Source organism: Grampus griseus, assembly GCF_964374135.1.
Source record: "Grampus griseus genome assembly, chromosome: 18".
In the NCBI taxonomy this organism is placed as follows: domain Eukaryota; kingdom Metazoa; phylum Chordata; class Mammalia; order Artiodactyla; family Delphinidae; genus Grampus; species Grampus griseus.
The window spans coordinates 64,439,329-64,709,669 of record NC_139012.1 but is presented as its reverse complement, the minus strand read 5'-3'; the positions used below and the strand labels follow the sequence as shown (position 1 = coordinate 64,709,669).

At 41.1% G+C, this 270,341-nt stretch overlaps 6 protein-coding genes across 12 annotated transcripts; 3 read left to right on the top strand and 3 right to left on the bottom strand.

Annotated features, from left to right (window-relative positions):
- Nucleotides 1–49,385: 49,385 nt before the first annotated feature.
- On the bottom strand, nt 49,386–76,159 carry THSD1 (thrombospondin type 1 domain containing 1). The gene is made up of 5 exons (XM_082675587.1): nt 76,065–76,159; nt 72,952–73,101; nt 68,478–69,443; nt 57,126–57,284; nt 49,386–51,123 (listed from the first exon to the last, which is right to left on the bottom strand). Exons 2-5 carry the CDS (start codon nt 73,007–73,009, stop codon nt 49,772–49,774), a joined length of 2,535 nt encoding a protein of 844 aa, XP_082531713.1. The 5' UTR covers nt 73,010–73,101; nt 76,065–76,159; the 3' UTR covers nt 49,386–49,771.
- Nucleotides 76,160–80,579: 4,420 nt separating this feature from the next.
- Nucleotides 80,580–113,879, bottom strand: VPS36 (vacuolar protein sorting 36 homolog). 2 transcript variants are annotated; one of them, XM_082675892.1, is made up of 14 exons: nt 113,746–113,879; nt 105,237–105,305; nt 103,802–103,872; nt 99,585–99,699; nt 98,423–98,512; nt 97,614–97,700; nt 90,429–90,461; nt 90,230–90,307; nt 89,456–89,590; nt 87,421–87,486; nt 85,692–85,756; nt 85,061–85,145; nt 84,034–84,110; nt 80,580–83,946 (listed from the first exon to the last, which is right to left on the bottom strand). In XM_082675892.1, exons 1-14 carry the CDS (start codon nt 113,839–113,841, stop codon nt 83,853–83,855), a joined length of 1,161 nt encoding a protein of 386 aa, XP_082532018.1. In that variant the 5' UTR covers nt 113,842–113,879; the 3' UTR covers nt 80,580–83,852. The 2 variants fall into 2 exon arrangements, with proteins under 2 accessions (XP_082532018.1, XP_082532019.1); XM_082675893.1 differs by lacking the exon at nt 113,746–113,879 and adding an exon at nt 108,735–108,748.
- A 12,431-nt stretch (nt 113,880–126,310) lies between these two features.
- On the top strand, nt 126,311–140,686 carry CKAP2 (cytoskeleton associated protein 2). Of its 2 annotated transcripts, none has more exons than XM_082675586.1 (9): nt 126,311–126,429; nt 127,325–127,409; nt 129,424–129,496; nt 129,614–130,482; nt 130,944–131,148; nt 132,900–133,070; nt 135,140–135,209; nt 138,700–138,955; nt 139,440–140,686. In XM_082675586.1, the coding sequence occupies exons 1-9, from the start codon at nt 126,360–126,362 to the stop codon at nt 139,693–139,695; spliced, it is 2,055 nt and encodes a 684-aa protein (XP_082531712.1). In that variant the 5' UTR covers nt 126,311–126,359; the 3' UTR covers nt 139,696–140,686. The 2 variants fall into 2 exon arrangements, with proteins under 2 accessions (XP_082531712.1, XP_082531711.1); XM_082675585.1 differs by having other exon boundaries at nt 129,418–129,496.
- Nucleotides 140,687–147,945: 7,259 nt separating this feature from the next.
- On the top strand, nt 147,946–172,909 carry NEK3 (NIMA related kinase 3). Of its 5 annotated transcripts, none has more exons than XR_014298045.1 (18): nt 147,992–148,040; nt 148,577–148,660; nt 150,364–150,533; nt 152,015–152,108; nt 152,460–152,557; nt 153,768–153,851; nt 154,657–154,724; nt 154,817–154,903; nt 156,931–156,985; nt 162,873–163,073; nt 163,617–163,689; nt 165,438–165,484; nt 167,999–168,101; nt 168,967–169,083; nt 169,344–169,478; nt 170,053–170,129; nt 171,153–171,279; nt 171,931–172,909. XR_014298045.1 is itself a non-coding variant. In XM_082675432.1 (17 exons), the coding sequence occupies exons 3-17, from the start codon at nt 150,417–150,419 to the stop codon at nt 172,010–172,012; spliced, it is 1,488 nt and encodes a 495-aa protein (XP_082531558.1). In that variant the 5' UTR covers nt 147,992–148,040; nt 148,577–148,660; nt 150,364–150,416; the 3' UTR covers nt 172,013–172,909. The 5 variants fall into 5 exon arrangements, 3 of the variants coding, with proteins under 3 accessions (XP_082531559.1, XP_082531558.1, XP_082531560.1); XR_014298046.1 differs by having other exon boundaries at nt 170,539–171,279; nt 171,931–171,946; XM_082675432.1 differs by lacking the exon at nt 170,053–170,129.
- Nucleotides 172,910–175,976: 3,067 nt separating this feature from the next.
- Nucleotides 175,977–236,702, top strand: NEK5 (NIMA related kinase 5; the record flags this gene model as incomplete). The annotated part of the gene is given in 24 exon segments (XM_082675982.1): nt 175,977–176,093; nt 183,846–183,942; nt 193,519–193,616; nt 195,644–195,727; nt 195,811–195,881; nt 196,944–197,030; nt 198,904–198,958; nt 200,240–200,440; nt 200,518–200,599; nt 202,313–202,425; nt 204,427–204,611; nt 207,122–207,188; nt 208,030–208,146; nt 209,240–209,326; nt 210,856–210,948; nt 213,217–213,297; nt 213,523–213,591; nt 215,361–215,511; nt 219,838–219,948; nt 221,027–221,164; nt 229,480–229,588; nt 236,443–236,559; nt 236,561–236,612; nt 236,616–236,702. Coding segments are annotated over 24 exon segments (2,469 nt in total).
- Nucleotides 236,703–239,234: 2,532 nt separating this feature from the next.
- Nucleotides 239,235–255,385, bottom strand: ALG11 (ALG11 alpha-1,2-mannosyltransferase). Its single transcript, XM_082675828.1, has 4 exons — nt 255,222–255,385; nt 249,917–250,147; nt 245,680–246,611; nt 239,235–242,485 (listed from the first exon to the last, which is right to left on the bottom strand). Exons 1-4 carry the CDS (start codon nt 255,368–255,370, stop codon nt 242,214–242,216), a joined length of 1,584 nt encoding a protein of 527 aa, XP_082531954.1. The 5' UTR covers nt 255,371–255,385; the 3' UTR covers nt 239,235–242,213.
- Between the last annotated feature and the right edge of the window lie 14,956 nt (nt 255,386–270,341).

Sequence of the window (270,341 nt, the reverse complement as noted above, 5' to 3'; positions counted from 1 at the left end):
AAGTTTCATTAGGTCCCATTTGTTTATTTTTGTTTTTATGCTCATTACTTTAGGAGGTGGGTCAAGAAGGATCTTGCTGTGATTTATGTCAAAGTGTGTTCTTCCTATGTTTTCCTCTAAGAGTTTGATAGTGCCTGGCCTTACATTTAGGTCTTTAATCCATTTTGAGGGGTTTTTTGTGTATGGTGTTAGGGAGTGTTCTAATTTCATTCTTTTACATGTAGCTGTCCAGTTTTCCCAGCACCACTTGTTGAAGAGGCTGTCTTTTCTCCATTGTATATTCTAGCCTCCTTTGTCATAGATTAGGTGACCATATGCGCGTGGGTTTATCTCTGGGCTTTCTATCCTGTTCCATTGATCTATATTTCTGTTTTTGTGTCAGTACCATACTGTCTTGATTACTGTAGTAAGATTTTTAAATACACATGAGAAGCACACTTAATGATACTGAGAAGATGTTAGTAACATGAAATGAAAATAAGAAACCATAAGGAAAAAACCCAAGAGGAAATCTTAAGTTTAAAAGTATAATTGTTGAAATAAAGAATCCATTCATGGGATAAAGAGTAGTTTGGGTACATGTGAAAAGCAAATTAGAGTTGGAAGATGAGATTGAGAAACTCTCCCAGAAAACAGTAGAAAAGAAGAGAGAGGGCTTCCATGGTGGCGCAGTGGTTAAGAATCCGCCTGCCAATGCAGGGGACACGGGTCGAGCCCTGGTCCAGGAAGATCCCTCATGCTGCAGAGCAACTAAGCCTGTGTGCCACAACTACTGAGCCTGCACTCTAGAGCCCACGAGCCACAACTACTGAGCCCACGTGCCACAACTACTGAAGCCCGCATGCCTAGAGCCTCTGCTCTGCAACGAGAAGCCACCGCAATGAGAAGCCCACACACCGCAACAAAGAGTAGCCTCTGGTCGCCACAACTAGAGAAAGCCCGCGTGCAGCAACGAAGACCCAACACAGTCAAAAATAAATTTATTAAAAAAAAAAAGAATATAGAAGGAGAACATACAAAAGAAAAGCCAACTGATATGGAGCATAAAATCATATCTAACATCTGGATTTGCAAGAGGGAAGAGATATGGGAACATATGTATATGTATTACTGATTCACTTTGTTATGAAGCAGAAACTAACACACCACTGTAAAGCAATTATACTCCAATAAAAAAAACTGGATTATAGACATCAGAATAAATGAGAAAAAAATGGAAAAGAAAAAGCTGAAAAAAATAAGGATAAATTTTCCAAAATAAAAGAAATATCACAAAGTGTTCTTTCACCTTACATTTAAATGGTCTTTACTAAGGGCCAGGCATTGTGCTGATGCTTCACAAATACTACTTCAACTGGTCATTACATTCCTCGAGATAGTTACTATTATTTATTTTCACCAGTTCACAGATCTTGAATATTTTTGTATTTCTAATATCATGCCGATTTGTAAACCCGTAATCTCAATAAAAATGAATTTGTGACCTTCACTGTGGTAATTAGCAACATTTCAGGTGTTGATGGAGATGTGACAACTGAAGCCCTTGTAGTGGCCATCCCTGGAAAATGGTCACCAACCATGGACAGAACATCCTCCATTAGGGCAACCAGACACTGCTAAAGGACAAGTTTAAAGGGACCATGACTGTCACATGCATACTATTACTGACATACTGCCTAACCTGTAGTATTTAAGGAAATTACAGGCATAAAACAAGGTCTTTAAATTTTGAGTTTGCTAATTCATTTGCATACACCTTACATTTATTACAAAAGAAGGTACACGTGTATTCCCCATTCTGTTAACCAAGGCTGAGAATTATGCTTAAAATTCAGTAAATCTGAATGTTATCACTTATTTTTTTGATGCATGAACCAGGCATATAAAGAATTCTTTAATCTCTGCATGGTTTGTTTTGTTGAATTTAATCTACAATTAATCTAAGAAAAGGAAAAGCATGCATGCATTATATATTCGATACGTTTAAAACACATATGACGTCCCCCCAGTTAGAAAGTCACACATGGATCAGCATTTCCAAAGTCTGTGCAATTTTATCAATCCTGTGAAACATGCATTTTAGCTCAAGAAATAGAGAAAAACATTTTTTGTGTGTTCAATACAATTTAAGTTTAGCTCAAGCACAGGACTCTTTAAAGATTACCCACTTGCTAGACAGGACCCAGGAAGTGAAACAAAACCCATCGCAAACCAATTTTACATCATCCTAGTGACTTATGATATTTCCATCCTGAAGTATTCTCTGCAGAATAAATGAAAGAATCGGGAAAGCTAAGAGATGTGACCCTCAGCATTTCATAGAGATTTCATGGATGAAAACTGGAAGTCACTGGAGAGTAACACAGCGCCAAGCAGATTGCCAAGTTAACAAGCAGTAATACTACGTCCACGTGAGACAGGCAGAAATGTGCCACCAGCCCCTAAATTCCGGGCAAGGAGAGAAATTTGAAAAGAAATAGAAAACAATTTTTTTTTTTCTTTTCCGAAAACAGACCAATTTGGGCATAAATGTTGATTCTGGGCTTGGGGCCCAGCCACCCGTGAATCCCACACCTTCGAGGCATACCTGCTCACGCACAGTGGGAGTAGGAAGCCCAAAGCTCGGAGGTACCGCCTGTGTTCCAGGGGAGAGGTGGGCCCGAGAGCCAGGGCGGCCACGGCACAGCCGGGCTCTTGGGCCCCCTCCCTGCAAGCCCTGGACCCACTTATCTGCAGGCAAGGCTGCTTTAGCAAAGGCAGAGGCGCTGCCTCTCGGAAGGGGCTGCGGGGCAGTGGGGCGCAATTTGTGACTCGGGTACAGCCTTTCCTAAGCGGCAGCAAACTTTCCTCAAGATCCTGACAGCCGTTTTCTCTCCCGCTGCCTTTCAGGATAATGCCTTTTCCTTCTTTCTTTTCCATTCTTTCTTAATTTCCCCAAATCAAGCCCGTTAAGTGAAATCTCGGCCCAGGTCCTGGCCAGCCACAAAGTTACCGCTAGTTGGTCCTACATCGGCCTAGTGCCCCCTCCCCCTCCATGTCCCACGTCCCCATGCGCTGATGGTGACAGGGCTCTGCAGGATCAGCGGGAGGGGAGAGGAGCGTTAATTAGGGCTCCCCACAGCTGAGCACAAGGCAAACCTTCCTGTCTACGGGGTCCGAAGACCCCCTTCCTGTCCCTTCTCCCCCTCCTTCCTCCTCCCCACACCCTCCAGCTGTCCCTCTAAAACGGTATACTCTTCTCACTCTGAGGGTCAAAGGGCAACGTGAGCGACATAAACGGCAGAGGATGGGATGGGACGTCCTTGGCCAGAGGCCTCCCCCCTAGGTCTTTACCTGGTGCCGCTAACAAGCCAACACTAGAAGAACTCCGTGTCCATAGCAACACTAAACAACAGATTCCAGGTGGTCCCGAGATGTACCAGAGTGGGGAATACAATGAACTTGGTTCCAGGCTGCAAGGACTTAAAAACAGACGCTGATATAGGGAGGGGGAAGGGTAAGCTGTGACAAAGTGAGAGACTGGCACGGACATATATACACTACCAAACGTAAAATAGTTAGCTAGCGGGAAGCAGCCGCATAGCACAGGGAGATCAGCTCAGTGCTTTGTGACCACCTAGAGGGGTGGGATAGGGAGGCTGGGAGGGAGGGAGATGCAAGAGGGAAGAGATATGGGAACATATGTATATCTGATTCACTTTGTTATGAAGCAGAAACTAACACACCATTGTAAAGCAATTATATTCCAATAAAGATGTAAAAAAAAAAATTAAAAAACAAAAAACCAGAGGCTGTTCTCCTTAAGGACAGGGGTGGGGTATGAAGATCAAGAGCCCAGGATAATCATCCCAGGGCAGACTATCTCCCCTGTTACTTTTTCTTTTGCATCTAATGGAGGGGGTGCTTGTTACATATTTTGATTCTAAAAAAGGTTACATGGAGCTTTTGGCTTCCCCTATAGGCTGGAGAGAATGACCAGAGGGCTGAATATTTTCTGGCTAATATTAACTTTAAGTAAAATAAGCAAGGTTGATACAGGAATGAGGAGGAAACAAAATCATTTTACTCAAGGTATCAATTCATAGGATTGAGAAGAAACAATCAAGTATTAGTTGTAAATTAAAATACACCCACTTTGGGCTTCCCTGGTGGCACAGTGGTTGAGAGTCTGCCTACCGATGCAGGGGACACGGGTTCGTGCCCCGGTCCGGGAAGATCCCACATGCCGCGGAGCGGCTGGGCCCGTGAGCCATGCCCAGTGAGCCTGCGCGTCCGGAGCCTGTGCTCCGCAACGGGAGAGGCCGCAGCAGTGAGAGACCCGCGTACCGCAAAAAAAAAAATTAAATAAATTAAGCCTACTGAGGATCCAGAAACTAAACCCTTAATTTCTTCTATTCTCTGAGCTAAAGCTGAACTTTGAGCCATAGTCACAGATTTTTCCCAAAGTAACCGAAGAGCCTCACAGATTTGCTGAGGAATTTAATATTGATACTCAACGTATCAGCCTGCTTTCTCTGACTTGTATCAGCTAGCCCATATGCTGGTCAGCAAAGGCCAGTCCCAACACTGAATAAAGACTGCTAATTGGGAAAGTCCTGAAACGTACATAAAAATACAACTGGAAAAGCGTTACCGAACCAGGTTTGTTTGCCCAACACGCAGCAAGCCAAATGCGGAGACGCCGAAGTTTGCAGCAGCAGCGAAGAGGTTTATTCACGAGGCAGCCAAGCAGGAAGACGAGAGAACAAGTCTGAAAACCACCTCCTCAAAGGCCCGGGAGCTAGGGGTATTTATGGGCTAAAACTAAGGCGTGGGGAGCATGGGGAAAGCTAATTGGAAATAAGAAAAAGGTGAGGTGATCTTTTCTGCGTAGATACACCTAAGCTACCGGCTTCTTCCCAGTACGCATGCTCAGAAAATAGTGGTATTAGCATACTCTGAGGATGGAGTTTTCCTGCCTTCTGATGTCAAAAGGTCACCGAGCATGCTCAGTTGGAGGGTCGGTGGTCTTAACCAGTCTTAACCAGCTGGAGCTCAAACTGGACACAGCTGACTCCAAGCTCCTGAAAAACAACTCAGGCCAACCTCTTATTGTTCAGGCTACTCGAGGACCTGCACGTTTTTGTAAAAACAATTAAAGGGAGCTTGATCATTACAGGTGTAATGGATCTAACTGATGCTTACTTTCAGTTTCAAAACCAGCCGCTAATTTATACGATCAGGCTCAACAATGGCTAGGTGGCTTCCTAGGGCAATTTCTAGGCCTTTTCCAAAGCCTGTTGATTGGAACACAATTCAGCCTTGCACACAAAAATCTGAGGAGCCTGTTCATGACTATTACGGTCAATTTCAGATGATTTTAAATGAAAATTCTGATCTTCCTTCAGATGTTGATTCCACTCAGGTAGCTTTTAACTCTATTTATTTACAGGCTAAACCGGGACCTTTTCCTTCTAGTAAAATGGACCAGGATGAAATGGGAAACTATGTCCACTCCAAATTTAATTAATCTGGCAAACCAGCTCTCCTGCATGCTAGATGAGTCACCTAAAAGGAAGACCACCAAAATTCTTAATCTTCAACTCCAGCCATTGAAACGCAAAACCCTCCTAGTTTCTGTTATTATTGCAGAGACCTTGGAAAAGAGACCTGGAAATTCAAGCTCTTCAAGCACCTGCAGCCCTCTAAGCAGCCTTCAGTGAGGGGCTCAGGAACTGCAGGGGCTTTTCTCAATCATCTCTCTAACTGGCTTGGAGAAACATTTCTCCAGACTGGGGCTGAATCTCCTCCAGTCCTAACTGACATCAGATTCACACTCTTGGTTATCAACCCCACTACTATAAAGCAGCCCCTGCCTTGGAGTACTAGAACAGTTCAAACAGTAGGGACCGCTAATGAACCTCAAGATGCTTCTGTCTCTGAACCTATTTCCTTCTGTTTAGGCCCTTTGAGAGACACACACCCTTTTCTCCTTAGTTCCTTCACCCCTATGCCTTTGTAAGGCTGTGACTCCTTCAAGAAGTATCATGCCAGAATTTCCTTCTCTCAGAAGGGGGGAATAATTTTTTTTTTTTTTTCTTTTTTGGCCACACTGTGGCTGGTGGGATCTGAGTTCCCAGACCAAGGATCAAACCCAGGTCCACGACAGGGAAAGCCCGAGCCTTAACCACAGGAGGTTAAGAAGGTACACGTGTATTCCCCATTCTGTTAACCAAGGCTGAGAATTATGCTTAAAATTCAGTAAATTTGAATCTTATCACTTATTTTTTTGATGCATGAACCAGGCATATAAAGAATTCTTCTTTAATCTCTGCAGTTTGTTTTGTTGTTGAATTCAATCTACAATTAATCTAAGAAAAGGAAAAGCATGTATGCATTATATATTCGATACGTTTAAAACACATATGACGTCCCCCCAGTTAGAAAGTCACACATATGGATCAGCATTTCCAAAGTCTTGACTCCACAAACATAAAATCTGCAATACTATGCAATTTTATCAATCCTGTGAAACATGCATTTTAGCTCAAGAAACAAAAAACATTTTTTGTGTGTTCAATACAATTTAAGTTTAGCTCAAGCACAGGACTCTTTAAAGATTACCCACTTGCTAGACAGGACCCAGGAAGTGAAACAAAACCCATCGCAAACCAATTTTACATCATCCTAGTGACTTATGATATTTCCATCCTGAAGTATTCTCTGCAGAATAAATGAAAGAATCGGGAAAGCTCAGAGATGTGACCCTCAGCATCTCATAGAGCAGATTTCATGGATGAAAACTGGAAGTCACTGGAGAGTAACACAGTGCCAAGCAGATTGCCAGGTTAACAAGCAGTAATACTACGCCCACCTGAGACAGGCAGAAATGTGCCACCAGCCCCTAAATTCCGGGCAAGGAGAGAAATGTGAAAAGAAATAGAAAACGATTTTTTTTTTTTTTTCCAAAAACAGACCAATTTGGGCATAAATGTTGATTCTGAGTTTTGGGCTTGGGGCCCAGCCACCCGTGAATCCCACACCTTCGAGGCATACCAGCTCATGCACAGTGGGAGTAGGAAGCCCAAAGCTCGGAGGTACCGCCTGTGTTCCAGGGGCGAGGTGGGCCCGAGAGCCAGGGCGGCCACGGCACAGCCGGGCTCTTGGGCCCCCTCCCTGCAAGCCCTGGACCCACTTATCTGCAGGCAAGGCTGCTTTAGCAAAGGCAGAGGCGCTGCCTCTCGGAAGGGGCTGCGGGGCAGTGGGGCGCAATTTGTGACTCGGGTACAGCCTTTCCTAAGCGGCAGCAAACTTTCCTCAAGATCCTGACAGCCGTTTTCTCTCCCGCTGCCTTTCAAGATAATGCCTTTTCCTTCTTTCTTTTCCATTCTTTCTTAATTTCCCCAAATCAAGCCCGTTAAGTGAAATCTCGGCCCAGGTCCTGGCCAGCCACAAAGTTACCGCTAGTTGGTCCTACATCGGCCTAGTGCCCCCTCCCCCTCCATGTCCCACGTCCCCATGCGCTGATGGTGACAGGGCTCTGCAGCATCAGGGGGAGGGGAGAGGAGCGTTAATTAGGGCTCCCCACAGCTGAGCACAAGGCAAACCTTCCTGTCTACGGGGTCCGAAGACCCCCTTCCTGTCCCTTCTCCCCCTCCTTCCTCCTCCCCACACCCTCCAGCTGTCCCTCTAAAACGGTATACTCTTCTCACTCTGTGAGGGTGAAAGGGCAACATGGGCGACATAAACGGCAGAGGATGGGATGGGACAACATAAACGGCATGGGATGGAATGGGACGTCCTTAGCCAGAGGCCTCCCCCCTAGGTCTTTACCTGGTGCCGCTAACAAGCCAACACTAGAAGAACTCCGTGTCCATAGCAACACTAAACAACAGATTCCAGGTGGTTCTGAGATGTACCAGAGTGGGGGATACAATGAACTTGGTTCCAGGCTGCAAGGACTTAAAAACAGACGCTGATATAGGGAGGGGGAAGGGTAAGCTGTGACAAAGTGAGAGACTGGCACGGACATATATACACTACCAAACGTAAAATAGTTAGCTAGCGGGAAGCAGCCGCATAGCACAGGGAGATCAGCTCAGTGCTTTGTGACCACCTAGAGGGGTGGGATAGGGAGGCTGGGAGGGAGGGAGATGCAAGAGGGAAGAGATATGGGAACATATGTATATCTGATTCACTTTGTTATGAAGCAGAAACTAACACACCATTGTAAAGCAATTATATTCCAATAAAGATGTAAAAAAAAAATTAAAAAACAAAAAACCAGAGGCTGTTCTCCTTAAGGACAGGGGTGGGGTATGAAGATCAAGAGCCCAGGATAATCATCCCAGGGCAGACTATCTCCCCTGTTACTTTTTCTTTTGCATCTAATGGAGGGGGTGCTTGTTACATATTTTGATTCTAAAAAAGGTTACATGGAGCTTTTGGCTTCCCCTATAGGCTGGAGAGAATGACCAGAGGGCTGAATATTTTCTGGCTAATATTAACTTTAAGTAAAATAAGCAAGGTTGATACAGGAATGAGGAGGAAACAAAATCATTTTACTCAAGGTATCAATTCATAGGATTGAGAAGAAACAATCAAGTATTAGTTGTAAATTAAAATACACCCACTTTGGGCTTCCCTGGTGGCACAGTGGTTGAGAGTCTGCCTACCGATGCAGGGGACACGGGTTCGTGCCCCGGTCCGGGAAGATCCCACATGCCGCGGAGCGGCTGGGCCCGTGAGCCATGCCCAGTGAGCCTGCGCGTCCGGAGCCTGTGCTCCGCAACGGGAGAGGCCGCAGCAGTGAGAGACCCGCGTACCGCCAAAAAAAAATAAATAAATAAATTAAGCCTACTGAGGATCCAGAAACTAAACCCTTAATTTCTTCTATTCTCTGAGCTAAAGCTGAACTTTGAGCCATAGTCACAGATTTTTCCCAAAGTAACCGAAGAGCCTCACAGATTTGCTGAGGAATTTAATATTGATACTCAACGTATCAGCCTGCTTTCTCTGACTTGTATCAGCTAGCCCATATGCTGGTCAGCAAAGGCCAGTCCCAACACTGAATAAAGACTGCTAATTGGGAAAGTCCTGAAACGTACATAAAAATACAACTGGAAAAGCGTTACCGAACCAGGTTTGTTTGCCCAACACGCAGCAAGCCAAATGCGGAGACGCCGAAGTTTGCAGCAGCAGCGAAGAGGTTTATTCACGAGGCAGCCAAGCAGGAAGACGAGAGAACAAGTCTGAAAACCACCTCCTCAAAGGCCCGGGAGCTAGGGGTATTTATGGGCTAAAACTAAGGCGTGGGGAGCATGGGGAAAGCTAATTGGAAATAAGAAAAAGGTGAGGTGATCTTTTCTGCGTAGATACACCTAAGCTACCGGCTTCTTCCCAGTACGCATGCTCAGAAAATAGTGGTATTAGCATGCTCTGAGGATGGAGTTTTCCTGCCTTCTGATGTCAAAAGGTCACCGAGCATGCTCAGTTGGAGGGTCGGTGGTCTTAACCAGTCTTAACCAGCTGGAGCTCAAACTGGACACAGCTGACTCCAAGCTCCTGAAAAACAACTCAGGCCAACCTCTTATTGTTCAGGCTACTCGAGGACCTGCACGTTTTTGTAAAAACAATTAAAGGGAGCTTGATCATTACAGGTGTAATGGATCTAACTGATGCTTACTTTCAGTTTCAAAACCAGCCGCTAATTTATACGATCAGGCTCAACAATGGCTAGGTGGCTTCCTAGGGCAATTTCTAGGCCTTTTCCAAAGCCTGTTGATTGGAACACAATTCAGCCTTGCACACAAAAATCTGAGGAGCCTGTTCATGACTATTACGGTCAATTTCAGATGATTTTAAATGAAAATTCTGATCTTCCTTCAGATGTTGATTCCACTCAGGTAGCTTTTAACTCTGTATTTATTTACAGGCTAAACCGGGACCTTTTCCTTCTAGTAAAATGGACCAGGATGAAATGGGAAACTATGTCCACTCCAAATTTAATTAATCTGGCAAACCAGCTCTCCTGCATGCTAGATGAGTCACCTAAAAGGAAGACCACCAAAATTCTTAATCTTCAACTCCAGCCATTGAAACGCAAAACCCTCCTAGTTTCTGTTATTATTGCAGAGACCTTGGAAAAGAGACCTGGAAATTCAAGCTCTTCAAGCACCTGCAGCCCTCTAAGCAGCCTTCAGTGAGGGGCTCAGGAACTGCAGGGGCTTTTCTCAATCATCTCTCTAACTGGCTTGGAGAAACATTTCTCCAGACTGGGGCTGAATCTCCTCCAGTCCTAACTGACATCAGATTCACACTCTTGGTTATCAACCCCACTACTATAAAGCAGCCCCTGCCTTGGAGTACTAGAACAGTTCAAACAGTAGGGACCGCTAATGAACCTCAAGATGCTTCTGTCTCTGAACCTATTTCCTTCTGTTTAGGCCCTTTGAGAGACACACACCCTTTTCTCCTTAGTTCCTTCACCCCTATGCCTTTGTAAGGCTGTGACTCCTTCAAGAAGTATCATGCCAGAATTTCCTTCTCTCAGAAGGGGGGAATAATTTTTTTTTTTTTTTCTTTTTTGGCCACACTGTGGCTGGTGGGATCTGAGTTTCCAGACCAGGGATCAAACCCAGGTCCACGACAGGGAACGCCCGAGTCTTAACCACAGGACCACCAGGAGAGAATTCGGGGGGGGGGGGATTCTAGAATTTAACAGTAGGCATCAAAGCAGCCAATCAGATGAATTAAATGACCCTGTGACATCTTTTGTTTGCTCTGTCTACAGCTGATCCTGGAAAAACTAATCATTTGTCCCTATTGAATCAGCTACTACCCTCCTTACAGGCAAAATCTCCACTGATATTGGCAAAATTCACAGTGCACCTCCCATCAAGATTCAGATAGATCTCTCAAAACCTCTTCCCAGAATTAATCAAGAGCGTATAAGTAAAGAAGCCCTTCAAGGCATAAAGCCCATAATAGAAGATTACAGGCTCAAGGTCTCATTATCCCTTTTACTAATCCCTGTATTACTCCTATTGCCCCTGTGAGAAAACCTAAGGGCGAGGGTGGGGGTTTGTCTAGGACTTCTGAACAAGAAAAAACATTGTTATCCCTAAACACCCTGTTGTTCTTTTTTTAAACATTTTTTTTTGAAGATGTTGGGGGTAGGAGTTTATTAATTAATTTGTTTGTTTTTGCTGTGTTGCGTCTTCATTTCTGTGTGTGGGCCTTCTCTAGTTGTGGCAAGCGGGGGCCACGCTTCATCGCGGTGCGCGGGCCTCTCACTATCGCGGCCTCTCTTGTTGCGAAGCACAGGCTCCAGACGCGCAGGCTCAGTGGTTGTGGCGCACGGGCTTAGTTGCTCCGCGGCATGTGGGATCCTCCCAGACCAGGGCTCGAACCTGTGTCCCCTGCATTAGCAGGCAGATTCTCAACCACTGCGCCACCAGGGAAGCCCCCACCCTGTTGTTCTTAACCCTCATATATTGCTAACATCCATTCCTACAGGAAGCACATTCTTTACTGAAACTGATTTATGCAGTGCCTTCTTTAGTATTCCAGTTGATGAAACTAGCCAATACCTTTTCCCCCTCACTTGGGAAGAAAAAAAAATTCACCTGCACAGTAATATTTCAGAGTTTACTGAGAGTGCTACTTACTCCTTACAAATCCTGAAGGCTGATCTTGATGATAAAAAATTCCCGAGAGGTTCCACTTTGTTGCAATATGTGGATCATCTGCTTCTCTGCTCTCCTTCTCAAGCCCCTTCGCAAGAAGACAGCAGCCACCTGCTAAAACTTTTAGCCTTAAAGGGACATAAGGTCAGCAAGGAAAAATTACAGTTTGCCCAAACCCACTTTAGATATTTAGGGCATCTACTATCAGAACAAGGGCTACACCCAGATCCAGATAGATTTCATGATGTCCTAAGTTTCCTAAAACCCCAAACTAAAAGCACCAAAGCTAGTTGGTTATTGCTAAAATTAGATTCCGAATTTCCTTCTTATAGCCTAACCTCTTTAGTATGTTTTACTAAATAATAACAACACTGACCCAATTTTATGGGAAAAACCATAAACATAGCCTTTAAGGCCTTATAGGAGAGTTTGATGAACCCATCTGCCCTTGGGCATCCCAATTTTCAGATTCCCTTTTTCCTTTTTCGTATAAGAAAAGTAATGTAATGCCTTTGGGGTACTCCCTCAAAAACACAGGGCCCACCATTGACTATTATAGCCAGCAACTTGACCCTGTGACACTGGGATACCCCCTCTTGCCTTACAGCCACTGCCTTTTTGGTTAAGACCACTGAGAATATCATTGTGGGATCCCCTTTAACCACTTTTGCACCTCCTGCAGTAAAAGCCCTCCTGAATTCTCATCATACTCAACATTTCTCAGCCAGTCGCTCACTTCCTATGAAGTCCTTTCATTAACTCTCCTCACATGACACTTTTACATGGCAATAACCTTAACCCTGCTGCCGTTCTCCCCTCTGTCCCCGACAAAGTCCCTCCTGACTGCTCGTGATGATCTGCAGGCAATTCCTTTGGGTAACACTGACTTCTCATGGCTCACTGATGGTTCTTATTTAAACGGTGACAATGGCAAACATTGTGCTGAGTATGCTAGTGCCACTCCTTTTGATATTGTTGAGGCAGCATACTTACCTATGGCTACTTTGACCCAACAGGCTGAACTATATGCTCTTACACAGGCCTGCACTTTAGCCAAGAGCAAAATTGCCAATACTTATACTGATAGTAAATATGCTTTCAGAACAGCTCATGATTTCCGAATGTTGTGTAAGCAATGTGACTTCCTTAATTCCAATGCAAATAAAAGCCCCCTATGTTTAGGAATTATTGGGTGCAATAATTTTACTTGCTTGCTTTAGCTATCATTAAGATTCCAGGGCGTTCTAAACTTGATTTTCTGGAAGCTAAAGGAAATCATCTTCCTGACATTACTGCAAGGCATGCTGTCCTTAAAGGAACCAACAGCAGTCAAACCTCTGTCATGATCAAAAGGGCTATTTCCACAAATGATAACTTAGAAAACCTGGCTAGAGAAGCCCAAAAATTGGCCTCAGAAAAGGAAAAACAAGACTGGAAATTCAACAACTGTTGGTTTGATAAAAAGAGAAAGTCCCGGTTTGGACCAAATAACAACCCAGTCCTGCGAGAGACTCTAAAATTCCCACACCTCACCACAGTTCATGCTTTAAACCATTGGTCTACTGACAAAATGATAGCCTTCGTGAATGAATATTGGCGGGGAAACATTAACAAGACCACAAAAATGCCTACATCACTTGTCCCACTTGTCCTAAATATAACTCACAGAAGCCTGTTTGTACTGCTCCTGGGCATTTGAAACTGCCTAACGGATGCTGTGGGGTCTGGCAAACGGATTCCATACAACTTCCTCTGTCTCATGCATATAAATGTGTTTTAGTCACGGTCTGCATGTTTTCACACTGGACTGAAGCCTTCCCTTGCAGACATGCTACTGCCTCTTCTGTGGCTTAAGTCCTTCTGGAAAATGTTATTCCTATCTGGGGAACTCCTCAAACTTCAAAAAGTGATCGAGGAACCCATTTTACTTGTCAGATACTTCAACAAGTCTGTGCTATTTGGCCAGGTTTACAACACTTTCTCTGCACTTGCCGCCCTCAATCCTCTGGTTTAGTCAAAAGCACTAATGACGTTATTAAGACTCAATTGGCAAAACTTGAGTCTTGGAGAGGCCCTCCAAATATCTTGTCAATCTTAGATTCACCCCTACTGGAACTCATAAACTCTCACCCTTTGAAATAGTCACAGGATGCCCAATGCACTGGCTTTTGCCTTTTTGACCCACAACTGACAAAAGGAGAGATACACCAATATTACAAAGGCCTAATTGCTTCTATTAAAAAAAATAACCATGTTTGGTAGAGCCATCTTTTCACAGTGCCCTCTTGGGAGATGAAGCCCTCGAGCATCACAACTTATAAACTGGAGAGTTCTTCAACTGGAAAAGATACTTCCAGAAACCTCTCCATTTAACCTCTCTGAAAAGGCTCCTATCAGGTACTACTAACCAATCCTTGTGCCACCAGACTCTAGGGAATAGACTCTTAGATTCACATGACACACCTAAAGAAAACACCAAGCCCCAACTGGACCTGCACATCATCTGGTGACCTGGAAGTAAAGATATCCAAACCAGGGCTGTTGGAAGTTTCTCACCAAACCTTTGATGATGATGTAATGCTTCAGAGCGTCTCCAATGTCTATGATCTTGATAACATATAAACTTTAGATTACAAGTTTTTGAAGGAGGGTGGGAGGGAGACGCAAGAGGGAGGGGATATGGGGATGTATGTATACATATAGCTGATTCACTTTGTTATACAGCAGAAACGAATACAACATTGTAAAGCAATTAAACTCCAATAAAGATGTAAAAAACATGATACAATTAAAAAATCTATCAATAAAAAAATAAAAAGAAAAAAGTGCTGAGAGTTGCTCTCTCCCATCCCGCCTTGTTATCCCAGTGTAACCTCAGTAGGTTTCCAATCTGTACACTTTCTCTCCCACATGAGACACTACCCCCAGGAAAGGTCCTTCCTGGCACTGAGGGATAAAAAGCCACTGAAACTGGAAAACCTGACTCTCGATCAGTGATGCTTTCAGAGAAAGAGCTTGATCAAAAGGGGAAAAGGTAAAGAATTAATAAACAGAAACCTCAATTAAATAGTCATGAGACCAGAAGGGGGCGCTCTCAGGCCCAACAAGAAGAAGAAAGACCTCCTTTCCTTTCCTGGCAAGGACTCAACCAGTGAAAAGCATGGATTTTTTTTTTTTTTTTCCCACTACAGTCCTCCCAGCTTCCATTTCTACTCTACAAAAAGTTCTCTTTCCCTTGCTGTGTGGGAACTTGCAAATGGCTCGCCATGGTTGCAGACCCTGAATTGCACATTTCTGCTGACCCCATATAAACCCATTTTTGCTGGAGAAATAGCTGGCTATCTATTTTAGGTCAACACCAGGATTGCAGGACGTTGGTTTTCAAGGTTCCTATGGAGCTGAGGAGGGTGTGACTAGGAATAAGGCAAGTTAGAGGACCCCAAAGCTCACCGTTCTCATCAAAATTCAGCCTATGTTCTTGAATAAATGCTCTGCAGATTGCTGTAAGACTTTGGTTAGTTTCCAGAGTTCTGAAAAAGTTGATTCTGACCATTTTTGCCAGCGTTCTTTTGCTTTTATGAAGGGAAGAGTTTTTGGAGGTCTCTGTCAATTTTACTGATATTACTTCCAAATGTACTTTTAAATACATTGCTAAATTCACAAGAAAGTAAGGGAAGTACTAAATCATCACACACACACACACATACACACACTTTAACACTGAAACTAAAGTGATAAACCAACACAGAAACAAGGGATGCCCTGGAAGTTTGCCAAAACCAAAAATCTAGAGTTTTGTTGGTCAACATTGTGGCTGACTGAAGTGGTAGATAGGAGTTGGGGAAAACAATAGGCTAACCATAATACTTTGAAAAAAAAAAAAGAAAGCTGTGAAATAAGATGTCAAGAGAGGACTTTGAAAAGGTCTGACATATTCCTGGGAATATAGAGTTTTCTTGGTTAACCAAGTAACAGGATTTGAACCTGACAAAGTGGGCAGCTCAATGAGACCTACACATAAATCCAGGCACTCAAACTGGCTATATATTTGGTTGAAAAGATAAACTTGGAAAAATCTATAGGTGGGGCAGAGTGAACCAACAAGCAAATCAGTCTGTCTCTGCTGGCACTGGATTTAAAAACATTAATAATTTTAATTTTGATAACCTTCCCCAGTGTTTTGTAATCAGCTGTACTCTCATGCTGAAATTTGAATTTACACCACATTCAAAAATAGAACTACAGTATGATCCAGAAATTCCACTCCTGGGTGTATATCCAAAGAAGACAAAAAAAAAAAAAAAACAACCACCACTAACTCAAAAAGATACATGCATCCCAATGTTCATAGGAGCATTATTTATAATAGCCAAGATATGGAATCATCCTAAGTGTCCATCAACAGATGAATGGAGAGAGAAGATGTGGCACATATATACAATGCAATACTACTCAGCCATAAAAGAAAATAATGGAATTTGCTGCAACATGGATGGACTTGGAGAATATTATGCTTAGTGAAACAAGTCAGACAGAGAAAGACAAATACTATGTGATATCACTTATATGTGGAATCTAAAACATAAAACAAACTGGTGAACATAACTCAAAAGAAATAGACTCACAGATATAGAGAACAAACTAGGGGTTACCAGTGGGGAGAAAGAAGTGGGGAGGGGCAATGAGAGGTACATACTACTATGTATAAAATGAATAAGCTACAAGGATATATTATACAACACAGGGAATATAACCCATATTTTATAATAATTATCAATGGAGTATAACCTTTAAAAATTGAATCACTGTGTTGTACACCTGAAACTCCTATAATATTGTACACCAACTATACCTCAATACAAATAAAGATATATAAAAACCTTAAAAATAAAATAAATAAGATAAAATATTGTTCGGGGAACAGCTACCAAAACATACTAAAGTTTTAGGCTGAAGAAAATACTAGAAAACATGTTCTTAAATGCTCTTAAATCCCCATATGAAAGCACTGTAATTCATTTACTTCTTTTTTTTTTTTTTTTTTTTGCGGTACACAGGCCTCTCACTGCTGCGGCCTCTCCCGTTATGGAGCACAGGCTCCGGACGGGCAGGCTCAGCGGCCACGGCTCATGGGCCCAGCCACTCCGCGCGGCATGTGGGATCTTCCCGGACCGGGGCACGAACCCGTGTCCCCTGCATTGGCAGGCGGACTCTCAACCACTGCGCCACCAGGGAAGCCCCATTTACTTCTTTTTTATACTATCAGACTTTCTCCACTTTGTCAATGTTCTTTTATTAGCATAATAACCTTATTATAATTATGCATATGTATCTATTTATAACAAACTATATGTTTATTAAAATATCACTGAAAGGTCTTTTTAAGTTTTAAAAAATAGTTTTTATTGAAGCATATCATATGATAATTCTTATCATATTTATGATCAAATTTTGCTTTTATGAAAAACGAATATGCATCACACTTACATGAGTCCAAAAGTAGAGTACACATGAAGCTTATGTGGTAACTGTATTCATTTCTTTATTTTACTTTTTCTTTCTTTCTTCTCCCTTTTTTAACTGCATATACTTGTATACTGGTGCTTTGTTTCTATAAGAAGAATTCTCAAAAGTGGGGTTACTGGATCAAAAATATGTGCACCTAAATTATGAAGCAAGAAATAAAATAAAAATCCATGACCTCACATAGAACAAAAACCTTTCTAATCCTGTGGAAGCTACTGGGGGTTCTCCTCTTATTCATTCCCCTTGTCTCTCCATTGAGGTGACCATTCTTCTGAAGGTTTTTATGTTCATGACCCCCTTGCTTTTCTTTACAGGCTAGATAGATAGATAAAAGACAGACAACAGCAGAAACTAACACAACATTGTAAAGCAATTATACTCCAATAAAGATGTTAGGGGAAAAAAAAGACAGATATTTAAACAATACACTATTTTGTTATAGTATTTATTTTTAAGCTTTACAAAGATGGGTATCATAGTGAAATGATACTTACTTTGAAGCACATTTTGATCACTAAAAACCACTCGAGAAATATTAATTAAATTAAATTGCTGGGATTGTTTGCATAGCTTACAAAAATTTTATTCTATAACATATCTAAAATAACATTCTGTGTTAATAAATATCAGTGGCTCTTTGATTTAAAGGCCGTGAAACACAGGCTAGCTGTAAATGTTTTCCATATATCCACATTATTTTCCAGTGGCATGACACCATTCAGATATCTAGAAATAAGTTATTTTGGCAAGAAAAAAGTTGCTGAACTCTAGAAAGTACAAAGTAGACACAGTTGAAGGTTTTTGAACCTGGAGAAGGAAGGATCATTTTCTATAAATGATTTTTCACAAGTGTGTTTCTCACATTCATGCATAGATAGCTTAATTGCTGTATTACCAGTTTGCTTCACTAGATGGCGATATGAGGCATAATAATTACAAATGCCTTCAAAAAAGTAAGAATAACTTATCTTGAGAAGACCGCTAGCTGTAGAGGAGAAACTATTGCCTGTAGATGTCATCTTAAAGGATATAATCTTCCATCATATGATTTGTTATGAGTTGTGAGCTCCAGGGAGAAACATTTGCTTGGGGTTGACGGTGAGGGGTTTACTAGTTAAAAATAGTTAATTGGTGAACTGAGTGGACTCCTTCATTTATTCACCTGGTCATTTGTTTATTTTTTTCATTCACTGACCAAGCATTTATCAAGCACCGAGTGTGCCCAACACTGCCAGGCATCGGGGATATAGAAATAAACCTCATTGGGAACGCAGACACAATCCCATTCCTCAAGGAGCCCACAGCCTTGGTCTAGTAGGGAAATGAGTATATACAGTCGCAGTTACAATACATTTGGAGCAGAATGATAGAATGAGTTAACACAAGGTTCAGTGGTGGCATCAAGAAAGAAATAGCTAGCCCTGATGGGGTAGGAAGAGACGCCTGGAATGAGTTTTAAGGGGTGAATAATTCAGAGACATTCAAAGATGGAAAGAAAACTTGAGCAATAGTCTAGACAAAACTCGGTGAAGGCCCGAACCAAGTGAGCACACGTGGGGACAGAAAGGAGATGGTGTGGCCCACAAGATGCACAAGAGGTAGGATATGTTGGACTCGATGGTGAAATGATTGAGCGATCAGAGGGAAGGATGAAATTTCCTAAATCATTTAAGACAAGTCCTGTGGAGGTCAGGATAAAAGTTCAACGTGACTATCAGAAACTGAAAATAATTTTAATAAAGCACCCCTATTCATATCTTAAATTGTAGAGTGCCTCCCCACCCTTCTCCTATTCTTGAGATCTCACCTCATTCTCTGTTTACTGTGGTGTGTGAATTTGTTCTTCCTGCCAAATGAGTCAGTCTCAGATTTGTGCTGACATGTATTAAATTTCCTGTAACAGTAAGAAACTAGTGTGTCATGTCTCTCGCTCTCCCTCTTCTTCCCCCTCTCTCACCTTCTCCTTCTCTTTCAATCTCTCTCTCCTTCACACACGCACACCCAGGGACAAGTATGTAGAAAAAAGTGTAGTGTCGTTTGTAGAAAGTTACAAATTAAAAAAATAGAATAACTATTCAGATAGCAGAAAAACAATCCCACGCTCATACCAAACCCCAAGAAACCGCAGCCGCTACCCTTCAGTGTTCTTGAATCTTGGAATGGAACATGGGCTTTACTGCAGGTATTTACAACATGATACGTATTCATCTATTTGGAATAGCTTTCTAAGTTGTTTTTTAAGTCCTATTATTTCATGCAAATGATTAGAAACGTAGAATTTTCAAGTTTCTGTTTCCAGCGTGCCTCTTAATTTCCACTGCAAACTTAGCTCTGTTTTCGGTTAACATCCATATGGGTAACTTTATCCATCCCCTAACACAGGGAGTGTAATAACACATACTCAATGAGCGTGTGAGACTCAGCCGGAAGCTGACTTGCTATGACCCTATAAATCAGCCTGGACAGCTGCTAGAGGCAACGTGAGAGAGAAAGAGAGAGAAGGAAGAGAAGCCAAAGTCACAGAGCACCTCCCCCACAGGCAGAGTGGATCAAGTGCTAGAAAACTTAAATTAAAACTTCAAAAAAAAAAAAAATCAAAATTTCTAACTTCCTTTTTTTGAAATGTGTGTGTGTGTGCGGGTGTGTCTGTTTTATTTGTGTAGTCGTGAAGCAGGAAGAATTTAGATGTGTGTATTTGAGTCTCCCAGGCTCCCTCTCCTTATCTCCATCTCTATCTGCATTATCCCCTCATCTACACTCCAATCCACTTCTCCGTCTTCTCACCCTCCTGCCACCTCATGCCTGGATCCTCCCTATGGGACAATTAAAGTGGACAGAGAAGCATCGGGAGTAACCACAAAGCGATGCTGAATGACTGGACCAAACCCAACCAATACAAACTTCACCTACCCGTAGAGTATATTTCTGAGAAAAGTGTACAAAAGGTTCAAGTCAAAAGTGTTTGAGATATAACATGAGCTGGTGGAAGGGGCATGAGAGGTTTATATCAAAAGGTCTTGGTTCAGAGGGTTCCTCGCAGAAGTGGTTGATTCTAGGGCTGGGGTAGGGAGAATCTAATCGAGCCTGGAAAGTCTTGTGTCAGAAAATACAGAATGCCCACAATGACGAGGCCTGACAAAAGGATATCGGAGTCAACCTCAAGGAGTCCCCAATGGCCAAAGCTGGAACAGTTTGAGCGACAAAGCAAATGATGATAATATGGGGTTATTGTCCATAGGATTAAATAAATATCCATGAGTCCCTACATATCTATATCTATGTCTATCCATCTATCTATGACAAAATCACTACTAGGTAAACATCACAATGATAATTGCTGCAGGCAAGATCCATTGATGGAGAGTTTGAGGAAAATTAGGATATTAGTACAGTCTCAATGAATATCTGCTAAGATATTCATCAGTTACAAAGGGAAAAGTGGTAAGTTGACAGTGGAGCAACCGGACAGATACCACCTTAACCAAGTGATCAAGGATAATATCACCAGTAATAGGACATACCAACATTGTATATTTTCTCTTATAATGCACTGAGAAGGATACTTCCCCTCTGTGTTATTCTTGCCAAAAATATACAACCACAATCTAATCGTGGGGAAGCACCACACAAACCCCAATTGAGAGACATTCTGCAAAATACCTGGCCAGTGCGCTTCAAGAGTTTCAAGGTCACGGAAGACAAAGATTGAGTAACTCTCCCAGACTGGAAGAAACTAAGGAGACATAATGATTAAATGCAATGTGAGATTCTGGACTGGATCCCAGAATGACAGGCAAAAAGATACTAAAGGGAAAATTGATGAACTTCAAATAAGGTGTGTAGTTTAATTAATAGTATTGTATCCATATTAATTTTCTGGTTTTGATAACTGAACTATGGTTGTGTAATTGTTAACATTAGGGGGAGCTGGATGAGGGTAGACTTGAACTCTCTGTGTGCTACTTTAAATTTTTTTCTATAAATCTAAAATTATTTAAAATTTAAATGTTTTGTTTTTTTAAGAGCTTGAGTCCAATCTCAGCTACATTTATTAGTTCTGTGGCCTTTCTGGGCCTCATTTTTCTTACTAAACAGAGAGTTAGGATGGATGTTCCCTAAACCCATTCTAGAGAGCTATAGAATTGCTTTCTTACCCACAGTGCTTGATTTCCTTTACTTCCGCAGACCGCGTGCAGCAGATGTTGAAAGGGGGAATCTTAAAAACAGTCATGAAATGATAATTGCAGGTAATTCACCTCTGCAGTTCAAGTTTCCAATTTAAAGCAGAATGATACAGGACTGGAGGATTGTTCCCAGCTTGTTAGGGGTCAGAAGCTGCTTCAATAGAGATCATGCCAAGAGGAAACTTACTCGCCCAAAAGTATTGCTAAAGAAAGAGAGTTTTAGTCTAGAAGAAAACACAGACATAGACTATTAACTGTTAAAGAGTAGTGGAATTACGAGAAGTCATTTTGTTTCAAAGTTGCCTTAATGTCACCATTTTCTTTTTAGAATTTAAAAATACATCTGCCAAAAAAATTTTTGTAATGCTTGTACTTGGAGAAACATATTGTTGAAAGTTCCCACCTCTCTAATCCCAGCATCTAGGAAGAATGTCCCAGGAATGCTTTGGCAGTTACAAAACAAATCAGCTTTGCAGTGTTCTTTTCCCCTGATATCCTCCCACACACCCACACACGCATTCCTCTTGACCACTAGGACGTTCCATGTTCTCTCCTTCCAGCAGCATTCCCCTCACTTTTCTCATTCTCCCGTGGGCCCTTCATCCCTGAGGATACATGGCAACCAATTCAAGCATGAATCTGAACTCTAGGATACAACACCTCAAACTAGGAGGTATTCCCTCTTTCTTTATACTTTCCAAGTTCAGCAAGGTTTTGTTTAGTCACTGACGATCAGAAATGTCCATCTTCTTTATTTATCTACCTTTTTTTTTTTCCTGAAATTTCACAGTTCTACTACTCATCAAGGGCCTCCCTCAATCGAACAAAAACCCAGTGTTTTTTTTTTTTTTTTTTTTTTTTTTGCGGTACGCGGGCCTCTCACTGCTGTGGCCTCTCCCGCCGTGGGGCACAGGCTCCAGACGCGCAGGTTCAGCGGCCATGGCTCACGGGCCCAGCCGCTCCACGGCATGTGGGATCTTCCCGGACCGGGGCACGAACCCGTGTCCCCTGCATTGGCAGGTGGACTCTCAACCACTGCGCCACCAGGGAAGCCCCAAACCCAGTGTTTTTAATACTTGGTACACTTGCCCTGGTACAAGTGCCCAGCTTGGTACACTTTCTAAGTGTTATAGGAAATTGAGTTTTGTTTTAAATTAACCGGAAATTTTCTGCAATCAAATCTCTGTAGAGTGGAAATTCCTCAGAAAGCGCTCTACGAGCCCATTTAGAATGATTTACGTTCAGAAGAGCTAGCACGACACTTTCATGGGTCTTCGCCTATGGAGTTTTCACAACCATGTGGCCCAGACAAAGCACATCTTGCAGCATTTCTCAGCCTCCTTACAGCGTTCAGGAAATTCCATGTTGGTGGTAATGGTGTCAAATCAGAGCTTATTGGGATTACATGACCCTCTCGGTTGCCTGGGGCTCCACCAAGTGGTTTAACAGTAGCCATCTGCCCAAAGGTGGCTCCTTTGCCACCAGTCCTTGTTCTAGCACGGAGTGGCTTTCATTCCTGACTGGATTTATCTGGCTATCCTAAAATTTACCCCTTCGTGTGCCAAAACAAAAATATGATTTAAACTGTTCTCTATGAAATGTTCGTGTATTTACCCTTCTTTGCTTTTAAAATAGAATATACTGCATACGAGTTAATGTTTCCGGATGAATCCTATTATAAAATGTGATGCCCTACAGCTAAGGAAATGTATACCATAGTCTGATTTTGTTTCATTTATTCCAGGTTCACACTCTTTTTGGAGTCTTAGGTCATTTTTTTTTTTTTTTTTTTTTTTTTGACCGTGCCACGCTGGCATGTGGGATCTTAGTTCCCTGACCAGGGATCAAACCCACAGCTCCTGCAGTGGAAGCATGGAGTCTTAGCCACTGAACTATAAGGGAAGTCCCATCTTAGGTCATACTTCTAGTTTTTCTTTTTCTCCTTCATTGTCAGGGTGTCACTATTACCAGTGTGCCTTCCAGTGTCCTTTTCAGCTACTTCTGATCTGATGCAGGTGTGGGGATGAGATGTTTGGAATCATAATGCCACGGGTAAAATAAGTCTATGGATCTGGAGGGACGCCTGATAACCTCTCACGTTATTAACATACATGACATTTGAGTGTGATTCAGAAGAGGTGAAAGAAGCTAGAAAGAAAATAAAATGAAGCATTGGACTTGATTATTGAAAAGTCTCTTTGAGCAGCTAGATTACAAAAATATAAGATTGCATTGTTCTTTAATTACAGTGTATTTCATACACAATAAAATGCACATAGCTTCAGTGTATAGTGTGTCTTGACAAATGTGTATACCTGTGTAACCCCATTACTCAAAGCAAGGTACAGAGCAGTCCCATCACCCCAGAAGTTCCTTTGCTCTCTTTCAAGCCAGTGCCTCGCCCTGCCCCACCACACCCCCCCAAAGACAGTGGTTGTTCTCATTTCTGTTGCTACAGTATTTATTTACCTGCCCTTGAACTTTTCATAAATGGAATCATACAATATATATTCTTCTATGTCTGGCTTCTTTTGTTTAATAAAGTGTTTTGGAGGCTCAAGTTGTTGCATGCACTAGTGGCTTATTCTTTTTCATTGTTGAGTAGTAGTCTATTACACAAATATAACTCCATCTGTTTGTCCATTCTTCTGTTGACAGAATTTGGTTTGTTTCCAGCTTGGTGCTATTATAAATAGAGCCCTAAAACTATTTAAGTATAAGTCATTTGTGGACATATGTTTTTATTTCTCTTGGGTAAATACCTGAGTGGAATTTTTTTTTAATAGGCCCAGTCTTACTACTTGTTTTTATAATGACTTACATATACATAATCATTTCTTAAATGTTATTGATTGGTTTTTAATTTCTAGAGTTAATCTATAAACAAAGCAAGTGAAATGTAGCTATAGTTACAGAAGAAAGAAAAGATTGGAGAAAAGAGCATACTAAGTAAAAGGAACAGCACATGCAAAGGCCTTAGGAGGAAAATAGTTGATGTATTAGGGAGCGAAGTGAAAGCCATGTGGCTGGAGCATAATGTTTGAAGGGAATAGTATTGGGTGGACCAAAAAGTTCCTTTGGTTTTTAAGTAAAAATAAAAGATACGTTTTTCATTTTTACCAAGAACTTAAATGAACAACGTATTCACTGTTTTATTCCACTACCTTCTGCCATTTTTCGGGCAACTTCATAATTCATCTTCCCAAAACTTTTTATCTTTTTGACCAAAGAACTGTTCCAGGTGCCTTTTACAGTCTTCTGGGAATTGAAATTTGCTCCATTAAGAGAATTTTGTAAAGACTGAAATAAATGGAAATCCAAAGGCGCAATGTCTGGTGAATACAGTGGAGGAATCTGAACTTCCCAGCCAAGCTGTGACAGTTTTTGCCTGCTCATCAAAGAAATATGTGGTCTTGCGTTATCCTGATGGAAGATTATGTGTTTTCTGTTGACTAATTCCAGGCGCTTTTCGTTGAGTGCGGCTTCCAGGTGGTCTAATCGGGAGCAGTACTTGTTGGAATTAATCATTTGGTTTTCCGGAAGGAGTTCGTAATAGAGGACTCCCTTCCAATCCCACCATATACACAGCATCACCTTCTTTGGATGAAGACCGGCCTTTGGTGTGGTTCGTGGTGGTTCATTTCACTTGCCCCACGATCTCCTCCGTTCCACATTATTGTACAGTATCCACTTTCCATCGCCCGTCACAATTTGTTTTTTGGTTTTTTTTTGGATGTTGGGGGTAGGAGTTTTTTAATTAATTTATTTATTTTTGCTCTGTTGGGTCTTCGTTTCTGTGCTAGGGCTTTCTCTAGTTGTGGCAAGCGGGGGCCACCCTTCATCGCGGTGCGCAGGCCTCTCACTATCGCGGCCTCTCTTGCTGCGGGGCACAGGCTCCAGACGCGCCGGCTCAGTAGTTGTGGCTCACGGGCCCAGTTGCTCCGCAGCATATGGGATCCTCCCAGACCAGGGCTCGAACCCATGTCCCCTGCATTAGCAGGCAGATTCTCAACCCCTGCGCCACAAAGGAAGCCCCACACTTTGTTTTAAAAACGGAATGTTTTCATTATGTTTAAGTAGAGAATCGCATGCGGAAACACGGTCATAAAGGTTTTTTTTGGTTAACTAATGGGGAGCCCAAACATCAAAGTGATGAACATAACCAAGCTGATGCAAATGATTTTCAGCGCTTGATTTGGGTATTTTGAGTATGTCGGCTATCTCCCTCGTGGTATAACATTGACTGCTCTCCATTAATGTCTCGATTTGATCGCCGTCAACTTCAACTGGTCTACCTGACCGTGGAGCATCGTCCAGCGAGAAATCTCCGGCACAAAACTTCGCAAACCACTTCTGACCCGTTCGCTCCGTCACAGCACCTTCTCCATACACGGCACAAAACTTTTTTTACGTTTCAGTTGCATTTTCACCTTTCTTGGAGTAAGAAAGCATAATATGCCAAAAATGTTGTTTTCCTTCCATCTTCAACATTAAAATGGCTCCACAAAGATTCACCAATTTTGATGTTTTTTTTAATGCATGTTGCTGATATGACAGCTGTCACGATACAATGTAACAAAATTGTTTCGAATGAATTTAAAGACAACTAAGCACTACTAGAGCCATCTTACGGGAAAAAATCGAACGAACCTTTTGGCCAACTCAATAGTAGAAGACGAGGCTGTGAAGATGGCAGGGGTCAGATTAGGCAGGGTTTAGTAGGCTGCATTAAGAATGCTAGATTTGGGAATTCCCTGGTGGTCCAGTGGTTAGGACTCTGTGCTTTCACTGTCAAGGGTCCGGGGAACTAAGACCCCACAAGCTGCTCAGACAAAAAAAAAAAAAAAGGTAGGTTTTACCTTAAGATAAGTGCATCCAACTAATGATTTTAGGAGGCCAATTTATACTGTCCATTGTTTCAGGGGAGGAGATGGAAGTATATAAAGGAAGAAGCAGACACATCTCCTGAGCAAGGTTTTGGAGAGATGGGCATGGCCTTAGTCGGGCTAGAGATGGAGAAACATGGGCTTATTTGAGAGATTTGGAAACAGAATTTGAGCTCACAGCATCTATCAAATGAATTTCTATGTTAAAAAAAATAGAGCAAAATTTCAAGAAAATTTCCAAGCACTATTTTTGAAATCTTAAGTTTACCATTTTTTTGGTGTGGGCTAATTTTCTGTGAGTCATTAAAGGTATGGCCAGGACAGCTAAAAGAAATGAGACTAAGGAGAAAAGGTAAATTAAAAAAGCAAAGAATAGGACAGAAAAAGAGATTACTCATTTAATTTCAAGGATTAGGAAGCCAGTCCTAAAACGGAGAAGTGGAATGTCAATGAATGATACCTTATTGTAGCCACGTCTCATTAAGTTTTCTAAAAGGATGGGCTCAGAGGAGACCTATTTCTTCTCTTGGTTTCACATCTGCCTCTTTGATGAAATAGGGAAACATTCAAGCCCTTTACCACATAGTGGTATAGAAATGCTGCTGTCCCCAAAATACATTTCATAACACGAACGTATGCATCTGAAATCATTTTAAAATACAATTTTTTTTACAGTGAAATAGGTCAGGCAGAGAAAGACAGATAGTATATGATATCACTTATATGTGGAATCTAAAAACCTGAACTCATAGAAACAGACTAGAATAGTGATGACCAGGGGCTGAAGGGGGGTGGGGGGAAAGGAGGTATTGGTCAAAGGGTACAAAATACCAGTTACAGGTTGAATAAGTTCTGGGGATCTAAGGTACAGCATGGTGATTATACTTAATAATACTCTATTATATACTTGACAGTTGCTAATAAAGTAGATTGCAAATGTTCTCACCACAAAAAAGAAATGATCATTATGTGATGTGATGCAGGTGTTAGCTAATTCCATGGTGGTAATCATTTTGCAATAAGCATTTCAAATCAACACTTGTACATCTTAAACTTATACAGTGTTATATGTCAATTATATTTCAATAAAGCTGGAAAAAATAATAAAACACATATATTTCATTGACTCATCCAACCGGGATCTACCAGTGGCAGTGCCAAAGGATAGTATAAGGAGGCTTTAGTCACCCCCATAATCTCCTACACTGACCCCATCAAATTCCTCCAAAATATACAATCTAAAGAATAAGATGCGTGCTCTACAAATGAAGTTCCAGACCTATCTGCTAACCCCATTGAGTGAGTTTTCTAGGGCTGCTGTAATAAGTTCCCACAAACTGAGTGTCTTAAAACAACAGAAATTTATTCTCTCACAGTTCTGGAAGCCAGAAGTCTAAAATCAAGATGCTGGTGATGGCGGATTCCTTCCGGAGTCTCTAGGGGAGAGTCTGCATCTCACCTAGCTGGTGGCTGCTGGCAATTCTTAGTGTTTCTTGGTTTGTAGACACATCACTCCAGTCTCTGCCTCCATCTTCACATGGCCTTCTCTTCTGTATCTCTCTGTTCTTCTCCTTTTTTTGTTCCTTATAAGGCCATTCATCATTGGATTTAGGGTGCACCTTAAATTCAGAATGATTTCATCTTGAGATCCTTAATTTAATTATTATATATCTGCAAAGACTCTACTTCCATGTAAGGTCACATTCACAGATATGTGGGCTAGGACTGGGGCATACATTTTTGGAACCATAATTCAACCCACTACCCCCACCTGTCAATCTGATTGCTGTCTCTGAATCTCTCCTAGAGAAATTCTGGAGAAGCCTCTGAGGGTGCCCTAGTTCTCACCTGCAGTTCACCACAAACAATAAAAATAATTACCAACTAATGAGTATTTACCAGTGACAAGCACTGTATATGTATATCTATATATGAAGAGCATTTATATTTTAAATTAATCACTGTTGTTAAAGTCATAACTTGTACATAAATTTTAAAAAGCAAATAGTATGGGCTTCCCTGGTGGCACAGTGGTTAAGAATCCGCCTGCCAATGCAGGGGACACGGGTTTGAGCTTTGGTCCGGGAAGATCTCACATGGCTCATAGCAACTAAGCCTGTGCACCACAACTACCGAGTCTGCACTCTAGAGCCCGCGAGCCACAACTACTGAGCCCGTGTGCCACAACTACTGAAGCCCACGTGCCTAGAGCCCATGCTCTGCAACAAGAGAAGCCACCACGATGAGAAGCCCACGCACCGCAATGAAGAGTAGCCCCCTACTCGCCGCAACTAGACAGAGCCTGCGAACAGCAGCGAAGACCCAACGCAGCCAATAAATAAATAAATTTATTTTTTTAAAAAAAGCAAATAGTACTACAAGACTTCTAATGAAGAACAGAATCCCGCTTCACCCTTCTCTAGTGCCATCCTGTTCCCCAGAGGAAACTACCTCAGTTCATTTAAATTTCTTCTAATATTTACATCCAAAATTATAAATAAAATCCTTATGCTACTATTTCTTGATTTCTCTATTTCAGACAGCATTTTACTAACTTCCTATTATGGACAATGAGAATTCAGCCTCACTTCCTTCATTTCTTTCCCCCATGCTCTCAGTAAGGTATACGACAATTCTGTTTACTACTGAGCCAAAGAGGCCTATGATCATGATGGGGTTTTTTGTGCAAATTTGTTTTTCCTGGAGTTATTAATTGCCTTGTTTAAGTTTTCAATGTATTTCCAATTGTTATTTCCAATTGTTACTTACAATTGTAAGTACTTACAATTGTAAATTGTAAGTACTTACAATTGTAAATTGTTATTTCCAATTGTTACTCTCAAAATCATTGTAAAACCTCTCTTACTTTTGTCATGGTCAAATGTATCAGATGATCTATCGATTCCATTTTTCGGGGCTGAGGGGACTTTTTCCCAGAGCTGCCTATTGTCCTGCTCCAATCAAGGCCTCATGCACAGCTGTCCCGGCACTTCCCTTCTGCATCTATTGGGAATTCCTTCTGTTTCTCTTCGATATTGGAGTCTTCATTTCCTGCCCTTATGTGTCTTCCTTTATCCTGGTTTACTTGCCGATTTCATAAAGCACATTATCCAGTAACTTCTTGAGATAGAAATCATAGGAAATAAAACTTTTTAGACCTTTTATGTCTGAAAATGACTTGATTGATATTTAATTTGATATAGAATACTTCAATGAAAAACTTTTTCCTCTACGTTTTCAATAGTTGTTTCATTGTCTTATTAACTTCAGATCTGTAGTTAAGAAGTCTAATTTTGAGTCTAATCTGCCCCAACACATTTTTTTAGCCTGTCTCCGTTTTCAGCCCTTATTCTTCACCCCTGCTCTGCATGGTGTTTGGTACTGCCAAATCCTAAGCTTTTCCAGTGTTCTCTGGAGCAAATCGGTTTCTTCCTATTGGCATCACTCTCCTCAGGCACTTAGGTTCAACTTCCAGCTTATCAAGTCAACTACTATTCCTCCACCCAGGGGTGACCATGAAAATACTTAACCACTAGGAGAGCATGAGCACTGAATGGACCCTGCCTATAAGTAACCAATAGGGTCATACTAGTGTCAACTGATGAGTACCATTCAACTGTCTGCTCGGCTTCCATCCATTTTTTTGTCTCCAAACTCTGACAACATTTCTTGTTTACTGTTGTCTCCTTCCCATTCTGCTTGTCCTTAAGTGTATATGCCTTGTTGTATTCCTTTATTATCATTTGGTGTGATTTCAGCATGAGTAGAAATAAATGCATGCATTTAAAAGCTTTCTTTAGCAAAAAGTCTACAAGATGTTCTATTCTGTTATCACATTCGATCCTTACACCAACCTTATGTGAAAGGTATTATGAGCTTCACCTAATGTAAGGAAACCAAGGTACACATAGGAGTTTTCAACTCCTCCTCAAGGTTGGATGGATAATTAGCATGGAACAAGATTCAGATCAGTTGGTCTGGTTCCAAAGTCCACGCTCTTGCCTCCCAAAGAGCAAGCATCTCCCAAAGTCCATGGATGTAATTTCTATAGTTCTCTCTCCATATTAATATGCTTTCCCCAACCTTCTGCTAGTTTCATGTTTTTCAAAAGTGGATCAGCTGTCCACTTGTATCAGAAGCATTTGGGGGTGCTTGTTTCAAATGGGGATTCCTGGGTTCCACCCTGGATCTACTGTATCTCAATCTCAAGGAGGCTAGGAATTAGGATTTGCATTTTAAACTAGTTCCCCAGAAGATTATGATTCCCAGACACTTTAAGAAGCATTGCGCTAGTTAATGTATGCCTCTGCAAAGCAGTAACGCCCACCATTCCTTACTAGCCTGAATCCCTTTTGCTGTTGGGTGATGTATTTATGTCTTCATGAATCCAAGCTGTTTCACAGTAATATTAGAGAAGAGCATTTCAGATAATTGATGGCAATATTGAGGAGTAAACATTCAGAGTCACTTTTCCCAGTACAGAATATCTAAAAATGCTGCTACTGAAAAATCTAAATACACTACAACAGAAAAAAGCATATTTTTAAAAGCTAGACTGAGATAAAAATAGTAAGAGGACCAGAAAGAACTAGAAAACAAATCCAAAGGATAAGCGAATGTTCACACTGCTGGTTGGAACATCCCAGGGAGCCAGTAGACATAGCCTGAGGGCTGAGCAGGTGGGAGTCAGACTGTACCCCACACAAAGGCAGGCTGAAGAGGGCATCTCGATGAATGAACCAGGCCACGCACCACACTAATGTTAGTCGTGAATCTGTTAGTAGGGAATACAGTGAATAAATTTGTTGTGAGCTCTTCTGGGGGTAAGCTTCCTTTAGATACCACTCCAGAAGCCATGCACCGGAGAGGCAGATAAAGGAGGAGATTGGTTCAAGATGGCAGAGTAGGACGTGCGCTTACTCCCCCTCGCGAAAGCACCAGAATCACAACTAACTGCTGAACAACATCGACAGGAAGACACTGGAACTCACCAAAAAAGATGCCCCACATCCAAAGACAAAGGAGAAGCTGCAATGAGACCGTACGTGGGGTGCAATCACAATAAAATCAAATCCCGTAACTGCTGGGTGGGTGACTCACAAACTGGAGAACACTTATACCACAGAGGTCCACCTACTGGAGTGAAGGTTCTGAGCCCAACATAAGGCTTCCCAACCTGGGGGTCTGGCAATGGTCGGAGGAACCTCGACAGAATCAGTCTTTGAAGACTAGCAGGATTTGACTGCAGGACTTCAAGAGGACTGTGGGAAACAGAGACTCCACTCTTGGAGGGCACACACAAAGTAGTGTGCACATTGGGACCCAGGGGGAAGGAGCAGTGACCCCATAGGAGACTGGACCAGACCTACCTGCTAGTGTTGGAGGGTCTCCTGCAGAGGTGGGGGGTGGCTGTGGCTCACCATGGGGATAAGGACACTGGCAGCAGAAGTTCTGGGAAGTACTCCTTGGCATGCCCTCCTGGAGCCCACCATTAGCCCCACCAAAGAGCCTGTGGCCTCCAGTGCTGGATCGCCTCAGGCCAAATAGTCAACAGGGAGGGAACTCAGCCCCACCCATCAGCAGACAAGCAGAGTAAAGTTTTACTGAGCTCTAAGCACCAGAGCAACACCCAGCTCTACTCACCACCAGTCCCTCCCATAAGGAAGTTTGCACAAGCCTCTTAGAGAGCCTCATCCACCAGAGGGCAGACAGCGGAAGCAAGAAGAACTACAATCCTACAGCCTGTGGAATGAAAACCACATTCACAGAAAGACAGACAACATGAAAAGGCAGAGGACTATGTACCAGATGAAGTAACAAGATAAAACCCCAGAAAAACAACTAAATGAAGTGGAGATAGGCAACCTTCCAGAAAAAGAATTCAGAATAGTGTTAGTGAAGATGATCCAGGACCTTGGAAAAAGAATGGAGGCAAAGATTGAGAAGATGCAAGAAATGTTTAACAAAGATCTAGAAGAATTAAAGAACAAACAAACAGAGATGAACAACACAATAACTGAAATGAAAAATATACTAGAAGGAATCAATAGCAGAATAACTGAAGCAGAAGAACAGATAAGTGACCTGGAAAATAGAATGGTGGAACTCACTGTCGCAGAACAGAATAAAGAAAATAGAATGAAAAGAAACGAAGACAGCCTAAGAGACCTCTGGGACAACATTAAATGCACCAACATTAGCATTATAGGGGTCCCAGAAGGAGAAGAGAGAGAGAAAGGACCCGAAAAAATATTTGAAGAGATTATAGTCGAAAACTTCCCTAACATGGAAAAGGAAATAGCCACCCAAGTCCAGGAAGCACAGAGAGTCCCAGGCAGCATAAACCCAAGGAGAAACACGCTGAGACACATAGTAATTAAATTGACAAAAATTAAGGACAAAGAAAAGTTATTAAAAGCAACAAGGGAAAAATGACAAATAACATACAAGGGAACTCCCATAAGGTTAACAGCTGATCTCTCAGCAGAAACTCTACAAGCCAGAAGGGAGTGGCACGATATATTTAAAGTGATGAAAGGAAAAAACCTACAACCAAGATTACTCTGCCCAGCAAGGATCTCATTCAGATTTGATGGAGAAATCAAAAGCTTTACAGATAAGCAAAAGCTAAGAGAATTCAGCACCACCAAACCAGCTCTACAACAAATGCTAAAGGAACTTCTCTAGGTGGGAAAAACAAGAGAAGAAAAGGACCTACAAAAACAAATCCAAAATAATTAAGAAAATGGTAATAGGAACATACATCGATAATTACCTTAAGTGTGAATGGATTAAATGCTACAACCAAAAGACACAGTCTCACTGAATGGATACAAAAACAAGATCCATATATATGCTGTCTACAAGAGATCAACTTTAGACCCAGGGACACATACAGACTGAAAGTGAGGGGATGGAAGTAGATATTCCATGCAAAAGGAAATCAGAAGAAAGCTAGAGTAGCAATACTCACATCAGATAAAATAGACTTTAAAGAATGTTACAAGAGACAAAGAAGGACACTACATGATGATCAAGGGATCAATCCAAGAAGAAGATATAACAATTATAAATATATATGCACCCAACATAGGAGCACCTAAATACATAAGGCAACTGCTAACAGTTATAAAAGAGGAAATCGACAGTAACACAATAATAGTGGGGGACTTTAACACCTCACACCAATGGACAGATCATCCAGACAGAAAATTAATAAGGAAACACAAGCTTTCAATGACACAATAGACCAGATAGATTTAATTGACATTTATAGGACATTCCATCCAAAAACAGCAGATTACGCTTTATTCTCAAGAGCACATGGAACATCCTCCAGGATAGATCACAGCTTGGGTCACAAATCAAGCCTCAGTAAATTTAAGTAAACTGAAATCAAATCAAGCATCTTTTCCGACCACAACACTATGAGATTAGAAATAAATTACAGGGAAAACAACATAAAAAACACGAACACATGGAGGCTAAACAATATGTTACTAAATAACCAAGAGATCACTGAAGAACTCAAAGAGGAAATCAAAAAATACCTAGAGACAAATGACAACAAAAACACGACAATCCAAACCTATGGGATGCAGCAAAGGCAGTTCTAAGAGGGAAGTTAATAGCAATACAATCCTACCTCAAGAAACAAGAAAAATCTCAAATAAACAATCTAACCTTACATCTAAAGGAACTAGAGAAAAAAAGAACAAACAAAACCTGAAGTTAGTAGAAGGAAAGAAATCATAAAGATCAGAGCAGAAATAAATGAAATAGAAACAAAGAAAACAATAGCAAAGATCAATAAAATTAAAAGCTGGTTCTTTTAGAAGATAAACAAAATTGATGAACTTTTAACCAGACTCATCAAGAAAAAGACAGAGAGGATTCAAATCAATAAAATTAGAAATGAAAAAGGAGAAGTTACAACGGATACCACAGAAATACAAAGCATCCTAAGAGACTACTACAAGCAACTCTATGCCAATAAAATGAACAACCTGGAAGAAATGGAAAATTCTTAGAAAGATACAACCTTCCAAGACTGAACCAGGAAGAAATAGAAAATATGAACAGACCAATCACAAGCAATGAAATTGAAACTGTGATTAAAAATCTTCCAACAAAAAAAGCCAAGGACCGGACAGCTTCACAGGTGAATTCTATCAAACATTTAGAAGAGACCTAACACCCATCCTTCTCAAACTCCTCCAAAAAACTGCAGAGGAAGGAACACTCCGAAACTAATTCTACGAGGCCACCGTCACCCTGATACCAAAACCAGACAAAGATACTACAAAAAGAAAATTACAGACCAATATCACTGATGAACATAGATGCAAAAATCCTCAACAAAATACTAGCAAACAGAATCCAACAACACATTAAAAGGATCATACACCATGATCAAGTGGGATTTATCCCAGGGATGCAAGGATTCTTCAATATACGCAAATCAATCAATGTGATACACCATATTAACAAATTGAAGAATAAAAACCACATGATCATCTCAGTAGATGTAGAAAAAGCTTCTGACAAAATTCAACACCCATTTATGATAAAAACTCTCCAGAGAGTGGACACAGAGGGAACCTATCTCAACATAATAAAGGCCATATATGACAAGCCCACAGCAAACATCATTCTCAATGGTGAAAAACTGAAAGCATTTCCACTAATATCAGGAACAAGACAAGGATGTCCACTCTCACCACTATTATTCAACATAGTTTTGGAAGTCCTAGCCATGGCAATCAGAGAAGAAATATAAATAAAAGGAATACAAATTGGAAAAGAAGAAGTAAAACTGTCACTGTTTGCAGATGACGTGATACTATACATAGATAATCCTAAAGATGCCACCAGGAAACTACTAGAGCTAATCAATGAATTTGGTAAAGTTATCAGGATACAAAATCAATGCACAGAAATCTCTTGCAATCCTGTACACTAACAATGAAAGATCAGAAAGAGAAATTAAGGAAACAATCCCATTCTCCATTGCAACAAAAAGAATAAAATACCTAGGAATAAACCTACCTAAGGAGGTAAAATACCTGTACTCAGAAAACTATAAGACACTGATGAAAGAAATCAAAGATGACACAAACAGATGGAGAGATATACCATGTTCTTGGATGGCAAGAATCAATACTGTCAAAATGACTATACTATCCAAAGCAATCTACAGATTCAATGCAATCCCTATCAAATTACCAACGGCATTTTTTTTTATAGAACTAGAACAAAAAAATCTTAATATTTGTATGGAGACACTAAAGACCCCGAATAGCCAAAGCAATCTTGAGGGGAAAAAACGGAGCTGGAGGAATCAAACTCCCTGACTTCAGACTATGCTACAAAGCTACAGTAAACAAGACAATATGGTACTGGCAGAAAAACAGAAATACAGATCAATGGAACAGGATAGAAAGCCCAGAGACAAACCCACAGACATAGATGGTCAACTAATCTATGACAAAGGAGACAAGAATATACAATGGAGAAAAGACAGCCTTTTCAATAAGTGGTGCTGGAAAAACTGGACGGCTACATGTAAAAGAACGAAATTAGAACACTTCCTAACACCATACACAAAAATAAACTCAAAATGGATTAAAGACCTAAATATAAGACTGGACACTATATAACACTTAGAGAAAAACATAGGAAGAACACTCTTTGACATAAATCACAGCAAGGTCTTTTTTGATCCACCTCCTCGAGTAATGGAAATAACAATAAACAAATGGGACCTAATGAAACTTAAAAGCTTTTGCACAGCGAAGGAAACTATAAACAAGACGAAAAGATAACCCTCAGAATGGGAGAAAATATTTGCAAACAAAGCAACTGACAAAGGATTAATCGCCAAAATATACAAGCAGCTCATGCAGCTCAATATCAAAAAAGCAAACAACCCAATCCAAAAATGGGCAGAAGATCTAAACAGACATTTCTCCAAAGAAGACATACAGATTGCCAACAAACACATGAAAGGATGCTCAACATCACTAATCATTAGAGAAATGCAAATCAAAACTACAATGAGGTATCACCTCACACTGGTTAGAATGGGCATCATCAGAAAATCTACAAACAACAAATGCTGGAGAGGGTGTGGAGAAAAAGGAACCCTCTTGCACTGTTGGTGGGAATGTAAATTGATAGAGCCACTATGGAGAACAGTATGGAGGTTCCTTAAAAAACTAAAAATAGAATTACCATATGACCCAGCAATCCCCCTACTGGGCATATATGTAGAGAAACCATAATTCAAAAAGACACATACATCCCAATGTTCACTGCAGCACTATTTACAATAGCCAGGTCATGGAAGCAACCTAAACGCCCATCGACAGACAAATGGATAAAGAAGACGTGGTACATATTTACAATGGAATATTACTCAGCCACAAAAAGGAACGAAATTGGGTCATTTGTAGAGACGTGCGTGGACCTAGAGACTGTCATACAGAGTGAAGTAAGTCAGAAAGAGAAAAGCAAATATCGTATATTAACGCATATATGTGGAACCTAGAAAAATGGTACAGATGAACCAGTTTGCAAGGCAGAAAGAGAGACACAGATGTAGAGAACAAACACATGGACACCAAGGGGGGGAAAGTGGCGGAGGGGGAGCGGGTGGTGGTGGGATGAATTGGGAGATTGAGATTGACATATATGCACTAATATCTATAAAATAGATAAGTAATAAGAACATGCTGTATAAAAAAAATAACATTCAAAAAATAAAAAGAGAGGCAGATCTAACACTGGTTAATAGTGAGAGCTCTGGAGAAAATGGCCAGAGTACGATCTTGACGCCACATTTTCTCAGTGTGACTCTGGACAAGTTCTTAAACCTCCTTGGGTCTCAGGGTCCTTGTCTGGAGACATGTAGCTCACAAAGTTGGTGTAAAGATAAAATTATTTAATACAGGTAAGTGCCTTCACCAGTGCCTCACATGTAGCAAGTTCCCAACAAATATTAGCTGCGTTAGATTACACACAGTGGTTCCTGCAGCAAATGCCAAGCAGACTAGCCTCTTTGCACTTCACCCTTAAATGGCCACATCACACCCATTTAGCTCTAATATTTAGATATACAAACAGTGGTCCCGACTTCTGGTAAAAACATTGGCCAATTATTTCTTTAAAATCCTGGAACTCTAAGCATAAATAGTATAAGGGCTTGCAGCTACTTCTTTGTAGAAATGTAATTCCACATGTTGATTTCAAGGCCTAGTTCATTCCAACTTGGCCTACTCCCTCCTTCCTGGCCTCTGTTCTCATCTCCTGCCACTGGCCCATCACTGCCAGAGACACTGCCTCAGGAGGGCTTCTAGCCCACCCCAAACTCAATCAACATTCCCTCATCCTGCTGCTGCTAGTTTTTACCAGCTTAGCTTTTTTAATACTCTCAGACTTTCTGATTTGCCAAAGCCCGTATAACTTCTACTTACAGTCAACAAGCAGCTGTTTTTATAGTCACCACACCCTCTCGAATGCTAGAAAACAACCCAATTCCATGAAACTAAATTTTTACTTTAAAATTGTTTTTAAATGGGATAAAAATCTTCCTCTTTCGCTTAAGTTGTGTCTTATGGGATAGGTCATAAAACTTAAACTTAGTGATAGAACTTTGGATGGGTCATCCTAGCACAATAAATATATCCTGTAGTCTATCCACTAATCACTCACTGATGTTATAGGCTGGATAGGAACACTCCAAAATGAAAAATGGTGTTAGGGATCTGGGACATCTTTTTTCTTCTTCAAAAGCTTCCTTTAGTCTTAAACCAGATTTTAAATATATGGAAATTAAGTTAAAATTACTAAGGACTTTCCGCTTTTGATTCATATAATTTTCAAACAATCATTATTCATGAATATCACCTTATGAATCGTCAGAATCAATTGGTTTTTAAAAAGTTAGTTCAAGCAAACATCTTGGTCACAACGTTATTTTTTACAGCTGTGAGCAAGGAACCCATAGCAAGTTCCTGCTACCTCTCATATTTTAGAAGAAATCTTTCCTGTAATAACTCAGACTTGAAATTTAAATTTTTTTGTCATGCAAAAACCAAAGTTCAATATAATGAATGAGGGATCACATTACTGATTGGGAACACAGCACAAATGCATCAGGAGAACTGTGTTTTAATAACATGTGGCTCAAAACAGCCAAAGTCCAACCTCCATAAAATATTGCTCTGCCTTGATTTTCTTGAACAAAGAAGTTTCAGTTGGAAAACCTTCACTGTAGGAATTGTGCTAGGTTAGGAACATCTGGACTCAGCAATGGTCAGACAGAAGCAGATGGTGACTTCGTGGGAGGAGAGCTGTAGCTCTTCCACTGCTGAGAGCTACTCATCCCACATTTTTTCCCCCTTATTTTCCTAATAACAATAAACAATTAGGAAAACACGAAAATTGTTTAGATGTATCCATATAATCAGCTTCCAACGATATATTATAGTTCTAGAACTCAGCAAAGAAAGTGTACATTTATATCACAGGATGCCATAGTAATAAAACGCTGAATGTCAATCAAAGTATCAATAGAGACAAATCATTTTTATATCAGAAACGTTTCATTGGATTTTGAATACAGACTAGTGCTTAATTTGCTGTCTCTCACCACCCTCACCCCTGCCCCTTAAATAAAAGAGAAATAGCTACAACATGGTTTAATGTATGTATATATATGAACCCTGGAGTTGGACTGCTGGCTTAGCAGTTCACTGACTGCTTGTACTCTTGGGCAAACAAGTTATTTATCTTCTTTGTACCTCACTTTCTTCCTCTGTGAAATGGGATAATGCCTTATAGAGTTGATGCATTAATTGAATTCATACATGTGAGCACTTAAAATAATGCCAGCACACAGTAGGCACCCAAAAACGTTAGAGATTTTTATTTTATTATAATCTTGCACCCGATCTACCTTCAGGCCTATCGTTTCTAGATTATAAAATTACTATTCTTTTCAGCACCCCAAAATGATAGGAAATCATGTATTGCCTTTGGGACCCATGGAAAGGACATGGTATTGGGTTCAGGGGACTGTTCCTGGCCAGGTGACGGTTGGGTACACTTGAGCAAGGCTTTATTCTCTGAGCCTCCCATGGCCATGCAAATTCAACGAGACGTCATACATCTATGCATCGAGGCTGCTACATGGAACGCACACAATAAGTGCTTCTTGATTATTGGAAAAAATACGTATCTGTAAGATCCTCTGGGAAATTACTCGTAACAAGCCCTTCTTTTCAAAGTGTTTCCACAAGTGGTAGCACTCCACAAAGCTCTTAAGAGAAATTAGGTACAGAAACAATGCCCGTAAGTTCTGAAAGCTTGGCTAAATCAATTTTGAAGACTAAATTCTAATTTTAGGCCAGTTTGACCCCTAAATGTCTCTCTGGTTTCTGCTTCCTGTGAGCCTGGGGTGCCTGCCTTCAGGAGTCTCATGCATTATGTAAATGAGTGAAGTAATATCAATTGGGAGTGTTAGCAACGGTGGAAAACTGGCTTGTATCGGCATCATGAACAAAAGATTCTAATTCAAACATTTTGTCCAAAGGGTTAGCTGGGACGAAGTGAAAGAGTGGCATGGACATATATACACTACCAAATGTAAAATATTTAGCTAGTGGGAAGCAGCTGCATAGCACAGGGAGATCAGCTCAGTGCTTTTTGACCACCTAGAGGGGTGGGATAGGGAGGGTGGGAGGGAGGGAGACGCAAGAGGGAGGGGATATGGGGATATATGTATACATATAGCTGATTCACTTTGTGATACAGCAGAAACTAACACAGCATTGTAAAGCAATTATACTCCAATAAAGGAAAAAAAAAAAAGAAATAAAAAAATAAACACCTAAAAAAACCCCCAAAAACATTTTGTCCAAAACTCACCTGTTGGCTAAAGGCAACACTTAGGCAAGCAGACAGCTCTTGTTTTTGCTTTTTTAATTGGTATACCTAACAATATGAAGTTTGCATTAACTGATACTTAGTCTTATTTGCAGTTTTATACAGTTCTTTGCTAAACTTCTCGTACTAAATTCCTCGATGTTTACTCAGGATTGGCCTTTCTCCTCTTCCATTGTCTAACAAGGATGCTACCACCATGCAGGTCTTGCAGCTGTCAGCCGGAAGACATCATTAAGGGATGTGGCTAGCTGCTCCTGGGAGCTCATTAAAGTTGTATCCAGCAGGGTAGCTGGACTCATCCAACAGGAATTTGTAGACAGCCTACTCTGAGCATAACCACACATCATACAGGCATCTAAGCGGGTTTTCCTATTTCCTGATTTTACTCAAAGGATTTAGATTTAGGAAGTCATGTCATCAGTTTTCTTTCTTATTCCTTTAGAGGAACCGGCACCTTCCGTTTACCAGGAGCAAAACTTCTTGTTATTTATAAGTAAAATCACAGCAAATCTGCTTCTAATCTGCCATTTCTGAGCTTGCTTGAAAGTTGTTCTGAAGTCCGCTTAGATCACCTCAGTCAGTATATACGAAGCACCGGATACTCTGTTCAACCACACGCTGAGGGTTACAAGGTTTTTTGCCCTTCTGGAGTCTGCGGTCTAAAATGACCACCTGTGACTCTAGTAGCTACAAAATGGATAAACAGAATTGTAATTGCCCTATAAAAACAGATAAAATACAAAGGCGATTTTAGAACGGTAAAGCTTATAAATTGGTTTTCACAGCAGAGTTGCTGGGATGCAATGTAAAATAGCGTGATTAAAAAGTTTCGGTGAGCAAGGGCAAAGGCCTTGAAATTAGAGTGATTTTTACTGGAGTCAGTTTCAGTTTAGTGGAGGTAAAAGCCAGACTGCAATGAACTGAAGAGTGAATGGGGTGTGGGGGGAGGAGAAGAAGAGAAAAGAGCTGATGAAAGAGAAGGAAATGGAGAAATAACTCCTCCACAGAGCCTGACGCAATCAGGGAAGGGATGTGGTCCTTAGCACAGGTAGAAGGGACAGGGAAAAAGTAGACTAAGAAGGGTTTGAAAACAGATAGTTTTATAGATTGGAGGCCAGGAAGTAGGGCTGCGAGGCTGCACAACTCCAGAAGACATGGTTCAGAAGACTGTGGGAGCGTTGTGCCCTGGAGTTGTGAAACCGGGTGTTCCCATCTCCCTCCATTCATGCCATTTTTGCTGTGAATTAAAAAGCAAGAACACCTACTTTCAATAGAGAGAGCACAGGGATAACATGATGGGTTTTGACTGGTTGGGACAAGAAAATAAAGAAATAAATATGTAAAATCTATCAAAAGAGCTGATGTCAGAAATGGAAATGGAAGTTGAATCTAGGGACAAGTCAAATGGTGGCCAAGGGACACTGAAAGCTCGGATGATAGCTGGACCACACACTGGGCCCTTCACTCACATCAACTCACTCAATATCATCAACAGTCCAGCAAGAAGAGATTCTCCTTCCTTTATGGATGAGAAAACTGAAGTCCACAGCAGTGATGTACCACACACAAGCTGGGGGATGGCAGAGCCAAGATTCCAGAGACAATGAACCTTCCCCTACAAGTGCTGCTTGAGACACGGAAGAATAGTATATACGATCCCTGCTCCCAGCTCTCACACACTATTGGGAACAAAAGCATATGATAAATGGGACTTCCCTGGTGGTCCAGTGGTTACGACTTCGTCTTCCAATGCAGGGGGTGCTGGTTCGATCCCTGGTCAGGGAGCTAAGATCCCACATGCCTCATCGGCAAAAAACCAAAACATAAAACAGAAGCAATATTGTAACAAATTCAATAAAGACTTTAAAAAAAAAAAGTCCATGTCTAAGAAAAAAAATCTTTAATAAAAAGCATATGAATAACTACAAAGCAATGAGATTAATGCAAAACTGGTTTATGAGTGAAGTACTGTGAGAGTACAGGCTTGTAAATTCTCTCAGGTGGCTATATATTTATGGTTGGCAGGGAGGGAAAGTGGGAATAAAGTCTCATGACTTTATTTATTTTATTTAAAAATATGTATCCAACATTTAACATTTAGAATCAGCAATTTCTTAAGTTTATATGTAGTTGGTTATTATGAGCTTTATTTGCAGATTTTAAAAGTAGAGAGACACACATTTAAAGTTAAGCGCGTTAAGATACTAAAACCTTTATATTTTGTGTAAGGAATGAGGGAAATAAAAATATTTGTAATAAATAATGTTGGCATAAAGAAACACTGGAAGGACAAGCATATGAGAAGATGCCTAAGGGACTTCTCTGGTGGTGCAGTGGTTAAGAATCCGCCTGCCAATGCAGGGGATGCAGGTTCGATCCCCGGTCCGGGAAGATCCCACATGCCGCGGAGCTACTAAGCCCGTGTGCCGCAGCTGCTGAGCCTGAGCTCTAGAGCCCGTGAGCCACAACTACTGAGCCCGTGAGCCACAATTACTGAAGCCCGCGTGCCTAGAGCCCGTGCTCCGCAACAAAGAGAAGCCACGGCAGTGAGAAGCACGCACACCCCAATGCAGGGTAGCCCCCGCTCGCCACAACTAGAGAAAGTCAGCACAGAGCAACAAAGACCCAATGCAGCCAAAAAATAAATTAAATTAATGTTTTTTAAAAAAATTAAAAAAAGAAAACGCTAGGAAAAGGAAAAAAATCCAACTAACCACGATTCTGAGCAATTGAGCAGCACGGGGTTGTGACACTGACTACAGAGAAGGAAACACACTTCTTGTCTCTGCTGTGAAGGAAAGTTTGCGTTAATGCTGTTTATTGTTACTGTCTATTAGACTCTAACAGACTCTCACCTAGGGACAAGCTGTAGAAGACTTAACTGTGGTTACAGAATGGAATGTAAATGTTCTCAGCCATGGAAATCTGAGTACATCCTGATGAGAAGTCTGGAGGTGGAAGCAGAGGTGGGGAGTCCAGGAGACGTAGGAGCTCAAATACCCTCCTCTCACAAAATGGAAAGCCAAGAGATGCTGTCTGTGTTTGGGAGAACTAAAAACAAAAGTTGAAGGAAATTAAACCTGCAAAAGTGAGTAAGATAAAAATAGTGATGTAACTACTGTGTGTGCGGGGGTGATATTAAGTAAAATGAATATCTGTCATTGCAAGAGTCAATAAGTAATGTCATAAAACAGTAGATGCATCGTATTTACACAGTTGGAGGGCATCAGCAGCAGAGTTAAAGCTGGGAAGCTAACAGTGGTTGCCTTGCAAAGTGGGAAGCTAACAGTGGTTGCCTTGCAAAGTGGGACTGAGGCCGGGGAATAAAGAGCAAGGAACCATTGCTTTTTGTAAATCCTCCTGTACTATTCGCCTTTTTTTTTTAACTCTGACAAAACCAAACCAAACCTAACAATCATACAAGGTTATGGTGAAGGTCAGGGATAATCGATTACTAATACCCAGAAATGTAATCGGTGAGCCATCTTGTACTGTTATTAGTAGGATTCGTTCCTGGTGTTAGTACCGGACCTCCAACCTCCCGCACCCTAGATTTTTTCCTTCCTTGGGGATCCTGAATGGCTCCCACCCCCAGCTGCCCTGTCTATTGTTTCAGCAGCACTCCAGCTGCGAGAATGGTCCCTCACTACTCACCTCTACTCCGGATGCCACCTTCGCTGCCGGGGTTGGATGTCCCATCCTGTGGTAATAGCTGTTGTCAGTTTCTCCCTCAACTGCTGGCAAAACACATCAAGCTGCATCTTGCTGTTAAACATCAACTGACATAAACTGAGTTTATCGGTTCAAATGCATGCATTTAAAAGCTTAATTTTAGCACACAACCATATAGATGCTCAATTAAAAATATAGCTCATAATATACAACCTCCTGTAGCAGTTTTTGCCGTTTCTGAGCTTTACACCATAGGAAGGCTTTAACAATAATCTCTATTTACAAATAGAGCAATATATGCTCATTATAGAACATTTGAAAGAACAGACATAATTGCTTCGTTCCTCTTCATCAGCTTGGGATACAAGCAGAAATCCCACGTTGTTAAAATTAGATGACTCTGAGCCTCCACACTGCTTCTACAGAGAAGGTCATTCTTTGAGTCCTTTGGCCTGAAGTACCTCCCAACCCCCCAGGAATGCCTACGCCTCCTCTTCCTGAGGTGTCACTCCAGCCAGAATTCTGGAAGTCATCCTAAACTCCTCTTTCCTCTTCATCCTTCAGATCTACTCGAAACTAGGTTCATGGATAAATTAAGTACTTCATCCGGGTCACATAGCTTTTGGTGAGTGGGACTTCGGAGACAAAATGTAGTGTTTAGGAGGTTTGCGCTAAAGCATGCTGCCCTTATGCTTCTGGGTGGCACAGGTGGTAGCTCCATGGAGGATCTGCATAGAATCAAGTCTCCCCCAGTTCCCATTCCCTCCCCAAGAACCATCTCTTGGCATCACTGCTGTCATGTAGCTACTAAGTGTCAAAAGCAGGATTCACTTCTTCAGTGAATTTTATGTCAAACTGTTATCTGTTTTGTTTTTTCAAAAATTTATTAATGAAATTCTCCAGTATTCAGAAAAGTTGGAAGAATAGTACAGGAACACTTATATATCCACCACCAGACTTCAACAACTGTTAACACTTGCCAAACTTGTTTCACTCATCTATTGATCTATCTGTTGAATATATCATTTCCAAGAGTTCCTTCCCATTTTCTGACTCTTCCTTTTTGTAGCATCATGTTCTTGTTTAACAGATGTAATATCATTTCCCATCTCTCTAGTGATAAGTAACTCATTTTGTAGGATTTTTATTTGGCTCTTCTTATATTCCCTGAATTATGTTTCTTCTGGGGTCGGTTCTTCTCTGTTTACCTCTCTTTGTCATACTGTAGGTTTTTCTCAAATGTTTGGTGACTCCAGTTGTCAGGCTCTTCTTAAGAATGAGATAGGAGAAAGGCTGACTCGGACTCTTAGCACGTATGTGGAACTTGCTGATTGGCAGGCTTCAATTTAGGGTGAATAGTCAGAGATCTGATCGTTGTGCTGAGGCCTCTCAAATGCCGGAATGTAGATGACTTTGTGCCGCGGTACCAACAGCTGCAGCTGCCCAAGTTTTCTCAGAAAGATCCTTCACTCTCTTTATAAAAGTCCCCTCTGGTCATCGGTTGGTTGGTTTTGGTTTTCTCTGTGATTGAACATCTAGTTGCTGGGGGTTCCTGGCACCAGAGTTGAGGAGCAGGGACGGAGGATGACCATCTTGTATAGAGATCTTCACTATCTTCCATCTTCTAGTCATTCCGATAACTTTTCCGAGTCCCCAGCCTCAGCAAGGTTCCAGCACAGAGGGAGGCTCCCCTGTCTTCTGCAAGACCCTCCAAGCACATCCTGGGCTATAGCTTCTCCCACTCAGAGTTCTTCCATGTGCTTAGTCTTCCAGAAATCCATTGAAATTGCTTAGTCTCTTGTTCTCTCTTACTCAAGTCCCCACCTTGAACCTTCAGTAGCAAGGATAGGGATGATTATGCCCATTTTACACTTGAAAAACAGAGGCTCATGTGATTAAGTGACTTGCCTAAGATCACACAGCTAGAACGGGAAGGGCCAGGATTAAACTTATATGCTTTTGACTATGCCAAATACTTCTTATTTTCCAAACCATGACTCAGCTGGTAGGACCTGGAGAAACAAGCCCTTACATAATACGACGCACTTACAATATGCTGTCATCTGTGTATAAAAATGACTCAGAAACTGCCCAGAATAAACTGTGCAATATCATTTTACAAGTTACATATCTAGAATCAAGTGAGAACTCATCAAAGTTGTAAAACAGCAGTTTTATATTTTGTGGGTCAGGTTGGAGTGGAACAGAGCTTGAGGAGAGAACACGGGTAGGAAGGGCTAGTCATCATTTGCGCAATTGTGGTAAGGGCGTGGCACAGCGAGGGCTCTCGGCTCTACGAAATAAATCCGCTTTAGAAGTCACGTCTGGAGAGCAGCTGACCCAACGAGGTGGGGCAGACTCCGGGCAGGGGGGTGAATAGAAGACTTGCTAGGAAGACGGGGTACCCAACCCACATGGAAGCCACTCTCTCATATACATGCAGTATTTGTTAACTACTGTGTACAGACACTGCGAAAGGCTCTAGAGATACCTTCATCTTCAGCCAGGGAGGGTATTATCCCCAAAAGATAAGGATTTCTTCATTTTTGGATACTTCTAGAAATTAAAAACCCCACAGTATCGCGCAGGAACACATCTCATTCTTAATGGTTTAAGATTTAAAGTGGTACACAGAATTGTTCTGGTTCAACCACAAATATAGTTTGAGGGCTTTTGAACAGCCGGTCATTTAGTCAACAAATCTTTATCGAGCGCCTACGTAATGGCAGCCACTGGGGCTAGGACCTAGGGACATGCTCGTGAGGAACAGGAGATTATTTCTGAGGAAGTTAACCGCTTAACCACCAAAGACAATGTCGAAGCACCCACTTTCCTTTTTCTCAGAGACAGAGGTCAAATTCGCTTAACTTTGAAATGCAGAGATTGACCCACAGAAAACCGGGCTAGGCAGATGGCGAACATATTATATGCTGGTATTAATTCATTATTATATGCTGATATATTATATTATATGCTGATATATATAATATCAGCATATGTTATATGCTGATATTAAGTTAAATGCATGATATACAGGGGAAGAACATAATTGAACAGAAGATCTTTCTGTTCCTACTGTTTTTCTCTAATTTTCACCTTCCCCATAGCTGTTTTTGTCTCAGTCTGATAAAAACAATTTTTTGGAAATTCATTGTGAGGTCTGGACCAAGCACGCATACCTTCTGTCAAAGGTTGGCACACAAGCCTGTGAACTTGGAACGAGAACACAGCTTTCTAATAGGACAAATAAAGAAAAGGGAGATTAAAACATCTGATTTCCTCTTCTTTCCATCAGTTGTCAGAAACCTTTGAATAATCAATTCCTCCAGTTCCTGAAAGGTGGATAGCTATTATTAAAGCATTTCCAAAAGGAAATACATGTTAGTTTTCAATAATAATGGAACAAATGAAGTGGTAATGCAACAAATATAAAAGAAAATTTTTAAAGTACAGTATCTGCATTATTTTATTTGTGATTTTTTTCCCCATCTAATTCCACTCTCTCCAATGGTCCCTGAAACCTCGCCAGCAGGCTGACATCCTGATAAATTCTAGAAGGAAGAAAGAAAACACTGCCTAAAAGGCAGGGTAGGTGTGGCAGCTAAGAGAGGTCATGGTGAACAAAAAGAAAGCATAGCTACTCAAGTGTATGCAGATAAGGTGTCAAGTTCAAGGTCTGAAAGGAAGTATACCAGATTGCAGAGTGCCCACATGATACCTGATGACAGACTTCCATTGACGGAACCTGACCTCTAGGTTCTTTTGTGTAGCCCTCACTTCCAAATAAAGCAAGCTGCAAGACCAGTTCTCACATCAGGCGGCAGAAAGCTTCCTTCCTTTGGGAAAAGCTAGTAAAGGCATCTCTCTATGCCCTCTCACTGCAAAAAGGGCCAGCTTTCTCAGGAAGTTTCTGCTGTTGGGAGAAGACTCAAAAAGGCTGTGAGGGCAGAATGCAAACAGTATGGCAGTTAGAATTAAAATATGAGTCCATGTCCGTCCAAGCCGGCAGGAGTTAGTTTCCTTCCCAAGCCTCGAATTCTTTATCTGTAAAATGTGGTAGGCAGATTGAATCAGAAAACATTAAGACTTCTTTTCTCAGGACTTCCCTGGTGGTCCAGTGGCTAAGACTCCACCCTCCCAGTGCAGGGGGCCCAGGTTCGATCCCTGGTCAGGGAACTAGATCCCACATGCCACAACTAAGAGTTCACATGCCACAACTAAAGTTCCTGCACGTGGCAACGAAGACCAGGCGCAGCCAATAAATAAATACTTTAAAAAGACTTCTTTTCTCTACCTCCCTCTTTCTTCCAATTATAAAAGCTTAAGCTGTAAAATCATAATCCAGCCCACCTGTTTTCCATATACTTGAGATTAATTCACATACTTTCTAAATAACATGATATTATGATACTTCCGGCCCCAGGCTGGAAGCCCTGCCTCCACTTAAGGTATTGTTTTAAACCAAAGTTTACAGTGTCTGTTGATGGCCAAGACCCTCACTCTCCACCCCTCCTCCACCCCACCCTGAGGCCCCTGGGACTCAGTAGAGGCTGGGGACCCTACTCATCCCTCCTCTTCTCTTGCCCAGCCTGGGGGAAGGAAAGAGGGCAGAGGAGAGGTGGGCAGCCTTTAGCACCCCGCAGGGTTCTCGTCCCCTTGGGCAGTGGGCACAGGAGCCCTCTTACCAACCCTGGGCTGTTTCCTGGAGGCTCTCCAGACCCCTCTCTAGGACCAAGCCCCCCCATCACACTGGGAGTGTGGATTCCAGCAAAGGAGCTGGGAAAAAAGTGAGACTCTCCACAGACCGCCTATGGGGGGGAACCCAACTTAAGGCCAAGGACTGGGTGTGTTGGATGCTTATGACACACCAGCCCAAGTCCCTTTGCTGAGAAGACTCCTTGGACTATTTCCCAAGAAACCGCCACATACATCCCTTTACAAGGCACCCCTCCCCTGTGTACTCCCCATCTGTGTTCTGTCTGACCAGCAAAGAAATAGTAAACGTCCTCTATTAAAAAAAAAAAATACACACACCAGTTTCAGAATGACACTCCTGGGGTCCTGGCTGCAGCTTGGTCCAGGAGCACATAGTCAGCATCCTGATGCCAGGCAGCATCACTGCCCGGGTTCCAGTTGATGCTCTCCTGGGAGACAACACCTTCCTTTCCAAAATGTTTACTTTTTGCTCAGAACAATGATGGACAGGTCTTCATTGGACTCACTACCTGAACAATCAGCTTCTTATATTCTTTCTCCAAAGCAGAACTAACTCACATAAAGTTTGTGTCGAGTCCCCAGCACTCTTTCTTGCGTAAAAAACAGTAAGATATCCCCCAACTCTGGCCTGAAAGTTCTTCTGGAATATCTTGTGGTATCATCAATTCTAGGTAACCTAGGAATAGCCATAACTGACTTAATCAGTCAAATATAAAACCTGTTCAATACTGCCCGCGCAGGAGTCAAATTCTGAAGGATTTAAAACTTAATAAATTACAGTTCCGGGTTGTATTGGCGAGCTTACTTTGTTCCAGCCCTTCTTCCTGTTGAAACTCTCAGGTTTGTTTCAAGTTGGAACCTGGCAAGTTGCATCTTGTCATTTTTCATATTCACATGAGAGACCAAGCCCTATTGCACTCGTTTAAATTTTTATTATCAGAGTTAGCAGTAATAAGCCAATAGAAACAGGATAACGAAGGGAAAAGCTCCGGATAAATAACTTCTTCCTTATGAATTAAAACACATGCGGACACCGGTGTCAGTTACCACCTCCCCACATCCTGTCCTGCTGTACAAATAGTTACACAAAACAGTCCACAAAACAATGCGAGCAGCTGATACCCTGAGGTGGGCAAAGGACCCCTGTTGTGTGCAGTCTCAGGCTGATCTCGGTCTAGATGACCAGCTTCTCCACACTCAGCGTACTCGTGGTTTCATCCTCTTCGTTTGACCCAAAATATCCCGGGAGGTCCAGCATCCCCTGCTCCGCCTCAGTGAGGCCGAAGGATGTGTTGTCGTAGTAGGCGAACTCCGGGTGGGCGGGGAAGCTCTGACATTTGTCTTTCCGACACTGAGAAGGGCTCAGAGGACTGACCCTCTGGTAGCTATCTCTGGGGGCCGGGGAGGAAGGCCGCTTCCTTGAGACATTCCTGTGACTGGGGGACGGTCCCCTCCGAGCCCGGTGAGGCTCCGTTCTCTCACCTCCCGCCACGAACGCTGCCTGGCGATCCCCCAGGTCTGGTTTCCTCGTGGGCTGCCCCAGGGTGTGGGGTTTAGGGAAAGGGCTTAACGGGCCACTGCTTCCACCTGCCCCTGGACAGTGGTCCCGTTTCTCCGGAAACAGGGCAGCGCCTCGACTCGGGGGCCGGACTCGCTCTCCCGCCTGGTCCCACGTCCGGCTCCTGGAGCTGTAGGCGGGGGCTTGCCGGGGGGTCAGGGTGGACAGGCTCCGCTCCCGGAACGGTCGGGCCTGCCTGGCCTCGTGGAAACTTGCCGTCCTCCGGAAATGGGACCCCCGGGGGTGGCTCCTCATCTGCGACTTGCGGAGGAGGCTCTGGCTGGGGCTGACGGCGCAGCTGGCCGGCGAGAGCGGGTGGTCCAGCCGGGAGGGGGGCCTGTCCCCGGCGCCGACCGCGGGCGGCTGCTCCAGGAACGGGGATTTGAGGCGGAACTTGCCGGCCGCGGCTTCTTCGGGGCTCTCGGAGCCTCCCGGGGGTGCGGTGACGGCGGCGTCGATGGCGGTGTCCGTCAGGGGGCTCTGGGACACGTGGTACACCTTGGTGGTCTCCGTCAGGCCTTTCTTCTTCATCTCCTTCAACTGCTGCTGGGCCAGGCGGTAGCTGAACAGGGGTGGGATGATCTTCTGGGCGTTGGACTGGAAGCTCTCGCTGCCCGAGGTCTCGTCATCGGGGGGCGCCGGCACGCTCCGCCGGTAGGTCAGAGGGATGCCCTGGCCCGCGGGGCTCCCCGCCGGCCCGTCGCCAGCATCTGAGAAGCTGCCACGGGGCTCGCTCAGCTCGCAGATGTTCTCCTCGTCTGAGTTCTTCCGGCAGCCGGGCGCGTGCAGGGAGTTGTGGTGGACTGGGGTGCTGCACTTGGGGGCGCGGCCCAGCTTCCGCCACAGCGTGATGAGCACAGTGGCCACGATGATGAACAAGCACAGGGATATCCCAGTGACCGTCACGATGTTGTTGGACTTCACGGGAGTCTGGGGCTGGAAAGGAGACGGACTGGATGGCTGGAAAGCTACAAAAAAAAAAAAAAAAGGAAGAACGAATGCATTCTCTAGTATTGTTTTCTCTGCCTGGGTCTAAGGTCTCTGAGTGGCTCGCTCTAATTATGTAGCAATTAAAGAAGGAAGGAAAATAAACAAGGACTGAGATTTCTGGTCTTACATATATTTCTGCAGGCAGGCTTTTAAGCCAAGCTGAAAAACAGACACTGGTAGAAGCGAGGTGAGCAGATGAGCCACAGTCAAGGTGGCTCACTGGCTCTTGCTGACACTTGTCCCCAGTTTTCTACAAAGAAGCCTCATGAGGAACGTTTCAAGGTAAAAATCAAGGTTTTTCACTTAAGGTAAACATGGGATATCTATAATTAAATGTACCTTTGAGATGCACCTCTGAAAATTTCTGCCAAGTGTAACACTTGGGATGCAAAACAGTTTAGGCAGGTTGTAGCTCAATTTGCACATCTCAAGAGAAATTAATAGGTGAAAAGAAGTCTTCCAGCAACATACTACAGCTCACTTTTCCGTCCCAGTGTCCAGGAACTGCCTTTCCTAAGTGTTGAAGCCTCTGCTCTCTCACTCTTGTTTTCTCAGCTGTTCACTCCCCTTCCTACCTTCTATGTGGCATTGATTTTCCTTCTTCTTCCCTGCTCTCTCAAACTGGTGTGTCTCACAGTCATCAAAATGTTTCACCAAGACTCAGATGCCACCTGGGGCCTCAGCCTGGAGTACCCGGGAACCCGAGACCACCCAACGCCACCAGGCCTCACCTCTCTTTCCTCCTTGGTCACTGTTCGCCATTCAAGCCCTTCCAGTCACATGTCCTCTATCTCTTCCTCCCATAGTCTTATCCTCACCAGTTCTGTGCCGCATCTCCATCCTCCCACTGCTCCCCTTTCCCCTTTCCACTGCACCCTATAGGACACCTATAACCAAACTCCTCGCGATGCAGAAACTTTCCACAAAATACTGTGTGTCTCCTTGCCTGACTGAGGACAGGCCATCCCTCAGGGCACAGCCTCCCCGGCTCACTCTTGGGTGAAGCTTTATCAGAAGCAGAACCAGAAGCAGGGCGTGTTCCACAGCCTCCTCATTCCTGGCTGCCATCTCAGCCAACTTTTTACCTCCGTGTAGAAGTTCTAATCTTCTGACGCCCACGCCATCCACCCAGACCACCCTCTACCCTCTACCCCTCAACTCTGTCATCTCCCCACCTCAGGGCAGCCATCAGTTACTAGCACCTGGGTCCAGTCTTCCTCACCATCCCACAGCTGGGACCATTCATTGTCCTTCCAAGCTGCCATACCTTCCCATTGTCTGCAGCTGCTCCTGTTCTGAAACCTTAAAGCTTCACAGCCCACTTTCCGGCTGTATCCTCCCCTCTCGCTCACTCATTATTCATACAACGGTTACTCAACCTCGCCGCAACATCTGATTCTCCGACCCCTCCATTTTCTCTCCATCCGCCAGCCACCTTCTGCCCTCACTTCTCTCCCTACACCCAGGATCCGTCACTTAAATCCTTCTACTGCCAATCATCTCAACTCTCTGACCTCTAACACTGAGCTGTATCCCTTCCCCTGCTCAGAAGCAAAAGTCTGGTCCTAGAAAAATCCAGACACGTGGATTATCCGCTGCTGCACCCAGGCCCCTGAGCCCTGGTGGAGAAAATAATGCACCCATGCAGGCCAGAACCTTTGCATACTGATGGCGCCCAAACTTGACTGCCCACAAATCCTTCCGCGGGTTCCTAAGCAGCTCTCTCTTCCGTCCCCTACAACAGTGCTTCAAAGTTTACCACTAATCCTCTTCCTCAGCCATCTGCTAGATCACAAAAGTTAGAAGCTATCAAGCAAGTACACCCCAGCTTCTTCTGCCATCCTCTCCTCCCCCATAAACTCAGCAGCAGCCACATCTCCATTTCCCTCTTTCTCTAGGGAATTAGTGGGAGAAGTGTCTTCCCATAAAGACGAGTCCACCAGGTGCTCTCCAGGCCACCGTTCTCCAGGGGGATCATCCCTCTGTACCTATTATCTCCAGCTTCTCCTCTGTGTAGCTCCACAGAAACATGTTCAAGCTCTTTGCATTTTACAAAGATCTTTCTAGAACCCTCTCACTAATGCCACAGCCGTATCTCGCTCCTTGTCTTCCCAGCGGAACGTACAGAAAGAAGGGTCCACATGTGCTGACTCCTCGTCACCTCTGGCTCCTGCAACCTGCCCCCAGGCTTCCAGTGAAGCAGCTCCTATCGAGGTCATTAACCATCTAATAGCCAAATGCAAAGGAGTTCCGTCCTGCTATTCCTTGAGCTTTGCAGCATCGGCTACTGTCTGATCCTTCCTGTGATTGTTTCTCTTCTTGGTTTCAACAATTCTCTAATTTGGAGAGAAGAACATGCACTTTGGAGCCAGGAGAGCTAGATCCCATCCTGGTTCCACTAGCTCTGCTCTCTCCATCGACGTCCCACCGACACTTCCACCTCCACACGTCCAGGACTCATCATCTTCCCGCGGAACCTGCACCTCCTCTGATACATCTGATCTCACGGGAATGGTGCTGTGTCCTGCAGCTGCCGGTGCTAAAATCCTAGGTCCCACCCGCGACACTCCCCTCTCCACACTCGCCACATCCAGAGTCGCTGAATCCTTCTCTCCTCTGCATCCCCACAGCCAGTGCTCCCTTTTCCCCCAGGTCACTGAAAACCTCTCAACAGCCCTCACTGCTGCCACTCCTGGCCCTTCTGATTTGTACTCCACGCGACAGGCAAGAGATCCCTCCACAACACAGGTCCAGTCTTCAAGGGCCCTCGGGATCTGGCCCCTGCCTACCTGTTCAGTCTCATTTTGTGCCTTTTTTTTTTCTTTTGGCCACGCTGTGCGGCTTGTGGGATCTTAGTTCCCTGACGAGGGATTGAACCCGGGCCCTCGGCAGTGAGAGTGCAGAGTCCTAACCACTGGACCGCCAGGGAAGTCCCCTGTCCAGCCTCACTTCCCTCACTCCCTCCTGACACTCTATCCTGCTGCCACATCAAACTCTTGCCAGGTTCCCTGGGTTTCATAATACGCCATCGTCTTCCAAGCTTTCAGCCATTGCTCCATTTGCTAAAATTCCCTTTCTCACCTAGTTCACCAGGTGATGCCTATTCAGCTCTCAATCTTCAGCTCAAATATCACCTCCTCCAGGAACAGAGGTGTTCCCAGCATGGACGGTCACAAGCTTCCATAGCAAGCTGTGGGCACCTTTCTACTGCACTGTATGCTACGCCTGCTTGGGTGTCTGCTGAGCTGCTGTATCATAAGCCCCTTCCAGAGACATGGCTTATCTCTATACTCCCAACCCCAGTCAATAACCGGCATAGAGTTGGTACTCAATTAATGTTATATTCATGAATAGATTCATTATTGAAAAGGTGATAGCAAAATGACCAACACCCCATCAGATGGAACGTGGGCGCAATGGCAACTGGATCCTCCCATCTTCGTGGTGAACAAGATAGACCAAATGAACGTAGAATTACTGCACTCAGACCTTGGCATAAAAACATCCTTTCAAAGCCAAGCAAAACTCTAGACTCTCAACCAAGTGAAAATAGTTGAATGATGAAAGACTCGTTCCCTGACTGATCATGTCTTCGTCTGCAGTGGCTGCTCCGTCAGTGGGTAGCAGCATTGCAAATGTACACGTGGGCCTCTCAGCTGTTACACTTGACTCTCTGGAACCCTTCAAAACCGCAGCTGGAGAAAAGCCCCAAAGCTGCTGACCTCACCCATCTCTGCCTCATCTTGTCTTCCCTCTTTTCCTTGAAGTGAAGGAGACTTCCTGACGCTAGGCAGCCTGCAAACAGATCTTTACATTTCCAAGGAGTGGAAAACAGGCTGAACTGGAAAAAGAGAACAGTTGGAAGAAATGATCATTTTTATCCACACAAGCATTTATTTTTTTCTGAGGACCACTTATAGTAGAAGTAGGGGTGCCTGTAGCACTTCCCCTCTCTGCTAGTTCATAATGTACACATTTCCAGTTCCCACCCAGGATTAAAGAGATTAAGATGCCAGAACGTGAAATAATACCACACAGCCTCAAAATCTGGTTGCTAATTCCAGGATGGTTGTAGAAAGCTAGACTGGCCTGTACGTAGAGGCAAAGTATTCACGATAGGTGGCTTAGCATGAGGTCAGATCTAGTTCCCTGCTTTCTAGCTTTATGGTCTTGGGCAGGTGACTCACCCTCTCTCTCTGCTGCAAAGTCCTCACCTGTATGTGTAGATAACGATGTACTGACTTCATACGTGCAAGGCACTTAGAAAAAATGCCGGGCAGCAGCAAGCTGTCAAGATCGGAGCCCAGCATAAGAATCCTTGCCATGGGCTTCCCTGGTGGCGCAGTGGTTGAGAGTCCGCCTGCCGATGCAGGGGACATAGGTTTGTGCCCCGGTCCGGGAAGATCCCACATGCCGCGGAGCGGCTGGGCCCGTGATCCATGGCCGCTGAGCCTGCGCGTCTGGAGCCTGTGCTCCGCAACGGGAGAGGCCACAACAGTGAGAGGCCCGCGTACCGCAAAAAAAAAAAAAAAAAAAAAAAAAAAAAGAATCCTTGCCTTGTAGAGTTATTGTGAGCTTTGAGTGAGATAATGTAATAAATGGTTGATACTGTTGTCCGTTCTAAAAGTGCAGTAGAAGCCAGGGGCAGTTGATTTTTAATTCATTTGAGTATTACAGAACTCTAGATGAAATATCTTAGTACAACACGCCATCCCAGAACCGAGAGGAAGAAGTTATACACAAGGAAGGAGCTGTGGAGAGTAAGGGGACTTGTAAAGAAAAGGGCAGACAGAGAAGAGAGCCTCAGAAGACAGTGTAAGATATAACTGGAGAAAGAACAGATTCAGGGTGGGGCTCAGGGCTGATGAAAGAAGACAGTAGGCTGGGGGCTGGGAGAAGAGCCTGGGTCTGAGGTTGTAATAGGAAAATCACAGAGAGAGAATGTCCTCAGGATGCTGGAATAAAGGGAACAAGGCCTACAGCACTGGCTGGAAAGAGGAGACAGCAAGAATTTTGTAAGGTCACAGGTGGGGATGCTGGTCAAGGTGTTGCCAGGTGCCAGTGGTCTTGGCTACAAGGTGCTCTGAGACCAAACACAGAAAAACACTTCTCCAGATCCTAAAGGGACAAGGAACCAGGGATGGTCTTCAACGTGGAATTGGAGAGTGGAAGGAGTCGGGACTGGACAGAAGGACTTCATCTAAGGGTCAGGACCACAGCAAAGGCTAAATGGGGAGCTGGCTGTGTCTCAGAAGGGGCGATGGTGTGTGGGAACAGCAAGGATTCTTTTTTTTACTGTAACCTGTGGCAAATGAATGGGATTCAGCTCCGTAAGCTGCAGCAAACCCAACTGAGTGACCTGAGCACCACACCATAGACCACCCACATCAAATACTCACTGAGCACCTACTAGTGGGGGTCATTTCAAGATGCTCAGAGGATGAAGGAGGGGCCAGCCCCCAGGTGATGGCAAGATGAACTTCCCCACCTTCTCCTCCTGGGCGGGGGGGAAAGGAATAAACGCAGAGCCCTTCAGGGGATAAGATAGGGTGCCTTGCCCCATTTTGGTTCCCTGGGGTTTCTCGGAGATGAGGAGGTGAAAAACTCTTTTTTTTAATGTTTTCCCACAATTTCGGGGGGGGGAAGTAAAGGAGGGAGAAACAAAAACAACAAATATCAGGAAGAAATCATCATCCCTCCCATGTTTTGTATTTCTAAACATGATTTCGTACGTCTGAATCTTTCATTTACACCCATGTCCTTGTCATTTCCGCATCTTCGACGGTGTTAAGTCTCCTGTCATCTCCCTGGCAAGACACCCCCAGTCGCAGACACACTGAAGGGCACAGAGTCTGTACAGCCAGCAGCAGCAACGACAGAGCGTCGAGGCCACTCCTGAACTCAGACTGGCGACTGTCAGGCAGGGCTGGGTTCGACAGTCCCTCTGGGAAGAGGCTTGCGAAGGAGGACGGATACCTACCCGTACAGTCCTCCAGGGAACATGGGGAGCTCTCCGACGACATTCCAGGGCAGCCAGGTCGGGAGGGGGAGGAGGGCAGGCACAGGCGGCGACGCTCTCTGACACCGTCCCCACACGTGGCACTACACTGGCTCCACGGCTGCCACAGTCCCCAAGTTTCTGCAAGGACATCGGCCAGGCTTTTAATGCTAGCTCACTTGAGAATCAGAATTTAACTGCACCCAAACGAAGCAGCAAAACTCAAATCTCAGGCTTTGAAAAGTCAGTAAAGAAGCACATTCCCACAGAAGTGGAAAGCTGGAATGTTGCTGCTCCCCCTACAACAAAGGAAAGCTCTATAACCTACAACATATCAACCTTCCTGGAACTCTTCTGAGAGCTAAGGTCACAGGACAACCAAATGGCCTGAATTCGAAGGAAAGACAGACTCCTCCAAGGAAAGCCAGGATGCAAACACTGCTTGCTGGGGCAGATGCCAGGCCTCATACAAGCTGGAGAGAAATCATCTAAAAATATAATGAACCGCCAGAAGCCTGGTGTGGGCTTGCATGAGAATACAGAACCCCTGGGAGCCGCACTACCCAACTGGGAATTTGTACCCACTTGCAGGCTCTTCTCCACGGATCTCACCAGATCTTCACAAGGAGGACCGAGGGCAGGCAGAAGACCAGGGAGAGCCTCCCTCATGGTGGAGGCCAAGGAGGGGAGGAGAAGCTTTGTGGAAAAGACACAAACCTCACCCAGACCCTCCTCCCCATCTGCTCCATCAACAAAAGCCCAACCACTGCGGACAGGGCAGAAAACCCTGTCACTCTAAGAGCAGCAGCTGAAACCTAGTGCTGCCCAGGATTGGAAAAAGAAGAAAATCTTTCACCCCTAGAGAGGGGGAGGAAAGACCCTGGGCCCACACTTATAGACAGCTTCTACCACCGGCAAGGGGCAGGGTCATTTCAAAGCCCCATCCTTGAGACTCAGAGGCAGAGCACTTGCCTAAGACTAAGGCTGAACCAGAACAAGAAGATGTTCTTCCACTCTCATCACCTAACACCCACGCTGCTCCAGGCTAGCAATTACCAAGTATCAAATAACAAGAGTCCACTGCTGGGGGAGAGGCAAGAGTGACAAGGAAAAGCCTTTCTGATGTGCAGGCTCAAGCCTAAAGTTGAGGGTGCAACAGAAGTATGGAGAAAACCCTCTGGCAACCCAATTCCTACCCTAAACACAAAGCAACAGTAGAAAATTTTGAACTCGATCGTGCACTGAGGATAGCCATAGCAACAGCAAAAACTCAAACACAGCTCAATTCCTTATTATATTGACCCAATCTCCACACTAAAGTCCTAGCATAAATAGGATATGCCAATTTCCAGGCATAAATGCTATTTATCAGTGTCTACTCTTCTAAGAAAATGTCCAACTTTCAACCAAAAATTATGAGACATACAAAGAAACAAGAAAAAAACAATAAAATATCCAAGTAATTAAGATAACCAGACTCAGATGTGACCCAGATATTGGAATTATCAGAGAGAGATATTAACTATGATTAATATGTTAAAGTTTTCGTGGAAAATGTGAATAAGATGCATGAACAGATGGAAATTTTCATCAGAGAACTGTAAACTAAAAAGAGTTCATCGGAATGCTGGAAATTAACAGCATGGCAACAGAGATGAAGAATGCCTTCTAGGGGCTCATCAACAGACTCAACATAGCTGAGGAAAGAAACAGTGAAACTGAATATATATAGACAGAAATCACTCAAACTGAGACACAAAGAGAGGGAGAAAAAAAGAAGAGTGAATAAAACAGAACAGAATACCCAAGAGTTGTGGGACAATATCAAATAGTCTGTCATACATATGACTAGAATCCCAGAAGAAAAAGAGACTAATGTCCAAGAATTCTCCAAAATTAATGAAAGACACCAAACTACATCTAAGATACTCAGAAAACATGACGCAGTATAAACACAAAAAAGCAAACAAACAAAAAAGTTAAACACACTACAAACTGCTAAAAACTAAAAACAAATAGAAAATTTTGAAGGCTGTGGAGGGAGAGAGGGGGCAAGGTGGAATTACATCACATACAGAAGAATAAAAATCTGAATTATAGCACACTTCTCATCATGCAAGCCAGAGATAATGGAGTGACATCTCTAGAGTACTGGAGAAAAAAATCACCAACCCCAAATTCCATATCCAGTGAAAGTATCTTTCAAAAATGAAGGAAAAGTAAAGACTTTTTCAGATGAATGAAAATTAATAGAATTAATTAATTCTACCAACAGACCTTCACTATAAAAAATGTTCCAAGAAAATTCTTCAAGCAGAAGGAATGTGATACCAGGCAAACCTGCATCAATATAAAGGAATGAAGTGTGCTAGAATTAGCATTTATAGAGGTAAAGATAAAATTTACTTCTTATTTTTAAAGGCTCTAAAATATAATTGATGATCTAAAGCAAAACAGTAGCAATGGGGCTTCCCTGGTGGCGCAGTGGCTGGGGGTCCGCCTGCCAATGCAGGGGACGCGGGTTCGTGCCCCAGTCCGGGAGGATCCCGCATGCCGTGGAGCGGCTGGGCCCGTGGGCCATGGCCACTGGGCCTGCGCGTCCGGAGCCTGTGCTCTGCAGCAGGGGAGGCCACAGCAGTGAGAGGCCCGCATACCGCAAAAAAAAAAAAAACCAGTAACAATGTATTATGTGTTTATACCATATATAAAGTAAAATGTATAACAATCCTTCAAAGAATGGGAGAAACGAATTGGAATTGTACTGTTATAAGGTCCTTACACTATACATGAAGCAAGATATTATCTGAAGGTAGACTGAGCGTAATTAAAAATGTACGCTGTAAGCTCTAGGACAACCACTCATAAATATTTTAAGGTATAAATAATAAACCAATAGTGTGGTTAAAGTAATTCATAAAAAATAGTCAACTAATCCAAAGGAAGGCAGATGAAAAGAGGAAAAAGAAACAAAGAACAGATGGAAAATATATACAACTACCAAGATGGTAGATCCTAATCTAACCATACAATGATTACACTAAATATAAATAATCTAAACACCAATTAGAAGACAGAGTTTGTGAGACTGGATAAAAAAGCATGACCCCACTATATGCTGTTTAGAAGAAACTCGCTTTAAATATAAATACATAAATAGGTAAAAGGAAAAAGGTGGGAGAAGTTATACCTTGTAAACATTAATCAAAAGAAAACTAGAGTGGCTTTGTTAATATCAGACAAAGCAGACTGCAGAACAAGGAGTATTACCAGAGATAAAGAGGGATGTTACATAATGACCAAAGGGTCAATTCAGCCAGCAGCCTTAACAACCATAAATAGGGATGCGACTAACACCAGAGCTTCAAAATACATACTACAAAACATTCCCAGAACAGTCATTATTGATTGACAAATGCGAACATCTCTTCCAAGCATATAAGTAATCACTGCCAGAGAGAATAATTGAATAATTCCCTACAAATAATTATCCTAAGTCCCTTCTCTGTGAGCACCCATCCAATCCCAAGACCTATCAGGTCATGCCCACACCAGGCACAAGATATCCTCTGCCTAAAAGTCTCTCTTCATCGTTATGGACAAAAACTCACAATGCAGTCAAGGGTATACAAAGCACTACAAAAACATACGGAAAACGTGCAGGGCAGTTACATTCTCAGGTGAGCCAAGTGGTGCAATCTTTGGAATGAGTCGTGGCACATGACTTCTTTAGAGCAATTAAAAGTCTCGGATTGTCACAAGGGTGGGAGCATTACAAACCAGTGTCCTGGACCAACATCAGCTGAGGTGTGGTAATTATGTTCCACCCAGAGGTCCAGCTGAACACAATGTTGGTTCTGTGCCTCCCAGATCACTCTGCGGCTCCGCAAATGGCAGAACAACAAGGCAGCTTTGTCCTCGAGCTTCAGAGCTGTTCAGACACTGAGCTCCCCGTGCTTGCAAAGCTGTGGGAATCTCATAGTAAGTCTCTCTGAGCTAAAGTATTGTGATTTCGTTTTTGAAAAATCTACTGGTAATTCCACCACTGTGAAATCTAAATTGAAAAGTCAATACGTAGTTTATCCTTCTCTTGTGCTCATATTTAAGACCACAAGAGGTCGAATTACAGAAGCTGAGAATCCTTTTTTTATTCTTTCTTAACTCTTCTTTTACTTTACGTAGACATTATTTAAATACATAAAGTCATTTGCCAAACTAAAAACAAAAATTCCATTAGTGGGCACCAGGAAACAAAAAAAATCAAAGTTTTGATGAAAGCATGAATCTTAATGTCAAAAATCTCACTTTGAAATGTGTTTTTTTCCTTTGAAAGTAAAATTATGGCTGGCAGGATCATCAACAATTTAAAAAATAAACATTTAAACTAAGTTTTAGGTTCTTTTACTGCTAAACCAAATTAATCGAACAGAAAACAAGGGAAATCACTCAAATAAAGCAATAAACAGACTTAATCAGCCAAAATTTTTAAAATGCCTTAAATACCTCTATTTGTTCCCTGAAGATTTCTGTTAATAACACGGAGGAAAATACTTGGCAAAACAGGAACTCATTGGCCAGCTATAGTTCACATGTTACAAATGAAGAATAAGATGACATTATTCTAAACAGTAGCCTTACTTCATGAATGAAAGGCTGTTTTGTTTTGTCCTGTTTAGATGTCCATACATGCCCTCCCACTGCGTTAACAAACCTGTTTGACCAGGATAAATGCCTTTCAGGCCACTCTAGAGGATATTAATTCTGAATGAGCAAAATGTGTCTGCAACAAGAAAAGGGAGATTTGTTTCCACTCCCAAGAATATTTGAAGGAATACAGAGTATGAAATATTCACACCTGCAAGATATTTCACTCAAGAGACTAAAGTAACTAAACAAAACGTCCTTAGAAGAAAATTCTATTAAAAAAATAAAGTTATTATAAAATATACAAAAAAAGAAAGAAAATTCTATAGACATGAGTAAGTAGCCAAAAGCCACAGTGGGAACAAAGGCACCTGGATAAGCAGTCCAGGTTTTCTGTGCCCCGCACAGGCTCATTCATATTAGACCAACCATGCTTATGCCTGGGCCAGCGGGCTCCAAAGTGGGTTACATGTCTTTCAGGAGGGGTGGGAAGCACAAGGTGAACCCATGAGATGAGGAGGAAAATACTGGAGCTTTTTGATCTAAAAGTTTCATATTGTTTAATATCTAGATTGATAGATGATTATATGGGAGCCAGCATGGAAGAGTGGGAATAGCAAATGCTCAAGCCAGTCTAACCACCAGTAGTGGGTAAGCCACCAACCTTGGAAAAATTACTTACCCTTTTTCTGTGCCTCATTTCTTCACCTCTCAAACTGACAATACAATAAGCCTAACTCATAGGGTTATTATAAGGATTAAATGGGTTAATATTCATAAAGCACTGAGAGCAGTTCTTGGTGCAAAGTAATCACTATATAAATGTTATTATGTCAGAAATTCACATACAGTATAAGGGCCTGTTTATATTAAATTATATTCTCTAGTTTTAGGTGAATTAGGTGGACAAATGGCTTATAAAGATTCTGGCAGGGCTTCCTTGGTGGCGCAGTGGTTGAGAGTCCGCCTGCAGATGCAGGGGACACGGGTTCGTGCCCCGGTCTGGGAAGATCCCACATGCCGCGGAGCGGCTGGGCCCGTGAGCCATGGCCGCTGAGCCTGCGCGTCCGGAGCCTGTGCTCCGCAATGGGAGAGGCCACAGCAGTGAGAGGCCCGCATACCGCAAAAAAAAAAAAAAAAAAAAAAAAGATTCTGGCAAAGAATTAAAGATGATACAATAATTAAGCACCTGCAAATAAGAAGCAAATGACAGGATGACAGTACTCCTCTTCTTGGTAAAAAGCTCTTGTTCAGTCACATTGTGAAGGAAAACCAAGACCATCTAATCAGAGAAACAAGAAGATGGCCAACAAATTTAAATTATCAAGAAAACTGTGTGTTAAATATATACAATTTTTACTTGTCAAAAAAACTAAGTAAAAAAAATTATGTGACTATGAATTTATACCCTCTATCATTAATTCTCAACTTTGCCCTAAATACATATTTTGCATTGAGATGCAGGGTCCATTATCCCTTATCTGACAACCTTGGGGCAGATGAGTTCAGAATTTAGAATTTCTCAATTTAGACTTTTGCATATTATTACAGCACCTGTGCCAGATATTACTAACACTCCCCTAGCAGCATCCCATAATCACACACATTAACGCTTCTGCAGACAAACACATGGACATTCATACTAAGTAGGATAAATGAAGGTCACAAATAATCATGTTTGACATCTTTTTGCTGTAAATCAGTATTTACCGTTTTAAGGTCCTAAGACATATTTGGAAAAAGAGAAACATATCAAACCCTTTATTCCCCTTCCAAAAGGAACTAATGAGAAATTCATTGTGAGTCGGTGGGTCACACCTCATGGTAGGTTCAATGGGGTTCCTGAATGATGCCATTTGGCAAAAAAAAAACCAGTCTTTACTGGTCAGAGCTGTCAATTTTAATGGAAAATGAAAAGAACTCGATTTAGTTATAAACTTTTATACTAAAAACACAAAGGCACTGAGTTTCCCACCACTGGCATCAATTTCACTGATTAACCAGAGTCCCTGTTGGGCGGCCACACAGAGAATCTGGGGTCTCCAGGAATGCTTAGCCCCTCGAGGTACTGCTTCCAGCCCTACTGCCTGGTCGTGTCTAGTTGCTGCAGCCCCACAGGGAGCCCTGAGCACCCTCAGCCTAGACACAGAGCATCACTCCCTGTTCTGCCCCTTCCCAGGGAGAACCAACACAAAGACCTCCTGCTCCCAAGGTCTTTCATCACGTGGCCCGAATTCCTTTACTCCCCTTGGTTTGTTTCCACTAAATTCAATTAGAATTTTTTTTCCCTCTAAGCAATAAATTCTTTTTGAAATGGCAAGCATATCTTGAATGATTAGTTTAACATAATTGTTTTTCTACTGATACCTAGCTGAGACATCAGAGTGCAATTTTCACTTTAATAAACAGGTACTGAGTATCTATTAATGTGGCAGGTGTACAAAGCGGGCCAAATAAGGATCATAAATAGCTTCCTGGCAGCCCAAGTCGGCTTCTGTCGCCAAATGAGCTTCTCCAATCTGGGGGCATGGTGGGGGAGGGAAGAAACGTGGGGAGAAAGACCCTGAACAAGCAATGACAGAAGTGATAAATGCCATGGAAGAGGAACTAAGGATGCTGGGCCAGCGTACAGTGGGGAGTTTACCTAGTCTGGGGTTGAGGAAGAGTCATCCAGGAGACTTGGGGGACGGGTTAATGTTAACCAACTGAAGGTGGGAGGAGGGTTGCCCAGTCTCCAGCCCATCTGTGGATGCCCATCCTCATAAGAGTGAGGTGTCAAGTGAGGTGACTGATAAGTTTTCAGCAAGGGAATAGCCTCAGCTGACCTGAATTTTCAACAGTCCCTCTCTGGCTTGCCTTGAGAGAATGAAATGGACGGAGGGAGGGAACCATGCGGTATCAGTGGAAATGGAGAAACGTGCAGAGATTGAGACACAGACTTTTTAAAGAGACAAAATCCATAGGACCTAGTGATTTATTCATAGGAAGTGAAGAAGAGGAAGCCTCCTGGGTCTGGGGTTTGAACAATGAGACGAGGTGGAGTCCTGTACTGAGGAGCAGGTTTAGGGGGTGAGATGATGAGTCCAGTTCCAGGTATGCTGCTTTTGAGGTGCCTGGGAGACATCTGGGGGGTGACAGCTATTCAGCCCTTGGATGTGGGGGAGAGATACCAGCATGGAGTCACCAGCATCAGGACAGTAATCACCTAGCGAGTGTGTGAAGAGTGAAAAATGCTGAGGTTCTAGTATAGGATGCAGAAGTCCAAGCCTTAAGGGATGCGATGGGGTCATGGAACCAGCCGGCAAAGGAGACCTGGAAGGAACAGCCAGGGAGGTAGGAGGTAAACAAGGCAAGTGTAATGTCACAGAATCAAGGTCAACGAAGATACGGACTGGAAAGCATCCCCAGAGTTTGGGACCTGGAAGTCATTCGCTGGCTGCTTTAGTGAGAGCATTTGCAGGGGAGGGGTACGGGTTTGGAGTGGGTGGAAAAGTGAATGGGGGTGAGGAAATAAACCCCAAAGTACAGGTGGGTTTTTCAAGAACCGGGGCTATAAAAGGAAGACGAGAGAAACAGGTTGTGCTCTGGGGGAGAACCAGGCGATGAGGGGTGACTTTGTTTCGTGTTTAGATGAGACAATTAAGTACATTTCGAAGTTGATGGGAATGAACCAGTAAAGAAGGGACAGTTAGAGGCGGAGGAGACAGGGGAATAATGATTAACAGAAGGTTCCTGATAGAGCAGAGGGGCTGGGACCCCCAGTGGAGGGGAGGGTTGACCTTGTACTGGAGGAATGACACTGCTTCCCTGGGGACAGCAAAGGAGGGGGAGATTGTGGGATGGCTGCCTGCAGGCTTACGGATATTTTGGTGGGAGGGTGAGGGAGCTCGCACCTGATGGCTTCCCGCTGCTCTGTGTGGCAGGAGCAAGTCAGCTCAGAGAGTTAGGCAGGGGCGCGGGTGAGGTCGGAGGAGAGCAGAAGAGGGCCGCAAGAGCTGCTGTCCAGGGTAGGAGCACAGTGAGTAGCATGGTGGGCAGCACGGTGGGCCCAGGGAAGGGTGGAGGCCCGGCCTGCCCGGGTGCCGTGGGCGGCCGGCAGATGGCTGGATTCACGCAGAGCCGGGGGGTGGCTGGGTGCAATCAGAAGGACAGGGGGCAGAGGCGTTTAGGGTATTGGTCGGAGAGTGATTAAGGGGATGGGCCACGGAATCTAGGCTGGAGGCAGAGGTAAGTGCAAGCAGGGAAGTGGCCAGTGGGTGGGGAGAGAGTCAAAGGAAAGGGACTTCTAAGGAGGAGTGAGTGAATTTGGAGCAAGAAACACGTGGGGCACTGAGGCTGCTCAGAGGCTGGGGCCGTCAGGGAGCACAGGCTTAGCGGGGACGGAAATAAGAGCACGTGTAAACGATCAGGACAATTCCTGCCAGATTAACCTCTTGCCAGGGCCAGGCTCGCACCCAGGAAAAGGGAAAGAAACGCAAAGAGGAGCCTGGGGCATGGATGGAATTGTAATAACCCCACTTCTTTGTGATTAGGGAGGGCGTTATGCAGAGAATTCAAAATTTAAAGAAGTTTTTAGGGGCTTCCCTGGTGGCGCAGTGGTTGGGAGTCCGCCTGCCGATGCAGGGGACACGGGTTCGTGCCCCGGTCCGGGAGGATCCCACATGCCGCGGAGCGGCTGGGCCCGTGAGCCATGGCCGCTGCGCCTGCGCGTCCGGAGCCTGTGCTCCGCAGCGGGAGAGGCCACGGCAGTGGGAGGCCCGCGTACCTCAAAAAAAAAAAAGAAGTTTTTAGAAATCTTGCTTTGAACTCTCACTAAAGAGGCTTCGTTCTTAAAATGAAGGAGGTAAGAGGAAAGAGACATGCTTGAGGACGTTCTAGAGGAAGTGAAAAGCTACTAAGTACAATTTGGGATTTAGCTTTGAATTCTGATCATACCTGCCATGGACTTGCCATATGATGTAATAACAGAATTTTTAAATACATGCAAAAGAATGAAATTAGAACATTCTCTAACACCATACACAAAAATAAACTCAAAATGGATTAAAGACTTAAATGTAAGGCTGGATACTATAAAATTCTTAGAGGAAAGCACAGGTAGAACACTCTTTGACATAAATCGTAGCGATATCCTTTTGGATCCACCTCCTAGAGTAATGAAAATAAAAACAAAAATAAACAAAAGGGACCGAATTAAACTTAAAAGCTTTCGCACAGCAAAGGAAACCATAAACAAAACGAATAAACAACCCACAGAATGGGAGAAAATATTTGCAAACGAAGCGACCAACTCCAAACTGTACAAACAGCTCATACAGCTCAATATCAAAACACACAAACAAATCAATAAAAACTGGGCAGAAGATCTAAATAGAAATTTTCCAAAGAAGACATACAGATGGCCAAAAAGCACATGAAAAGATACTCAACATCACTAGTTATTAGAGAACAGCAAATCAAAACTACAACGAGTTATCACCTCACACCAGTCAGAATGGCCATCATCAAAAAGTCTACAAACAATAAATGCTGAGAGGGTGTGGAGAAAAGGGACCCCTCTTGCACTGTTGGTGGGAATGTAAATTGGTACAACCACTATGGAGAACAGTATGGAAGCTTCTTAAAAAACTAAAAACAGAGCTACTATATGATCCAGCAATCCCATTCCTGGGCATATATCCAGAGAAAACCATAATTCGAAAAGATACATGCACCCCAATGTTCATGACAGCACTATTTACAGTAGCCAAGACATGGAAGCAACCTAAACGTCCATTGACAGAGGAATGGATAAAGAAGATGTGGTACATATATACAATGGAATATTACCCAGCCACAAAAAAGAATGAAATAATGCCATTCGCAGCAACATGGATGGACCTAGAGATGATCACACTAAGTGAAGTAAGTCAGGCAGAGAAAGACAAATATCATGATATCATTTTATATGTGGAATCTAAAAAATGATACAAATGAACTTATTTACAAAACAGAAACAGATTCACAGACTTCGAAAACCAACTTAAGGTTACCAAAGGGGAAAGGTCGGGGTGGGAGAAGAATAAATTAGGAGTTTGGTATTAACATATACCTACTACTATATATAAAATAGATAATCAACAAGGACCTACTGTATAGCACAGGGAACTCTACTCAATATTCTGTAATAACCTATACGTGAAAAGAATCTGAAAAAAGAATGGAGATATATATATATATATGTCTAACTGACTCATCTTGCTGTATACCTGAAACTAACACAATATTGTAAATCAACTATACTCCAATATAAAATAAAAATTAAATTAACAAACAAACAAATAAAATACAATGTAATAATAGCTGACGTTTATCACTGTTTCTTACCTGAGGCACTGTGCTAAGAACTGTATACATTAATTTCACTCAATTCTTACAACTCTCTGAGGTAGATACTCTTATCATCCCCACTTTACTGATGGGGAAACTAAGATCTGGAGCAGTTAGTTAGGAGTGCGCTGGGTATGCTAACCAGTACTCTTCATTTTTCAGATAAGGGTGCTAATGCCATTTGGGACATTATGGGGAGTGAACCATAAAAATGATGGTACCGTTCATAGAAAATCAAGTTCACCTAAATTCAAAATAATAATTTGATTGCATGAAGGTGCCAATTTGATTTAAAAAAATGTGCTTTAAAATCTCAATACCAACCTATATTTCTCTGAATTAGCATGCACTCCTTCTCCTTTGCAGAAAACTGGCTTCTGCTTGAGACGCCAAAGTCAAAGCAGTATTTATGCCTCCCCACGTCAAACAAAGTGCAGTTGAATACTGTTCTCCTTTCTCCCAAGGTCAGACTGTTTTCAGCCAACCGGATGGTCCTTTCCCCAGGGCGTCTGGGGGCCTCCCTGAAGACAGCGATCACCCCTTGGACAAAGATGCATGGCGGGGGCAGCACCCTCACCTCCACCCCGGACTCACAGGTGAGCTCTGGCGCCATCACCAGTGCATATCCAAACTTCTGGGCCAGGTCAATGGGGCCTGTGGACGTAATGACCGAGTCCCCGCCGAGCAGCTTCAGCACCACGGTGACATAGGCTTCCGGCCCCACAGGTGCACAGCCAAACTCAACCCACTGGCCTTGAGCGAGTTCTGCCCTCTTGCTAGCCCTTATCTCCAGCGGCTGGCCCTGACTCATCCTTGCCTCCGGAAGGCTGTTGGTGAAGGTGACATCCACCAAGATGCCGGGCTTGTCCACGGGGAACAGGCACAGCGGCTGACTGGTAAAAAGGCCCACCTGGAAGGTGCCTTCAGCTGCCTTGGATGTCCTGTTCAGGTCAACATGGAAGACAGGCCATTCCACCTTCAGAAAGGCGCTCCTCTCCCACCAGGGGACCGGAGGGCTGCTGTCTGTGGCTTCCGGAGTCATCGTGAACCGGTAGTCGCCGGCCTCCTTGAAGTAGAAGCACTCAAACTCGAGGGTCCCCTGGGACTGGTTGGTCAGGAGGTATTTGGTGGTAACAGTCTGATTGGTGTTGGCCTCCAACAGCAGGACAGAGACATTCCTCAGCGTCCCATTGGCGCCATCCAAATACTGGAAATCCACAGACACTGTCCTGTTGCTTAGTGCTACATGGCCCGGTTCCCCCAGAAGGAGATATTCAGCTTCTCCAAGAACTGAAAGGAAATGGTCAGAGGAGGTTTTTAAAGGGAATATCTGAGCAGCACTATTGGTGACATCGATGGAAACAGCATTTCAGACACGAGAGAAGTTTGAACTGAGCCGAGGATGATGCAAAATGCTGCTGAGTGCTGACTCTGGGAGCTGGGTCCTGAGCTGCCTCCATTCTAAAGTGGCTCTGTTCCTTCATCTCCATTTTTCATGGTTTTGTTGAAAATAATGAATTAGTGGTAAATACTCTGAATTCACAACAGTCAACAAGGTAATACATCAGTGATGAAAACCTAATAAGCAAGAGTAACAACTGACCAGTCTCATAAAAATCCAACACTTGACTCTTCTCATTTTAGGCATATTGAAGTGTTTAGGTATTTGGGGAAAATGGATTTACAGTGAAATGAGAGAAAGCCTGATTTAAATGATACAACACGCACTGCTCTAGATTACTTAAAATGGGAGACCCTAAATATACAGTTGACCCTTGAACAACATGGGCTTGAACTGCACAGGCTCACTTACACACACACAAATTTTTTCAGTAGTAAGTACTACAGTACTAGACGATCTGTGGTTGGTTGAATCCGCAGATACACACAGCAGATATAGAGGAACAGCAGATACACAGGGCCGACTATAGATTATACCTGTGCAGAAGATCAGAGCCTTTAACCTTAACTTAAACCCTGTGTTGTCCAACGATCAACTGAACTTCTAAGTTACTGTTTTCTGACATTCAAGACAAGTGCTTGAGCATTTTCACCAGTAAAGGAAACAGTGCCTTTCCTTTGTATAAGGCAGAAATTTTTAGATGAATAAGAAATGTTGACATTCTATCCTGCATGGGTTATTCAAGGGATAGAGTGAACATTTATGGAATAGCTAAGCTTGTCCTTAGCAATTTTACTGACATTACAGTAACTGCTATTGGCCTAGATAGGACAGATGACTACTGGCCCACAAGTGTCACTCTGTTAGGATCAATTCTATCTTTTTTTAAAAAGAGACCCATCAGAGCAGCTGAAGTAAAGAGTGGGAAGAGCACAGACACACAAGAATCCCTGTTTCTATTTTGAACCCTATCCAAATACATATCAAAGGAGACAGAGTTTGGCAATGCAACAATCAGCTGGCCTGTGACTAGGGTAAGAAACATTCTAGATTTAAGGAACTGCAGTGCCCTTTGGTTTGAAAAACAACATGTGTAAGTATGAATTTATGAGTCTTCTTATATATACATGATAATATAACATAATATTATATTAATATAATAATAATAATAATGTGTACATATCATATATGTCCAAAGGACAATATGCTGTCTGGGCTGGTAGTCTTTAAATATACTCAGTCAGTGATTATTTGATGATTCACTTTGATGGACAGCAGAAACCAATACAACGTTGTAAATCAACTATACTCCAATAAAAATTTTTAAAAATAGACTATTCAAAGATATAAAAAAATGATTATTAGAATCAGCACATGAAAATACTGGCACATAAAGGTTTGTTTTAATTAGCTCAGCACTTCACCCATTTCTTATTTAACATGAGGTGAAATAAAATATATAAAACTTGGATAGACCTGAATGCTTAATCAGCACTTGCTTGAAAACCTTAATAGGATAAAGTTGTTTTTTTTTTTTTTTTTCATTTTAGTCAGTACAGAAATTGAGGGACACTCCCTTTTGGATGGAGACAACTCATCCAAAGGCGGCTGCTTTCGGTGCAGCTTGTGTGCTAGTTCAGAGTGGACCTGATACTTTTTTGTGAACAGGTGGCTGAAGAGCTTCCAGTACTCACAGTAGCCCAGGAAGGACTGCTGAGAACAAAGGACCGAGAACAAAGCTCATATTCATTTGAATCTGATGGGGCAGAATGGTTCTGTGATGCATTTTAAGAGAGGCACACCGCACTTAGTTAACTAATGAATTGTCAGTGACAGGGACAACGATGAGGCAGATCAGATTCTGATTTGATGGGCAGCCTGTCGATGAAAGAGACACACATGGCCCTTTGGAAACCAAGGAAACAGACGCAACGGATGGGTTCCAACAGCAGCAGAAAGGAGGTGTGTACTGAAGAGGGAACTTGCTGCTTTACTCTCAAACTCTTGCTTTTACAGGCAAGAATACACTCTCATTTAGAAAACTACAATTTGGTTGTACCACATCCTGACTACTACAGTACAGTTTTCTCCATTCTTTCATCTCCTCTCTCCCCAAATTCCTTTATTGTATTTAAAGGAACTGGTGTCTCAATATAAGCATGTTGCTTTAAAAAAGCAAAAGCACTAACTGGTAATGGTATATTTTGATCAAAGTCAAATGGAGAAGAAAAAAAAAATCCAGGTCTATGAAAATACCTCCTTTTCCAGTAGTAGCCTTTGTACTCAACTTGTATGCTCTATTTTATTTATGCTCAATCAACTTTTATTTTTATATTGCAGTAAGATAACCTGCTCTCAACAATAACAAATGTCCTTGCAGACTGTTTAAATGGAAATTTTTGATGTCTTTATCATTATGAAACAAAGCAAGCTTTTATAATTTTTTGAATAAGGCTGTTACATATAGAGCAACCTATTTTTAAGTAGGAATAAAGGACTTTAAAAGAAATGATCCCAGATTGGTTTTCTGCAAGTCAAGTGTCTTCTTGTTTAAATAAACTTTTAAAAAATAAAAGACTGAGGGAGGAGACTCACTGGACAAAAGTAACAGTACACACTCTGGTCCATCCAACCGATATTACGAGAGCCAGGATTCTCTGTCTCTTGAATAATAATTTCTTCATCAATTTGAAAACAGTTTCCACTCTCATACCACCAACTGCTTAGATGTCTGAAATACTTGGAAATCATCAAAAGAAAACTGGTGGGTATTATATGGTTGAATCTACTGGTTCAGTAGTTGCATAAAACTCTCTGAGAAATGCATTTTTAGTTGAATCAAGATGAATGAAGAAAACTAACATTAAGCACCTACTATGTGCTCAGACATTCAGGTATTTCACATTCTTGAGTTTATCTTATCATCATAACAGCCCTCTCAATATTGCTGCTGGTACAGAAAGAGATTTAGAAACTAGACAAAGGCACACAACTGGCAAGGACTGAAATTCAGATTTGTTCCAAAGGTATTCCAGCAGCAAACTCTCTTGTCAAGTGAAGTCTCATGTAGAACCCCAATATATAGAACATCACTTCCTGTGTGTGTGAGTGAAGTTTAAACATATAATACTGAAATACTAGGAAATCAATCAAAGAGAACTGAGGGCAACATGCTTGTCTCCAATTTGTGAAATGAGTGTATTTAAAGTGAAATTTGAAATAATAACGCAGAACCTTAAGAGAACCCAGGGTTGCAAGAATCACAGTTTAAAAGGCACTGCAGTGTAGTCCCTGCCCCACCTCCTTCATGTAGGGGCATCGACATCCATGCATTTATAAACCCTCCATTTATGTTTCTTCATTGGTACCCACAGCATAAGTACACGCAACACTCACCGTAGTCACAGAGCACCACCAACAATAGATTTGAAAAGTCTTTCAACATTTGTTTCATTCTGATCAGCAAAATCCCAGGTCTTTGGTCTCCTCATGTCCTTCCTCACATCCAAATGGTGAATTTTTCTTCAAAAACACCTGCAATTAGAACTTCAAAAAGACGTTGGCTCTGTTCAGTGTGATTCATAAAATAGTAATCCTGAGATGACAAAACCATTCTAAGAAGTCAAACTGCCTAGTTAATACTGAAAAGAAAACAGCAAGGACATTACTGTTCCCCCAGGGAAATGATCTGTAATTTACATGTCCTTTCCTTCCATTATAGCTCACCTGCTAAGAACTTTCAGGTCTGCCCAACACCAAGACTATCTGCAAAACACCGCGTCTCTTACCTTTCTAGCACATCCTTAAGTGGAGAGTTGGTTGTTCTCTGCTTAATTTCATCAAAGCTCCTTGCCAACCTGGATAATACTATATCTTCACATATTTATGTGCTTGGCATAGTTAATATGCCAGTTAATCGACTGACTAAAATTTTGCCAAACTTTCGTTTTGCATCGTGCTGTGTAGACCTGCCTTGCTTCCACAAATGGGTTTATGAACACTGTCCTTCTTGCACAATTGGTGTGTTCTCTGGATTGCTTCATTTCTGAATGCCTAGGAGCTATATCAAAACTATCAAACCTTTAAAAAAATATATACCCAGATTATTGCAATTAAATGTGAACTCCAGGTGGTCCAGACTTCCCTTGGTTAGGGCACTCTAAAGAGAAAACAAGTAACAGCTATCATCTTTGTCAGCCTTCCAGTACTTGTTGCTGCTGGCTGGCATGCCATCAGGAGATGGGTGATTTCATGCAGCAATCTTCCCAGACCACCTAGGAGGGCAGGGAAGGCCTTGATGGCCTGTGGTTCAGAATGATTTGTGGGAAGAGGCACTTATTTTGATATAAACAGACTATTAGACAACAGAATAAGATGCGGGGCATTTAAGAGCAGGTATTTTTCATACCTGAGTCTTAGGAAACTTGAGTCTAGGAAACTATGGGGTACTAAACATAAAACAAATATATATTTTCTTAATGTTTACATTCCCCTCCATTATGCAGTTAATCTGTTTTTAATAAGTATATTATATTCCAAATATACGTACGTCATATCCCTTCGGATAAGACAGAAATTAAGGGAATTAAGAGGACTGACTGAAATAATCAAAAATTCAATGGAAAGGAAATTGGTGTGTCTCTATTAGCTTTCTTTCTGTAGGAGTTGGTTGAGCAAAGGAAATGCTGTACTTCCTCAAAGAGAAGCAGAGATAGGAAGTGTAATCATGCAGATGATTAAGGCTCCCACCCTCCCCAACAAAAAAAAAAAAGAAAATTCAGTTTTGTTGGAATTAGGCATGGATTTGACCCAATCGTTTCCTTGAATATGAATTGGGAAACCTGACCAAAGACAGCAGGTGAGCATCATGTATCTCCCAGGCAAGTGTGGGCACTTAGGGCAATTAAAATGCTTCCTTTTAGTCACTGCTACTCAGTAATTGAAGTAAGGAGAAACAAGCTATCCCTGGCCCCCAAAAGTTGTACTGGCTTCTCCCAAATTGCTTGCTTCCCCATGACAACCATTTTTTAAAGAAGTTCTTAATCACAACTGATTTTGTGTTTATAACACATTTTCTTTCTTATGAAAAAGACTAGTAAAACAGAATAGTGTCATAATCTATATTTAGAGCTGGATGGAAATGGAATTACAAGATAATCCAGGCTACCTGAAAACAGGCTGCTTTATTTTATAAGCCATAATATGGTTTACATAATATGGATTTTTTTTTAATGCTCTCAAGCTTTTGAAAATTAATGCTGATTTTTTTTTTCACTAGCTCAACCACTAATTTGAAGATGTTAACAGAGCATCCCAGAATGGAATGGAATGCCGGGTAAAAAATCACTACGTTTCTGTTGTTGTTTTAAAGAAAACAGCATGCTTTTTAAATTTTTTTTAAACCTTGCTTATTTTCTTCCAACACGTGTTCCCAATACCACAACTGGCTACTTACAATGTTTAGCTTGAGAATCATTTTGAGAAAATAGGAACTTAGGTATACTTTATACACATTTTTTTAAAACTTCCATATAGCATTCACACCCATAAACGTTTATAGACAAATTCTAAATGTATCAGCTAGAGGGTAGGAGGAAGTTGTGAATATTCTCAGTGGCTAAGGGCACCACGCTAAGCTCAGATCTCATGTTTTTGCTGAAATCAGTTAAGATACACGCTTCTGTATCCCCTATAGTGTCTTCAGAGCTACAGAAAAAGAAACTGAATTATGCTAAACACCATGGGACCAATGATTTATGAAAGAATAAAAGGAAAAACAAAAAGAAGCAAAGTGATCTTGTCCGTTCTGACAAACATGCACATGCTCGAGTGTATATCTAATAGTAATATTTATTAGGAGGAAATCGCTAATTCCAAAACGGCTCGTGTAAACGGGCTGTATTTATATATTCGGGCCAATCGGCGAATATACGCCTGGTCCCACGGGCTGGATGCTGCTTCCCCACATCTACTCAGCTGTGCACTCCCCACATCTACTCAGCTTTCGCCAGGCCTGCGAGTCAAGTTTACGCTTGGAAATCTAAGGCTGCCGGTGTCCCCCAGCACAACATCTCTTAAAATGAGGACAGTTTTGCAAGGCACATATCTCATACTGCTTGCATCCCAGTAAGGATTTCTTTATGGAAAGAAGCAAACCTGTTCTGAAACGCAGAGTCTCCCAGAAGCTGTTCTTCAAGGGTTCCAACTATTCGGACTCAACACCCATCAATCTACGGTCAGCCTCAGACACTCGGCCACACCTGCGCCAGGAGAGCGCCGAGTTCAGGTTGAAGTCGGGACTCAAAGATGCGGAGACGACACTTTTTAACGCGTGTCCCTGGGGGCTGAGCACCAAGGAGCGAGGGAAGGGGACCGGGTGCGTGGAGAGAACGGTCCCGTCCACCAGTGCTTTCCGGCGGCGGGGAGGGTGGGGCGGAAGGGTCCCGGGAGCCGCCGGGGACCCCGCGGCGGGAGCTCCCGCCGGGTTGCTTCCGGAACGCTCTTCTTACCTCTGGGACCGGCGGGCGAGGTGGCGAGGTAGGCGAGTGGCCTGGGCCGCGATGAGGCAGCGTACCGAGCATCCCGCGTCCCGGGACTGCGCCCCCGGCCCCCGCGCGCCGCTCCCGCAGCCCCGCCCCGGTCCGCCCCCGACGGCGCGAGGAGGGCGGCACCCGGCGGGCGGGGGTGGGGGGTGCTCCGGGAGCCTGAGAGGGCCGCCCCGCCCGCTCTGGGCAGCGCATCCTTCCCTGCCCGCGCCCGGCTGGCCCGCTACTGGACGGGAAACCCGGCAGGAAACGCGCGGCCGGGGAGGGCCCGCGGGGAGGGGACGCGGATGCCAGCCGCGCACACCCACCGCCCGCAGGCGGGAGCCGGGTTTAAGGGCGAGCCGGCATTCTCCCAGCATTTCCGATCCATCACTTCTCCCCCCTGCGCCCCCGTGTCATTGTCTTCTGGGGGACCACAAGTCAGGCATGGAAGTGGTATAACAGGTGGGCTGTAAACTTTGTTTCCCGAATGTCACTGAAGAGGTTCAAAAGAGAACAGTTCAGGTAAAGTGCATCTTCGTTTTTCTTTCTCAGGAGCCAGAAGTGGTTATTTAATGTAACATAGTTTTAAAACTCTAATCCAGAAGTGTTAAAGTTGTGTTTTTAAAAGAATACGAGAGAATAGAGTTCCACCTTAGCAGCCGTGCTTGTTTTTGAATAGGCTGCAAAGTGCAATACAGTTTACCATTAACATACCAATGTGTGGGAACAGAAATCGTAGCACAGATTTGGTGGCCCCTGAGGAGCAGGTGATTGGAAAGAGGCCCCAGGAAACTTTGGAAGACGATAGATACATTCTATCGGTTGGGGTGTGAATCACATGGATTTATTACGCATTTGTCAAAACATCCAACTTAAGATCTGTGTATTTCACTGCTTGTAAATTTCACCTCAGTTTTTAACTCTTAGAAGTAGATCGTTTGCAGGTCCTTGAATCTATTAATCTTTTAAAAGTAGCACAAGTATTCAATTATCAGAGCTATCAGAGTTTACCAGAGGTACCAAATTTGTAAAGTACCCATCTTGTCAAATAATGCTAGCAGTACTAATTAAATCCAGCCAAAGTTTCAAAAAAGGCTTTAAGGTGTGGACTGAAAAGAGTACACAACGTTAGAGTTGTGAGTTAAGTTTTATTTGGAGCAAAATGAGGACTAAAGCCCAGGATACACCTCTCAGATAGCCCTGAAGAACTGCTCCGAAGAGGTAGGGTGTGGGAGGTCAGCGTATGTGTGATTTGTGTGAAGGGGGGATGGGAGGTCAGTGTATGTGTGATTTGTGTGAAGGGGGGATGCTGCAACCGAGCACACATTTTGGCAGAGGCCTGCTGCTAGGCACAGGAAGGATGCTGCTCGTCACCAGCCACAGATGTCTCTGTTAATGATTTTAGTGCTTTTCTGGATATAAGATGCAAGAAACTGGGCTCCTAAAATCTTCTCCTGAAAATATCTAACTATCTGATGCCTGTTCTGCCAGGTTTTTCCAGGGCACAGAGTGACTCATTCCTGATCTCCACCCTGAACTCCTTTCAGGGTATGTTGAAGGTCAGTGACTGCCGGGGCTAGTGACCTAATCGTTGTAGAGACAGGTGGCAAGTGACCATTTTTAGTTGGCAAAGGTCATCATCCAATTTCACGGTCAGAATTATCTAGTCCAACATCTATTACTCAAGTTAGAACTCTTTTTGAATAGAGGCCCTGCCATTTTTGGTTTTGAAAGCAAAAGCTCATTTTAAGAGTGGGAGTTAGACACAGCTGAGATTAAGTCCAGCCCTGCCTCTGTAACCTTGGGCAAATACTTAATCCCTCCTTTCCTCCACGGTCAAAGGCATCTAATAATAGTTATATTGAAGTTTTGTGGTGACTGAGTGAAACATATAGAAAGCAACTTGCTCAGCGTTGATCTTTCAGGCACACACTCTTCCTAGAAACCCAAGTGCAAGTGCCTAAATCCAGGTGCAAAGGCACAGATCAATGTGCTTGGTCATTTTTTAAATAAGAGCTTTATTGAGATGCTTGGTCATTATTGCTTTAATTAGAATACTTGCCGAACTGTATTACTGTTTACTGGACAGTTAAGGTAGTTTAATCCTTTCTAAAAGAAGGCAAAACCCTCTTGCACTGTTGGTGGGAATGTAAATTGATACAGCCACTATGGAGAACACTATGGAGGTCCCTTAAAAAACTAAAAATAGAACTACCATAGGACCCAGCAATCCCACTACTGGGCATACACCCTGAGAAAACCATAATTCAAAAAGAGTCATGTACCACAATAATCACTGCAGCACTATTTACAATAGCCAGGACATGGAAGCAACCTCAGTGTCCATCGACAGATGAATGGATAAAGAAGATGTGGCACATATATACAATGGAATATTACTCGGCCATAAAAAGAAACGAAATTGAGTTGTAGTGAGGTGGATGGACCTAGAGTCTGTCACACAGAGTGAAGTCAGAAAGAGAAAAACAAATACCGTATGCTAACACATATATATGGAATCTAAAAAAAAATAAAAGTGGGGCTTCCCTGGTGGCGCAGTGGTTGAGAGTTTGCCTGCTAATGCAGGGGACACGGGTTCGAGCCCTGGTCTGGGAAGATCCCACATACCACAGAGCAACTAGGCCCGTGAGCCACAACTACTGAGCCTGTGCGTCTGGAGCCCGTGCTCCGCAACAAGAGAGGCCGCGATAGTGAGAGGCCCGCGCACCGCGATGAAGAGTGCCCCCCGCTTTCCACAACTAGAGAAAGCCCTCACACAGAAACGAAGACCCAACACAGTAAAAATAAATTAATTAATAAACTCCTACCCCCAACATCTTCTTTAAAAAAAATAATAAATAAAAGTGGTTCTGAAGAACCTAAGGGCAGGACAGGAATAAAGACGCAGATGTAGAGAATGGACTTGAGGACACGGGGAGGGGGAAGCGTAAGCTGAGATGAAGTGAGAGAGTGGCACTGACATATATACACGCGACCAAATGTAAAATAGATGGCTAGTGGGAAGCAGCTGCATAGCACAGAGAGATCAGCTCTGTGCTTTGTGTCCACCTAGAGGGGTGGGAGGGAGACGCAAGAGGGAGGGGGATATGGGGATATATGTATATGTATAGCTGATTCACTTTGTTATACAGCAGTAACTAACACAACAATGTAACGCAGTTATACTCCAATAAAGATGTTTAAAAAATATTTTTAAATAAAATAAAAGAAGGCAACATAGATGTGAAGAAAAAAGCTTTCAAAAGAACAGTGGTACTGTCTTGGCTGTATTGAACTAAAACAAGCTGGCTGACAAGATATCTTGAGTTCTTTTTCTGAGTGAGCGACTGGTCTAAGGATCTTTTGCAAATTGTGTAAAATGTATTCACTATATCAATACACCCTTTAAATAAATGGGGAAATGTTTTTCCCCCTAGATAATACTCTGAGAGACAAGCTTTAACTGACTCGTGATTATCAGAACACAGGGAGGAACACGAATGACTCAGTTTTCACACTGTGATAACAAGATCTTACATGTGTGTTAACCTGACTTTTCTGGAGTGCTTCCCACATCATGGATATGGCCCATGCATGGAATCTGAGTTAAGACAGTGTATCTCAGACAGGCTGAGCCCGGACAAGTCTGGATAAGAAAGCCTTTAGGGAAGAGGGTAAAGGATACAGACTTAGGTTTCAGACTCAACTCATGACACATTATAATTCAAAAACCACTCGATTTAGTTAATGCTTAACTAGGAATCTACCATGTACAATCACTGACCTAGGCCAGTGGGAAGTCCAAAGAAGTGTTATATGATATTCCTTGAACTTAAAGAAACCCAATTTCTCTTGTTTTCTTACGGCATTAAGATAACAATTAGAGAACATGGCAAAAGACAGTCAAGTATATGGGAGAGACAATAACTCTTAATGGAGTTTAGGAATAGCAGAGTTGTGTACTGGAAACAGATTTTTCCAGAACAGGTGGGATTGAGCAAAGTTTGGTTTTGGTTATTGGGGGTGGGGGTGGGTGGATGGGAGGAAATAACAAAGGGAAGTCTGGACAAGGACAGTGTGCCCCAGGTGCAGGAAGGGACAGACCTCCTGTTGCTCTCTGACCCAATGCCTGCCCCTGACCATCTCTGGGTTCTTGTGAAACTAGTGCACCAGCTTCTCCTCTCCCATGAGGCCTTCCCAGACCCTCCTCCGTCAGAACTGAAGACCTCTTCCTCCGTCCTCCAAGCACGGTACCTGTGCCCCTTCCACGGCACACACTTCGTCTCATCATCAACTAAGGTTGCTATGTGTCTATTTCCCAACAAGGCCATCCTCTTAAAGGCAGGGGCCACATCTTATTCACTTCTGTATCCCCCAGTGGCCCTGTTCCTCACACAAAGTCGACAGGTATTCAAAAACGTTTCTTTGTATTGAATTGAATGGGAGATAAAGTAGGGTAAAGTGAAGCCAAATGATAAATAGGCATACACGTTGGAGGTCATTCATTCGGTAGACATTTATTGAATGCTTACCGTGTGCCAGGCCTCGCTCTAGGCTCTGAGGACACATCCATGAACAAAACAGATAAAAATCTCTGCCCCTGTGGAGCTTACACTTACGATCTATCATAAGGGATGGGATTAGCAATACATTTACATAAATGCAACCATACCTATCAGCAAAGTGAAAAAAAGAAACATTTAAATAGTTTTAATTATTGGTACTACAAAAGTCTACTGTTGATATGTAGTTTTTGTTATATATTTTACTTACTATATTCATAAATATTCACACCCCTGTATCACCCTCCAGGCATTCGAATTGTAAGATTATATAGATTTTCAAGGATCATTTTGAGCATGCTCGATTCCATCCACAGCACAGCCCTTAAAACCCACCCACCTTCTGAGCTGTGACTCTGTCGTACCACAGTGGAAACTCTGAGACTCTCGGGCAAAGGAGAACCATTTTAAGTATTTGAGCATGAGAATGATGACATGATAAATGCTGGTCGGCTTAGTCTGGTAACAGGGAAGAAGAGACAGTACACGCACACAGATACACACAGTCAGTCGACAGTGGAATTCACATCAAGAATTAAAAATAAAATGTTTGTGAGCCATTTCCCATTCTTTTAAAACAACTAAACTAGTAGGAGCTTGAGGTCATAAATGTTTATAATGAACTCTTGATTATAAAATCTAAAAGAAAAAATCTTAACACATGGGCTTATTCTGACTAAAGGGTTATCATTTTCATATATTTTCCAAAGAGTATTTAAAAAGAACACCAAGTTTAGAAAAACTCGTTTTTAAATTTTGCGATAATTGCAAAATGACTGGTATATATTAATACCAATCATTTAACCCTGAAAACATTCTTCACTTGTACAGTGTAAAAAAATTTTTGACAGTATGTGGCTAGAAATATTCTATTACCATAAAGCTACAAACAGATTTATGCTCCTAAGAGCAAAGTTAGAAAAGCAAAAATAATATTATAATAGTGATAAGCACCAAGACAGAACTTTTTTGCACTTAGGGCCTGATTGGTTGTATTTAAACATAACCCCTACCAACAAAGGACCAAAATGACACCTTATTTGGCAAAAACACAGAAAAAAAAAAAGGATAAAAATATACATATAGAGGTCTGGAAACTGAAGAATGCCCACTTTAAAACAATAAAATCGTTCATACCTGTTTTTTAACTAATGTGACATTTGCAAAATATATCCATGTCACTTTTCTTCCTCTTTAGTTCACTTTATACAATTCAGACTGCTCCATTTTTGTTCATGTGTTGTCACACTAGTGTAAATAAATATTCTGAATTATAGGAGTTTGCTGTAATGAATTCAGACCATTAGAGCCAGACCCAGTAGCTCAAACAATCTTAGTTGCAACTCATTCCAACTAGTGAAACAGATTATTCATCTGTGTAGTTTTAAAAAGCCGTAGGCAGATGAGATATCGCGTGTATGAGATATCGTGTGTGTGTGTGTGTGTGTGTGTGTGTGTGTATGCATACAAGTTTGCCAGGGCAGTGTGAGAGTGAGTGCATCCCAGAGAGAGGAGTGATATACAAACAACCGTAACAATGGCCCGAAAGGCTTAGGTAGCCAGACACTGAATTTCCCCCCAAAGAAACCTGAGGCCGAGCGATGGGGGAATTAAGGGATCTGTCATCACAACGTGGAATCAGTGACACGTTCGGAAAACAAAGACTAAGGCGGGATGCCTCGGCCACAACATTCCCGTGACACTGGAGGATGCAGAGCAGTGACAGGGATCAGGGACTGACTCTGGCTGCACTGGCAGGGATTCCCTGGGTTCGCAGCTGAGGATCCCTGGACCTTCCCCAAAGGGCATTTGCAGAGGCCCCAGCACTGGCCTTCCACCTCTCTCAGCGAGGACATCTCAGGGGTCCCAGGGTCTGAGCTTGGGTATCCCCACCTCCCGGTCTTAAAGGTTCTCTCAGTACAGATACTATCCCTTCTAGATGCTTGGCCAAAACCCATCACTACCTTCCACTGCCAATTCAGTCTTAGAAAGGGGTTCTCCTTCTGTCCCTTTGGGGTCCCTGAGTTTGAGGTAATGCCAACATACCGTACGCTACGTAGCAGTAACAAAGTCAGGCAGTCCACTGGAAAACTCAAGCAATCTAGATTCAATATATTAGCCTGTTTTTGTTATCTCAGTAATACTTTTTAGTGAGACAGTTTCTCCACACAACTTAGAATGTGTGGGGTAAAGGAAAAAAATATTGCTAGAATATGATAGAAAGATTTTAAAAATTCAGCACTGAAACTCCTTCTTTAGGGAAGGAAAAGGAGACATATTATGTTCCCACTCTGTATTTTCCATCCTTGGCTTTGAGGTACAAGAGCACCAAGGTTCCTGTAAAGTGAGTTAAAGGTCCTGCCAGTCCCTCTACCCACACAACAATCCTAGGGAAATCCTGAACCGTCTACTTTCCAAATCTGTAACCATATCTCTAGGCATGTCTATACAGCTCGTTCATTCACTTTCAAAATCTACAGCATTTTTGAAACAAAATGACATAGTTGCATTCTTTAAATGCCAGCCATGAAATCATCACTTAAAAAAAAAGAAAAGAAACTCGTCAGATTATGTAGACGTAAGTCAAATAAAATTCTCTCTTTTTTTTAAGGTGCTTTATTTGGTCTGCTGAAGACATGCCTATGGCTGCTTCTAAAAGCCCTTAGGAAGAGCCTCAGATGATATCCTGCAGTTGGATATTCTGCTCCAATGTCATCAGGTTCTTAAACTACACTGTAGGTATAAACTGTTTCATGAAAAAACCCCAAAATGTGCACACTAAATGCAGAGAAAAACTTCATTTATAATTCAGGTGAATTTCAGTCACACCAAAATAATGATCTAACCTGTCCAAACATGCAACTTCTCTCTTTCTTCCCCCATGAACTAAATTCTCTTCTTTCAAAAATGGTCAGATTTGAAGATCAAGTTAAAATCCACCATATTTCAAGTTAAACTCAGAGGGTTTCTATACAACTGTAGCATGATTTCAAATTCATATTGGCATTCATCTTTCTATATTTTCCTATATTTATCCTAAAGAAACTTCCTGGATCATAATATTTAGGGAGAAATTAAAAGGGTTTTATATTATACTGTGAAGTTCCAGTAAATTCTCGGTTTATCAGGGTTTACCCTTAGCTCAATGTCATACAACCTCTACATGATGCAAGTATCCCGGTAACAAGTTATTTCAAATACAAAACTCTTAGCTCTGTGTCATAAATAAATTTGGGTAAAACCGCAAGCCTTCCACTGAGTCATCTCGGCAAAGATGGCCCATCTTCTCGGCAAGAAGCAACCTAGGAGTCAAGGGATAAAAACACCATCATCCACCCATTCAGAAACACAAATGATAGTTGTAAGTGACGAGCAAAGCCCTTGCTTACCTTTCTTTAGCCAGGAGGACAGACATTCCCACAAGCTTAGCAAACTCTTCTGATGTTAGAGATCCCTTTTCTGAAACCTAACAGAAACACACAGCAGGAAAAAATGTGATCATTTAGGCCACCTAGGTACTAACCTGGGGGTACTATCTACCAGTATACTTAGGAAATAATTTACTGAATTTTCTACTAAACTCCAAAGACTGTTCACTCTAGAACTAAATCTTCTTCACTAATGCTTAAGTCTACAAAAGTTGAAGAACCCAGAACAAACACGGTGAAGGCTAAAACATCATGAAACCCTATATAATATAATAAAGGCACTATACTAATGCCTAAAAAGAACTATTCCACAGTCTGAAAAGGAACATATAACAAATTGTAACTGAGTGCATAGTACATGCGCCACTGAAGGACCGTTATACATAGGATTAGTTTTAAATATGTGATAGAAGTATCTATAGCCTTGGGACTTTCATCGAGTTTAAAATAAGAAGTATAATAACTGCGAGTTATTCAAATTATACAGGCTCACCACAGAAGCTATGAGGCGATAATATTTCAAGGATCCTAACGAGTAATAGCAGTTTGCCCAGTAAAACCCATCTAAACTACACTTGCTTTCCGTATATTTTGAAGCAATTCTTTCACAAAACAATTTGTAGGGTAATGCAGCTTATGTGGGTAATACTGAAAGAAAAACTTCAATCATGGGTAACACTGATTTACAAAGTTCAAAACATATTTTCAAGACTGAGTTTCAAACAGAAAGAGAGCAAGCACCTCACTCATTCTAACTCCCCTTACTCACAAGATGTTATGAGTGTTGGCAAGTTTCAAGGAGCTTTCAAAGTATAAATGTGATAAATAGTTATTCGTAGTTAATGAGAAACCATTTTCAATTGGGTCTGTGAATATTACTTGTCAGTAAAGTTGAATTTAAAAGGAAATCCTGTTTCTCAAGTTGCTAAGCATTGGGGTCTTCTGTGGCAAGGTCTAACAACGGAGGGAGGAAACCGGGTCCCCATACCGTCTCCAAGGCTGAGGCCACTGTTTCCTCCTCCTTGTGGGACTGAAGTTCAATTACCATGACGCCGCTGTCAAACACACGTAGCCTAAAAATCACAGACGGGAGGACAAAGCCGTGAATATCTGGGATCTCGGGCCCCTGAGGAAGTGCAAATATTTTTTACTTTCATTTATGCCAGGACTGAGGGCAATATTAACACAAAAGAACATTTGAAATACAATGACCACGGGTAACTAAGGCCTAATTAAAAAGCTCATGAATAAACAGTTAATGAAGTTCTGAACTATAATCTACATGCTAAATAAACTATGCCTGTCTACTTTTTGTTAAGGGCAGAGGGACTGGTCACTGTGACCGCATGGGAGGAGCCCACGTTCTCACCTCCTGCCCCAGCGGCAAGAGGCCGACTACCAGCCCCTGAGGCCCCGCACAGCCCTGATAAGGATGGAGGCCGGGTTGACAGAGGTGTCCGTGGTGCCAGGTGAATTCTGCCCATGTGTGATATAAACTTCAAGAGGGGCAATATATATGCTGGTTCACCACGCAGGATGGCAGACCTGCAGGGCTGTCCTGTCTACTCAGGGTGGAATCGTGCCTATAGTTGGCAAACTTCCTGCAGAGGTTCTTTTACCTGAGAGGTAATTTCAGCTCTTCCAGCATCTTGCATGCATTCACTAAATCTTCTGGTGAGAGCAACTGGTGGGGGAAAAAAATCCAGTTTACCAGTTTACACTGCAAATTAATAGAGTGATGCTATATAATTATAACGACCACTAAAACAGAAGAGGATATTGTAAAATTATCATGTATCAAGGATTTTAGGTGGCTTAGTCACTACAAGGCAAATAGGATTAACAAAGAGCAAAAGACTTCTTTTCATTAAAGCAGTACTATCCATAGAAATATAATACAAGTCATGTACGTAATTTAAAATCTTCTAGTAGCCACATTAAAAGAAAATAAACAGGCGAAATTCATTTTAATACATATATTTTATTCAACCTAATAGATGCAAAAGTTCACCACATAATTGATATAAAAAATCATTAATGAGCTAATTAACACTTCTTTATTCTGTACTAAGTCTTCTAAATCCCGTGTGTAATTTATGCTTACAGCACATCTCAATTTGGACTAACTACATTTCAAGTTCACAGTCATCACATGTAGCTAGGTAGAGGCTACCCTTCCAGACCACATGGGCTTGAAGAATCGGTCCTGCGTGGTGGTGACCAGCACAGGTGTCAGTCACACAGAATGGTTCTGGAGCCAGCCCAGCCTGGGTCCCAGTCCCTGTTTAAAACACTGTCTCCAAGTGCAGCTGTGGTCAAGTTACTTAATCTTTCTAAGCCTTAATGTCCTCATCCCCTAATCATCCCCTAAATGGGGACAGTAAACGTAGCTACCTCACTGAGTTACTGGGAGGATAAATGGATAACACGTGCAGAGTGATGGTAAGTATCCACTGGTGGCGGTTATGATGACTGTTAAAATAAAAATGCAGAACAGAGGCTTAACCCGTGAGACCGGGGTGAGCGCTGGAGAGATGTGTGTGAGTTGTCTGCGTGGAGGTGACTGCTGACACCACAAAACTGTGTTCTACTTCAAGGGCACAGAGAGTGCACAGACAGACCCTTGGAGGCCAAAGACAGCTAGCTGGGTGTTGAACAGGCAGTAAGAGCTGAAGTATAGCCACTGCTGATTCTGAGCCAAAGAGGCAGGGCGGCTTTCTTTCTGTATTACCTACAGGCAACCTGAGTCCAACCAGGTTCACTCAAAACAGTTAACTATCACAGAGAAAGGGCATCAGGCACAATCTTGTTCATCACAATACAAACACAGACTCTCAGAGCTTCAAGGTATCATTCGGTCCAAACCCTATTTTATTTTATTTTTTTATTTTTATTTTTTTTGCAGTACTGGCGTCCCTGACCACTGCAGCCCCTCCCGCCGCGGAGCACAGGCTCCGGACGCGCAATCCCAGCAGCCACGGCCCACGGGCCCAGCCGCTCCGCGGCATGCGGGATCCTCCCAGACCAGGGCACGAACCCACGCCCCCCACATCGGCAGGCGGACCCCCAGCCACTGCGCCACCAGGGAAGCCGCAAACCCTATTTTAAAGGTAAAAAAACCCCTGAGCTCCAGAGAGGTTAAGGAAGCTACTCAAGGGCATTCAGCAAAACCAGGAACAGAATTTATCTCCTAGATCCCAGGGCAGTATTCTTTTCACTGCGCCACACTGCTTCTCAAAATAGTTTTGATATTCACACCCCTTCCTCAAATTGTATTCACTGTAGGGGAATTTGTATTGTATCAAGTCTATATTTAGCTAAAAGAATATCTAAATATTCTATTCTTACTTCCATTCCTCGAGCTCGGTTTACTAAACAGTACACCTCCGTGAGTGACATTATTCCCCCTCGTTCCTGTTAAAATATAAAATAAAAAGCATTATAATTAGGACCAGTTAGCATTTCTTAACAGAAATCATAATCAGAGTGAAATCAGAAATCATAAAATCTCTTAAGAAGCTTTTGAAAACTATATTTACACACAGGGAACCAATTCAGATACCACGAGGCACTTCAAATTCCATATTTGGACTTTACTGTCATTATTACTTTTAACATTTTAACATTTACTTAAATGAAAAGGGGTTGTACACCATGTTTCAGTGTATTTATTTATTTTTATAAAGTTATTTATTTATTTATTTATTTATTTATTTTTTGCGGAACGTGGGCTTCTCACTGTTGTGGCCCCTCCCGTTGCGGAGCACAGGCTCCGGACGCGCAGGCTCAGCGGCCATGGCTCACGGGCCCAGCCGCTCTGCGGCATGTGGGATCTTCCCGGACCGGGGCACGAACCCGTGTCCCCTGCATCGGCAGGCAGACTCTCAACCACTGCGCCACCAGGGAAGCCCTATTTATCTTTTTTTTTTTTTCTTTTTGGCTGCATTGGGTCTTCGTTGCTGCACACAGGCTTTCTCTAGTGAGAAAGTGTCTAGTGAGAAGTATCTAGTGAAAGTGTCTAGTGTAGAAAGTGTCTTCTCTAGTGAGAAGGTGTTCGGGCTTCTCATTGCGGTGGCTTCTCTTGTTGTGGAGCACGGGCTCTAGGAGCACAGGCTTCAGTAGTTGTGGCACGTGGGCTCAGTAGTTGTGGCTCACGGGCTTAGCTGATCCATGGCATGTGGGATCTTCCCAGACCAGGGCTCCAACCTGTGTCCCCTGCATTAGCAGGTGGATTCTTAACCACTGCGCCACCAGGGAAGTCCCTTCAAAAAGTGTATTTAAATGCTTTAAGCTATTCCAGCTAATAACTGAAGAAATTATAGAATTAAATAATAATATCACCATTATTATCAACCCCTAATGAAGTAACAGATCTAGATAATGATTGTCAGTGGCTGTTAACATCACAAAAAAAAGACAATCAGATATTATGTACCTCCTGATGGAAATGCTCAACACCCTCTATAAGATATTCTTGTCAGAAAAAAAAAAGAAAGAAAGAACTTCTAGATATAACTACCAGTTTACAGGGACTACACAGGACAGGGAGGCATGGTGACTTACAAATTAGCAAAATCCATACTCTGAGACACTCTATAAGACAAACTACTAGTTTCTTCAGTAAATAAAAATTTACTGTATGGGAGATTTATTATATGGGAGAAGGGAAAACCCATAGAATTTAAAAAAACAAAAACACTTGAGAGAGAAATCAAACATTTGCAATGTATCCTGGTTTGAACAAATCAACTATAAGAGAAAATGTGAACACTAGCTAGGTATCTGATAATATTAAAAAATTATTTTTTAACTTTTACATGTGAAAGGGGATTATAATTACATTTAAAGGTGTCTTTATCACTATAATCACATACTGAAATGTTTACAGATAAAGTGATGTGATGTCTGGGATTTCCTTTAAAACAATTTTAAGTGAAGGCTGGCTTACAGAAGAAGCTGGATGATGGGCACATAGGGATTCATTACACTATTGTATTTTGTCATATGTTTGAAATATTTCTTAATACAACTGTTTTAATAAAGCTTTGATTGCCTGAATAATGACTAGAAGATGAAACTGTATTATGAAATTATTAATAGTACACAATATATGAAAATATATACAGATTATATATTTCCTTTTGAAAACAAGAGATAAGAAATAATTACATCAAACAGATTTAGATATCTGAAATGGAAATTAAAAACAATTTAGAAAATTACTGACAAAGAATCAATGAACTAGTTTAATATTACCAAAAGGAAAAATAACATGTTGGTTGAATAGTAACCATATCGTGAACGGAGTTATGCTCTTAAGATTTCTGATGGCACAGAAATAATTGAACACAATTTAAAGAGACCGTTTAGGTTTTGTTTTTACCTCCAAAGGTGCCTGCAATATTCCAGCCAGCTGTTTGGCCAGCTGCATGTGGTACTGTGTGCCCGAGCCGTACGTCTCCCTGGTAACCGGGTTAGCTATTCCCATGCTCAGCAAATAGGATTTAAACCTGATGGTCTATAATGAGAGGAGAAAATGCACAAAAAGACTATGCAGAATAAGTCTCTCCACCCAACGTATAAAATCCTTCCATCAGACATTCAGTTCTACTCCATTGTTTCTATATCTACCCATCTCTTCTACTGTGTTTCTATGCTGTGAACTATGTAAGAGTGGATTTCTAGTACTTCCCTGCATAAATCTAATTATTATTCTTCCTTCTCCTGTCTTAGTATCTTATACTCCATTTTCCCCCCAATTTTGGCGGCAGAGGAGACTTAGATGACAACTATGCTCTGTTTAATGCCAACCAAGTGATACAACCAAAAACTTCGAAAGGAAAATGGCTGTGACCAGACTGTAAACAAATTTAAATAAAACATATCAAAATTATGGATATGTCTAAAACAATCACTTCTTACACATTTCAATACCTCTGTTTTCTACACTCCAGGAAAAGGTACTGAAATATCCTTTAATCCTGCTAGAACTAACAAAGTTTTTATGGTTGATTTTTTCTTTAGTACTTTCATATATCTTCAAGTCCTAAAAGAAATCAAACACTACATTAAGAAAGCAAGCTGGTAAACCACCAAAACGTCCATGCATTATTTGTGTAATCTAGTTTCTAATGCCTTAAAAAAGCAATCTATTTACCTCATCTTCTGTGATGTCACCTTGCTTGTCTTTAATCTTATTAGCAATGGATTTTGATAACTCCACCATTTCCTTAGCCTGTCGAGAGAACAGTAAAAGATTGAAAAGAAATAATGTCCCCAAAGTGTCTGCTAACAAAATGTATTTTCAAAAGTGTCTCATAATTGGTATGAATTTAATAGATGTAAATGACATATACCTTGACCATCAGCTTGCTGAGGTCTTCGAAGGCCTAAAATGAGAAATGAGCTTTTATTGGAATCTGTCTAAAGAATTTAGATGTTTTAAAGCAATGAAGCACTCTGTCTTCTCCCCTATGATAAAAATGTATGAAATTTTCTTACAAATATCAATTTATTTATACGAATATTTATACAAGTGCTAAATCTACCTTATTCTAGGAATAAACCATCAAATTTCCAAAACAAACTGCAAAAAACAATTTTTCAAATTTTCAAAGAGGAAACAGTTATTGATTAAACAAACAAAAGATGACATAAGTAATAGTTCAGAAGATATTATTTACTGTTCTTTGACACAAGTAAGAAAATTTGTCACTGGTTTTTCCCAAAACCATTTCTAGACAGGAGCTCAAGAATCAAAGGTGTTGTAAAGCTTTCCTGGCTGAAAATGGTTAACATGCAGCTGCAGGAATACTTCTTTGGGCCCAACCCTTTTGGCTTTAATAGCAGGTGTGATTTAACTGAAACCATAAACCTCAGCCTCTGAATATTACACAGATTAAACTCGTAGCCTTGACTAGAGTGGCTATCACGAAAGAAAAACATACCACCAAAACATATCTAAATAAAACCCATCAATTGTTCAATTTACTACAATGAATATCCACTTCAAAGGCCTCTTCAAACTTAGACATATTTATAATTCATGTATTTCAAATTACCAAAAATATACTTCCAGTGCAGAATATCACCTGATATCCACAGATGTTATTTTTAAAAACCAATTAAGCAGCTTATCATTAATTGCAAACTCTTTCAATCCATACAGAACAGCGGTTAACAGGTTCTGACGGGCTGGTGCCCATCTTAATTCCATACAGGAAAGTATCCCCCATCTGCAAAAGGATTTTGCTAAAAGAATAGAGTGTTGTGTACAATTCTTATGGCCGACTCACTGGGCTACTACCGAAAACAAAGGGGAACACACCTAACAGGAATTTCCTTAGATAAACAAAAGGCTTAAACACTGGATTCTTATCAGCAACAGCCAGCAGATGCAGGAAGCCTTTTGTGGGAAACTCTGGGCACCAGCTCTGAAACTAAGGCAATTCTAACATTAAAATGGAGGGCAAATCACACACCAACCTCGTTTTCAAAACTAAAACGCAGACACTTTACATGCTTAGATTTTTACTTTGCATGTACAAACTGTTACTAGATTTCTTCTACCTACGTGTAAAGAAAACTAGTAAGGCAACACTTTTAAATTTTTATATGGCAAATCACTTTATTTACTATATTATATTTTCATAGAAGAAGTTTGCTAAAAATAATAGTCTACGTAGAATACATAAATTAGCCCTTACTGCTTATAGTTCACAGACAATAAACACAAATATTTTAGTACCTTGGGAGAAGTACCTATAAAACATTTTAAGTAATTATAAAACACAAACAAAAGCTTCCTCACTTCTATTTCTATTATTATTCTAAAATTTGGTATTAGCCAACTATCCAAAAAATGGGTGGAGAAACTACCCACAGGGCTTCCCTGGTGGTGCAGTGGTTGAGAGTCCGCCTGCCGATGCAGGGGACACGGGTTCGTGCCCCGGTCTGGTAAGCTCCCACATGCCGCGGAGCGGCTGGGCCCCTGAGCCATGCCCGCTGAGCCTGCGTGTCCGGAGCCTGTGCTCCGCAACGGGAGAGGCCACAACAGTGAGAGGCCCGCGTACCGCAAAAACAAACAAACAACAAAAAAACTACCCACAAAAAAAATTAAAGCAATATATGTACAAATGCAAAACAGACGCATGTGCCCATCCTATTATTTTATCTGCCAGTTTATAGAACCTTCTATCCCTCTACCTCATTCATAGTCAAATTTCCACTCCACGTTTGAAAGAAAACGGCATCTGCTTTAAAACCATGGGATACTCTCCTAAGCCAATTTATAGCATTTTTTTCTTACTGACTTTCAGTCATTACTTTGGTGATTAGCTTCGGTAACTGTTAATACATTCTTGAATCTTCTGTTTCAATACTCTTCATTCTGTACTTTGCATATTCCGTTCCCTCTACCTGGATCCTCTTATCCCTACTGGTCATCTGCTAGTGCCTGCTCAACTTTCAGGCCCTGACTTCCGTTACTTCTGCTCACAAGCCCTCCCTGACCCCATTAGAAGTCAGGGGCCATGCTCTGTGTTCCTGTTGCAGCCACTATTTTCTCCTAACGTGGCATTTCTCACCGTGTAGAGAGCGCCTACTTGCCTGCCTGTCTGGTGCACTACAACAAATCCCAAACATCTGATGCAGGGCTCACACAGAGAGCAAGGACCATCTGCTGAATAAATCAGTGACCTGCACGAGAGCCCAATGCTTGTGTACACTCCTTTGACCTACGCAACTCCATGAAAATTACACTGAAACAGAATAACATTTCATAAAGTATGAAAAACGTTATTTTGAACACCAAGTTAGTATGGCAACATTCTCAGAAAAAGAAACACTAATAATGCAAAATTAGCTCACTGCTTCATGCCATCTCCAAAAGTGTCACACAGAAGGATGACTACAAAAGTCACTGAAAGAGGGCAGTGAGAGCGCCTTCTGGGTGGCAGTGAGCGGCCGTGATGCAGCAGACCACACTCATCTGCAAATCAGAAAACCTGAGTTCTCATAACCCTGGTTCCATATCTAGTCACAAGCCCTGAGATGATTCCTTTTCTGGATAGTTAGAACCCCTCTAATGCTAAGATGCTGGAGTTCTATGGGAATAGAGGATTCTGGGAAGGTGGTGGCTATGGCAGCATAGGTTTTGAATCTCTCCAAATCCCGACATAAAAATGGGGCAACTAGATCTCAAGACCAAAACCCCACAGGCAGCATATACTAAAATACTAAGTGATAAGACATCCACAAAAACCCCAAGGTACAAGCAAGTGGGGACAAACCAGCAAGAGCCACAAGACCTGCATGATATCAGCACTGAGGCAGGAAAAAGAAAAGGGAGGCAACAGGGCAACTGATAGGTCTGAGAAGAAGAGCCCCTGAAAGAGCCCACAGGAGTCCCTCGAAGGCAGACGGGCCAACTTGAGGACAGTAACTAAAACGGGTAGGGCTTTGCCCACTTCAACAGGAAGTGGGTACAAGGGGTCCTCAGGAAGGGCCTGTAAACAGCCCTTGAAAGTGAACCTCCTGGCTTCCCTTCCAGGACAGAAGCCAACGCTGGGGAGAAACTACTGAGACAAGAATCAGCAACTGAGCAAGGTAGAGATAACAGAGGAAGGGGACAAGGTCCAGCTGAAAACAGGGAATGGGGACGGGGTCAGGAAATCACAGACAGCAAGCCATCTCCCTTTTTCACGCTGCATGCGCACAGCAGAAGAGTGAGTGTGGAATGAGAAGAGCCGCCCTGAGCTAGGCCTTCCTCTGGAACTTCAAGAGAACCAATTTCACACGAAAATTAGCAAGAGCAAGTATCAAGGTCAAATCCCACACAAAGTTACTACAAGAAAAAAGAAAATCGAGAGCAAAATAACATTATAGGTAATGAAAGCATGCCAGAAGGACATGTTCATAGATCACATCAAAAGTTTACCTTTTATTTCAAAATGAGCTAATAGGTGTTAATGAGAGAATCTGTGAAAGAGCAATATAAATCAGAAATGAGGTGACAGGACTCAGGAAAGAATTTTTTTAATCATTTCTGAAAGAAAGACTATACTAGACAAACACAAGAGGAATAAACACAACAGATAATATCTTAAGAGAAACAACAGATGAAGAAGGAAATTTTTCTAAAATAAAAAAGAAACGAAGGAAAAGATAAAAAGGGTTTGAAAGAAAGTCACAAAGAGTGAAGACAGGCCGTAAAGCTGCAACATACAGCTAATAGGAGTCTCAGAAGAAAAAAAAAATCTAAGCGATTATTGAAATTTAGAGAAAAACTTCCCTGAAATTAAAAGAAAACATGTCTGAAACCAAATACTGAAAGCATACTGCGTACCTGAGAATAACAATCCAGAATGACTAACACATAGACAGTCTAGAAAAATTATTATACAAAGCTTTATTTAAAAAAAAACAAAATCCTTTGGGCATCTAGGAAAAACAGCAAGTGACTTTAGAGAAGGGAGAAAATTAGGTTGTCATCACTCTGGCAGCAACACTTCATGCCAGACAAAAAACTGAAAGTCACATATGGAAGGCACTCAGGAAAGAAAATGTGAGCCAGGGATTACAAATCCAGCCAAACTGACCTTCCTGTGTAAGGAATACCAAGATGCCAGAGCTCAGGGAATATTGTTCCCATGAGCACTTTCTGAAACATCTACTAGAGGATGAGCTCCAGACAGCCAAAATGAATAGAGGGAGGTGAACGTAAAGACTGGTGGTATCACACACAGTTACTTGTACAAATGAGACTAAATGACAGCTAGAGGGGAAGAGGGTACATGGTGGCTGAACGCTCAGATAGTGTAGATACAGCACACCTATGTTTTACACGTGGGAAGAAAGGGAAGAACATATACAAAAAAATCCTTTTTAACTGTTTTAGTCATTATTCGCTAGTGTAGTCCCGAATTTGAATAGGAAGCATCAGTGTGACCTCATGAGGCACCTTTATTAGAAAAAAAAAAAAAAATCCTAGCTCTTTCCACTGAAAAGTCCTAGAAATAAAGATCAACCCAAGAGGGATGAAAATTCCTAGCAGGCAGATTGTGGTCATGGAATACCATTTCCCACTAAAAGAAACCAGAGCTTCTCAGATAATGGTTGATTCCAGATCCGGAGCAGGAAATATACAAGATGGTCCTGGAACTTCTGATAACACCAGGCAGTAAGGAAGCTCTCAGAGTCCACCAGGTCACATCAAAACCGCTCAGGAGCCAACCTGAAGAGGCTCCCACTGGCCAAAGATGGGACAATTTGAGCTTTAACTAGGATAATAATTGCAACTGACTGAAATCATCAAATATGTTAAAATGTATGAATTCATAATAATACGTGAAAAAACCTAATTAGTCACCTCGGGAGGATGATGAGGAACCAATTTATCATCCTGATAATAAAGGAAACGGCACATGTTCTGCATTCCTTACAGGAGCCGTATCACTGAGTAGCCAAACAGTAATGAGCGGAAGCATCTCTTTAAAAAGTGTCCCAACAAATAAGTGAAAAATAACTCACAGAGTACCATCATTTGCAACCACCAGTGACCCAAAGATCTATGCACTGAACATTGACAGCCGCTAACATGATAAAAAGAGATGTGATGAAGGAACACAGTGTCACCTCTAGTCTCAACAAAGGGCTCAAACACAAGTCTGAACAAGCCTCTGGATCCAGCTGCTAATGTGCAGGAAATACAGATGACCAAGGAACACACACAACTTTACCATAAACATGCCCTCAGCAAAACCTAGACCACAGCACTTAATAGGTCAAATGCCCTTGGTCCCTCAACAAGAATCCATATTCAGTTAGTGGGCCCAGATATGGCTATTATGATGCTTAATTTTATGTGTCAACCTGACTAGATCGGGGGGTGCCCAGGTGTCTGCTCAAGCGTTATTCTGAGTGGGTGTGTGAGGCTGTTTCCACGAGGTTAGCATCCGAATCTGCAGGATGAGCTGAACGGTTACATTCAGATCGCCCTCCTGAATTGCCCTCTGGAGAGCCTAATGGAACAGAAAGTTCTCTGCCTGACTGACGAGCTAAGACATCAGTCTTACCCTGCCCTTGGACCGGGACTTAACACCACCAGTGCTCCTGGTTCTTAGGCCTTCACACTCCGGTTAGCAATTCTATCACCAGCTTTCCTGGGTCACCAGCTGGCAGCTTCCCACAATCACACGAGGCACTTCTTTATAATAAATCTCATTGTGTGTATATAGGACAATATAGATACATAGATACCTGTATCTATATAGAGAGAGATGAAGATATCAGCATATCTATATCTATGTATCGATATCCACATATAGATATCCAAAAGATACCCACAGCTGTATCTAGAAGAATACATCCCCTATTTGTTCTGTTTCCCTGGAGAACCTTGACTAATACAGGTATTCAGTACCTATTTGCAGTTGAGACTTATTTGATTGAGATAAATCTTGGAAATTCTATGAGCAGCACTAATCAATGGAATTTTACTTACAAACTATTATAAGAACTAAAAAATTACTTTAGTTCATAAAATCATTTCATAAAAATCCAAGACCATTTCCATATAAACATGGGAAAACTGATATGTTTAGATGTATTAACTAACTGCCAAAATCTAATGTATAACTCATTTTCTTAACTAGAGTTCTTTTTTTTTATTATTAATTTTATTTATTTATTTATGTATTTGGCTGTGTTGGGTCTTCGCTGCTGTGTGCGGGCTTTCTCTAGTTGCAGCGAGCGGGGGCCACTCTTCATCGTGGCGCGCGGGCCTCTCACTGTTGCGGCCTCTCCCGTTGCGGAGCACAGGCTCCAGATGCGCAGGCTCAGTAGTTGTGGCTCACGGGCCCAGTTGCTCCATGGCATGTGGGATCTTCCCAGACCAGGGCTCGAACCCATGTCCCCTGCATTGGCAGGTGGACTCTCAACCACTGTACCACCAGGGAAGCCCCTTAACTAGAGTTCTTTCCCCTTCATTTGAATTTCCTCATATAGGATGAGGTTTCAGAAACACTGTAAAGTACAAGCTCAGGGGTGCTCTCCTAGGAGAAGTGATAAGCTGGTTTGAGCCATTCTTACTACCCCTGTGCCTGGTCCCCAAGTGGTCATCAGCATAAAACTGGGTAGTGTCCGGCCAGAGTCAAGGGCCACAGAACAGCCTTTTCCCCTCAACTAAGTTAACCAAACATCCAAAATAATTATACATAGGACCTTGAATTCATTAGGAGGACCCTCCAGTCAATCCCATCTAGACTTTAAAATTTATACACAATAATTCATGACGTTTTCTAACCTCACAGAAAACAAATTTGCATTTCTTTTTAATTCCTTTCTGGAAAAGATTTTTAAAACACATTTGGGCTAAATTATGCCAACCTGAAGTAGACTCCTTAAATGGAATAAGAGACTGTGTGGCTCCAGGCAAACTAAATATATTCCAATACACAGAACGGAGTTACTCACAGCTGTATCCAAAAGAATAAGAAAGATGGCTGGAAAAGACAGCTGACCGGAACTTGTGTAAGAATTACCTCAGAAATGTTTTTGTCAGTTTCTTTTCTTTTTTCTTCCAGTTTCCTTTCAATACCTACAATTCCTACAGCCCTTATTCTTCCTGGCTGAAAAACAAAAGTAGAAAATAAAACGTCCAAAATAGGAAGGACACAATCCTTTGTAACCCACTATATTGTGTTTTCAGTGGTGGGAGAGGACCCACAAAGAACCCAAGAAAACAGCACACAGTTACACTCAGTTTCCTTTCAAAATATTTGTCGGTTTATTGCCATACATAATGACCTGCAAATCACTATACAGAAAAACTGAACATAACAAGAGATGGTATATTTTACTCTGTATTTTAGATATAAATTAAATTTCATTTTTGTTCTTTGGCAAGCTATTATATAGGTATCAGATATTCAATATGGTCTCAAATGTGCAAAAAATTATAGGTAAAATTCTGGTACTTGACAGTTATTATACAAGCTACTTTTATACATTTGAGTGTCTGTCCACGTTGGTGGTTAATTAGACTGGCTTGGAAAATGTCACCCAGTGGTACTGTCTGTTCTCTCAGATGCCACACTAATTATAAAGAACAGAATGCAGAAGGGGAATCTAACTTCTGCCACCCTGAAATTACCCTGGTAAGTAGTCATGTATTATTACTAAGTGTCTACCATCTATAGAGCACTAAATTAAGTTCTCTGAAAATCAGTTTTTAATCAGAATATCATTATTTTGTTTCCGGCAAGTTCTATAATCATAGAACTCTTTTCCCTTAACGAAGATGCAAGTACAGAGCTGAAAATACTGGATTAGGAAACAGCTGAAAAAATACCTGGGATCCTCTATTTGCTTGCAACGACTGGGAAACTGGCATATTCTCCCATCTTCTCTGTGTCATTTCCTCTGATAAACGCCTGTAAAACTGTTATGCACACGCATACACTTTAAGTGAGTCAGTCAGGCTGTGACATCCTAGTACAAATCATTACTTAACATTTCTTTAGTTGGAAGTCTGTTTGGTCATTTGCAACAAGCCTAGAATTCTCAGAGACATCAAAGGAAATCAAAGGAAGTTCTTTCCTTGGGTCAACTTCAGAAAGCACAAAGGGGGAAAAAAAAGAAGGAACTGACCTTCTACATAAAGTGAACTATTCTCAACAAAGAGATGAGTGACAATGAAGTAAGTAGACTTACTTTAAACAATCCTGCATGTGTGGATTGTTTTCAATCTGTAGCGAAACAGACACAGTGCCAAGAAAAATACACAACCATTATCCATGAAGGAAGCTGAGAATAATTTGTCTAGTTAAAATGTGAGGCCAGATATTAGGGCCAAAACATGCCTACGCTCATAAAAAAAAAAAATCAGCTCTATTTTTCAGCTACAGTGAGCATGACTTCAGTTAGTCACTTAAATTTGCTCAGTGCCTGCTGTGCAAGGAACACTGGGTCAGGTGCTACAGAGAAAAAGAACGTAATTTATGATCTCGATGGGGAGATAAACACACACTTATAAATGTCTAAAGAATACTTACATAGCAACTTATTAATCAGAACATATAAACCATGATACTATGGAATAAGAACTTAAGCGATTAGATTTGTATGGAGTTAATAAAGATAGACTGCCTGATGTAAGGCTGGTGAACTTTCAGATGCTGAGGCAGTTAAACATGTCACTGCATTATACTCTGTCCTTTTATCCAAACGATAACATTGAACACTTAACTAGTAGCCTACCTAGCGTGGTGACTTAGCCTGTTTCCAGCCTCCACTCTTTCCTGTGACTACATCCTCCTGCCTCCCGTTCCCACTGAAACCTAAACTTTGTATTCTCCACTGATAAGGCTTAAGATATCATAAAAATTTTATTGTAAAAATATGGTGAAAACTGGTATGCTGAACAATATTGCCTGCCATCCTATTAACAAACAACAACAAAAATACATATGAGTACACATTTCTAGTCTGATTGTATTCATAAAGAAACTTACCTCAATCTGGCCATGTTCTTTGAAGGACAGCTTGATGTAGGAGTTCTTACTACTCTGGAATGGGCCAGGTTCTTTGTTAGGAGGAGCTGGGTGAAGATGAACCACTATTTTGGCACTAAAGAAAGAGCAAATGTAATGTATTTAATTGTTTTTTAAAAATCACTAATTCTATTTTCATAACTTTTAATATATTTCAGATCACTTAAAATTCGTGTAGAAACAAACAACATCCTGAAAGGAATCCTTTTAAGGTCTGTATCAATTCAGTATTAATGAACCTTTCAAAAATATCTCTACTTAAAATCTGTAAGCTGTGAACAAAAAAATTCAAATTACTAGCGCCAAAGACTAAATAAAAATGCGGTTTTAGGAAGTAAGTTTAAAATAAATTTGCAGAATTTGGGGTGGTTTATGATATTGGTTTATGATTAGGTTTTCCATCTACAGAGCCATCCCCAAAGGCTACCAGGGGGCCTATAATTTCTGCCAAAGCATACAACCTTACTCATTTGAAAACAAAATGTGAAAACTTATCTGTGTAAAACTGACCAGCTGACATTTTACTAAAACTCCATCCAAAACCAACATTCTACAGTGTCATTTTTGGAAAACGCCGCTCAGTCAGCAGCATGATCTAGAGAGATATCCCACAGTAAAAACAATTCTCAAAATGTTGTTGTTCCAGGATCACAAACTACCATGATCTTTATGACTACTATTATCTTCTATGCCATCAAAATACTATTATATTTGCTGAGTTTTATAAGTCTTTTTTTCCCAACCAGCTCAATAAAGAATCTTCTATAAATATTAGCAAAACTAAAAACTCGAAGTATCTTGCATACCTAGCTTAGAGCATTTTCTTTATGACCACATTATAGATACACCTATCACTCAATATTACTTTGTTTAGGCCCATATAGTTGCCTAAATATCACCCTAAAATTGAAACACCACATCTGGGGCCTCCTTGAACATCTTTAAGTGAGGTGAGCAAATAAAACTGTGTAAGCAGAAGCACGGGACTGTGTGAAATGAACTGTCAGGTAAACAATAAACCTATGACAATTAGGATCAGGTGACTAAGCAAAAGCATCATACACTCTTTAAAACTAAAAAACCTGAGCCCTAACTATCAGAATTTGTCAAAGGAAACCCAATGAAAAGCTAAAAGATGATACAAAATTAAGTGTAAACATCCCAAAGTCAGAATAAAAAGATCCATGCTAATTTTTTCATATATTCACTTCTTGGGTGATTCAATTACCACATTTCACCAAGTTTAAGATCCACCAATTCAAAGAAGCATCTTGGGTACAGAGATGTTAAAAGGTGAAAATGCACATACATTTTTGACTCAATGAGATATGGTAATTATTTGAGAGGAGTAGCTGGGAGCTAAAGAGAATATTTGAGAAAAGTCAATCTGGCACATTATCGAATTCCTCCTCACTGGAGATGTTTAAAAATAGACACTAATGTGAAGGTAAATATTTAACTATTTTTGTTATAGAGTTTAGTTTTCCTTGGAACACAGCAGAGAAAAAGTCAAATGATCTGGAACACCTTAAAGTTTGTAGAACTTTTTTTTTTAATTTAAATGGTCATTTTTTAATATGATTTTTAAAAATTAATTATTATTATTATTTTTGGTTGCATTGGGTCTTCATTGCTGCGCACGGGCTTTCTCTAGTTGTGGCGAGCGGGGGCTACTCTTCGTTGCGGTGCCTGGGCTTCTCATTGCGGTGGCTTCTCTTGTTGCAGAGCACAGGGTCTAGGCGCGCGGACTTCAGTAGTTGTGGCACACGGGCTTAGTTGCTCCATGGTATGTGGGATCTTCCCAGACCAGGGCTCAAACCCATGTCCCCTGCATTGGCAGGCAGATTCTTAACCACTGTGCCACCAGGGAAGCCCAAGTTTGTAGAACTTAATAAGGAAAGCAATATATAAAGCAGTATATACAAATACTAGGTATCACTATGTTGTACACCTGAAACTGATATAATATTGTATTGTCGATCATACCAAAAAAAGAGAAAAAACTCAATAAGATGGAGAAAAGTGACAAGGTGGAAAATATAAATCGGAGAAATAGCCTACTCTAAAAATCTATGCCTTGTTAATCTCTTCAAAATATTGGTTAGTTTCTTTTATGTCAAATAAGCCATCTTTTATGCTAGCTACAACATTATAATTAAGGATGCACTGCATTTCCAGGGAAGTTTAACATTTGTTTCACTTCTACTGAAGGATCTAACTACATTAAAGCTGAAGATAAGCCCACATGGAAACAAATTCCTTATCAGCAATATTTGTTCATAAGTTGCCCTCAATCACATGCGTGTAAAGTATAAAGCGAAAATGTTTTATATACTTGAATAAACAGAAACGTTTTAACCTGTGGCTTTAAACCAAGGTGAGCACATCTCCTGGTCTACCTGGGACAGTCCAGTTTTATGCTTGCCTGATCTAATTATAAGCAGTGTCCCTTATTACTCAAAGAAATGTCCCTGTTTGGACAATAACTCTTGTGATACTCTGTTCAACACTGATATCTGAAAAAGTCGAAGTTGAGAAACTTTATGGTCAACTAGAAATAGGAGGCAAGTCAAGTATTTTTCTCAGATGGGTCATTTATGATTTCAGGTACTGAATGATACATACACAGACACAGAAAAGCAAATGACTGGGGACTTCCCTGGTGGTCCAGTGGTTAGGACTCTGTGCTTCCACTACTGAGGGCCTGGGTTCAATCCCTGGTTGGGGGACTAAGTTCCCACAAGCCGCACGGCATGCCCCCCCGCAAAAAAAAGCAAATGTCTGGAAATATATACAGTGACAGCCCGCCCACACTTATTTATTATGACCTGAGGATATTACAGCAACTTTAGTACTTGATTGTTGCTTTAAGAATGACTTCCTATATACACTAACAAACGTAAGGTAGATAGCTAGTGGGAAGCAGCCGCATGGCACAGGGATATCGCCTCAGTGCTTTGTGACCACCTGGAGGGGTGGGATAGGGAGGGTGGGAGGGAGGGAGACGCAAGAGGGAAGAGGTATGGGAACATATGTATATGTATAACTGATTCACTTTGTTATAAAGCAGAAACTAACACACCATTGTAAAGCAATTATACCCCAATAAAGATGTTAAAAAAAAAAAAAAGAATGACTTCCATTTATCAATGAGTTTAAAGTAGGATAATACCTTCATTTTTTTTTTTTTTCTCCCATTGCGGAGCACAGGCTCTGGACGCGCAGGCTCAGCGGCCATGGCTCACGGGCCCAGCCGCTCCGCGGCATGTGGGATCTTCCTGGACCGGGGCACGAACCCGCGTCCCCTGCATCGGCAGGCGGACTCTCAACCACTGCGCCACCAGGAAAGCCCTACCTTCTTTTTTTTAAAACATATTTTTCCCCAGTTTTGAGATATAATTGACATATGGCACTGTATGAGTTTAAAGTGTAGAGCATAATGATTTGACTTACACACATCATGAAATGATTACCAGAGTACATTTAGTGAACATCCAATACAAAATTAAAGAAATAGAAAAAAAATTTTTCTTCCTTGTGATGGGAACTCTTAGGATTTACTCTCTTGATAACTATCATAGATAACGTACAGCGGTGTTAATTACATTTATCATGTTGTCTTCAATACATCATATCCCTATTGCTTATTTAACTTATTACTGAACGTTTGTGCCTTTTGACCACCTTCCTCCAATTTTCCCTGCCCCTCACACCGCACCTCTGGCAACCACAAACCCCATCTCTTTTTCCATGACTTTGGTTGTTTCTTTTTGAAGTATAACTGACCTCCAATACTGTTAGTTTCTGTTACACAACACAGTAATTCTATATTTCTATACATTTCAAAATGATCCCATGATGAGTCTAGGTACACTATGTCACCATACAAAGCTATTACTTAGTTACTGACCATATTCCCCACACTGTGCCTTTCATACCCATGACGCATTTACTTTGTAACTGGAAGTTTGTGCTTCTTAATCTCCCTCACCTACTTCCTTCCTCCCCCAGGACGATACCTTCTTAGGGGAGCTCTGACCAACAAACACAATCATCTGATTCACTTGCACACACACAGTCACGGCCATGACTGACTGAGCAATGACTCAACCAAGTTAACAAGGACAGCTTGACTGGAAACGATTTTGTGCATAAAGACTGTAATATACAGACCTTACCTTTTCCCAATTCCAGCTGCCTGTTCTTCAATGAACACGATTTGGGAAAGAGGAATGGCCATGCAGCATTCCTGGGAGGGAATCAAAAGAAAACACGATCTGTAAGACTCGTCAGAAATCCTTGTTTTATAGATTTAATGGGGTGCCACATACCTTTAAGGTCCTTAGTAATTATAACAATAGAAAATAATAATGTTATTTTATTCCTTAAATAAACTTAAGGAAAAACTGAATGAAGACAATACTGTGGTAGCATTTTGCGGCATGGAAGAACATAAGAGGTTTAAAAGCACCTGTCACTACCTTTGTTTTTACAGGAGCTATATCTTTTAAACAGTAGTATTTATATGAAAATTGTTTACATATAATATATTCTTATATGGAAAACAGAAAATAAAGCAGGTAAATCAAAACGACTTTAAAGAGTGTGTTATAGAGCTGATTTTTCCTCTTTATAATTTTCTATATTTCACTCACTCACCCACAATTAATTTTTAACAGAAAATACTAACGTGGCTTCCCTTTATTATTAATTATTATTAATAATAGGTCTAAGGGCTTTGATATTAGCTCCTTTACATGATAATCAAAAAACTTATACTAAGATTAACTTAATTTATAAACATATGGTTTAAGGACGCCTACCCCTCCAGAAAAGATTTCTTTCTTGAATCTCTATTTCTTTAAAAAGAATTAGGCAACATTACCAGTTCTAAGGCATTCGTCACCAACCAGGCCAATATCACCACTGAGGGGGAAAAATTGGTTCTTCGGGGGCAAAAAGAGTCAGAGTTTGCAGCGGTTAGTGACATGCAAAGAGCCACAGTACAGTATATAGTTTACCTGTGGAATTAAAATTTCATGGGGTAGGCAGCCAGCAATTTAAAAAATAACATAGAAAAGATTGCTTCTTTTACTGGCAACACAGAGATTTACACACAAATACACACAAACACACACACACATTCAAGGTAACGCTCTTTGGAATAAAGATATCAGGTCTATACATATCACTGAGTCCTCTCTTCCTAGAAATGCAAAAACGGGGTGGGGTTTCTCCTTTGCTGAGTGACTGAGAGGCAGTTCATCTCAGTATCTAGGTAGAAGCCTGCACTTCTCAGCAGACCTCCAAACGGGTTGTTTTCAGGACCCCTGACTGATGGGGACACTTGAGTGTGAGGGAGAATCTGATTAGTGCTTAAAAACCAGGAGCTGCCAGGATTCTCTGTACAGTAGCTGCAGACTGTGCTAGGGTTGAATGAGGGACCAGACCCTAATTCCTCTATCTGTGCCCCATTCAGAGAGACCATATGGAACACACTCTTCTGACATCTGCAAACAAAAATTTATCACATGTATTTATAGTTTTGCCAGAAAGAAAGAAAAAAAATCAGTGACATAAAACCTAGAATAGAAGCAAAAAACTCGATCTTACATGATTTTTCTGATCTCTCCAAATTAGACGGTGCGTACTAAGAAGGAGGGTCCCAGCATCAAATTTTATCTAGAAAAACAAGATCATCACAAAATATTAATAACCTGTCACTCAATGTGGTCCAGATTTTCTTCCCCATGAATTGCACGATAGTAAGTCAATCACATAAATAAACATTTTAGAATTAGATTTATCACAAGTTAAAGAGAAGCAATGCTACACACTTCATAAGCCTTGCTAAAATTAGGAAAAAATTGGGCCTCCCTGGTGGTGCAGTGGTTGAGAATCTGTCTGTCAATGCAGGGGGACACGGGTTAGAGCCCTGGTCTGGGAAGATCCCACATGCCGCGGAACAACGAAGCCCGTGAGCCACAACTACTGAGCCTGTGCGTCTGGATCCTGTGCTCCGCAGCAAGAGAGGCCGCGATAGTGAGAGGCCCAAGCACCGCAATGAAGAGTGGCCCCCGCTTGCTGCAACTAGAGAAAGCCCTCGCACAGAAACGAAGACCCAACACAGCCATAAATAAATAAATAAAAATTAGGAAAAAATTGCAAACAACCTAGCTATGTAACAATAGGGAAGTGGTTAAATCAAGTGTGATACATTCATACTATGAAATCCATGCAGGGGTTAAAAAGGATAGTGGGGTAGAGCTACATGAACTATCACGGAACTCGAAGACATAGGGTTAGTAGGGAAGAAAGCAATTGACAGCATATTGCATATAATGTAATCAGATAGATATAAACTCCATATCCCTCAAACTACATGTGAATAGATCTATAAATAGATAAAGAGATGTGTGTATATATACACATATACACATATAAGTAGTAGAAAAAGGTCTAAATGGGATACTCAATGATCTGTTAACGATGGTTATCTCAGAAAAAGTGTGAGGGAATGGGTGAAAAAGAAGCAAAGGGCCCTTTTTCAAAACTATACACCTCACTATTGAGTGAATTTTTACCATCAGATTGAATTTCTGTATAACACTCATAAGTTTTTTTTTTTTTTTTGCGGTACATGGGCCTCACTATTGTGGCCCCTCCTGCTGCAGAGCACAGGATCCGGACGAGCAGGCTCAGCAGCCATGGCTCACGGGCCCAGCCGCTCCGCAGCATGTGGGATCTTCCCGGACCGGGGCACGAACCCGTGTCCCCTGCATCGGCAGGCAGAATCTCAACCACTGCGCCACCAGGGAAGCCCTCATACAAATTTTTAAATGATTTTTAAATAATAAGAACATCCAGAAAAAAACACAAACAGATGCAAAATAGGTGTGGATGGAGACTCAATCAATGGCACTGGGACACCTGGGTTGCCCATTGGGGGCAGGCGGGAACAAAGTAAGATTATACTTAACACATTGTACCAAAATAAATTCTGGATAGATCAAATATTTGAGTTAAAAATGTATGAAAGAACTAGAAAAAAATTACAAGAAAAAATTTTAAATCACTTCAGAGTGGAGAAAGTCTTTCTAAGAAAAACATTAAACCCATTAGCATTAGAGGAAAAGATTGATCGATTCCCCTCCACACACACACGCATGCACACAAATTCTTCATGGCAAAAACCACCAAGGGCAAAGATGGCAGACTGGGAAAAATAATTGTAACTCACATCAGAGACAAATGTATATGTCTCCTTAATATATAAAGTACTCTTACAAATCAATAAGGAAATAGCCTATAATCCATTAGATAAATGGGCAAAGACTGTTAACAGAAAGTTCACAGGAAAGGAACTACAAATGACTCTTAAACACATTAATTGATGCCCAACGTCACTGATGATAAGAAAGAGGCAAATTAAGACAACATCAAGATACCCCTTTTATCCATGAGATTGGCAAGGGCCCAAAAGTTTGATAACATTGTGCTGGTGACGTGTTGGACAAATAAGCATTTGCACACATCACTGGAGGGACAAGTGCTATGGAGGGCAATGTATTATCATCTATCAAAAATATAAACACACAAATCCTTTGATCCAATCAATGCCCTTCTAGGAATTTATCCCAAAGACAAATTCACACATGTGGACAACGATATGCTACTAGGTTATTCATTGTTGTTTTTTAAAAGCGAAAGATAGGAAACAATTTAAATGTCCATCAACAGGGAAATGTACATCCACACAAGGAATGACAACTCAGTCATTAAAAAGAATCAGGAGACTCTTTATGTATTTGATAACATCTAAGATGCCATGAATTGAAGATTCATCCTGCTTCCAGGGGGGTGGGGGGTAGAAAATGTGCACTTAGACTTAATGAAATATGGTAAATTCCCTACATAGATTAAGTGAAAAAAGCAAGTTTCAGAACTCTGTATGCATAGTATATTACAAGTTTATACTTTAAAAAGGAAAAAACAATATATTTTACGCAAACACCTGTGTATGACACATGCGTATGACTCCAGAATGAAGCACTGGTGACTTCTGAGGGGGAAGTGGGTGACAGAGAGACTAGGATGGGAGGAAGACTTAACTTTTCGTGGTTTTTGAATTTTTATCAGGGGATTGTGTCACTTAGGCAAATTATAAATGTAAAAATGTTTTTTAATTATAATACAATCACAAAAATGCCAGCTAGGTCTTTAGGACCAAACCTTTAATCCTCATAATTTGTTATTATGCACTGGAAGTTATATAGATAAGCAAATGTTAGAGTTGGAACCCAAAAGACTGACAAGTCAAACCCCTTCATTTGTCAAAATCAAGAAATATATTGGAAGTTTCTATTCACTTTAGTTACTAGAAAGTCGAATTTGCCATAAGGCAGGACATGCTTCTATCCTTTTGAGGAGTAACTAGTTATTTCAAAAGTTATAATATAAAACAGAAACTCAAAGGAAAGCATCTTAGTGAGGGTCCAGGTTATTACAAATAATAATCCTTCTGAGTTTAAAATAATGTGGTTAGGGCTTCCCTGGTGGCGCAGTGGTTAAGAATCCGCCTGCCAATGCAGGGGACATGGGTTTGAGCCCTGGTCCGGGAAGATCCCACATGCTGCGGAGCAACCAAGCCCGTGCGCCACAACTACTGAGCCCATATGCCACAACTACTGAGCCTGCGCTCTAGAGCCCGTGGGCCACAACTACTGAGCCGGTGTGCCTAGAACCCGTGCTCCACAAGAGAAGCCACCACAATGAGAAGCCCACGCACTGCAACGAAGAGTAGCCCCCGATCTCTGCAACTAGAGAAAGCCTGTGTGCAGCAACAAAGACCCAACACAGCCCAAAATAAATAACTTAAATAAATAAATTTTTAAAAAAATTTTACATTTTAAAAAATAAAATAATGTGGTTAAAAATGGGTAGCAAGTGAATAACCAATTAGAACATTATTATGTATCATTCTTAAGTAAAAATATTCATAAACGCAATTATGTATGCACTTGACAATATATTACAAGATACTCATAATATTAATATAGAAAAAAGCAGTGTACACAGCACGGTTACACACACACACACACACACACGTACCTGCACAATCACACACACAGGATGTGCCAAAAGTAATTGTTTATGGGTAAAGGATTACTGATTATTTCAAGTTTCTTCTTTTGGTTTACCCATATATAACAACTTTATTACTTGTCTAATAAAAAAAGATAAAGAAATCTGTTACAGGCATATATAACTCCATGCAACTCTGAAATGTATATAAATTATTTTTTGTTAAATTGAACATAAGCAGAAACACTCTGTCAAAAAAGTCCTTTATAATAACATAACCAATACTTTTTAACATGAGTTTTAAAAAATTATTTTCTAAGAGAAACGTCTGACTGTATTACTAATATCTTAATATTAGTAAGTTTAAATAATATGGTTAATAAGCTTTAATGGGAAGAAAACTGCTGAACCATCTGGTCGAAGACACTCTGTAAGAGATTTCCACCAAGTACTTCAGCACCTCAGAGAAAAGACTTCGGAGTTCCACACTTTCCTCTGCATCTGAAGTAACACATTCACATTCCTGGCATTTAATGCGGCCTGGCTACAAATGTTTTGGTTAATGTTGCATACGCAAAACCAAATAATTGAGTTTAAGCATTTAAAAAATCTCTATTTTGGGCTTCCCTGGTGGCGCAGTGGTTGAGAGTCCACCTGCCGATGCAGGGGACTCGGGTTCGTGCCCTGGTCCGGGAAGATCCCACATGCCGCGAAGCGGCTGGGCGCGTGAGCCATGGCCGCTGAGCCTGCGCGTCCGGAGCCTGTGCTCTGCGGCGGGAGAGGCCACAACGGTGAGAGGCCCGCGTACGGCAAAAAAAAAAATCTCTTTTTTGCCAATGAGTAAGATTTCACTTTTCCAGAAGCAAATGCTTTTATCAACTTGAGAGTACCTGATACATTACACAGCATAACTACATAATATTAGGAAACTGATTAGGAAACTGCACGTTATCTGACCGAAACTGATTATCTGACCGAAATCCAAGCATAAGGATGTGAGTTTAAAGCTGAAGCCAGAGGACGTTCCATCACCATGTTGATGAACAATGTGCACACGTAAAGCATTGCTGCTCCCAGTGAAGACACTGTGTAATTGTTCCCTTCAGGGATTCCAAGGGATTATGAGCTCAACGGGACAGACAAGTTTAGGCTGCTTTGCTTCTACCACTCAGAGCTAGAATAATTTCAACTACTTAAGAGTCAATAGTTAAAATAACTTAGGCATTCGCTGAATAAGCTCTTACTGTTTTGTTTTGAGTTCACATTTCTCTGTTATAAAAGTAATATGCTGTTGAAAATCTGGAAAACATTTTTTTAAAGTCTAAAACAGAAAATGAAATCATTTGTAATCAGACCAGCCAGGGTGTGTGGATATAATCTTAAAATAAAATGAGACCAAGATATTTATAGTTTTATAACTTGCTTTTTCTCACTTAGCAGCCTATGGTTAGCCACGCCTCATGCTGATTAGGGCATGTCATATTTAATTAACCAATTCCTATGGTGGACATTCAGATTGCTTCCAATTTTTCCCTATACTACATAATAATAAATAATATATATATAATACTGCTGAGATGCACATCCTCGTTCATTATATTTTTATGCATCTCTGATTATTTCCCAAGGGTAAATTCCTAAAAGCTGAAAGAAAATACACATTTTCTAAATCTTCTAGTATAAGCTGGCAACTTGCCACTTTACACACCACTAACCTTCTTACATTACTTTTTAAATTAGCTGAGGCTACAGACGCTTCTGTGAATTGAAACAAATGACCTGTCCACACTGCTTAGGAAAACAACATATTATCCGGTCATAAGGGGCCCATGAAAACTTTGCCTGTATAAACAAGCAAGAGGCACCTGAGCAGTGGAAAGAGCAATGGTCTGGCTCCACCCATTACTAACTGTGTGACCTTGGACAGGTCACAGTTTTCTCAACCACGTATTGAGGGTCTCAGTGTACTCATCTTCAGAGGATGTTCCATAAACATACGTAGAACATACATATTACACTACGGAAAGGGTCTGGCACTGGTGACTGCTGTTTTTTTTGTTTGTTTGTTTGCAGTACGTGGGCCTCTCACTGCTGTGCCCTCTCCCATTTTGGAGCACAGGCTCCGGACGCGCAGGCTCAGCGGCCATGGCTCACGGGCCCAGCCACTCCACGGCATGTGGGATCTTCCCGGACCGGGGCACGAACCCGTGTCCCCTGCATCAGCAGGTGGACTCTCAACCACTGCGCCACCAGGGAAGCCCCGACTGCTGTATTTTTGAAGCGCTCCAGCAGTGTGAACAAAGCACAGTCTTTGGGAGTCTGATCAATAGAGATTTAACTCCCAGCTCTTCTGAACTAACTCAGTGGATCTTAGGGCAAGTCACTGTTGCCTCTGAGAGTTCTTTTCTCATTCAGTAAAATACTCACCTCACATGCCCATTGAGAGGATTAAATTATGTAAAGCTCCTGGCACGTAGCAGGTACGCTGCTTATTCAAGGTTTTGTGTGTTTCTTTGTTTTAATGTATTTCACACCCACAGTGAGCCAGAAGATACAAAGGACGAGTAGGGAGAGTCCACTGGTCTTAGCCCTGCACCTACTGGGGAACACGTTGGGTGCAAAGCTGAGAAGGCTGTGCAGTCTGCACTGCAGCACTGAGACCACGGGAGCTAGTGAGAGATTCTGAAAGGGCACCTGCTCAGATCCGGAGGTTGATGAGTGCAGTTTCCTGGAGTCCTCAGACCACGCGAGGTCTGGACGCCTTCCAGCAGAGGGAGAAAGCCAGGATGCAAGACTTCCCCCAGGAATCAGTCTGGCCCTCAGCCACACTAGGGACAGCTCAGCAAGTGACTGAGTAGATCCAGCCCAGGGACCACAGTGGTGAGCAGGCCTTAGAGCTTCGCTTAGGTTTCAAGACACCCATAGCCCTCCCGCACCACCCCCAGCTTGCGGAACAGTTAAGAATTCTTGACTAACAACAAGGATCTACTGTATAGCACAGGGAACTATATTCAGTATCTTGTAATAACCTATAATGGAAAAGAATCTGAAAAAGAATAGATACATCTGTACAACTGAACCACTTTTCAGTACACCTGATACTAACACAACACTGTAAATCAACTATACTTCAATAAATAAAGTTATAAAAGAAAGAATTCTTGATGAGATCAAAGGGTCTCGACTAAGTATTTCCCATGACTTTTTTCTCAATCCTCTGATACCTATATATCTGCTAAAATAAGAAGCAAAAATAAATAAAAGAAAAACTAGAATTTGCTGGTTCAGCAATGGTTTTTCATATATGGGTGCTAATCGTTTGATCTTTTTATTGTTTTAAAGATACCATAAGGACTTCCCTGGTGGCGCAGTGGTTGTGAATTCACCTGCCAATACAGGGGACACGGGTTCGAGCCCTGGTCTGGGAAGATCCCACATGCCACGGAGCAGCTAAGCCGGTGCGCCACAACTACTGAGCCTGCATTCTAGAGCCCGCCAGCCACAACTACTGGGCCCACGTGCCACAACTACTGATCCTGACATGCCTAGAGTCGTGCTCCACAACAAGAGAAGCCACTGCAATGAGAAGCCTGCGCAACGCAACGAAGAGTAGCCCCCGCTCACCACAACTAGAGAAAGCCCGTGCGCAGCAACGAGGACCCAATGCAGCCAAAAATAAATAAATAAATTTATTTAAAAAAAAAAATACCACAGTTATGTTTTGTGCAGCCAACATGTCCCTAATTTGCATATTGCAATTCCATAGAACAACAGAGTGTGGGGATCGGCAAAAGCTAGACGGCCAGCAGGGAGTGGCTTTGGAGGAGACTTTGAAGACCCATCTGTCAATACCCATATTCGGACCTGAGGGTGCTGCCAAGCTCCAAGCCCCCGAGGGGGGGCAGGTTGATTAAGCTTCCCATTCTCCCCAGTTCCAAAGGTGTAACCTCGGTTTACAAAAACAAAAACATTGAGCTTGTCACTCCAACCAAAACATGCAAACCCAATTTGAGATCAAGTTAATAAAAGTACTGAAGCAGTAAACAGAGTTAAGGCCAAGCAAATTATTTAAGAAAAAAAGATCTTTACTCAATAATGGAAATATGGAAAAATGCCCTCCAGTAGGGAGAGCCCCTGGGCCCCTGGTACCTCCGATGGCTGTGTAACTAAACCCTGCCCTCCACCCCCTAGAAGGAAGGAAGCCTCAAGCTTCTGTAAAGCACAGACAGAAAGAGCTCTGGGTCCAGCAACGTTTGCGAAAGTACAGGAGGAAGTTTCTCTAAGGAAACTCCAAGGAAGGAGAAGTAGCAAGTGAAAACTTCTGGAAACCACAAATGCTAGTGAGTAAATGGGTTTTTTAATTTTTTTAATTCCAGTTTATACATTTCATCCAGAACAGGATGATAGTTTGTAATCTGACGGAAGTCTCCAGTGAACGTTAATATTTCTGTGAAATACTGGCAATATTTCTCCTTTCAATTTGCAAACACACCTCCTAAGGTTTACGCTTGGATTACCAGGCATGGCCTACTCCACCACTCGACAAAACAATCAAACCGCCTTTCTACTGTCACTCCTAAATAAAAAACAAACAAAACACAGAGCCTACAGCCAAGGAGTCCCAGGAGAGGCTAACTCCTCTTTTCGGAAATCCTTTTAAAGCCACCCCCTCTCCCGCTCCGGCCGGGACCGCCTAGTCCCTCGGGCTCCCCCAGGTCCCAGCGCCCGAAGTCACGCCCGGTTCGGAGCGCAGGACCCGGCGGCCTCCGGACAAAGGCGGAACCGGCCTGCCCGTCGCCCGCCCGCCGCGATCGGGGCGAGGAATCAGGGTTCCCGGCCCGCGCCCGCCGTGCCTCCCGAAGGGGTCTCACCCCGGGTGGGAAAGGGGCCTCCGCCCGGCACGCCCGCCCGGAGCCGTTCCCAAGTCGGGCCGGAGCCGGGCGCTGGGCCGGCGTGGACTGCGGGGGCGGCGCCGAGCGGCGAGGCCGGGCCCGCGAGTCCGGGTCCGGGAGCGAGGCCAGGCCGGCCGCCGCCCTACCTTCTCCTCGCCGTCGTAGATGCGCACTCCTCGCTGCTGGATCACCAGGGTCTCGTTGATCTCCAGGAGGCCGCTGGTCCACACGAAGCGGTCCATGGCCGCCCCCAGGCCGGCCTCCGCCGCTCGCCCGCGCTGGCGCTCCCGGCGGCGAGCCGAGTGCCGGGCAGCCTGCTGCGCCCCCTGGCGGTGGGCGGGGTGGAGGCCGGCAGGGAGGTAGCGGTCCTGCCCGGGCGCTCTGGGGAACGCGCGCTACCCCGGGGTCGCCGGGGGACGTGGCGACGTGCTTGGCGCGCCCCCTGGCGTTCCTTCCGCCAAGGGCCCGGTGGGGACATCCACCCCATCCTTTGTCCAGCTCAGAAACAAACAGAGAGTTTACAACGGACTTTGAGGGAGCCCAAACCGCAGCTTGGACTTTCTTATTGTGCTTTATATCTGCGTATTTGTGCCGTTTTCTTGTCAGTGCCCAGCATGCTGCCATGTTCATTAAAGGCTGTAAATGATAACTTTTTTTTCCAGATGAATATTCATGACCTGAATTGTTTTCACACAGCTTCAATCAGTATGTAAGTACTATTTTGTATCCTTCTGTTTTTCACATTAAAATCATTTTCATTTAAGGGACTTCCCTGGTGGCACAGTGGTTAAGAAGCCGCCTGCCAATGCAGGGGACACGGGTTCGAGCCCTGGTCTGAGAAGATCCCACATGCAGCGGAGCAACTAAGCCTGTGCGCCACAACTACTGAGCCTGCGCTGTAGAGCCCGCAAGCCACAACTACTGAACCCACAAGCCACAACTACTGAAGCCTGCATGCCTAGAGTCTGTGCTCCACAACAAGAGAAGCCATTGCAATGAGAAGCCTGCGCACCGCAGCGAAGAGTAGCCCCTGCTCGCCACAAATAGAGAAAGCCCGCGTGCAGCAACGAAGACCCAGTGCAGCCAAAAATAAATAAATAAATGTAATTTTAAAAAATAATAAAATAAAAAACTACAATGAGGTATCATTTCACACCAGTCAGAATGGCCATCATTAAAAAGTCTACAAATAATAAATGTTGGAGAGAGTGTGGAGAAAAGGGAACCCTCCTACACAGTTGGTGGGAATGTAAATTGGTGCAGCCACTATGGAAAACAGTATGGAGGTTCCTTAAAAAACTGAAAATAGAGCTACCACATAATCTAGCAATCCCACTCCTGGGCATATATCCCTAGAAAACTCTAATTCGAAAAGATACATGCACCCCAATGTTCATTGCAGCACTGTTTACAATAGCCAGGACATGGAAGCAACCTAAATGTCCATCGACAGAGAAATGGATAAAGAAGACATGGTACATATATACAATGGAATATTACTCAGCCATAAAAAAGAATGAAATAATGCCATTTGCAGCAACATGGATGGACCTAGAGATTATCATAGTAAGTGAAGTAAGTCAGAAAGAGAAAGACAAATACCATATGATATCACTTATATGTGGAATCTAAAATATGATACAAAGGAACTTATTTACAACACAGAAACAAACTTAAGGCATAGAAAACAAACTTAAGGTTACCAAAGGGGAAAGCAGGGGCCGGGTGTGGGGGGATAAATCAGGAGTTTGGGATTAACAGATTCAAACCGTTTTATATGTGTATATATATATAAAACAGGGCTTCCCTGGTTGCACAGTGGTTAAGAATCTGCCTGCCAATGCAGGGACATGGGTTCGAGCCCTGGTCTGGGAAGATCCCACATGCCGCAGAGCAACTAAGCCCATGCACCACAGCTACTGAGCCTGCGCTCTAGAGCCCGTGAGCCACAACTACTGAGCCTGTGTGCTGCAATTACTGAAGCCCGCATTCCTAGAGCCTGTGCTCCGCAACAAGAGAAGCCACTGCAATGAGAAGCCCACGCACCGCAACAAAGAGTAGCCCTTGCTCGCCGCAACTAGAGAAAGCCCACGCAGCAACGAAGACCCAGTGCAGCCAAAAATAAATAAATAAATTTATTTAAAAAAAAACAACCAATAAGGTCGTACTGTATAGCACAGGGAACTTTATTTAATATCTTATAATAACCTATAATGGAAAAGAATGTGAAATATATATATATATATCCATGTATATGTATAACTGAACCACTTTGCTGTACACCAGAAACTAATACAACATTGTAAATCAACTATACTTCAATTAAAAACAACAAAAAGAGCCTCACCATCACTAATCATCAGAGCAATGCAAATCAAAACCATAGTGAGATACCATCTCACACTTGTCAGAATGGCTACTATCAAAAAGACAACAAATAACAAGTGTTGGCAAGGACGTGGAGAAAAGGGAACTCTTGTGCACTATTGGCAGGAATGTAAATTGCTGCCACCACTATGGAAAACAGTATGGAGAGTCTTCAAAAAATTAAAGGTAGAACTATTATATGATCCAACAATTTTGTTCCAGGTATTTATCTGGAAAAAGTGAAGACACTAATTCAAAAAGATACCTGCACCCCCATGTTTGTTGCAGCATTGTTTACAACAGCCAAGATGGAAACAACCTACGTGTCCATCAATAGATGAATAGGTAAAGAAAATGTGGCATATAATACACACATACAGTGGAATATTATACAGCTGTAAAAAGAATGAAATCTTGCCATTTGCAACAATGTGGATGGACCTTGAAGGGATTACATAAGCGAAATAAGTCAGAGAAAGACAAACACTGTATGATCTCATTTACATATGGAACTCCCCCAAAACATAGAGACGACAGACTGGTGGTTGCCAGAGGTGGGGGGTTGAGGGTGTGCAAAATGGGTGAAGGGGGTCAAAAATACAAACTTCCAATTATAAAATAAATGTCATGGGGACAGCATGGTGACTATAATTAATAATATTATATTTCATATTTGAAAGCTGCTAAGAGAGTAAATCTTAAAAGTTCTCATCCCATGAAAAAAAATTTGTAACTGTGTATGGTGACTGATATTCACTAGACTTCTTGTGGTGATCATTTTGCAATATACACAAATATCAAATCATTATATTGTACATCTGAAACTAATATAATGTTATAGGTCAATTGTACTTCAATTGTTTTAAATGTTAAATAAAAATCAAAACAGGGAATTCCCTGGCAGTCCAGTGGTTAGGACTTCACACTTCCACTGCAGGGCGCATGGGTTCAATCCCTGGTAAGGGAACGAAGATCCCACGGCCAAATAAAAAAAGAAAGAAAGAAAGAAAGAAGGATGCAGTGCCTTGCCTGCTCTTTGTTTTTGTTGACATCGGAGCTACTAGTTGAAGAAAATGCTTTTCATTGGGCCTTAATAGAACAGGAGTAATGTGCGTTTCTTAAAAGGCGAAAAAATAAGTAATAATAGTATGGTTGTTGTATCTGAGTGGGTCAAAAACCAGTAGCACATCCCAGACTCAATGTTGAAAAGATACTTTCAAAGCTTGCAGGATAATGAACATCTTCAAACAGTTGCTCAGACACTGGCCACAGAGCATCCTGCATCAATGATTGCAGCCTGGGGATATCAAGGCCCTGATGTGCCACAATCCCTGCATCTTACTTTAAAATTCCTTTATCTTCTGTAGCTCTTTCAGAGAAAACCATCTGTGATAAACCGAATCTAAAAGATCCTCTATACTGAAATGGCAATAGACTTTTCCCCTGTAACCTTCTGGTTTTCTGAAAGAAGAAAAAGTGAACATTAGAAATTGCTCATCTTGGTAACTATGAAGTGATACTAATTAAACAAAATACCCTCTGATATAAGTTTTATCTGGGGAGTTTGGGGATTAAGAACAATAACAATGATTTTCTTGTAATTTCCTTCACTCTGAATACAGTTAAGGCAACATAACCCTAGAGTTAGACAAATGCTAAGATTTTTTTCTCCTTTTCTCAGGTTCGTGCCTGCTTCTCCAATTGGCAAAAACTAAGACCTTTCAATCAAGCTTAGCAACCTGGAGCTCCTTTGGTTTTTTATTTATAAAAATAAACTTCTGTCATTAAAAAAAAAAAGTGATGTAGAGCATCTTAGTATATAAACCTTATCTAGCCCAGATCATTTCTTGATGCCCTTCCCAGTGATAAATTCTATGATCTGAGTCTCAGGAAGATAACATTTTGACTCAATACAGTAAAATGCTTTATCCTACTTGGAAATTCCAAGATGGGAAAGGACTGCCTCTGAAATTCATGGATTCCTTCCCAGGCTGTGTGCAATCACTGGCTGCATGGTCACTTACTGGGGACCCTGGAATTGATACAAACTCAGATTGAATGTCTGTGACTCTCATAAAAGATGTTTTGCAAAGCCCTGTGCAAATGAATATGAAAACTTGATTGCAGAGGGTGTTTGGAGACTATGAACATTCAAATTAACCCCATAAAAGGATTGTTAAAACCCAAAATTGAGAAAGTTATCAAAGAGTTTCAAAAAAACAAAAGCAGAAAACACTTCTGGATCAAACAGTTTCACAGGTGAATTCTTTTACATCTTGACAGAACAAATAATTATTTTAGCACTTAAGTTTTCCAGAGCACATAAAAAGCAAAGTTTCCAAATTCCTTTTGTGAAGCCAGAAAAACACAATCTAAGTGCAGTTTATCCAAGGAGGACAAATACAATTCAATATTAGGAAGTGTATTATCAAAATTTAACCCACTGATAGATCACATAAGAAAATTAAATGATCATCAAAGAAATAGTGAAAGACATTTGATGCAATTCAACATCTATCCCTAATTAAAAAACAAAACAAAACAAAACAAAAAAACAACAACTTAGGAACAGGCAAATACTTGACACATTGAGAATCTTGTCCAAAAACACAGTTGAGCACAATTTCCTTCCTTCTTCCCTTTCTCTCTTTGGGGTTCTTTTATTTATTTAGGTATAATTTATGTGCAATAAAACTTACCAGTTTTTACTAAGGCGGTAAAAGACCTGTACTCAGAAAACTATAAGACACTGATGAAAGAAATTAAAGATGATACAAATAGAAGGAGAGATATACCATGTTCTTGGATTGGAAGAATCAATATTGTGAAAATGACTCTACTACCCAAAGCAATCTACAGATTCAATGCAATCCCTATCAAACCACCACTGGCATTTTTCACAGAACTAGAACAAAAAATTTCACAATTTGTATGGAAACACAAAAGACCCCGAATAGCCAAAGCAGTCCTGAGGGCAAAAAATGGAGCTGGAGGAATCAAACTCCCTGACTTCAGACTATACTACAAAGCTACAGTAATCAACACAATATGGTACTGGCACAAAAACAGAAATATAGATCAATGGAACAGGATAGAAAGCCCAGAGATAAACCCACTCACCTATGGTCATCTAATCTATGACAAAGGCAAGGATATACAATGGAGAAAAGGTAGTCTCTTCAATAAGTGGTGCTGGGAAAACTGGACAGCTACATGTAAAAGAATGAAATTAGAACACTCCCTAATACCATACACAAAAATAAAATCAAAATGGATTAAAGACCTAAATGTAAGACCAGACACCATAAAACTCTTAGAGGAAAACATAGAAAGAACACTCTGACATAAATTACAGCAAGATCTTTTTTGATCCACCTCCTAGAGTGATGGATATAAAAACAAACAAATGGGACCTGATGAAACTTAAAAGCTTTTGCACAGCAAAGGAAACTATAAACAAGACGAAAAGACAACCCTCAGAATGGGAGAAAATATGTGCAAATGAATCAACAGACAAAGGAATAATTTCCAAAATATATAAACAGCTCATGCAACTCAATATTAAAAAAACAAACAACCCAATCCAAAAATGGGCAGAAGACCTCAATAGACATTTCTCCAAAGAAGACATACAGATGGCCAATAAGTACATGAAAAGCTGGTCAACATCACTAATCACTAGAGAAATGCAAATCAAAACTACAATGAGGTATCACCTCACACCAGTTAGAATGGGCACCATCAGAAAATCTACAAACAACAAATGCTGGAGAGGGTGTGGAGAAAAGGGAACGCTCTTGCACTGTTGGTGGGAAAGTAAATTGATACAACCACTATGGAAAACAGTATGGAGGTTCCTTAAAAAGTTAAACATAGAATTACCATATGACCCAGCAATTCCACTACTGGGCATATACCCAGAGAAAACCATAATTCACAAAGACACGTGCACCCCAACGTTCATCGCAGCACTGTTTACAATAGCCAGGTCATGGAAGCAGCATAAATGCCCATTGACAGACAAATAGATAAAGAAGATGTGGTACATATATACAATGGAATATTACTCAGCCATAAAAAGGAATGAAATTGGGTCATTTGTAGAGACATGGATGGATCTACAGACTGTTACACAGAGTGAAGTAAGTCAGAAAGAGAAAAACAAATATCGTATATTAATGCATATATGGAATCTAGAAAAATGGTACAGATGAACCGGTTTGCAAAGAAGAAATAGAGACACAGATGTAGAGAACAAACATATGAACACCAAGGGAAGAACCGGGTGTGGTGTGGTGGTGGTGGGATGAATTGGGAGATTGTGATTGACATATGTACACTAATATGTATAAAACAGGTAACTAATAAGAACCTGCTGTATAAAAGATAAATCAAATAAAATAATTTACCAGTTTTTTGGAGTTTTTTTTGCGGTACGCAGGCCTCTCACTGTTGTGGCCTCTCCCGTTGAGGAGCACAGGCTCCGGACACGCAGGCTCAGCGGCAGTGGCTCACGGGCCCAGCCGCTCCGCGGCATGTGGGATCTTCCCAGACCGGGGCACGAACCCGTGTCCCCTGCATCGGCAGGTGGACTCTCAACCACTGCGCCACCAGGAAGCCCTCCCTGGGCCCTTTGTATTCAACCTTCCCCTCCCCCCCACTTTGTGGCCTCTAAGAACCACTGATCTGCTTTCTATCACTATTGTTTTGCCTTTTCTAGAATTTCATGTAAATGAAATCATAAGGTCTGTGGTCCTTTGTATCTGGCTTCTTAAATGTAATGCCATGTTTTTGAGATGCATCCACTGTGAGATAGAAAATATATATTGGTCTCTGCCCCCAGTTCCTGGCACAGAACTCCTGAAATGCTTGTAAATTCCTTAGTGATGAGAGTACTAGGAGTATCTCATGCACTAATGAGGCGACTCTGGGTGGGCTCCTGGAGGGCTCCTGGGTGGGGGCTGGTCACCGGAACAACCAAGTCATGATTAGAAGCTTGGAATTTTCAGCCCCCATCCCCACCCCTAAGATAGGCTGGGACCTGGTACTCTTTACCAGTGGGCTTGAACTTGAACCTGCACCTGGACAAATGTCTCTTCCAGCAACAGAATATAAAGAAACTAAAATAACGGCATGCATGCCCCAGTTGGGGCAATTGTGAACAATAAGATACAAAAAGGCCACAAACCAGCCGCCATTTCCGAGGTGCCGAGAGCAAAAGCAGGGTACTGGGCGTGATCCTTGCACACAGCACACGAAGGGGGTGGGCAGACCACCTAAGCTATGCCTCATGCCCACCACACTGATCCACCCCTACCCTCACGCTATTTAAGGTACCAGCACGCGCCCCTTTGGGGAGCGAACAAGTGTATCTGTTTCTTGTTTTCTCTCCCTCATGCTGCAGCACAGTCCCAATGAAAGCTCACCTGAATTTCTCATCTGGCCTCGTTAATTTCTATTGATTAAAGAGTCCAAGGGCCATAACACCCCCAGTTCTCTAGACAAGGGAGAGGGGCTAGAAAAAGCGTTAATAATTGCTCATGTCTCCGTGAAGAAGCCTCCACAAAATCCCACTAATAGGAGATTTGGAGAGCTTCCAGGCTGGTGAGCACATCCACACCAGGAGGGTGACGCACCTCAACTCCACGGGGACAGAAGCCCCTGTGCTTGGTTCCCTCGCATACTTCACCCTGCGGATCACTTCTTCACTTCATCTTCATCACCCTATGGCTGTTCATCTGTATCCTTTATCACATCTTTTAATAAACTGGTAAATGTAAGTTAGTGTTTCTCTAAGTTCTGTGAGCCACCCTAGTAAATTAATTGAACCCAAGGAGGGGGGTCACCGGAACCTGCAATCTCTAGTCGGTTCATCAGAAGCACAGGTGATAACCTGGGCTTGTGACTGGCATCTGAAGTGTAGGGGGTGGGGGCGGTCTTGTGGGACCGGGCCTTTAACCTGTAGGAGCTGACGCTAACTCTGTAGTGTTAAGAATTGAGTTAACTTATAGGACACCCAGCTGGTGTCACAGGGAAGTGCTTATTGGCGGTGGGGGGGAATCTCCAAATATTTGGTGAGCAGAAATGTCAGGAATGAAATGTTTCGTGTAGAAGTAAAGGATACACACTGGAAAGAAACACAGTAGAGAAGGACTGTGTTTTTCCCCGCTTAGGAGGGAAAAAATTGAGTTTTTCCATTTTATCCATGTTGCTGTGTTTATCAGTATTTCGTTCCCTTTGATTGCCAAGTAGCAGTCGATTATATGGCTATGTCACAACTGGTTTAACCATTCATCCATTGATGGAGATTTGAGTTATTTTCTGCTTAGGTCTATTATGAACGAAACTGCTATAAACATTCGTGTACATTTGTTTTCCTTTCTCTTGGGCAAATACCCAAGGACAGTAATTGCTGGATCATATGGTAAATGCATGTCAAACTTTATGAGAAACTGCCCAACTGTCTTCTTCAGTAGCTATACCCTTTTTGTATTATTACCAGCAGTGTAGGAGAGTTCCGGTTCCTCGCCAAACCTTGGTAATTCATCATTTTAGTGGCTGCATAGTGAGTGGTATTTCATTATGAGCAGAGATTGAACCCAGACCACAACAGTTGAAAGCCCGGAATCCTAACCACTAGGCCACCAGGGAACTCCCTCATTGTGATTTTAATTGCATCCTTTTTTTTTTTTTTAAATTTTTTGGCCGTGCAGCCTGGCACGTGGGATCTTAGCACCCCCTGCATTAGAAGGGTTGAGTCTTAACCACTGGACCGGCAGGGAAGTCCCTGCATCTTCCTGATGACCAGTGATGTTAGGCATCTTTCCATGTGCTTGTCTTCAGTTCCTATATCTTCTTTGTGAAGTGCAATTTTCTGGCACATTTAAATAATTTTGTCAGAGTTCTTACGTATTCTAGATAAAAGTCCTTTACGCAAATGTTTTGCAAATATTTTCTTTGACTCTGTAGCTTACTTTGTAGTTTTCTAAAGAGTCTTTTGAAGAGCAAAAAGTTCTTTAATGAAGTCCAGTGTATTGTTTCTTTTTTAGTTCATGTTGTCTCCTGTTTAAGAAATCGCTAAGATTTTCTCCTGTGTTTTCTTCTAGAAGTTTTATAGTTTGGGTTCTTTCGTTTAGGTCTAGTTCTATTTTGAGGTTTACTTTGGTTTGTTTTGTGAGGTTTTTTTGTTCAAGAGGTGAGGTAAGGGTCACGGTTAATATTTTGTATGTGGATATCCAGACGTCCCAGCACAATTTGCTGGAAAGATCATTCCTCTCATCCATCAGGTTGTCTTAGAAACTTTGTAGAAAATCAATTGGCCACAGAGGATTGAATATATTTCTGGAATCTCTATTGTATTCCAGTGATTTTTTTTTTTTGTCTTTCCTTACACCAGCACTACACTGTCTTGATTACTGTGGCTTTATAATATATCTTGAAATCAGGTAGTGTAAGTCCTCCAACTTTTTGTTTCAAAATTGTTTGCCTCTCCAGATCCTATGCATTTCCATCTGAATTTTAGAATCCAATTGTCAATTTCTGTAGAAATGTCTTCTAGGATTTTGACTGAGAAGGGAATGAACAGATCAACTTGGAGAGAATGTACCTCTTACAATACAGGATCTTCTGATCCATAAGCATATTATATCTCTCCATTTATTTAGGATTTATTTCTTTCCACGTTTTGTACTTTTGCACAGAATATTTTGCCAGAACTTCCTAGCTTCTGAACCCAACAGTTCCTTCCAGTCCCAATCCTACTAAACCTCTTCAGTGGTCAACCCTGGACCATTCCCTCTTTCTTGAGGCTCCCTCCTCCCTGGACTTTGTGTCATCACTCTGTCCTTATCTTCCTTCTATTCCTTGGATGATCCCACCCTTTCCGCTCACAGGCGCTCTCCCTGTTTCACATGACCACAGGACAAACAACTGAAGCTGATCGTCAGTACCCCAGGTGGCTGCAGTTCCGTGGTCGGCTGTGGTTGGCAGAGACCTGTAATGGAAGGAAGTCTTCTCCTTGGATCTTTTAGAAAACGATCTGCCTTCTCTCCAACAATGTGGGACAATGATATTTTTAAAGTGTCTTTAAACGATACCCATCTTGGAATGGGTGAGTCTGGAGATTAGAGCAGAATTACCAAGTTGTAAAACCTCACCATCTCAGCCTACTGAGATCTTCCACAGTTTCATTTTAGTCGCTTTCTTTTTTTAACCACTCCCACTTTTTTTTTTTTTTTTTTTTTTTTGAGGTACGCGGGCCTCTCACTGTTGTGGCCTCTCCCGTTGCGGAGCACAGGCTCCGGACGCGCAGGCTCAGCGGCCATGGCTCACGGGCCCAGCCGCTCCGTGGCATGTGGGATCTTCCCAGACCGGGGCACGAACCCGCGTCCCCTGCATCAGCAGGCGGACTCTCAACCACTGCGCCACCAGGGAAGCCCCACTCCCACTTTTAAAGATACTGAAATTCACATATCGTAAAATTAAGTGAACAGTTCAGTCAGTGGCATTAATACATTCACAGTGTTGTACAAGCATCACCTCCACTTAGTTCCAAAACATTTCCATCATTCCAAAGTAAAGCCCCCTACCTGTTAAGTGGTCTCTCCCCATTCCCCTCTAACCCCAGTCCCTGGCAGCCCACAAACTGTGTTTTGTCTCTATGGATTTATCTATTCTGTAATTTATTTATTTATTTATTTATTTTGGGCCGCATTTGGGTCTTTGTTTCTGCTCACGGGCTTTCTCTAGTTGCAGCGAGCAGGAGCTATTCTTCGGTTGCCGAGCGCGGGCTTCTCATTGTGGTGGCTTCTCTTGTTGCAGACCACGGTCTCTAGGTGCATGGGCTTCAGTAGCTGTGGCACAAGGGCTCAGTAGTTGTGGCACATGGGCTTAGTTGCTCCGCGGCATGTGGGATCTTCCCGGACCAGGGATTTAACCTGTGTCCCCAGCACTGGCAGGAGGATTCTTAACTACTGCACCACCAGGGAAGTCCCTTGAGTCACTTTTTACCTGTTCTATTTTGTTAAACTGTTCTCCGTTGCTTAATGGGAATCCCTGGTTACCCAACCTGTCTGATGAAACTTTAGTAAATAATAATATTCACAGTAGTATCTAAACAGCAGTGATGTCTTAGGGATGGTGATGGGTGCTGTTTGGCTGTTGGTCCTCCCAGAGTTAGCCTTAAGTGTAGGCAAAGTTACACTAAAAATGAGACGTTTCATCAAGAAAAGAAAACTACAGAATATCCCAGATTAACTTCCCAAACTAATTTAGCAAGATGCTAGCATAAAATGCTGACGGAAAAAGCAGGGAAAGATGGGAAACACTGACCACAGTTGAGAGCCATCTGTGGAGTCCCTCACACATGGGCAGGGAAGATAGAAGTTGCAGCTTGTCATCTCTGCCTCCATGTTTAAAACCTGGCTGAAACAGTCCAGCTAAACCTAGCTTCAGTGATCAAGCAAGACCGAGAAATGGTATGACCCCTGTGCTTAAAAGCAGAAAGGCACAGCCCAGAACTCTCCCTCTCTCCCCCCGCACCACCCACAAAACCATCTAGCTCTGAGTTATTTCATTGTCTTATCCATTGGGTGTTTGTGCGGGTTTTATGAAGGTAATATTTTTAGATGAGGACTGAAAGATTATGGCAGCCCACTTAAACGTACAAACACACAAAATGAATACAACAAATGCTGATTTTACCTTCACAGGATTATAAAAGAAAGGTCTATCCCCATTTTAGCCCTTTCTCTTCCTCTCTTTTTCTCATCTGGTAATTGGGTAGTACAGAGGGAAGTAGACCCTAATTTCAGTTTCTCTTTTCAATCTGTGCAAACGTGGACAAATAACTTCTGAGCCTGTCACCTTATCTGTGAAACAGGAGATGATAACGTCCCACTTCAGAGCTGTGATGCCGCAATGAAGTAATATTTGTGAAAAGGAAATACACATGCTCTAGGTACAGTAGTGGGTGCTTATAATCCTCCTCCTCACTGAACACTCCAAACAGCACTTTTCTCCTCTGCCTTCCTCAATGCACTGTGAGCGTCTAGAGACGAGAGCTATCTGCTACAGAGACTTCGCTCCGACTCCTCCCAAGTTGCCAAGTCCAAGACAAGAGCGCTGTTTATGTTTGAAAACCTAGGGATTCAGTCCCGAGAGGTCCTAACTGAACTAGGCGGTCTCAAGCCCCGCCCCTGCAGACACAGAGCAGGCCCCCCGCCCCTCTTCGCCCATTGGCCCATTCAATTCACGCCGGGCACCAATGGGCGGAGGCGGCGGTCGCGCAGTCTAAGGCCGAGCCCAGGGCGTAGTGGGGCAGTGTGCGGCCGCTCCGGCTTGACGGAGACTGTGGCGGTCGAGCTCGAGACGCGTCCCCCTGCCCGGAGCCGCGATGAGCACCCCAGCCGTGCCCCAGGACCTGCAGCTGCCCCCGAGTCAGAGGGCCCAGTCCGCGTTCAGAGGTGAGGGCCGCGGTGCCGGGAGCGGCCGGCGCGGCCGCGGGGGGATGGCTCGGGCAGGGCCATCAGGGCCTTGGGTTCGCAGACCAGTTTCCGCCCAGTTCAGTTGTGCGAGAAGTCTGGACAGGGTTTGTGAAATGGACAATCGGAGTGGTACCCGCTCCGTGGTGTTAGTGTGCGGGTTGAACGCGTCGCGTGCGGTCGCGACCCACTGGCGGCGGCGACGGGCTTCGGTGAGAGGATCCGTTTAGCCGGGGGGTGGGGTGGGGTCGGGGGCGTGTGCGGGGCTCCGGCAGGGACCCGCGTTGGGGACCCGGGCCCGCGGAGGCGAGGCCGCGTCAGTGCTGGGAGCTGACTGCGCCTGCGCAGGGCGCTCCCGCCTCCTGAGTCGGGAGTTAATTTCTGGAGGGACGGGAGTGTTCAACTGATCCTTCAGATTTAACACACGTCGCCTTCGACTTTATAGAAATCTAGGGTTAGCTGCGTCTTCAGAAATAATAGATATTTCTTGTCCTACACGTGGGAAAACAGGAAAGAAATTCTCACCCAATTCTGGTAAATTAGAACTTGGAGTCTGGTGTCTCATCTCCACCATTTAGCTTCTTAAATCTTGGCTTTCAGGAGCTGTATGTTGAAAATGATGTTCTCCAGACTTTTCACTTTCAGACAGTAGAGAATGTGATTCTTATACAGAGTGGTTATGGGGACCAGTTACAGTAACAGTCATTTCAAAATGTGATTATTTCTCAAAGGCAGTACTGAACTGGGAAGTTTTCTGTTATACATAAGATGTAATCTCAGGTAGAACATTTTTCGAAGTTAAATCTTCATTTAGTCAGTATTTTATTTGATGTTGTTATTGCAGCTGATGTTGACCTGTAGCTCTTTTGTTATTTAGAGCAAAGAAGACAAAAACTCAAGGAGCATCTGTTAAAAAGAAAAACTTTTTTTGCATACAAACAGGAAAATCAGATATTATCCAGGTGAGGTCAAATTTTTTTCACTTCACATCTGTCAAATTATATCAGAGCTATCCAGTAAAGATGTAATGTGAGCCACACATGTAATTTAAAATTTTCTAGTAGCCCCATTTTTAAAGTTTTGCTTTTTAAAGATGAAATGAATTTTAATACATTTTATTTAAGCCAGTATTTTAATTTGTATTTCTTTATATTAGGTACTCTACTTATTGATATATTTTGTGTTGATGAATGCTTCCTACCCTTCTCCAGGGTGGAAAATACTCAGATTCTGCTATGTTTAGGAGATAGAGCTGGCAGGACTTGGTGATGGATTAGATATGGGATGTAAAAGAAAAAATAGAGTTGAAGATGATCCTTAATGTTCCAGGGTAAAGGAGGCTAAAGAGATATGACAACTAAATTCAATACCTGACCCTTATACTGTATTTAATAGTGGACAAGGAAATGCTATAAAGGACATTATCAGGTCAGTTTTCAACTATGAACAATAGATTAAAATGGTTAAGGTAAATTTATGAATTTGATAACTGTTCTGTGGTTATGTAAGAGAAAATTCCTATTTTTAGGAAATAAACATTTAAGTATTTAAGGGTAAAGAGGCATCATGTATGTAACTTAACGTGAAAGGTTCAGATAAAAAGTTGTGTATACTCCACACATAGACATGTTCAGAAAGAGTGCAAATGATAATGCAAATGGGATAAAATGTTAATAGGCAAATCTGGATAAAGAGTTTGAATTATTTATAATTTTGCAACTTTATATAAGTTTGGCATTGTTTCCAAATAAAAATTATTTTTTAATTTTTTTACTCTACATTAATTAGTTGCTTTTCTTTAGAATAAACATTTTCTTTCACAAATCCCAATTTTTTGTTTAAGACAAAAGATGATCCTAGACTTTTGATTTGAATAACTGAGTGGATAGCGATACCATATATTGAGATGGGAAGCCTGAGGGAGGAGTGGGAGAATGGGGAGTTCTGTTCTGACTATGTTAAGTCTGAGGCAGCAATAAGACATCTAAGTGGAGATGCCAAATAGCAATGTGTCTGAAGTTCAGGGGTGAGAATGGGACTACAGATATAAACTTGGGAGTTGTCAGTGTGTAGATGGTATTTCTTTAAAACCTTGGGGTGGAATGAGATTACTAGAGAGAAAGCAAAGAGAACATTAATTCACATAAGACAGTGACTCTCAACTACTTATTTAAATAAGGAATCCAACTGGGTCGTGGGGTTTAGAGTACTCTTATACACAATGGGAAGAAAAGAACATTCTAAACTCAACTATACAGAAATCAAATTTTGCTGTCTCTAAAATGTACATTTTGTTCACATTTTTACGTCTCTGAACTTGAAATCTGCCTTAGAATCCAAGGCATATCCAACTGACCCTTTTTTTTCCCTTCGTTCATGGAATACAAAATCACTTGCTAAGAGATTCTCACAGCCTGTACTAACCTATACTGTAGCCTGTACTAGCCTATATCTATAAAAAGGGAGTTTAAGTTTAATTCTTGAAGAAGCTTTTGCTTTGTATATACATATATTCTAAATGCAATGCTATTTAGAAACTAAAATCCACATGATTAATAAATTAAGTTGTGAGTGTGTGTGGAAATTTTTGAATTTCTTTTGGGAGAACTATTTATAAAAATTTTTTTTCAATGTAAGTCTGGTACTAAGCACTTAAAACTAACCAAAGAAAATGTTGCTTAATAAAGATTTTTGAAGACTTGTTTGAATGACTAGAGAATGGTTTAGAATGAGATTGGGGGGGGAGGGTATTAAGGCTTGTAAGAAAATACCTTTAAATTCCTCAGCCGTCTTGTTTACACTATTAAATCACCCTATAATAAAGAAGAGTTTTGCTTAGGACAAATCTCAGCTCAGTTCTTGCCTCAGTTTAAAACAGCAAAGTCAGATAATTGTTATATCCTCCCATACCTCCCCCAGAAAAGGAAACTTCCTTAGTATGGACTTTTTTTTTTTTTTTTTTTTTTTAAGTGATAGAGACCAGAGAGTGAGGATATCTGAAGGCCAGATCCAAGAAGAGACAAAAGTTCTGGAACTTAAGGCAAAAATGGTAAGATATGGAATAGCCCTCCTAAATGTTCCCTTTCCCCTCATTCCTAAAGAAGGTTTTTTCCTAAACTCTTTCTGAAAGATTTGTCTTTAACTAATTTGTCTTTAACTCTTTTAGACTGATAAAGAGAATGTCGGTAGACCTACTGGGATCAAGAATAATATAACAATGGAAAAAAACTGTATTCCTTTAAAACCTTGTAATGAATTAACCAATTCAACTACAGCAGTTGATACACCTAATTTTGAGGATAATAATCAAACTCTGCCATTGTTACCAATTAAAGATGACCCCCAAAGTCAACATATGACGTTAAGCCAAGCATTTCACCTTAAAAACAACAGTAAAAAGAAACAAATGACTACAGAGAAACCAAAGCAAGATGCGAACATGCCCAAGAAACCTGTGCTTGGGTCTTATCGTGGCCAAATTGTTCAGTCTAAGATTAATTCCTTTAGAAAACCTCTACAAGTCAAAGATGAGAGTTCTGCAGCAACGAAGAAACTTTCAGCTACTGTCTCGAAAGCCACAAAGTCTCAGCCTGTACACGCCAGCAGTGTAACAGTGAAAAGTGATAGAGCCTCACATATGACGACTGCCACTAAATTTGTGAGCACTACATCTCAGAGCAGTCAACTTGTGCAACCTTCTATTAGAAGTCACCACAGTAATAACCAGAACACCATGAAACAAGGCATCAGTAGGACGTCTGCCAGTGTTACAGTTAGGAAAGGGCCTCGAGAGAAAGAATTATTACAGTTAAATACGGTTTCGTCTATTATCAAAACCAGTTCTTCTCAGGACATAAAAAGAAATAAGACACTATCAAGAAGCATGACATCTGAAATGATAGCCAGGCCTGCTTCGTCTTCTAATACTAAACTGATAGAAAAGTCAAAAAGCATTGACCAGCGCAGACATACCATGGTGAAAGCAGCTATTGATAGTAGATGGACTCAGCCCAGAGAAACTGCGGAGGAGAGAAAGTAAGTAGATGTAGTTTTGTTAGCTTAATTTTTAGTAGGGTACCACTTGTGAATTTGGCTTATCATTTCCTTGAATGTATTAGAGCTTTTTGTACATGGATTCTCTTCAGTCATATGCAGATCAATTTAAGCAAATTTATATCGTGGAACAGTATGTCCTAAGTTATTGTGCTTGAGTGTGTTTAATTAGGTTGTTTTATGTAATCTAAGTTAAAATACTTAATAAAATTGAGAAATATTTTATAACCTCTCCCTTTAAAAATGCATTCCTGGGGTCTTTGTGAGCGTATCATTAACATTGATAGGTTCTGTATTTCTTTTTCTTCAAGCTGGTGAACTATGTATATGCCACCAGTGTAGAATTACTTAAAGACCTGAAATATTTTTTTAACTTTCACTGTATTTGACAGAAATCTGTTATCAGTATCACAGTAATGTTTATATGCTGCTTCTAACTGTAGGGCTCGTCTGAGTGAGTGGAAAGCTGGCAAAGGAAGAGTAATGAAAAGGCCTCCGAGCTCAGTGGTTACCCAGCCTGAGCCCGAAGCACAAAATGAAAAGCCAGTTGGATCCTTCTGGACTACCATGGCAGAAGAAGACGAACAGCGAGTGTTTACTGAAAAAGTAAACAAGACATTTTCTGAATGCCTAAACCTGATTAATGAGGTAGAGTCTTTTTCTTTATTTGTGTAGTAGTTTATAGTTTGCAAATTAACCTTCATCAACATTATCTCATTAAATTATACTGTCACTCTTTTTTGACCAATTAATGTGTCAGCAGTGTTATGGAGACTTACTGTTAATTGTGAGATTGTTTCTCTTTAGCCTTAAATGGACTACATTCTCACTGAGTTCATATAAATATATCAAATGGATACTTAGATTTTTTTCAGTTGAGTTGTAAATATTGTATTCCTCTAAGATGTTACCATAGAGTGGGCTGGGGGGTGGATATTCACTCTGATACTTTTGTTTTTACATTCATTCAATATATTTACAATTTTTTTTCAACTTATTCCCATACTTTATCAAAGACTAGCAACACAAATTATTATCACAGATTAAATTTAACTAAAATAGTTGCAAGCAAAATCCCATTAATCTAAACCAATATCATCATGGCCTTGAACTGTAGAATTTTACGATTTGGACCAGAATTCCTATGTGTATGGTAATCAACTTCAGAGTGTTTTTATTTTATTTCCTGACTTCTCCTAATTTTTAAAAAAATATATACGTGTAGGGCTTCCCTGGTGGCGCAGTGGTTGAGAGTCCGCCTGCCGATGCAGGGGACACGAGTTGGTGCCCCGGTCCAGGAAGATCCCACATGCCGCGGAGCGGCTGGGCCCGTGAGCCATGGCCGCTGAGCCTGTGTGTCCAGAGCCTGTGCTCCGCAACGGGAGAGGCCACAACAGTGAGAGGCCCGCGTACCGAAAAAAAAAAAAATATATATATATATATATATATATATATATATATATATATATATATATATATACACACACACACACGTATATTTTAATATGTATAAGAATCATCTTAATATATTGTTTAACTGTCACTTATAGTTGTGAATTTTTTTTATACATCTTTATTGGAGTATAATTGCTTCACAATGGTGTGTTAGTTTCTGCCGTACAACAAAGTGAATCAGCTATACGCACACACATATCCCCATATCCCCTCCCACTTGAGCCTCCCTCCCACCCTCTCTATCCCACCCCTCTAGGTGGTCACAAAGCATCGAGCTGATCTCCCCGTCACTCACTAGTATCTAAGATCCATAGCAAGACTGAACATACAGAGTGTGATTTCAAACCTTTCTCTAGTCTTCATGAGCATCTTTCAACTTTTTGTGGTTCTGACAACCAGTGGAAATTATAGTCAGGGAAACTGATTCTCTTATTTCTGCTCTGCTGGGGTTTTTTATTGATACTATGGAATTTTTCTGCCCTGCTACTTAACTATGTATAGCTCTTAATTACGTAAACCATTACAGATTCATTTTAATCTTACTATCAAAACTTTTTGACAAAGATAATTGAAGAAGAAACTTGCAAGCTATTCTCATAAGCATTTAGCAGATGCAAAAATTCTAAATAAAGTATTAACAAATAGAATCTCATAATATAAAGAGGATAAACATCAAGATCAAGTAGAGTTTTAGTCATTTTTTTACTAATATTTTTCTCAACTAGTATTTCTTTTTTCTTCTCTCTCTGACTTTTGACTGATATGCTTCTTGCTAGCCATTCAGAACAAGTCTGGAGTAAGGAGTATAATGGTGAATATTTTATGAATAATTTTCTACCAACCTTTTATCTCTTTATCACTGACTTTGATTACAGTAAGTTTACTTAATTGTTCATAGTTTGTAGGCTAAATGACATCACTCACTTTATTTCTTGCTATTTTAGGGATGTCCAAAAGAAGAAGTATTGGTTACACTAAATGACCTGATTAAAAATATTCCAGATGCCAAAAAACTTGTTAAATATTGGATATGCCTTGCACGTGTTGAACCACTTACGAGTCCTATTGAAAATATTATCGCAATCTATGAGAAGGCCATTCTGGCAGGAGCTCAGGTGAGATTAAAACTTACTGGTCTTTATTATTACAGTGTAAATAATTCAGAATTATTTTGGAACACATCACCGCATAACTTGATAAGATTGTGGTTATATATGTGGCAGTGATGAATGTTTAAAGGCCACAAGGATTGCATATTATAAAGGCTGTTTCTCAACCTTCTAAAACTTGCTCATGCACTAGGGATAATCAGACCTTAGAAAATGGATATAAGCTGAAATGTGTATTTCATGAAACGTGCTGTGAGAAATATTTTAGCACAGCATGTCGTTTTGCACATTCTCTAGTTGAGAAATCTACTGGGAAACTGAATTTTCAATATTAAAATGTATTTATTGACTAGAAAGCAAATGGAATTAAATTAACTTTTAAAATGTTAGTAAGTTCTGATGGCTTTGTGAGAGAATTCTTTCACTTTAGGAGTATATCTTTACGGACTCACATTTATATGCCATATGTTTGGTCCAGAAAAATGGCAATAAACTAATATCTCTGACATTATTACCACCATAGTGGTTTGATATTATACCTGTCACCTCTTCCTTGTGTGCTGCTACCAGAAAAACCCTGGGTATAGAAAAAAATGGTATCTTGAGGTTTTTTTGATTTGATTGGTTTGACATTTTGATTGGTTTGATTTGTGAATCAATGACATTTGATTGACATTTGATTGGTTTTGTTGTCTTTATGGTCAGATATTCCTAAAATGTATTTCCTTCTGACCAAGTTTCGCAGAAACGCATTCTTGGAAATTGTTTACAAAGAGAGTTTTTTTAAAAACTTTTTTAGCCTTTTCTTAAGAAAGGTCTATATCCTTTAGTATCAGCAAAACCAGCAAATGCTATTTGATCTTTCATCTGAATCAAAAATCAAATATTCAGCAGATATTCTCTCTATGGCTATTATGTGTAAAACACTTTGCTGAAGGGTAATTGTATTTCACCGAATCTCACCTGGAAGAGAATGTTAGGTCCCTACTACATTGAACCAGAAGGGACGTTACTTACAGCAGCTTGTGACAGTATAGCTAGGATGCAAAACTAGAGCCAGGTGTTCACAGAGAAAGCAGTAGTGTAAAGAGGAAGATGTGAGACCAGAGCAGAAATTGGAAAACAGGGATCAAAATTAGCTAAGAAAATTAAAAGCCAGATGGGTGAGTAGTTCAGGACTAAGTTCTAGAATTAAGAATATGAGCCTGAAAAAAAAAAAAAAAAAAAAAAAGAATATGAGCCTGAGCTTCTCTTTCGTATAATATTTTGAATATATTGCATTAGCAGGCATCGTGGTTCAAAGGAACATAGTAAGTACTTATAATATGTGACATATAATGGATGCTTTACTAAACTGTTGAATTTTTTTTTTTTTTTTTTGCGGTACACGGGCCTCTCACTGCTGTGGCCTCTCCCGTTGCGGAGCATAGGCTCTGGACGCGCAGGCTCAGTGGCCATGGCTCACGGGCCCAGCCGCTCCGCGGCATGTGGGATCTTCCCGGACTGGGGCACGAACCTGTGTCCTCTGCATCAGCAGGCGGACTCTCAACCACTGCACCACCAGGGAAGCCCCAAACTGTTGAATTTTTGAATAAATGAAATGTTAGGCTGATCAACCTTGAACTCTTCAGAAATGCATTTAATAGCATGTGAAACAAAAATATAACCATGGACTTGGATGTAGGGGAAAAGGAATAAACTAATATAAATTTAGAGAAACTTAATATAATCAGCTCTTTGATAGATATTAATAGTCTTAATTTGCTATTTGTTCATTCATTTTGTCCCTATCAGGTAAGCAGTAATATTTACCATAGGCTGAAGAAAAATTATGGGGAAATTTTTTAAACTGATGAAATTCTGTCCCTTAAGTTCATTTTTATTGGAAAAGACAGTCATATTTTTAATTGGAGTGGCAAAATAACTTCTGAGAAAAATGGTCCAAGAATCATTGCTTTGTTATAAAATATGAAATTTAATCACTGGTTTTAATACTTTCAACTTGGACAACCTTAGTTAATGTCTGAGAATAAAAAACTTATATGGGTCTGCTTTCTTCATTAAAAAAAATTAAGCCTATTGAAGAGATGCGACATGCAATTGTTGACATTCTTACAATGAAGAGTCAAGAAAAAGTTAAATTTGGTAAGTTAGTTTCTTTTGTTTTCTTCAAGTGAATTGTGATTTAATTAAATTTCTTTGCTGAATTATTTTTCTTTTATCTTTTTAAACTTTTTAAATATTTAAGTTGTTTCTTTCCTCATACTTCTGTTGACATACCTCTGAAATTCTTTGGCTTTACGTAGTATAAATAATTTCTAATTAGGAGGTCTGGTTTGAAACCCAAATTTGTTATCATGTGTCTGTGAAAGTTACCTTACCTTCTAGGCCTTAATTTCCTGTCTTAAAAATGAGGCAGTTTGACTAGATGATCTATAAGACGTTTTGGTTCAACAGAGAATATTTGTTTATGTTTGCTGTTATTATGCCCCAGTGGAACATACAGATGTATATGCTGATCTTACTGGCTATATTTAATAAAGGAGCTTAAGAGGGAATGGTCAGGGAGACAGGAGGAGAAACCAGGAAAGACTAGTATACCACAAACCAAAGGAGCAGAAAGGTTTAAGAATAGCCTAACCCATTGAAATGGGTGAAGGGCGTGAAAAGATACAAATTACCAGTTATAAAATAAGTAAGTCCTGGGCATACAAAGTACAGCATGGTGACTGTAGATAATAACACTGTATTGCATATTTGAAAGTTGCTGAGAGAGTAGATCTTAAAAGTCCTCATCACAAGAAAAAAAATGTGTGTAACTATGTATGGGGAGAGATGGTTTCATTTCACAATATGTTCTGGTCATCATTTCATGATACATACAAATATCAAATCATGTTGTACACTTGAAACTAATATAATGTTGTATGTCATTTATACCTCAATTAAAAAAAAATTTTTTTTAAGTATAACCTAATCCTGTGTCTTTGTGCTAAAGACAGCAAAGCAGAAATAAGAATTTTATAGAACCTTCTTCCTCATAATTCTCACTGGCTCTAAAGATATTTAGAAAGAGAAAACCAGTATTTAAACCTGGTTCAGTTATTCTACCTTTTTTTTCCTTAATAGAATCATACTAGTTAGTGGAATCTTTCCAGCTGGTAGAATATTTATCTTTAGATGGAAAAAGAAATGCTATCCATAAACTCTTGGCTTTCGAAATATATAATTATAAATTCTAGGTATAAAATCCATTTTACAAATTAAAATTATTTGTAAACAGCAAGAAAACATCTTTGGGAAGTATAAGACAAATAATAAGAGAGAGAAGCACCACTTGGGTATCTCTCAGATTCCTTAATCCCAGAAATCCAAACTTGACTACATCACTTTTCCCTAAACCTTTTCCTTAGTTTGGTTCCCTATCTCAGTGACCGACACTGTCGAGTTCTCCAAGCCAGAAATCTTAGGGTTATATTTCACTCCTTCCCTCTTTTCCCACTTTCCCACCCCTGTTTCCTAGCCAATCAAATTCAGTTTAACTTCCTAGGCATCTCTTAAAATCCATCCACTTCTCTCCATCCTTACTCTCATTACTATAGTCACGATCACTGACAGCTCTTACGTGGACTACAACAATGGTTTCCTTACTTAGGTTCCTGCTTCTCTACTCTGGCTCCAATCTGTTCTCAAGACTGCAACCAAAATGCCCCATCACGTATCTGCTTAGATTCCTGATCCCAGCCTCTCTTGTCACTCCCTCTCCTACACATCCCTGATTGCTTTCTTTACTTTTTTTTTATTTCCTAGAAGGGGCTGTACTATCTCTCTTGCCTCTGGGTCTCTCCAAGCCTGTCTTCTACTTTTAACCTAATTCGTACCACAGTTCACCTGTCACTTCCTTGAGGTAGCCTTCCCTGATGTCCACCTTTCCTCTCAACCCAACTAGATGAAATGCCCTGTTTTGTGCTCGCTGGTTTTCTCTGTGCAGTATTTTATGCACTTGATTCCTTGTTTGTCTTGTCTTTCAAGCTCTAAACTCTGTTGTCAAGGACTGGGTCTGATCTTCCTCGCCACTGCAGCCCCAGTACTACTGCAAAAATATTTGTTGAATTAATGAATCGATATTCCCTCTCTCCTTACTTCAACTTATCCTCACTAAACCACATTCACTTTATCATGTAACTAAAATCATCACTTAGTAAAAATCTCTATCAATTTAAAAAAAGGAAAAAACCTAATAATTTCCTAATAATCAAATCTAAAGGTCTTTTCAGCTCAGTGGATTTACCAGGATGTCTCACAAGTATTTCACATCTAACATGTTTTATTTGGAATGCCTTGTCTTCCCTCGCTGCTTCCTCATACCACCATCTCTTCCTCCCAAAAAAGAAAAAATCCTCCTTTGTCATTAAAGACTCTGAAGCAAGAAATTTTAGAAGGAATGCACACATCCACACTCATTCAGACCTTCATATGCGTTAATTTGTTAAGTCCTGACTCAGGAATAACACTAAACTTGGACCCTTCCTTCCCACTGTCCACCTCTACCACCTTGCTCAGACTGTGGTAACAGCTTTGTCTTCTTACCATCACAGATCATTACCTTTTTTTTTTTTTTTTTTGGTTGCGCTGCACAGCATATGGGATCTTAGTTCCCTGACTAGGGATCAAACCCGTGCCCCTGCAGTGGAAGCACGGAGTCTTAACTGCTGGACCACCAGGGAAGTCCCACAAATCATTCCCTGCCATTCTAAACCGTTCTGTATAGTGACCAAATCTAATTATATCTGTCTCTCCAGTGAATTTTTTTTTTTTTTTTTTGTGGTACGCGGGCCTCTCACTGCTGTGGCCTCTCCCGTTGCAGAGCACAGGCTCCGGACACGCAGGCTCAGCGGCCATGGCTTACGGGCCGAGCCGCTCCGCGGCATGTGGGATCTTCCCGGACCAGGGCACAAACCCGTGTCCCCCGCATCGGCAGGCGGACTTTCAACCACTGCGCCACCACGAAGCCCTCCAGTGAATTTTTTAAACTAAAACTTCTTACCTGTCTGAACTCATCACCTCCTTCCCACATTTGCACCTTGCTCCTTACCCTATGTTCTAAGCACACTGGCCCTTTAATATTGTCTTAATGGATCATTTTCTTTTAAGCTTCATATCGAAATTGTCTTCCTTTGTCTTGTACTCATTTTTCAAGACCCTGCCAATCAAACCAATCAAATGACATTTCACAAATGTCATTTGTGAAGCCTTCCCTTGCCATCTCCCTGTCCCTCAAGCAAACTCAGTTATTTCTTTTTATGGGTTCCCATAACCTTTTGTTTTTACCTCAATTCAAGCATTTTCCTCATTTTATAATTATTTTAAAGCATGTCTGTTCCACAGAATGTGAACTTTTTAAAGGATGGGGATGATTTCCTTCTTATATTTGTATCTATAATCCCTGACACATAGGAGATAGTAAATATTTGTTAAATAATTGTTAGCAGTATTTGCTTAGAAAAACTAATGGTTAGGAGATGGCTGTTTGGTTCTTTTATTTTGAAAATCTGGCCAACTGTAAATAACTTTGTCTTCTGATTTTGTTCTTTAAATTTGACCAGAAGCTTAATCTATAAATCTGTTTCTATAGGAGAAAATATTGAGGAGGCTTGTGCGACCAAGGAACAAATCCAAGAAGCCACCATTGACGATACAAGTGTTAATCTGGGGTCAGAAAAACCGGAAATAGAAAATAAGCATCCTAGAAATGTGGTATTTCAAGGTTGTGAAAAAGAGCAAGATGACAAAACAAAAGACCCAACCAGTGATGTTAAAACCCCCAATACAGAAACTAGGGCGGGTTGCTTAATTAAATATAATGTGTCTACTACTCCATACTTGCAAAGGTAAACTTTTAAAATGTAATGTTCTCTGATTTGTTTTTATGCTTAGGATCATGCATGTGGTATTTTAAAATGTTTAAGAGAGCTTCCGATTAGAACTATTTGTTAATAGAAAGGTTTGAAACAAAATGTGATTGGAACATTTCACCTTTTAAATACTGTATTTGCTTTGCTTTTCCCTAAATATTGCCATTTTAAAAAAGAAAAACTTTTACATCATTTTTACTTTTATCTCTGTATTATTAATAGCAGTGGGTTTTGGAATTGAGCGATTAGCCAATTCTATAGATATTCAAGTATCTACCGTGTACAAGTTGTAACAACAGGGAAATGAATAAGTTCCTTACTTATTGCAGGACCTCTTTCTGTAGGACAAGCAGTGACATGGTTGTAACATACAAGTTATAGTATGATAAATAGCATAGAAGTGTGAAGTGAAAATTTAACGTGTTTTTTAACTCTGGGAATAATTTTGTGTTTTTTTTAGTGTGAAAAAGAAGATGCAGTTTGACGAAACAAATTCTGCATTTAAAGAGCTCAAGTTTCTCACACCAGTTAGACGATCTCGACGTCTTCAAGAGAAGACTTCAAAATTGCCAGATATGTTAAAAGACCATTTTCCCTGTGTGTCTTCACTGGAGCAGTTAACAGAGTTGGGAAGTGAAACTGACGCTTTTGTGTGCCGCCCCAATGCAGCCCTGTGCCGCTTGTACTCGGAGACTGACACGACAGAAGAGAAGTGAAGGTCTGATAGGAGGTTGTATTATTTCGAGGGTGTTTGGTTGGTTGGTTTGTTGTGGCTTTTCATGTCCCTTAGGTCAAGAGTCGCCAAGTACCTAAGTATTCACGGCAGTCAGCGCTCCTACTAATGTCCACTCTATAGCAGGTGTTGCCTCCTGTGCGTCGGAAAGCTAATCCTACCTTGTCGATCTCAATAGACTGACTTTTCCTCTAAGACAGGTAAATTTTGTGAAGACAAGATTTAGCTTGCTTTCTCACCCAATTCTAGTAGCCCAGACTGCTGTGGTCTCCTGTGTCCCTGGGACTCTGCCCCTGGTTCTTCACTGTCACTCTCCAGCAATGCCAGTGAGTCTGCATCTGTGGTCTCTTGGCCTCTTTTTTCTTGTAGCTGAGGTCCCCGAGAGGGATAGTTAACTAAATACTCCATTTCTAAGAGAAGATACTTTGTTGGAAGAAAGAAAATGTGCCAAACCTAGTGGGCATTCAGAACTTTAAATCTGAGTTCCTTTCCTTAGTTCCTTTTCTAACTTGACTATCCAAAATGTTAAAAATTTTAACTTCCATCACTTCTTTTGATATAGTTGATAGACTAATAGAAGGCAGTTAGAGAAGGAATATATATTTCATAAATGTCATCCTAGTTTAGGTAGTATTTCTAAAATAACTAATACTTAAAATTGATTTCTTCCTTGTAATATAAAAACATCATGTCTCCTAAAACATTATAGTCATACACAGTAAGTAGGTCTCTGCTCCCCACACATAAATACCACCAGTAAAATTGTTTTGTAAGTCTCTGAACTAATACTTAAATGGCATACATCCTTCACCAACTCTACAGTTTCAAGTAAGGATTTAGTCATTGTAAAAGGTTAGATAGTTTTAAAACTGTGTAATATGAATGTGGTTGAAAATCACATACTTACTCTTCTTTACGTTCATTAATTCCATTTGTATAGTAGTGCCAGTCTTTGTTCTATTTATTGTCTTATGTTCTAGAGAGTAGGATTTTTATTCCTTTTAAGCTGTGTACCTAATATGTATACAATAAACGAAAACAGCTATGTAACGATATTGCAATGACGTTTCTTTCAACAAATATAAAATGCAATTTAACCAGGGTGAATAAATTTGAACCTTGCCTTTGAAATACATTATCGTGGGATTGGACTTTAGGTTTTTCAACACTTAAAATAAGTGTGTGCTTAATGGTGTATTTCCTTTTGAAAAATTATCAATCTACTGGGCTTCCCTGGTGGCACAGTGGTTGAGAGTCCGCCTGCCGTTGCAGGGGACAAAGGTTCGTGCCCTGGTCCGGGAGGATCCCACATGCCGCGGAGCGGCTGGGCCCGTGAGCCATGGCTGCTGAGCCTGCGTGTCCGGAGCCTGTGCTCCGCAACGGGAGAGGCCACAACAGTGAGAGGCCCGCGTACCGCAAAAAAAAAAAAAAAAAAAAAAAAAAAATTATCAATCTACTTATCTAAAAATTAAAAAACTAATTCTTTAGTTTTTTTTCATCCTTTGTATGAATGTTGCAATATATGCCATTTTGAAATAAACTTCAAGCTGGCATATACTCTCAGCTTTGTAATATCCATACCATATGTTTCATTAGGCCATATAACATAGCTTGAAATACCTCAGTGAAAGAGAGCTTGAGATAAACTGTTCTGTTTGGACAGGTTTCATACAGTGTTGTTGTTTTTTTTTCCTCTTCAACTGAGGGAAAATCTATCTAAATCATCATAGTTCTAACACTTATTGACTAGTTGTAACTCCTTTCCAGATGCTTGAGAACAGTTAGCACATGTCTGACCTAGGTTTGTTCCAAGCTAAATATCTCCAAGAATGTGATGGATGGTGCATGAGCCTTGAAGTCCAACGGACCTACATTCAAAAGTTCTGCTCCTACCTTCTCTTAAAAGTTACATGACTGTGGAGAAGCTACTTAGTTGAATCTCCTGTTTCTGAAGGGTGAAGTGGAGATAATCCATTCTGGTCATTTTGTATCATTTTTATCTGCTTGTCCCCCCTGTTGAATGGCCAGAATGGGCACCTGACTGAAGCTGGACTGTCAGAATCCTTTCCACAGGTGTTTGGAATCAGGACTGACAGTCAGTCTTTCCTATGTAGTTGGACCTGGAAAATGTAAATAGGCACTGGGTGACCGTTCGAAAGTTGGGGAGCAAATATCACCAGAGAGAACAGTGAAGTAACTACCCAGAGAAAAGCAGGGGCTCCTGCCTGGGGTTTTCTCTTTTCTTTTCTTTTTTTTAAATTTTAAAATGTTGGTTTTATTTTAAGACTCTCTTAACTGCTCCAGCAACCCCAGGCAGCCTCTACATTCCTCACACAGGACTCGTCCCAGCCGCCCCCCCGCAAACTATCCGAAGTTGTGGCCTCAGTGAGTTTTGAATTCGGCAGGAACTGAAATTATTTAGCGTCCCACAGGCAGGCAGCATCTTCACCAGAATGTGGTTTTCCGGTCCCCACCAGTATGTGCATTTTAGACAAGCAGTGAAACAGGTCAAGCTGGAGCTTTTGGCCCCCAGACAAGGTGGGGCAGCCAAGGCGGGAGAGGTGTTCGGAGCGGCCGGGCAGGGAGAGTCTCCAGAGCAGCGCAAGGCACTCCAGGCCAGGCTCTTCCAGGTTCTGACTCCACCCAGGTCTTGAATTTTAAAGATTGTTTAAATATACGTTTTCTCCTTTTTTAAAAAAGTGTTACTGAGCTAATTCACATACCGTAAAATGCACCCTTTTATAGTGTACAATTCAGTGGGTTTTAGTATATTCAGAGTTGTTTAACCATCACCACAGTCTAACTTTAGAGTATTTTCATCACCCCATGTACTTTTGCAACACAGATTAAGATAAACAATAACAAAAAAGGTGGTTTGGGGATAAAATTGTTTTTGAATACAACCACCCTTGATAACACAAATGAGAAAACTGACTGTTGGGCCCCAAAGAAAACAGAAGTGACTCTTGGAGATGCTTCTGCCCCTTCTTCTCTGTGCTCCTTTCTATTTTCTTGCAGATATCTTATACACAGATATAAATACATATAAACACGTGTATGTGTGGATTTTGTTTTTGCTTTGTTGGATATAAATACCATACTTTATGTATGGTTCTGCAAGTCATTTTTAAGTCATAGGAACTCTTCATTGACATGGATCAATACATTAGTTAAGACTACATGGGAGGTTAGTAAATAGTAAAATTTACATTTCAAAATAGAGAAAAGAAGCTGTGAGTCAGTTACCTATCCATTTTGAGAGCAAGAAATTTCAATCTCTATACCACTTGCAAAAATTAATTCCGGTAGAATAAATGGTTAAATTTAAGTAAGTATATTAGAAGGAAATGTGAAATACATTTTCTCCTTAGGACAGGGAGGGCTTCTTTTATAAAGAAATCTTTTAACACTGAAGGGTTGGCAGAGCTCATAGAATTTAGCAGCAGGACGAGTCCCACCTCCGTGGGAATAAGTGTGAGACGTTCAGAAGCCAGACCCGTTACCACACCTGAGATCTTCAAAATTCTGAGAAAATGTACTCTGAAGCTAGAATTCTATGCCCAAGCTATAATTCAAGTTTGAGGGCATTTTCAAACATGCAAAGATTCAGTTTACCACTCATGATCTTGTCTGAAAGTATCCCTAGGGGTTTTATTCCAGTGAAATAAAAAGTAAATCTAAGATTTAAAGAATCATTAAGCACACCAAGTCAATAAAAACAGTGAAATACACATAATTGTAGATTATAAAACATCATATAAAATGAAAATACTCCAATCAACAGGAGAGGTGTCAAGGAGAAAAAAAAAAATAGAACTGAAGCTAATTACCTTGCTAACAAACTCGTCATGTTTGGGTGCAGGATATAGAAATTCATGTTTACTCTCACCATCTAGTAGGCATTTAATTGTTAAAAATATAAAATGTAAGGGTGAGACCCAGCAATTCCATCCCTAAGTATCAAGGAGAAATGAAAACATGCCCAGGCAAAGATTGTACACAAAGATGTTCGTAATAGTCTTATATGAGCCCAAAACTGGAAACAACACAAAGCCCATCAACTGGTGAATGAGAAAACATCGTATGCGATATCCACTCAATGGAAATTAAGCAAAAGAAAACAGACGTTAAGAAAATGGAACAAACTACTGATAAACATAGCAACATAGATGAACCTCAAAAACACTAAGTAGGGCTTCCCTGGTGGTGCAGTGGTTAAGAATCCACTTGCTAAAGCAGGGGACAAGGGTTCAAGCCCTGGCCCGGGAAAATCCCACATGCTGCGGAGCAACTAAGCCCGTGCGCCACAACTACTGAGCCTGCATGCCACAACTACTAAAGCCCACGCGCCTAGAGCCTGTGCTCCACAACAAGAGAAGCCACCGCGATGAGAAGCCCGCGCACTGCAGCAGAGTAGCCCCCGCTCACCGCAACTAGAGAAGGCCCGTGTGCAGCAATGAAGACCCAACGCAGCCAAAAATAAAATAAATATATATAAAAAAAAAGGATGAAGAGACTCTGTCTCTTATTTATAAAATTAAGACAATCTTTTTTTCTGTATCAATAGGGCCTGGAGTTTGAAGCTATTATCTCATTAGGAACTCAGGAAAATTAACTTTGAGATTCAAAGGTCATTGGGCATCATATCTGTTTAATATTTTGAAAATATCTGTTGTATCTACATGGCTTATCAGGATGGAAACTAGACTCTAATCAGCTCTTACTTGTTCATTGTACACCATACTCTGCAAAGCTAGAGGTGCTGTCTGCAAATGCCTACTATGTTATTACTAAAGCCCATTACTTTTCCTAGACTTACGGTGGTGATCATTTTGAAATGTATAGAAATATCAAATTAGTAAGTTGTGCACCAGGAATTAACATAGTGTTGTAGGTCAATTGTACTTCAACGAACAAACCAACCAACCTATAGAAAAAGATCAGATTTGCGGTTACCAGAGGGGCGGGGCGGGAGGGGGAATTGGATGGAGGTGGTCAAAAAGTACAAACTTCCAGTTATAAGATAAATAAGTACTAGGGATGTAACATACAACATGATAAATAGAATGTATAAACAGTGCTGTATGTTTATATGAAAGCTCATCACGAGGAAAAAACATTTTTTTCTTTTATTTTGCATCTGTATGAGATGATGGACATTCACTAAACTTATTGTGGTCATTACTTCATAAGGTATGTAAGTCAAATCATGATGCTGTACACCTTAAACTGTGCTGTATGTCAATTATATCTCAATAAAACTGGAAGAAAGAAAAAAAGACCATTACTTTTCCACCTTCTTTTGAGGTTCAGAGCATCCAACTAGATTGGTGTTTCTCAATCAGGGGCTATTCTGTGCCATTTCTCGCCACTCCACTCCCACCTCCCATCCTGGGACATTTTCAATATCTGGAGACAGTTTGTTACAACCGAGGTCAGGGGGTACTGCTGGCATCTTGTGGGCAGAGGCCAGAGATAACCGCTAAACAACCTACAAAGCACAAGGCAAGCAGCCACACCCTCACCCCCATAACAAAGAATTATCCAGCCCAAACTGTCAACAGGGCTGAGGGGAGAAACCCTGAACTAGATTACCCGCTCCTGTCTGCCTGTTAATGCCATCTGATGACCTCACCTCTCATTCCAATGAACTGTGCCCCGCACTTCAGCAACTGATTCCTAGGCGGCAACACGGACTTTGGCTTGCAAAGAACTGCGGCCACCTCTGAAATCTTGAGACTACGGTCCTGTTTTCTTCACAACTCCTCTCCCACCAGCTGTCTCCCTTGCTCCCTCCATGGTGGTTCTTTGACTTCATTCAGACCTCTAGCTCATCATCGAGACCCTCTAGGCCAGCACTAGAAATAGAAATATATTGCAAGTTACATACGTAACTTAAAATATTCTAGTATTTTTAAAAAGTTAAAAGAAAGTGGTACAATTCAAGTTCATAATGTTTTATTCAAAAACATGAGTTCAGAATTCCCTGGCGATCCAGTGGTTAGGACTCCGCACTTTCACTGCCAAGGGTGCGGGTTTGATCCTTGGTTGGGGAACTAAGACCCTGCAAGCTGAGCAGCGTGGCCAAAAAAATAAAAAATCAAGTCAGCGGTAATCAATATACAAAATGATTAATGGGATAGTTTACTCTTTTTTTTTGGTATTTTACTTTTTTCAAATAGATAAATGAATGCAATTAAATTTTGAGCATTAATCTTTCATCTAGTAATCTTGCCAAATTCATTAACTCTAAGGTTTGTAGATTTCACAGATATAATCTTATTTTTGAACAATGACAATATTATTTCTTTCATTCTAATATTTATGCCTTTTATTTCTTTCTATTGTCTTATTGAGCTGTTCGAATCCCCAGTAGAATGCTGAGTAAAATGGGCTGGCAAGGATCCTTGCCCTGTTCCCAGCAAGTGGGGAGGGCTCTTCGGCCAGCCATCACCCCCTGATTTTATTTGAAATTCTGTGTGTATTTTACATTTCCAGCACATTTCTGTTTGCACCAGCAGCCAGTTTTCATGTGCTCAGTAGCCACACGTGTCTAGTACCTACATAATGGATGGTGCCCTTCTAGACTTCACTTCCTTCACAGGGATATTCGGTCTAGACACCGAGGTGTGTCACGTCAATCATCCTTATATCAGCACCCTTAACTCCCTTGTCCTAGTGTACTTCTGTTATCTACATAATCCCAATTTTGGATTAATCCAAATTTCTTACTCCTAGAGATGACTACACAATTATGCATTAGAATCACCTCTGAGCTGCTTGATCACCTTTGCCCATATAAGCTTCTTCTGGTATTCTGAAAACAACAATCAAAACTTCACTACTCAGAATTTTACTGTATAGAACTAATAAATAATATAAAAATCTCGATTAAAAAAAAACCTTTCTCTTCAAGATTTCCATATGCTATACATGACTTAATTTTCTATTTCACAGAGAAAATTGAGGCTTTCAAGATTCCTTCTCCTTCTTTAATATTATCTACATCCATCCACATCTGTATTTCCTCTTCTGGTCTCAGAAGCAAATCTGTCTGTTCCTCATCTAGTCTAAGGCTAATTCTCTTCCTGGGCTCTAAAAGCCACCATCCTTTCATCTCAGCTAGACCTTCCTGGAGAATTCCCTGGCGGTCCAGTGGTTAGGACTCTGTGCTTTCACTGCAGAGGGCCCAGGTTCAAATCCTGGTCCGGGAAACTAAGATCCTGCAAGCTACAGCCAAAAAATAAAATAAAATAAAAAATAAAAACACATTACTTGGATCAACTAGACCTTCCTGGCCCCCCTCCCGCTAGCACTTTCAGCCTCTCTTTCCTTCCACTGGTTTATTATCCCTCAACATATAGCTACAATTTCCCCATTAATAAAATACTCTCATAAATAATCTTGTGCTTCCCTCTACCCATGGTTATCACCCTTCCTCCTTCTCTTCAAGGCTAAGTGTCTTGAAAATATCCTGAACTCCTTGATTCTTCTGACCATCTCCCCTCAGCTACTGCAATCTGGATTCTCCCACATCACATCACTGATATACTTTCTTCAAGGTTACCCATGACCTTCTGTTGCTAAATCCGATAGGCTCTCTTCAGACCTTGTAATTGGGCCAGCTTTTCAGACTGTTTACCACTGCAGTGTCTCTGACATTATTGCAGCGTAGTGGTTAAGGGTCAGACTCTGGAGCCAAACTGCCTGGGTTCTAATTCTACTTCTACCACTTATTAGCTGTGGGACCTAAGGCAAAGAACTTAACCTCTCTGTGCCTCAGGGATAATAATTGTACCTACCTTTAGGGTTGTTTTGAAGATTAAATGAGTTAATAGCTAACACTTTAGTCCTATTCTATGCACTTTACATGCTAAGCTCACTTAAAAGAGTGCTTAGCCCCTCGTAACTTGTATATGTTATCTATAATAATGCATAGGTGTGGCCATCTTTGGGGGACCATTAATCTGCCCTCCACACTTGTCAAAGTTCACACAATTGGTAAGCTGAACGCTGTACCCATGAAACTTATCTACATGGGCTGTTAGCTTAAACTGGTGACAGAACTTACGTTCCGCGAAGGATACTTTCCCTCAATATTATTGGCATTGTTCTGGAGCGACGTGGAACAACACTTTGATAACGCGCCCTTCGTAGGCCCGGCTACCCCTAGCGCCTCCCGCTCGACCCGGAAGCTTCCGTCGCCGGCAATCCGAGAGACGACCCGCCGACCCGCCCCCCGGAAACGCGCCCGGCTCAGGATCTCTGGGAAGCAGGTGAGGCGGCCGGCCGGGCAGGCACCCTCCGCGGGAACGAGGGCGGGGACGGGTAGGCGCTGGGCACTGGGCCGCCGGCGCCCACGCGGGGTGGGGGCGAGCGGGACCAGCGCTCCGGCGCTCGCGGACCCGGGCCTGGGGGTCGCGTGTGTAACGCGGGCAGGGATGCGAGGCGGAGCGGCTTTTCCGGGAGTGAGGATCGGATCTCCCCCGAGGTGCGGTCACCGCGCTCACTTTCTAAGCTGCATACTACATTTATATTTGCACATCACTTTATTAGCCTTTGATCGGAATAGGCCTGCGAAGCGACGCTTTTGTCATATTCAGAGCATATACAGGTTTTTTAATGAGCTTAGGTGTGTAATGCGTAACAGGGGAAAACGTGGACGGAAAGGACCAAATGTGATTTTCAGCTAAGAAAAGTCAGTGGTTGTTCTTGCTTATCACTTACTGTCCACTCACAGAATAAATACCCGAAGTAAAAAAGAATAAAAATATGGGAAAACTAGGTCTTCTTGTCAAATCGTGTCATGCCAGGGGTCAGTTAGAATAGCGTCAAAGAACTTTTTTCTTTCACGTCATATCCAGGAAGACCTTACTGTCCTTGAAAAGAATTGTTTCTGAAGACCATGCATCTGATTTGGTTACATGGAGAAATTCTAGAGTTTCCTGGTGAGTCTAGGTAAACAGGAGTGCAAATGGTCGCTAAAACTGTAGGTTTTGGTTTGTAATTTTTGCTTTACCCGCCATGCTCTCTGGACCTCATAAATCTTTGTGGTGTGATTTTTATGAAAATAAAACACTACAAGTAAGTTTTGTGAAAATCAAACTCATTCCAGTGTTTTTTCTGTAATGAAAAAAAAAGCATCACCTTTCTAAGGTTTAATAATAATAATAGCTGCCGTTTATTCAGGGCCCCCTATGTACCAGGTAAAGTGTTAGGAACTTTATATTCATTCTTTCTGATGTATTAAGAGATCCAGCGAGCTGCTTCATCCAGGAAATATAAAAGGGAGACTGAAGTTCAAGGACTCTGCTTAACATGTCTTCTTCCTCCCAGGCACCTCCAACTCAGCATGTCCCCAAAGGAGCACATGTCTCCCTTCCCCACGCCTTTCCCCACCCACCCCACTGTCACCGCCAGAAAAATCAAACCAAAAACACCAGGCACACAACCGCCATGCCTTTCCTTTTTCTCAGGGAAAGGTATCAGTATTTGCCCAATATACACCAGAAACCTGAGTCTACCTTGTTCCCTTCTCCCTACTTGTCCCCCATAAATCTGTAACCAAAAATCTTGCCAGTTCTTTCTACATGTTCCTTCCCGTTGTCTTCATCCCCCTTGCCACCCCCCTATTCCATTGTGTCATCATTTTCCTGCCTTTTCTGTGGTAGGAGTCCTGCTCCGGCCCTTCTCCCCTTTCCCCTGTCTGGTCCCTTGCTCTGCAGCCAGCATGAGCAATTTTTCTAAGCTGTAAATTTGCTCTCTTGGTTAAAACCCTTCAGAGACAGCCTGTGAATTACCCCAGGATAAAATCCAGCAACCTGAACTTTGCTTACAGTGACCTTGAGACAAGGCCCAGTCTGCCTTACTAGCCTTACAGTCCTCTTTCAAGTCCTTGACCTGAAACAATCTCTTTTGCTCTTAACTATGCGATTCCCTCTGCCTCCATCATGTCCCTCCTCTTTGCCTAGATATCTTCCATTTATCCTTCAGGCTTCAGCCTAAATATCATCTTCCTAACTCCCCAGGATACCTCTGCCGAGGACCAGCATGACCCTCCCTGTAAGACTCGCCACCCTGCATTTGTTGAGGCCTGCGGTCCCATCTGCTTTGGAGTGTGCATGATGGCTGGGGCTGAATGTTGAGAGATTTGTTCAGGATTATAAAACCTGGCACGCATGCTCTGTGTCCACCTGTTGAATGAATAAAGGAATAAGTCATCCTATCATGGTGATTAGAGCTACTTTGAATTAATTCTGCCTTTTGAAAGTAAATTTAATTCTCAGGTTTTTTTTTTGTGGGCGAATCTTTTTTTTTTTTTTTTAATTGGGGTATAGTTGCTTTGCAGTGTTGTGTTAGTTTCTGCTGTACAGCAAAGTGAATCAACTATATGTATACATATATCCCCTCTTTTTTTGGATTTTCTTCCCATTTAAGTCACACAGAGCACTAAGTAGAGTTCCCTGTGCTATACAGCATGTTCTCATTAGTTATTTATTTTATACATAGTAGTGTAATATATGTCAATCCCAATCTCCCAATTCATCCCACCTCCCCCTTCCCCCCTTGGTGTCCATATGTTTGTTCTCTACGTCTGTGTCTCTGTTTCTGCGTTGCACTAATTCTCCGTTGTTTCTGTTTTTGAATCTAGGTTGGGAGAGCCGGTGGTGACTGCGGGAGTGGAGCCCCTGTGCGGTGCCCAGCATGGACAGTTACACAGTCCTGAGAGTGATTGGGGAGGGCTCCTTTGGCAGAGCCCTTTTGGTTCAGCAGGAGAGCAGTAATCAGATGTTTGCCATGAAAGAAATAAGGCTTCCCAAGGTCACTGCTAAAGCAATTAGCTCATGTTGAAAGTGTACATGTAATTTGTATAGGAAAACAAGTTCTTGAAATTTAACATGGAATTGCTCCTTTGTGCAAAAGATTTAATGGGTTTATTCATTAGCTTTACAAGGTCTTGATATATCTTAGGTGGTTCTTAGGATATTGTAATTAACAAAAATAATCAAGGTTTGGGTGGTGATTGCTGTTTATCTCAATGTGAATAATTTGTAATAATTTCCAATTTTGCATACTTAAGGGTGTAGGGAAGCTGCCCAAATGCAACTCGGGTGCCATATTAATGAAAAAAGGAACATCAACATACAGTGAAGAGCTGAGACCTAAAATGCTGACCTTTGGTATCAGGGAACCTATTCTGTGGATTAGCGTGTAGGTTTTATTTCCCTGTAAGATGAGGAAAGTGCTGATTTATCTGTACAGTTGACCCTTGAACAACACAGGTTTGACTGCTGTGGGTCCACGTAGATTTTTTCAATAGTAAATACTACAGTGCCGTGCGATCTGAAGTTGGTTGAATCTGTGGGTGCAGAACCGAGGAAATGGAGGGCTTCCTCCATACATGGAGGGCCAGCTATGAGTTGTACTTGGAATTTCAACCCCGTGCAGTCAATGCCTCTAACCTTGTTCAAGGTCAAACTGTATTTGTCACGATGTAACATAGTTGTCAGGTGAAAGAAGCCATACCATGGAGGCTGCCTAATAATGTTTTGATCAACTAAAAAAAAAATACATTTTAATAAAATTCTCAGAGTATTTTTTTTCCCACTGCAATCTTGACCTCGTTTAGTGGGCATCAGAATCACCTGGAGAGCTTGTTAAACCAGATTGCTGAGCCTTAACCCCTGAGTTTCTGGTTGTGTAGTTCCTGGTGAGCCTGTGAATTTGCATTTTTAACAAGTTCCCAGCCGGTGGTGATGCTGCTGGTCTGAGCCCCCTTGGGCTAGTACATAATCAGTTGCAGTTTCTTAATTATAAGTCATTCAGGATTTTATCCTCATAGAGTAAGTTAGGGGATAAACAGTTTTGGAAACTTATTTTGCATATGGTCTTTGCCCATCCATGCTGCTGTAATACACGAGTATATATATTTTTCATCTGAACCAGTGGGCTGATAAAGTGATGCAGACAGTAAAAACATGAAAGCCCTAGTTTTTCTTTAAGGAGCTACTATTGTTGATGGCATACTGGCTCTCCAAGTCAGGTTATACTTAGGCTGATGATAAGAGTAGTTTACATTCTATACTTGTAAAGATATAAGAGGTCAGCTTAAGCATGCATATAGCCATAGTTGAGAAATCTGCACATGTTTTCTCGTGGAGTTCGATAAACTCAATTGGTCAGAGTACAGTGCTCTGAAATTGTGTCTAGCATTGAAATACCTTACAAACTACTATAATATCATTTTACTATCAGTTTTATTATGAAGTATTACATTTACGCTTATTTAAACTTCCTTCTAGTTTTTCTCTGACACACAGAATTCTAGGAGGGAGGCTGTTCTGTTAGCCAAAATGAAACACCCCAATATTGTTGCCTTTAAGGAATCATTTGAAGGTAAATATGAATTTCCCCCAATACATGCATTTCTGAATTTGATTCATGGCCACTGAGGCTTTGTTTTTGTTTTTTTAAATTTATTTGGCTGTGTCGGGTCTTAGTTGTGGCTGTCGGGATCTTTGTTAAGCCATGCAGGATCTTTCATTACGGCACGTGGGCTCTTCCTCGCGGTGTGTGGGCTTCTCTCTAGTTGTGGCACGCAGGCTTAGTTGCCCTGCGGCATGTGGGATCTTAGTTCCCCGACCAGGGATCAAACCCCCGTCCCCTGCATTGGAAGGAGGATTCTTAACCACTGGACCACCAGGGAAGTCCCTGGGCCTTTCTTAAAGAGTCTTACATTTGTTTTAGCTGAAGGACATCTGTATATTGTGATGGAGTATTGTGATGGAGGGGACCTGATGCAGAAGATTAAACATCAGAAAGGGAAGTTGTTTCCTGAAGATATGGTAAGAGACCGACTTACATAAGTTTCCCTCAAGGTTTGGAAGCAACTTTTCTCATAAAATTTGTATGTGTTAAAATAGAAGCATTGCTGTCTGTGATTACCTGACACACTAGTTAGAAATGACTCATTTCTGTATCCATGATGCTGCTTAGTGAGATGTGGCTGCCTGAGATGTTTTTAGGGAGTAAAATAGATATAAGTTTATAAAATATCAAGGAATAACACTTCCATGTTTAGAAGAATTTCAAAATTGTATTATTTATCATACTTTCTACTAGACATTTAAAATTTTTATTTTTTGTATTGAAATTTTAGAAGGCAGATGGATTTCTTTTGTATTTCTAGATCATCTGAAGAATGAAGCCTGCATTTCTGGTTTTCAGGAGCACCTATTCTTAGTCTTTTTCCTTCTACAGTTTAGCATAGTCTCTTAAAATACTTACTGCCTTTTTAATGGAAAGTTGTGTATTAAATATTATCGGAATGAGTTGACTAAGGAAAATACTTCAATAAACAGCTTTACTGGGGCTTAGTTTGATACATGGTATATAACATGTTTTGAGAGTATATTAGTATAAATATTTTTCATCTAGAAGTTGTATTGTTAAGAATATGGGTTCCATTGTAGCATGTCAGCCTGGCTTCAAAGGATTGTTGGTAATATAATCTTTTAATGTTAACATATGAATATTCTGAAAAAGTGAATGAAAATCTGATGTAATGATTACACTATAAAAAGTTATAGCATATTCATTTCTAAATGGCAAACTACTTTTATTGTATATTTAAAAAATATTTTTATTTGGTTAAATACAAGAAAACCATAGTGGGATTTTTATTAAAATAAATCGTTGGGAATTCCCTGGCAGTCTAGTGGTTCGGACTCCGCGCTTTCACTGCCAAGGGCCCGGATTCAATCCCTGGGGGAACTAAGATCCCACAAGCCACGTGGCATGGCCAAAAAAGTACATAAATAAATTGCTATTTAGATCATACATAAGACGATGACACATATGGGATTGATTCACAGCTTTTCTGAATTTCTCCAGGCAACACTGAATCTTAGTTGAACTATGTAATTTTCAGGAGTTCTGTACTTACATTTTATAAAACTCAGGTCAGCCAGGGCCTGAAGATGATTCTTTGGGATTTGGGGTTGCCATGAACCCGTTATTGCATTCTTGCAGATTTGCATGCTTTTTTCCTTACAGATACTTAATTGGTTTACACAAATGTGCCTTGGAGTAAATCACATTCACAAGAAACGTGTGTTACACAGAGATATCAAGTCCAAGGTAAGTGGAAACATTTTGGTCCTAAAAAAAAAAAATCGAAAACTATTTCGTTCCATGTTTTTTCTGTGTTATTCTTTCCTTCTGGGGCATTTTTATCTAGTTCAGAAATATTTCTCAATGTAATATTGATATTTATGCTAGCCAGATAAGGTACTACTTGAGAACAGGTCAGTAAATCTCTTTAGTAGTGTATGGTAATATGTTCCAGCTCTCTTAGTGACTGTTTCCTAAGACCACATGTTCTCAGATGGAAAACGGTTGAGACCAGGGCCTGCCACCTGGAGTTACCGGGACACAGGTTCTCCGGTCAGTTGAGCAGGGTCTGCCGATACAATCTGAAGCTTGCCTGTTAGATTTCTAATCAGTCATCCTGAATTCCCAAGCAGGGAAGTGCAGCTGTCCAGAGGGTATCTTGTCTTTTTATGTTCCATTCGAGGACTCGGCTGTCAGCATTTCTACCCTTGATCTCCATCAGCAGCAGCCTTTGAAAGACAGCTTCTGCCGGCGCTCTCTGCCTTATATTTGTTTGTTTGTTTATGTATTTATTTTTTATACAGCAGGTTCTTATTTGTTATCTGTTTTATACATATCAGTGTACACATGTCAATCCCAATCTCCCAATTCATCCCACCCCCACCCCGCCACTTTCCCCTCTTGGTGTCCATACGTTTGTTCTCTACATCTGTGTCTCTATTTCTGCCCTGCAAACCGGTTCATCTGTACCATTTTTCTAGGTTCCACATATATCTCTGCCTTATATTTGAATGAGGGTAGATGTAATCTGAGCTCTTCTTTTTCAATGCAGAATATCTTCCTCACCCAAAAGGGAAAAGTAAAATTGGGTGATTTTGGATCTGCCCGTCTTCTCTCCAGGTATGTATGTCTCTTCTGTAGTAGTGACAGTAGTCGAAGCATCATCATTGAGAAACGCTCTGTAATCGTTCTGTGCCTCTTTCTGGTTTTAGTCCCATGGCATTTGCTTGTACGTATGTGGGAACACCTTATTATGTGCCCCCGGAAATTTGGGAGAACATGCCTTATAACAATAAAAGGTAAGTGATATATGTAGTTGGTACAGGGCTGACAGTTTGGTACAGGCATTGTAGCCTACAGGTGAAGTTTGGTTTTTAAAAATGTATATGTGAAAGCAGTGTAGAATTTAAATTCCTAGGCCTCTAGATGAAAGTCATAATTTTCCCACTGTTTTAATCAGAGCTGAGAGGAGCTACATGTAAATGCTGAAAGAAAGGTTAGTCATTTCTGGGAACAGTATGCATTATATTACTGCTTCTCAAACTTTGCTGCTCCCGACTTTTAAAATCCCAAAGCGCAGGTTGTAGCCATATCGGTTAAATCCAAATGTCTGGGGGTGGGCAGCAGGCATCAGTAATTTTCCAGGATCACTAAGTGAGTCCCATGTGCGGCAAAATTTGGGAGCCACTGGATTATGTCATTGAGTTGACATTTACAGGACTAGATAATAAGCACTTGACTGATAGGTTCATTGATTATCAGAAGATAGTATGAAGTCCTTATGATTTAAAGCATAATTTTTTTCTGAATATAAGTAATATGTGCCCATTGATGGAGTGGGTGGGCAGGGGAAGGATTGGAAATGTAGAGATATACAAGAAAGGAAATGGTGATCACCCACTTTTACACAACTACTGATAACATTTTGGGTTTTTTCCCCCATCCATTCTCTTTTTCCCCTAAACTTTGTTTATATACTCTATATACAATTTAGTATCCTGCTTTTTTCACTTTATATCATATTCACTTTATCCCATATTAAAACTCTGCATAATTATTGTTAATGGTTGCATAATATTTTAATACATGGGTCTTCCAAAATTTATTTCACATTCCTCTGTTATTGGCCTTATGATATATTTCCAATTTTCAGTATCCTAAACAGTGCTGTGATTAATATGCCTTTTGTGCATAAATATGTCGTTGTTGTCTATCACATTCTTGGCATGAATTCCTAGAAAGAGAAACATCCACAGGTTCTTGTTACCATCTGCCAAGTTGTTTTCTGAAAAGGATATGATAATCCATAATAAATAGACTCCTTTAAGAGTAAAACTGACTGAATTGGAGACAAAACAGCTATGAAGGGACTTCCTGGGACAACTGGGGAAATCTGAGTTTGGACAAAATATTAGATAATAGTATTGAATTAAGGTTAAATTTCCTGGATGTGATAATGGTGTTGTGTTCATGAGGGAGAGTGTCCTTGCTCATAGGAGATACATGTTGATGTGTTTAGGGGTGAAGTGTTTGATGTCTGCAGCCTTTCTTTCAAGAGGTTCAGATCTAGAAGCAAGAGAGGAAAAGCAGGCAAACGTGGCAAATGCTAATGGCTGAGAAACCTAGGAAAGAGCGTGTGGGCATTTACAACTTTCCTGTAGGTTTCAAACTTTAGAAATTTAAAAGTTGGGGGAAATAGTTGATAAAAAAAAAAACCTTAGTTAAAATGAAAAGAATATCTAGAAAAAGTCCGGGGGATGACAACTAGGTGGTGAGAACTCTGGAGGAAAGTGGAGGTGCTTAGTTTGAAGAAGGGTGGGCGTATAGGGCAAACTATAGAACCCTTTGCTGAGCTTTGAAGAGCTCTTTTGTGGAAGAATAAGAAGGCTGTCCCGTAGAGCCAGCCACTGGGGGCACAGAGAGCTGTCCATCAGGATGTGTGACCAACGGCCAGGTGTGGTACAGGCAGTCTGGGTGGAAGCTGCACTGCATGACTTCTAAAGCCCTTCTGCCGACTATGATAATCTGAGTCCATGGATATTCCTCTTGCACCAAGTACTGATACTACTGAACTGATACCCGAACAACCCAGGTTTGGAGGGGCAGGGGCTGGGGAGCAGTCAGTTTTATTGTGAACATTACTGTTAGTATCTAAGTGTTAGACCAAAATTGCTGTATATTTTATTTCAGTAGCTAAGAAGTACCTGCAATGTCTGTTCTTATTAAAGGTAGAGTAATTTTTTATTTTTTGTATTACAACATATACATATTTTCATATGATAACTCATAACCCACTCATCGTTGCATTGCTTCTTTATGCTTCCAGTGACATCTGGTCCTTGGGATGCATTCTCTATGAACTCTGTACCCTTAAGCATCCAGTAAGTATGGCATGCAAAATGGGAAAGGCAGCCTCTGGTGGTATCGGGCTAGGTCCTGAGTAATTGCCATTTCAGTTGGTGGTTTGCTTCCTTAGGATGAGCTCATTGTAAGATTTTCATGTTTCCAGTTGCTGTCATCTTTGCTTTGAGCTACTTTTGTAGTATATACTAACAGGAAATGTCCATGATTCAGTATTTATAGTACTATATTTAGCTTGCCTCCCTCCTTCCTTCCCTCCCTCCCTGCTTCCCTCCCTCCCTCCCTTTCTATCTTTGTGAATTTGCATATTCTAGTTATTTGGTATAAGTAAAATTATACCATATTTTTCCTTTTGTGTCTGGCTTATTTCACATAGCATAATGTTTTCAACGTTCATCCATGTTGTAGCATATGTCTGAATTTCATTCCTTTTTTATGACTTAATAATATTCCATTCTATGTTTATACCACATTTTGTTTATCCATTCATCTGTTGCTGGACATTTGGGTTGTTTCCACCTTTTGGTTATTGTGAATAATGCTGCTGTGAACATGGGTGTACAAGTATCTATTAGAATCCCTGTTTTCAATTTTTGGGGTATACACAGAGGAATGGAATCGCTGGGTCACATGGTAACTGCATGTTTGGCTTTTTGCAGAACTGCCCAACAGTTTTCCAGAGTGGCTGCACCATGTTTGTACTTTCCTTGTTATCAGTTAGATTTCACTTCTTCCAGTTTCTTCTCTAACTGAAATATCATGAGAAAATAGACTTTGCTCTATATTATATATTTTTTAAAGATATTTTAAAAATAATTTAACATAAAAAGAAGTTAACTCACTTGCCCTGCTTGTTTGCAGTTGTTTATTGCACAGAATTAATAATTAGTGCTGATCCCTATTAAGTGTTAGCTTTGCATAGAAATAAATTCTGTTCTTTGGGCACAGATTTGAACCTGGCTCTAGCAAGCATTTTCACAGAGGTGCTTGAGAACATGTAGAGCTCATGAGAGTGAGTAATTAAGAACATCCTTCTTTCCTTCTTCACCACTAGATGAAAGTAACTCAAATGGAAGGTTTGCACTTTTTTTTTTTTAAACATCTTTATTGGAGTATAATTGCTTTACAATGGTGTGTTAGTTTCTGCTTTATAACAAAGTGAGTCAGTTATACATATACCTATGTCCCCATATCTCTTCCCTCTTGTGTCTCCCTCCCTCCCACCCTCCCTATCCCACCCCTCTGGGTGGTCACGAAGCACCGAGGTGATCTCCCTGTGCTATGCGGCTGCTTCCCATTAGCTTATCTACCTTACGTTTGGTAGTGCATATATGTCCATGCCTCTCTCTCGCTTTGTCACAGCTCACCCTTCCCCCTCCCCATATCCTCAAGTCCATTCTCTAGTGAGTCTGTGTCTTTATTCCTGTCTTGCCCCTAGGTTCTTCATGACCATTTTTTTTTTTTAAGATTCCATATATATGTGTTAGCATACGGTATTTGTTTTTCTCTTTCTGACTTACTTCACTCTGTATGACAGACTCTAAGTCCATCCACCTCACTACAAATAACTCAATTTCTTTTCTTTTTATGGCTGAGTAATATTCCATTGTATATATGTGCCACATTTTCTTTATCCATTCATCTGTCAATGGACACTTAGGTTGCTTCCATGTCCTGGCTATTGTAAATAGAGCTGCAGTGAACATTGTGGTACATGACTCTTTTTGAATTATGGTTTTCTCAGGGTATATGCCCAGTAGTGGGATTGCTGGGTTGTATGGTAGTTCTATTTGTAGTTTTTTAAGGAACCTCCATACTGTTCTCCATAGTGGCTGTATCAATTTACATTCCCACCAACAGTGCAAGAGGGTTCCCTTTTCTCCACAAGGTGTGCACTGTTACTGAGAGGTCAGCTTCCTTGTATATAAGTGGCTTATAATACCAGCTGCATAATTAGAACAATGTGAGAAACTTGGAAAAAATGCTGATGCCTAGGCCCAGGCCAGACTAATTGAATTAAAATCTCGGGTATCCTAGACATTAGTGTATTTTGTTTTTGCTTTTACATTGAATTTGTATTCATTTGGGGGCATTAAAAAAATTTTTTTTTCTTTCCAGTTTTACGGAGATATAATTGGCATATAGCAGTGTATGCATTGAAGGTGTACAGTGTGGTGATTTGACTTAGGTGCACCGTGAAATGATTATCATAATAAGTTTAGTGAGCAGCCATCATCTCATATGGATACAAAACAAAAGAAAAAGAAAAAATACTTTCTCTTTGTGATGAGGACTCTTAGGGTGTACTCTCCTAACAGCTTTCACATGGAACCTACAGCAGTGTTCATCATGTTCACTGTGTTGTACGTTACATCCCTAGCATTTATTTATCTTAAAACTGGAAGTTTGTACCTTTTGACCACCTTCATCCAATTCCTCTTTCCCCCACCCCCCGCCTCTGGTAACTACAAATCTGATCTCTTTTTCTATGAGTTTGTTTGTTTTTGAAGTATAATTGACTACAACACTGTGTTAGTTCCTGGGACGTTAGTGGTTTTAAAATAGGTGATTGTAATGTGTAGCCCAAGTGGAGAACCACTGTTGTGTACAAATAAAATTATTTTTTAAATTTCAGTATCTTAATTAGGATTATATTCTTTTTTTCCCTAATTTTGTCCTTTTCATAAACATTCATATACATGTTCTTATTTTTTCTAGCAAGAATAAGTAGTAAGGAGTACAGTGCCCTGAATATTTATATTTGGCACTGTCTGCTCTAAAAAGGCAAAAGTAGGGCTTCCCTGGTGGCGCAGTGGTTGAGAGTCCACCTGCCGACACAGGGGACGCGGGTTCGTTCCCCGGTCCGGGAAGATCCCACATGCCGCGGAGCGGCTGGGCCCGTGAGCCATGGCCGCTGAGCCTGCGCGTCCGGAGCCTGTGCTCCACAAGGGGAGAGGCCTCAACAGTGAGAGGCCCGCGTACTGCAAAAAAAAATAATAATAATAAAAAGCCAAAAGTAGTTCTCAAACCTTTAGGAAACGCTGAAATTCAATATAATGGTTAGAAAGCCTGAGGCATTTGGGAATAAGATTATTACCCCTAATTGCAGATGGAGACACTTTGAGAAGTCAAGAAGTGTGCCCCAATTCAGACATCTGGTAGATATATGGCAAACATGTCTCACTTCAGTGTAAATTTTAACTATAGTCTGCTTCTCTAGAACTGTGTATATTTGTGTGTTTATAATCAAAGCAACCTTTTAACTTTTTCAAAAAAATAATAATGCAAGTTGTTTTAAGGGAGTATCAAATAAACAACATTTTCAGTTCAGACATATGGATAAAAATTTAGGTCTGTTGTCCACCACATTAGCTTGCATCACCCCCTTAGCTTCATGTTTTCAAGTGTACATACATGATCTTCGGTTTGTGTTGTTTTTAGCAAACAGTAATTAATAGTAAATGAGTAATTGTTTTAAAATGGCTCAAGTTGAAAAGAATTCTTTGCTTAGCCAAATTTTCATCTGGCTTCTGAATCTTCTCCTAGACCCTTGTGTGCATTCCCTTGCAAAGTCCAGTTTTATCAAGAACCCTCCACCCCCAATGTCCGATTGCCCTTGATATCTGATCAGGTTCCTCATCCTCCACAGTTCCCCAGCTGACGTCTGACCCCTCTGGTCTGCCTTCAGCAAGAATCCTGTTAGATTGGTTTAGCCAGAGTCCCCCCCTTTTTGTGTGTGTGTGTGTGTGGAGTGCTATTCTTTTTTTTTTAACATCTTTGTTGGAGTGTAGTTGCTTTGCAATGGTGTGTTAGTTTCTGCCAGAGTCTCCCTTTTGCCTGGATGTTTCCTGTTAGTAATTTTCCATCTGGTGATATCTACCCTGTTCATTAGGTATAAATTCCCACTTGCCCATGCTGTGTTTGCCTTTAAGCTCAATCTCTCTAACCCTCTGCAAAATTCTATCGCAGTGGAGCCTATATCTGTTACAATGGTCCTGAATAAAATCTGCCTTATCATTTTTAACAAATGTCATGGATAATTTTTCTGTGACAATATATTAACATAGCTTCACTGTTGTTTGATTATCAAACCTCTTAATGTAAATTTAAATTCTGGTTGTTATAGGGGAAGTTTCATAATCCTATTGATTATATCAATAAACTACATCTGGTATAAGTAAAAAAAAAGCCTGAGGCAAAGCAGATTCAGTCTTATTTTTCATTACCTGAATTTTTCCTTTGTTATATGTTTTTTTCCTTTATTACATGTTGACTTTTCCTTTTTCATATCTTCACTTGTATGTATTAATAGGGTAATGTACCTCCAAGGCAGAATGCCATCATGTTCTTATATTAAGTATTACTGAGGCTGGCACCTAATGTTAATTGCAGTGTGTTTATTTTTTTATTTTTTATAAATTTATTTACTTTTGGCTGCATTGGGTCCTCATTGCTGCGCGCGGGCCTTCTCTAGTTGCGGCGAGCAGGGGCTACTCTTCATTGCGGTGCATGGGCTTCTCATTGCGGTGGCTTCTCCCGTTGCAGAGCACGGGCTGTAGGCATGCGGGCTTCCGTAGTTGTGGCTTGTGGGCTCTAGAGCACAGGCTCAGTAGTTGTGGCACACCAGCCTAGTTGCTCCGCGGCATGTGGGATCTTCCAGGACCAGGGCTCGAACCCGTGTCCCCTGCATTGGCAGGTGGATTCTTAACCACTGCGCCACCAGGGAAGCCCCCGCAGTATGTTTATTATACAATGAAAACTTTAAATGTTATTCTGGTATGACATTTTATATCCCACTCTATTACTTGTCAAACGGTGATAACTACTTTGATGACATGGAAGGTAAAAAGGATTTTGCAGCAGGAGTTTAAAATAGGAAAAGTCTAAAGTGCATTTTGTCAGGGAGCAGGCCTGGGGATGTTTAATTTTTTTTTTATTTTTTAAATTTTATTTATTTTTGGCTGTGTTGGGTCTTCGTTTCTGTGCGTGGGCTTTCTCTAGTTGTGATGAGCGGGGGCCACTCTTCATCGCGGTGCACGGGCCTCTCACTGTCGCGGCCTCTCTTGTTGTGGAGCACAAGCTCCAGATGTGCAGGCTCAGTAGTTGTGGCTCACGGGCCCAGCCGCTCCGCGGCATGTGGGATCTTCCCAGACCAGGGCTCCAACCCGTGTCCCCTGCATTGGCAGGCAGACTCTCAACCACTGCGCCACCAGGGAAGCCCAGGCTTGGGGATTTTTGAGGAGGAGAGAAGCAAAGAAACATTACATTTATTATAAGCCTTAACATCATCTGACTTTTTAAAAAGCCATATGTATGTATTACTTTGATTTTTAAAATATATTAAAAATGTGTATCTGTGAAAACGTTGATTTGAGTAATAAAGTACCCAAAACAGGCACTGATGGTAAGACTTCCTCCAGATGGGAACATCTTTTACTATTTATGTTTACCTTTCTCCTGAACAACCATAAGATTTTTAGAATAGTACCGGTTGGGAGGTGGGGTGGGAGTTTGGGACTAGCAGATGCAAACTGTTTGGATAAACAACAAGGTCCTACTGTATAGCACAGGGAACTATATTCAATATCCTGTGATTAAACCATAATGGAAAAGAATATGAAAAAGAATGTATATAGATGTATAACTGAATCATTTTGCTATACAGCAGAAATTAACACAGTGTAAATCAACTGTACTTCAATAAAATAATTTTTTTGAAATACAAAGAAAAAAAGTGTGATTAGTAAAAAAAAAAAAAAAAGATCAGAGAACAGCACCTTAAAAACACCTCTAGGGAGAAGAATTTCTAAAATTAAAATAATTCATATAAATTCAGTTCAGCTGGTATTTACTTATTTCTGTTCTCTTTCCTTGTATCTGCTTTTACAGTTCAGTTTTGCTTTTCAGTTTCAGGCAAATAGTTGGAAAAGTCTTATCCTCAAAATCTGTCAGGGGTCCATGAGCCCACTGCCATCCCATTATTCCTATGAGCTTCAGCATCTGATCAAGCAGATGTTTAAAAAGAATCCCTCATATCGCCCTTCAGCTACAACTCTTCTCTCCAGAGGCCCTTTAGCTCGGCTCATCCAGAAGTGCTTACCCCCAGAGGTATGGTACATGTGAGATTGACTGTGAACAGTTTTCCCAGTGTTTGTTATCTTCGAAACACAATTACATGTTATACATGCCTGTAAAAATTCAAATAATGCAGACGTATATAAAAAAAGTAAAAAGTTGAAACGTCCTTTCCCTCCTCTTCTTTCCACGATGCTATTCCCCAAATATAATCATGGATATTGTTTGCATTATCCTTCCAGATCTTTTTGGACGTATATAAATGTCTGTTTGTTTAAATTACGTGGCTCTTTTATTTATTTATTATTTATTATTTATTAATTTTTCTGGCTGTGCCTTGAGGCATGTGGGATCTTAGTTCCCTGACCAGGGATCGAACCCTTGCCCCCTGCAGTAGAAGCACAGAGTCTTAACCACTGGACCACCAGGGAAATCCCTACATGGATCTTTTAAATGGCATTTCTACTTTTCAACTTTATTGCTGTGGGGAAGAACCTTGATAATTAAATGATGTTATGGCAGTATCTAAAGAAAAGCATCTTTCACATCTTTAAATTCTCTGCTTTAAACTTTCAGATCATCACAGAATATGGTGAACAGGTATTAGAAGAAACCAAAAAATCTATGCCTAGTACACCAAGAAAAAAGGGTAAGAATTTTGAAAAGCTTATTTTTTGTGTTCTTTTAAAATACAGTATAACAAAAAGGAAAAATACAATTTTCAAGTTATTAGAGATGATTTCCAGATACTCCTCAAATCAAAATTTGCTTCTTATTCCTTCAGGCATAATTCTATACCGAATCTTATACATTTAGCTTTCCAGGGATCAAAAAGAACATAGTTTGGAGATTTTAGAGATGTAAAGATTGTTCTGTTTCATTTTTAGAACCATATTTACTCTAGTTTGTTATGGATCAGGTAGAAGGATTCTGTGGTCTTACCTAGGAATCTAACCATGAAAATATAATATAGGAAATTGTATCCCTAAGGACCATCTTATAAACAAAATTTTTTAAATGGAGTCTTTTTAAAAGTTGGAACTGTCCACATAATAGGTGCACAAAATTTCCATACATCTGTAGTCAATCCTGAGCAAATTTCAAATGGAATTTATTGTCTCTTTGGAAGTTGTTATCTCAATTTTTTCAAAGCTCTTTTTGTTGCTTTTCATTTGTCATCAATGACACATCTTTCATCTGAAGAAATCCAACAATGACCAGGATAAGAGAGAATTAAGACGTGTAGGTCATCCACTGTAGGGAGATGTAAAACCTCCGTTATTTAGTGCCTGTTCTCTTAGTGTTATATACTACAAAAGAAACATTTCTATTTTTTTAAATTTCTTTTTTATTGAAGTATAGTTGATTTACAATGTCATGTTAGTTTCAAAAGAAACATTTCTAAACTATACTGTTTTCTTGAAGTTAAATTTTAAATGTTACTTTTGTAAGACTGTAAACCCTTTTAGTGGTATAAACCCTTCAGTCTTACAATTCAGCATTTTTTTTCCGTTACTTAAGAGGTAGTCAGTTACCTTTGCTTCAGCAGTTTTAGTGTTGATTTTATTTTATGTACTGTTTCGTAGCTTCTGTTCACATCCCAGGGTAGTGGGAAATTCGTTTTAAAATGCTGAGCAGCAGCAACAAAAGCAGTCTAAGAACAGTTTCAAGACAGTGTAGTTTCAAGATAGGAAAGTGTAGTTTTACAATTTCTAAAAAAAAGAGGAGTAAGCTAGTGCGGAGGAGCCACCAGATGGGGAGCACGTGTCTGGTGGTATCTCCATCTAGTCTGTAGCCAGTGAGACCAGAACAATGAAAGCTGTGTGAGGGCAGGGACCGTGTCTCATTTGCTCACTGTTGTATCCTCAGTGCCGTCATCATAGATGCTCAGTAGCAATTGTTTAAAATGCTGAATGAATGAGGAAAACGGACGCCAGGCTCTGGCAGCCGAAAATGAGGCAGGAGCCATCCTACCTCCGTGACTGCTGCTGGGCCCTCATCAGGGAATAAGTAGCTGATTTCTTGAGAGGGATACCTATTCCACCTACTGTAATAGCTGTCAGGAAAAGCAGACTGGGTAGCAAGCTTATGTTAAAGGTGATAATGACCTTCCGAGTATACAGAGTGTCTTACCTCCTGGTGCCTAAATGGGTTGGCATAAGTGAATAGAGATGTCTTAACTTGCAGATGTTAACATTAGAATAAAACAGCAGAAATAATCTCTTTAAAAGCTGAGGTGTATTATAAGGCAATTAAAGCTTGATATCACTGTATGGGCTAGTGCTTTGGTTCTTTGACTTGAAAAACTTCATTTGTCTTTGTCACTCAAGCTTTGTGCAAATCATATTAGAAGCCTTTATGTGTTTTCTCTCTACCTTCTCTTTTCTCTTTGAGCAGACGCCAGCAGAATCAGGATAGCTTTGGAAAATGAAGCAAGCACAGTGGTAAGTGCTTTAAAGTTAAATGTCTAAAATTGTCTACTGGGTACCTGGCATCTTTAGGTGCTGGGAGATATATGGAAGACTGTTGCCTGGTCCCTGGGTTCAGGAGTTTTTCATCTTTGGGCCTGTGAAGTAACTGGCGGCTGTTCTTTGTACTGCCAGCCGAGCCACTTTAGATCAGCATTTTGTAAGGTCGGATCTTAACAAACGGCGCCGCGAAACAGAGGAAAGCTTCAAGTGAGCTTTATTAGGGAGCGCTCCCGGGTGAGGTTCACTGGTCTGAGAGAAAGGGGCCAGAGAAGTCGCACCCGGGCAAGGGTTGGGCAAGATTTTATAGGGGAAGAAGGGAAAGGGGTGTGGTGAATCTGGGAGGGCGCAGGGTATTCCTTATTTGGTGGTCTTTTCGGGTATCCTGGGGGACCCTTAGTCCCGCCCCTCGAAAGGCGGGAAGGCTGGACTGGGTTCAAAGTCCCCAGGTCAGTTCCTGGAACTGGGTGGTCCGGAATGTCTCCAGGGCAGGTTCTGGAACTGGGTGGTCCGGAGAATTTCGATCTGATGCAACCTGTGAATCTGATTGTGTTCCCCTGCCTCGGGCCAGTTGGCCTTACACATTTATTTGTTTTTTCATTTCTAATTATGGATGACAAGATGTGAGCGAACTTAGCCCTGCTTATAGGCATGAAAGTCTTGTTTTAGCCTGGCTCTTGGTTGGATTTGTGTGTGTGGTACTATATATATATATAACATACAATTTATCACTTCAGCAATTTTTAAGCTGAATTGTAAGAATTTAATGGCATTAATTACATTCACAATGTAATTTTTCATCACCCCAAACAGAAACCCTTAAACAATAACTACCCATTCCTCCCCACCCTCCCTTCCACCTCAGCCCCTGGTAACCTCTATTCTGCTTTCTGTCTCTATGAATTTGCCTATTCTAGATATTTCAAGTAAGTGGAATCACACAATATTTGTCCCTTTGTGTCTGGCTTCTTCTGCTTAGCTTAATATTTTCAAGGTTCATCCATGGTATAGCCTGTATCAGAATTTCCTTCCTTTTTATGGCTAAATAATATGTAGATCACTATTTTGATCTCGACATTTTTCTGTTCAAAAACTTTTAGTGCCTCCCCATTAAGCCCACGAATTGAGTGGACATTTTTCAGCCTGGAATTCAAGGTCCTGTTTGTCTCATTTGGCTCCAGGCAGCTGTGCCCTTTTACATGATAGCGACAGTTAAGTCATAAATAGTAACAGCAAATCCACTTCCCAGTTTTGCCACACCCAACCCAGTAACTGGTGTCCTATTGATAATTTTTCTCTTTCTTCATCATTTTAATCAACCTTTTAACTCCCAAAGGAAAAGATGTAGTAACAACAAATGATTCTGTTTATGGAATGTACTAGTAATTAAACTTGTAAATTTTTTGAATGAACCTTAGGTTGTAAATAAATAACACCATTCCCCATTATGTTACTACAAATGGAATATATTCTGCCCCTGTACTTTTTTCTTTGCATAGTAATATCTGTTAGTAATATCTGTTTATTTCCAGCTTTATTGAGGCCTAATTTATATGTAGTAAGATTTACTCATTTTTAGCATGCAGTTTGATGAATTTTGGTAATTTTATACAGTCATATATCCAGCACCACAGTCAAGACATAGAAATCCCATCCCCCCAGTTGAAAATGCATTTAATGCACCTAACCTACCAAACATCCTAGCTTAGCCCAGACCACCTTACATGTGCTCAGAACATTTCCATTAGCCTCCAGTTGGGCAAAATCATCTAACACAGAGCTTATTTTATAATAAAGTGTTGAATATCTCATATAGTGTATTCAGTACTGAATTCAAAGTGAAAATCAGTGGTTGCCTGCGTACAGAATAGTTGTAAGTGTATCGGCTGTTTACTCTTGTGATCACGTGGCTAAGTGGGAGCTTTGGCTCTCTGCCACTACATAGCATCACGAGAGGGTATCATGCGGCATATCACTAGCCTGGGAAAAAGAGCAACATTCAAAATTTGAAATACAGTTTCTGCTGAATGTGTATCACTTTCACACCATCATTAAGTCGAAAAATCATAAGTTGAACCATCGTAATTTGAGGACCGTCTGTATGGTAACTTTATAAAATATTTCATTTTGATATTTCCAGCATGAAAAGCCCAGAAATTTTTCATTGCTCATTTCCTCTATAAAGACCTCTCAAATATCTCTGTCATTTTTATATATCCTTTTCACATTTGCAGTGACTGATATTAATGGCTATTAAGGTATATGACTATTAATATACATATATTTATACATATGTCTGTTCATATATATGGTTTTTAATATACACATATATATGATTATATGACTTAATTTACATGGATGGGGCTCTGTGGTTATTGATGTTTAATCCATCTATATTTAAAGTTAAAATAGCTGTCTTTGCCTACTTGTTTACCTTTTTTTGCAGCAATTCAAGCATTACTTAATCTTTATTTTTAATTTCTTTTAAAGCAAAGGGAAGAACCAGGTGGAAAGTGTAGCCACACTGACTTAGAAAGCATTAATAAAAATTCGGTTGAAAGTGCACTGAGGAGAGTAAACAGAGAAGAGATAGGTAAGTTATTCAAATTCTAATCATTGTATAAGTGGAGAACTGGGGAATATACAAGGAATACCAGTTTCCACCTTACTAGGTCGTAGGCTTCATAAGCAAGTAGATAGGCAGATTTGTGTTTGCTTATCCAGTAGTGTTAAAGGAATAATTTATTTACCTATAAAAAAAGAGAAAATCATGTTTATTAATAAGAGGCTTCAGAAAAAATAGTATTTGTTGTGCTCTCCACCATAAAAAACCTGGCACACAGTGTCTACCTAAGTCCTCTTGGGCCTTTAATTCTTGTACATTGTGTAATGTGTGAGTATATACGTAGCATTTTAAAAAAATAAATTTATTTATTTATTTTTGGCTACGTTGGGTCTTGGTTGCTGCACGCGGGCTTTCTCTAGTTGTGGCAAGCGGGGGCCACTCTTCATTGTGGTGCGCGGGCTTCTCATTGTTGTGGCCTCTCCTGTTGCAGAGCACGGGCTCTAGGCACGCGGGCTCAGTAGTTGTGGCTCGTGTGCTCTAGAGCGCAGGCTCAGTAGCTGTGGCTCACGGGCCTAGCCGCTCGGTGGCATGTTGGATCTTCCTGGACCAGGGCTTGAACCCGTGTCCCCTGCACTGGCAGGCGGATTCCTAACCATGGAGCCACCAGGGAAGCCCCTATACATAGCATTTTTTAAAATTCACTTTAATGATTAGCTTTACCTTTTCATCTGGATTTCTTTTTCATTCCCTTTACTACTTAGACTTGAAAGAGTGTTGTTAGATCTGAGTTTGAAAGAGAAAGGAAATACTTTTCTTTTAGAGAGATACTTGTGTGCATATAGATGAATAAATAAAAGAATAAGCTCAGCAGTTCTTCTTTACACTTTAAAAGCCAGTTCACCAGGTCCTCTCAGGCGACAGTGGGAGAAAAATGTATCCAGTACAGCTCTTACAGCTTTGGAAAATGCATCCTTACTCACCTCCAGTTTAACGGCAGAGGACGATAGAGGTTAGTAGATTGAATTCTATTATTTTATTATGGAACGTTGTCTAATAGGTGTTTAATGAGCCAGAGTTTTTTCTTTTTTTTTTAATGTCATTCTGTGAAGGATATTTGGTTATCACACATCAGAGCGCTGCTCATACAGGCAAGTGAAATAGATCTGGGTAGAGAGTTAAATATAATTAGCTTTGCTTGAAATATGATCTGAAGATATATGCTGAAAATCTTTTTTATTTGGGACTAATTTTTTATCTTTTCCCAACTAGGTGGTTCTGTAATAAAGTACAGTGAAAATAATACCCGTAAGCAGTGGCTCAAAGAGACTCCTGAGACCTTGTTGAACATTCTTAAGCATGCTGACCTCAGCTTGGCATTTCAAACATATACAATATATAGACCAGGTGATTCATGTCTGTTACATAACTGTGGAAACCCTTTGATTGTTTTGAAAAAATTGTGGTAAAGTATACATAACATAAAACTTATCATTTTAACCATTTTTAAGTGTACAGTTCAGGAGCATTAAGTACATTCACATTGTGCAGTCATCACCACATTCCATCTTCCAAAATGGAAACTGTATCCATTAGATAATAACTCCCTGTTCCCTCCTCCCAGAAACCCTTTGATCTTAAAGTTATGAAATATTTAATAGCATTGTAGTTTTAGGTTTTCTTGAATCTTTTCTGGCCAGTCTGAAGCCATAATTAAAATTTCCCGTAGAGCTTCATTCCTTCTGTTTGCCCATTTGTTTGCTTATTTTTTTAATAATCATGTGATCACTTCGAAGTGTGGCCCATTTTTACCGTGCAAATACACCCCTGCTTTAGGGACTCTGTAGCTCAGACTTTATCCTAGTAAACGCTGAGGAACTTCAAGGTTTCTTTGGCTCTGTACTTGGATTCTGTTATATTGAGTAGAACACACACAAAAAAAAGAACAATTAGGATTTGACTTTTTTTATCGTTTCTACAGACATTTTCACTAAAATTATACAACATAAATTTTTAAGATACTATACTTGGAATCTGGGCCAAAGGACTGAAATAAGGGTGCGTATGTGTGAGTGCACGTGTGTTTAATTTTGATAATTCAATTACTAAAGCCGTCTTGCTTGGTTTAAGATCTAAGATAAATTATGCCAAGGAGAGATAAATTATGCCATGGTGTGGCAAGCCTTGACTGTATGTATTGTAGCAGATTTAGTGTATTTGTTGATTTGATCGGTATTTATTGAGTGCCTAACATGTACTAGGTTAAGATTTTAAAAAAAGAATAAAACATAATTCCTTCCTTGAAAGAGTTGGTTATTTGGGAGACCAACACACAAGCAGAGCATTGTAGAGCTATGTACCACGTGTCTGATAGAGCTGTGTGCAGACAGTTATGTGTCCTTAGGAGAGGTGGGTGCATTGGGAGGCAGGTGTTAAGGAAGGTTAATGATTATGACTTTTGTTTTAGCAATTATAGATCCTGGATTTTGTTTCTGGTCCATTGATGAAGATGTTGTCATTTCAGGAAAGTCACTATTTTAAAAATATATCATAAAAAAATATATATATATCATAGCTCTGTTGTGAAAGGATTTTTATAAAGATTGAACCCACATTTTCATGTTAGGTTATCGTTTTGTAAGCAAAAATCTGAAAGTAGTTACTATCTGGAAAAAAATTTAAAAGCATGCATTTGGTCTTAATTCCCTAATTTTATTCCCCTCCATTGGGAAAACTTAGGGGGAGGGGAGAGCTCAAAGGAGAAAAAATGAACTGTTACCTAGCTGTCCAAAGACAACTTTTAATGCTTTAAATATGGGTTCATATATTTGAGGTTTTAATTATAATTTTCTGAGTTTTGAAGAAAGTGCTGTTTAAAAATTTAATATCCATACTGGTGCTTACTGGGCCTGTTTTATGCCAGAATCATGCTGAGTAATGCAGGGAGACACTACAGAAAAATACAGAGCATGGCGTTGCCCTCAATTAGCCCACAAGCCTTTGGAGGAATTTAATGCAACATGAACGAAATAAGTAAAAACTGCTTAACTTGGCATAATTTCTGTTAATATTCCTCTGAAGGTGCAGAAGGGTTCTTGAAAGGCCCCCTGTATGAGGAAACAGAAGCATCAGATGATGTTGATGGAAGTGATGATTCTGTTATTTTGGATCCAGAGAGACTTGAACCTGGACTGGATGAGGAGGATACGTAAGTGATATACCCAGATAGCGTGTGCGTGCATGTCATTTAAATTGTACTTTAGGGCTTCCCTGGTGGCGCAGTGGTTGAGAGTCTGCCTGCTGATGCCGGGGACACAGGTTCGTGCCCCGGTCTGGGAAGATCCCATGTGCCGCGGAGCGGCTGGGCCCGTGAGCCATGGCCACTGAGCCTGCGTGTCCGGAGCCTGTGCCCCACAACGGGAGAGGCCACAACAGTGAGAGGCCCGCGTACCGCAAAAAAAAAAAAAAAAAATTGTACTTTAATCATTTCTGGTTTAGCAGGAGCTGGTTATGTTACTTTACATCATTAATGAATACTTATATCTTGGTCTTTTGTCTGGCATGGGTAATGTGTTATGGTATTATCACAGAATTCCTGACTGAGCCATGTGTTTATAATCATTTAGCTTGGACTTATTTTTTAATATACCAGATTTTTATATTGAAAAAGTTGTAGAAACATTGAAAGGAGTGATCCTTTGGAAGGCTAACCATTTTTTTCCCTCTGTTCAGTTGCCTTATGGAGCTTAGTTTTCAAAAATGTCGGTATTGTTACAGTGGTGTACTGCTTTGAACCCATCGACAAATATTAACTGTACTCCTTAAATGGAGGCTTAATATCCAGATTGTTTTTTCACAGGGACTTTGAGGAAGATGACAACTCTGACTGGGTATCAGAACTGAGACAGCGAGCTGGCTGGCAAGGAGTGTCTGATGGATAACACCCAAGGAAATTAGTCACACTGAGGAGACGTTTAACATGAGGAATTGATATTTGGATAATACTTAACTCACAGGATGTGTATTTTCCTTTAAAAACAGAGTGAAGAGAGGGAAACTGAATATTTAAAATTATTCCTGGTTAGTATAAGGTATAAAAAATCTAGAACTCTTATGAGTTTTTGAATTCAGAGGAGAAGGCACAGCAGAATGGGTATGAGGTTTGGGCTTTGCGGTCAGAACGGAAATTGAATGCTACCACCTATTGCTTGTGTGACTGTGAGAAATTAACCCCTTTGAGCCCGAATTTCCTCAACTACAAAATGAGGGTAACAATGCTTACCTCATAGGGATGCTGACCTTAGACCATCACAGCAGCCCTTAATGTTATTATTTCCATTGTTATGATTTATGCTTATTCTATGTAGCTCTTTTTATATCTCCTAAAGGTTTGAGGACCTAAATATATTTAATTATAACATAATAATGTGTGTGATTTTTCAGTAAGGCCTATTTCTGGGTAGTGATCTATCATCTTCAGTGATCGCATTATACATTAGCTAGATCCCCTTAGAAGACACAGAAATGCCTGCTCACCAAAAAACACAAAACAACAACCCCCCCCCCCAAACAGCAATTTTCTCTTGTTGTCAGCAAGGTAACTCCTCAGGGGATAACGTTTCTTTCTTAATCCTGTAAGGGGTCACGATGACCCACTACTCACCTTGCTAGACTATGTAAACTGTCAGTATGTTACTTTGACGTACAATATAACCTTTTGTCTTGAAAACGTATGTAATTGTGCTTTGGGAGGAACAATCCTCAGAGCTTTCTGAAAGACTGTCCCCTGGGTTATAATCCTCAGGTTGGCTCAAATAAAATTCTCCATTTCTTTCTTAGATTGACTATTGATTAATTTTTCATGGACAGACTCAATGTTGAACTTTGTCTATTCCAGCAAAAAGCGTTATCTGTGGATACTAATTGAGCTAATTGGGGAGAAGAAGAGGAAAGCCCATTCACGTCTTTAAGAGAGAAATTTCCAATACTATGTTACTTTTTATATTTAATAAATATTAGTTCGTGATTTGGATCAGTTGTGTACTACTAGTAATTTTAATGAATTTTTAAAAGCCTATTAGAAAATAGAAATTAATTTCCATTGATATGATAGGGTGATGGGTAAGATTTTGAATCATGAAAAACAGTATGTATGGAGATATGAGTTCAAGGAGAGAAAGGAATAATGTAAACTTTCTAATTCTTAAAGGAGAGCTTTCTTTTTAAAAAATTAGATATGGTGGGTTTCAAATTGCCGTGGTATTTAGATTCCATTGGTTATGTTTTACTTGTGTCAATATTTATAATTGCTGGAAATTACATCCTTTCAACTGCTTAAACATGTAATGAAACGTTTCTGACGGCACCTTGATGTGCAGTGGGAATGAGGAATGCGTAGGGGGCGATGGGGAGATGGTGAGAGAGTATGTTTGCAGACCACTGGGCAGTAGCTCGTTATAAGAGGACCCCATGGGAGGCCGCCAGCTGTGGCCAAAAGAGCAGGGCTCCGTTCCAGTCTCCATCTCTTGACAGTATTTGAGACCTTGCACGAGAAACTCTCAGTCCAGCTCAACTGTAAAACTGGGCCGCTACTACCTGACTCGGTTGTCGCAAGGCATAAAGAGACTATATGCAAAGCCTCTGGTACACCGTAAGCAAGAACGGGGAGCGGGAGCGGAATGTTTGTCGAGTGTAAGCAGAGGAGTCCCGACCTAAAGTGACGGAGGTGACGCGGCCAGGTCTCCAAACGCCGCGGCCGGCCCCCACCCCTCTTCCGGGTGGACTGTGTGGACCCGTCCTCTCGCCACTCTGGCCCCGCGCCCCGCCCGCCTTCGCTAGCGCGGCTCCGCCCCGGCCGCCAGCGGGCGCAGAAGCGTCTGGAACCTGGACCCACCCGGGATACTACTCTGGCCCCGCGGAGCAGGCGGAGCAGGTATGCTATGGGTGGTCCCCTCAGTCCGAACCCGGAGCTGCCTCCGGGAGCCCCGGGGAAAGGGTGGAACCCCCGCCCGGGAAGACGCGAGCTGCAGAACTGCAGTCTCCGGTCCCGGGCCGCGTCGGTCTCCATGGCAACGCGCGGCGCACCCAGCTCCTGGCCCCCGCGGGAGTTCTGCCGCCTTCCCGCCGGCCGCCTCCCGGAGAGTGTTTCTAAGGGAGAAGGATTTTTCCCCCGGAACCTAGGGGCTTCCACCCACCGGTGCCTCTTGGGCGGGAGCGTCGCGGTCCCTCAGTTCCTGCGCAAGTGCCCTCGAATTCCGATTCCGCCAGCGCCTCCCTCAAAACCCGGCCCTCCAGTGTCCCCAAGCCTTCCCTGGCTGCGGAGCTGGCTTCCAGCCCTGTCCCACCTAATCGTCCCCACTTCCTGCACTGACACAAATTACTCAAAAACGTAACCTGCCTGCTCACTCAGGTTTTAAAAAGCAGCAAGATTCCCTGACTGTACTATTGAATATAACGGGGAAATGCAGTGGAGCAGTTTACCCAAAGCCCCAGAGGCCGGCGGCTGGCCGAGGGCCGCCCGGCCGCGTAGCTTCCAGAGAGGTGGCAAGTGGTCGGAGGCAAGTGCTGGGCCGCCAGAACCTGCCAAAGACAGTTCAGAAACAACCCCACCGGGAATTACTGGCCCGTTTTTTGCCCACGGGCTATTGAGGGTGTACTTGTGTTACAAGCACCGTGTTTCCAAAGAAATGGTAGAGAGGAAGGGACCACACCGCTTACTGCCCCCGGAGAATTCACCTTCCCCTCTCGAGAAGCCAGGACCCTGGGCTGAGAGTGACGAACCCAAATCGAAGGAGCTTGGGCACCAAAGGGAATGTTAGACCTTTTAACTGGGGATTCTGACTGGGTAGGTCTTGGATGGGGCCCTTGTATACTCTGGCCTTACACACCCTCCTGCCATACCGAATCTGATCAGACGAATCTAAGTGCCACAGTGACTCTCTTTATTATAAAGTCTATATTTCAATCTGTAAATTCTTGGTACTGCTACACTGGAAGAAGTAGTGAAGTAGCAGGGAGTCACCTGATAAGGACAGCTGCAAACTTTTAGGTCTCAGCTGCCAGGAGCAGCGTGGCCAGTGGGGGAGTGATTTTCCAAAACGGTGAACAGTTCCTGGTAAAGTTCCGAACAAGGTGCAGGCAAGCCTTGATTTACATGTAGTTGCATTCCTCGAAAATTCAGTGTTAAATAAAACTGTGCAAAATATACTTTGTATTTAGATGTAAAATAGTTTGGTTTTAGCCGCAGATAATTATAAACGGATTTTTCCAAGCACATGAATGTGTACGGAGACTTTTTAAGGTTGTAGGGGCGCTGGAAAATACTGTGCGGGACCGTCCCTAGCATCGCAGAATCTTAGTATCTCAGACCCCAATGGCTGCTGAAAGCCTTCGTGCCTGCCTCTCCATCTCTGCGAACAGAAAAAAACTCCGTACGTTTCAAAAATTTCCCCTAGGGGGCAGTAACGCCCCACTGAGAAAGGCTGGACTGTAAAACCACACAAGCAGAAGGACAATTCCTGCTGCCTAGAGGTGCCCAGACGGGGATATTATATTTTTCTTTCTCAGAACAATCTTCAAAAACATTGTTATTTCCATTTCAGAAATTAGAAAAGAGAGGTTTTACGAATTAAGTTATTTGCCCGAGATGACAACACTAGGGTGTATCAAAGTTGAGCTGCAGCCCCAGTCTGACCATGGAGCTGACTAAGCTCTGTCTCACTTTGGTTGTTACCTGTGGCCGCAAGGAAAGTTATTTGATTCAGTCTTGGCGAAATTAGAATGAAAGTTTTAGCAAAATGAGTTCTTACGTTGTAGTGGTCTGTTTTCTGACTTGTTCATATTTATGAAAAGTGTGCAATAAAATTTCACTGCTCTCATTTCAGGTAACTCCATGCATTGGAGACCATGGATAAATATGATGTGATTAAGGCCATTGGGGAAGGTGCCTTTGGGAAAGCATACCTGGCCAAAGGGAAATCAGATAGCAAGGACTGTGTTATAAAAGAGATCAATTTTGAAAAGGTAAAGTTAAAAAGTTAAAATTCCTGTTCATTTTCAGTGGTATATTCATCTGGCTTTTAATCCAGTTTGTCAAGGAAACACATCTTTTTTTTTACAAGTATGAGTGAGTTGACTTTTGTTTGCTCAAGTCCATTGTCCAAACAGCAACCAATGATCTTATTTTCATTTTTATTTTTAAATTTTATTTTTATTTTTGGCTGGGCCATGAGGCATGCGGGATCTTAGTTCCCCGGACCGGGAATGGAACCCATGCCCCCTGCTGGGGAAGCAGAGAGTCTCAACCACTGGACTGCCAGGGTAGTCCCCAGTGATCTTATTTTTAAAGAAGGAAAGAAAGAAAAAAAGGAAAAGAGAAAAAGATGTTATCGTCCTGGCTCCTATGGTACTCCTTACAGTGATAACATCTTTTTTTTTTTTTTTTTTAATCCTATGGCATGTCTGTGAGATGCCCCCTCCTCCGTTGCTCTAGTTCCTCTGTTTTGCCGTGTGCTTCCTCTGACTGCCTCTCCAAATTCAGGTCCCCTCCACAAGGAGACCTTCCCCAAGCATCCTAGCCAAGGTAGCTCCCTGACTTCAATCACTCCTTATCACACCACCCTGGTTTATTTTCTTAGTAGCATTTATAATGATCTGGAATTACTCTGCTCACTTATTTCTTGTCTATCTCCTTCCCCATGCAGAACAGTGCCTGGCACATAATAGGCGCTCGGAAATATGTATTGAATGCATTGAAGGAATGGAGGAAAACCCTATGTTATTGTTAGTCTAATGGTTTTGGAGAATAATTAAATATATTTGATTTAAGAGGAATCATTTTTGCTAAATTTCCCTTGGTTTGTGTTTATGTTACCCTCTCTAGTGGCTGTGTTGGCTTCAGATATACGGGGATAACAGTGTCCATTATGGGCTAGAATACATGTTAAGGCAAGTCTCGTTGGTTACCTTCTGGAGGATTTATAAGTGAGAGGAGCAGAAAAACTTCCATACAAAATGGGTACAAAATGGATGAATCAAGTTGCACTTATGCGAATGTACTTAGTGCCACTGCACTGTACACTTAAAAATGGTTAAAATGGTATCAATTTTATGTTGTATATATTTTACCATAATTTTTAAAAATTGGGGAAAAATAGGGACTTCCCTGGCAGTTCAGTGGTTAGGAATGGGTGCTTTCACTGCAGGAGCCTGGGTTCAATCCCTAGTGGGGGAACTAAGATCCCACAAGCCATGCAACATAGCCAAAAAAAAGAAAAAAAATTGGGGAAAAATAAAAGGACTTCCCAAACTTACATTAAAACTCAGGTGTAGATGATTAGCTTCAGGGCGAATGCTTTATTCACCAATACAGGTCCCTTTTCATGGATCCACCACCTATGTCTGCTAATGTCCTCTTAGTCTAGTGGCCTGTGAGGGCTTCCTTCCACGACCTTATTCTCCTTACTCTCTTTTGTTTATCTGACTGCTCTTTCTCCGGCCTGTCTGTCTCCTAACCCTCCGTATGTCCCCGACCACCTATCCTTTGCCAACTCTCTTTCTGTGTACTGTTACCTGACAGTCACCTCCCTTCAATCTTTACCACTAAACAGATCACTCTTAAAACTCTGTCCAGCCTTGGTATCTTCCAGAGCCCTAGTTGTGCATTTCATTAGCCAGCTAGATATCTTCAAGTAGTATCTGTGTGAGTAATCTACTGCTGTGTAACATATTACCCCAAACTTCGTGGCTTAAATAATAGACACTTATTATCTCACAGTTTCTGGGCATTAAGAATTCAGAGTGAGGGGTGTTGAGGACCATCTTGGAAGCTAGCTAATACAATTGTACCCCAAAGTAGAAATTTCTCACTTTTCTAAGCAGATCCAGGTCACCCACTCTGTGCTGCTCTGTGTTAATAACACCAGTATTTTTATGATATCCAGGCTCAAAACCTTGGGGTCATCGGTGAATTTTTTCTCTCTCCCCATCCAATTACTTGCTAAATGCGGTTGACTCTTTCACTCCCTTGAATTTGTTTCATTCCTTTTGTCAGTGGCCTGGGTTACTTGGATCACTTCAGTACCTTTCTCATGGCTCCAGCTCTCATGTAACAAAATCTTGGGAATTCTCCCCCCAGGCTCCCAAACCTTCCCTGGGACAGAAGTCATAGAGGAAAAGATGGCTAGATGCGTCGTCATCTTTGACTACACTAAAATATAAAACTTCTGAATGACAGAAAACCATCATGAATAAATGGAAAGGAAACTGACAGAATGCCCAAAATACTTGCAAGTGTTGACTAAAGTGTGCTAGCTTTTTTTTTGGCCACGCAGTGCAGCATGTGGGATCTCAGTTCCTCCAACAGGGATCAAACCCAGGCCCTTGGTAGTGAGAGCATGGAGTCCTAACCACTGGACTGCCAGGGAATTCCTTGTGCTAGCCTTTTATAAATCTTAAAAAGAAAAAAAATTATAACTGAAGAAGTCATCATATACAAATTTCAAACTCGTTAGAAAACTAAGAAAAGTAAAATAAATCTATTGATTTTATATCACTTTTTGCTGATACAATTGGAAAGGATTGAAAAGAATATAAAAGTGGAGGAAGCGGGCACTCTCTTGCTCTGCTGATAGGAAGGTAAATCACCCTGAGGGAAATTTATCAATACGTATCAAAGCCTTAGAAGGATCCATGCCCTGTTTGTATCATTGACGAGGAGTAAGATCCGAAATACGTTGTAAAGATGAAAAAAAATCAGGCCACAAAAAGTTATGTATATATATGTATGTACTGTTAATGTCACACACACACACACACATGCACACACAACATTAACAGTGGTTATTGCTGATTGGTGGGATTTCACCTCTATCATTTCTTCCTGCGTGGTCAGAATTTTTAATATGAAGCATATATTATGTTTTTAAAATTAAGAATTCTATTATTTGTATAAGCAGAAAAAGCTATCTTCATCTTGAAAAAGAAAAGAAAAAAAATGTATGCATCCTAGGATCTGGTAGTTCTTCTTCTGGGATTGTATTCCAAGGAAATACCCAGAAATGTGCAGACAGTCAGCAAACAACCTAAATGTCCAACAGTTGGGGATTGGTTAAGTAATTTGTGAAAGACTAAGCTGTTCATCAAAATCACGTTGTAGTCAAAGCATTGACATGAGAAGTATCATAACTTTTGCTAATTAAGAAAATAGTACGTGTAGAATGATGCAATCTTTGTAAAAATATACGCATTATCTCTCTATATAAGTATGTATATTCCCACACATATCTGCCCATACATATAGGAAAGACCTACTTACTACATTATTATCGAGGTGGAATGTGGGATTATGAGTAATTTTTGCCTTGTACTTTTATATCATTTCACTCTTCAGATTAGTTTTGACACCCCTCTCTGATTTGTTCCCAAATTCCATTTTCAACCTCCCCTCACATACTCTTCCTTTTTGCCACATGCAAATCCTTTGCACCGCAGCCTCTGTGCTCACCCGAGGGGCTCTTTCTTCCCAAAAGGTCTTTGCCTGCCCATCCAAGCATCAAGATCCCACTTGTTCAGGGCTGAGACTCAGTACACCTTGTAGAACCTTCCAGATCTAAGTAATCTCTCTTTCTCTGTAAACTCCATAGCTTTTTTTTTTTTTTTGCGGTACGTGGACCTCTCACTGTTGTGGCCTATCCCGTTGGGGAGCACAGGCTCCGGACGCACAGGCTCTGGACGCACAGGCTCAGCGGCCATGGCTCACGGGCCCAGCCGCTCCGCAGCATGCGGGATCTTCCTGGACCGGGGCACGAACCCGTGTCCCCTGCATCGGCAGGCAGACTCTCAACCACTGCGCCAACCAGGGAAGCCCTCCATAGCTTTTTATCCGTACTGCTGTTATGGTACTGATTGCTGTCTACTTTGCTGCGCTTTAGCTGTTTATTTTGTGCCTTCTCCTCCTTGGTAAACTGTATATTCTGTGCAGGCAGAATCCAGGTCTTTTGCATCTTGGTATTCCACACAGCAGCTAAGAGTTCTTTGCACCAGTAGCGGGTCAATAAATTCTTATTGGATAAATAATTCAATGCATAGATACTTTCAGGCCTTCTAGCTCTGTTGTTAAGCTGGTACATATTTAGGAATTATAAAACCATTTAAATTCTAAGTAAAGAAAAAATTATGTGGGAGGTGAATCCTCTATAAAAATATATATTAATACATTTCATAGAGTCTCTCCCATTCTTTAGTATAGATAATAAAAAGCTGACTGTATATTTCTCATAGAGCAGTGAATTTTTTCATCTTTTACTTCATGAACCACCCTAGTCCCCATGCCATAAATAAGTAGAATTTCTATTGGGCCTCGTTATTGTTGCTTTCCCGTATCTCTCTGTGTTATCAGAGTTGCCTAACAACATTTGTGTCACAGTATTAACATTTATTATTTTTTTCTTTCTACTCTAATGTACTTTTTCATTACTTCTTATCTAGAGAAATTTACATTTCTTCTCAGCTCTCCAGCACCTCTCCACAAAGCAAACTCTAGACCCCAGAACTTAAATCGCTTATTTTCTTACAGGTACCAAAAAGCTCTATATTTTCTATCATCATCCTACAATTATCAAGCATATTCTTTTATTTCTTGCCTTCAAAAATGTATTGTATCTTTTCTTGATAATAAAAATTAAAATGTTCATTGAAGAAATTTTGAAAAAAACTGTAGGGAAAAATAAGGCTATTTAGAGGAAAATGAAAATCACTTTTAACCTCTCTCTTCATCACTATTAACATTATGGTGAAGTTCTCTCCAGGCTATTTTTAATGCATAAATGTACCTTGTAAGTTATTAGAATATATTAGATGATTGATGTCATGGTGGATATACTCTTTTATAGCAGTTTTTTACCCTTAGTATATTGTGAATATTTTCTCATGTCATTCAATGTTTTCATATAATAAAATGTTCTCATATAATATCATTCAATGTTTACAGTAATAGTGGGTGCCTAGCAGACCTCATGTTATCCCAGGTGTTTTACATAATTAATCAATTTAATCTTCCCAACAACTGTAAAGGTAGATCTCATCACCCTCACTGTTTAGGTGAAAGGGCTGAGGCTCAATGAGGTTAAGTAATTTGCTCAACAAGGCACAGTGACCAGCAAATCCTTCTACCTCTTCCCCTGCTCTTCCTGCCAGTGCTTCCGTGGATTTTTGATGACCGCATAGTGTGACATTAGGTTAAAAATACCATATTTTATCTAACTCCTTTTCTATTTTCAGAGAGTTATGTTGCTTGATTTTTTTGCTATGATTAAATAACGTTTAATATGTAGAAGAGTCATTTTTTCTTAAACTGTGTATATGTGTTTACCTATATGTGCGTTAAATAAAAAGGTCTAACAATTAGCAGCAATCACTCCTAAGGAATAGGAATTCGTGGGATGGGTGGGGAGGAAAAGGGGAAGTTTTACTTTCATCTTATTTACTTCTATCTGGCTTAAAATATTGTTTCAAATCACTAGTGTATGTTCTTAATTAAAAACTAATAGTAAAACACTGAAATGAAGGCTTTTGTATGAGAGCCCTTGGGCACATTTCTGATTATTTTCTTTGGATAAACTTCTAGAAGGATTAATAAGTTAAAAATAGGAGCATTTTAAAGTCTCTTATTAGATACTGTAAACTTGTTTTCCTAGAAAGATTTTACCAATTTATATACTTACACCAGAAGTATGTGAGTGCCATTTTGCTTTCTGGTTAACTGTGGGTATTAACATTCTTTTTGTCTTCGCCAATTTCACAGATGAAACATATTAAATTTTGTTTTAGTCTTCTTTTATTACTGAGTGAGGTTGAATATTTTTTACTGTTTCTGAGCCATTTTTAATTTCTTTTATTTTTTTAAGGGTTGCCTAGGCATGTATTTTCCCATATTTCTATTGGCATATTTGCCTTTTTTTCTTACTTGCCAGAATCCTTATATGTTATAAATACAAAAAATCTTTGTCATATATATTGCCAGTATTTTTACCTAACTATAAAAATACACTTATCTCCCTATATTTGCCTTTCAATTTTGTTTATCATAGTCTTTTGAAAAAAACAGTAGTTATAAATTAAAGTAGTTAAGTAGCTAAGTCTATCCTGGTAGCGTATTTCAGTTATTTTTATTTTGAAACTCATATGTACCAATTATGCAATTTAAAATGGGGGGAAAGATACTGAAGCTTAGAAGATTTAAATAATTTACTGAAAGATACATAGCTAGGAGGCAGTAAAGCTGGGATGGAGAATAGTAATTTTTAAAAAAATTTTCAAATTTAAATGAGGATGAAAAATTTGGGAACTCACACATTACCTGTGGGCCAAATGTTGAAGGTCATCACAGAGGGAACTGTGGAGAGGACCAGTGACCCATGGAGGCCGGAAGGGTGGGGCAGCCGGGCCAGAAGTCAGTGTAGAAATGACAAAGCGTCAAGAATGAGGAAGAAAAGGTAGAAATGAGGTGTGGCCATTGCCAATGGCACCAAAACATTTGAACAATATTGTCCATAGATGATAAATAGAATAATAAGGAAATACATCAGGGAGTGAGGGGAGGAGAGAAATAGGTAAGGCAGATTAAGGGGTACAAGCCTCCAGTTGCAAAATAAATGAGTTATGGGTATGAAATGCACAGTGTGGGGAATATAGTCAATACTTAATATCTTTGTATGGTGACAGATGGTAACTAGACTTATCTTGGTGATCACTTTGAAATGCACATAAATTTTAAATCACTGTGTTGTGTGATAGAAAATGACATAGTGTTGTAGTTTTTGAATTTTACTTCAAAAACAAACTCAGAAAAAAAGATCAGAATTGTGGTTACCATGGGCGAGTAGTATGGGAAGGGAGAACTGGTTGAAGGTGGTCAAAAAGTACAGACTTCCCCTTACAAGATAAATAAATACTAGGGATGTAACGTACAACATGATAAATAGAATTAACACTGCTGATGTTATACGTGAAGGTTGTTGAGTAAATCCTAAGAGTGCTCATCACAAGGAAAAAATGTTTTTTCTATTTCTTTAATTTTGTATCTATATAAGATGACGGATGTTCACTAAACTTATCGTGATGATCATTTCATGGTGTGAGTCAAATTATATGCTGTACACGTTAAACGTATACACTGCTGTATGTCAGTTATATCTCAATAAAACTGGAAGGAAAAGCAATAATAAAAGCAAATTAGTTTTTTCAAAAGAAAAGAAAATACATCAAATCTAAAATGCAATCACGAGAGACATTTTATTTGAAAATGAAAAACGTAGTAATCTTAACATAGAACTTTACCGGTCTGATTTATGTGATATACGACATTTTACTTTTTTTAGATTTCATTTGTTTCTTCTCAGCAGTGATTGCTGCTGGAACGTTGCATTTTTTTTTTTTTTTACAAATTCCTTTGTTGCTGAAAGATAAATATTTATATAACTTTCCTCCAGATGACTAAATAATTGACACAGTCCACCAATCCAGCAGAGATTTTAATACAGCAGAACTTCACCAGAAATACTTATTTTCTTGTTTCTGATTGTCACTGACAAACCATTGACTAGACATAGGACACTCTAATTCTAGAAATGTCATTTCCTGCCGTTGAGAGATCTGTTGCAGAAGTGCTATTAAAAGCCAGTGAAATCCTGGAGAATTTTCGATGACAGTGAGTAAAAAGCATTCCTTGAAAGCGAATTATCTTTACAGACTACTCTGTCTCTTAATATAATTTAGATGCCCATCCAAGAAAAAGAAGCTTCAAAGAAAGAAGTCATTCTTCTGGCGAAGATGAAACATCCCAACATTGTAACCTTCTTCAGTTCATTTCAAGGTTTGACTTTCTCATTTTCTTAAAGTATTTTAATAAAGTGTGGGCATGTAGACTTCTGTATAAGATAGTTCCTGAGAAGTATGTATAAATTAATTTTTGTAACTGGACTCATTTTCCCATTTACTTAAGTTGTCATTTGAGACATCATCTTTATTTCTTCTCTGGTGAGTTTTTGTAGGCAGCTTTCCTAAATTTTCTCAAGTTTGCCCACCTGCCTTTAATTCTCACTCCCTCAGATAGTTAACGATGGGTGTATTAGCTTTGCTGCAGTAAGAAATTTCAGTGACCTACAAGAATACCATCTGTGTCTCACTCACATTACATGTTGGCTACGGTTGGGCGGGGTCTTTACTTTTTTAATTTATTATTATTATTATTATTTTTGGCCGTGCCTCATGGCTTGTGGGATCCTGGCAGTGAAAGCGCCAGGTCCTAACCACTGCACTGCCAGGGAACACCCAGGAGGAGTCTTTAAGTCTGGGGTCCAGCCTGAAGGAGCAGAGCACATATGGAGCTGTTTTCCTGAGCCAGAGGAAAGAGCAGGACACAGAGCCCACCACACCCTCACTCTCAGATCCCTCCTAGGATGTGGCATGTTTCTTACTTTCCTTATGTGCTCACGTTCTGGGTGCAAAGCAGCCGTAACCAGCTCCGGGAACCGGGTGATGGTGGGGGAGGGTACACTGCCTCTGTGAGTCCTTGCATGTCCCGGGGCAACGGGGAGGGCTGTACAATTCTCCTACAGAGAGGCAGCCAAGCAAACGGCCAGAATAGAGGGGAAGAACTTTAAGGCCTCAATTCCCTTCTCTGTGTGCCTGAATACAACATTTCTGCTGCCTCTATCACTTGACTCCAAAGGTTAAAAAACAAAAAGCCCACTAAAAACACCATAAAAGGAGCGTTGGTCATTCATTCAGTTAAGTATTGATCGAGTGCTTACGCTGATGCATTTTTCTAGGCGCCAGGAATACAGCAGTGAACAAACACAACAGGCACAAATTCCTGTCCTCGTGGCTCTTACATTGTAGTGGGAAGAGACAGACAATAAACACATATACAGCATGTCAGGTGTTTAAAAGGCTGTGACAGGGCTGTCTGTGTCCCCAGTTCACCATGGGGCATCCCCATCCCAGCACCCAGCACTGGGGGTGCTTGAATTCACAGGTCAGAATTAGTTCATGGAGCAGGAATGTTGCCTAGATATCTTCAAGCACCATCAGGGGTGTAAAAATCAGTAAATAAATTTTAAAAGCTATCTTTTGAGCTTTTACACTGTGCAGGGCACTGTGTTTCTTGCAAATTAAAACCACTGCATTCAAGATAGCTCTCTGTGTTTCTTGCAAATTAAAACTGGGTACATTCCTTAAAAGAGCTCTCGGGACACCTCCAAGGTCTTTCTGGGAGCTGAGAGTACATGTGAGCCGGGAATTGAGTTGTACCGAACAACTTTTAAGGGGCAGCCGCTGAATAAGGTGCCTTGCATTCCTGTTCATTGATTTCTAACAGCGACGCCATTAGACAGTCTTCCTTTTCCTCATTCTGTGGGTTATGATTGTGACTCCCTGTGACTCGTAAGTCCTGCTCATCGTCAGGCCTTCTCTGAGATCCCAATTCAAGTTACAGCCCCCTGTACTGATCTCGCCAGCACTTCTGTACTGTGTGTGTATGTTCATATACGCCATTAGGAACTCTAATATTTGTCTCCCTTTAAGACAGTAAACATAACAAATTCTTTTGCTCACCACTTGCTCCTCAGCATGTAGCCCATAGTAGGTGCTCATACACGTTTGCTGAATGAGTGCCTAGACTGGGCCATTTAGGAGAGTGGAGTATGTCTTTTTTTTTAATTGATTAATTAATTTTTTGGGCCACACCCCACTGCATGCAGCAGCGGTCCCCAACCTTTTTGGCACCAGGGACCAGTTTCGTGGAAGACAATTTTTCCACGGACCGAGGGTGGGGTGGGTGGATGGTTTTGGGATGATTCAAGTGCATTCCATTTATTGTGCACTTTATCTCTATTATTATTACATTGTAATATGTAATGAAATAGTTAAACAACTCACCATAATGCTGACAGGAGGCGGAGCTCAGGCAGTACTGCGAGCGATGGGGAGTGGCTGTAAATACGGATGAAGCTTCGCTCACTCTTCCTCCACTCACCTTCTGCCACGTGACCCGGTTCCTAACAGGCCACGGACTGCTAGTGGTCCATGGCCCCGGGGTTGGGGACCCCTGGCATGCAGAATCTTAGTTCCCCAACCAGGGGTCGAACCCGTGCCCCCTGCAGTGGAAGCACAGAGTCTTAACCACCGGACCAACAGGGAAGTCCCTGGAGTATGTCTTTACACCGTGCAAAATGGATATTTGAGGATGGTTTACGCTGGATACCATTATCAAATTAGAGGTCATTTTTTACAGCAGAAATAACCTTCACTGACTTCGTTTATGTTGTAAGCTTAAACTTTCTTACGACAGCCTTTTCCTTTGCTTAACTAGAGCACGTCTGTGTTTGGGAAAACTGGAACTGTTGTGACGGCTTTGAGTTTGCCTGGCAGCTTGTTGGGACTTGAAACACTGAGCTTATCTGAAAGCCTCAGAGGTCCTTGCAACACCTGACTCTAGAGAGTTGGGGGAAAGCCTTCGTTTACCCTCAAACAGCTCACCTCGGAACAGAAGAACCCTGGCTCTCGTTCATTAGTTGTTTGTCTATAGAAAGTAGAAGTTTTCATAAGTTTGAAGCAACATGAGAAAAATAAGAGAATGTAGTAAGATTTTCCTAAGGCTAAATTAATTCCACTTAAATTCCTTCAGTAAATTTTTATCAAGTACCTATAATTTGCTAGGCATGGTCTAGGTAAAATAGGCCCAAATCCCTGCACTGCTGTTTTCTGTTGCTGTATAACCAGTGAACACGAATTTAATGGCTTAAACAGGCACCCACTTATCCTCTCCCAATTCCTCTAGATTGGAAGCCCGGGCTTCCAAACCCTGGATTCTCTGCACAGGGTTTCACATAGTTGAAATCAAGATGTCAGCTGTGTCTGCAACCTCATCTGAGGCCGAGTTCTCTTCCAGGCTTATTCCGGTTGTTGGCAGGTTTCATTTACTGCAACTGTAGGACTGAGGTGTCTGCTTTCTTGCTGGCTGTTAACTGGGGGTGATTCTCTGTTTCTAGAGACCAACCACCCTTCGCTGGCATGTGGCCCCTTCAATAGGCCCTCTCCAGCTGGAACCTCTCACTTCTGTTTCTGATTTCCAGACCCAGATTTTAAGTGGCTCTTGTGATTAGGTGTATAATCTCTTTCTATTAACTCAGAGTCAGCTGTTTAGTAACTTTAATTATATCAGCACATCCCCTTTGCTATGTAACATAATCATGGGAGTGATATCCCATATTTACAGGTTACACTCTCGCTCAAGGGGAGAGAGTTCACAGTGTGTGTGCGTTCGTGCCATCTGAGAATTCTGCCTGCTCTACAACTGTGGAGTTTACATTCCAGGGGTAAAATGTGGGGAGAGACAGACAATAAATGTAAACATAATTAATAAGTACAGTATATGCAGATTACAAGTTGATAAGTGCTGTGGGATAATAAAATAGGGGGAGGCAGGAGTGGAGGGAAGCATTGTAAATAGGGCGGTCAGGACAGGCCTTGCTGTGAAGGTGACATCTGAGCACAGATTGAGGAGTCCTGCTAACATCTGGAGAAGAGCTTTCCAGGCAAGGAGAACAGCCACTGCAAAGGGCTGACGTGTTAAAGGACTAGCCAGGAGGCTTTGGGGAAAGGCCATCTGCTGTTGGCCCTGAGCACCTCTGCATGTTTTGGCTGGATATGCCAAGAATGCCAAGCCCTGACTGAGAGCTGGCTTGTTCACTGCTCACTGTAAAAGCAGTCGATTCCTCAAGTGCAGTGTTCCTCTCCTGTAACGTAGCCACTGCGTGCGCAGTTGTCCATCTAGGCTCTGTAGATTTGGGAGACAAAGAACGAGTGCTAACATGAAGCTCTGACAGCTGCTTTTGCCAAGAGTAATAAAGTCCTTTGTCTCTGGCCCAGGAATCTCGTGTCTTCTGCCAGCATCCCCGACAATAGTCACAGGCTGGTAAGCAGGGCAGAATCTCACACCTGTGGCAGAAGCCACTGTGGGTGCAGTGCAGTGAGCAAGGGGGCACAGCAGAAGATATTTTTATTCTTTGTGCTGAGCCCGTGTTCCTCCTGGGTTCAGCACTAAAAGGCTTTTATTTTTGTGGAATGATGGTGATACTGGATGATACCTCGTTCCATCAAATCTAGAGGCCATTGGTTGTAAGATACATTATTATGTGCTGATGAAAAGGAAAGATACTGCCCATGAGACTGACACTATACTTTCATATCACACTTTTTATTTTATATGTATTAAAAGAGCTCTTTTAGACTTGTTTAAACAGAGTTTTGCTTTCTATTACTCTTGTACGTTCATTAAAAGGGAAATATGAGCAGATTAAATTGGTTAAGATAGTCTAAAAATGAATGAGGCTGGGGACACGTGGTTGCTTGAGGCAGAAGCCTGGTGTGTCTCCCTTTGCCTGGCAAAGCAATAAAGCTATTCTTTTCTACTTCACCCCCCCCCCCGAAAAACAAAACAAAACAAAACAAAAATTAATGAGGCCGTGACGACATCAAGACTGCTGGGCCCACAGTCACCAATTGGAAGATGCCAATGTCTGTAAGACATAATCCTGATTTTTTAAAAGGGCATTTTAGAATAAATTAATTATAATAATTGTTCTTTAAGTGTTGGAATTTGGCAAGACAAAGGTTGCAACCCTGAAGTTAGTGCCCTCTAATAGTTTTGAAAGGTCAGTGACCCATGAGCTTTATAGTTCCAGAAACTCCTGCCCTAGAGGGTGCCGTGCACTTCCTTTTTGGAGTATTCTTTTTTTCTCCTTTCTGCATTTTAAAATATTATACATGCTGAAGACTAAACACAAATCCCACCCCCAAACCTAAAGGGATCTCTCTCTGGGACTTCCCGGGGGGTCCAGTGGTTAAGGCTCTGTGCTTCCACTACATTGCAGGGGACGCGGGTTGGATCCCTGGTCGGGGAGCTAAGATCCTGCAAGCCGCGTGGCGTGGCTACCCCAACCTGAAAAATGTAATTAAAACTAAATATAAAAAAAATAAAGTGATCTCTCTCGCCTCTGCTCTGAGCACTTCTGAACTCTTACTGACCGTTTCACTTGTGTGGCATTTGTAATAAGCTGTGTTATAACGTTAGCGTATATTCTTTATTTCCCTCGGTGAGATTGGAAGTTCTGTGAGAACAAGGATTGTTTCTTATGCCTTTTCCCCTTCCTAAAGTGCTTAATTTTTTTAAACAGGTGGAAAATTTGAGAGCACAAATGACCTTTCCCAGCAGTTCTAACCCCATTAAATATGAAATTAACAATGGCTAGTGGGAAAAAAAGCAGATTTAGAGCCAAATGATGCTCATCGACCTGAATAGTTCCTTCAAGATGGTTCGGCCATGATTAATCCTGCATCAGTCAGTGAATTTCTTCCACTGAAAGCCCGTGTGAGGCTGAGTGAGTTAGATGCTGGTGGAAGGGAAGGAAAATGGAACCCTTTTCGCTTAGTTTCCTTCCTTTGATTTCCCCATGGTTTTGAAATTGCCATCCCTTCATTGCTGTGGCAGCCCTTTCAATGACTGAGCTAAGACAAGTATTAATTCTCCCAAAAATAATACATTCCTGAAAGCAACTGATCTCTAGGTAATCAGGGTAACCCTTCCTGCAATAATATACAATGGAGAAAAGACACTCTCTTCAATAAGTGGTACTTGGGAAAACTGGACAGCTACGTGTAAAAGAATGAAATTAGAACACTCCCTAACACCATACATAAAAATAAACTCAAAATGGATTAAAGACCTAATGTAAGGCCAGACACTATAAAACTCGTAGAGGAAAACATAGGCAGAACAGTCTATGACATAAATCACAGCAAGATCTTTTTTGATCCACTTCCTAGAGTAATGAAAATAAAAACAAAAATAAACAAATGGGACCTAATTAAACGTAAAAGCTTTTGCACAGCAAAGGAAACCCTAAACAAAATGAAAAGACAGTCCTCAGAATGGGAGATAGTATTTGCAAATGAAGCGACTGACAAGGGATTAATCTCCAAAATATACAAACAGCTCATGTAGCTCAATATCAAAAAAACAACCCAATCAAAAAATGGGCAGAAGATCTAAATAGACATTCCTCCAGAGAAGACATACAAATGGCCAAAAAGCACATGAAAATATGCTCAACATCACTAATTATTAGAGAAATGCAAATCAAAACTACAATGAGGTATCACCTCACACCAGTCAGAATGGCCATCATAAAAAATTTACAAGCTAAATGCTGGAGAGGGTGTGGAGAAAAGGGAACCCTCCTACACTGTTGGTGGGAATGTGTAAATCAGTGCAGCCACTGTGGAGAACAGTATGGAAGTTCCTTACTGGTACAGTTACCATATGATCTAGCAATCCCACTCCTGGGCATATATCCAGAGAAAACCATAATTTGAAAAGATACATGCACCCCAATGTTCATTGCAGCACTGTTTACAATAGCCAGGACATGGAAGCAACCTAAATATCCATTGACAAAGGAGTGGTTAAAGAAGATATGGTACATATATACAATGGAATATTACTCAGCCATAAAAAAGAATGAAATAATGCCATTTGCAGCAACATGGATAGACCTAGAGATTATCATACTAAGTGAAGTAAGTCAGACAGAGAAAGACAAATATCATATGATATCTCTCATATGTGGAATCTAAAATAATGGTATAAATTAACTTATTTACAAAACAGAAATAGAGTCACAGATGTAGAAAACAAACTTATGGTTACCGAGAGGGAAAGAGAGGGGAGAGACAAACTGGGAGATTGGGATTGACATATACACACTACTATATATAAAATAGATAACCAATAAGGACCTACTATATAGCACAGGGAACTGTACTCAGTACTCTGTAATGGCCTATATAGGAAAAGAATCTAAAAAAGAGTGGATATATGTATATGTATAACTGATTCACCTTGCTGTACACCTGAAACTAACACAACATTGTAAATGAACTATACTCCAGTAAAAAATTTTAAAAACCCAACAAAACAAACAAACAAAAAACAAAACCCTTCTTGGACTCTCCGGTCTTTCCTTCATGGCCTCTTGTTCTCTCTGCCTGTGTGTGTGCAGACTTCTGTTGTAACTCTTCTCACGTATATTGACTGATGCCCCGTCTAGACTGTCACCTCCTTATTCAGGAAGGATAGCTTATTTGCTTTTTATTCCTAGCACAGCGTTCCTTAGCATGTCTTCCATAAAAGTTTGTTGATGAGTGAACGGATCTGTCCCTTTAAGAGGGGAGGTGGACCAATGGAAGTGTTCTGTGAAAGAAGCACTCAGTTTGTGAATGAGAAGCAACCAAGGGCAGGTGCTGTCAGGTTACCGATAGCGCCTTTAAAGTTGGCTTAAGCCAACCTAAGTGTCCATCAGCAGATGAATGGATAAAGAAGATGCAGCATATATATACAATGGAATATTACTCAGCCATAAAAAGAAACGAAATTGAGTTATTTGTAGTGAGGTGGATGGACCTAGAGTCTGTCATACAGAGTGATGTCAGAAAGAGAAAAACAAATACCGTATGCTAACACATATATATGGAATCTAAAAAAAAAAAATGGTTCTGATGAACCTAGGGGCAGGATAGGAATAAAGATGCAGACAGAGAGAATGGACTTGAGGACACGGGGAGGGGGAAGGGTAAGCTGGGATGAAGTGAGAGAGTGGCATGGACATATATACACTACCAAACGTAAAATAGATAGCTAGTGGGAAGCAGCCGCATAGCACAGGGAGATCAGCTCGGTGCTTTGTGACCACCTAGAGGGGTGGGATAGGGAGGGTGGGAGGGAGATGCAAGAGGGAGGGGATATGGGGATATATGTATACGTATAGCTGATTCACTTTGTTATACAGCAGAAACTAACACACCATTGTAAAGCAATTATACTCCAATAAAGATGTTAAAAAAAATAATAAAGTTGGCTTAAGCTACTTGGAAGAAAGAGGTAGCAAATGATAGATATTTGGCAAGAGATTCTGACGTTGAATGAATACTTAATAATTACAGGGCAAAATACTAGAAAGATTAACACTTGCTGATAAGCCTGCTTTTGTGCGATCATTTTGTGTTCCTTAGATGTTTTTATGAAACCACTCTACAAACCTTTATTAAGCCCCTTCCATGTGCCAGGTACAGGGAATACAAAAGTACTAAGTATGGAGTCTGTCTTCAGGGAACCCGCAAACTAGTGGGAGAGACAAACAAGTTAGTAGAAGCCCTTATTCTAAAAAGAACCCATCTGGTAGTTGTTTGGTTAAAGAAAAAAGCTGATTAAGCAGGAAGTCATACAAACTTATTTTAATCTATAAATACAAAATCATTTGCCAAACTTCTGACGTAAGACCAAGGCCTTGTCTTTGATTGTGAGTCCACTGATTGGAGTTCGGAATCTTCTTTCGTACATAGGGCTCCCCCTACCCCCAATTTATAATTTCCAATTTCTTTTCTTTAGACTGGAGTAAGAATTTACAGGTACTCTCTGTGCCCAGTCTTATGAAAGCTTCCCCGTTATTTTCCACTGCTTCCACCCAACATTTAGGTCAGTGACTTTTTTTTTTTTTTTTAGCTACTCACTTTTACTGAGTCATCCACAGGATTCAATGTAGTTTTTGTAGAAATAATCACATCTTCCTTTTCCCATTCATCTTTCATCAGTTGATGTAATAATTACAATAGCAAGTATAATTGGCATAAACAAATTAGGGAATGAACACAATGATCTTGGTAAGAATCAGTGGGAGCAGAGGTACCTGGGCATAGATGAGTCCAGAAGCCACCAGGGTAACCTTGAGCGGACAGTGGTCATGAAGAGTGCCCTTCAATCTAGTGAGTAGGTCAGGCAGAGGTCAGTTAGAAGCGTGTCTACTGTACTCAACAACATGGTTGAATAAGCCCCATATAAATAAAAGTTTATGCCCAAATTCAAGGGTGTATTAATTCTTCCTGAGGTGCTGAAAAAGATTCACAGCTGCTTTTTTATAGCAGATTTCCAATCTCCTGCAGGAATGTATTAAAAATAATTGCTCTCATTTATTGAACTCTCATTATGTGCAGGTATTGTTCTAAGTATGTGACATGGATTAAAAACCATTGAAAAGATTAAATGAGGAAGGATAAAACAATCCCAAGAGGAGTTTCTATATTATTATCTCCATCTTACAGATGAAATAACGAGGCACAGAGAAATTAAAATAACTTGCCCAGAGTCACAGAGCTGAGAAATTTAAGTGGTGAAGTGGGATTAGAGCCCAGTCCATCTCGATTCTACAGCCAGAGTTTTAAACTATTATGCACTGCATTTTTCTGCTATATTCTCCACCTTCTAGAACTTAAAGGCAAATAATTAGTAAATATTTGAAACCCATCCAGCACTGAATGATGCCTTTTCTTATAGAGAACAACAGGCTGTTTATTGTGATGGAGTACTGTGATGGAGGGGATCTCATGAAAAGGATCAAAAAACAACGGGGAGTGTTACTTAGTGAAGATCAGGTAAAAAACTCTTCTAATTTGCCTTTTAATTTATATTGGGGGATTAAATTGATAATGTCATAAGCAATAGACTGTTTATATGAAGCATGCTTTGTGGAAGAGAAATACAAACTATAAAATAATGGATCAGTATTCTTGATAGGTCTAGCCTAGGACATGTTTGCAATTGAACTTAAATTGAATCTTGTTTTGAGAGTGAACTTTGCTTCAGAAAGAACCGTGTCTGATTTTTGGACAATCTCATGTAGGATGCCTCTGAGATGGACCTTCATGGCGGAAAAAAAAAAGTGAATGTGGATGTTCCTCAGCCATTTAAAATGTGATGTATTTATAGCTTCACTTTTCTTCCTTTTATCGTTGGGTACTCTTTTAAAATAGCTATCCCACTTTGCTAGGGAGGATAGAAGCTCTTCTTAGCAATGGCTATGTAGCTTCATTCGCTATTAAGAGAGAGGAGAGAAAAGGTGAAGAATAATGGCCTCAGGTCTCATTCTCTCTTTGCACAAACACATTTTTCTTCTATTCTCTGACCTCCCTTTGATACTCTCTTGGGAGTTGTACTCGTGAAGGAGACAGGTGTGTGGGGTGGGGACTGAAGAATTGGACTCAGGGCCTGTGTGATTGATGGGAAAGGCCACGGCCTCAGGCAGGGCACAGGAATGGCCTGCCATCTTTATTTAGGGCATTTGTTTCGTAGTTCTCTTTTAGCATTTAAGAGCATCAGACCCAAATAATTTCCTCCTAGAGTTAAATTGAATGTGGTGGGTTTCCCCAGTGGCGCAGTGCTTAAGAATCCACCTGCCAGTGCAGGGGACACGGGTTCGAGCCCTGGTCCGGGAAGACCCCACATGCCGCGGAACAACTAAGCCCGTGCGCCACAACTACTGAGCCTGCGCTCTAGAGCTCGCGAGCCCCGACTACTGAGCCCGCGTGCCACAACTACTGAAGCCTGTGCACCTAGAGCCCATGCTCCACAACAAGAGAAGCCAATGAAAGAGAAGCCCACGCATCACAACGAAGAGTAGCCCCCGCTCACCAAAACTAGAAAAAGCCCGTATGCAGCAACAAAGACCCAACGCAGTCAAAAAAAAAAAAAAAAAAAAAAAATTGAATGTTGTGAATGTATGAATGATTAAAGAATCAGTATCTCTAACCTCTGTAAATTTAATCAAGCATTCTCCCTATGCTCATTTACATTATATATTAAATTCTGTATTTGTAGAAACCCTCCTTTCTTCCTATCTAGGTATTTTTTTGCCGCATTTAATAAAAATACTTTTCTCTACACAATTTCAAACTACATTTCCCATTTGGGGGAAAGAACTAAAATTACAACTGAATCTTAGTATCTGGAATGTAGCTTTTTTTCTATTGTTTTCCTCTCTGTGTATAATTTGGTGGACAAAGAATCATTGAAATTTTAGAGTCATTTAAATAAATCTCTATAGGTATAGACATAGTTTAATAAAGAGGCTCATGGCCAGCTAAGAAAATCATATCTAAGAAATAAAATTAAACTTTAAAAAGTTTAAAAGTAAAATATTTCTTAGTTTTATATTATATACTTGTATGTTGATATTTCATTAAAAATTTTAATAACCTCACAGATTCTCCACTTCTTCCTCTTTCTCTCTTTGCCCTTGACACCTTCCTTCCACTGAAAAGGAAAAAGCAGTGGCACTAGGGTTATCAGGAAACAGAGCTGCTTGTCTACTCTCCTGATGCAGTTAGCAACCCAATGTTAAGAAAAAAGAAGATCATGACTTGCCTCCCTCTCTTTCTTGGTTCTGTTTATCTTTCTCTGAGTGCGGTGTTCCTTTTCATACCAACACATTTGGATTGCCTTTTCACACCTCCATGTTTCTAACTGTAAAAAGAAAATAGTACGATAAGATGGTATACCTATTAGCTTCATTCATATAACCACACACACAAGTATATTATTCCTCTCTTCTTGTATGTTATCATGAAGACATTTCAGTGATCACCAGACTCCTCACCAGTTTTGTTTCATGTTCCCTCTACAGATTCTGAGTTGGTTTGTACAGATTTCTCTAGGACTGAAACATATTCATGACAGGAAGATCTTACACAGGGACATAAAAACACAGGTAACAGCTCAGAGACAAAATCAAGACAGATCTTTTGTTTTCTTGAAACATCTCCAGCAACATAGCATTTTCTCCACTTACAGAACATTTTCCTTAGCAAGAATGGAATGGTTGCAAAGCTTGGGGACTTTGGTATTGCAAGAGTCCTGAACAAGTAAGTACTTTTTAAAAACACTTTCTTTCTGATCGTAACAGCCAAAATATGTATTTTTAGTTATCATGAATTAAGATATTAAGAGCTTGGTTTCCCAGTAATTTTTGATAACTGTTTATATAAGTGTATTAAATCATTCAGATGCTACTTTGTCTGAGATTAAAATTTGCAGGTAGATAGGAGAAGGATGGTGGCGATGTACAGTGTGATATAAGCTGATCAAATGAGATGTGACTGAAATGCGTATAAAGCTAGTGAGCGTTTCGTGAAACAGGCAAATTCACACGTGCTGGGGGGAAGGTATTGATGCAGCTGTTTTGGAAGACAGCTTGGTGGTCATAAATATCAAGAGATTTTTAAATGTTCCATTTCTGAGAATTTATTCGAAGGGGATAATTTGAAATCTGGAATAACTTAGATGCCTAATAATTGGGAAATGGTCACATTTCATAAAACTTAGCACAGCATGTACCTGAATATTATAAAGCCACTAACATTTATGATTTGGAAGACTTCTTGATAACGTGAGGACAAACTTTGTTATATTAAGTAATAAAAAAGAAAAAAGGGAATTCTGAATTTTAAATATGCTATGATCACAGCTATGTGGAAAATATGCATGGAAAAAAGACAAGAAGGAAATATGTCAGAATTTTAACCTAGTTGTTTGGGGGTTTTAAGAGTCTGGGTAAATTTTTTCTTCTTTATTTACTTTTATGTTTTCCAAATTTTAAATCATGAGATTGCATTACTTTAGTCACTGGAAAGAGGGAAGTTTTACATGTGAGGGTTTCGCAATGTAACAATGGTACCTCTTCGTGCAATCTTTAAGCCATAAAATTTTTTCTAATGTGTAGATTTTGGGGAGGTGAATTATAAGCTTAAAAATCAATGAATTTTATTACTATATTATTAATATACAGTGTTTTGCTTTATTTTAGTATGTGATACATCAAATTTTGTGTCCACTTTTATACTTTTTTCTTGCATGTATGTATATGTCTTAAGCCCTTTCTTCAGTAATACACTGTGTTATTTTATTATTTAATATAATTTTGCTAGTACCATGGAACTTGCTAGAACTTGTGTTGGAACGCCTTACTACTTGTCCCCAGAGATCTGTCAGAATAAACCCTACAACAATAAAACGTGAGTTGCTGACGTTTGGTTCGAAAGTCGCAGTAAAATCTGGTGCATTCTTTCTTATGGTGCTTTTGTAATTTCATTTTCTCCACCTGTGAAGTGAGGCTCCCAGTGACTGTCTCTGACCACTTCAGTGTTCTCTGAAGGTTTTGAACTTATTTAGAAAAGACACATTTCTTTTGAAGATGCCAGTGATAGAAAGAATAACATTGAAAATCGCAGTCACTGTGATGTCCATCTGTGTATTTGATTCTCATGCTTTCTAAGCCCTGTTTAGCCTGTTGCAGGAAAGTGCTGTAAATGGGTCAGAAGACGGTGAGGCTGGTGACTGAGTACTGGTTTAGCAGCCAGGAATCCTAATATTGACTCAGTCGGCAATTGCACCAAGTCAGTCCATCTCTGTGGGCCTCAGTTCCCCTACCTGCAACAAAGAGAGCTGGTAATAGTTAAGGCATAGGTAGACAGGTAATTGTTAAGGCATCTTCCAGCTTTAAAATTCAGCTGGCTTTTATGTATGTGGTACCAGAGCGTACTGTCAGGAATAATAATATTAATAGACACAGTGATAAAAGATGAAGATGAGGTAGTTTTTACTTCCATGGAAGGAGAAGGAAAAATTTTCACTTTTCAAAGCTGTCTGCCAGCTGAACCAGTTGGCCTTGCAGGAAGACTGAGTTTCTTTGTGGAGTTAATGTCTGTTTGTTTAGGAAAATACCCAAGGGATATTTGGCTGTTTTACTTTGAAAGAGAGGGCAAAGCCCTAAAAAAGAGTGGTAAACATTTCTCCACATAGTGAAAGAGCAGGCATTTCTTGGAGACAGCCTCTGACTTAGAGAAGGGGTTTGGCCTCAAGCTGAGCAGGAATGCAGCTTGTGTAGCCGGGGTAGAAGGGCAGGCTGTCCAGAGCAGAGCACAGTGCTACATAGAGAGACCCCTAGCTCCGCAGCATTGCTTTGTTTCCTTGCACTGCATTTTTAAGGATTTGAGTCAACATTTAAATATGCTGGCCTGATGCTTTCAATAATTGGAAGATCCTAGCAGTAATTGTTATGAAACCAGATTCATTTGCCTGATGAACAGACAGGCCAAATGCTGAGGCACCGAGGTTTGCAGCAGAGAAAGGGTTTATTCACAAGGCAGCCAAATGAGGAGACTGGAGTACAAGTCTTAGATCTGCCTCCCTGAAGGTGAGGGGCTTGAGATATTTACGTGTGGTCTTTGGCGTGGTCTTAGGCCTGGGGAAGGAGGATTGGAGGTAGGGAAGAGGTGAGGTAACTGGTGTTCTGGATACACATATCTGAGTTACCTCCTTCATAGGATGCATGTTCAAAAATGGAGGTGTTTAGCATGATCAGAGGGTGGTGTTTTGGGCCCTCTGAGGTCAAAAGGTCATTCATTGGACACCTGCACAGGGCTAGTTTTAGCACATTTTTTTCAAGTTCATTGAGTACCAGATACTCTGGTCATCACTTAGTCTAACTTTGGTTTTGTCAATAGCCTTGAATAGAATATTCCTTTCTAAATCAACCAGATGTCACCCTTTGAATCAAACAAATCCATGTTTGAGTTCTGCCTTCCTCCTCCAAATTGCTCAAGATTCCACACATGGACACATTTTCTTCGAGCTCATCACATGAAGTAAATATTGAGCCATCAGATTCTAGCAAAGCCTGTATACCTTTTCTTTGCTAGGATTCTGACAAACTACAAATTTTCCCTCTAGTCTCATTAAGAATTGATAATGTACTGAAAGCATTTGTGAAAACTTGTCAACCTATGTAAAACTGTAAAGATGCACCAATATAATGTACTGTAAGGTTAGAGGTTTTCATTGAGAACTACTGATATTTCTTAGCCTGTCAACTCTTATCTTACCCAGGGATATTTGGTCTCTTGGCTGCGTCTTATATGAGCTCTGCACACTCAGACATCCTGTAAGTATATTAATCGTCAGATTAATCTTGAACTACATAAATGAAATTAACCTCTTGAGAGGAAAAGGTTAATGTTTGGTTTTATTAGATTGTTAAAAATTATATGAACAAGCTATTAACAAGAATGACAGCTCCATATATACTGACATGGAAAGATATCCAAGCTATATTATAAAGTACACAATCCAAGTTGGAGAATAGTACCTGTGGCATATTTCCATAAAAATAAATTATGTGTGAACGTATCAATACATAATCAGCAAAGGGAAAAGGTGCGTGGGGCGAAGATTGTCGGAAGCCAGGCACAAGCTTCCAAGAGCCTTTCCCAGTAGAGTCACACAGGAGGCACTGATTTCTCCAGCAACAAGTTGTGACAGTACATGTGAAATGTAATCTACCAGGGAAGCTCATTCGAGACCCAGTGTCCAGGGTTTTTGTTGGGACTGGTCATGTAGGCACCTCTGCCTAGCAAGTGCCAAGCTTCTAGATTCCCAGGAAGAGAGCAGGTATTCAGCATAAACCATGTTGTTTGCACAATGTGGGGAAAAAGAGAGCCACTCGGAACATTTTGGGAATGGTGAGAACTCTCCTGAAATCCAAGTTCCCAGATGCCAGCCAAGGGCCCATGTAAGCAGGCCTTTCTAAGGATAGCAGTCTTAGACCATCTATGTTACCTCTTTTGTACACAGCTGTCGTTTTGTTGTTATTGTCATTATTTTCAAATAGTAAGTGTCAGATAGTAAGTGTCTAAGCCAAACCCGATCTTTTCTGCCACGCCATTCTGCCCAGCATTATCGTTATGTGTAAATAATGATGATTTCATACAATGGAATGTTTTCTGGTTTATGAAGAATTTTTGAGGAAATGGTTTATGTTATATTAATTTAAAAAGCAAGATATAAAATTTCATATTGTTATGATCTCAACTTTGTAAAATAAACATTATTTTTAAAAAGACTAGAAGGAAATATACCTCTGGGTGGTGAAATTGTATGTATTTTGCCTGTTTATAATTTCCTATACTTTCCAGTTTTTTAGAATGAGTAAATATTTTGATACTAAGAAAAAACCTAAAAAAACCCTTTTTTAAGTAGGATGACATTTCATTGAATAACCGCCTACAGTATCTACTCATGAAAGATTAGTTGATGGAAACAGTTCAGGGTAGACCATAGTGCTTCTAATTAAAGCTATATAACATTGTTTTGTTTCTTGATATTACTTTAAATACTAGCATTGAATTTTTCTCTGATTTAGTATCACCATTCCTTGTCTTTTCAGTTTGAGGGTAACAACTTACACCAGCTGGTTCTGAAGATTTGTCAAGCTCGTGTTCCCCCAATATCTCCAAGGTTTTCCCATGACCTACAGTCCTTAATATCCCAGCTCTTTGAAGTATCTCCCCGAGCTCGACCATCCATTAGTTCCATTTTGAAAAGGCCCTTTTTAGAGAATCTTATGGCCAAATACTTGACTCCCGAGGTGAGTTTTGAGGCGATTCTGTTTGGATTTTGACAGAGATTTTTACTAGCAGGTCCTGACACACTGTTTGATTTTAGGTCATTCAGGAAGAATTCAATCACACCCTCAGACATAAAGCAAGATCGTCTGCTTCTCGACCTGCTGAGAAGGTGGTCCCAGGTAAGAATGATTTAACCATGCAATCAAAAAACATTGATTGTGTCTTACGCAATGATTTATAATATATGGCTGATAACTTTAGCAGAGAAATTCCTCCAAATATGTTGAACATGGACATTTAAAAAATATGGGCAGTATAAGCAGAAGAAAAATTATCTTGTCAAATGGTGACCTGGGGGCATGCCTGTGTATCTAGTTTATGCATGACCTGGAGGATTCATCTCCTCTCTTCTCATCAGTCCGGAAAACTTGATGAAGCAGTGGATTTGCTGATAAAGAGATGCTCAAAGAGGTAGAATCTAAACTTAACTTTTGTGTAGAGAAGGGATAGAGAGTCAAAGAAGGTTCACAGACAGACATGGAATCATGAAATGAAGCTTATTTTTCTGAAATAGAATGGACTGGCGATTAAGAGTTCTCCTGCAGAGGCCTGTTGGAGCTGAAGTTAGGATCTCGGACCTAACTGGTAACAGTGGGAGAATGTTATTATGTGACCCCCAAAGAAAGCAGCTGATACTTTATGGTAATGATAAATGGAGCAGCAGTTGTAGTGGTGGAGTTAGGAATCAGCTGATGAAGTACTGTGTGTGTGTGTGAAAGAGAGACAGACAAACATTAAAGAGAAAAATTACTAATTCAATTGATAATTGAAATAAGAGCATCAGGATTTTTGGCCATAACCAAATGTCTCAACTTTAAGGATGAGAAGTAGAAAATCTCTCCAAGGAATGGATAATGGGGGAATATTATCCACTGTGATGGAGAAACTAAAAGTGAGAAAAGTTATAAAGGGAAAGTGAATGAATGATTCTGCCGTGTTTAATTTCGTTTGCCATCGTTATATATTAGTCTAGATTGAGCATATTTAGTAAGTAGAGGACGAGAGAAAGTGTATTGTCTACATTTCTAATATAGGACAGATAGGAAAACAAGAACACATTTTTTTTTCTGTTTATTTTTGGCTGCGTTGGATCTTCGTTGCTGCGCGCAGGCTTTCTCTAGTTGCGGCGAGCTGGGACTACTCCGCGTTGTGGTGCACAGGCTTCTAACTGTAGTGGCTTCTCTTGTTGTGGAGCACGGGCTCTAGGCGCGCGGGCTTCAGTAGTTGTGGCTCGCGGGCTCTAGAGCAGAGGCTCAGTAGTTGTGGCGCACGGGCTTAGTTGCTCTGTGGAATGTGGGATCTTCCCGGACCAGGGATCAAACCTGCTTCCCCTGCACTGGCAGGCGGATTCTTAACCACTGTGCCACCAGGGAAGTCCCAAGAACACATTTTGAAGGTGACAAACACAAACATATTCGAAGACCTACTCATCCATTTCAAACAACAATGCAACATGAATGCTGTGGCCTGATAACCCAAGCTCTGATGACTACATTTAATTACTTGTAACTAAATTAATTTAGTTAATAACTTAATTACTAAATATGCCATTATGTTATGCATATTGTTTCCATAAATGCTAATTCCCCAATTTTTAAAAAGTAGTGTTATGTATTACTGGAAATATGTAAAGGAACACTGGAAAAAATGGTTTCCTCCATTCAAAGAACATGTGTAGTAATTTTCCATCAGCACTTCTCTCCATGGGTATAAATGTCTCTGGTTAAAGAGAGCTTACTGTGTTATGAAATGCCCCTTATACTCTCACAAGCATAATATTAATGGTGTGGAAATTTTTAAAAAATTAAGTTGTTTTATTTTGGTTAAATAAGATTTTAAAATGCAGAAAGTGAGATTCCAGGGAAAGTGCCTGCCAAGATCAAGGAGGAAGGACATATATAGAAATGAATGGAGACCGCCAGCTGGAGTCCAGAAGCCCATATCTGTAAGTCATGCTAAACCCTTCCTCTGTTTTTTTTAGTGGATGGCATATTCTACAGAACTACTTGCACATGTTCATGAGGTACAAGGTCATTACTTTGGGGTTCACTAGTTTTGTGCTTGTAATAAAATTCTGTAATGAACATTAAAGTGGTACTTCATGGGACGGCTTCAAGTTGTTATTTTTAACAATGCTGTATTTCCTTATAAGTATTCCATACATTAGTTTTGGTTTTCTTTTTATAATTCAAATTCTTTTAATTTCTTTAGGTAAATAAGGTTTTTCTATGTGGGACAAGTGAGTAGCATAGTGGCGGAAAACATGCATTTCATATTCTTAATTCTGATGTTACATATAATTGAGAAATTTTTATTATATAATCATTGATTTTTTTTCCCCAGAGTTTCTTCATGCCAGTTATTTGAATCCACTTCAGCAGAATGTTGAATCTTTTAGTTTATGCTAGTGAAATGCTTCTGGTACATAAAAATGGCTATTGTATTTTAATTGAAAAATTGTATTTTAAAAGAAGGCTTATGGTAAAAAAAAAAAAAAAGAAGGCGGCTCATGGTTTAAAGTATGTTGTGATTTAGAATACTCTGTAGCAAACCCTGTAGGAGACAAAAAAAAAAAACCAAAAACAAACATCTAAAAGACTCATGGATGGATGGGGTTAGGCGAACCCATTAACATTTTCTTAATCCTTTGAAAGTTTCTCCTAATGCAGTGAAATGAACGGGCCTGCACAGGAGCCACCTCTGATGTTCTCATTACCATTTGGGACTTTAGAGAAAATCCTAAAGAAACTGTTTTTTCCTTCTAATACTTTTCTCTATTTCTAGCCAATTTTCAAGTAATTAGTAGTAACTTCTTTGTGTTGTACCTAGGCAAACATTGTAAAACTAAGAAAACGACTTCACACTTTAAAAGATTTTTAAAATAAATATACAATCTATGTTTAGACTGATAAGGAAAATTATATACATTTACTTTAATATTTGAATAGAATATATAAATGTGCCATTTTTGTAAGTTAAAGATGGTTAAATATCTACAATTCCATATGGTTCATATGTATATATATATATGAGCCATACAGCATGAAGAAGAACAAAGAATGTAATGTGTTACTTCTTTACAGTGAGTAAATTTCAGTTTTAACCACTTGTTTGGTTATTCGTATTTCCAGTTATAAGTTCCAGACCTTTCCAAAGGTTTGATCTTCGTTTTTTCTTTTGTTAGCAACTGTTAAGTGGACAGCATGGTCACCATAAATTGACCCTATTTTGCTATTTAGCAACAGGGTCTTGACTGGTTTTCCTATGTTAATCTGGTCTGATTCTTGTCTTCCAGCTCAGTGGCCTCTACTGAGGAATGCTAAGATAAACGTTTGTTTCTGGTTCTCCTCTCATTCTGTTCTGGTTGGGAAGGGTGGTGACGCATAGCTTGAGATGGTCATAAGCTGGTCACAGCTGTTACATGACTTCCCTTGTGTTTACACGGGAAGAATTGACTCTGAGTGATTCAGCGTCTTCTTTCCTTCCAGTCATGTTGCCATTTTGTATTTAGTAAATTTATCAGAACCTAAACGTTTTGCAAATCCCCAGATCTGTGAGTTGCACAATACAGTATTCTCCCATAAAGTCTAGTAAGGTGTAAATAAATTTATGAAAAATAAGAAATAATAATGCTGAGTTTAGTTTCAGATCTTGGGTTGGATAGATACTCACTCGCTAGGTATTTCTGATACACTAGCCATGAAGTATACATGATTCATATTCACACCTTAGCAAAATTATAAACTACTGCACTACAGTACTTAGACTTCTAAAACATTTTTCAGTTCTAGGATTTGGGGATTCTAAGATTACTCAAAAACAAGTCTAAAGCAAAAACAAGATAGCTCCAATGCCTTGTCATAGCTATGGTCACTATCAAACTGTCAGTTGTTATAGACTTTAATCATGTATTTAAAAAATATCTCTCTTCTTTTTAATCCCGCAGATAAAAATGGTAGAAAGGCCCAAACTTGCTGCAGTGTGTGGACATTATGATCATTATTATGATCAACTTGACTTGTTGAGGGAGAGAGCCAATGGACAAAATTACCACTATGTTCCTCAGAAAGATACCAGAGTTGAGGAGAATTATAATCAGGAAGAAAGCCACAGTCCATCTTCAGGTCAATGGTAATGTCATAGTCTACTTAAACTTGGGTCCTCTGAAAATAGTTTGCTATATCAACATTTATTCTGAAGTCCTTCCAGATTCTCCTAAAACATCTGGAAAGAACTTCCAGACTCTTCATTTAAAATACTTAATTCACAGTTCCCTTGACCCTTTTTCATCTTAACTTTGATGTAGCTAATCTTATTCATGTAGCCATTTGACTGTGGGAACAGATTAATGCTCTTGAATTTTTAATGTCTTTTCTTTTTCCTAGTAAATTCCACTATCCGGGAGTGATGAAAATAGTTGTATATGTATCATTTTCCAAATATTAATATTATTAATAATAATTGAATTGTAATCAAATTATAATTTGACACCTACTGAAAAGTGAAATATATTTCATTTAGCATTTATATTCTTCGGATTTTTCAGAATATGGATGTATTAGAAAGAAAATAATATAATTATGGTGTACTTTCAAAAAGTTTACTCCATAACAAATTTCTACAGATCAACAATACTTGTTATGGTTTCTTTCACACTGATATCAGTGTTCTATGATCAGAATGATTGACACCCATCCACAGCCCTGAAGACCTAAGTCTGAGGGGCATGTTTTAAAAATGCTTTTGCCATCACACTTTTTCTTTCAGTGTTGGGAATTTGCTAACTTTTGGTGTCTGTGGTTATTTATTGTTGAAAGTTTGGACAAATAATGAAACATATGAGTCTATATGATGGTGATCTCATCAGATAGCTAATGAACATTAGATAAACAAGAATAATAAAAGAATGATTTCTCCAGAAATGCGTGATGGGAAAAGTAGACATTTTATTTTTAAAGATATTGGGTGCGGTTATGGTTTTTTTCCATCTTCATAACATATTTTAAATGACCTCCATGATCATCAAAAGTTATGTGTTCCATTCGTTCAAATTATAATATTCATATAGGACTCAACTAATGAATGACATATTTTACATAAGAACTAGGTACAGGCACAAAGCTCCCTTTCCCTTTTCTCAGCCACTGGGAAACTGTGTCTTCCACCCTTTGTCTAGATATGAGAGCTGTCAAACTATCAAATTATTTTGATTATGTATGATTGTATCTCCCAAACTCTCACATAAAATGGTAGAAAGGTCCTTCTCTTCCCTGTATGCTGCTGCCCATCATCTTACGGTGTTCCAGGATGCCCCTCTGATGACTGGTAACCCCTCCTCACTGTTATTCCAAGCCTCCGCCCAGCTTTCTCTCTATCAGAGCTTCAATTCCATGGGAATCAAGTCTTGATGTACTCGTCTGGAGGAAGAAGAGCCTATAGAGGGTTGGGGAGAGAAAGAAAGACAGAGAGAGAGAGAGAGAGAGAAGAGAGAAGAGAGAGAGAGAGAGAGGAGAGAGAGAGAGAGAGAGAGAGAAAGAGAAGAGAGAGAGAGAAATAATGTCTCTTGAACAGCCCCTGGATGACTGAATAGTTTTTCTCATGGAGATAAGTTTCTGAGAGGAGTGCTACATGTTAGCCCTCACCTGAGTCAAGCACAATCAATGTGTCAGACGCTGGTCAGGAACCTTCACAGAACTTGTCTCTTCTAATCCTCACATCACCCCCTGTGAGATTGGTATTGTGCCCATTTTACAGACGGGGAACTAAGGCCCAAAGACCGTAACTAGCTTATGATTTCATCATATTTCTGAACAACTGATTTATTAACTTGACTCTTCAGAAACTGGGGACCACTCATCGTGATGTGCCTAAAGGAGTTTCTGAAATGGCAGTTCTGTCTTTGGAGCCCAGGAAGTTGCTAGAATTCCAAAGAACTTTATCACTAACTCATACTATGATCTGAAATGTGGTAGTTTTTGTTTAGCAATCTGTAATTATAGAAATTCTTGTAGGAAATTCTGAAAAAAAGGTAAATATCTAGAACATAGGTACAAACCTGAAAATGGTTTGACTAGAATTGACCAGGATTGTGCTGGAAAAACACTTAAACATTTTGAGAGATGGAGAAAGCCTCATTTCTTTATTCATTAAGCATTTGTGAGCCAGCGTGAGGAGCAGAGGTGAAGGGAGGGGCCCCCGTCCTGCTCTAAGGAGCTCAGAGTATCATGCAGGCAACAGACGAGCAGCTATCAGTGCAGTGAGGGTGACAAGGCTATAGATTAGACACCTGCACACAGCGTGAGAAGATCCTGCTACGGGTTTTTTCTCTTTCCCTTCGACATATCATAGACTATGGGTGGACTGATTCCTGCCCTGAAGAAAAATCATTGTAACGGAATATTTTTGGGTTCTATCCTGTCCTGTATCCCCAGTTTTACTGTTCTCTTTACCTCCCTTTCTTCTGGGTTTCAAAGCTGTCTTCTTTTCCAGTGTACACATTCTGTAACCTTGAATTACTTCTCGAACTCGGAACGTCACAGGTGAATTGTGAGTCTCATTACAGAACTGAAAATTCACTTGTCGAATTGGTGCCTGTGATGAATTAAAATTTCTACTCAGGCTGAACGTTTGTATTTCCCAAGGCTTGCCGAGTACCTTCAGAGGAGATGTGAAGCTCAACGACATAAGCTGAAAGTGGAAAAGCAATTGGTAAGTAAAATACCAAATATAAGACGCCATCAGGAATTTTCTAATGCTTTCTCTGTTCACAAATATTCATGGATCCTGAAGTCAAAGTTCATTCCACATAGATGATTAAGACTATTCTCCACTTTCCCCGGTTTTTAATAACTAAAGAAGAATAATGGGAATAGGCTTCAGTTAGGGTCTGGGAAGCCTAGTCCCTTCCCTGGCTCCATCACTTGCTGTGTGACCTTAGGCAGGACATGCCACCTCTCTGAACCTCAATTTCCTTTTCTATAAAAGCTGTAGATGGGCTTCAAGGGCCCTTTCAGTGCCGCAATTCTTCGATTCTATTTTATTAGAATTCTACACATTTTCAAAGAGGGATTACTGTATTTTATTTGAAATGAAAGTTAACCTTTACTCTTAAGTATAGTGTCAGAATTCTGGGGCTGAGCGAGCTTGGATACACCTCCTATTTGTATTGCTCTTATTTTGAACAGCTCAAAAGTTCTAATTCTCTTCCCCTACCTAATCTCATGCCCCAGGGGTTGCTAAACTTTTACAGGACTTGGATTTCCCAATTATAATTTAGCAGTTCAGAAAATGAATCTCGGTGTCTCACATGGTAGCGTAAAATACTGATTTGCTTAGACTAAACAACAGAAATTGTTTTATTTTCTTTACTTTTTAAATGTTTCACACTTAAACTAAGAAAATTCTACTGCTCAGTATAAAAACAAAACAAAACTCCCAAATACTGAGATTGATGATATAATTATTGTTTAAAGGATGGGGGTCAAGGTCAAATCATAAGATGTTTCCAAAATGCAAGTACGCTTTCTAAATTATTTCATTCTAATAATAGGGTATTCGTCCATCTTCTGCTGAGCCAAATCACAACCAGAGACAAAAGCTAAGAAGTAATGGGGAAGAGCCTGGATTCCAGGAGCTGCAGTTCAGGAGAAATGAAAGGAAGGAGCAGGTTTAAAACTGTCTGCTTCCAGGGCTACCGTTGTACTTCTCTCATTGTCTTTTGTGCTGTAATGGGATGTTGCTTTTAGCATCTACGGTGCACCTGAGAGAGCCCGTTACACAAACACTTGTTGGACACAGTGGTGTGACGCGCCATGCTGGGGTTCAGGGGAGAGAGAGATATGTATTTCACCTTCTCAGAGAATGCAGTGTCGATGAGATCATAAGGCTTTTTACCTCAGATTGATAAAGTAACTGTCCATCCTGAACATTTTTGAAATTTGTATTAGTTCCCTAGGGCTGCCTTACAACAAACCGGGCAGTTTAAAATAACAGAAATTTATTGTCGCACAGTTCTGGAGGCTTGAAGTCCAAAGGGAAGGTGTCAGCAGGGCCACACTCCCTCTGAAACCTGGAGCGGAATCCTTCTTTGCCTTTTGTTAGCTTCCGGTGGTTGGTCCATGATGTTCAGATGCCCTGGTTTGCAGAGCCACAACTCCAGTCTCTGCCACCGGACATGGCATCCTCCTGGTGTGGCCGTCTTCTTAACAGGACACCTGCCATATGCATTAGGGACCCACTCTGCCCCAGTGTGACCACATCTTAGCTTAACTACTCACATCTGCAATGACACAGTCTCCAAATAAGATCACATTCTGAGGTCCTGGGGCTTAAGACTCCAACGTATCTTTTGAGTGGGGGGACAAAATTCAACCTATAACAGGATTATATATAAAGTAATTGTATGTCAGTAATGCATTTGGGGTTATATATAAAAATGAGATTATCCCAAGAGGCCGTATCCTCACTGGGGAGAAATACCACAGCCAAAGTGTAAGGCAGATTATCATTTTCGGGAGCAACGGCTCTTCCCTTACTCTATATCACACATTTCTAAATTCATAGGCTGTCCTGGGGACTTCCCTGGCGGTCCAGTAGTTAAGACTGTGCGCTTCCACTGCATGGGAACTACGATCCCGCATGCTGCGAGGTGCGGCCAAAAACAAAAAACAAAATAAAAATAAAATCATAGGCTGTCTAGAGATTATTCTGTCAGGTTGTTCACAAACATTTAACCTTTCGGGATTGGGATTGCTTTCCAGGAATACTGGAAGCAGCTAGAAGAAATACGCCAGCAGTACCACAACGACATGAAAGAAATTAGAAAGAAGATGGAGTGTGAACTGGAGGTAAATAAATTCATTCTTCTAAAGGAAGCGTTGCTCTATTGATTCAGAGCTAACTCAACTGAGCAGGTATTAAAAGTAATGCTCTTCTCATCGAAAAGATAAACTTTATCATGCAAACTTTAAGTAGGAAAGCTGTCAGATTTAATGGAAGCCTCACTCTATTATGGTTTACTTGAGGCTGCCCAAAGTGATGGGGCTGCCAGTCTCAGTTAAGAGTGGCTGTTACTAAAAGTATGGTTGATCATCTTCCCCATGAATCAGTCAATAAGTATTGACTGAGCTGTACTTTACTCGGGAACTGGATTAGATGCAGGAGGTAAAGTTCATGCCCGTTGGGTAGGAAAAGAGACGAGCATTTACTGAATTCAGCTATACTGGAATAGTCTCACATGCAGGGGTAAGATTTGAAAGTCCGTATAAGGCAACATTTGAGTACAGTGGAGATGATTTTTGAAAAATCCCTTGAAGGTGCCACCCTGGAAACTCATTCTTCCAATTCTCAGATCATTGCTTTTTCAGTAGAGCTCCAGATGAGATAGCTGGCCTGTGTCTGGAGACCACAATGCATGAAAAACACCCCCATGTTTAATTAGAAACACCCTCAGCGCCCGGGAATGTTCCTCCTATGACGGGCTGGTGGGCACCAAGAGCAGCCGGGGACACAGCCGGCCTCTCGTCTCACACGCACTCGAACTACGCACTCATTGTGTAGAACCTGCCCACACTACTGAAATTGATCTTTCCCTCTCACCCTGCCCCACCCCTGAGGGCATACAGACGAACTAATATAGGTGCAATGAACATATGGTACCGTTCAATTGTATGCACTGGGCTCTGAACTAGAGCTTTCACATACATATCTCCTTTACTTATAGCAGAAGTTAAATAACTCACCCAAAGTCACTTAGATATTACCAGGCAGACTAAATAAATATCTGATTCTAAAACCTCTACTCTTTCTAAATAGTTAAATAAATAGTTGGAAAGATATGAAGCAATGATGCAATAAGGCTGAATCTGGTTAAGCCCCGTGAGTGCACGGGAGTGAAGATGAGTGGTACAAGCAGGTGGAGGATTTTTCTGGAAGAAGAGAGATGGGGCCAAAACTGGGTCTGAGAAGAAGAGTAGAATTTGGAGAGGCAGAGCTAAGGAAGAGGGCATCTGAAGGAACCATGCAAAGCTTCATGGCAAATGCCGTGGGCGGGGGCAGGCTGGCTGTGCTTCTCCCCAGAGCAGAGGTCTGGGTAATGGTGGGGAGCCTCGTGCCATCATCAGCCCTGTTTTTAAGACAGGTCTGCGATGGGAAGCCTGCGTCCAGGGAAGATGGACGGCAGACTTTTCTAGAGAGCCCAGGAGAGAAGCACTTGGGGGATACCAAAGGGAGCCGTAGAGAAAAGAAGCCATAAGAGAGCTCTCTTCTGCCATGTCCTCATTAGATCCCATTCAGGTCTAGCGGGGGACATTCAGAAAGTGGCCTTCAGAACTGATGCAGAGCCAATCTTGTTGACTGTGTATAATTTATGTTGAAGGAAGACTCAAAAATAAGTCATAAAACATATTTGGTGAAGAAGAGTGACCTGCTCATCCACCAAGAGGCACCTGAGGAAGAAGCACCTGTGCAGGTGATGGTTGTTGTTAGACGATGCTGTGTTTCCCAGGGAGTTCGCTCCAGCCCACTGTTCCTGCCCCTCCCTGTGCAGTAGAATCATGTGGGAAAGTTTTAAAAAACGGAAACAGGGACTTCCCTGGCAGTCCAGTGGTTAAGACTCCGTGTTTCCACCGCAGGGGGCACGGGTCTGATCCCTGATGGGGGAACTAAGATCCCTCGTGCTGCGCACCGCGGCCCAAAACAAAACAAAACAACAACGAATAACCAAAGTCAAACACCTGGGCTCCAAATGGCCTGGGGTGGGGCCAGGTGTCCCATCTTCAAGAGCTAACTGGTGAGCTGGTGCGGCCAAGTTTGAGAACTGCCTGCAGGAACGTCCTCTGGTGGCGTTTGAGTCCGAGCCTCAGAGCGTCGGTCTGTGAATCTGACGGTTAATTTCTGTTTCAAAGTTATCTTCTTGGCATGAATAGGGAACCGGACAGAGCTGAATTATCAAATGGTTCTCAAAAGACTCTTCCTTTCCTTCTGGGAGGTCTTTCCCCTTCATCCTCAAGATGCCCCGAGGGCTCGACTGAGGGTAGGTCAGAGGAACCCATGCTGAGCGAAGGCTGAACAGCCTCCCTGAGTGTTTTGCTTTGTGAAAACCTGGAGACCTTCACAGGAGGCGGTGCTGAGAGCTCTAAAGTGGACTGAGGTTGAATTTTCCACCCAGTGGGGTGGATGGGGCTTAGGGGTCTAATGTAGCTGTATTTTAAGGGAAAGAAAGCAGTATGACACTTCTCATGCAATTGAGACAACCAGACTACACAGTCAAATCAGACAGCCAACCTCACAGATATAAGTAAGACACCAAGTCACGTCCTGTTTCAGAGCGTGTAATACTGCGAGGCAGGAAAACACGCTTCCCAGGGTTGCAGGGCAAACGACTGATAAAAATTCAAACTGACAGATGCGGTGTGTGAAGTACGTAGACGAGGCAGTAATTAATTCTAAGGGGGAGGTGGTAGGGACCTAATGTGAAATGGTGGAGAGAAAAGAGCATTTACACACACACACACACACACACACACACACACACACACACACACACACGGGGACTCATAAGTTTCTGGTTCGGAAGGAATAGTACATTTTACCAAGATGGGGAAGAGTGGGGAGCAAGCTTCTGGGGGAAGGGCACTCGAGAACCACTTTGGATGTGCTGAGTCAGGAAGATCTGAGAGATCACATCCCTGCTTCGCTTCGGAGCCTTTGCCCTGCTTTTCCCTCCACGTGGAACACGCTTTCCCCAGACCTTCACAAGCCAAGGTCCAGCACCATTCCAGGGCTTAAATCAAATGCCACGTAGGCTTTTCCTGTATTATTCTCATCTGCTCTTCATTTCCTATGCTACTACCCTGTTTTATTGATAACATTTAACACCGTCTGAAATTATGTCATTACTTTAACTCATTTATTACCTATCTTACTCCAGTAAAACATGAGTTCTGTGTCAGCAGGGACCTTCTGGTCACGTTCTGCACCAACCCATTGTGTAGGACAGTATCTGGCCCGTAGTGGGTGCTCAGTATGAAACTGTGGAATGAATATTAAAGTGAAGATGGTACCAAACAGGGAGCCGAATACGTGAGTCTGAAGCTCAGAGGGGAGGAGAGATCAAACCTGAAGAGACACGTTTAAGAGTCTCTTAACTTCATGGGAGTTACTGAGACCCCTGTGTATTAAGGAAGAGAGGGGCAGAGGGCCCAGGACTGAACCCCGAGAAAGCTCAGGATCTAAAGTTCACCCCTTGACCATTCCTTTGAAATGCTTGTCAGTACTTCTACAGTCTCCTCCTCCTTCTTCAAATTGCCCATCAATTTTTAGAGCCCCGTCCTTCCTTTATACTGTCATGAGCTGTGCACTTTTTTGTTTTCCTGATGAAGATCATAGGTCTGTTAACGGAAGGATCTTATAGTCAAAATTACGTTCTTGAATTAGATTAGGTTGTTTTGGACTGTGATGAACATTGTCACATTATAGCGTTTTACCTACCCACTGCAATGCCAGTGTTAAAAGTATTATTATTTCACGTTAATGGACACTGTGCCCAAGTTGTTAGTGGACTGTTGTTAACTTTCCTTTGCAAAAGGTATGTTTTCATTCTCAAATCAATCATCAGATTCATTCAAGAAATCAAGTAACGTAAACAGACCCTGCTGTGAATTCAGGGGTGTTGTGAAAATGTAATTGTTTGATCAATATTATAATGCTAGATTTTAATTTTTCTCTAAATGTTCAGGATATTGATAGAGACTTGAAACAAATTGGACTTCAGAACACAAAGGAAAGTAAAATTCCGGAACAAAAACATAAAGCTAAGGTAATAAACATTTTGTCTTAAAGTTTCATTTTAAAAATCTGGCTGGGGACCTGCACCTTGCAATCTGGGCTGCCGCTAGGATCTCACCCCTACTATTTTATGGAATTACCTTATTTTGTGATGTTAGACTAATGGTTTTAAGTATCTGTAATGTCAAGTTGGGAGTTGTAATTTTAAGGTTTTTATTGGAATGCGAAACAGATTTTTTTTCTTGCTTTCTTCTAGAGAGGGATAAAGTTTGAAATTAATTTAGACAAATGTATTTCTGATGGAGACACCCTCCAAGAGGAAGAGGTATGCCATTAAGTAAAATTCTATTGGTAGGGATGAGAAAATGAGTGTCTTAATATCATGTTTCATGAACTTTTCCCGTAGAGGGTAGGGAGCATTTTCTAAAATCTTCCTAGAAGGATGTCTGGTGTTCAGACAAGTCTTCCAAAATATTTTTTATCCTTCCATTCTTTTTAAACTTGAGATTATTCCTATAGATGGATTATTCCATTTTAATTTATTGTTCTATTATAAAGGAGCTATTTTCCTCATAATAGTAACTTTTAAATTATAGCCAGATTAAAATAGAAGACATAATATATAGTCAACAACTAATACAGTCACCTAAAAAATATGTAAATGAGCAGTTATCCTGAAACCATGCACATTTATTTTAGATCTTGATTGGCATTGATAACTTTGTACTGATCTTTGGGTAAATCTCAATTATGCACTTGGGCTTGAATTGAAACAGCAATAAATGCATGAATACAGGAAACTCAGACCTCATTTTATTACTTGATTTCAACATCTTTTTAAATCCCATTTTTTACCAGAGCTGCTAACAAATATCAGAATTAACTGATTTGTGTTTCTGTTTCACCTTCTCCAAGTTTGCCTTTTAAATTACCAAAAGTTAAGTATGAATATGTGAATACCTATATATATATATATATATAAATTATATACTCAATTTCTTCCTTTCATGTTTTTTTGTTGGCTTAAAACTTTTTTAATGTTATTTCTTTCAAATTTATGTGGTGAAGGATTCTTTTTTTTTTTTTTAAATAGACTTCATGTTGTAGGGTAGTTTTAGGTTCAAGGCAAAATTTAGCAGAAGGTACAGAGATTCCCCATGGAGCTCCTGCCCCCATCCCCCGGTGCATGTAGCCTTCCCTACCATCAAAATCCCTCACCAGAGTGGAACATTCGTTACAATTGATAAACCTACACTGACGCATCATAATCACCCAAAGTACATAGGTTACCTTAGGGTTCACTCATTCTCTGGGTTTTGACAAATGTGTAACGACATGTATCCATCATTATAGAATCATACAGAGTATTTTCACGGCCCTAACAATCCTCTGTGCTCCACCTATCTTTGAGATTTTTATTAGCCTTTTGCTACAAAGACTTCAGTAGAGTGGTGGTAGTTAGCGCTCACTTGTAACCACTAGGCCCTCTAAGTGTCCCGGAGCTGTGAGTACCCGAGGAAGCAGCTCTGGGGACCTTGGTCTGGGTTGGAACCTGAGGGCTGGTCCATCCGCGGTGCTTCTGTGAAGTGAGGCACCGAAGTTGGCCTGCTAGAAAAACGAATGGACTCCACACAGTTTTATCTACCAGTTTGTTCATCCTTTGTTGTTCTCTGCTTTGATAATGCTTGAAATAGAGCAATCATTTTCATTTTCATTATGGAATATTAGAAGCAGTTTCAGGGACCTGACTGGGAATGTTAAAGCTTAAAGCAGGGCGTAGATGAGCTAACCTTGAAAGTTCCTTAGAATGGAACTGCAGGAGAATAAGATTGAAGGCAGGAAATCTGCATCAGATTAGCTGGCACTTGATCAGTGCTTATCACTGTTGACAGGGAGAAGAAACGAACACATTCCTGCTTCTGTCGTGTTCCAACACAGTTCTAGTTTTAAAACCCTACCGATTCATGTAATAAACATACATTGAATACTTACTGCATACCTTGGTAAATGTTACTGGGAACATGAAATAATTTTCAAACTTTTTTCCCCCCAAATATGGCTTATTTCTCATGAAACACCATGAAATTGCTTTAGGCAATGGATATACTGAATGAAACTTTGACCTCTGAGGACGACGTTAAGTTTAAAGGGTATAAATGTATAAAGGAGCATGAAGATTATACAGACAAAGCATTTGAAAAACTCTGTTGCCAGGAAGCAGGTATGTGTCCCTTCAAAGCTGCAGGTGAGAAGGAACCATTTTATTGGCAGTCATCTCGAATTCTCTCCTCCTCAACTTGCCTCCCGTGATTTGACTGTCCCCTGTCCCCCACCTCACCCTGAACTGGACGGAGACCTGGCCCCTCTGACTCTGCCCACCCCAGGGGTCACACCCCCTGAGACCCACCCTCCTCTCTGCCCCACACAGTCTCCTGGGGCTGTTTCACCTGCCCCCTCCGCTTCCGCTTCTCCCGGTCCACACTCACCCATCTTTCTCAGGATCTGCTGGATGGCTCCATGGACAAGTCCCACTAGCATCTCAGACTCGGCGTGTGTACAATCCAGCTTCTGAGCCCTTTCTTCCCAGGGAGACTTTATTTCCGGTGATGCCCTCACCAGGCCGACAGCCCTGCTGTCATGCCTGGTGGTTTCTACTCTGAGATGTCCCTGAGTCTTCTCCTCTTTCATTCCCTTTGCCCTGTCCTGCCTCAGCGGTGCGTGTGGTAGGAAACACATGGGCTTTGGAGACCGTACGGAGTTCGAATCCCAGGTGGTGCTGCCACTTTCTGATTGTGTGCCCTTTCACAAGTTACTTCAGATCTCTGAATCTCAGTTTCCTCTTAGGAGTGAGGAGAATAGTACTTGCCACACAGGCTTATTGTGAGGACTAAAGTGAAAATTGATATATTAGGTGCTTAATTTAATATCTGCTCTTCCCTTAATTTTCCCTTTCCCTTCCCCTCACTGAATTGCTTTAGTCTCCTATGCATCCTCCCTTTCTCTAGTATTTCCCCTTCATTCTCTAAGTAATTGCTACAGTCATCTTGTCATATTATTATCCTACTCAAATTTTGTTTTGATAATGCCTGTAGGATACAGTCTGTTGCACATAGTATCACATTTAACACTGCGTGGCGTGATCCTGTGATGACCGCCCCCCTTTCCTGCCCCATCACCCCCTCTCTCTTTCCACAGATGATGGGAGCCACACAGCCTGCTGGAGCCCCATCTTCCCTTGCAGCTATGTGAGCATTCACACACCCTGGCTCGCCTCCGTTTCCTCTTCCTGGAATCGTACACTTTGCCTCATTTCCACCTGGAAAAATCTTTATTCAATTCAGCAGGCATCTTGTGGAGAATCTCCCTTCTGCCAGACTGTGCTAGGTGGGAGGGACCTCAGAGATGAATGAAACCTGGGTCTGCCCTCAGAATCACAGAATTGTCATGAGCCAAAGAAAGGAAGCACAAAACATGCTTTCTGAGCCCCAGTACTAATCGTTGCTCAAGTGCCAGCTGGTTGGAGAGTCGGGGGGTACCTCTCCTGCACAGCTTGGCATTCCAGGGAGCTTGGGCTTTATCCTGTGTGATGACTTTCAGTCAAAGGGAATTAAATGTTATTCGTGATGGAGAAAGATCACGCTGGCTGCCGTGTGAAGGATGCGTGGAGGGGCAGGCCTGAGGGCAGGAGACTGGTCCAGGTGGGAAATGACAGGTGCACAGGGCAGGGCAGTGCAGTGACAATAGACACCAGGTGTGAACTGCTGAGTGTGGGGACTGAGGAAGAGAAGAGGGTCCCAGTCTTCTAATTCAGATGGACAAGGCTATCACCAGCCAAACAGGTGCATACGTCACGCAGAGGGAGGTCAGTAGAGATAATGTAATGGTTTAACTTTGTAACATGTTGAGTTTAGGTCTTTCTGAGCATCAGCTGGAGGTGTTTAGAAGGTGATAGCTGACCAAAGCTCTGGGGCAAATCAGGGCTTCCTTAGCATATGCACAGTATTTCAACCTTGATGGTGGTGGAAAACACCTAGGCACTGGGACTGGAGTGAGAAGGAAATGGAGCTTAGGACAGGCGCTTGTATTGTTTAAACAAGTTTTGGGAGAATCAGAAGAGAGTGAAGCCAAAGAAGGAGAGAACATTCTGGAAGGAGCCTCAGGGCTTGGCAGTATCAACTGGAAGAGAAAGACCAAATGAGGCAGGTTGAGTAACAGCCCACAGGGTTTGGTTATCAAGGGCCCTGAGTGGCCTCAGTGTAAGCAATTCCAGTGAAAAGAATCAAATCAAAGGTTATTCTTTGCGTGAGTTCCTCTGGGAAGAGGAGAGTGAATTATAAGTCTCAAAAGACATGTATGCTTATTTTTAGATTTTTTTAAAAATCACTTCATTAGTTTGATGCTGAAAACGGTCTCTTAATTTAAACTGGGCTCCCGTAATTACTATTCAGGCTGAACAATTTCCCATGTGTTTATTGACATCTGTATTTCTCTTGTGAATTATGTGCTCACATCCTTTATCCATTTTTCTACTGAAAATGGCATGTTTGTTTTTTTCTTTATGAGACTCATTTAAATTGAACCTTTGCCTGAAATACGTATTGCAAATAGTTTCCCCAGTTGGTCTTTAGATCTCATTTATAGTAACAACAGCAGATATGTGTGAGAGTGTGTGTGTGTGTGTGTGTGTGTACATATAACTTGGGAATTAACTTTACAAGAATCGTGCAGAGCATATGAAGGAAACTATAAAACCTTACTGAGGTATTTAAAGATTATTTGAATAAATGTAGAGAAATAACACTGTTCTATATTGGAAATATTCATTCCAAATAAATATATGGATTTTTGGCAATTTCAATCAAAAGCACAATAGGATTTTTTTCTGGTGTGAGGAGATCTTGGAGATTCTTAACTAGCCAAAAAATTTACAAAAGAAGAGCATTGAGGGGCACTTGCCCTTCCAAATATCAAACTGGATTATATAAATTATAGTCGTTAAAACAATGTGATACTGCACCAGAATAAAAAAAGTAATGAAAAAAGAGAAAGTTTAGACAAACTCTAGTATGTATCATAATTTAGCATATGCTAAAAGTCACATCATAAGTCAATGGGAAAAGAAAGAATTACTCAGATAAATGCTCTAGGACCAAATGGTTAACAATTTGGGGGAAATTGTGAAATCAGACCCTATATGATGATACAACAAAATAAATTCCAAAATAAAATCAAAGAGTTTATATGTAAAAAAATGAAGTTATATGTCAGGAAATAAAGTGAAAGAAAATATAGGTGAGTATTTTTTTTTTTGGCTAGGGAAGAATTAGCTATTCAAAATACATAGGAAAAAATCACAGAATAAATTAGTAATAGATTCAGCTTTAACAGTGAAAGCCTTTGGTAAAGAAAATATTATAATACTAGCCCCTAGCATTGTCATTTTCAGTAGTTTACCTAGGGAAAATAATCATAAATGTCAAAAAAATTAACTACAAATGAGTTCATTAAAGTGTTGTCTATAATAGTAAAAAATTCTAGCAATCTAAAAATCCAGCAAAAAAGAATTAGTTAAGTTATAATATATCCATGAAACAGAATACCATGTTTTCTTTAAAATGGTGGTGTAGAACAATATTTAATAATACAGGTATGGTATGTTGCTAATTGAAAAGAACAAGTTATAAAAGGGTGTGTAACATTTGGCCCCTTTTTTGTTTCAAAACGAAGCAGAAACTATATGCGAAAAGGAAATTTTGAAATTTTAGGTCTCTGGAGAGTGGGGTTGTGGTAATTTTTGTTTCCTTCTTCTACTTACCTGATCTCCAGAGTTCTTATAATGAAACATACTAATAAATAAAGAAAATGATAACACAAGTTATTTTTTAAATTAAGGTAATGGAACAGTTTCTATGGAACCTGACTAAAGTTCACATAAATGCCTCAAGAATTTGTCCATTCACGCCGTTAATATTTCTTTAGTGTTAAATACATTGGCTAGTCAGTCAAATGTTAATAAAAGTGAAATAATTTTAAACCTGTTTATCACTTCAGTCTTGTAAGTTATGATCTATCTATGTCTTAGTCCATTCAGGCCACTGTAACAAAATACCATAAACCGGGAGACTTATAAACAACATTTATTTTGCACAGTTATGGAGGCTGGAAAGTCCAAGACCATGATGCTGGCAGATTCAGGGTCTGGTGAGGGCCCGATTCCATCGTTTTGCTGTGTCCTCACTTAGCGGAAAAGATGAGGGAGCTCTCAGAGGTCTGTTTCATGGGAGCATTAATCCTATTCATGAGGCTCCACCCTCATGACCTAATCACCTCTCCACAGCGCCGCCTCCTAATACCATCACACTGGGCATTAAGTTTCAGCATATGAATTCGAGGGGGCACACAAACATTCGGTCCATAGCAATCTGTATTAGATTGAGGGTCTTGATTTCTCTGCTTTTGAAGTTACCAGCTGATGGACTCCAGGTTTCCTAAGAACTATTTCTTGCAGTTAGTCACACTTTGCTTTGAGATCAACGAGTTATTTCCTTATACTCAGGGTTGTTCATTCCAGATGCTGCCGCTGCAGAGGACAGGAGACAGTGGGATGCTGGGTCTCCTCAGACTCTGCTGCAAATGATGGCCACAGCCGACATCACCTCCACCTGCTCCACTGTGCCTGAGGGTGAAGCTGATATCAGTGGCATGAATTGTCAGCAAGAGGAGAGCGAGGCCCCAAAGACAGCTGTGTTCACCCCAAATGCTTGTGCTCACCCTGACTTGACAGTTCTCAGTTTTCAGTACAATCCCGATAGATTTGTATTAAATGCCTTTCAAAGATTTTGTTTTGGTTTCTCCCCTACCTCTGCAGAGACTTGCCTACTAATTATCCTAGACAATTGGCCACTGTAGCTATGAGAATGTAAAGGAAGAAAGATCCAGGTTCCCACCTTCCTCCCAAGGAGGGACAGGTGGCTTCATTTGCCTTCCCGTGCTAGCCTAGTAACTCCCTTGCAGTTTCTTAGAGGGTCGTTTTTCCCTCAGTAACATCAGAACTGAAATATTAGCTGTCCCACAAGATTTAGAGAGTCAGTGCAAAGATACATATTAGCTTGCTTTGCAAACCAAAGTGCTATTTCCATGTTAGCAGTGTTTAGGATATGATGATATTTTCAACCTAAATTCTTCCATTTTCATTTGGGCTTCTGGCATAGTCTTTCCTTAGCAGAGAGTCCCAGCAATATCTGGGTGTGATCTTACAGGTGGTGGAGATTTTTATTGCTTATTTCCTATGTTCTTCTTGACAACATGGGGCTGGGGGACAGCTAAAATTTATACCCATCTTATAAGTTGAAGTCTGTAAGTATATCACTGAGATTAGTAATTAAAAGTGTGTGAATTGACCCATATTTATACTATTATAAAATATATTGCATATCATCAAATTTACAAGAAAGGGCTTGCAAACATAATACAATTTAATCCATCCTAAGCCAATGAGACAGTAAGAGGGGAAACCTAATTTAAAATAAATAGAATAGAAATGTCAACACACCAAAACAGCCAGTTTACAGGGCAAAAAATGACTCTCCTGCCCAACAGTACATGATAATATTGTCACTAAACTTTTCTGTTTCTCAGCTTCCTTGCTAATAAAATGAGGGGTGGGATTAGGTGACCTCCAAGGATCTCACATTCTGTGATTTTATAAAAACTCAAATGAAGAAGCATTTTTAGTTTCAATAATCCAGGCTCCTTTTCAGACGGCCGAGTGATCGTGATTGAAGGCATTCCAGAAAACAGGAAACAGTGGCGGCTTGAAACGCCAGGAACTTTAATGAGTGTTTTGACAGCAGCACATCTAACAAGTAGCTCATTTTCTGCCAACGATGGAGAATTTGGTATGTAGTTTACTTTTAAGAACATAGTCCCCTGTGGAATTTTGTCAGAGGTGTAAATGCAGACTGGGGATAAAAATAGCCTGGAGAGAGAATTGGGAGGGTGTCTAAGCCTTTTCAGAAGCTGATTTGCTTGTCCAAACCTGTTCCAAATGCCATTAACAAAAGACTTGAACTTCTGAGAAAAGTAGGATCATTTTCTGTAATGTGATGGGTTGACAAGTGATGAAAAGTTAGGTAGGAAGGACCAGTGGCTTTGTAGGTGATGCGCTAGTGCTTAGCGCTACCTCACAGAGTCCGTTTATTCTGACAGCTCTTCAGCAGACTCAAATTACCATCCTGGGGGCCGTAAAATACATCTTAATATAGTTTTTTTTGGCTTTGGGTTTTTGCCTCCAATGTTTAGCAAGATTATGCTGCTGTTGACCTTAAGGGAAACCAACCGTTACTTTCTAAAGTTCGAGGGAATTCCTATCACAGTGGGGATTTGGTCCTCCACTGGGTGTGCAGGTGTAAACTGCTACGAGCAAAGCCATTTGGGGCAGGCAGGTATCAAACAGAGAACACCTGCGCAGGGGCGAGGTTTCAGGGCTGGGCTTGCTGAGATGCGAGGCTGAAGTGGAGCGGAGGACTGGTTAAAAACCTGACAGTGATGGAGGCGGATGCGTGCTTGCAAAGTTGAAGGACAACACTGAGAATAATGCAAGAGTCGTACCCGACTGTTTCTGAAGAGTGGGTCTGCCCGTTTGTGAAGCTCAAGAGAAGGGGAATATTTGTGAAAGGTGAGTCTGAAAGAATGGACAGCATTTTATTGAGGAACGAATATTTCAGGTGGGGAGAACTTGCAGATCCACAGGCCTGAGAGACTGAGAAAGACGGTATGGGCTTCCCTGGTGGTGCAGTGGTTGAGAGTCCGCCTGCCGATGCAGGGGACACAGGTTCGTGCCCCGGTCTGGGAAGATCCCACATGCCGCGGAGCGGCTGGGTCAGTGAGCCATGGCCGCTGAGCCTGCGCGTCTGGAAGGCACGCGTACCCCCCCAAAAAAAAGAAAGAAAAAGAAAGACGGTATGACTAAAATCTAGGCACCGGAGAAGGGACCAGAGTCCCTGAGTAGATGAAGTCCTTCGGTGTTATTACTTATCTCAGCTGCCACACTTAAAACTCAAGGCGGGGGTGGCAGTGCAGTGGGGAGAGAGAGAGGAAATGCCTCCCTGCCTTCAAGGCTCTCTTTCAAGTACCTTCAAACCACAGACGGCAGTGTGATTGCATGTCTGCTCCCTCCCCTTCTATCCTGGGATAGAAACATCATCTGTAAGGATGGGGCTGGGGGCCGGTGGGGAAGAAATTTTGGGCTGGCCTGGCTTGGCCTGGAGGCCAAGGGCTGGGGCCACAGACCAGGTAGGAGGGGGGCGCCCATCTTTCAGGACACTGCGATGGTGACATACTGGTGACTATGATGTGTCTTCTTGGGTTTGTTCCTGTGCTTCTTGGAGAGAGTCATAGAAAACTTCATTTGATCTTGCATACCAAATTAATTAACTCATGAACTTACTGCATTTTCAAATGGATGGCTTTATATTAGGCATATATGAGTAATTTAATCTAACAAGTGGGATTAAACATAGGAACTTGTCTCTAAGGGTAGCATTCAAAGCAAAATGTAGGTATTTTCTTTTGTAACCTGCTAAAGGTGCAGGCATCCCCTCCCACCCCAGCTGTGCCTTCTCTGCTCTGTCAGCCTCTCACTCTGTTGTTGGCCTCACCCCATCTTTCCTATCTCTGTAGCAAGCTTGACTTCCTGTCTCTGGTCATCTCTTCTTTCTTTACCCCTCCCTCTGCACCCCTGCCAGATAATCCTAAAAATCCTTTTAAATCCTGCAAAAGATTCTCCTATACCCTCAGGATAAAATCCAGACTCTGCAGACTGTAAGTGCCTTCAAGATCGGATGGCCTCTCCGGGCACCAGGGCTGCTAGCACTTCTCCATCAGCAAATATTTCTCCCTCAGTTTAGAAAGGTGAGTCTTTCTAAAGACTCCTCCCTTTGCCAAAGTAATTCCTCCTGTAAGATTTCACTCTGATGCAACCTCCCGGCCATTTCTGATGTTTTATCAGCAGATACCCTTCCCTCCCTGCTTTTCGCTATATTGCCGAACAGGGCTTTACAAAGGTGTCTGGAATATAGGAGATTCTTAATCACTTAATAATTGGAATGAATGAGTGGAAGAGCCTGTAACTTGATTGACATGCTTCCCTTTAATCCAAAAAATTCTAATAAGCTTTCTGTAAATCCTCAAGTTTGTCTAAGGTCTCTCTGTCTTTTCTCTGTTAGTTGCCTCTGACAATTTCACATGAATTCAGTCTCATACTCAAATTCATTCACACTCAAATATTGGTTAAAGGCATGAAAGACATTTCCTTATTATGTTTATCATTTAAATTCAGGCCATAAAAAGATGCAGTAGCAATTTTATTTGAAATTTTAGAGATTGCTATTAAAAACCTGGATCTCAATTAAACTACTGCCTGTGTACCACTGACAAGGAACCACTGGTTTTTTGTTCGTTTTTATAAATTTATTTATTTATTTTTGGCTGCATTGGGTGTTCATTGCTGCACGCGGGCTTTCTCTAGTTGGCGGCGAGTGGGGGCTACTCTTTGTTGTGTTGCGCGGGCTTCTCATTGCAGTGACTTCTTTTTGCGGTGGCTTCTCTTGTTGTGGAGTATGGGCTGTAGGTGGGCAGGCTTCATCAGTAGTTGTGGCTCGCGGGCTCAGTAGTTGTGGCTCATGGGCTCTAGAGCTCAGGCTCAGTAGTTGGGGTGCACGGGCCCAGCTGCTCCGTGGTATGTGGGACCCTCCCGGACCAGGGCTCGAACCCATGTCCCCTGCATTGGCAGGCAGATTCTTAACCACTGCAATACCAGAGAAGCCTGGAACCACTGTTTTTTATTTTTGTTTTTGTTTTTTGGGGGATTGAAACACCTCCCTGCCTTGGAAGCCCGAGTCTTAACACTGGACCATCAGGAAGTCCCCCAGGAACCACTGTTTTAAATGCCTGAGAAAACATCAGGGCACGTCTCCTTTGCATTCCTCTAAGTTTGGTTTCCCTGCTTAATATCCCACAAGACACTGTAATTCTCTGATCATAAAAGTAAAGTTCACTTTAGTTTCCTGTTTAATATCTTTCTTCCTCACTAGACTATAAGCTTCTGAGAGCTTTGTCTTGATCACCACCCCACTCGGCCTCTCCATCCCTAGCGCCTGGTATAATGCCCAGAACTTAGTAAGTCACCATGCCTTTGTTTTTTTGTTTTTTGTTTTGCGGTACGCGGGCCTCTCACTGTTGTGGCCTCGCCCGTTGCGGAGCACAGGCTCCGGATGCGCAGGCCCAGCGGCCATGGCTCACGGGCCCAGCCGCTCTGCGGCATGTGGGATCCTCCCGGACCGGGGCACGAACCCGTGTACCCTGCATTGGCAGGCGCACTCTCAACCACTGCGCCACCAGGGAAGCCCCACCATGTCTTTGTGAATGAAAATACAGCCATAGCACGTTTTTACTATCACTTTATGTAAAGGCATGGGATTGCCAATATTTGTATTGCTATCAAGTTGGATAAGGAAATTACAATGCTAATTATTCTTACAGCTCTATGGAGTCTTTGTAAAGACTTTCTGCATGTGTAGATTTTAATAACTTTGATTACAGGTGTAATAGACACAATTTATAAAGGCATTTAAGGATTCGTTGTCGTACATTTAAGTATGATTCATATATCGTTTGTCAGTCTTCAGCTTAAATATCCAACTCCTTGAAGATAAATTCCTTTGATGTTTCTAGCTCTAAATTCCATTTGAAAATGAGGGTTTGGACTTTTCCTCAGTGGTTAAGAATGGTTAAGAATTGTGTTAAGAATCTGGCGCAGTGGTTAAGAATCTGCCTGCCAATGCAGGGGACACGGGTTTGAGCCCTGGTCTGGGAAGATCCCACATGCCGTGGAGCAACTAAGCCCGTGTGCCACAACTACTGAGCCTGCGCTCTAGAACTTGCGAGCCACAACTAGTGAGCCTGTGCACCACAACTACTGAGCCCGCATGCCACAACTACTGAAGCCTGCCCACCTAGAGCCCATGCTCTGCAACGAGAGAAGCCACTGTAATGAGAAGCCTGTGCACCGCAACGAAGAGTAGCCCCAGCTCTCTGCCACTAGAGAAAGCCCGCACACAGCAACGAAGACCCAATGCAAAAAAATAAATAAATAAAATTAATTAATTAAAAATAAATAAATAAAAATGAGGGTTTATCAAGTACATGTTTAATTTGTGCTAATTTTAAAAGTTTGAAATAGCAAGACTTTACAAAATCCTTTTAAATGACTCTAAGTAGTAAGAGTGACACTCTTTCAAAGAGAAGTATTTTTTTACATGTGCATAATTAATTCAGGTCAGTAATTTTGTTTATAGTTTAACCACTCCAAGGGAATCCTTGGTGGGAAGGTAACGTCTATTTTTCTAGTGTAAGTTTTCGGGCCACACAGTTGCCTTGGTAACATCATAGTTGCACATCCTGATAACAGCTGATTTACATTTCTGTAGTTAGCCTTTCATTCTTTCTTCTATCCTGTTAAACAAAAATAAGAGCCTCCTAAAACTGTCTTCCTAAGACAGGAAAATAAAAACTGTCAGATTCCCACACCAGGAGGAATACTCTGGCTTGCTTTTAATTAGCCAGACTACCTCATAGATGAGATATATCAATCTGTTTCATTTGGTTAATGCGCTTTAGGAAGTAACATGGGCTATGATTTGGGATGAAATATGTTGATTTAAATAGGTAAATGTAAGAGGGTGAGATTTCTACTTGTGTGTACATGAGCAGTCATGTAACAGTTTACTGAAAAAAAATAAAAAAAAAAGCCACACTTTGCTCTTAATTCCACCTTTGGAGGAAAGTTCCTATTTTTAATCCCACTTGCTAACAGAGGGTAGGGATTTTTTTTTTCCTGGAGACTAAAGTGAAATACTCTTTAGACACCTAGGAACCAGATGGTTGTACAGTTTGGGTGGGAAAGGTATGTTATGATAAATTACAAACATGAGCACAGTCCTTCACTCTTCCCTGTATCCATGCCCTTTGCAGTATGACTTTGCAGCTCCTCTGTCATTAAATGTTTTTCTTCCCCTCTTCCCTTGAGTCTTGACTGGTCTTGTGATTTGCTTAGGTCAGTAGAATGCACCAGAAGTGATGGTGTGGCAAATCTGAGTATTTAAGGAGCTTCTGCTCTTTCTTTTGAAATCCTGTCCATCTCTCAACTAGCTCCAGTTGCCCTGCTGGAAAATGAGGGACCGTGTGGAACAGAGAGACAAGCCATCCCAAATGAAGCCATGCTAGACCAGCCAACCTCCAGGTGGCCAGGCAAGTGACTGCAGATGCCATGAGGGGCCCAGCTGAGACTGGAAGAGCCGACCAGCTGAGCCCAGCCCAAATCGCCCAGCTGCAGAATTGTGACCTATATAAATGGTTACTGTTTTAAGCCACTAAGTTATATGGTAGTTTATTATTCTGGAAAAGCTAACTATTGTAGACATACTTAGCAAAATTCCTAAAGTGGTAGTTGAAAGTAGGCTAGCTCTACATAATTTTAAAGCCAACTTAAGAAACCAGCATTTTAAATTCTCTGTGAATCCTTTTAGTTCTTTTGTGGATTCTTTTAAGAAAATCTGTCTCAACAATGTTCTTGATTGCACCAAGGTTTTTGTAGGGAAAAAAACAGACATCATTGACAGGCATATGAAGAGATGCTCAACATCATTAATCATCAGTAACTTTAAATCAAAACCACAAAGAGGGGCTTCCCTGGTGGCACAGTGGTTAAGAATCCGCCTGCCAATGCAGGGGACACGGGTTCGAGCCCTGCACCTGGAAGATCCCACATGCCACGGAGCAGCTTGAGCCCGCGTGCCGCAACTAATGAAGCCCACGTGCCTGGAGCCCATGCTCCACAACAAGAGAAGCCACCGCAATGAGAAGTCCGAGCACTACAACGAAGAGTAGCCCCCACTGCCACAACTAAAGAAAGCCCACGTGCAGCAATGAAGACCCGACACAGCCAAAAATAATAAATAAAAATTTTAAAAAACAAAACAAAACCCACAAAGATCTATCATCTCACACTCATTCGATGGCCACCATATAAAAAAAAAAACCCAGAAAATAACAAGTATGTGGAATAATTGGAACCCTTATGCACCATTGGTAGAATTGTAAAATAGTGCAGCCATTATGGAAAATGGTATGGCAGTTCCTTAAAAAATTTAAAATAGAACTGCCTGATCCAGCAATCCCTCGTCTGGGTATATATACAAAAAGATTGAAAACAAGATCTCGAAGAGATGTTTTTGCACACCCATGTTCAATGTACCATTACTCACAATAGCTAAGATGAGGAAGCAACCTAAATGTTCATCAGTGGATGAATGGACAAAGAAAATGTGGTATATACATACAATAGATTATTATTCAGTGTTAAAAAAAGAAAGAAATCCTGTCACAAGCTACCACATAGATGAACCTTGAGGACATTATGCTAAGTGAAGTAAGCCAGTCTTGAAAGATAAATACTGCAAGATTCCCCTTAGGTGAGGTATTTACAGGAGTCAAATTCTTAAAAAGTATAATGGTGATTTCCAGAGGCTGGGGGGAGGGGGATATAGGGAGTTGTTTTTCAGTGGGAGTAGAGTTTCAGTCATGCAAGATGAAAAAGTTCTAGAGAGCTGCTGTACAACCATGTGCATATAGTTAACAATACTGTACGGTACACTTGGAAATAGTTAAGAGGGTAAATTTATGTTATTTTTTCTTTTACCACAAACAAAAAAATCTCAGACATCGACACAAAAAGTAATTCAGAATTCCTTGATTGTCTCATGAATTGTTTTATTACGGTCTCTTTGAATTGGGATCCAAAATAATTTGATTGATATGTTAAAAAAATAACAATTCAGAGGAGTAATACTGTGAATGTGAGGAATTTTAGTTATACCTTATCCAATTTTTTTCACCTATATTTTCATTTTTATGAATATACAAGAGTGATTAAAAATGTATGCTTAGGGAGGACTAAAAGAGTTCTTATAGTAATTTATATAAAGTATAAATTCTGGGCTTCCCTGGTGGCGCAGTTGTTGAGAGTCCGCCTGCCGATGCAGGGGACACGGGTTCATGCCCCGGTCCGGGAAGATCCCACATGCTGCAGAGCGGCTGAGCCTGTGAGCCATGGCCGCTGAGCCTGCGCATCCGGAGCCTGTGCTCCGCAACAGTGAGAGGCCCGCGTTCCGGAAAAAAAAAATATATATATATATATATATATATATATATACACATATATATATATATGTGTATATATATATATATATAAATTCTAAGGGCTAAGAAGACATTGTCCCATTTTATTGGGAACATTTTCTTTGCTATTGGTGTATAAAATATGTGCATCTCATAATCATTGGAAGCTTAGAGTTGTTGAGGGGATGCTGCTTTCTATAAAGAAATTAAATATTGTACTACCTTCATTCTGATTTTTTTCCCAAGAGAAAAAAAGTACATTTTTAAAAAACAAAATTTAATTTTTAAGAGTCTGGCTTACCTCATTCTTTTTTTAATGTTTGCAAAGTATTTAATAGTATGTGGGCATTATTTGAAATCACAAGAGTCAAGGTTTTTGTTTTTTGGCTGAGCCGTGGGGCTTGCAGGATCTTAGTGCCCCAACCAGAGATTGAACCCACACCCTTGGCAGTGAAGGCACGGACCGCCAGGGAATTCCCAAAAAGTACATTTTAAATAACAACAATTAATTCACCCCCTCACCTCCTTCCTCCCCTCACCAAAAAAGATAAAATTGTGGGTGTGTGCTTTGGGTTTTCTTTGCAGACATCAGTGATTAACCGTAACCATAAACTGAATACTGGGTGTAAAAACAACGAAGGATGAGGGTAGTGCAATAATGTTGGAAAGTCTTAAGTTTTTACAAGATTTTCTTAAATTTTCTATACAATCAAAGCATCTACTCCCAAAGTGGGATTATTTTGTCTCTTCATCTCTGATCCTTGTTCTTCTTACTTCTTTCTCTTGTGTTGCCTGCTACCTTCAGTACAATGCGGAATAGTTGGTGTCAGTTGTCACCTGTCTATTCTCTGTTTTAATGGAAATTAGTCAAAGGTTTTACCATTGTGGTTGATGTTCAATATAGGATTTTTAGTATATGTCCCTCTCGAGATGTATAGGCTGGGATGCTTTAATCTCTCTTTCTGTCATTTAACAGTGGGACCATTAAAACAATGGCTTCCTAAAGAAGAGGGGAAGGTAGAAGTGGCCTCTGACATTGAAGTAGATGAAGAACAACCAGGACCAAGATCTGATGATGATGACACGTAAGTAGGTCATACCTAGATGCCTAAATGAAGCACGGGAAATAGTAAAAATGGTAAAAAGTTAAAATGCTGTTGTTGAGGCATAGAATATAGCCTCAAAGACCCAGCTAAGGAGACCAAGTTTTCTTATATACATGGGTTTGTCTCTGGGTTCTCCATTCTTTTCCAATGGCTTGTTTTCCCTTTCTGCATCAGTGATATTCTGTCAGTTACTATGGCTTTATTTTACCTTTTGATATCTGGTATGGCTAGTCCTCACAGTTTCCTCTAGTCTCCATATCATTTTCTTCAAAATTATCTTTGCTGTTGCTTTTTTTTTTTTTTTTTTTTTTTTGCGGTACGCGGGCCTCTCACTGTTGTGGCCTCTCCTGTTGCGGAGCACAGGCTCCGGACGCGCAGGCTCAGCGGCCATGGCTCACAGGCCCAGCCGCTCCGCAGCATGTGGGATCATCCCGGACCGGGGCACGAACCCGTGTCCCCTGCATCGGCAGGCGGACTCTCAACCACTGCGCCACCAGGGAAGCCCTGCTGTTGCTTTTTACTCAACGTATACATCCTTTCATTCTCTTGTAAAGTGTCATGAAAAAGCTTGTTGGGATTTTGATGAGAATGAGATTACATTTGTTGATTAATTTATGGGAATTCACATCTTTGTGATTGTAAGTCTTAACATCCATGAATATAGTATAGCTCTCCATCTATTTATGCCTTTTAAAATATTCTTCAGTATTTTTGTAGTTTTCTTCATGATATAGATACCACTTAACTTTTTTGTTGTTGTTGCCATTATTAATGGGGTCATTTTTCTCCTACTACATTTTGGCTACTGCTAGTGTATGGAACACTATTGATGTTGTATCCTGTAACCTCACTGAACTCTCTAATTAGTTCTAAAATTTGGAGTCCTTTGAAGTTTAAAATTTTTATTATAATTTATTTTTAAAATAGGTAATATATTTACATGTTTCAAAATTCAAAAGGTATATTCTTTTCATAGTCTTTCTGCTATCTCATTACCTCTGCCACACAATTCCCCTCCCCAGAGTCAACCAATCCAACCTGCTTCTTGTGCATACTTCTGAGAAATTCCATTAAAATGTAAGCAAATCTGTATATCTTGGTATGTGTATATTCCTTTTCTTTTTTATAGAAAGTTTCATAATGTAGATACTATCTCACAACTTCCTTTTATCACTTAACAGTGTATCTTGAGTACCTATCATAATATACAAACAGTAGTATATAGAGAGTTTAAATTCCCAGAACAGCAAAGTGTTGTGTCAAAGAGTATGTACGTTTGTAATTGGATAGTGTCAAATTGCCCTTCACAGAGGTTACACCTATGAACACTTCCACTGACAGGGTATGGAAGTGCCTGTTTCCTTGTATATTTCCTTGCTCAGTGTGTTACCAAACTTATGGATCGTTGCACAGTTGATAGATTTTAAAATGCCATTTCAGGTTTGTTTTAATTAGCATTTCTTTTATGAGTAAGGTTGCCTTTCCTTATGCTTAAGATCCATCTTTATTTCCTCCTTTGGGAATCAGTTTTATTTATAGCCTTAGTCATTTAAAAAATTTAGGCTATTAACATTGTGTTGATTTGGGGAACTTTTTGTATTTTAGGGAAATTAGTCTTTTAGCTGTAATATGTTTCAAGAATATTTTCCCGTTTTTTGTTGGCTTTTTGATTGTATTTATAGTGACTTGTGCCATGAGGAAATTTCTTACTTTTGTTTACTTAGATTTATCAATTATTTAATAAAAAATGATACCAGAATTTTTTAGTACTTTTATGATTTAGTTTTCTATTTAGTTAAATATTTTGTTCATCTTGAATTTTACTTGTAGTGTAAAGTGTGGCTCCAACTTAATTTTTTCCCCAAATAACTCCTTACTTATTCCAATGCCATTTATTAAAAATCTTTATTTTTGATACCAATTTGAAGTGCCACTTTTATGAGATACAACATTTTTATGTGTATTTGTATCCAATTCCTATTCTTTCTAGTCTAATTATTATAAACATGTTTATAATATGTTTTATTGTTTGGGGGGGCTTTCATTTTTCATAATTTTCCTGTCTAGTCTTACTTGTTTGTTTTTCCCTGGGAACATTGGAATCAACCTGTCTAGCAAATAAAGGAGGGAGGGAGGGAGGAAGGAGGGAGGGATGGAAGAAGGAAAGGAAGGGAGGGAGGGAGGGAGGGAGGAAGGGAGGGGAGAATTTTCTCAGCCTCTTCCTTTTTCTCCTGGTCTCTATTATTGCGGATGCGAAATCTGCTATCATCTAATTGTTCTTCCTTTATAGATGTGCTCTCTCCCTAGTACTTTCATAACTTACTTTTTCTTCTTTCATTCTTATGTTTTGCTATGATATCTCTAAGTCTGGATTTATCTTTTATCCTCCTTGGTTCACTTTCTTCTGAGAACTCATGACTTTCTTTAGTTCTGGAAATTTTTAACCTATTATTTCTCCAAATATCGTTTTTCTTATTCCCTCCATTTTGGCTCTCCCATTAGATAGATTCTAGAGCTTCTCAATCTGTCCCCAATAACACCTAGTTGTACGTTCATATTTTTTAAAAAAGTATTTATTTATTTAGGCTGCACTAGTTCTTAATTGTGGCATGCAGATTCTTAGTTGCGGCATGCATGCAGGATCTAGTTCCCCGATCCCTGGCCCCACTGCCTTGGGAGCATGGAGTCTTGCCCTGAACCACCAGGGAAGTCCCCTTTCATATTTTTTATTCTTTGTTTCAATCTAGGTGAATTCTTTTTTTTTTTTTTTTTTCTTGTGGTACGCGGGCCTCTCACTGTTGTGGCCTCTCCCGCTGCGGAGCACAGGCTCCAGACGCGCAGGCTCAGCGGCCATGGCTCACGGGCCCAGCCGCTCCGCGCCATGTGGGATCTTCCCGGACCGGGGCACGAACCCGCCGTCCCCTGCATCGGCAGGCGGACTCTCAACCACTGCGCCACCAGGGAAGCCCTAGGTGAATTCTTGAATACTGTTTTCCAATTCTCTCTGGGTATCATCTATTAGGTTTTTAACTTAAATGATTACATATTTCCTAATATTTATAATTATTTTTTCTTATATTTATATGTTCTTGCTTCATTCTTGCATAATTGTTTCCCATAATTTAAAAACATTTTAAAATGGAGGTTGTGCTTTAATTTCTCTTGTTGAGCATACTTACTTTAAGGGCTTTATCAAAATCTTCTGTTGATGCCAATTATAAACAATCTATAATAAAGAATAGAAGAGAGTTTTATTCAAGCAAAACTGCGAACTATAGACCAGAAGCGTAGACTCCACCAAGGAAGAAGAAAGCCCTCTGGAGAAGCATGGTTTTCAGTACAGTTTTTATATCTTACCAGAACAAAGAACAAACATCAAACATTACAGGGGTACCTTCCTTCAAGGTTTCAAAAGAGCCATTAGCACATACACAGCGAGTCAGGATGACCTTGGTGTCTGGGAAGGGACCCTCATCTTTGAAGGAGTATTTTAGCATTGGTGTCATAGGAACAGGGATCATTTATCCCTATCTTCAGAGTGGACACTTTTTTTAAAATTTATTTTTGGCTGTGTTGGGTCTTTGTTGCTGCACACGGGTTTTCTCTAGTTGCAGCAAGGGGGGCTACTCTTCATTGTGGTGTGCGGGCTTCTCATTGCAGTGGCTTCTCTTGTTGCGGAGCATGGGCTCTAGGCGCACGGGCTTCAGTAGTTGTGGCTCCTGGGTTCTAGAGCACAGGCTCAGTAGTTGTGGCGCATGGGCTTAGCTGCTTTGCAGCATGTGGGATCTTCCCAGACCAGGGCTTGAACCTGTGTCCCCTGCACTGGCAGGCGGATTCTTAACCTCTGTGCCACCAGGAAAGCTCCCAGAGTTGACACTCTTTAATGGTTAAAGCAGATGTACAAGCTTGGCCATAAGACAGGCTGTTCCAGGTCACATAAAGTATAGGCCAAATCATGTATAAGCCAGAATGACTTCCCCATACCCCAATATGTGAAAATTTCTTCCAGTGCCTCCATAAAAATAATTTCATCTCTTGGGCTTCCCTGGTGGCGCAGTGGTTGAGAGCCCGCCTGCCGATGCAGGGGACACGGGTTCGTGCCCCGGTCCGGGAAGATCCCACATGCCGCAGAACGGCTGGGCTCGTGAGCCATGGCCGCTGAGCCTGCGCGTCCAGAGCCTGTGTTCCGCAACGGCTCTCAAGGCCACAACAGTGAGAGGCCCACGTACCAAAAAAATAAATAAATAAAATAAAATAATAATAATTTCATCTCGAGTTAGTTCAATGGTCCAACTTAAAAAAAAAAATTGTTGCCCACCTTACCTTTCTTACCATTAGATTTATTCTTGTGTTTTGGAATTTTAGTTTGCAGGCTCATTTTGTTTTGGAAGTTCTTTTGTATTTTGTGGGGTTTTTTTGGTTTTGTTTTTAAAATTTTCTTCCCTCCTTTCTTTCCTATCTCCTACATATCTGACAGGTTTTTTGGTTTCTTCATTGGGTTCCCCTCCATTCTTCCTAAATGGAACCCTTGAAGAGCTGCTCTTCAGTGCAATGGTGGTCTAGGAAAAAAGCTCAGGAATGTGGCTTGTCTGTCTTGGCTCAATCTCTGGGAGAAAAATACTTCCTGAGAAATTTATAACCATGGATTTGTCTTCACTCAGATTTGGAGTTTGAATTTACAATACCTGGATGGTCTAGAAACATGTACATTGAACAATTAACATTAAAATTAGCAGGAAGAGATTGTAATTACTCTGGGATCTCTAGAAGAAATACATATAAAACACTCTGGAGGGATATAGCCTCAATCCAGGTTACAGTGAATTTCTCACTAAAGCACTGCTGAAGATGAGCTCACAATTAAAGATTAAATCCACTATGAGAGACAGCAAACACAACAAATAGCTAAATTAGGTCATAAACAACTTCAGATAATATTATGAGTATTTAATATTTGCATAATAATTACTATTGTGTATTTAAAATTATTTAATTAAAATAAGAAAACATGAGAAAAAAGCAGGTCTATCAAAAAAGAACAGGAAGATTTGATAATCAACCAATAGAACTTCTGAACGTGAAAAAAGTCTTCCAATAGAAATTAAAATTCAGCAGTTTAAAAACAGGATAGAGTTAATGAAGGAATTAGTAACTAGATCTGAGGGGGAAAAAATGATCGAAAATGTGAAAGAAGTGTTAAGAGGCATGAAGGCTCAATGTATATCTAAAAGGAATTCCAGAAGAAGAGCATAAATGAAAAGCAATATTCAAAGCAATTATAGCTGTGAACTTTTTGTAATGATTGCAAGCCACGAATCATGATATCTGGGAAATAAAAGAATAATCAAGCAGGATCAATGAAAAGAAATTCACACAGACATATTATTACATTGTAGAGGAATGGAGACAAAGGCAAGATTTTGTGTAAGCACATACCTGAGTAATGGCAGCTTAACACATGGGAGCTATAATTACTGGTCCACCCCGAACTGATGATCTCCAATTTCAGGGGAGTCCTCTGTGATACCTAGCAATCCTATGCCTGGCCAGCTTCCCTCCAAACCCTCAGTCGTGCACACTCACCCCCATCCACCCTGCTCTCATCACGTGCCCTGCCTTCTGCTTCACAGAGGGGGTGTTTTGTAGGTGGAAGTACCTCTGTTGTGTAGATCCATGAATATTTTACACATGCGTCCTTGACTCCTTCTCCCTCCCTATCTTCCTTCTCAGAGGAAAGCAGTCTCCCTTCCTGTTGAAAGCTCCTCCTTACACAGGTGCTCTAAGTCCCAGCCTTTCCTCAGTGACCATGTTGCTATCAATTAATCTACCTTTCTCCTGTATTTTCAACATCTATTACTTACTTCCTCTCAGCTTATAAACATGCCCAAATCTCTCCCATCTTGAAAAACACCAAAAAAACCCATTCCCCTTATGTTCTTGAGATAATACTGTCCTTTCAGAGCAGGGCTCCCCTCAGAGGAGTTTTAGCTCATTGTCATCACTTTTTTAAACCTCCCATTGCTTTCCTGATCCACTATATGATGGCTCCGGCTGCAGAGAACTCTGAAATATTCCTGCAAAGGTCATCTATTACCTTGAAATTGCCGAGTCCGATGATCATTTCTCAGTCCTCATCTTATGTGACTGCTCCCTCTCTCTGGAAATTCTCTGCTCCCTTGGCTTCCATGACGAACACTCTTGGTTCCTACCAGCTCCTCCTAGGTTTCTTTCCTTTGCCCCTTAAATATCTGTGATCTTTGAGATAGTTTTCTTGGTCTCTTCCCTTCTTCTTTTCTAAAAGCATCAGTGTTGCAGCCTTAGACACAATTTCAATTCGTGGTCCTAATAGTTAAGAACTGTGAGACCTTGGGCACTGTTTTTGAACCTCTCTGAGCCCAGCTTCTTTATAAATGGATGATGATAATGTCCACCTCAAGTGTTGTTATTAGTAGAAGAAATACAGTATGTGTAAAGTGCTCCAGGGAAGTGACTGGCACATAGGAAGGGCTCAATATATGGCAGCCATTGTATTATTTTTTTTCTTTTTTTTCTCTTCCCTCCTCTTCTTTTAAACTAAGAGTAGATGGATATTAATAAATATAATAAAAGTTACTGAACACAAATCCAGCTAAACAGAATACTGATTCTCCCAACGTTGGTTGTTTATCATCCTTAGAGAAACCAGACTGATATGATAATTTATTACCTGGGTGAAAAAGCAACTTTCAGATTGGTCATGTGGGGGTGGGGCATGAGAAGGGACACTGATTTTCACATGTATTCATTCGTGTTTTGATATCCCAAAGTTGATTTTTTACTGCTTATGATTTCAGAAATTTTGAAGAATCTGAAGATGAGTTGAGAAATGAAGTAGTAGAATCCCTGGAAAAACTCTCTACTTCCAAAGAGGCAGAAAAAAGGGAAGAGGTTTCCAGTTCCTCTAAGGATGCTGAAAAGAAAGGGGATAGGCATACAGAAATATGCAGAATTAAATGAAAGTTTGTAGAGTATTTTTACTCCATCTGATGACAAAATTTGTATTGTTGATGAAGACCCAGGAACATCAACCACCAGTCAAAATATACAAGTGTGATTATTGAACTTTTTCTTAAATAACAAGTTAGTATCTATTACAGTGTCTCTTTGGGAGCAGTCATAAATATACATTTATTGTAAGGGTTTTCCAGTAATCCCAAGGCTTTATTAGTTTTCTTCTCAATTTAGACAATAGGACTAACTTCTGAATTAATTAAAATTAATAAAATTTAATTAAATAATTAAAATTATTTAATTTTTTTAAAATAATAATTTTAAAATTATTTAAAATTAATATTTTTACGCTGAGAAATCTTTCAGATAATATGTGTGGTTGGCAGAGTAATGTGGCTCCCCTCACCCCACATGCACCCAAAAATGTGAATATATTTTTACCTGGCAGAGGGGAATTAAGGTTGCAGATGGAATTAAGGTTGCTCATCAGCTGACCTTAAAATAGGGAGGTTATCTTGGATTATTCAGGTGGGCTCAATGTAAGCACAAGAGTCTTTGAAAGTGGAGGAGGGAGGGAAAGGAGAGAACCAGAGAGGTGGCACCTGAGAGGGATTCAGCTTGATGCTGCTGCCTTTGAAGATGGAGGAAGGAGCCACAAGCCAAGGAATGCAGGCAGCCTCTAGAAGCTGGGAAAGGCAGGGCAACGGATTCACCCCTAAGGCCTGCCGAAGAAATGCAGCTCTGCCAACGCCTTGGTTTTAGCCTAGTGAAATCCACTTTAGATTTCTGACCTATGGAAGTGTAAGATAACAAATTTTTGTTGTTTTAACTAAGTTTGTGGTCATTTGTAACTAGTGATAGAAAACTAATATACAAACTCATTCATTTAAAATAATGAATCTGTCGTTTTATAAAACCATGACTTTGAAATTTCTTAAGGTATATTGAACATGCTTTTCTGAAGCTGATGTTGACACTTACAGGAGTAAGGAGAGGAACAAGGCATGTCAATTATGTACCAAATAATAATTTTATTGTTTCATTGAATTATTTTCTAATAGTTTCAAATGTATAGATTATAAACTTCTGGAAGGCAGGGACTATATCTGGTCTTTGTTTCTTATGATGATCTTTTTATATATAGCACTTAGCACCATGCTAGAAATGTTTCTTAACTGAGTAAGTAAATACTAATACAATTTCCTCATTAAGACTGTAAGCCCTTTGAGGCAGGAAACTAGCCTTAAACTTTTTGTATTAATTATAACAATCCCAGTGTTGAACATGTGCCTGGAGCTTAGCAGATATTTGTTGTACCTGCTGTTATGAAGGACAAGAGTGGTTATATCTAAGTGGTAGAATTCGGCCTGAAATAGCTGGTCTATAATGAAAATAAAACTAAGTTGGCACATTGATGCATTGCTGAACCAAGTAAACAAAGATGAGGAGTGGTTGGTCAAATTATTCCTAAGGTCTGAGTGGTTGGTCAAATTATTCCTAAGGTCTGCTTAGCATTTACATTTGGTATAATATTAAATGTGGGGCATGTAAGTGTCAAGATTTCCCTAACTGGGATGTGTCCAGTCTTTTCTATCTTTATTTTCCTGGTGATGTCTGAGGGGCTGTTCTTCCAACTTGGTGTATAGAGTACATTCTACTCTTTTAGGGCTCAGTATGGTCATATCATGATGCTAAGAATATTTAACAATTTCTCACCATTATGTTAGTTTCAAACTAGGTAACACATGACCCTGAGGGATTGAAGCATCTTTAATTCTATAGCTCTTTTAGTGGTCAGTATATACATGTTTAATTTACTTTCAGGACATTATCTGGTTCAGACACTGAATCTGCTGGTATCATCCTCATTCTAAACAGTACCTGAAAGCATGGAAAATGAAACGTGGTTCCTGAAAAATCCCGAAGATCAATTATATACAGGGGAAAAAAAAAAAGGAATGTTTAAGGTCAGTGTTTAAGAGTAACATATCAGGTTTGCTCCAATAACAAGATGCTTGGCTAAAATCTCCTTTAGGTAACAGCCACCCACCCTTATCATTCATTCTAAGATTTTGAGTTCTTTGCTGTAAATTAGGAAGTATTCAATGTGATAAGTATGCGTATCTGCAAGGTTTTTCAACCTGCTCCAGCCCAATTCACCTTACCTATCTTACACACACCGTCACCTTAATCATGTTCTTGAGGCCCAGTTCTGATTGCTTTACTCTGGTTTTAGGCTTGGCTACATCTGTTAAATTGAAACTATTGATCAGACCTGCATATGTCTTTAGAATAAATTTTGTTAGAAAAATCATGCGTTTTGGTAACTATGTATGATATCTATCAACTTGATCATTCTTTAAATAGTACCAAGAAGTGTTATCAACCCTTAACCTCCCTTCTAAGTGTCTTGTAACAGTTATACATGATCCGAGTGAGCACATAGCACTAGAGTATTGGAACTGATGCTTCTCCAAAGCCAAGGGTGGCCTTAATTAGGGTGGGGAAAGAGGAATAGTGGGTGAGGTAGGGCAAATCACATGGGCATAATTTGATTCTAGTAATTTGCATAGCTTCTTGTTGTGGTTTAATGGAAGTAACTTTTTAAAAAATTTTTTATTGGAGTATAGCTGATTTACAATGTTCTGTTAGTTTCTGCTGTACAGCAAAGTGACTCAGTTATTCATATACATATATCCACTCTTTTTTAGATTCTTTTCCCATACAGGCCACTACAGAGTATTGAGTATACTTGAGTTCCTTGTGCTAAACAGGAGGTTCTTATTAGTTACCTATTTTATATATAGTAGTGTGGGAAGTAACTTTTTCATTGTACCCATTGACACATTTAGCAGACACACCTTCACGTATTTATTTATTCATATCATAGTTCTGGAGTCTAGGGTACATTTACATAATTAAATACACAAATATTCTGAAAGCATTGATAATCACACTGGCACCTATCTCACATTTTTGTCTGTAATATGACTTTGTAAAATACCCTGAAAATTATTAAAGTGTATGAAGCTCTAGTATTTTATATGTCTGAAATAATATTCATTTAAAAAAATCTATTAAACCTGACAACCTATTCTTGGGTACAAGAGGCAAAACAGTTTTGTTTTGCCTTTAAAAACTTTTTTTCTTTCTTTAAAAAAAATTCTTGGCATGTGGAGCTTGGGAATATTAGCAGTAGATAATAAATAATTCAGAATTGGGAGACTACATGAGGGGTGTAAAGGCACTGTACTGGGAAAGGTATCTAAGATAATAAAACCACTTCTTTAAATCTTATTTAGATATAGACTTTGTACCTATTAAATCTAAATCATATTTAGATACAAATAATTACTATACAAAGAACATGTAACATGTAGTTTGTTATGCACAACTGGAAATAAGAATGTGAATCACCACTGCTGTAGGTTCAAAACAGCATGTCTGGACCACTCAAAAGCAGTGTCTTACAGGAATTAAGAGTCACTCAATTTCTCCAGGCAGACAGTAGCTGACATATTGCTTTGACATTCTTCATGGTATCAAGTATTCAGAAACAAACAAACATTTAACACCACATTAGGAACACTGAAAGGAAACATATGCAAATTTTCTAATGATAGGTTTGTGATAAATGAAAATCATTTTGAAGAAATTAGCTTAAAAAATGTTTTGTGGAATTTCAGAATCCTTTCTTCCTTTCCTATATCCTCTACTTTTGCTCTGTCCATTTCAATTTCTTTATCTTCAGTCCCATGATTTTCTTTGGGTAGATGGGTAGGGTGAGTGGACAATAGTAATGAATCTTACTTCAAAGACTAGCTATAAGAAAAAGCACCGGGCTGGGGGGTCAGAACCCCCGGGTGGTAATCCTGATTTTGTCATTAAACAACTTTGTGATACTGACAGAATCAAATTCTTTAAATTGTTCCTGTCTGTAAAGTTGAAAATAAGAGAAAATTGGACTAGAGAATTTGTAGGGCTCCTTCCAGCTCCAATTTCCACCAGTTTTTCTTTTCTAAATTGAATACTCTCCAACACAAAGCTACTCTGGTGTGTCAGAACATCCTGGGACTCTGTTTTGGTGCTTTTTGATCTGATGACAGAAGATGGCCTGCAGACAAATCAATAATGTAATTGGAAGCAGATAACAAAGCTGGGTGGATTGATGAATGGACAAGAGGAGACTGGAAAGGAAAAATGTACCTCTTTCACATGCCCGTAACACAAAGGTGTATCAGACTGTGAAGGAGGTCAATTTACTGAACTAGAAGGAACTGATTACGTACGCAGAAAATGTCAAAAGTTATAGGCTCAACAGCCATATTTGCACATGTATATATTCACTTTTCCATGCTAGTTATTCAGGATAGGAGTCCTGTTAAATTATACTGATTCCTAGTTACTGGCTTAGTAACAAGAATCTACAAAGGATCGTAATGCATTGATAAAGACAGGATTCTAGAAGACATTTACTATATATTGTTACCTTTAAAGTAACTTTTATAATTTTCAAAGTACTTTCACATACTTTCTGTGTTCCCTGTTTTCTTTACAACTATGAAAGGCAGTGAGGACAGCCATTACCATCTCCAGGTTACAGAGAAAGAAGCTGACACTCAGAAGATTCGGAAGCAGCTTTAGTGTCAAAAGGTCAGATGTTTGTAAATGATGAAGCTGAGGTCAGGTCCAGCTATTCTACTGCTAGTCCAGTGCTCTTTTCAAAATGCCACCTCACTATCTTACAGTGCATGATGCTGATTACAGAGACCATGTGGATGGATCCAAATATTGTATCTTCAATATCAGAAAAACAACTTACCGCAATGTTCTGACTCAGACCTCTTGAATGACTTCCAAAAGCTGACTTATAGCCTCTGGGACATGAAAATGTTAAGGGATAATGAGAGGTCCAAAAAATGTACTGATAGCACTAAACATAAAACTATTTTCACAAATACCTAGTTAATGGAAAGGATTACTGGCAGTACCCTGATCTCTACATGCCCACGCACACACATAGAGCAATCACAGTGAGCCTGTCTTTTGACTACATGCTTTTAGAACATGATTAAGTCTGCTTAAAGTTTTTGTTCTTTTAAGAGGATCATTAGATAGATTCAAAATTTTTATCCACAGTATTGCTTGAATTTAAACGTACCAGAGTTTTTCTGTGTTCCAAAAATGTCAAAATAATTCTAAAGTACTAATCAATTATCAATCACCCATTTTTTTCCCAATATTTCCTTTCTTCTAAAAGGAAATTCTCTTTCCTGGTTTCTAAAGTAAAGTGATTTGATAAATAGTATTTTAAAAATATGGATTATACCAAAATTAAGATTGTTCATTTTTTTCTTTCAGACCCATATTTTTCAGAATTTGAGACCAAACACTTAGTCTAAGATTTTTATATTTAAACTATATAAGGTTACCTTTTCCACTTAGGTAATTTTGCCTGTTTCCACTGAAATAAATACCTTGGTTATATACATACTGCTGAGGGCCTTGCTTAGACTAACTTTATTACAATAGGGAATGAGTTTAGAAAAATATTAACATATGAAGGTATCTAACCATCTTATATAAAATATCTCTAGTTTGTACAGATACGGAATTACTGAAATAACTTTTCCACAGACGTTAGGAATGTCACTTCAAACTCCTGATCGGAGAATCTGCTTACAGATGCACGAGCATTGTTCCTGATTTGGAGTCTCTTTTCCGCAGACATGGAAAGAATATGGGCCATAGTCTCAGCATAGTCTTCTTCACTTTCAGCCAGAAACCCAGTTCTCTCGCCTTGGTGAGGGACGACAATGTCGAGCTTCGGGCCCCCTGAATTGTGTGCAAGGACAATCGTGCCGGCTGCCATACACTCAACAATTCCTGAGAAACAGAAATCATGTCGTCTTTTAAGTTTCTGAATGTGTTCATAAGAACAAGGATGAGCAGAACCCTTTATAAATTTTAAGATTCACGGGCGATTTAAGTAAATGTATGTCTACAAATGCACTCGTTTAACTTCCCTGGTGAAAATAATTTTAAGTTTTTTAGTTATCAAAGCTTCATAATAATGCTACTTGTCTTTACTAAAACCGACAAGTAGATAGAAGAATAGTCTATAAAAAGTAAATATACTGCAGATAATAAAGCAAAGAAGACTAGAGAATGTTATTAGCAAGATGGTAGATAGCTAGTGGATATTAAAAGATAAAAAGGGGTAAAAAAGATATCACAAACATTAAAAGTTGAGTATCGGTGTTTTAATCTCATCGAAAGAAAATCTCTGCTTGTGACGTTCTTCCTGATATGTGAAGCAATCCATTGGCAAAAGTGTGTATATTTTTCTTCCTATTTGTAAGATTATATTTAATGATATTCTTTTCTTGTCAAAGACTCTCACTGCAGGCAGTGCTATTTCTTGTGCCTAAGAATGTTTCTGGGGCTTCCCTGGTGGCACAGTGGTTGAGAGTCCGCCTGCTGATGCAGGGGACGCGGGTTCGTGCCCCGGTCCAGGAAGATCCCACATGCCGCGAAGCGGCTGGGCCCGTGAGCCATGGCCGCTGAGCCTGCGCGTCCGGAGCCTGTGCTCCGTAACGGGAGAGGCCACAACAGTGACAGGCCCACGTACAGCAAAAAAAAAAAAAAAAAAAAAAAAAAAGAATGTTTCTGAAAGTTGCATCACTAATGACACTTGCCAAGTTGAGTGTACAGAAAGTTTCTCACATCCTATTCAAGTTAATATCAAGCACATGTGAATGCTTTAGGGTGAGGCTGTAGTACAGAATGCATAAATTTTGTCCCCAGGAAATCTGAGACAAAGCAGGTGCTGGATGGGGTTTTTTCCCTATTCCATGAACTGTGTTAATTCTATCTTTGGTAGGCCTTATACTTGAATAAACCAGATGTCTAATCAATAAATTATTTTCATGCTCGGAATTTCCGGTTTTTGTTTTTTTAGAATTTCAGGTTTTTGTACTCTAGCACAGGTTGGTCTTATTTCTTACTGTAAGAAAACTTAACAGCAATGTGATTTAAGGTTTTGTTGTGTTTTTTAAGAGGGGGATGTGAGTGATTTAATTCATGGGTACTTTTAGAACCTGAAAGATAATCCCATTGCCTTTATTTTTCTAATTAAAGAATTCCTAAATAATTTGAAAATATAAAATATTCCTGAATTAGAAAAAAAAGGTATCAAAAACAAAATGTTCAAATTACAGCATTAGGAGAAAACAGGAAAAAAGTAAGCCATCTTCGTGAGGCACACTAAGTAAGGCTGGTGCTTCTGTTCCTGCCTGGATTTCTGGCAAATCTGAGACAACTGTGTGCCGCCCAATAGCAGTGCTGAACTAAATGAAAGTTTTGATTAGTTTCTGCCAAATGATGTAGGTGAGGATATAAATTATTCTAGCCAGCCTTTCTTACCCATGTTTCAAGAGAGAACTAAGCCCTTCAGAAAATGATTTGATTTACTGTTTTCTTACTTCTCCAAAGGATGGTACAGGCTGATATCATCCTAGATGCACAGGAGAGACGTTAAATCATTAACAACTGTTTCTGCAACACAGGTGAAATCTCTACAGAATTTTCTGCTAATGCTTTAATTTGAACTCTTATTTGAAAAATATGGAACACACCATAATATTCCGTTCCAGGCTGGATACCGTTCCTCTGTACTTTCTTGGAGACTTTGACCTAATCAATTTTACCCTCTCCCTCTAGAATCTTCCACTTCTCCCTCTCTACTGGCCCCTTCCTATCAGCCCTTAAGCTAGCTCAAACTCATAAGAACAAAGTCTCTGTGAGGGTGCGCGCGCGCGCGCACACACACGCACGCACGCGCTCGCCAGGTCACAAGTCCGCCCCGGCCCGTGTCTCTCCTTCCATCTCCCTCTCACAGATAACTCAGGGCCCACGTGGGCTGCGCTCAGCGCTCCACTCGCCCCCCACCAGTGACCCTCACGCCCACTCCTCCGTCGACACTGCTCTCGCCCAGGTCGCCCCCCATGCCCTCATCTTGCCCAGTATCTGGGCAGCACTGGAACCTGTCGCCCTTTCCCTTCTTCCCTAAACCCTCACTTCCCTTGGTTTCCTTCCTTCGCCTTCACTGGCTACCCTTCTGCCAACTTGTGGCCTCTCACTGTTCTCAGCCTTTTGCACTGCGGGCCTCCTGTTGCTCTACAGACTCCCCTTAGGCCACCCCGTCCACATGCACCTCCACGCCCACCGGGCTGCGGTACCCACCCGGGCTACTCTGCAGCCTGTCTTCCTGGGCCAGCTCCCTCTCCTTACTTCAGACTCACACGTACGAGGCCCGCTGGACACACACACGTCCCTCAGCCAATTCCACTCCACGTGCTCGAAACTCAGCCCCTCGCTGCCTCTGCTCTTGGAGGCCTCTGTGGGCGAAAGCCACCACCATTCACACGGCTGTCCAAACTGAACACCTGAGGCCATTCCAGTAGAGCACACAATAAATAAAAGAACCAAAAGGTTCTTCTGAGGAGCCTACCTGGAGACAGGGGTTCTCGGCCTTAGAGGCACAACAGAATCACCTGAGGGGCTTTCCCGAAACACCTCCACCTGGGCCCACCCAGAGATTCTGAGGTGGCTCCTCAGTGGGATTAGCACGAAGCCCAGGAATCTGAACCAGCACATTGATGGGGTTAGGTGGGGAGAGAAAATACAGCAGTGAGGAGCAGAGGCTGTCTGAATTCGAATCTGGGCTCTATCTCTTACTGTGTGACTGAACTTAGGCAAGGTCTAAACCCTCTCTGTGTCTGAGTTTACAAAATGGAAATAATCATAATACCTATTAAGTGACGTTCCAGAGAGAGTTAAATCAGATAATACTTGTAAAGACCTTGAGAGTGACCGCCACACAGTGAGTGGTCAATTAACATTAGCTATTATTATTGATTATATGTTTTACAGGGTCTCAAATGAGGAAAGCACACTTGGTGGACTCGGGGAAGAGACTGAGGACTTGCTGAAAACTTCCGGAATATTATCATTTTATCAAAATCACCTAAAATGTATATCTCATGGCACCAAACAAGTTGTTTACAGGACAAACTCACCAATCCCAAAATGCTCGTTCCACATGGTATGCAGACCAACTGTTGCTTCAGACAAGTAATTCTTTAATTCATCAAATGGAATGTTTATTTTAAATTCCACGTCTTCTTGAACTCCTAGGTCCTCAGAAAGCCTTCTCAGTTGGTTTACCCTAAGTTCATCGTCTTGGTTACGACAGCCTCCAATGAGGACAAGTTTAAGTGGAGGAAGTGACTCAGCCTCCTTTTTATTCAGCAATTTAGCAAAGGCTCTGATCTGCAAAGGATGATTCTTTTCAGGCCTGAACTGGCCGATCGAAACCAGTAAATGTCCTGAGGTTGTCTTCTCCTTGTGTAAGGGAATGTCCAGAAATGTCTGCACATCACAAGGTGGATAAACAATATTAGTGCAATTCCCAACCTTCCACAGTGAGAGAATATGGTTTAGCGTCCAAGAAGAATTGACCATGACGACATCACTGCAAGAACCAGCAAGCCCATATAGAAAAGCAAATAGATAGTAGTAGATAAGCTTTACTTTGCTGAGAAAAGGATTCCTGGTGATGAAGGCTGCATTGTTAAATCTGACATTTTGATTCTTCACTACAGAGAGCATGTCCGTGCTGATGGTGGGATAATGAACATAGCTTCCAACTCGGCAACGGCCTAAATACCTAAACAGAGGAAGCGTGAAAGCATAGCCCATAGAATCGATGTAAACATCGGGAACACACTGCATCAGAGCTTCCCAGCCAAGAAAAATGGATCCCAGACTTTGGCCCAGCAGTGTGAAATGAGGATAGAGTGAATCTTCCACAAGGTAGCGCTTCCTTAATAAAACAAACTTCACTGGGCACGTTAATCTGATGTTAAATCTTCTGAAAGCACCTTCCAGTATCTGTTGACCACTGACATCAGCATCACCAGTATAAACAACATAAACTGCTTCAGGATACCTAAAACAGAATGTAACAGTTAAGAATTTCATTAGTTTAGGTTAAAATCAGTTTAGGTTGTAGATATTTTCTCACAATCATAAAGCAGCTTATTTTTAGACTAAAAAAATGTTTTCCACTGTTTTTTACTGACTCAACTCTCTCCTGGGTCTTCCACTGCCCTACAACTAAAATGTCAGTCCTCCAAAGGAGACTTCTAGTTCTTTGCTTTTCCCTCCACTAAGAGTTTCCCTCCAGCAGACATCAACAAAATTACTGATTTATAAATGAGACATTTTCATTTTTAAGAAGTATTCAAAAATTTTGACAACTTTCTCAGCATTATAATGGTAATGAAATATTAATAAAATATTCATAAACAAGAGTTAAAATTCACTAAAGGTATCTTTAGATAGGATCATAAATGCTAAAGCATTAGTGTTTTTAGTCTGAGAAATGCACAAAGGTTTTAAGCTAGACCTTGTGCCTGCATCACAATTAGATATAATTATAATGGAAATATGGAAAAGTACATTCTTATGATTTTAACACTTTGGCCTCACTCTGGCTGTGTTTATAATTATTCTGAGTCATACAGAACATTTATTAACTTACCTAGTGTGAGCTACTAGGTTCTACAGAATAAGGGATGATGGAGAGTCTTTATCCTCAAGGAGCTCAGTCCAGTGGAGAGAACAGATATATAAACAAATAATGTGCTGTGTACTGATGAAGACCCCAGGATGCTGTGATGTCTAAAGGATGAGCATCTAACCACTCCTCCCTAGCCCCCCTCCCAGCAACTAGATTGAGCCTTTTAAATGCAAAAAGGATGGTCATCTATGGCAGCTTAAAGATGGCCACAAAATCTTTGACACTTTTCCCGTTGAGAGGTGGATCTATGTCCCCTCCCCTGGAGTAACAGTGGGCTCTTGACTGCTTTTACCAACAGAATATGGCAAAAGTGACATTGTGCCAGTTTCTGGACCCAGGCTCTAAGAGACTGGCACCTTTCTACTTCACTCTAAGGGGAGACAGCTGTCATGTAAGAAGTCCTGCTATCCTGAGACCGCCATGTTGTGTGCAAGCCCAAGCTAGTCACACGGAGAAGCTGCTTGGTGACAGAGATGCCTGACCCAGTCATTCCAGGCCAGGAACCAGATCTGTGAGGGAAGAAGCCTTCCGACAACTCCAGCCCCAGCTGCCATCTAACTGCAACAGTTTGAGCGTGAAGGATACCAAACAGGGCCTGTCAACTTCGAAACTCTGAGAAATAATAATATATTTTTGTTTTAAGCCATTCAATTTGGGGTGGTTTATGAAGCAGCAGTAGATAAGCAGAATATCTCTGTTTAAAAACCCTCATATGGTTTTCCACAGCACTTGGAATAAAGTCTAAACTCCTCACCCTGCTCGCTCAAGCCCTGTGCACTGGGCGCCGCCTCCCTCTGGAACCCCCTGCCCCCCAACTCTCTCACTTGCTCAGCAGGGTTCAGCCAAACTGGATTCCCTTCTCTGAACAAGCCAGCCTCCTTCCAGTCTTAGGGGACATGCAGCAGTTGCTCCCTCTGCTTTGAATTCTTTTGTCACCCTCACTGTCTTTTCATAAAGTGAGCAGGACAGCGTATGTTTAGAACATGGGCTCTAGGAACTCAGTTCCCCTGTCTGTGAAATGAGGATAACAGTAACCACCTCGCTAGGTTGTAATGAGGACTGAGTCACCTAACACGTGTGAAACACTTCAAACCACACCCGGCAGACAGTAAAAGCTCAGTAAACGTCAGCTATTTTTGTCGGTCAGAATTTAGTTGTGCTATTTCCTCAGAGACTGTACCTAATTTACTCAGCCTAAATGGTGGAGTCACTCTCATATTACCCTATTTGAATTTCTTATATAACACTTCTCACCATTTGATATTTTCCGTTTATTATCTTGTCTCTCTCTCAACTGAAATCTAAGGTCCATAAGAGGGACTTGATCTATCTTGTTCACCATTTAAATTCAACCCCTTAGAACACTGCTTGACATTGGTTGGCCAAAAAGTTGGTTCGGGGTTTTCGCAAGATGTTACAGCGAAACCTGAACGAACTTTTTGGCCAACCCAATACATAGTAGGTCCTCCCCGCTTCCCCCACTCCCCAAATATAGGGAGACTGAATGAAAAGTGTACTGTAGCTTATGCTGAGTCAGGAAAGACTTGCAGGACTTACCTAAGGAGAAAAAGGTTATTTCAGAAAAAAAGGAACACTAGATGGAAAGGCAAGGAATCTTGAGAGGGCGTGATGCTCCTAGGTCAGTATGCTGGAGCAAAGTATGTGTGAGGGGACGGGAGGGATGAGAAACAAAATGTGGCAGGAGCAAGATGAAAAAGTATCTTCTACGTCATACTAATTATTTGGATTTTTTTTCTCATCAGTCAGGTAGAGGAGTAATAGGGGTTGCTGGGGAGTATGAGTACAGGTATCACGAAACTTGACCACTGCCCTCAAGGGTAATCTAGAGACAAGGCTCATGCACAGTGTTACGAGAAGGAAAGAACAGTATGGACTACAGTATGAAGGCTTCAAGGAGGTGGGAATTAAGCTGGGATTTAAGAAAATTCTCTGGATTTAGGCAGTTATGGGAGATGGCAGAGGATACACAGGGACGGTGGTTAGAAGCCAAGAAGGGCCAAGAATGTAGACATGTAGAGCTAAGGGCATTACATGGGAAGACTCTGAAACTGAATGAAGGGCGTGTGCCAGGAAGTAGGGTCGCCATGGAAGGATAATAGTTTTCCTCATATAATGAAACAATAATGAAACCTGTATTTTGCTGTGCCTTTTCTTTTCTTGTGGGATAGGGGTGGGGAGAAGGAAGCCTAGAACATTAAAAGATGTGTAACACCAAATTCTTTCTAACATGGTAACTTACTTAAGACTATCCAACTGATAATGATATCAAAATCAGAATCAAACAGATGCTTTCAGAGAGATTATTTCCTGTGTGCCACCATTGACTGAAAGTATTCAGGTTTAAAGTGCTTCACAGTACTTGGTATATTTCTGTTTATCATTCAATCTCTTCTCCACATACTCTCTCAAGTTATCCCCACTAAATTATGCCATAAAAGGGCAGATACTTCCCCTTTCTGTTTCTTTATCATATCAAGTAAAATGCAGTAGCATATTGTAAGACAGGTTGGCATATGAGCAGTGTTTCCTTACTGAAGAATAGTTTAGAAAAGGAATCCCTGGCTATGACTAGAGAAAGATACATTCTGGGTGATGATTTTTTACAAAAATAGTAACAATATACCAAATTGTTAAGCAAGATGCATACCTACTTTTTCTGAAGAGCCCTTAAGGCACACCATAACACTCTTTCTCCTCCTCCGCCAGCGTTGCAGTAGGGATGGAAAAATGCAATCACCGTTTGATTTTTCCCAGGTTTGCTAGCTGAGCCCGACTTTTTCTTTCTCTGTAGCAGCAGTCTGATTCCCCAAAGGACACTGAGTAGACACACACATAAAACTCCACATACAACTAGCCCAGGGAAGAATAATGAATAAAAAAACCTGAAATGAGAGGGAAAGCGGGGTGAAAATGGATATAATGCCCATTAAAAAAAGGCTACAAATTAAAGTCTACTTTCACATAACTGCTTTATATATTAGCAGCAAAGAAAATTTTTATATCTTGTGAGTCTAACAAAATACTCAGTTATTAAAATTTAATGCTACAAAATATCTAATGTCAAAAGTGCAGGTCCCCTTTAATTCCACAGCATGTTGGCAATTCAACGTACTTTTTCTTTTTAATCAGCAGTAAAAATCAATGTTGAGCCACCTTTCTCCTAACTCAGTATATGTGTTAAGGGATTAAAATAAATTTAATTATTAACCTAAACAAGATATGACTGGGAAAGGCATCTGACCCTCAAAATGACAATATGTAATCCAAAGAAATATTCCATAGTCAATATTCCACAGCTAAAAGTTTGGTGAGACACTAAATCATCTTTATTATCTCACTTTGCCTCAAGCAGAATTTTTTTCCTTTTTCTTTTTTGGCCTTGCCATGCGGCTTGTGGGATCTTAGTTCCCCAACCAGGGATCGAACCCTTACCCTGCAGTGGAAGCTCAGCGTCTTAATTGCTGGATGGCCAGGGAACTCCCAAGTAGAACAATTTTTGAGGGAAGGGGAATGGAGCTTAGATTTTTCCAGTTCAATTCTGAGTTTTGCATCTGATCTCTTTACATGACCCTGAAACCACTGTCTTCCCATGTGCCTCACTCCCACAGTCACTGCTGCAAGGTTCTCTATTACTGCCAGGTCGACTGAGGCTCTGCAAAGGACCCAGGCCTGTTCACCACCATATCCCAATGCCTAGCATCGTAACTGGCTGAGAAGGCAGTCAAAAAACATTTGTTGAATGAATACAAAATTTTATTACATCCTCAGATGTCTTTATTTTGGGGGGGGGGCGGTGTTTCCATACGACAAATGTGTCATACCGAAATGCAAGACTTTTAATAATAGAAACCATTATCTTGGCTTTCTCACAACCTTATGAAACAGTACTTCATGTGTGTAAGAATTTTTTTTTAACATCTTTACTGGAGTATAATTGCTTTACAATGGTGTGTTAGTTTCTCCTCAGATGTCTCTTAAATTATGTTAAATCGTTTTTTCAAGGTATGGTTTTCTCATAGGGTTGGCTAATATAGCTGGTACCTAACAATTTTTTTAATACGCTGCCTACCCTTTATAAAGGATTTGAGGGGCCTATAAGACATAAAAACAATACTAAAACTTAAATAATGAAAAGTCAAGACCAGGGAACGTATATGGTTAAAGTATGTTGGGGCGTGGGGAGGGGAGTGGAGACGGGGGTGGAGGGCACAGAGATGCAAGCTCTAAATTTGTACACAGTAGTGAACAGCAGATTGGGTTCTGGGCTGCTTAGTGACCAAACCAAATAGGGGGATATTCTGTGTAGTTACATGGTTTTCATTGTCCCTAAGTAGAAAACATACAAATTCTTTAGAGGAATAAATATTTTATTGATATTTAGTTTTGAAATAAATTTCTCATGCGGGATTTCTTATTGTGAACAAGTCCATTACTTGATGATTTGGTCTCAGGACACCTTTATAAATCTTAAAAACTGCTGAGGACTCCATCCAGTTTTTGTCTACATCAGGTTTCTCAACCACAGCACTACTGACATTTTGGACCAGATAATTCTTTGTTGTGTGCATTATAGAATGTTTAACTGCATCCCTGGTCTTGACACACTGGATGCCAGGAGCATCCTCCCAAACAGGACAATCAAAAATATCTTGAGACACTGCCAAATGTCCTGCAGGGGCAAAATCACCTCTGACTGAGAACCACTGTTACACTGATTATATCTACCAATATTTAACATATTAGACATTAAAACTGAGAAACTTTTTAAAAATTATGAATCCATTAAAGAAATAAATCCATTATATAACATAAACATATTTTTATTTTAAAAAACTTATGTTTTCTAAACCAAAATAAGTAGTAAGGAGGGTGTCACTGTTTTTAATGTCTGGCTTAACAGAAGACAGTGGCTTCTCATATGTGCTTCTGCATTCAATCTGTAACGATATGTTGTTCTGGTTCAAGTATACGAAGAAAACCCAGGCTCACTCACATATGTAGCAGGAAAAGAGAGGAGTATTTTTAAATGGCCTATTCTGGCTACTAATATTCTTCTGTAATACTATACCGAATCAGACAAGTGGCAATTTCTTAATAGTCAATTGCAACATGGAATCTGAAACCCTATCAATGCCCTTTCCATGCTCTGTTACACTGAAATCTATTGGTTTATCTTGCCCTTTGAATGGAACTTTTCTGCATGTGTGATTTTGTAACACTGTGACTTATTTGGGCAATATTGGTTCACGAGTAATGGAGAGTTTCCAAATGTTGACACATTTCTTTATACAATACCCCAAAATCACACTTGTTAAGATTACTACCCATCTCATCAGAAAAAATCTTTTAAGCATTGGAAAATGGTCAAGGTCAGAATGGCAGATACAAGTTTCCCAAAATTCTAACTTTCACTTGAAAGCTCAAACTTTATCATTAGCAACAAATTCTGTCACTTGTTTTGTTTCTGTTTTGTTTTTTTTTGGCCGCACACACAGCTTCCGGGATCCCCGACCAGGGATTGAACCTGTGGCCCCTGCAGTGGATGCGCAGAGTTCTAACCACTGGACTGCCAGGGAATTCCCAGTCACTTGTTTTCTTTGAAGTAACAGGGTCAATCATTCATTTTCAAGAAAATATCTACTAAATACCCAAGTCAGTTTGTCTGTCAGTCGGTCTTTCAAATAAAAACTGTGTCCTGTAAAAAGTAGGTGTCTAATTCAACTTGCAATGTAGACAATCATACTAGAGGTTTTCCTTGAGATAACCATTTTACTTTGGTATGTCGAAGTGCTTTATGTGTTCCCCCCATTTTGTCATACAGAATATTAAAAAGATATGTACTCGGGCTTCCCTGGTGGCGCAGTGGTTGAGAGCCCGCCTGCCGATGCAGGAGACGTGGGTTCGTGCCCCAGTCCGGGAGGATCCCACATGCCGTGGAGCGGCTGGGCCCGTGAGCCATGACCGCTGAGCCTGCGCGTCCGGAGCCTGTGCTCCGCAACGGGAGAGGCCACAACAGTGAGAGGCCCGTGTACCGCAAAAACAAACAAACAAAAACAAACAAACAGAAAAAGATATGTACTCAAGGGTTGAGATTTAAGAAAATTAATAATTTTTACTGCTTCATCAAGGACATTCTTAGCAAGTGCATGGAGGTGAAACACAATGACTACTAGCACAGTTTGATGTCACTGCCTTGATTTGTGCTAAGTAACAGTTTTATCCACCATTACTTTTGCACTATCAGTGCAAATGTCAACAAAATGAAAGAGGCAAACGTTATCCCAACATTATTATAAAAATAATTTTGACCTTGAGGACCCACTGAAAGGGTCTTGGGGATTTGCAGGGGTCTATGGACCACACTTTAAGAACCACTGCTGTAAAGGATGAAGAGCTTGACAGAAGTGGTAAGATTGGCCACTTAATGTTTGGAATATATCAGTTCATAAAAGCCGTATTATCTTGGATAGTTAGCTTTCCCAGGACAAGACCAAAAGTCTGTTTAATTTAAAATGTAGCTGACTCACAGAATCCAAAGATTTTTATGACATTTCCTTCAAATGACTTAAGTGGGAAAATAAATGTGATAGGATTTTCAAACTGAACTATTCAACTGAAAATCAGAAAAAAAAATCATATTAATGACCAAAATTGAGCCAGTCCTTTGTTTTGAGTCTGTTAGTTTCAAAGATACACATACAGGTTCTATAAAGAAATTTATTAAACATCCTACAGTACTTGCACATCAACATCAACCATTTTAGAATTTGTTTAAATATAACTAAAATGTGTGCCATTAAATATTTACTCATATTTAAACACAAGACTTTGAAAAGGTAACTGTAATCAACAGTGAATCAATCATTCCATTCAGCAAACTTTTACTTAGTCATTATTATGTGCAAAGCAGGGAGTTCGGGATATTTCAAATGGCAGGGAAGAATATGAACGCTCTGAAAATACTTTCCTGTTCCAATGATTTAAATAATCATTACAGAACTTGTAGTAGAGGGGGCAATAATGAAGAAATAATACCTGAATTTTGGAGAGAATAAATATACACTGCTATTCAGGATGCTATCGTATTAATGATAAAATTTCAACCTGAACAAAAATATGTAGGTGTTAAAAGAGCTGTGTAGGTGGAATATACTAGGTCTTCTGTTTTACTAGTGTAAGTCAACACATGTAGTAGTATTAGTATTACAGTAGTAGTAGTAGTATTACAACAGTAGTAGTAGTAGTATTACAACAACAAATGTGGAAAAAAGGTCTGGGAGTTTTTTCACCAAACTGTTAACAATAGTTATCTCTGGATGGTAGCATTCCTGGAGACTTCTGTTTTGCTCATTTATTTACTAACTTTTTTACAAGACACAACGTATTACCTATGCAATGACGACAAGGTAGAAGTATTTTATATAACTATTCTTACATCAATCAGAAAAGAAATCAATGGAAACTCAAGAAGAGGATTCAACATAAACTTGACATTTAAATGACATATGCTAACAATGACAGTTCTGGTGAGTGAAAGAAGACAAACTAAGACAAGAAAAAGGAAGACCCGGTTTCTTCTTCACCAAAAAGAACATGATAGATTGGAAAATGATTCGTGGCTCAACCATAAAGGAAAATGAGGAATGAATGCGAATAACTTATGACAGACGAATAGGAGTGCGAATAAGAGAAAGAAAAAGCTAAAGCCGGGAGGGAAACTCGAGCCCTCAGCCAGCAATGGGGCAGGGAAAGAAAACGCGGTAAACTGAGTCTTTAACGCAGCCTCTTTGTCTATCTAGAAGACCCCAAAGGGAGAGGAAACGGTCACTGGCCTTGAGAAAATAGCTTAGACTCGTGACAAGGAAAGCCCTTCTTCTCAAACATTAGTCGCACTGGGAGGACAAATACAACTGCGGCACGGAAAACGCCTGCGAGTCCACACCACCCGCTCCTCACCTCAATAACTCGCCCAAGCACCAACCCCTTGCGGCGACCGCCATCTTCCGCCGACCCACGATCTCGGGAAGCGCTTCGTTGTTCCTCTTCTCTATTGGCTCCTGAGGAAACGTTCGGTCACCCCCGCCCACACAGGGGCGATTGTGCATTTCAATTGGTTGCTGGTAGTAGCTTCCCACGGCCTTCCAGCCAATCGAATCTCCCGCGGGGGTGGAGAAGTTTTCGGCGTGGCGTACTCTGGCCCGGCCCCCCGTGGGCGGAGCCACAAGGGGGTTGGGCATGGGGAGGGCGTGGCCTGTGATGGACAGCCGGCGCTCCCGCCCTCGGCCCCCTCCCCCACTGAAGACCCCGCTCTGGCGCCCCCGCCCCCAGTCTTAGAGCCTGCTGCCCGTTGGAGACCAATGGGAGGCTCATGCGCGTCTCAGATCGATTTTCCAGGTGCGGAGTTCACTCCCGCAGCTGCTGTGGCATTTCGGACCCGCGGCGCCCTGGAGCCCGGCGCGGCGCTCCAGAGGGAGCTGCGCAGAGCGGACCCGAAGCCGGCCCTCGCCACGCCGCACCTTCCCAGCCGGCGGTGGTCGAGACTTGGGATCTGCATCTCCCGCCCTGGTCTACGCGGCTCGCCCTCCTTCCTTTTCTCTCCGGCGCACGCCCGAGGCTGAAGACCTCTGCGCACCGGCCCCTGAGGTAGCGGAGACCCGGCAGGGGGAACGAGTCCGCCTCGCCTGGGTTTCAGCTCGGCCGAGGACTCTCGGGCACCGGCAGGCCTGTCTCCGGGTGTGGGTGAGGGTTCCCGGCCCACCCTCCCCTCTGGGGCGCAATGGCGCGCAAGTTTGAATTAGCAGGTGTGATAAGGGCTGACGATTCCTCGTCTGAAATGCAGGTGTCGGTTCGGGTTAGAACCAAACCACGAGGGTGCCATCCACTGCGCGCTCTTCTTCTCCCGGGGTTTTAACATCGCGCTTCTCCTCCCCTGACCAGGTGACCTTGGGCTCTGGGCTGCATCACAGAAGAAATTAGTTCCTCCGGGAGATGAAGCCTCAGCAGGAGAGACAGATTACAGATCGTGAAAAGGCAAGTCGGAGAGTGAGTTTCCTTCCCGGGGCTCTGTGTGCGCACACCTGCCTGGAGGACCTTTCGCGCCCGCCCGCGGTCCTTACTGGGTTCCTTGGTGTGCGCGGGGGAGGCCCGGCGCGTGGTTTGTTAGAATACCCTTTAGGAAGGGCATGCTATTAACTGTTTTTCAGAACAGTTTAAAACGCACCACTTTTCTGTTCGTCTGCTGTTGAGAAGTTTGATGCTGGAGAGGTAAAGTGAGAGTTGAGTTGCTGTGTAAGATCCCTGATTGGTCAGTACGATTAAATTAACTACCTTGAAAAGTTATTCAAGAGTTGGTGCATAGACCCCTTTATGATCTATCCAGGTCCTGCAACGGTTGTTTGTTTGTTTTTTTGTTTGTTTTTGAAGAACTATTTTGAGTTCATTTAAATCATGCAAGTAATACATTAGTGCGGCCTCTTAAAATGCAAATAGTACAGAAATATTTAGCACGAAAAGCAGATCCATTTTCCAGTCTTTTTCTGCTCATGTACATATGTCTTCATCCATTCAGCAAATGCTCATTGAAAACTTGATATTTTTCAGGCACAGTTTTGAAACGCACAGTGGTGTTAACATGTATCTATCGTGTTAATGCTTATCTATATCTCCAGAGAAATCTTTAGGTTCTTGTGTGTGTGGTTTTAGAATATTTGCTTGTTTTACATAAGTGAGATCATGTAGTGTGTATTCTCCAACCTCCAACCTTTTTTTTTGTTGTTGTTATTTTTATTTATTTTATTTATTTTGGCTACGCTGGGCCTTAGTGGCGGCACGCGGGATCTTTTTTTATTTAGTTGTGGCATGCAGACTTCTTAGTTGTGGCATGCATGTGGGATCTAGTTCCCCAACCAGGGATGGAACCTGGGCCCCCTGCCTTGGGAGCACGGAGTCTTACCCACTGGACCACCAGAGAAGTCCCCCTCCAACCTTTTTTTCCCCCAATTTAACAATATATTTTGGAGATTTTTCATGCTGGTACATAAGCATCTGTGTTACTTAGTCTCACCTCTGCACGGTACGGATGCACCATAGTGTATTTATTCTTTTCTCATGGGTGGACATTCGGGTTGCTTCTGTTTTGACCCCCTCACACGCCATACTGTAGTGGACATCCTTGTATGTGATTTTTCATGCTGACCTTTGAGTATTTCTCTAGGATAGGTCCCCAGGCCAGGATTGCTGGTCTGAAGAGTAGCCTGTGCCTTTTCTACAGATTTCAGAAATCAATTCGACAACATTATTGTGTGCCTTTTTGGGGTGAAATTCATCTAGGCCCTGGTGGCGTAGAAGTGAAAGATAAATGGATTAATGGATGGACAGAGAGAGGCTGGTCAGTAGATGATTCTTCATGGGATGACTCTGCATTTAATGGAGGAGCTGGGAGAGCACCTGTGAGGGAGGGGCAGCTTGTATGGAAGAGGAGACTCTTCCAGCCCCCTGCCGTGCCCCCATCTCTCTGCCCAGCAGAAAAATCCTTATCTTTCCAGATCAAGCTCAAGACCTGCCTCTTCTTGACACTGTGTAACTGCCTCTGCTCATGCCACACCTCACCCTCTTCTGGATTCCTTTGATAATGGTATTAGCCAACATTATTGAGCTTACTATGTGCTGGACACTGTATTGAAGCACTTTATATTCCTCCAGGTACACTCAGTTAATCCTCACAAAACTTTTTGATGTAGGTATTTTCTTGTCATCACCATGTATTCAATAATTTTTTTAGTACAGGCATACCTTGGAGATACTGTGGGTTCAATTCCAGACCATGATAGTAAAGCAAACAGGCACTTTTTGGTTTCCCAGTGCATATAAAAGTTATGTTTACCCTATACTGCAGTCTATAAAGTGTCCAATAGCATCATGTCTAAAAGAAAATGTACATATCTTAATTTAAAAATAACTTTATTGTTAAAAAATACTAACCATCATCTGGGCCTTCAGTGAGTTGTAATCTTTTTGCCAGTGGTGGGTCTTGCCACTACCAACTAAGAATTGTCACTCACCACGTGGTTCTACAAGAATGAAGTCACTGGCCACTGCAGTTACTGACCTTCAGCACACCCTGAAAGGAGTTAAGGGCCGAGGCAGGAGATCAGGAATGAGGTACTCTGTGCTTTGGGAAAAACTGGCGGAACAGGCCTTCAGATAGTTAGATATTTTCAAGAGATTTTATGAGCCCAATTTCTTGTATCTTCTCATATCTAGAAAAGCACTAAAATCATTAATGGAGACCTCTGCTCCTCGTGACTAGCAGCAACCTTCTGCCAAAAGGTATGCTCGATTGCATGCATCTCCCCTTCACTAAAATCGTATATATACTGACTCCCCCCCATCCCCCCCCCTCACCCCACCCCCTCACCTTCGGTCAATACCTCATTGTGGATGGCTGCTGACTGATCACATGGTGGTTGCTGAAGGTAGGGGTAACTACTGCAACTTCTTAAAATAAGACAGCAGTGAAGTTTGCCACATTGGGACTTGCCTGCGGTCCAGTGGTTAAGACTTTGCCTTCCAGTGCAGGGGGTGTGGGTTCAATCCCTGGTCGGGGAGCTAAGATCCTATGTGCCTTGCGACCAAAAAACATGAAACAGAAGTAATGTAACAAATTCAGTAAAGACTTTAAAATGGTCCACATCAAAAAAATCTTAAAAAAAAAAAAAAGTTTGCCACATCGATTGACTCTTCCTTTCGTGAATGATTTCTCTGTAGCATGCAATGCTGTTTTTTTTTCTCTTTATAAATTTTATTTATTTATTTTTGGCTGCATCAGGTCTTCGTTGCTGCTCGCGGGCCTTCTCTAGTTGTGGCGAGCAGGGGACTACTCTTTGTTGCAGTGCGTGGGCTTATCGTTTCAATGGCTTCTCTTGTTTCGGAGCACGGGCTCTAGGCACACGGGCTTCAGTAGTTGTGGCACGCAGGCTCAGTAGTTGCAGCACACGGGCTTGGTTGCTCTGCGGCACGTGGGATCTTCCTGGACCAGGGCTCGAACCCATGTCCCCTGCATTGGCAGGCAGATTCTTAACCACTGCGCCGCCAGGGAAGCCCACAATGCTGTTTGATAGCATTTTACCCGCAGTAGAACTTCTTTCATAATGGGAGTCAATCCTTTCAAACCCTGCCACTGTTTTATCAACTAGTTTGGTAAAGTTTATGTAATATTCTGAATCTTTTTTTGTCATTTCAACAATCTTCACAGCATCTTCACCAAGAGTGCATTCCATGTATGAGCAAACCACTTTTTTGCTCATCCGTAAGAAGCAACTCCTCATTGATGAACGTTTATCATGAGATTGCAGCAGTTCAGTTACTTCTTCAGGCTACACTTCTAATTCTAGTTCTCTTGCTTTTCCACCACATCTGCAGTTATTTCCTCCACTTGAACCCCTCAAGGTCACGAGGGTTGGAATCAATTTCTTCCAAACTCTTGTTAATGTTGATACACTGACCTCTTCCCATGAATCATGAATGTTCTTAATGGCATCTAGAATGGTGACTCCTTTCCAGGTTTTCAGTTGACTTTGCCCAGATCCATCAGAGGAGTCACTATCTATGGCAGCTATAGCTTTACAAAACGTATTTCTTGGGCTTCCCTGGTGGCGCAGTGGTTGAGAGTCTGCCTGCCGATGCAGGGGACGCGGGTTTGTGCCCCAGTCCGGGAAGATCCCACATGCTGCGGAGCAGCTGGGCCTGTGAGCCATGGCCGCTGAGCCTGTGCATCCAGAGCCTGTGCTCCGCAACGGGAGAGGCCACAGCAGTGAGAGGCCCGCGTACCGCAAAAAAAAACAAAAACAAAAACGTATTTCTTAAATAATAAGATTTGAAAGTCGAAGTGACTCCTTGATCCATGAGCTGCGGAATGGATTTTTTTGTTAGCGGGCATGAAAACAATATGAATCGCCTTGTATTGGGTTGGCCAAAAAGTTCGTTCGGGTTTTTCCATGACATCTTACAGAAAACACGAACGAACTTTTTAGCCAACCCAATACGTGCTCATCAGAGCTCTTGGGTGACCAGGTGCATTGTCAATGAGCAGTAATATTTTGAAAGGAATCCTTTTTTTCTGAGCAGTATGTCTCAAATGTGGGCTTAAAATATTCAGTAAAACATGTAGACAGATGTGCTGTCATGTTGGCCTTGTTTCATTTGTAGAGCACAAGTAGATTTAGCATAATTCGTAAAGGCCCTAGGATTTTCAGAAGGGCGCTGGCTTCAACTTAAAATCACCAGCTACATTAGCCTCTAACAAGAGAGTCAGCCTGTCCTTTGAAGTTTTGAGGCCAGGCATTGACTTATTTCTATTTACAAAAGTCCTAGATGGCATTTTCCAGTAGAAGGCTGTTTTGTCTACGTTGAAACTCTGTGGTTTAGTGTAGCCACCTTTGTTCATTATCTTGGCTAGATCTTGTGGACAACTTGCTGCAGCTTCTACATCAGCACTTGCTGCTTTACTTTGCACTTTTATGTTACGGAGACAGCTTCTTTCCTTCAACTTCATGAACCAACCTCTGCTAGCTTCAGACTTTGGTTCCGCGGCTTCCTCACCTCTCTTAGGCTTCATAGAATTGTAGAAAGTTAGGCCCTTGCTCTGAACTGCTGGTTGGTGGAGCAGTCAACACACACATTTTATCAACTAAGTTCATCATCTTATATGGGGGCAGTTTGTGGTGCCCCCAAATAATTATAATAGTAACATCGAAGATCACAGATCACCATAACAAATAGAATAATAACGAGAAAGTGTGAAATATTGTAAGAATTACCAAAATGAGGTGCAGAGACACAAAGTCAGCGGACGCTGTTGGAATAATGGTGCTGATAGACTTGCCCGATGCAGGGTTGCCACAAACCTTTGATTTATTAAAAAACGTATTATCTGTGAAGAGTAATAAACCGAGGTGGGCCTGTATCTACTATGTGCCAGGCATTCTAAGCACTGGGGATCCGGCTGAGACTAAGACCCTGCCTTCAAGGAATTTGTATCCTAGAAGGAGATACAGAAGGAAAAAAAAAGAGTAAACAAATAGTGTTATTTCTGGTGCTGAGGAGTGCTGTGAGGTGCATGAATCAGGGTAGGGGCATTAGGATGACGTGGGAGTGGAGATACTCTTTGAAGCAGGTGGTCAGGGAATTCTTCTCGGAGGAGGTGGCATTTGCACGGAGACCCGAATGACTCAGATTTGGGGGGAAGTGTTCTAGGTTGAGGAACCAGAGGGTGTCAAGCTCCTATGTCAGGAGTGACCTGAATGTTTGAGGAACAGTAAGAAAGCCAGAGTGGCAGGAGCAGAGGGAAGGAGGGGAAGAGGTACAACACGAGGTCAGTGTTCATCATCTTTACAGTTGGGGAAACCGAGGCACAGAGAAGTTAGGTAACTTGCCTGAAGTCCTACAGCTGGTAAGAGATCTGGGATTGAGTCCCAGCTTGGCCTTTCTTACTTTCTCAGATGTGTATTTTCTTCCAGACTTACTTGACAATTGGTCACACCACCTGCTTTGATTAAACTTTTCTTTGCAGTATAGCTTTGATTAGAGCTTTTCTTTGCAACTCTGTGCTTCTGGAAAGTGAGTACCAGGTTAGTATCATTTAAAAAATGCTCTCCACAGCACATAACAGGTGACCACTTGATCTCGAATAAATGAATTAGAACATGATCCCTTCACCTGGTTTTCTCTTCAGAGGCCTCTCTGTGGGGCATCAGTGACCCTCCCAGAAAGGGAGGGGGCCCATGACCTGGCCTTTAGCCTTCAGTACATGAACACTATGGAGCACCTTCTGTTCGCCTCGTGCTGGGCCAAGCAGAGGGATGCAGAGATGAACAGAGGTCAGCCCTGTGCTCTTGGAGCCAGCAGGCATAGGGGCTGGAACAGAAGTGTCCTCACAGTGCAGCGCTCATAGACGAGAGTGATCAAGTGATAGCCTTCTCCTGGGAGGGAGGGAGGCAGAGAGGGAGGGAAGGATGCAGAGAGAACTTCGGAGGAGGTAGTGCAGGAGTGAGGTCTTGGAGGAGGAGTGGGTGTCGGCTGGACACACAGTAGAATGGAAAGAAGGACGTTGCCGTCAGAGACCAGCGTGTGCAAAGGTCCAAGGATGGGAATGGAAAGATGCATTTGGGAGGCTGTGAGTAGCTTGAAAAGTGATTATGAAAGGCCCTGTTTTTCAGGTCGGGAGTTCGGACTTTATGCCCGAGAGTGGAGAGTTTGAGCATGGGACAGCAGTCTTGAGACACTCCTCAAGGGAGTGGAGCTGCTGGCGACTTGCTAGAGGCCTTGGACGATGACCAACCCCATGTAAACTGCAGGTGGCTGAAAAGCCTAAAAAGGAACTGGGAGTTGGCTGTTTTGCCCCATTTCCCGTGGAGTCTAATGTCAGGCCAGTGGTGGTCCTGACAGCAACAGCACAGAGCAGAGTTGGTACTAAAGTAACTGGGTAATAAACTATGGGGGTGTGAGCGCTGGCTTTTTACATGCGTTTTTATCTTACATTTATTTATTTTATCATACATTCTCTTCTCCATTGCAAGCATGGGGATGGGCCAATGACATGAGTACAGTTCACTAATACTATAGCACAGATCGCAAGGACGTATCCAAATTCAGGTGTGCACAATGTTATTTTTACCTATAGGATTGGAATCATTGCCAAGTGAAATTCTGGAATGTTTGTGACTTTTTTTTTAACCAGGTCAAAGGAGAAAATCTGAGCAGATCAAAGTTTGATGAGATAAAGTAGAGGGCAAAGCAGAGAGAGTGACCTTTTATTGTGATGTAACTAATACTGCAAATAAGACTTTTAAAACACCAGTAATTGTGAAATCTATGGTGTTAGAATGTAGCAGTTTTGTTGAAGCCCCAATTTCTCCCGAAACTAAAAGTAACTCTGCATTGGGCATTAGAAACATTTAAAATTCTTTAGGAAATTATTATTATAAAAGTAATTTAACTCCATAACAAAAATTTGGAAAGTAAAGACCAAAAGGTGAAATTTACTTCTATTCCTGCCAGTCTTAGGATTGTTAAAAAACAAAATTCAACTGAGTAAAGATCTAATTGGCTTTATTTAATTATTCATGAATCAGGCAACCTTCTATCTTAACAGAAAGAAGGGGGCTCCAAGGAAGACTTATAGGCAGGGTGAGGCGGGGCAAGAAAGTTATTGTAGCAAAGAGTGGGTTGTTTCAGGTAAGGTCAGCTTCCTGTTGGGGAAAGCAGGGGTTTATCAGGCAGATTACCCCACTAGTGCTTACCAGGTAATTGCAAACTGACTGGTTGAAGGTCATGACATTCCTGGGAGAGGCTGAAGTTGCAGTTAGGTTACGTATTAAGTCTCAGTTTACTTATGTGGGGCTGAGCACAAGTGACTCCATTTGGGACCTGTTGTTTCTTTTTTAACAGGATGACTCTTGTTAGCATGTTTGTAAACTTCCTTTATTGTTTGCTTTTGCTGCACTAGTTATTAGTTTTTAGAAATAGAACATGTATTCTTGCAACTCAATGATAACCAGTATTAAAATCTTTGGCATCTTTCATTCCAGTCTATCTTCAATTTTTTTCCTCTTTTTCTAAACCCAGTGGTGCTAACATTATAGATTTACTTTTTAAAAACAGTTTTAAAAGCTGTCCATCAATGGGTCTGTTATTATTATTATCATTATGGAGTCTGTGGCTTCTCTGTCCTGACAGACTCTTGGTTTACAGTCTGAAGTATTCTTTCACTGGAACCCTGAACTTTCTTGTCCGTCCATCCCATTGCCCCAGCATCAGTGTACAAACTGCGCTCTCTGCTCCTACACCAGAGCGACAGAATTGCCACGGAAATTCAGGCAACCATGCGGTTGGTGCCGCTGACTATCGAGATTAGAAACAAATTGCCCGTGGAACCGCGTGGTCGGTGCAGCCGGCAACTTGTTTCTAATCTCGATTGTGCCTGCAAATGCCTTTGTCTTGTTATTAGTCAATCTCCGAGTCACTCTTTCAAGCCTTTCCCACCTGCAGCGAGCCCACTGCTCAGTCTCTGCCTTCCCTTATCCTCCACAAATGACCTCACTTCTTTTTTTTTAAATAAACTTATTTATATTTGGCTGTGTTGGGTCTTCGTTGCTGCGTGCGGGCTTTCTCTAGTTGCAGTGAGCGGGGGCTACTCTTCGTCATGGTGCGCGGGCTTCTCATTGCAGTGGCTTCTTTTGTTGTGGAGCATGGGCTCTAGGTGCACGGGCTTCAGTAGTTGTGCCTCGTGGGCTCTAGAGCGCAGGCTCAGTAGTTGTGGCGCATGGGCTTAGTTGCTCTGTGGCATGTGGGATCTTCCCAGACCAGGGTTCAAACCCGTGTCCCCTGCATTGGCAGGCAGATTCTTAACCACTGTGCCACCAGGGAAGTCCCTGACCTCACTTCTTACCTCAAGAAAATTGACACCACTGTGTGTAATTTTCTTCAACTTTCTGCCTATCTCTACGCATCTTCTCCCCAAATTTTGTTTAGATCTACAGTCTGTTTTCAGTTGCTCATCTCTAGTCTCAGGAGGTCCACCTTCCTTTCAAGGTTCTCTTCTCTCCCTGTGTCCTTGACCCCTGCCCCTTCCTCTCTGCCTGTTCTGGAGCCTTTTACTGGTTTGATCAGGTCTTGTTTTGTCTTTTCTTCGCCTCTAGTCTTTCCCTCTCTCTGCAGACTTGTCCCCTTCAGCTTATAAAGTCGTCCACCTGCCTTCATTCTGAAGCCTTTCATTGCCTCGTGTCTCCCACTGGCTGTTGTATTACTTCTCCCTCTCCTTCTTCCTCAGTCTTTCAGAAAATGTCATCTGCACTTGCTTGTTTCCATGCCTCCACTCACTTTAATATTTCCCCTTCATTATTTTATTAGTTATTGAATAGAAAAGAAATAATATAGAAACACACATGCATAGTTATAAAGCGTTAATGAGATAGAGAACACCTGTGAACCTACCACCTGACTGAAGAACAAGAGTATTATCAATGCCACGGCTTCTACCCAGGTATTCCCTCCTCGTCTTCTTGTGTGACCTGTAGAAATACCCATTGTCGAGGTAACCACCGTCCTCAATTCTGTGTTTGTTGTAACCTAGCTTTTTTGTGTGTATACGAAGTTTTATCACACATACGTGAATGTCTGAACAATACATTATTTAGTTTTGCTTGTTTCTGAGCTTTGTGAAAATGATATTATAGTGTGTTTAGTCTTCTGGGACTTGCTTTTCCCACTAGAACATTATATTTCTAAGATCCGTTGCTGTGCAGTGTGCCATGGTGGGAATGCAGCACAGTTTATCCATTCTCCTTGAAGGCTGTGTGGTGCTTTGTAGGTTTTTTGCAGTCTATCCACTTCTGTTGCCTCACCACTCTTCTGAAACCTTTTTTGTTTAGGCTTCCATGAATGCCAAAGGCATATCCTCTCTAATTCTTATTTTAATGGCCTCTCTACTACATTTTTTTTTAAAAAATAGCTAGATTGAGATATAATTCACATACCGTACAATTCACAGGTATGTGCAATCATCATCACAGTCAATTTGAGGACATTTTCATCACCTGAGAAAGAAATCCTGTACCCTTTAGCTATCACACCCCATTGCCCCATAACCCCCATGCCTAAGCAACCACTATGCTACTTTCTGTCTCTATAGATTTGCCTGTTGTGAACATCTCATGCAGATGAATCTTTCTCTTCTTCCTGATCTCAGGGGGAAAACTTTCAGCCTTTTACCATTAAGTAGGATGTTAGCTGTGGGTTTTTCATGCTCTTTATCAGGTTGAGGAAGTTCCCTCCAACTCCTAGTTCGTTGAGTGTTTTTATATGAAAGGATTTTGGATTTGGTCAAATGCTTTCCCTGTGTCTATTGACATGACCATATGTCTTTTGTTTTTTATTCTGTTGATATGGTGAAGTACTTTAATTGATTTTTAGTTGTCAAGCCAAACTTGGGTTCCTGGGACAAATCCTCCTTGGTCATGTAGTCTTTTTTTTTTTTTATGTTGTTGGATTTGGTTACCTACTATTTTGTAGAGGAATTGTGTGTCCATGTTCATAAGAGATACTGGTTTGTAGTTTTCTTGTGATGTCTTTTCTGGTTTTGGTATCAGTATAATACTTGTCTCAGAATGACTTGAGAAGTGCTTCCTTCTTATAAATGTTCGATAGAATTCAATGTTGAAGCCATCTGAGCTTGAGCTTTTCTTTTGGGGAAGTTTTTTTTATTATTGCTAATTGAATATCTTTTCTTGCTACAGATTGATTCAGAGTATCTATTTCTTCTTGAGTCAGTTTTGGTAATTTGAGTCCTCCTAGGAATTTGTCCATTTCATTTAAGGTATCTGTTGGTATACAATTGTTCATGGTATTCCCTCATAATCCTTATTTCTGTAAGATAAGTAATAATCATCTTTCACTTCTAATTCTAATAATTTTAGTCTTCTCTCTTTTTTCTTGATCATTCTAGCTAAAGGTTTGTCAATTTTGTTGGTCTTTTCAAAGAATCAGCTTTTGGTTTTGACAATTTCCTCTATATTTCTATTCTCTGTTTTTCGCTATTCCACTCTAACCTTTATTATTTTCTTTTGGGTGCGTTGAATTGTGTTCTCTAAAAGATATGTTGAAGTCCTGAGTCCTGGCACCAGTGAATGTGATATTATATGGAAATAGGGTCTGCTGCAGATCTAATTAGTTAAATTAAGTTGAGGTCCTACAGCATTATAGTGGGCCCTGAATCCAATCACTGAATTTGTTATAAGGACACCATGTGAAGACACAGAGAAGAGAAAGCCATATGATTACAGAGACTGATTGGAGTGATGCCTCCGTAAACCAAGAAATGCTAAGGATTGCCAGCAACCACCAGGAGGTAGGAGAGAGACATGGAACAGATTCTTCTTCAGAGTCCCAAAAAGGAAAATCTTGATTTCTAGCCTCTAAAACTGTGAGAGAATGAATTTCTAATACTCAGTTTATGGTATTTTATCACAGTCCTAGGACACTGATGCACCTTCTTTCTGCTTGCTTTAGGTTTAGTTTAGGCTCCTTTTTCCAGTGTCTTAGGCAGAAGTTTAGATTATTGACTTGAGATCCTTCTTCCTTAATGGAGACATTCACAGCTATAAGTTTCTTTCTAAGCACTGTCTTACCTGCATCCCATAAGTTTTGGTATGTTGTGTCTTCATTTTCATTCTCAAAGTATTTCCTAATCTTTTGATTTCTTCTTTGACCCACTGGTTATTTAGGAGTGTGTTGTTTAATTTCCACATATTTGTGAGTGTCCTATATTTGTTTCTATTACTGATTTCTGATTCCATTGTTGTCAGAGAACATACTTTGCATTATTTCTATTATTTTAAATGAATTGAAGTTTGTTTTAGGATCTAACATATGGTGTAGCCTAGAGAGTGTTCCATGTGCACCTGCCTGGAAGGAACGTGTATTATACTGTTGTTGGGTGGAGGGTTCTGTAGATGTCAGTTAGGTCTAGTTGGTTTATAGTGTTCATGTTTTCTATCTTGTGATTCTGATACCAATTCTAATGTGTGGGTTTTTTCCCCTATACGAAGCAATTCTCGGGTACCAGCTGGGTGTCCTATAATTTAACTCAATTCTGAAACTGTCTCTCTGGAGATAGCATCCGATCCCACAGGTTAAGGGCTCAGTCCTGCAAGACTGGCCCCTTCGCCCACCCGCTTCAGACACCAGTCACAAGTCCAGGTTGCCACCTGTGCTTGTGACCAGCCGGCTATAGATCGGAGGTTCCAGTAACCCCCTCTTGGGGTTTAATTTGCTGAGGGAGCTCACAGAACTCAGAAACATTTACTTATTAGATTGCCGGTGTATTATAAAAGGTTACAACTCAGGAATAGCAAGATGGAAGAGATGCATTTGGCAAATTACGTGGGAAGGGTCACAGAGCTTCCATGCTTTCTCTGGTCATGCCACTACTCTCCCCAAGTCTCCACGTGGTCACCAACCTGCAAACTCTAGAAGACTAGTCCTTCCGGGTTTTTATGGAGGCACGAACGATTAAATCATTGGCTGTTGGTGACTGAACTCACTCTCCAGCCACTCTACCCTCCCCAGAGGTCTGGGTGGGACTGAAAGGTGTAACCCTGTAATCACCTCCTTGGTTCCCCTGGCAACCAGCTCCTATCCTTTGGTGATCTAGGGTCTTTCCAGAAGTCACCTCATTAGCCATAACAAAAGACACCTTTTTCATCACTTTGGAAATTCCAAGCGTTTTGGAAACTCTGTGCCAGAAAGGGAACAAAGACCAAATATGTGTTTCTTATTATAAATACTATCACATATTTCCTGGTTGATCTTCTGCCTAGTTTTTGTCAGTTATTCAACGTGGATGTGAAGTATCCAGCTATTACTGTTGAATTGTCTTTCTTTCCATTTCTGTCAGTTTTTGGTTCATCTATGTTTGTATTCTGTTTTTAGATGCATATATTTATGACTTTTATGTCTTCCTGATGGATTGACTTTTATCATTATAAAATGTACCTTTGTTTCTGATAACAGTATTTGTTTTGAAGTCTATCTTGTTTGATATTAGTGTCGACAAAAAAATTAGTCAATAGTTGACCTAAGAAAGAAATGGAGAATTTTATTTGAGCTAACCTGAGGTTTCTAACGCGGCAGACAGTCTCTGACAGAGCTCTGAGGCCTGCTCTAACCATTAGAGGTCAAAGCACAGTCGTGTGTAAGTTTTTGAGGCAAAGGTTATGTCAAATGACAGAATATTGACAGTTTACACAATCCAGATCTGCATTTACAAAGCAAGTAGTGGGTCATCATGACCCCTCGGAAGATGAAGAAGGAAGGTTATCTCCTAAGGAGTCGTGACCCCTCACAGGATTAAGAAGGAATGGTATCTCCTACCGGTTAACGCAGACACACAACACACACCAAAGGGGAGGGAGGAGGCCCACACCGGCAGAGAACAATTTTATGTTTTAAACTTTTCTTGTCTTGCCGTAAGATACGAGTCTTGTTTTGTCATTAGCAGAGCCACACCAGCTTTCTCGTGGTTGCCTTATGATGGCTGCTAGGACCCCGACCCCCTAATTCATGCTGTGCACAGCAGAAATGGGGAAGGAGTGAGGACAAACCCGCCTTCTCTTTGAACGATTCTCCTCAGGAGCCCTGACAAACAACTTTTTTTTATATTTCATTCGCTAGAACTTTGAATCCGTTTTCAACATTTTAAAATTAGAAGATTTTTAATGTGTAAAACTCTGGCTACTTCCCTTCTCTTGGAAACTCTGGTGACCCCAGGCCATTTGACGGGAGCTGGGAGAAGCTGCCTCTTTTAGGTGTAGCATGAGCTCTCCCTGTGGCCACAAACCCTACCCAACCTGTCATGCTCATGTGGGTCAGTGCCTGCTCTTGGTAGTGTTAAAAAACTGAGTAAATTTGAAGTGGCTGGCGTCCTGCCTAGCACTAGAAGTCCGCTCCAAGGAGCAGTGGTACAAAATGGAAGGCTCTTATAGGTGGAAGGATGGGGCATGAAGGTATTAGCCAAAAAAAGGCGGGGGGGGGGGGGATTATTTTGGGCCAGGACATATTTGTCGGGGGTGGGGGGTGGGGGAAGGGAATGGCAGGGATCTTTATCATGCAGATTATCTCACTAGTGTTGATTAGGAAATTTCAGATTGACTGTTTTAAAGGTCACCTTTCTGAGAGGGGTTGAAACTACAATTAAGTCTTGATTTGCTGCAGTGGGGGGCAAATGACTGCATTTGAGGCTTGTTATTTCGGGGTTTTCTTTGAATTTTGTATAATTTATTTTTTTATACAGCAGGTTCTTACTAGGGGGCTTGTTATTTCTTTTTAACTGTAGTATTTGAGCCTAGACTGCTGGCTTGGAGGAAAAAAGGAATGAGTAAGTGAAGGAGGAGAGAGCCAGCTTTGCATGGGGCGCCTTCTGAATGTTAGATATCTGTCTGAAAGTTTAGCAGTCCATGTTTGATAGCAATAAATAAAGTAAGCTGTTTTTGGTACGCTCTGTCATTTCATTCATTCAGCAAA

Bases quoted from the DNA above. Each gene is read 5' to 3' on its own strand.
- THSD1 (XM_082675587.1), bottom strand. From the start codon at position 73,009: ATGAAACAAATGTTGAAAGACTTTTCAAATCTATTGTTGGTGGTGCTC. The intron at 69,444-72,951 runs GTGAGTGTTGCG...ATTTCCTTTCAG, and splicing joins GGTGGTGCTCTGTGACTACG to TTCTTGGAGAAGCTGAATAT. The intron at 51,124-57,125 runs GTAGGTATCCGT...TTTTTTTTGTAG, and splicing joins TTCCCTGGAGGACTGTACGG to CTTTCCAGCCATCCAGTCCG.
- VPS36 (XM_082675892.1), bottom strand. From the start codon at position 113,841: ATGGACCGCTTCGTGTGGACCAGCGGCCTCCTGGAGATCAACGAGACC. The intron at 90,462-97,613 runs GTAATTCTTACA...TTCTCATTTTAG, and splicing joins CTGACAAAAACATTTCTGAG to GCCTTCGAAGACCTCAGCAA. The intron at 90,308-90,428 runs GTATATGTCATT...TTCTCTCGACAG, and splicing joins TCAGCAAGCTGATGGTCAAG to GCTAAGGAAATGGTGGAGTT.
- CKAP2 (XM_082675585.1), top strand. From the start codon at position 126,360: ATGAGCACCCCAGCCGTGCCCCAGGACCTGCAGCTGCCCCCGAGTCAG. The intron at 129,497-129,613 runs GTAAGATATGGA...TAACTCTTTTAG, and splicing joins TGGAACTTAAGGCAAAAATG to ACTGATAAAGAGAATGTCGG. The intron at 131,149-132,899 runs GTAGAGTCTTTT...TTGCTATTTTAG, and splicing joins GCCTAAACCTGATTAATGAG to GGATGTCCAAAAGAAGAAGT.
- NEK3 (XM_082675433.1), top strand. From the start codon at position 150,417: ATGGACAGTTACACAGTCCTGAGAGTGATTGGGGAGGGCTCCTTTGGC. The intron at 154,725-154,816 runs GTATGTATGTCT...TTCTGGTTTTAG, and splicing joins TCTGCCCGTCTTCTCTCCAG to TCCCATGGCATTTGCTTGTA. The intron at 163,690-165,437 runs GTAAGAATTTTG...CTCTTTGAGCAG, and splicing joins TAGTACACCAAGAAAAAAGG to ACGCCAGCAGAATCAGGATA.
- ALG11 (XM_082675828.1), bottom strand. From the start codon at position 255,370: ATGCACAATCGCCCCTGTGTGGGCGGGGGTGACCGAACGTTTCCTCAG. The intron at 250,148-255,221 runs GTGAGGAGCGGG...CTCTCATTTCAG, and splicing joins TGCTTGGGCGAGTTATTGAG to GTTTTTTTATTCATTATTCT. The intron at 246,612-249,916 runs GTAGGTATGCAT...ATTCTGTTTTAG, and splicing joins TTAAGGGCTCTTCAGAAAAA to GTATCCTGAAGCAGTTTATG.